Source organism: Anolis sagrei, chromosome 1, assembly GCF_037176765.1.
Source record: "Anolis sagrei isolate rAnoSag1 chromosome 1, rAnoSag1.mat, whole genome shotgun sequence".
NCBI lineage: Eukaryota > Metazoa > Chordata > Lepidosauria > Squamata > Dactyloidae > Anolis > Anolis sagrei.
The window spans coordinates 231563361-231775345 of NC_090021.1; the positions used below are offsets into that span (position 1 = coordinate 231563361).

Here is a 211985-nt window from a genome sequence, read left to right on the forward strand (position 1 = left end):
GAAGCAGGAAAATTGCATTCAAAGCACCCCTGACAGATGGCCATCCAGCCTGTTTAAAAGCTTCCAAAGAAGGAGCCTCCACCACACCCGGGGGCAGAGAGTTTTCCACTGCTGGACAGCTCTCGCAGTCAGGAAGTTCTTCCTAATGTTCAGATGGAATATCCTTTCTTGTAGTTTGAAGCTACTGTTCCTCGTCCTAGTCCCCAGGGCAGCAGAAAACAAGCTTGCTCCCTCCTCCCTATGACTTCCTCTCACATATTTACACATGGTTCTCAACATGTCTCCTCTCGGCCTTCTCTTCTGAAGGTTAAACATGGCCAGCTCTTTGAGCCGCTCCTCATAGGGCTTGTTCTACAGACCCTCGGTGAGGCGCCAACCGTCTCTGGCAGAGAGGCCTGAAGACCTTTTCAAACCACAACTCCCATGATTCCACAGCCTTGAGCTCTGGTGTCAAACCGCATCAATTATTAGACGGTGTCGATGCAGCGGTGGCTCGACCCCACGCGTGGCTCGGGACCTGTGGCGCGCCGCCTGCGGAGAAGGAGAAGGAGAAGGAGAAGGGCCAGTGCCAGGCGGGCCAAGTGGGCGCGGAGCTGCCAAGGAGGCTGTGCCAAGGCATCCTGGCCTGCCTCTCCTCTCCCCCGCCTCTCCCGGATCGCCCATCTCTCCGGCAAAAAAAAAAAAAAAGAGAGAGAGAGAGGGAGAAGGGAGGTGGGTGGGTGGGAAGGAAAGCGGCGGGTGACTCATCGCCTCGCCGCTCGCCACGCAGAATTTTAAATCAGGGAGCCGGAGCAGCCAATGTGAAAGGCGTCTCCAAGCAGAGCCCCGAGCGGCGGATGGCTGCCTGCAGGAGGAGCAGGAAGCTGATGCTCTGAAGAAGAAGAAGAGGAGGAGGAGGAGGAGGAGGAGGTGCCCGAGCCCGCCGCCCCACCTGAGCCTCCAGCGGGGGAATGGACACATGTTGAGGGACCTCCAGCGCCAGGAGGGCAGCCCCGGAGAGGCCAGCAGCACCAGCCAAAGCCGCCGCAGAGGTGAGGCCGCCGCGCATCCCGTGGACCCCTGGCCCTCGGAGGAAAGGAGCTCGCCTTCTCCGCAGCTGCGAGGTACAGGCAGCGCCCCCTCCTTCCCCACACACCCCCTCCCGGCCCCCAGCTTCGTGATGCCCCAGGTATTGCCACGTCTGAGCACAGCCAAAGCCCTTCCCAACGGCGCGGGAGTTGGGATGCTCCTGGGCGAAGGGAGGCAGCCTGCGCATCCGCAAGGACAGCCCGTAGGGTCGCCCAGGCGTGCTTTGGGGGGCTCTGGTGGGGGAACACTGGCAGGAGAGGCCTGGTGGGTGTGCCTCTGTGTGTGAGCTGTACCCCCCCCCCCCCCTACAACACCCTCTCCTGAGCATGGCAGATAGGGCAGCACTTCAGCACCACAATCAGGATTGATTTGAGCAGGAGTCAGTCTCTAGCTGGGGGGGGGGGGGGTGGAAATAATGCCAGAGAGAGTGCCTCTGAGGATGCCTAGTGTACGTTTCCCTCCTGGCACTCCTCACTTTGAGAATTAGTAGCCAAGTCAGAAGCAGGAGCTGCCAGGTGGGCCTTCTTCCACTTCAGGACTTCTGATGGAATAATAATAATAATAATAATAAACTTTATTTATACCCTGCCACCATCTCCCCAAAGGGGACTTGGAGCAGCTTATATAAGGCCAAGCCCAGCGATACATTACAGCAACATCAAATATAAACAACAAAATAACATCACAATAAAATAAAATAAACCAATCAAGTAAAATAAACAGTACAAAATAACATAATGGAAAATAAAACACAGTGGGCGGGCCAAATGCACGACATAAAATGATAAAACACTGGATGAGATAGCAATGACAAGGTACATTTGTGGGGGAGGAATGACCCACTAGTGCAGTGGTTCTCAACCTGTGTCCCCCCAGATGTTTTGGCCTTCAACTCCCAAAAACCCTAACAGCTGGTAAGCTGACTTGGGGACCCACAGGTTGAGAACCACTGCACTAGTGCAATGTTTTAGAAATATCACATGCTGGCAACACACGTTTTCAACATGCATCATTTTGCGACGCAGTAATTCAGTTTTATGAGCAAAACGGAGGTTAAACCAACCCTTTATAACAGATGGTAAAGGTAAAGGTTTCTTCTTGACATTAAGTCTAATCGAGTCCAACTCTGGGGGGTGGTGCTCATCTCCATTTCTAAGCCAAAGAGCAGGCGTTGTCCATGGACGCCTCCAAGGTCATGTGACCAGAATGACTGCATGGAGAGCCGTTACCTTCCCTCAAAGCGGTACCTATTGATCTACTCACATTTACATGTTTTCAAACTGCTATGTTAGCAGAAACTGGGGCTAACGACAGGAGCTCATCCCGCTCTGTGGGTTGAAACCACAGACCTTTTGGTCAGCAAGTTCAGTAGTTTAACCCGCTGTACATCAGGGGCTCCCATTTATAACAGATACAGACACACACACACACACACACACGGCAAATTGTAGTAACAAAGTGTATGGGGACACAAATGTGTCTCATAAAACCTTTCATTAATATCTTTAAAAATACATGATTTATTGCTTCTTTCATGTAGACTCAGAGGTTTCTCGTTATGTTCGCGTGACACACCGACACACTCCAGCCATGTCATTAACATGTCACGACACACAGTCTGGAAAGCTCTGCACTAGTGACTTATCAGTCAATATGGATGTGCTATAGTAAACTTGGCATGTCTGTGTTATGTTTTCTTTTGTGCCTCTAGATTTGTCCCACCTATTGGGCATTATCTCAGTTGGTCCCTCAGTTCCCTATTGAAAACCTGCCCCCTTTCCTCCTCTGGAAAAAACCTGAACTTTGTGCAAGGACAATGTGATACTATGAGATGTTGCCTCTTGGTGTTTTGCATGGGATACTCTGTTTAGTCCCTCTGTGTTGGTTTCCTTTTGGCGCCAACAGCCTGTCATTTGGGAGTGATGCTGCCTCTAATCAAATCTGTCCACTTCTACCTCTTGATTTCCTTGTTTATTGCAATAGGTCCAATAGGCCCCGGTTATGAACCACGTCCTTAGTACCTCCAACAGCATATGCATATGAAATAAAAAGACAACGTAAAGCTCCAAAGTGCTCAGGGTTTGAACATAAACAAGAGGTCTGGAAGGCAAGTCAGTGAAGGACCGCAAGTGATCAGTAAGATGATATAGGCTAATATGAGGGAAAGGGACACTATCAGCAAGGCTATAAAAGGCCACACAAGCCAAAACTGCTTTATTCATTAGGCCACTGGCCCCATCTGGTCCATTACCAGGAGCCTTTAGAGGAAATGACCACAACAAATGGCTGTAATAGATTAATCTCCTTGTCAGTCGTTCACAACAAGGATTGCTGAGTCTTTTAACAATTGCACAAAACCCAGAAATTTGGCTCATTAAACTTTTTCTACAGTACAGTGATGGAATAGGCATCACTCGTCGAGTTTTTCCTTATCTAGGCACAGGGCAGTGCCATGAAAATGTTGGCATCCTTACTCTCCTTTTCCCAACTCCCAGAAAAAAAAACTTCCTCAAACATAAGAGGAACATTCAAAACCTTTGATCTGGCTGACTAATGGAGCCTCCATTGCTGCTGCTTCCTCTTCCACATCTCTTCTGCTTTCAGTTGTACCTAAACCCAGAGAGCCACCTGTTTTCTGACTCCTTCACTCTGGACTGTGATCCCAATCTACTGCTAACCCATCCCTGGTTTGCAACCTCCAATGAAGCAGAGACCCTCATCTTCCAAGGCTGTGCATTTAATTGTTCAACAGCTCTTGTGGGCAGAAATGCTTTCCCCATTTTTTAGGTAGAATGCCTCTTCTCATCATGTTAATCCATTGCTTTGTGTCCTGTCTTCTGGAGAAAGACAAAGGACCCCAACAAATTGCTGCAATGCAGAATTGTTACTTTTGGGCTAGGTATAAATCCAGCTAAGGAATCTTTGTGAAAAGATGGATTCTGCAATGACCAGAAAGTTAGGCCAGGGCTCAGTGGTAAAGTACATCCTTTGCATACAGAAGATCCCAAGGTATTTGATTCTTTGTTTATTGGATTCATATCCCACCTTTCTTCCAAATTGGAACCCAAATCAGATGGCATCTCAAGTTTACTAGTAATGCAGCAGGAGGTGGAGAATTCCTCTCTTGGAAGTTACAGAGGTTGAGAAGTTGCCAGTGAGTACAGGTTCAACATTCCTTTTCCAGAAATCCAAAATTCTCAACAGTCCAAAATTGCCCATAAGGGGGGCTAAGGGAGTGAGACTTTTGCTTTATAATGGTTCAGTGTAAACACATTTTTATTTTTTGCACCAAATTATTAAACTATTGCATAAATTACTTCAGGCTATGGGTATAAACTGCATAGGAAACATACATTAAATTTGTTTTTGGACTTTGATCCCATCTCCAAAAAAGGTGGGTCTATCTATCTATCTATCCATCTATCATCTATCCATCTATCTATCTATCTATCTCAACATTCCAAAATCTGTTAAAAAATCCAAAATTCTTCTAATGATAATAGTTGAGATTAAAATCCATCCCAAAATGACTTTTTGACACCAGAAAAATGGCAGATTCAAAGTCACCCAGTACTTTATGACTGAATGGATATTTAAATCTTAACCTCTCCGACCATCATCAAGCATTGTAGCCATTTATTCACATTTCTCTTCTCAAATCCACCAGTGCTCCATTCAGCCAATTTTCTCCAAACATTATCATAGAATCGAGTTGGAAGAGACCTTGTGGGCCATCCAGTCCAACCCCTTGCCAAAAAGCAGGAAAATTGCATGCAAAGCACCCCCGACAGATGGCCAGGTTATGCCTGTTGTATACATATTGAATCAGAAATTTATCTAGTTGATTTTAATATCTTTGCTCCAAGACTCAAGTTTTAATTGTAAGTAATACTTGAAAGTTTGTATTTTTCCATTCCCTGTTGTTTGGCCTAACAGGGAGTTTGCATTAAAAAAATGGCCAGCATTGCTATATAACTTGTTTTTATTCTTTGACCTTTAAATCTCCTCAACTAATCCCACAGATCTATGGACAGATTGATGCAAATTTTCAGGGAAAGGGTGCTGATGATTCATGTGAAAGATTTTCAGTTGTGATGGAAGAATGCTTTGTATGCACCAAGAGGCATCTGAATAAGGGCTCTGAAAACAGGTTTCAGGGACAAAGTTCACAGCAAATTAAGTCCTATCCATAGATGAACAAGCTCGTAGCTCAGCGATACACCATAAAGATGAGACTCTAACACAAATTGTTCTTGAACAAAATTTGTTTGTTTTTACTACTTAAGTTATTCCCCCACCTCAATTATAAACAAATATACTTTTGCATACCTGGGCAGGCTTCTGGGCATGCAAAAGCCATTGCTTTGTGTTTAGGTGCTTCTGATTCACTGATAGAGGCATGGAGCTGAAAAAACTGGATGGGAGTATGGATGATACGCCTCAGTTACTAAAATCAGTCGGGGCTGATGATAGATATTGTTTAAATGTTTCAAAGGATGTCATATTGAAGAAGGGACAAGCTAATTTTCTGCAGCTCCAGAAATTAGAATATAGGGTAATGGATTCAAAGTACAGGAAATGAGATTCCACCTAAACATTAGGAACTTCCTGATGGTAATTTCTGTTGAACAGCAGGATATACTGCTTTAGAGTATGTGGAGTCTCCTTCTTTGGAGGTGTTTAAACAGATGCTGGATGGCTATCTGTTGGGAATGTTTTGATTGTGTATCTATATCAGAATCTATTAGTGGAGAAGAGAAAATATTTAGACATTTAGAGATTAGATGAGATAGGGCTTTGATAGTTACTATATGCTGAAGCTATGTTTTCAGAAGTGCCTGCCTCCCACCCTGAACTCTATATTTTTTCTTATTTGGACAGCCGTCCACAAAATCAGAAAAAAATGTATGTATACTTAAGCTTATTTATTAAATGTCGTTATTTCTTTACTTTTCACACTAGCCCATAATCTGCAGAGTTTGTTTTATATGACCCTTAGCTACTCATAATCTCATTGCTAGGGGAGACTTTTGTCTCTGCTCACATATTGCTCCTGCCTGTCTGAGAGAAAACAGCCACCAGCTACTGTTAATTTGAATGCTCAGATCAACTGGCAGAGATACATATGGAAAGCCAGCCAACAACTTAAACCTGCATTGAGATTTTAAAAAAAAATCAAGTGGGGAACAAATAAACAAAATTCTCTAGAGTCCTATTTAAATCCAGCAATGAGCAAGCAGTGCTATCCGCTGTCCAACTATTTTGAAGAGAAGTCAGAAAATCCCAGGAGGGCTATTAAGTTGGTGCTCCATAAGACCCAGTAGCTACGTAGGGATTACGCACATGGCAAATGGAGGAATTACTCATCCATGCTTCTTTGATTAGTTATAAGTGGCTGCCTTTTAGCTCTGGAATTGTTTTACTTACCTCTACTGTTTGTTATTTTCTAACATCTGTTGTGTCATCTCACTTTGTTTTGCTCCCGAAGGCCTCAGTTTATCTCGGTTTCTCCACAAAGAGGCTTTTCCTCAGCATCACAGTCTTACCCAGGGATCAATCCCCCCACCCCACCCCCCCACCCCCACACACACACTGTTGACCAGAGTGGCACATGACTCTTCAGTGGACATTATTAGACTGTCATTATTATTGTGCTCCATGCCATTCCTTTTACATCCTGACACTCAGTCACATGCAATCTGAGCCAAGCAAGTTGTTGAGCTGTCTGCAGCAATCTCCAGGTCATTTTTCTGAGTGCTTATAATTAATTTAGAACGCTGTGTCTTGCATAAGGGTGTCGCGTGAGTCTGTACGGTGGCTCTGACTTTCCATTACCTCCTATTTGTCACAACCGTAACCATGTCATGCCCCTTGCCCTTTCTGAGGTCCATTTATTGTGAATTCTGCCTTTTCCCCACAGGTTATGCCACGCCTCAGACTTACTGGGTGCTTGCTAATGAAAGAGAAAGGTTGATATTGGTTCAAACATTGCATGACGGCCCATAGAGCATAAACCAAGATGGCAGCTGGAAACACGGCTCCTTTGGGAGGGATCTTCACCACTGTGTCACAGGTGATTGCACAAGAACTTGGAGAATGAAAAGATTTGGCAACTGGGAATTGTGTATAGATTACTGAAAACTACCAGCAAGCCACACACTTGCTGGTAGTTTTGCTCAGACTTTTCTGAGTCAATACATTATATGATTAAGGAAGTCTCAAGAGAGGAAATCATTACAGATTCTCCGTACAAGCCCCAAGGCATTTTAAAGCTGAGATTCTTATGGTCTTTTCTACTTAGTAATGTACTACAAAACTTTGATGATTTAGCAGCCGCAAATTAAATTGAATAGCACTACAGTGCTTTTTGGAAACAACTGGTATATTCTGTGCTATAGGGGTGAATCCCCTTAATATTTTATGGCCATTTCTACTACAGGTGCCAGAGAATTTACCTTCCATAGTCTCTTCATTGACTTTGGCTGCTGTGATGTTTATGCTGACCAGCATTGCAATTCAACAACATCTGTACCTCATAAATATATTGCCGATCTATTGCCACTATGACATAACTTGTAACTTACTTCTGGTCAGTGAAAACCAGCTGTGTGATAGAGATCTAAATATCCTACATGTAGGAATTTGGAGATGGAGACTTTCAGTCTGCAACTATTGTTGCAAGATTATCCCAGCTGAACTACTGCTGGTATTCAATTTAAGATCTCTGGGTCAAAGAGCAGTTGCTAAAAACTTTGGACACATTAATTAAACAGTGATTTTGTGATATTGTTAGATACATCTCTGTTTAAAATAGTTGGTTTTGGCTTTGTTTCTGTTTTCTTAATGGGGAATGGATCTAGTAAATCTGCATTTACTAAAATGGGAGACTTTCTCTCTCTGTTTTACTCCCTATAAGTAGGGGAATATGATGCCATGCCAGCAAAACTGTACCTTAGACCACTACTTCTTTAACTATGGGTCCCAACCCCAAATGGGGTCCCTTTAGCGTGTTAGGGTAACGAAAAAATTGACAACAGTAATATATTTCTAAATGTCACCCATTTACACAAATCTGTTAGCAACAATGTGCATTGTTTACAGTGAACTCTGCAGAAGATGCTTCAGTTGTACTCCACAAAAAGGAAAATAAGCTTATTTAGCAAGCCTTGCAAATGCTCACTGATCATCAGTAAATGCATTTAATATCCCTATATAGCAGGCATGGGCAAACTTTGACCCTCCAGGTGTTTTGGACTTCAACTCCCACAATTCCTAACAGCCGTTAGGCTGTTAGGAATTGTGGGAGTTGAAGTCCAAAACACCTGGAGGGCCAAAGTTTGCCCATGCTTGCTATATACAATGCAACAATTTATCTGGTTGTTTTTTTTTTTTTTGTCGTGTCAGGAGTGACTTGAGAAACTTCAAGTCGCTTCTGGTGTGAGAGAATTGGCTGTCTGCAAGGACGTTGCCCAGGGGTTCGCCCGGATGAATTGATATTTTTATTATCCTTGTAAGAAGCTTCTCTCATGTCCCCGCATGAGGAGCTGGAGCTGATAGAGGGAGCTCATCCGCCTCTCCCCGGATTCGAACCTGCGACCTGTTGGTCTTCAGTCCTGACGGCACAGGGGTTTAACCCACTGCACCATCAGGGGCTCCACAATTTATCAGGTGGAAAGGGGTCATAAGTGGGGAAAAAATAGAAGAAACCTTGCCATGGACCAGAACCAAATTAATCTTTTTTTGATTCGTTCCCTCAAGATCCATTAGAAGCAATGGTTCAGAACTGTCCTTAAATCCTAAAATTATAAGTACTGAGATTCAAAGATGCCTCCAGGCACATGGTGATATCTGGCCTTCATATTGTCACTATGTCCAACCCGGAAAGCATTTCCCCATAATGTCAGAAGTGTGGGATAGGCTCTCTGTCGACTGCAGTGAGCTCTTCGTCTTCTTACAGGCGTTGTTTCCATGTGATGGGGATTAGTGCTGCCATTGAAACCAAATTCCAGAGCTGAGCCTTGCCTCTAATTAAGACTGGATGCAACAGTCCTGTCTACTCAGAAAGAAGAAGAAGAAGAATGCCGAAATTGAGTTGCACAGAGCCTCCCTTCTCCTGTCTCTTGGTGTGGAGGCAGGTGTTGGGAGACTGTTCAGCGGAGGCCTGTTTGCTCCTCATTCTGGTTCAGTGGAGACCTGTCATTGCTGGGCCTACTGTGTTGCCATGGCAACGGAGGAGTCCACAACAGCTTGGCACCGGCGTTTCAGGCTCTACAGTGACAGGGTTTTCTTTGGAAAGCCAGCAGTTGCAGGCGAGGATTGGAAAGAGCCCAAAATAATAGTAATAATAATAATAATCCCTGACCGACAGAAAGAGACCATATCAAAGAGCCTTAAAGTCGAACGGCTGTGGCAGAGACCGAGAAGTGGGAGGCCTTGAGGTAGCGCATGTCAGGGGACGCAGCCTGTGATGAAGACTCCGCCTGTAATAAGACAGGATGGGAGAAAAAGGCTAAGAGCCCCACACAGGTGTGCAGTCAGCCAATAGGGCACATCCTACGAGTGTAATATGCCATAGCCCACCTCCCCTGTGGACTCTGGCCTATAATTTCCTGTTGTACCCGTCTTTGGAGGTAAATCACTATTTACCCAAACTCTTTGTTTATTTATTTTACTTTGCCCCTTTGGAGATCACGGGATCTTCTCCTCTCCCAAATACGCAAATTGGAGGTTAAATAAATACTGAATTTCAAGATGCTCAGCCTAAATGGAGTGACGATTGAGGATAGTAAAGTATTGAATGGCAAGATTCGGTGCTCACATTTCTGGGCCAACTGCTGTCTCTCTCTCAGAAACTTTACAGCAATGCCAAATAATAATAATAATAATAATAATAATAATAATAATAAACACGTCAAGCTACTCTGGGACTTCCGAATTCAGACTGACAGAGTTTTGGAGCACAATACTCCTGACCTCACGATCATGTTAAAAAACAAAGTATGCATCATCGATGTTGCAATCCCAGGTGACATCATGATTGAAGAGAAACAAAGCTGACACAATATGAGGATTTAAGGATTGAACTGCAAAGACTCTTGCACAAGCCAGTAAAGGTGGTCCCAGTGGTGATCGGCATACTGGGTGCAGTGCCGAAAGACCTTGGCCTGCACTTAAACACAATCAAGCCCTGAAAAAATTACCATCTGCCAGCTGCAGAAGGCCACCTTAGTGGGATCTGCATGCATTATTTGCCAATACATCACACAGTCCTAGATGCTTGGGAAGTGTCCGACGTGTGATCCAATTCAACAGCCAGCAGAGTGATCTTGTCTGCTGTGGACTCATCTTGTTGTGTTTCAAATAATAATAATAATAATAATAATAATAATAATTTGATACGAAATCCAGCATATAGATCTCGTTTGCTGTGACATACTGTGCTTTTGTGTCAGTAAAATAATAATAATAATAATAATAATAATAATAATAATAATAATAATAATAACTTATTCATATCCTGCCCTATCTCCCCAGAGGGACTCAAGACAGATTCCAAACCTAAAAGGCAAACATTCAGTGCCTGAACACAACAACAATACACCCATAATAATGAAATTTGGCAACCCAACATATAAAAACAAATTATGACTCAACAACTAAGAGTAAATAACAAAAACACAACCTGTTCTATCAGACATAAGACAAAACATCCGACATTGAACAGAGGCATCAATTTCCTAGTTCCTTGGGGGCAAATAGATTGATCATTGCTCAAGATATCTCAAATTAAGGATGAAGATGGAGGGTGGCTTTATCCGCACTGTAGATTTATAGCAGTCAACACCACTGTAACTGTTATGCCCCAATGCTATGCAATTATGGAAGTTGTAATTTTGTGAGATGTTTACCTGTCTCTCTCAGAGCACTTGAGTGCTGTAGCAAACTACAAATCCCAGGATCACATGCGATGGATCCCTGTAGTTAAAGTGGTGTCAAACTGCTTTAATTCTAATCTATAGGTTAGGACAATATTTAAAATATCCACCCTGAGTCCCTTAGGGGAGATAGAGTGGAATATAAACAAAGTATTGTTGTTGTTGTTGTTGTTGTTGTTGTTGATGATGATGATGATGATGATGATGATGATGATGTTATTAAAAGGTAGGTTAGGAGAGACATGGGCAAACTTCGGCGTTTTGGACTTCAACTCCCACAATTCCTAACAGCCAGTAGGCTGTTAGGAAATGTAGGAGTTGAAGTCCAAAACACTTGCAGGCCCGAAATTTGCCCATGCTTGGGTTAGGACAGTATTTTAAAGGCAGGTAAATGGTAATCAAAGCTTTAAAGTGAATATCAAAGGAGACTAGGATTTGCCTATGGCTTCTTTTTTGGCTGCATCATTGTGAAATGTGGATCAAGGGACTGTTGGGAAAACCAGATAAAGAAGATCAGAGTCTACATATTAAGCGTCTGTATATAAACACTGTTTAACTGTCTCTTCTGCTGAATCATGTGCAGGATGGTGAGGATGCTGAGACGGCTTTTCCTGCCCCTGAAGACGAGGAGGATTTGGACAAGACCTTGGGAGTTGAACGATTTGGAGACCTGATCAGCAAGTCTGTGCTCAGAGACCAGGAAAAACATGGCCGCAGTTACAGCGAGAGTGACTTTGAATGTATGTATATCTTGTAAACTCACCTTAGCTTATTATCACAATACAGACTGTAGAGATGTGTTCATTATAAAGTGTTATTTATAATGTTTATTATAGAGTGTTTAATGTACTGTGTTTAAACTGCATTTATGTATTACATTTATTGCCATGGCCTAGCTGTGAGGGATAGGTTGCCATGGTGACAAGACAAGGCAGAAGAGGAGGTGGGCGGAGCTTAAGGAGAAAAAGGTTGGAGTGTGGCAGTTAAGCTCCAGTCCGGTGGAGGAGACCCGGAGAAGAGCAGAGCCAGTTAGTTAGGGTTCTGTTGTGAAGCTGTGAGAATTCAGTAGTTCCTAGAATTTGTGAATATTTCTTCAGCAAGAGAGCTGAAGGTGTTACCTTGTTAGATTGCTTAGGTTAAAGAATCTATCAGAGGGGGTTTTAAGGATTGCCAGTAAGGAAAGACTGGTGATCAGTGGTTTGTTCCGAGTATAGGGCAAACAGTGTGGACATTCACAATAGGGAACTCTGGAATAGTATGAGCACTCCACTAAAGAAGGAGTTTGTAGATTTGTAACATTCAGAAGCCTGAAAGTATCTCAAACCAGCCATTTTGTAACATCAAGCCTTGTGCCAAGTTCAAACTCTCAAAACTGCAACAATTACGTTCTGTTAATAATAAAACTTGTTCTCTTTTTATTTCAAACCTGCCTCCTCCATTGCTGTTATGCTTGGTGCATTCCACACTACCAAAATCACCTCACAACCCAACTAAAGATAAACAGAGACATAAACCAGCGTCTCTAAACATATTGGTGGCAGCTTAATGGATATTTAAAAGAAGGTTCCTCACAGAATATTGGTGGCATTAAAGAAGATTAATGCTTCCTCACATAATTTTTGGTGGCATCTAGTGAGATTAGCGCTGCTTCTTTACATTTTTGGTTGACAAGCGGTGGGATTAACGCTTCGTTACACCACCCTGTGAAACCCCTGTGATAGTGATAAAATCACCATAAGTCAACAGGCAATTGTCTCCCAATCTTTTTATTATTGTAATGTAAGTATAGAGTTACATCCAAATATAAGCTGTCTTAATGTACTCTACACATCTTATATTACTTTTATAAAATTAATTCCAAACCATCTCCCTATATACATAAATATTTTTTAAAAAACAGTAAAAAAAAAACGTTAAAATTAACCTCCCACATTCCTTCCCAAAGACATTTCAATGAAATGGTAGTCTTGGGACCAAATAAAATGGAGGCCCTCAAGCTGGGGGAATTCATGGGGCAGCTGGACAAATCTGGCAGGAAGCAGGGGAAACTGTCACCCCACACCCCATATTGCCCCCTTCCCCAACCCATGGGTGGAGGCATTGCTGCCTGGCTTCCCCTGCGCTTTCTCCAACTTACCTTATGAAAACACGGGAAGTCTCCCATCATATCAGAGCTCCATCCTAGGATGCTTCCAGGATAGAGCCAGTATGGTGCCCCACTGGAAGTAGCCCTGTGTCATGTAATGGGCTCTGTTGGGCTCTGCCCTGGAAGTGTCGTAGGATGGAGTCAAAGAGCAATGTAATGAGGCCCTTAGTTTCTACCATCTAACTCAATAATATTATCAACAGATGACTTGAAGGTGCAAACACATGCAAACCCACCCACCTAGAGAAATGTAAATGTTCAGGTATTTTTCTTATCATTGTCATCTCTATGAATAAGAGTTTCAAAGTTTATATATGCTGAATCTTTCATGAATTATACTATCATTTTTTGATCACTGATGATCAGTCAACATTATGGATCTTGAAAAGTTAAGTGTAAAAAGTAACTTTTGGAGAGTTACTTATATACTACTTATATTTTGTAAAATTATCTGTAGACCTTTGAAAGTTACTTGTAAATAGTAACTATTTGCATGTCTAGTTTCCAAGGCCAAGGAGAGTAGTTAGTTATTATCATAGTTAGATTTCAAATAAAAACCTGTTTGTCTTAAAGGTGCTAGTATTTTTTTTCTTGATGATGTTTGCAAAATGTTTTTCCTTCAATAGTTTTAACCTTCTTGCATGTGATATATATATATATAGGCACCCAGACTGTGTAGTCTAAGTTGTCTGGTATTAAATCAATTATTCAACTAATTACAGTATTTGTTTGTGGCTTCTCAGCCCATCAGAGCCCTTAAGGGAATCTACATCAGATAAAATCTGATTAAAGTATTCATGAAAAACAGGTCATTTAGAAAAAAAACACAATTTTAAACACAGGGACAGACACAAGAAAAGAGCCCAAACGCTAACCCTAATTTTGGGAACCAAAAGCAATGGAAAATTGCATGGTGTTGGCTACATCCTGGCAGCTCAAAACAGAAGGACCTAGGCTGACTTTCATTAAAACAGAGCTCCCCAATAAATGCTACTAGTGACTCATTTAATCACCAGCCTTGTTTCTCAGTCTGGGGCATCTTCTGTAGAATATATTGCTTACAAATAACTGGTATTTGCTTGGACCAGAAACTGTGAGTTTTAATGAAAAATTTCAGCTGGTCTTAGGAAGATTTACCTTTTATGTTGGTCATAAGAGTATCTGTGATAAAAAAAATGAAACAGGGATTTTAGTATTAATTCATTTGCCTCTTTCCTTTTTCAGAGGAAAATAAGGTACAGAAGTAATTTAAAATACAGGCAGTCCCCAAGTTACAAACATCCGACTTAGAAATGACTCATAGTTAAGAACAGGGTGAGATAAGAGGAAGTGAGAGAAATCTACTCATAAAAAGGAAAATTCACTCTTGAAGGAGTTATTGTGGGGAAAAAGTGTCTCCACTGAAGCTTTCTCACCAATCCTTGTTTCCACAAGCCAGTTTTTTTTCAAAATTCAATTGCCACAGAGACAAAAAGTAAGGTGAAAGCTTCTGAACAGAGAGCAAAACAGATACCACAGGGGTGTTAACCCTTCTTTATGCTATCCAAAGCATGCATGCATACACACACACACACACACACACACACACATTATTTATCGTGTCAGAAGCAAATTGATGATGTTTGCAAAATGTTTTTCCTTCAATAGTTTTAACCTTCTTGCATGTGATATATATATATATAGGCACCCAGACTGTGTACAGTTAAATGTATTTAAAATACAAAGTTAAAAACTTGACATTATACTAAATGCCCTTTGACCAGGAGCTGTCCACTTGCAGTGCCTCTGGTGTCGCTGTGAGAAGGTCTTCTATTGTACATGTGGCAGGGCACAGGTTACATTGTCGTAGGTGGTCTGTGGTTTGCTGTCCTCCACACTTAGCATATTGTGGACTCCATTTTGTGGCCTCATTTCTTAAGGTTGGCTCTGCATCTCGTGGTGCCAGAGTGCAGTCTGTTCAGCACCTTCCAAGTCGCCCAGTTTTCTGTGTGCCCAGGAGGGAATGGCTGGAGGTACACTTAAAATGTACCTGTTCCAACTTACATACAAATTCAACTTAAGAATAAACCTACAGAATATATCTTGTTCATATCTTGGGGACTGCCTGTAGTTTGAACTTCCATCTGGGATCTGTAGCTTCAAACCCACGCTCTTTCATGGCTTCATTCTGTGGCACTGAGTGGCATTTTCTCCCACTTTCAGTTGCTCAAAGTGTCTTTGTCTGGCTATATATAACAGCTTATTATATGGGGAAAATCCACTTCCTGTTTGAATGCTAGCAAGCAAATTAAAATCTAATAAAGCTGGATGGGCTTGATTGATTTTGGTACAAGTTTAAAATATACACAGAGATGTTTTCCTGTGTACCTCTAAGAAATGCGTTTAGTGCACACATGTATTTTAAATCATTTAAATGCATTCTTATAGGAAGTATGGCGAGATAAAATATACAGACTTGAATAAGTGGCAAAGAAAGCCAGGTAGCAGAGCTGGGAGATGGGCAGAATTTTGTGGAGCACACATCACTGCTTATGGGAAGCACCAACTCCACAGTATTTGGGGGTTGTTTCACTGGTATTACCTGATAGCTGCTCTGTAGAGGTAATGCTAGTTGGGATCCTGCTCGCTGTTATGACTGCTTCCATAGGCACAACCAGGAGTAGCTCATAGCTCCATGCACATGATGTAGTAGACTGAAATCTATGCACCTCATCCCATTGAGGCTGCTTCTCTGTGCAGCAGGCGTGCTGCCGGCACGGAGTCCCACAGAGCCCATCATATGATTCAGGGCTACTTCTGGCAGGTCTCCATGGGGCTCCATGCCAGCAGGGTGACAGCAGCACAGAGAAACGGAGCCCAGGTGTATATGTAACTCCACATAGAAGAAGCTGGGGAGGAAGCAGGAAATAGTGGGGAAACATCATGAAAAGGGATCCCATGACCCCAAACAGTAAGGGAACACAGCATGATGCTGCCCCATGGTTTCCACCACTGTTCCCCGCTGTCCCACACTATAGCCTGGCTTCTTGGCCTCAGTGTGATGAGGTCTTATGAAAACATATGTTTCCGACTTCTTCCTCTTATGCTTACATTGCCATATAATGCAGTTTCAGAATGCATATTACCTGTATTGAACTGGATTATATGGCAGTGTAGACTCAAAATCCATTCCAATGTAGTTAATCAATATTCTGAAACTGCATTATGTGGCAGTGTAGATCCATCCTCAGTTAACTTCAAATGTGCTGCTAGATCCTTTTGCATGCTGATCCAGACTGACATATAATGAAGTGGATAGTTATGTCTTTGGATTCTAGCTCCAGCAGGGTTGACATTTGACAACTGATGCTAAAAAGAGAAACATTTCAGGGAAAACATACACCAAGCCATAGCTGATTCCATGAATAAGAACAATCAAGCTTCTTTGTTCACAAAGCTTTGCATTCACAATCATAGTTCCACTCTGGGCATCCCCTCAGGTCTTGTCTTATAATGAGGTGAGCAACTATGTTCTTTACTGAAAAGCAGTTTTGGGAGTCTGCAAATTGTATAGTTGCCCCTCTCTATCAATGGATTCTATATCCATAGTCAACCATCCATTGTTTGAAAATATTCACACATAACAATCCGAAATGCAAACCTTGATTTTGCTATTTTATATTAGGGACACCATGTTTCTACAGCATTGTATACAATGAGACTTGAACATCCACAGATTTTGTTTCTGGAACCAAACCCCAGCAGATACTAAGGGCCCACTATGTAGGAAGAATAGAGAGATTCTAAAACTTTCCCCCACCAATTGGCTGAAAAAATGGTTTTGAGAAACGCTTCAAACATTGCATTCTCACCATTCCTTCAGGCAAACTGCAATGTCCTGTGGAAGTTTTTCCTGAATAACAAACTTGCCATGACTTTCATAGGTGTCATTTGCAGCTTAAAAATGTAGCATTCTAGGCAAAAAGATTGAATCTGCTTTATTTAACTCATCTGTTCTAAATTCTGGATTTTTTTAAAGTCTTGGCAACCTTCTCTCATACATTCTTTTTCATTATGACATATCTGTGAGCACCATGCACACATGTACCAGCTGGAATCCCTCAATTCCTTCTTACTGCACAAATGTGCTGTAGTTTCTTGGTTCCAGGAAGACGTTGCTGTTACAAAATAACATATCACAACTAATAAATAATTACTGAGCTATTTTCGCTCATCTTGCTTGTTTGCTTGGTTTGTTGGTTTATTTATGTATTTACTCATTTCTTCTTTAATAGCTCCTTTTCTCTTCATATCAAATTACTGTAATTTGTTGCTTCAGCAAAAGCATAGGCTGCCACCTAGAGTCATACGATGGTAAGGTTGACTGTGGTTCTCAAGTAGAGTTGACCCTCTGCATTCACTGGGCTTAGGAGCAAAGGAGCACCCTGAAAGTTTTTTTTAAGTGATTTTAAAATGCTATTTTTTATCTGAGAGAACCCCTCTCTACACATTTGTAGGTTTTAGAGTGCAACTCCTGCTGGAAACTGACCATAGATTTGCACTGGAGAACTTACAAATGCCTAGAGAAATCTTCTCTCTAGGCATCTGTTCCTGGGGTAGACACAGCATTGTTCTCGTGCATTGAAGTAGGACTCAGACCATGGAGAAGGAAAGTTTCAGTTTCTTGCTAAAACAGAGTGTAGATATTTCCTGTTGCTTTATTCTTCCCCATCCCTATTTGCCTCCCCCTGCAAGATGATTTCCAGCCCGTTCCCCATGATATGATCAATCCCTTCCCTTGTTTCTTTTCCACAGTCCACCGCCAAACATCCCACCACATCCATCATCCTCTCTCCACTCACCTACCTCCCCCCCATAAATCCCAGAAGAGGCTTCCTTGCTCTGGCAGGAAAAAGAAGAAAAAGAGAAAGCCTAGGAAGACCTCTATACCTCCCTCCAATGTCACACCAACCATCCAGGAGGAAGAGGAGGAAGAGGAGGAGGAAGCAGAATCTGAAGGGGAGGAGGTTCTAGAGAAGGAGAGCTCTGCAGAGTCTGACCTTGAAGCCTCCCCCAAAGGAGAATCAGATCATGGAAAGCCAAAAACACCGCTGACAGAAGGAAATGTAGAGGTGAGAGACTTCCTGCCCATACTGCAAGAGAGAAGCCATGAGCCTGGAGGTACATACGTAAATCTTAGGTGTACCGAAAGAAGGCTGAATGATTTTCAGCATCTCAGGTGTGTGTATGTAGGAGAAAGAGAGTGAGTAGTGGAGATAAAAGGGTCCTATATAGTCACACAAGTATGAAACAATTAGATAATATGAAATAGTCATGAAAACCAGGATGGATATTTTAGAGATGTTTACATTTGGTTGTACTTTATTTTGGTCAGCTTTAACCAGGGCAACAGCAGTGGCATTCTCTAAGATTTCGTCATACTATGCTTATTAACTTTCTTTGCTCTTTATAGTTCATCATTGGGAGTGAAGAAGAAGCAGAAGAAGAAGAGGAGGAGGGAGCCCATGGCAGCCCGTGTACTTTGTCATTTCATGTTGCAGAAGAATGCAGTCACCTCTCTCCACTCCCAGGTCTCTCCAATCTGTTACCTGAGAAGGGACCTCCCTTTCCCAGGAGGTAAGGCCGTTTTGTTCAAATGGGATGACTTTTGTACTCACTTCAAACAAAAGAGATCCTTTAGGACAGGGGTCCTCAAACTATGGCCCGAGGGCCGTATCCGGCCCTCCAATGTCATTTACCTGGCCCTCTCTCAGGGTCAACCTAACTCTGAAACAACTTGAAAGCACACAACAACAACAACAATCCTATCTCATCAGCCAAAAGCAGGCCCACACTTCCCATTCAAATACTAATAAGTTTATATTTGTTAAAATTATTCTTCATTTTAATTATTTTATTGTTTTAAAGAATTTTTTGCACTACAAATACGATATGTGCAATGTGCATTGGAATTCATTCATAATTTTCTTTTGAAATTATAATCCTCTAACAGTTTGAGGGTCTGTGACCTGGCCCTCTGTTTAAAAAAGTTTGAGGACCCCTGCTTTAGGAAATGCAACCATGCCTGGGGATGGTATTAATTTGAGAAGCAGCTGATAATGGCTTAGTTCTAACATCTATTTAAGCTCAGTCTTGGGATGTGAATGTAGTTAAAAAGAGTATAAATTTATTTTATCTCTCAGTTTCCGCAATATAACCAGTGTATTATAGTGTACACAGTTCTTGGCAGACATATATCAAAGTCTCCACTTTGTCTTGGACCTAACCAGTTGCAATCTCAACTCAGTCTATTGGACAGGTTTGTTATACAGATAAAATGTAATAATTGTCAGGTATTATTTCCAGCATCTTTGAAAAAACAGATTTGAAATATGATTAATAATAAACACAACAGCCCTGCTGTTACACCCAGAATTGAAAATTAGGACAGAAGACTTGTTTTCAAAGCAAGCTTAAACAATGAGGAGCTATGGTGTTTAAAAACTGAACAGTGAAAGAGCCATCACAACTATCAACTTCCAACCATTGAAATGCTCTATTAATGGGAAGGAGAAGGCTAGTTTACAAGATTCATTTTTTCATCTTGCTTCTGCTATTTGTAAACATTCAATTTTATTGCCTTTAGGATAGTTCTAAGTAGGATCAGGCCTAGTTAGTACTTGAAAGGGAGAATGCCAGGGAATACTAGGTACTGTAAGCCACAATTGAGAAGAAGGCAATGGCACAAAACCACTTATTTATTATTTATTTCAAATATTTGTACCCTGCCCTTCTCAACCCCCGGAGGGAGACTCAGGGCGGCTTTCAGCCAGGAATGATTCAATGACCCCATATACTACATAATAACATACAATAATTACATACAGATAAAACATTAAATCAATTTAAATTAAAACTGTTTTAAAATATAGCAGGCTGGTTGACCTTATCTAAACCGAAATCTGTGACCAGAGACTCTGTCAGAAGCTTGTCCATAGTCCATTTCCATAGTGATTGTCATCATTGTCATTGTCATTGCCTAAGAAAACCCAATGATATCTGTGACCATAAGTTACTATTCTGCAATGTTTCTATGTATACAGGAAAGGTTGAAGTAACTATAGCCAACATTATGTGACGTAGGAAATTCCTTTCAAAATGGAATTTCAAGTCCTCCTGCTAGTGATAACTCTCTATCTCTACTCCTCCAAGAACACCACATTCTCTACTTTTATCCACAGCTTCTCTGGATCCAGAGATAATGTATCTCGAGGATGGGACAAGCGCAAAGCTTGGAGTCAGGTGCCAAGTGGACAGCGGTCAAACTACGATTTGAAGGAGAGGGTGTGTATCGGCAGCATGACTACTGTGGAGAGTGCCACATACCAGCGAATCCCCACAGATGAGGCTGAGGCTCAAATGCTGGCGTCTGCTGACCTTGATGATATGAAAAGTAAGATGATGATTATGATGATGATGTTTATTTATATCCTGCTTTTTTCTCAGGAGTTAGACCCAAGCAGCTTAAAACTTTTAAAAATGTACAATAAAACCACAAAGAAATGAATATTAAAATAGAATTAAAGATGTTATAATTATTAAAACAGTTCAGTTAAAACAATATACTAACAGCATACAGGACCCTGGGCTATTTTTAAAAACTCTCTTTTGGCCTCTTCTGGAAGGGAGAAAGCCCTCTATTGTGCCCCCACCAACCATGCTTGCAATGGTGGTGTGACTAATAATAAATATAATTCAGGTTATCAATCCATATTATCTGCTTTGTACTGGATTATATGAGTCTACACTACCATATAATCGATTCAAACCAGATAATCTAGATTTTATATAACAGTGTTGTAGGTGCTAAGAGAATGACCTCTTGATGATCTCTTGATGAGCATGAGCTGGCTCATATAGGGAGATAGAATCTGCCAGATATGATGGACTTGAGGCATATAGCAGTTTATAGGTTAAAACCAACATTTTGAACCAGTCCATGAAAAGAAACCCAAGAGGACAGTCAAAAGAAGAGTAGAACCAATCAAAGTTGTCCCTTGCCCAGAAAAAAGATTGTGTCACTCAAAAGAAGGCTGGCTTCTTTCAGGCCCAGAAACATGTTGCTGATAGTTTAGATGCAAACAAACCAGAAGCCTGGAGTTGTATGCTCCCTGTAGTCAACCAAGTTAACGGTCTTGCTGCAGCTCTTTGGACCAGCTGAAGTTTTCAAACAGTCTTCAAAGACATCCCAAATAGAACATGTTACAGTAATCGAAACAGGATGTAACTAAGGCATGTCACACCATGACCAGATCCAGTGTCTCTAGCAACAAGTACTGTTGGCATAGTTTTAAATGTGCGAAGGAACTCCTGACAAGCATAGAAATCTAGGTCTCCAGATTCAATGCAGAATCAAGCAATATGCCCGAACTATGAACCTGTGTCTTCAGGGAGAGTGTAATCTAACACAGGCTGAATCCCTATTCCCTGATTTGCCTTGCAACTGACCAGGAGCACCTTTGTCTTGTCTGGATTAAATTTCAATTTGTTTGCCTCATCTAGTCCATTATTAATGGCAACCATTGATTTAGTGCCAGAAAAGTACTAGAGTTGAGTGTCATCTGCCTTTTGATGGTATTGCGCCCCCAAATTCCAGATAATATCTCCCAGTAGCTTCATATAGATGTTTAATAGAACGGAGGACAAAACAGAGGTGTGAGGGATCACACAGGCCAATGGGTGAGGGGGGGGGTCAAACAGAAGTCTCCCAGCACACTTTCAGGAATCAGCCCTCCAGAAAGAAACAGAGCCACTGTAAAACAGTGTCTCCAAGGGCCCTTCCACACAGCCCTATATCCCAGAATATCAAGGCAGAAGATGCCATAATACCTGCTTTGAACTGGGTTATCTAAGTCCACACTGCCATATATCCGAGTTCAAAGCAGATAATGTAGGATTTTATTTAGCTGTGTGGAAGGGGCCTGAGTCTCACCCCAGCAAGGTGACTCAGAAGGATGCCATGGTAGATTCAGATTGGATCTCTGTATGATAAGTGACTACAAAGGGCAGAAACAGTAGATGAGCTCACACGTCATCTTTCCCACCTTTGATAATATGGCATTAAACTGAGAACCTAGATTCTACTGCCAATCTCATTTTCCTAAAGGGAATAATAAGCAGATCATCTGGATCAGATACTGGGTTATATGGCCATGTAGATCCAGCTCCAGAGGCTCAGTTTTGTTTTATTCCATGTATATCTTTTGCTGCTCTTCATCCATAAGAACTAGGAGGAATTAAGTTCTGACATATTCAGGCAGGCTCTGTGTTCTCCCGGCTGTGATTTCAAGACTTTTCCTTGTCCTGCTAACTTTCTTAGTTCCAATATATTATCATCAATCCTTGTACTCCGAGCAAACTGTGTACTTTGTCTTCTGGAGATCAGGGACACTAGATCCAGATTCCCACACAGAATGCCTATTGTAATCACAATTACTAAAATGTTTCAAGGTATCTAGGAGTCATTTTATGTATATTTATGCTGAAGTTTACATGTATAGGGTATGTTCTGCTCCTACCCAGAACGCTGGCTCTCTCTACGTCATGGAAATGCCAGTTCTGAGCCCCAGGACACAGAGAAGTCAATAGACTGCTTTCCAGGCTTCAGTAGGTGGAGACACTAAAATTGTGTTAGGGGGCACAGCAAGCTGTATCACAAGCCAAAGAAGCTTTTGCAGCTGCACAGGTAGTGGACCTCCTACAGGAAGACTCCCTGTTGAACTATGGTAGTGTGCAAAGATATGGAGATAGTCCCAGGGACTCAAAGCAAGCAGGCACAATCTCTGCACTAGTTTCTTCCCTGATGAGACATGCTGGTATTTTCTTTCAACTGTATCAAATGAATTCCTGAATACTGGATGTAGAAGCTTCCAGCTACCCGAAGAGTGTCAAACAGAAGAAAGGGTCCTCCCCTCAGCCCTGCTTCCTACCAATGTTGTGAATGTCACCTACCCCTTGATCTTCCATTCATATGGACATAGCAATGGCTGATCCAGATCGAGATGAAGCAGTGAAGGAGATGGGAATAGGAGACAGCTCAGAAGTAGGGATAGCTATCTGTGTCCGCAGTTCGTACGGCTATGATGACTTTGAGGAGTTTGCTTTCAATTTTGAAGACTATGATCTATGGGAGGCTATCCAGAACCACCTGGGTTATTCCCCTTTGGAGGCAACCTGTAAGTATCTCCTGGTGTGCTGGAGGCATACACAATCTCTTATACAACTTTCTCGCATCTATGTTTAAATTGAAGTTTTTCCATTGTGTGACCAGATTTACAGGAGGATAAAACTTGTTTACCTTTAATAGTTGCACATAAAATCTTGTCACTGTGTTGAAACAGCTTGCATCTCTCATAATCATTCCTTTTGCAAATTTATTAAAGATACAGGACTTTTATTCTTCTTTATATCTTATTTGCTCAGAGATGTGCACAAGCAACCTTCTGTTTCTTTAACTTGTACCTTGACCTGTCCCATAAGCATTTGTCTTATTCTAGCATAGAAACTTTCTGCAAAAAATCTGTTAAGAATGAGAGGCTATATTTTGAAGTGCAACGTTTATACACTTGTATCATATATGTACATTGACATGAACACACTCCTTCAGAACTGGAGAAAGTGGTCATGATAGCTGGAGGATTTGAGGACCTGAAGTTACAAAAATATTTTATTCACTTTTGCACACCATGTATCACAAAATGTAAAATCTCTTGATTCTGCTGAAGAGGCACTAGTGACAAAACATTGTCTGAGCAATGAAACATATACTATGGACAATGTGCACTTAAAGCCACTGCTTGCAGAAGTAAGTGCTGAGTGATTGTGGGAATTCTTGTCTAAAAATCACTTTTTTTGAGCTCATCCAAAAGTCTGATGTGACGTAGGAAACAGTCAGTTATGCATCAGGCTGCTATTTACCATTTTTGTACAAGGCCATTTGGAATTTTTAACAAGATTTGAATGTACTGAGTCAGGACAGCCTTGAATGCAGAAGCCGGGGGCTGATGATGCTTATTTGCCATTTGAATGTCTCCTCTGGGACATACAGTCTCCCATTTTGATTCCATAATGAACACATGGTGACAGAAATTATATAATCTATATTGCCGACTACAGTCCTGCCTGATCTTGATATTGAAACCTTAAAGCTGCTATTACCTCTACTGAGGGAAAATATTGATAACATGTAGTAATGATGGAACTAAACATGTAGTAATAAAAGAAAACACCTTTCATAGAATAATAGAGTTGTAAGGGACCACATGGGCCATCCAGTCCAACCCCCTGCCAGATAGGAAAAGCACATTCAAAGTACCCCCGACAGATGGCCATCCAACCTCTGTTTAAAAGCCTCCAAAGAAGGAGCGTCCACTACACTCCAAGGCAGAGAGTTCCTCTGCTGAATAGCTCTTACAGTCAGGAGGTTCTTTCTAATGTTCAGATGGTATCTCCTTTCCTGTAATTTGAATTCATTGCTCAGAGTCCTAGTCTCCAGGACAACAGAAAACAAGCTTGCTCACTCCTCCTTATAACATCCTTTCACATATTTATACATGGCTATCCTGTCTCCTGTCAACCTTCTCTTCTGTAGGCTAAAAATACCCACCTCTTTAAGATGCTCCTCATAGGGCATGGTCTCCAGACTTTTGATCATTTTAGTTGCCTTCCTCTGGACACCTTCCAGCTTGTCAATATCTCTTTTAAATTGCGATGCCCAGAATTGGACTCAGTATTCTAGGTGAGGTGTGACCAAAGCAGATTAGAGAGGCACAATGACTGACCTTGATCTGGACACAATAATCCTTCTGATGCAGCCCAAAATTCCATTGACTTTATAAGATGCTGCATCACACTGTTGACTTATGTTCAACATGTTGTCCATTAAGACTCCAAGATCTTTTTCACATAGACTATTGTTGAGCCAGCCATCACCCATTCTGTACCTTTGCTTTTCATTTTTTTCTGCATACGTGTAGTATCTGGCACTTATCCTTATTGAAATTCATTTTGTTATTTTTTTTCCTAGCTCTCTAATTTGTGAAGGTAATTTTGAAATCTGATCCTGCCCTCTGGAGTATTAGCTATTTCTCCTAATTTGGTGTCATCTGCAAACTTGATAAGCATGTCCTCTAAACCTTAATCTAAGCCGGGGGTTCTCAAACTGTGCTCCATGGAGCCCTTGAGGCTCCACAACTGATAGTGAGGAGCTCCGCTGTACCACGTTGCTTCTCACCTACTCCTCTTTCCTCCTCCTCCTAAAAATGCAGGGAAATTAAAGTTTAGAGTTGCCAAAACAGCAACAGTAGCAACAGCTGTGCTTTTACTGCATGGCAAGAGAGAGTTGAACTGGATGACCCTTGAGGTTTTTGCTATGATGATGATGATAATAATAATAATAATAATAATAATTATTATTATTATTATTATTATTATTACAGATGCTGAGTGGCCATCTGTTGGGGACGCTTAAATTATTCTTTTACTACATGGCAGAAGGCAGTTGGACTGGATGGCCCCTGGGGTCGTCCACTGAAATACTGTTAAGTTTAAGTTGGTTAAAATTGTTCTTCATTTTAAAGATTGTATTGTTCTTTCTTTCCTTCTTTTTGGCACTATAAACAAGATATGTGCAGTGTATATAGGGATTTGTTCATGTTTGTTTTTTATCAGTTCACACAAAACATCCTACATCTGCCACTGGCTCGGCCCATCTGTCAAATTTTAAAATGCAATGCAGCCCTTGTGTCCAAATGTTTACCCATGACTACACATACACACACTCACACCTTGGGGCTCCACAATAAACTTTTGCTTCAAAAAGGGCTCAGTGGCTCAAAAAGTTTGAGGACCCTGATCTAAGTCATTAATAAAGATGTTGAACAGTATTGGGCCCAGGACTGAACCTTGCGCCACTCCACTAGTCACTTCTTTCCAGAATGAAGTGGAACCATTGGTGAGCACACTTTAAGTTCAGTTGCTTAACCAATTACAGATCCACCTAATAGTAGCATTGCCTAGCCCACATTTGACTAGTTTGTTTGCAAGAAGATCATAGGGGACCTTTTCGAAGGCTGTACTGAAATGAAGATATGCTACATGCACAGCATTCCCTGCATCTACCAAGCTTGTAACTCTATCAAAAAAAGAAATAAAATTACTCTGGCATGATTTGTTTTTGAGAAATCCACGTTGATTTTTCCTTTCTAAGTGATTTATTTATTTACTATATTTATATACCACCATTCTCAGCCCGAGGGCGACTCAGATTGCTTCCTTAAAGATCTTTTCCAGAATCTTTCCTGACTGGACGGTAATTGTTTGAGCTTTCCTTTTTTCCCTTCTTGAAGATAGGGACAACATTTGCCCTCCTCCAGTCTGCTGGGACTTTTCCTGTTCTCCAAGAATTCTCAGCAATTATTGTTGTTCTGAAATTACTTCTTCTAGTTCCTTCAATACTCTTGGATGTAGTTCATCTGGCCCTGGAGACTTGAATTCATTTAGAGTGGCCAGGTATTCTTGGACTGCCTATTTTGTATTGCAGTTCCCCTATTACTTTGTCCACTCTATATTGCTCAGGTAGAAAACTGATTTCTTTTTGCGAGAAGACTGAGGCAAAGAAGGTGTTGAGTAGTTATGTTTTTCCTCTATCAGCATTCCACCATCTTCTCCATTCAGAGGTTCTTACCATTTCCTTGTTCTTCCTTTTTCTACTGACAAAACCAAAGAACCCCTTTTTATTGTTTTTAATTTCTCTGGCAAACCTGAACTGATTTTGCACGTTAGCCTTGCAGACCTTTTCCCCACATATGTTGGTTATTTGTTTGAATCCCTCTTTGGTGACCCCCCCCCCCCTTTTCCAATTCTTGTGTGTTTGTTAAAAGAATCTTAGCTCAGTTTAAAGTTCTTTGGATATTCATTCTAGTTTATTTACACTTCTTATTTTTTTTTCTCTTTTCTGGCATTGTTTGCAACTTTCAGGAAGGCTCGGATTTAATGGGATATCAAATTAATTTGGGGACAAAGCAGGGTTTTTCTGCTTTGTCCCAAATTAATTCTCTTTTACAGGAGCCATTGTTTGAACACCTCCAGTAAAGTCCAACAGAGCCCGCATTTTGAACACTTTCTGGAAGAGCTCTTAATTTCCTTCTTCGATTGTATTGCAAACTCCTTTAGTCTTCACAAGTGCCAGGATCAAAACTGAAGCCCTAGCAGATTTAAAGTTAAAAACAAAGAATTTGGAGATTTGATTAATAATGATCTCTGTCATCATTGTCTTTGAATTTTGGAAACCAACCTCAGACCTCTTTCTGCAGAATGGAGATCAGCTTTTTTAAGGAGATGCCAGGCAAGTGTGTAGGTCACAGCAATATGAAGATAACATATATAGTCGTATGGTACAATTACTATTACTCAGTATGAATGCACAATTTACCACTTAAAGTGCATGCAGTTCAAATTACACACTTTAACTAGTCTGTAAACCATATACATGCATCACATACAGATTCCCGTAGTCTTGACATTCCTATCTAATTGACTAAACAGTACAGCTGCCTTTGAAAATGATGGACATTGTATAAAATGCACAGACAGCAGCCCACAATAGCAACTCCAAATAGCTTGAGTGCCTAAGTATTGAGCAGTTATTGGTTTTTGCCACTCATGTGCATCTGAAAGTGGGAGATGAGCAGCAGATCTCAAATCAGGGACACAGCCAGTGGGGGAAAAATCCCTCTGGCACAATATAGATTTAATTTACATTTAATTTAGTGACCCAGTTTTCCAAGGAGTAAGGCTCTCATGTATCAGCACTGGATCTGAAATAATCTTTCTGTAAGATGAGTTCATGGAATAGTGGAGAGACTCCAAGCTTGATTTCTAGGAATTTATTATTCCATTCAATATCCCCAAAGATTATAAAATAGGTGGAAGATCAATGAAGGGCAGGGCATAACTGCACCATGCCGATTACACTTACACATAACTCAGTCCAGAGCTTCTCTCTTCCTTATTTATTTATTTACAGTATTTATATACGGCTTTTCTCACCCCTAGGGGGACTCAAAGCGGTTTCTTATTTTTTGTGCTATTCTTCCATAATTCCACTAAAGTCTAGAAAAATAAAATGAAACAAAATCTCTTAAGAAGTTGTCCTAGGTTTGGATTTTCAGTAACTGAGTCATCTCAGCTGTTCCCTGAGTAGAAACCATGATTTGCACTGAAATCCTCATCTTTGCTGTTCCATATGCAGCTACTGCATAGAAATGTTTGTCTGACAGCATGAAAGGCCCTTCCCTTTGGATTTGTAGAACACGCCTTAAACATTATCTACCTTGATGTGGAAAACAGAAGATTAATCCATACTAGATTATCCTGCTGTGATTTATTTCCTCATATGAAGGTAGAGCAGGCAAAAAGAACGTTTACCCAGTAGGTAAACTTATCTTTGGTTCAGCATTGATCAAAAATTTAGTTATATGAATTATCTTGTCACCACTTTGAATTTATTCAAGTGACAAAATGTAATCACCTATTCGTTTTGGGAATATCTGGAACTGTGAGGAGCTGGGATACTTTCCTCATCACCCTAAAATGTTTTTTAAATACATTACAACTGTACCCTTGGTTTGCTCCTGATATGATACATAAAATCCTACAAGCTGAGGTTATCAGAGGGGCTACAAAGGCACGGCATTCAGAGGTGAGACTGTTTACTGGGCAGAGAGCTACTGGGTGCATTTACATAGTAGAATTAATCCAGTTTGACATCACTTTAACTGCCAAGGCCCAATGCTATGGAATCCTGAGAGTTGTAGTTTGGAGAGGCACCAGTGCTCTTTAGAAGAGACGGCTAAAGACTTTCTAAAGACAATGTAATCCATTGCTGAACAGTTCTTATCATTCTTCCTAATGTTGAGATGGAATCTCTTTTCCTGTAGTTTGAATTCAGATCAAGATAAATAATTTAAGTAGAAATTGTACACACTCTGCGTTAAGAAAAACTTGCATCATCTAGATTATACTTAGGAGTTATCCAGATTTTAAAGTGACAGCAGTTCCAGGAATACTCTTTATCATACCATCAGCTTGCTTAATTCATGGAATTTTACAAGGACTTTGATACACTGTTACTTCCACTCCTAAGTCTCCTTTGTTTTTCTACCACTTTTTCCATCTTTTTTTTTTCTTATTGCAGAAAATCCATTAAGGAGAAAACAATTAACTGTATTGAATCTTTTAATTATTAGCATGAAATGCCCTCTATCTGGAAAGGTTTTGAGAAAAGCTGGATTCTGTGTCTTCTATAAATTAAGCAAATTGCCATAAACGTGCTTTTCCAGAATGCATTAATTTTCAAATAGAAGGAACTCTGTTTCTGCAGCATTCTGCCACCACAGGGCAGCCTAACACTGTTTGAAATCCTGCTTGTTCCTGTTTTATTTCCTATATTTTTGTCATACAGTGTAATGTTCACATGCTTTAAAACCTAACTTTGCAGCTGTAAAAATTAGGAACATGTAGTTTTTTTCCATGAAAACTGGGCTACTTGGAGTATCAAATTTCCCCTGAGATTACAAGAAAATGAAACCTAACACCTATGTTTGAATGGTTCAGTGGTGACATGCAGCCAGCCTATCTACAGAAGATCAAACTGACTGTCCTCATGGTGCGTTTTGTTCATCATTTCACTTATCATTATACCTGACTGCCTTTCTTCCAGGCCATCGTTTTGAAGATAATCCAGGAGTGAGGAGACATCTGGTTAAAAAGCCATCCCGGGGCCAGACTACTAGAGCCAGCAAAAGGTCTTTGTCCTCACAATCTGTCAAGAAGAAGAAAAAGAAGAAGAGACTTGACAGAAAAGCACACGAGGTACCATAATGGTCCTGTTTTCCTGAGATTCTACAATGCACAAAAAGGGTTGGCAGCTTTTAGTGTATGTTGATCATGTATTGTAGACTGTGGATAAATTGCTTTCCACGAAGGCAGTAGCAATCATCACTGTGGGATTGTATGTCCCAAGATAGGTTTGCAGAGTTTGTGACAATGAAGTACAGGGAAGTCATCATCTACAGGTCCCTTGTGGAAAGAGGACAACATTAAAGAATGCTACCTCTTTCTTGTGGCATTTTTTCTGACAGTAAAGCAGCTAGCAATGCCATTCTTTTAAGAGAACCTGAACAGAGAAAACAACAAATGAAAATGTGATGTGCCTATAGTTATAGTGTGAATTTCCTCGCTTGGCTTTCCCCCTGTGTCAGGTATTTGTGGAGCTGAATGAATTAGTGGTGGACAAGAATCAGGATATGCACTGGAAGGAAACAGCACGCTGGATCAAATTTGAAGAAAATGTGGAGGAAGACACAGCACGCTGGGGGAAGCCTCATGTAGCCTCACTCTCCTTTCGAAGCCTTTTGGAGCTCAGGAAAACCATTGCACATGGTGAGCTACCAAAAGAAAATGTGTTCTTGGGTTTACCTTAACAAAATCCTAATCACAGTTCCATTTTAACCACCCAAAAAGACATACAGAAAGAACATTTTTCATGGTTCAAAATCTCCAAGGAGAAAAAAAAGACTGAGGCAAAGTTATAGCCAAGAGGATACATTCTAAGTGCTAGGATTGTTTTCTATTATGCATAGCAATCTCATGTCCATATTCCATAGTGTTATACACGATTAAATATCATGCTTGTCTGACTTGCTCTCCACACACACACACACACACACACACACACACACAGGAAATTCAAACAAGATTCAGTGCTTCATGGGAGACTTCAACAATTTATGAAAGCCCAGGCATCACAAATCCTTTAAAAGAGATCAATATATATGACCAGGAATTAATGACATTCCTAAGTATCCTAAGACCTTCCTATGAACCAGAAGTGTCTAATATTTCCTAAGGCGTATGAACAAAAATGCCCTTTGCACAAAGAAGGAGGTGGCAGGCAACATTCTGCTTGACTTTTTAACTGAGAATTTTCTCTTGTGACCTTCAGTAGTTTACATGTATTTGTCATCTTGTTCCCAGGAGCTGTTCTTCTCGACCTGGAGCAAACTACACTACCTGGCATTGCTCACTTAGTGGTAGAGACCATGATAATCTCAGACCAGATCAAGGCTGAAGACAGAGCCAATGTACTGAGGGCCCTGCTGCTGAAGCACAGGTATGTGGTACTGAATAGATAGGCATTGGGGATTTGAGCCACAGAGACACATGTGTAAATGGCTGTTAATAGTGGTAAAATGCAAAGGCTTGACTCTAAAGGAGACGCAGATGTCCAGGGATGGTAGCTCGTGGTTCACAGAGGTCATGGCATTGGAAGGGGTGCCATAGATCATGTGCTGGCTAACCCCAGATATCAGGTATCCCAAAAACCAACAGCCAATTAACAGCCACACCAACATACAGGAACACAACTGGGAATAATATTCACCAAAGTCATTATGCCAAGTCCAAGGATAACCCAGAGAGAATAGTCCAAAGTTCATATGCACAAGTCAAGGCTGGAGCAAGCAGGTCAACAATAATCCAAAGTACCTCAGTCAAGGTCCAGAAATTCTCATTGAAATACAAAAAGTGGGTAAAGCATGAATGCAAGTTGCTCCCACAACTGGCCCATAGCTTTCACTGCTGCTTTATAGTAAGCCAGCAAGCTATGGGCTGGATCCTGACTGCACTTCTTCTCTGCTGCTCCCTTTCAACTAAAGAAGCACTTCTATACCTTTCCTTTAAAGCAAACCTTAGCCTCTATCTCCTCTGCTCTTTTGGTGACTCAGATGAACTGGGGGTCTGCTCGGGAGCAGCTTGTGGTTGATTACACAGTGGAGACAAACTCCTGAGTTTGCTCCTACTCTGTAGGCTGAGGTGTTATTACATTTCCAACCTCCTCTGGTGCCTCTGCCTCGGGGGCTAGGTCTATATCCAGAGTTGGGTCTGGAATTTCCTCTTGCTCATGGCTCTGAAAAGTCTCCAGAGGCAATTCATCCTCTGACTCCTAGCTAGAGGCTTGAGGCACAGGTTGACCTAGTACAGGTCATCACGTCTAGCCCCCTACTCCATGCAGGATTTCCAGCTAGAGCATTCCCAGCAGATAGCTGTGTCTAGCCTCTTTTAAAGAAATACCTGCCTCTCTAGGCAATTGGTTCCACTGCCAAACTGGTCTTACTGTCAAGATGTTCTTTCTAACGTTCAATCAAAATCTATCTTCTTGTAAATTAAAACCATTAGACTTAATTCTACCCTTTGAAGCAGCAGAGAACAAGCTTTCCCTTCCTCTTTATGGCAATCCTTGAGGTATTTAAAGAGTGCAGTCATGCCAACCTTCTCTTCGCTAAGGTGAACATGCCCAACTCCTTCAACATCTTCTCATGTTTTATTCTCCATACTGACGATAATCCACATTGCCCTTCTCTGAACCTGCTTCAATTTATCTATATCCTTTTTCAAATGAGGCACCCAGAATTGACTCCAAATACTCCAGATGAGGCATTATCAGCAAAAGATATAGTAGTATTATTACATCCTTTAATTGGAAACTATGGTTCTATTAATACAAGCTAACATAGCCCTTGCCTTCTTGGCTGCAGCATCACATTGCTTGATCACCTTCAATTTATGATAACCAGAAATTCCAAGGTACTTTTCACATGCAGTACTGCTGAGCCAGGTATTGCCCATCCTATACGTTTGCATTTGGCTTTGTGACCTAAATGTAGCATTTTGCATTGGTAAGCTATTCTGCCTTTTCATTGTGATCTGTTAGCATTTACCGTTCTTGCTTTAAAAGTATTGCTTCCTGTTTTCCTCGCTGTCTCAATTTATTTTTAGCTTTAGCTTTCCTTGTAAGATAGATTAAGAAGAGACCTTTCCAGTGCAGGATTGAAGAAGTTCATGGATTTGTCTTCAGGACTGAAGAGGCATCAATAGACATTGATGCATATTTGAAGCTTTAGAATAGTTTAAAAGAAACACATGCAGAGAGGCCAGGGATTTAGGACATACAAAGACTAGACAAGTGGAGTTAAGGAACTCCAAATTATTATTTGTTGATATGGACACAGTAAAAACAAATAATTCAGTGAGAATGCTGGAATTTTTTTATTTTTTCCCCTCAGTTAGATTCTGGGCAGTTGTTTGAGTGAGGCACTTCCCCGGAACTGTACTAACATTTTGTCAAAGAAATCTGACCAAGGTGCTGTAGCTTCTTAAACAGCCATGTTTTTTCTTTAGTCACCCCAACGATGAGAAGGAGGCATTCTTTCCTCGTAACCATTCTAACTCCAGCATGAATTCCATGCTTGGAAACCACCACCACAACCATAACCACACAGTTGACACTTGTGTGCCATTGATGGGGGAAGAGCGCATTGAGATGACAGAGCCCAGAATCCTTGACCCTGACTTCAGAGAGGTGAGTGAGAAACAGCCATTAGGGCTAGATTGCTTTTTCAAAGCATAGCAGTATAAACTTGAGTATGATTTTTTAAAAATCTACTTTTATTATTTTATTGTTAACTGAGCCATATGTTCACTGTACTGAAAAAGAAACAAATGTCAGTACTCTGCAACTCAAACAATGCCACACACTTCAAATATCTCTGCTTATTATGGAGAGAAAATAAGAAGAAGAAAAAGTTTAAAAAGAGATTATAGGAAATACAGGTATTCTTTGGTTAATGAAGTAGATGAAGTACTTTAATATTCTGGAAGGTAGCTGAGGGAAACTGGTCTCCTTTATTCTTTTCTCTGTTCTGCTGTTCATGCTTAGTAAGAATTTATGAAGACAGCTCCTGTTTTTCTCACCTGTTGTAGTAGGCACATGTGGCAACAGTAGGATTGTCTAGAGCAGAAATTCATTCTTTCTCAGGATTAGTGGCATTGGATTGTTTACTGCAGACACACTGGTGCAACCTAACACCAGAAGTCTGGTTTCTCTAGTCTTCTTTCACCATTCTCCCAATGGTAGTGCTGCTTTAAAAAAATCTAGCTAGACAGAAGACAAGGAGGAAAAGCAGAAAATGGGGCAGATTTTTTTAAAAAAAACTTAAAAGGCATATGGAAGATATTTGCATAAATGCTTTGTGGCTTAAGAATGGGTGAATGATTAAATAAATGAGCAAATGTGTATGAAGGTGTGTGTGGGGGGGGGGGGATTGTTGCAAAATATAGTAGATTTCCCTCTAATGAAAGACGGCAAGTGATCAAGGGCTGTGCCTTTTGAAATCTTAGTGTTTTTATAAAATACTTACCCATCAAAGCTAAGCATTGCTCCGTTGGTGTGGGAAGTGTAAACCTTATCATTGAGGGATAGATTTAACTCACGAGAATTTTTCTTGTTGAGACAGAAAAACATACATCTTCACAGCAATGAGGCACATCGTGGAAAATACATTAAGTTGATGGAGAAGATTCCAGATGATGCTGAGGCCACTGTGGTACTTGTTGGTAAGAAATCATGAGCCATATTTTAACAGAGAAGCCTTGAACAGAGAAGCCCAGTTAATCAAGATATCTGCAGCATTTCCAACAGTCCAATGTTTCCCATTTTTGCTCTCAGCTCTGTAATGTCAACTTTGTTCCTCAGACTTATTTATGTCCCTATTAAATATGGCAGCAGGCCCTAACCACTGAGTGTGTCAGATTATTCAGGATTCCCTGCCTCCAGAAAGACTGCTTTGTATCTCAAAGGCAGAAGTGAAAGGCTGTGGTGCTCCCTGGAGTTGGGGTGCCCTCAAAAATATATGCTTTGCAGAATACCTAGTAACCGGTGCTTGTCATCATCTCCACTGCTGCCCACTCCCATTTTTAATAGGAACTTGAGCATATGTGAATTTTAGTATCTTTAGTGGGTTTCACAACCAGTTCTCCATGGATAAAGACTAGGGCTGGGCGGTTTCGTTTCGTTAATTCGTAATTCGTTAATAATTCGTTAATTTTTTCAATTACAAAACGATAACGAACCATTCTGGAGCAATTATTTAAAAAAACGAATTTTCAAAAACGTTTTGTAAATGCTTCGTATTTTGATATTGTATTCGTTTCGTTATTGTTTTGAGGTCGTTTCGTTATTATTTCCGCATGTCTAGGCCAGTTTTATGGTTTAATTAGTGAAAAAAAATTATAATATCACACCAACAGTCAACAACAGAGGGAGAGGGAAGCTTCAGAAGGTTTTGGAGGTTTTTTGGCGTTTTTCGCGGTCGCGTCCGCCATTAACGAATCTATTCGTTATTGTTTCGGAAATCGATTCGTTAATTTTTACCATTTACGAAATTTCGTAAATATCGAACTTTTTAAAAGGAAAATTTTGTAATTATTTTAAATATCGAAACAAAAAAAACCCCCAAATACAAATCGATTTTAGAAACAAATTTTTCCGTTGTTACCCAGGCCTAATAAAAACCATTAAAAAATCCTACAAACTGAAAGTAACTTTTGGTTGCTGGTGCAATTTACCATTCGGGCAAAAGTTGGCAGCTACCATAATTTTCTACTTCTGTAGAAACTATCAGTTATTATATCTCAACTACAGAATTTATCTGAAGCTTCCTTAGCAGTTCTAGATATGCCAGAAGTTTTTTGGCAGCTCTTACCTGTGGTATCCCTTTAAGAGATTCCTTTAAGAGATTTCCCTTTAAGAGATTTCTGGTTTTGACATTTATCTTTGTTGCGATAAAGGTAAAAATCAAGTAATCTAATTAATTAGGAGTTCCATTTTCAATTGCAGTTGATTTAATCTTTTCTATACAATTGGGGGGAAAGTGATTGAAGTTTTCTAAGTTTTTAATTTTAATCTGTTTTAACTCTGTTTTAATATGTCGCAATTTTTTTTGAAATGTTTAGGTAATTGTTGTTGTGGCACGACGTGTGTGCCACTGTAAACTGCCTTGAGTCCCCCTGTTGGGGTTGAGAAGGTCGGGGTACAAGTATGGCAAATAAATAAATAAATAAATAAATAAATAAACTCTTCATACCCAGATGCTTTTCCTGTGATTTCAAAAGAAACTGTACTGAAGGCACTGTCATGAAAAAAATACATCTGATTATGTCAAAGTATGCCTTCTTGCCTAGATTTCCTAATTCTGGGACATGCTTCCTGTGACCAATACATTTCACTTTCATGCTGACTCATGTTATTGAATTCTTTTCTGGTAGGTTGTGTTCAGTTCCTTGAACAGCCAACAATGGCTTTTGTTCGTTTAAATGAGGCTGTGTTCTTGGAGTCAGTCCTGGAGGTTCCAGTTCCTGTCCGCTTCATCTTTGTCTTGCTGGGGCCAACCCAGTCCAACATGGACTACCATGAGATTGGGCGTTCCATTTCTACACTCATGTCAGACAAGGTGAGTCTGCAGTTGTTTTAGGCTGAAGCTAGAAAAGAGTAGGAAATTGTGGCAGCCTATGGACTGAATTGGGTATTCTTATTAGCCCAAAAATGTATTGAGTTTCAGTGGTGGCTCTATTTTAAAAACAAGAATAATATACATATAACAATAACAAAAGCAGCAGCAGTCTGATAAAAAATAACAGTGCACACATGCTATAACATACACAGATGAGAAGGTAGGGAAGTTAGTGTGGAAGATTGATAGCGGGACCGTGCATCTCTAAAGCAGCACCATAATACAATTGCAGAGAAGTGTGATCCTAATTGTTTCCATTCCAATAAGCTTCTATTTCCTTAAACAATGTGACTGCTGTGAAGTAAAAGACTATTATGATAAGACCTATGATTTATATACACACCTTCTCAGATGCAAAGTGATATTATTGTTCTTTAACTGTAGAGTTCGCAAGCATAATGTATGGTTGATAAATGCCATTTTGGATAGCTTTAGATAGGGATCAAACAGATCAACTGAGAATGGGCTTTTGTGGCTCCTACTACTCATGATAGATATATTTACCCCTTCCAGTACTAGAGTTATTCCACCTCTATGTAACAGTTAATAGGGAGCAGGAGCTGGAGGATGCAGTTGGATAAGATTATGCTGATGGGTTTTCTAAGGGCAAATTTTTGTGTGAACAGAATATTAGATTAGACTGCAGTTTTTCTCGTGTTGTTATGCCTCAATAACCCAAGAGACCTCATACAACTGCCCAATTTCCCCCCCTATTTCATAAGTAGAAACTGACTCTCCTAAGTATTTCTAACATTTCTGTTCTCTAAACTAAGAATCTTTGTCTGAATATACAAGTGTGACTAAACACACACACTGTCACACACATCCATATTTCTGAAAGTTCTTCTCTACTTGCTTAAAACTGTGTTTATTTACTCCAAAATAGTCTTTCCTTCATTGATGTCTGAAGTGGATATCCTAATTAATTAACTATAAATATTTCAATTTTTTAAAGTGCACAAGAATCTTTAATCTTGTAGTGGATCACATACTGTTTGATGCAGAATAGATAGAAGCCAAAGATATTTAATATGTAGATAAGTAATTACAGAAAGATTAAAAGAAATCTTGTACTTTTGTCTTCAGACAACCGATAACATGCCTTGAGCTACTGCCTTATTTGATCAAGCAATTTAAAACAAAGAGGGTGATATTTTCATTAAAGGGGAATTTTCATTACTGGGAAAAGCATAATTGTCATTTGATGTGACACTATTGTAGCAGACTGTTCAGTTCAAAGCTCACTAATTCCAATGTGTGAAAATCAGGTTGTACATTTGATGGTGCCTTACTATTGATGTCTCTATATTTCTGTGCGTGTTACTAGAGTTAAAATCCATCCATTTTAAATTCAAAAATTCTGATTTAAACTTCTAGGAATGACATCTTCAGTGAACATGTGCTCACATTAACGAAATAGTGCTAATGAACTCCCAAGGTAACAAGTAAATAGGAGAGATGGAGCATCTCTTGCTTCCATGGCCTTTGCTTAGATCAGGTTCGCAGCCACATTGGATCATTGCTGGCCTTGAAAGTGGTCTGGAGGACACATGATGATTCTGATGTGGTTTCACCTGCTAATGGACCAGTAGGAAAGACCTTACGAAGGAATGTTTTTTTGCTTGATTTACCACGTTCCTTTATTGACTGACAGCGTTTCCATGAAGCTGCTTATATGGCAGATGACCGCCAGGACTTGCTGAATGCCATCAATGAGTTCCTTGACTGTAGCATTGTCATCCCTCCATCAGAAGTAGAGGGGAAAGATTTGCTCAAGTCGATTGCCACCTTCCAGAAAGTGCTCTTGAGGAAGAGAAGAGAGCGAGAACAGAAAAAGGTCACCAAAGAAGGGAATGTTCAAGAAGCCAAAGGTCTCTGTTTTGTTTTGTTTTGTTTTTTAAGTGCTGATTCTGCTTCATGCTCTGGCTGGGTGGTTAAAAGTTACCACAGTCCCTGTGTGCCTCTGTGCCAGCTCATAAGAGAGAAGGTGCACGTTTGTGGGTGCTAATGAGAGATTTTCTGAAGATTAGTTGATTCAAGTGAATAGACTTGACCACTTATTGGAAGCTAGTGATAAAAGATGCTGTGCTGCTACTTTCCCCTTTCCCTGTACCACTTTATTCTCAAGCTATGTTGTTTATGTCTTTACAGAGGTGTGTGAGGTAAAGGTTGAAGAGGAAGAGGAGGGTGAGGAGGAGGATGACCCTCTGAGGCGCACCGGCATTTTCTTTGGCGGTTTGGTGCGGGACATAAAGCGCAGGTACCCCAAGTATCTGAGTGACCTCAGAGATGCCCTGCACAGCCAGTGCCTCGCAGCCGTGCTATTCATCTACTTCGCTGCTCTCTCTCCTGCCATCACCTTTGGGGGACTGCTAGGTAACAAGTCCGCCCTTCTTCTCCCCCACATCCCCATTCTCTGCTCAAGCTGTTTGCGGTATGTCTGCCTGTGCTGCCCAGGAAGTTGAGCAGGATTAGTTAAATTTCTGCCTGTGCTTTGACTAGCTAAGTGGATGGGATGGGTTGATTTTTGCCTGTGCCCCTCTTGGCCAAGAAGGCAGACTCAGTTTGGTTCTTGTTATGTCCAGATGAGTTTGGCTCTGCCCCATTTCACTCTTGCCTGGCTCTGGGCTTTCCAATCTATGCATGTTCCTTACTCATTCTGTAAGTCATAACCCAGGAGGACCTAAATGAGGGATAGGGATATATAAAATGAAAATAGAGCCTTACTTTCTACACTTTGTGCTCATATAAAAGACAGTATTCACACAATGTAGTTGCCAGCCTGGAGCAGTGAGAGTCAAGTACCATTTTTCCTAGGAAAAATCTATGGGTTTGGCTTCTTTTTATCCAGGTGAATTGGTAGTGACTAGTGTAGACAACCTCTAAGGGCTATTCCATACAGGCCTTCCTTATATCCCAGCATCTGATCCCAGGTTTTTACTTTAAACTGGATTATTATAGTCCACACTGCCAGATAATCTGGGATAAACAGAAAATCTGGGATCAGATCCTGGCATATAGGGCCTATCTGGTAGGACCCTTAGAAGGTACTTGAAGGAAGCACAGGATTCAATATCACTAAAGCTAGAAGGTTTTTGTTCACCTCTTGCCATTACCTGAACCAAGGCTGTTTGCTTTGCAGGGTCCTTCTTTGTTTAATGATTATCTGTTATACATTTTCTAAAATTAAGGTGTTTTCTGTTTGTATGGAGGTTCCACAATCTGTTTATACCTGTATGTTTGTTTGATGTGAAGCCTACTTTGACTCATAGTGACCACATGAATGAAAGGCCTCCAAGGCACCCTATCATCAACAACCCTGCACAGTTCTTGCATTGTAAGCCACCTTTCATTCAGTGGATTTCAGGGCTTGTTATAACAGACATTTAATTACTTTAAACAAAATAAAAATACAACTGCAAGGCCATGGCATAGACTAACAGAAAATTTTTAATCTAATACTTAAAAATTGCAGGGTTTACGCTGTTCATATCTTCTTCTTCTTTTTTAGAGGGGTGGGTACTTTTGAATCAGACACCCACTGTAGGAAAAGATCATGAACTTTCTGTGTATGTCACAAAAGGGAGTAAAAAACACACGGAGAATGGCCTCAGCAAAAGATCTTGAGGCAAGGGCAGTCTGGTGTAGGAAGAGGCAATCCTTCACATCTTTGAGTTCCAAGCCAGTTAATGGGCAGTACCCACGCCCTGGGTTGTCTTAATTGAAAATATACAACAATGTAGTTCTTTCTAAATTTAAATAATATATTACCAGACTGAAACTCTTCACCAATTGACATTACTGAGTTATATTCAAAGACATCCTCCTGTATAGTAAGTTACTCTAATAGAATGACAAGATAGCAGAGTAGTGGTTACAGTTAACAAACCCATTGAAGTCAGTCAAGCCATACCATCTGAGCTTCAGTAACAAAATTGGAACAAGGAACATCTACCCCAAGCAGAGCTTTTTTCCTAAGAGGAAGTGCATTAGGAACTGGTTAGATAATAGTTTCCCAGACCGCATAACTTCCTAGCCACAGAATCACATGTTAGGATTCAGTTTATTGGACTTCATCCACATCATTGTCCAAATCAGGTATGCTAGCATTGTATGTGCATGGTGGGAGTTATGAGCAGTGGCAACTGAAATAAAATGCTATGCCAGTTCTCTTATCATGAGCTGCTTACATTTAGAGGAGCTGTGCATGTGTTTTTGCCACTCTGCAGTGGACCTGACATACATTGCTTTTTCTTTACAGGTGAAAAGACCGAAGGCCTCATGGGTGTTTCAGAGCTGATCATCTCCACATCAGTACTTGGCATGCTCTTTTCCCTGCTGAGTGCTCAGCCTCTTCTTGTCGTTGGCTTCTCAGGGCCTCTGCTGGTCTTTGAAGAAGCTTTTTACAAGGTATCTGTAAACTGGTACCCTGCTTGGTTTTACAGTGTTGCTTCCTGTTGCATATGTCCCATGGAGCCCATACAGGCAGTCCCCAAGTTATGAACAAGATAGGTTCTTAAGTAGAATTTTGTATGGAAGTTGGAACAGGTACATCAGGATTGCCGTAGCACCTGAATATCCTAGTTTTGCCTGGATTTTAGGCATGCTACCAGTACAGGTTTAGACCATAATTTTGGGCCAGTTTTTAGCCATTTGTTTTTTTAAAAAAAGATAGTAAGTTTGAAACCTTTGTGGGCCATGCTTTTTCTTTCTATTCTTAATTTCCCCTGCATTTTATCTTGTGAGGCAGGTGACAACCATTCTCATAGGCTTCCTATACAATTTTTGTAAATCTGGAACTTTTTGCCATAGCAACTCTGTAAGGCAGGTTTACAGAGAGGTAGTACTATTACACTAAAGTTCTCATTTCAATTGTAATTTTAAAAAATGCCATGAAAGTTGAAACAGTGGGAAAATTATTTATTTATTTATTTACAACATTTATATGCCACTCTTCTCACCCGAAGGGGACTCAGAGTGGCTTACAAGATACATAAAAATACAATATATTATATTATTACCATAGTATAATATCAGTATTATATATTACTATATTGTACTATACCATTATATTGTAATATTATTAATAATATTACATGTAATATAAAATATATAATTATAATATCATCATTATTATTAGTATTATACTGTATTACATTATAATATTATAAATATTATATGTATATACAATATATTGTATTATATTATATCATATTATATTATTAGCATAGCACAGGAGACAAGGTGGAACTGTTTTCTGGCCCCCTCTCTCTTCACTCTGGCCCAGATCAGCCGTTGGTGCTGTGGGGAGGGGTCCCCAACTGATGACATATGCAGGAGACAAGATGGAACTGACCCCTGGCTCCCTCTCTCTTCACTCTGCAATCCAACAATGAATTTTCTCCATCTGCATCATATTGCACTCCCACTCTGAGGGAGTGGAATATAGTATACTTATGTGAGCAGAACCTTGTGAGAAACTGCATGAAGTGATTCTGACATGTCTTGAAATGTTTTTCAACCTATTGGATCCACCTTAAGATGAAGAGCCCATGCCCCTAATAATTTGGGAGTTACTTCTCACAAATAGTTTTCTACTATTTTCTGTTTACTTGCAAACCACAGAGGCCACACAGGTAACATGCAGACAGGCCACATCAAGGCTAGAAATGACTCCATACTGTGGGGAGCCGTCTCTAGTTGGTCAATAGATCATTACTAATGGATCTCACAGTCTTCTGAAGCTTGCAGCTGTAATCAATACATATTATCCCTGCTTGAGGAAACCTAATGCCTAGTCAAGAGAGAGATGCTCCAAAAAACAGTAGCGTTGCTCTCAATTAATGATGTAAGATGACTGTGCTGCCTTTGCCAAAGGGGCACTACCTGTTTCACTGTCTAACTGAATGAACTGAAAGAATGGTTCATGGTTAATGCTGCTATTGTTTCTGCAGTTCTAAGCACTTTCTAATTTTTGCCTACATAGGAATATCCCCACCATGAGTCCCTTAGTTTCTGAAGCAGGTCTGGTAATTATAGTAATAGATCTTTACCAATTACCAAGTTGTACAATGACTGAGATGCAATAGGGTTTACAAGGATATGGGGTGGATTGATTATACTTTAAAAAATTGTGTGTGTTGGGGGAGGACCTGATAGGTTTAGATAAGAGTGAGGCAATGGACATTGACTAGAATGAGAATGAAACCTGATGACCCCCTCCTTTTTATCTGTTTGGCACTCCCTCTAGGTTAATGCTTCCCCACCTTTTTTTTACCAGGGACCACTTGACCAGGGACAACTCTCCAACATTAGTACCAAAAGGGTTATGAATTAGTTTTTGGTCAAATTTAGATTTGGTTTGGTTATTTGGGGTACTGATTCAGAAAATTGCCTTGTATAGACCCCATCAGTTGTAGTTTCTGATACAAAATATATACCGTCCAGTAGTCGCCATCTGTTCATCCACAGAAAAACATATTTAATAATCTAGAGCTGATGTTGTCTATCCAAGGGGGCAGGGCTGGTCAGTGACAGGGAAAGACTGGCAGGCAGCGTGAAAGGAGCAGAAATAAATAAAATAAAATAAAACAAAGAGAAAGGAGGCTTGTGGACAAGATTTTCATCCTCGTGACCCACTGGTGATCCGCAGTCCACAGGTTAAGAACCACTGCTCTAGGCAAATAAGAAGCGGTTTAAAATGCTTCTACTGTTTAATAGCTCTGCAAGCAAAATGCTGCCCATAGGAATTCCATCCAGGTTTTTTAAAAATGTATAAATATACACCACTATTGTTTTGTCATTTTCATGGGACTACAAATTCTGGGGGCATGTCACATTCCCTGTGGGGCAGATAAGTAGACTAAACACTGTAGAAGCTTGCACTGAAAATGGGCTGGAAAGTCTGAAATATGAAGGTAGTAAAATCTGCTTAGGATAACTCTCTCCCCCTCTTCCTTCTTGACTAGTTCTGCCAAAGTCAGGATATTGAATATCTGACCGGCCGTGTGTGGATTGGCTTTTGGCTCATCGTCTTCATTTTCATCATTGTGGCCGCTGAGGGCAGTTTTTTGGTGCGCTACATCTCCCCCTTCACCCAGGAGATCTTTGCTTTTCTCATCTCCCTCATCTTCATTTATGAAACATTCTACAAGCTGTACAAGGTGAGCCTTTCTTAAGGAGTATGCCCTAGATCTGTCTTCTCTGGCTGCTGGCATCATTTCTCTGTATAACTGTATAAAAATGTGGTCTGTGGCTTTTGAGTAGTTATTGATTACTTCCTCCCATGCTGTCCTCGAATAGGAAGGCTTAACAGCTCCTCCGCCTGCCTTGACTGGCTGTAAGTGCCCTCTTTCCTTACATGGTGTTCCCAGGTATTCACAGAGCACCCGCTGCTGAGGTTTTACCCACCATATCTTCAAAGTCGTCTAAACTCCAGTTCACTCTCTGGTGATTCGGTGGCCCGTGACACCCAGATGCAGCCCAACACCGCCTTGCTGTCCCTCATCCTCATGCTGGGGACCTTCTTCATTGCCTTCTTCATGCGCAAATTTAAGAATAGTCGGTTTCTAGCAGGAAAGGTGAGCCTAAGATACACACCGGTTTTCCTATACAGTAAAAGCATTTCATTTTAGATTGTCTGTCCTTTGCATTCTACACATCCAGTGAAATTGGAGCAGGGTGGGAGTGGGGATGTCTTTCAGAGTAATGAAAAATGGAAATATGCTGATGATGCCCTTCCCTGTATAATTATAATACAAAGGCTGTCTAAAGGCACTGATAAAGGTTTCCCACAAAATCTCTTTCCCCTCTTTCTTTCTTGAGTTTAAGAAATTCAGCTTAAGAAATCTTAAGGTTCAATACAGTGTTACTCTGTCTAGACCTGGAGTTCTCAAACTTTTTTAGCCACTGAGCCCTTTGTGAAGAAAAAGTTTATTGTGGAGCGCCCCAAAATTATACTAGGTAAAGGTAAAGGTTTTCCCCTAACATTAAGTCCAGTCGTGTCCAACCTGGGAGTTGATGCTCATCTCCATTTCTAAGCCAAAGAGCCGGCGTTGTCTGTAAACACCTCCAAGGTCATGTGGCCGGCATGACTACATGGAATGCCTATATCATATATAATGTATACAGTATATATATCAGGCATGGGCAATTTTTTTGATGTATTGTGTTTTAAAATTTGACAGATAGGCCGGGCCAGTGGCAGATGGATGGAGAGTGTTTGTGTGAATTAATTGGAAAAAAATGTACAAATTTCTATGCACATATCCCATTTGTAGTGCAAAAAAGAAAGAACAATACAATATTTAAAATGAACAATTTTAACTAACACAGAATTAACAGCATTTCAGTGGAAGAACCCAGGAGCCATCCAGTCCAACCACTTTCTGCAATGCAGGAAAAGTACAATCAAAGCACCTCCAACATATGGCCACCCAGCCTATGTAGTAATAATAATAACAGCAGCAGCAGCAGAAACCCCTAGGGGCCATTCAGTTCAATTCCCTTCTATCATGCAGGAAAAACACAATCAAAGCACCCCCAACAGATGGCCACTCAGACTTTGCAATAATAATAATAATAATAATAATAATAATAATAATAATAGCAACCCCAGGGGCCCTCCAGCCCAACCCCCTTCTGCCATGTAGGAAAAGCATGATCAAAACATCTTCAACAGATGGCCATCCAGGCTATGTAACAACAACAGCAACAGCAGAAACTTCACGGGCCATTCAGTTCAACTCCCTTCTGCTATGCAGAAGGGAGTCACATAAGGGCTGAGAAGAGCGGTATACAAATAAAGTAAATAAATAAATAAATAAATATGCAGAAAAAGCACAATCAAAGCACCTCCAACAGATGGCTACCCAGCCTATGTAGTAATAATAACAACAACAATAGCACCTCCAACAGATCACCATCTAGCCTTTGTAAGAAGAAGAAGAAGAAGAAGAAAAAGAAGAGGATGAGGATGAGGATGAGGATGAGGATGGAAGTTGAGCCCTCAGTATGAGAACCACTAGTCTAGACCATGTGTCAGAGTTATCCATAGGTATTTTAGAATCTGCCCTACCATTTGCATTTGAAGAGATCTACTAGTTGGCCAGGGAACTCTCAGTGGTTGACACTGCAATATAGAGGGGAGAAATTAGAAATCTTTCCAACATCTTCGAAGCAGGCAATTATACTGGAATGTTCCACAGCATTTTCGAGCACAGTCATTTTGTATGGTCCATGGCAACCAATTATTTACAGGATAAAATGTGTCTGTCCTATGCTCATGTTCAACACTTATGCTTCCTCTGTAGGCACGGCGAATAATTGGAGATTTTGGAATCCCTATCTCCATCCTTGTCATGGTTCTGGTAGACTACACCATCACTGATACGTATACACAGGTAGGTGCTGCGCTCCCCAATCCTGCACCCTTTAGTGTGGGATGGAGAAGCATATGTTCAGACTTTTCCCTGAGCCTGCTATTGTTCGGATGGATGCTAGCATTTGTATCTTTGTACTCATAAAATTCACAAGAAAATCAAGCAGATCTTTAAGCTTATAAAATATTTGGGATTAGAAAACATATCAAGCTTTGTTCATGCAGTAAATTGCATTTTTTCCTTTAGCTGGATCCTTTTTTTAAGGATCAAAGGGTCCTGGATATTTGTGGCAGTTGTATTGGTTGAGGGCACTCCTTTTGTGGCAAAGGCTAAGACTGGAATTAGTCTCTACTTTGCTTATTTTGTCAAAATCATTTCAATCTGGGGTTTCTTGTTCTATTCACTATTTCAGCAGTGTGGCTAAGGCTCCGACATAAACTGGATGCATTTTGAAAACAAATAATATATTTTTCCACCAAGCAGAAACACAACTGAATTCTATGTAATTCTATGTAATACTTGCTTTGGTGGCAAAGTTTCATTCAGCAGTTGCCTGACTACAAACATAGGGTTAGTTTCATAGAACAATTTCCTAAGCTTTAAATCAAGGGGAGCTAAAATGTGATTCACAGGCCATTTCCAGAACCACTGGCTCGACTGTTTCCCTGCCCTACCATTTTAGCCCCAGTAATCTTCTTCTGAGCTGCAGGGTCTGAAAACATGATTAAAATGCTCCCCCGCTCCATCCCCTAAAAGTATTGGGAATTGAGATACAAAATCTTTTTTGGAGTTGTCATCATTGGAGTTTCACCCTGTGATGTCTCCTGGACAGGCTAATGCAATCCCCTAGCTCCCTACAGTTGCCCATTCTTACTTTAAATAAATTCTTACCTTGTGTGTACAAGCAGATGGGGAAACATGGCAGACCGGATCCAGATTGCAGATCAGATCTTGACATAGTGATGCTAAAGTAACTCTATTCTTACTCATGTTCAAGTGTATTCTATGTTAGCCACCAGACTCTTTCTAGCCAGTGAATTGAGTGATAAGTGCAGAAATCTGAATGGCTAGTGTCAGCATGGGAAAATTATTTGTTTAAATTTTAAACTGTTTTTCAGCCCAGACTGTTTCCTACTGTGAAGCTAGGCAGCTAACCTTCAGATTCAATTATGTGAATTTTCCATGGGGACATATACAGACCTGGAGTTTTGTTTTTGTTTTTTCTTTAGAATGGAAAGTCTCAAGTGTATGGATATTATATTTGATGCACAAAACAAGGATTTGATGTATTTTGCTCTGTTTTGTGTTCTTACCACAGAAATTGAATGTTCCCTCAGTACTATCCGTCACAGCTCCAGAGAAGCGTGGCTGGTTCATCCATCCCTTAGGTAGCAAGCAGGCGTTCCCCATGTGGATGATGTTTGCTTCTGCTATCCCTGCCCTGCTGGTCTTCATCCTTATATTTATGGAAACCCAAATCACCACGTAAGTACCAGATTTCCATGCAATAGGTTGCAGCATTTTGCACCAGTCACCTTGTGTGGATGTTAACATAAATAACAGCAGTAGGATAATTACACTATGTACCATAATTTTTGTTCCTGGCTTATAAATGTCATTTTCTAATTAGTTATAGCATAAAACCATGGGAAAAGTTTATTCAAACTGCAAAAACTTCATTTTTTGTGGGACATCCTGCAGCACAGTTTGCTATAGTTGTTCAATGAATATCTCATTGAGTCTCAACCAATTCAACATAGTTTGTGGCAGCCACAAAAATGAAGCTTCTGGACTATAACTACTTTCAAAGTAAGTACTGCATAATTGGGTTGTTGTAGGTTTTTCGGGCTGTATGGCCATGTTCTAAAAGCATTCTCTCCTGACGTTTCACCTTCATCTATGGCAGGCATCCTCAGAGGTTGTGAGATCTGTTGGAAACTAGGAAAATTGGGTTTATATGTCTCCCATCCTGTGGAAAATCCAGGGTGGGAGAAAGAACTCTTGTCTGTTGGAGCTAGGTGAGAATGTTTCAATTGGCCACCTTGATTAGCATTTGATGGCCTGACAGTTTCTGGGTGTAGCTTGTTACTGCCTGGGGGAATCCTTTGTTGAGAGGTGATTAACTGTTTTTGATTGTTTCTTGTCTGAAGTTCCCCTGTGTTTGAGTTTTGTTTTTTATTACTGTTATAGTTTTAGAGGTTTTTTTAATACTGGTAGCCAAATGAACATTGTTCATTTTCATTGTTTCTTCCTTTCTGTTGAAATTGACCACATGCTTGTGGATTTCAATGGCTTCTCTGTGTAGCCATTTCAGTGGCATTTTTTCATAAACAGGAATAACACTTTCAAATCAGGAATAGATTTTTTTCAAATTTTGTTACATAGTGTTAGAAAGAAAAACAGTGGATGAGGATGGGAAAGTGGAATAAAGTGGAGTCTTCTGTGCTAGGACTGGGGCCCCTTCTGCACTGCCATATAATCCAGTTCAAAGCAGATCATCTGAATTTTATATGGCAGTGTAGAAGGGGCCTAGTTTAGCTCCAGACCTCCCCAAGAGTTCTTCTGGTGCTGAAGAGTGACACACATTATTGCAATATGATAAGCTTTATTGGTCGTAAATGAGACAGTAGATGTTCACAGAAAAGAAGTCTTCCAGCTCTTTTACTGGAGGGTCCTGCCTCCTCTCACAGCTAGTAGTAGAACTTGGCCCCAAATTAATTCTGCACAGACTATTCCAGGTCAATCACCAAATTCTCCATCGCTAGCTAAATAAGGCTCCTGGATTGGGGTGCACCTCATTTAAGGCATGGCCAATGGAAGATGAATTCCCAAGGGTCATATAGTGCAGAAACAAGCATAGAAACTCAAAGGACATGGGCTTTAACCCATTTCTCCCCCTAAATAGTTAAGAGAGCTGTACAAGTAGTTTAGCAATTCTGATAGTCCTCAGCCTTCATATCTTCTCAGCCTCAAAGTGCCAAGCTAATGAAAAAAGTCTCAAATAAGGTCACTAATAAAAATTAATCCTTTCATGGCACTGGGCAGCTGGTAACATTTGGCCATAATGCTGAAAAGGTCTCCAAAACATCTCCTTAGTGGCCGAGGCCCAACAAATTCCAGGAATTAACAAACCCTTTCTGAGGGTATGTGACTAGTGATTACAAAACTAAGGATTACTGGTTTTTGTCACTGCTATTCCATTGCTCAAGAGAGCTACGGTCTGCTTTCATGATCACGGTTTGCATAATACGCAAGCTGTTCCAGGAGTACAATATATGTTGTTCGTTTTTGAAACCATACCAGAGGCAAAGGATGTTGGGCTGGTCTTTAAATCTCACCTGTGCTCTTACCAATCTTTTGTTTTGCAGCTTGATTGTCAGCAAGAAGGAACGGAAGCTGAAAAAGGGGTCAGGTTTCCACCTTGATTTGCTACTCATTGGTACAATGGGAGGGCTCTGTGCCCTGTTTGGACTGCCTTGGCTCACAGCTGCCACTGTCCGCTCCATCACCCACGTCAATGCTCTCACTGTTATGAGCAAGGCCATTGCACCTGGTGAGAAGCCAAAAATTGAGGAAGTGAAGGAGCAACGCGTGACAGGAGTGCTCATTGCTGGCCTTGTTGGTGAGATCCATACACAGGAGATGGTACTATGGGGTGGTGGCCTGATGTATCTCAGCTCATTGGACTGAAATGTTAGAATTTGTTTTGTATGTGATAGTGTGGTGGGTGTCTCTTCCTGTGAGTCATTGTGTTGCAGCTCATGAGGGCATCTCACAGGTGGCATCTATGAGTCTAGAGTAAGCCCAACAGAACTTTTTATTTCAAAACTATGCATCTTCTGTATGCATCTGTTAGTGTGCCAGATGTTCACAGGAGTGAGCATGTGTGGTAGTGCCAGCCAATATCTCATATTTCTCAACACAAAGCATGGATACATCTGTATGTGAGGAAAAAAAATATTAAACGCCCTCCCATGCTCTTACAGGTTTATCCATTGCCATGGGAAGTGTATTGCGTCAGATCCCACTGGCTGTGCTGTTTGGGATTTTCCTGTATATGGGTGTGACATCATTGACTGGCATCCAGCTCTATGAGCGACTCCTCCTTATCTTCATGCCATCTAAGCACCATCCGGATCATGTCTATGTTGTCAAGGTAGGTGTACTGGGGAAAATGAAGGGACACATCCATGAATGGCAAGTTGGAGAATATCTGAGAATAGACATGGTGGGTACAAGAGGGAGACCATACAGTGGCTGCCTGGTCAGATGTGAGAGGCAGAAACCAATTGCTTGCTACTATCCCATACTGCTTTATGAAAGATGGCCCTTCTCTAGAATAGAACATGATATTGCATTGAAGGTATAGTACTTTATCAGGTGCTAACAAGAACATCTGCCGGTGAATTGTGCATAATGTGCTTGGCTTACCACCAGGTGAAGACATGGCGGATGAATCTCTTCACATGCATTCAACTATCCTGCATCGTGCTGCTGTGGGTGGTGAAATCCACAGCAGCATCTCTGGCATTCCCATTTGTCCTGATCATGACTGTCCCCTTACGGCGATTCCTACTGCCACGCTTCTTTCAAGAAAGAGAACTCAAAGCGGTAAGCAAATCCCATAGCTTCATGACTGGAGCTGTAGCAGGAAATTCAATACTCCTTAGCCAATGGTCCAAGTGGTGCCTCTGTTTTGCCAAATGAGCATTATCTCAGTCTTGGGAACTATATTGCATATCTCAAATTTGACAGAAAACAATTTTTGCCACTATTTTTGTTGCTCACATTGCAACTTCCTCAGAAACTAAATTTGTTTCTAGTCTCACTGTATTCTGAGAACTTTGCAATGTAACAGAGATGCCCAATTGTATACAATTCTGAGATTCTATATATGGGCACCTCTGTTATGTTGCAGAGGGTCAGAAGAGGCCTCATGGACATTGAATCCAACCCCCTATTCCATGCCAGATCTCCAGCTAGAGCATCTCCAGATGTAGCTGTCCATCTTCTTTTTGAGGATGTACAGAGAAGGAAACTCTACCTCCTCTATAAGCAAGTGATTCCTCTTACTGTTCCTCTCTTCTGTCTTTTCATTCTACTTGCAGTTGGACTCAGAGGATGCAGCACCAAACTTTGACGAGGATGGGCGGGATGAGTACAATGAACTTCACATGCCTGTATGAGCAATGTAGCTTTGTCTATTGGCCTTCGTTCTCCCCTGGATTCATGGGACAGGCCACCTTTCCTCATGCTCTCCCTGAACACCAGTCAGAAGTGGCTTTGAACTGATCATGAGTCTACACCAACTGGCAACTGTGTCACAGACCTTCAGGAACCTCTGCAACACCAGGAACACTGTGGCCAGTCCAAGCAAGAGATGCTGTCTTCATCTGGATAGACATAGAATATGTGCCCAGGCACTTCACATTCCTTCCCAAATAGACCTTGCTGGTGTTGGTGCTCTGACTTCTGTAGGCCAGAGTAGATACCTTAGGCAGCTGTCATTAACTTCCTCCTCTCAGAAGATAGCAGAACAATGCTTTGTGAAAGGAGATACAGCATTATGCCAGCAAAAAAGCAAGTAGGCCCTGTTAGAAATGCTATGCTAAATGGCATTCATGCAGAGCTAGCAGATTTCTGGGGTAAAATTGGTGTTTCTGAGTGATTGTTACATCCCATGATTGTGACCATGAACATTCAACAGCCCGTGGTCCATCTGTTGTTGTGCTTGATGCTCTTAGCTGGGATGTTTTATCCATGGAACACTCTGATCTCCTCAGTTTCTAGAATAGTGGTCAGGGGTACTAAAAACTGCAAACTGTAGTGTGTGCATGAGCAGGCCTTCTGGACCCGAAAAGCATAGCATGGGTACTTGTGCAATATGAATGTGTACAAGTATCTATTTGTGCATAAAAAATACTATGCCTCTTCACCCCATCTCTGAAGGCAGCCCTACAGGTTGCCAAAGAGTAGATGTATGAAGCAGATCTTCACTCATGCAGGAAGAGAGAAAGTGTAGGCAAAACTTGCCAAAATAACCTGGATACCAGGAATAAGGTAACCCAATGACTGAGTGGGGACTGCATTACTTAGCTCTTACGGTCAGGAAATAATCACACAAATTTGACACCACTCTTGTGGTATTTTCTCCTCAAACCTTTGATGAAGAGTGTCAGGAAATGCTTATAGAAACAGAGACCACAGGATCGAATCCTGGAACTTAGTCTGCAATAAGATGGAATCTGGCTCAGACTGCTCTTCAAGCCCATCAGAAAATAGAAATTCCCTGTATCATTTGTAGTGGTCAAGGCAAACAAAACCATTTAAATAGTTATTTGCTTGGTCCACAAAACAAAAATCCCCGTCTCTTGTACCAGATTCCCTACTTTGGACTCCAGTTTCTACAGTATTTTCAGTTCCACCTTGTTACTTGCTCTTGCCTTCTTTCCACAGTTCCTGCTCTGTTACTCAACCTTAGTATCGTCATTGCAATCCTTATCTTATTCTTTCCCTTGAAAGGGGTTCCATCTGAGGCAAGACTCGTCATCCTGGCCAAGCCTCCAGAAAGACCAAGTGTGGCCTGGCCATAACTACTGGAATAATATATTTCCACATCTGGCCATTCCTGTGGTTCTGAACTATTGCATAATATGAAGTTTCTCTTCATTTGTTTATTGTCAACTAAAGTCAGTGGCAAAAGGTTCTTTGACTTTCTTCTGCTTTTAAAATCTGTTCCCTCTTTCTCGAGCCTGCACTAGCCTCACAACTTCCACCAACAGCAATGCTGTTGCGCTCTACTCTGATGTACTCTGCTTCACTTTTTTTTCACTCAGCTGCCATATAAAGGGGAAAAATCAGATTTTATGATATGTCTAAATGACACAAAATGTGTTTTCTTTAGTCACCAAATCTGTATGCTTAAAAACAAGGTTCCCCCACCCCACCTGTCCCTCCCTCCTGCTCCTCATTGGTGAAAGGCACACATTCAGCCATGGACAGGGCATACTAGTGTGCCCCATAAAGCTTGCACATGCACAAACACCATGCCACTGGAGTTCAGTGCAAGAGTCCAAAGAGCAGCTAGTCTCCCACTGGATCATCACACAGGTACTGTAGGCAACTGTGAAGTCCTGTTCTGTAAATCTGTTCTGTTAGATTATGTATATGGAATAATGGGGTGTGCAAAAGTGGCAGACCTAACTCCCTCCACAGCCAGGCATTGAGTTTGGCTCATAGCACTACTCCATTTCCCACTCCCTGTTATGAATGGAGGCTGTCCCTCCCCACCTACCTCAGGGGCTGCCTGCGGATGGCTGGATAGTTATGAGGCCATATGTATTCCTCTACTCATTCCCAGCTGGCTGCCAGCCTGCCCCACCCACAGACAGTGACCTCCATTGTGCCCTGTGTAGCCAGGATAGGAAACCTGAACTGTAAGAGCAGAGTGCTCTGCCAACGCATTGCAGCTCATCTGAATGTAATAGGGATGGATATGGTTGCACCAATAAACCCTTCAGTGGAATGTTGTGCATGGGTTTGTTCTGTGTTTCTGAGATTGACACATCGAGAAAGTAGGTGTCCAAAAATAACTGTAGGGGCAGGATGGGTGCCTTTCCAGTGTGGTGTGTTTAAACTGCAGCTTCAACAGAAAGGCATTATTAAGCTGTGTTGCACATTCTGCTAATGTTTATCTGTAGAAAATACAATGAAGAGGCCATGTGTCATTACATCCCCATACTTGGAAGCACTCATGTTCCTTAAACTTCAGACTGGCAGATTAATAATGCATGCCACGTTATATTGAGTCAAACCCTTGCTCATATAGCGCAAGCCTCTTCTGGTTGGTAGTTTTTCTTTAAGGTTTCACTAAAAGGTTTAGTACCTGAAATATTTTAAAGGGAGATACTAGTGATCAAATATGTTGGGGTTTTACCCATATTGAATGTGAGCTCTTTTGCTAAGCTATGGAATTAATGCGAACAAATTCACCTACAGTTGGGACTTTTAAAATAACCTAAGGATTTATAAAATAAAGGCATTGGAAAATCAGAAGAAATAGAAAATAATACAAGTTCATAGTACAAAGGCAACATGAAAGATCAAATCATCCCTCAGTATGAATTATATATAAGGTGAAATTATAAATTAAGTGCACATGCATGTAGCAAAACAGTGGGGTGACCTCTAGCTGAGAAGCAGCAGGAAACTTCTATCCAGAAGCTTGCCGGTGAGAGTGAAACAGTTCAGAGGTAGAAATTACAGAACAAAAGAGACACAAATGAACCCTCCTGAGCTGTTTCACGAGTCCACTCCCTCTGAAAGCTGCCTTTTCCTAAAAGAAATAGCCATGTAGGGCTAGAAAATCATAAATTGCAGTTCTATCCTGAACAATTTTTTCCCCCTCCACATTGCATAAATGCTTGTGAGAACAATTTTAGTATGCAGTTTTCTTTGAAACATCTGGTTGTATGGTAACCAAAAAGATGATGCTTTGCTCCATGGTAAATTTCACTCCTTTGGTACTAGGAACTCTGATGAGCGGGGCCTCCACTCTCTGATTATCTTAGGATGCATTCATCCCATGCAATGAGAGTGCTATTATTCCTCTTTAATTGTAATAGTTCTATCCTAAGAAATCTTGGGATTTGCAGTTGACAAAGGGTCATTTAGAATTCTTAGGCAGAGTGCTTCAGTGTTTCAACAAACTACAAATTCCAGAATTCTGTAGGACAGAACCATGGCAGTTAAAATGGGATTAATAACACTATAACCATGTAGTGTGAATGGGCCCTTAATGGCCCTATGGGACAGGCTTGCCAAACAATTTCCAAGCTCTCATTACAGCCAGTCCCAAGAGTACATTTGTTTCCATATTATTACGACTTTTTCCATTTACACAATTCTTTTTTTAGTATTACACAATTCTTTTTTTTTTTTTACATATGTTGTCTCTCCAACTGTTACAAAAATCCTCTAAGGTGAATCAATATTGCAACCTCCATTTTGAAGGGGGTAAGGAACAGCCCCATGGATGATTGCTCTGTGCTGCAGCCTACTAGCTGTAAGAAAGAAAAATAGGGAGAGAAAACAAATGAGACCGCAGGTATGAACTATACAAGAGAGTAGGTTAAGGGAAAGTTTTTAAAAATACTTCAAAAAGTTAGTTAACCTTTTCTGCCTTTCTTTGAGAGAACACTTGAAGCAAGTGAGAGAAAAGGATCTGCTGAGCCAGAAAAAAAGAAATAGTGAGCAAGGAGGGAGGGAAAGAGGGGGGGGGGGGATCAATGCATCAATAGTTCCAAAGCAAAAGTAATGATACCGTTCTAGTTTCAAAGAGTTAAATAAATTCTTAACTGCAAAAAATAGCAACTATAATCTGAGCCAGTTGATTAGAGTCACAATTAAATAAATAATTCCTTTTTTAGCGTAACATTCTGATTGCATACCAGTGTGCATAACCAACTTTCATTGCTTATGACACTGAGGTCCCATTACAGTAGAAAACATGGTGCCTTCTCAGAGACAGTTAGCAAAAGTGCATCTGGTCATTGCTATGCTATGTGCAGGAGCAGATTGCAGAACACCCCACACTAACAAACCTTGAATGTATAAGGGGAGTTCAAGCCCCATCAACAATGTGTGTCCCTGTTTCACCCAGGCCATGTGGTCTCCTGACTATCATGGCTTCAAGTCATGCCTGATTTCATCAGTACCAGGAACTGGTTCTTATTTGAGACCTGGTGAACTTTAATGTGCTACTTCTGGTTCCTGTTTTGCTTCTTTCTATTCAATTGAAAAACTTTTTGCTGGTTGAGTCCCTAGGAAGATGCCACCAAGGATGTAGCAGTTCTGCTTTGGGAGCAGCTTCACGAGTCTAGCATATGATACCCCTAACAAAGTATATATAATCCCCTGTTCAGTGACTACCAAAATGTGTGGTAAAAATAGCATCCTACCAGGAAAAAACATGATCCATCTTCACTGAACTGTGGAATCTTCCCTTTGTACATAGATTGTTTACTGCCGGATAATGAACTTTCATTGGCCTCAGCCAGTCTAGCCAATTGTGAGGAAGGATGAGAATCCTCATTCTACATCATCTAAAAGATCAGAAGGTTCCCTGTGTTAGTTTGTTGGAAGAAGGTCCTATGACTGTGCACTTAAAAATATCTAAGCCTGTAGTTCTTGAACTCTGACCCTCTTGGTGTTTTGGACTTAAGCTCCTAGAAGCCTCAGTCAGGTTGTTAAATGATCAAGTATTCTGGGAACTGAAGACCAAAACATCACAAAAAGCAAAGATTGAGAATTCTTGATTTGTTGTTACATGCCTTCAAGTCATTTCTGACATATGGCAACTCTAAGACAAACCTATCATGAGATCTTATGGGTAGAATTTATTCAGAGAGAGTTTGCCTTTGTCTGCCTCCTAGCCTGAGAGACTATGTCTTGCCCATGGATCATTGGCTGCATGCTGTTAGTCCAACTACAGTAGACTAAAATTAATTGGATCTACCTATGTGTTGACTCACTCATCAACACTTGATTCAATGGATCAACCCTATCTGAGATTAACTACAGGTTGAGTATCCTTTATCCAAAATACTTGGTACCACAAGTATTTCAAATTTTGGAATACCTGTATTTACATATGTATATGAATATAATGAGATATCTTGGACGTGGGATCCAAGCCCAAATACAAAAATCAATTTGTTTCTTATACATTTATCTTTAAAGTAATTTTATACAATATTTTTAATAATTTTGTGTATGAAAAAAGTGTTTTTGTGCATTTTGTGCATGATTTTTTCATGCAATTTTGTGCATGAAAAACCATCAGAAAGCAAAGATGTTATTACAGTGTTTAGTCACTCAGATTTTGGAGAATTTTGGAATTCCAGGTAAAGGAAGTGAAACCTATAACAGGAAACCTGTTCATTGTATACTGTGGAAACCACAGTTTCCAGACAGTTATTCATGACTGCTACAATTCAAGCACATTGGAGTAATCCAGCTACTGAATCAAGAGTTACAGGTGATAAGATTATGACCTGTACCCAAAAGGAGGTCCACCTGGAGGCAGGACTAGTAAGACAAAGATAATTCCCTGCACAAATGGCGGTACCACTTCAGTCTAGGGTTTATTTTCATCTGAGGGTGAAGAATGTCATGTGTTGAGATCACCAGAATTGTGTGAAGAGTATGACTCTGTTCCGTTGGTTTGTTGAAGATTTGAATGAATCTCTTCTGTACCCTGCAACAGCCTCACAAGTGCCTTGCAACGTTCCTGCAACTGAAAGATGTACAAAAAGGCAAATGAAATTAAGTATTCAGCCAGAAACTCTTCTATATCACCACGATGGCTCCCTCCCATTGGCAACTTCTCCAACCAGAAAAGATCTGGTTTTTCCCAAGATCACTGACCCTATATAAGAGGGACTGCTACTATTTTGGTGCCTGCATCCCTTGCTTTCTTGCCCTTTCGTTCTAACTAGGACCTAGTGCCACACAACTACAGACCCTCTACTTTCATACTACAAAAGAACTTCTTCCTCTGTTCTTGGCTTGGCAAGAAAACACTCGCCCATTGGGTTCTACAGTTTGTTGTCCTACTCCTTACTGTTTGAATTGGTCGGATAAGGACTGGCCTGACTGCCAGCTCTAGCTGCCAATCACCCTGCAGGATGCTCTTGTGGTACTGCTCCAGTCTAAGCTGCCTCTCTAAGGCCTCCAGCTCAGAGAAGGCTGCCTGGCACTGTGTGTTGAGCACTCTCCAGTTGTGTGTCTCCAGTTGGTTGTTTAGGGCTTCCAGCTCCCTCTCCTTAGCCTCCTTCTGAAGTCGTATGTTGGAAATCCTCTGGTTTACCTGTTGTAACTCTGTTTCCAATATATCAGAACGTCTCTCCTGCCAAAGCAGGGACATGAGTTCCTCATGGAGCGCATGGAGCTTAAGTCTTTCTTGGCTAGTGGTTTTTATGCACGTAGAGCCACTATTGCTACCATTTTCTTTGAATGATGTCCCTAGTTCCATGCAGTTTGATTGGATTTTGGATAATCCAGACCGGCAATTGATCCTGTCATACTGTTGATGTTCCAAGACAGACACTCCTGTGCCATTGAATGTCCTGGCTGTGCCTGCATCTGAATGTCTTGTCTTGGAGTTGTATACACTAGCATGGTGTTCTATCCATTGTCTGGCAAGTGTAGCAGCAGCCAGGCCTTTGTGAAAGAGGTCAGGGACCAGTCTCATGACCTTTGCAAAGGGACGGATGTTGTCAAAGCCCTGCAAATCAGGCAGACTTTGGGCACTGAAGTTTTGTTCATCAATCCTGTCCCTTTTCAGGAGCAAGGCCCATTTCCTCCGGAGAGCAAATAACTGCTTGGCAGTATGTGCAACAGATGGTGTGGTATGAGGACCATGTCCTTCCCGGTATCCAAGAGGCAGTGCATCAAGAAAGTCATCATTAACATATAAATTCTCACACAAAGGAAACACAACATTGGTATCAAACTTCTCTTTCAAGGAGCTAAGATACCTCACATAAGAAAGCATCCAAGATATGTATCCAGGAATGTCATTCTTCTCCTGGCCAGTTGTAATTCTCACAATATCCTGTCCATCCCATTGCTTGGATTTCGCAAGCTTTTCCAGTTGCTGAAGGCTCTGAATGCCTTCCAAAACTCCACTTTCAGGGACTAGCAGCTGCAATACGTTGAAAAGAGTGTGAATGTCAAAAGCTTTCTGGCAACTCCTTATGTGTTCCTCAAAGGACTTGATCTCGTTGTGAAGTCTCCTGTACAAGGTTTCCATTAGTGCCACAAGCAACCTGAAGATGCAAAATAGAAAGCAGTTTGGAAGAAATTCAGTTGCAAAATGTTTGCAATGGCTGCATCTACCTTCTTGGAAAACTTCACAGAGCACATTTCTTATCTACTGTATATACTTGAATATAAGTTGAGGCACCTAATTTTACCACAAAAAACTGGGAAAACATATTGACTCGAGTATAAGTTGAGTTTGGGAAATGCAGCAGCTACTGGTAAATTTCAAAATACAAATAGATACACATAACATTACATTAATTAAAGCATCAGTGAGTTAAATGTTTTGAATATTTACATAAAACTCTAATTTAAGATAAGACTGTCCAACTCTGATTAAACTATTATTCTAACCTTCATCAATGTAAATGTGCTTATGTATCTTTCCAGTAATAATAAAAAGAGTACAATAATAAATGTAATAATAACAATAAATAGAGTAAAATAATAAATGTAATAATAATAAAGTAAAATAATAAATGTAATAATAATAATAAGAAGAATAAAGTAATGAATAACCTTGACTCAAGTATCTTATACTCAATTACCATATATAATTGAGTATAAGATGAGTTTTCAGCCCTAAAAAAGGGCTGAAAACTCATCTTATACTCCATTATATACGGTAATTTGATTGCCTATTTAATTTATATCCTGCTTTTTGCCAATATGAGATTCAAAGCAATTTACATAATGAGCTAAAATAAGGTGCATCTAAAGAAATGAGAAGTAAAACAATTACCATATTATATTAAAACACATATACACAGTTACATTAAAATGATGTAAAATTAATGAGAGTACAGCAGAGATACTCCATTGAAAGACCTCACTTCATAACTAGTCAACCAAATGCCATTTCAAATGGAAAGGTCTTTTTCTGCCAGTGAAAGGCGAGCAAGGAGTGGGAGAGCCTATAGTCCCATGGAATTGAACCCCACAACCTGGAAGCAAACACCAATAAGGCTGCCTCCCATTTCCTCACCAAATTTACCATTAGGGAGTGGCATTGAGACAAGGTCCTCCCCAGGATCTTAAAACTCAGGCAGGCACATAGGGCTGTTATATAGGGACATGGGATGGTTCTGAGAAGAGGACATTCTGATGATTGGACATCAGAAGACACAGGAAAAGTTTAGTGCTCTAGAGATTCTCTTTGGACTACAAATCCCATAACTCAACATCATTGCCTGTGTTAGGTGGGGTTTTGGTCAGTGAAAACCCAATCATGTAGAGGCCTACTCATCCCTGTAGTAGAAAATCCAAAAACTTCCAAAAACAACACATTTATAAAGGTATAAGATTTCATGGATTAGAGAAGCATGAAGTGTTATCCTCAGATTATAGGGATATGTATACATGGATATAGGTGTGAAACAATGAATAATGTGAGAACAAATGGCAATATAATGCAAAAGATGGTAATTGATCATTTGGCTCCTCCACACACACACACACACACACAAACTCCAGGTAAGAAGGGCAATCCATCTGAGGAAGCATCTCAATCCACAAAGATGTCATAAATTTCTTTGTTGTTCTTTAAATGTCCAAGGATTCTTGCTTCTGCTGAAACAAACAGACTGCTCTAAAATAGATAATTCTCATTTTAGTGTGATGACGTTGTCACATGAAGTGTTGTAAGACACTGATAAATATTTGTGATCTAATCAAATGGCATTCCCATGTCCTTGTCTCTCTATGAAAAAATGCAGTCCTTTGGAGTTGCCCCTCCTGCTCATCCCTCAGCACTCTCTCTGCAATTGGGAACTTACCACCTCCTGGAACAACTGCCATCTATAGAAAACAAGAACCAGGTATTGAACAAAGGAATAGGTAAACATTTATTTGCTATGGATACAGCAAGTTGGCACTTGCTCTCAGCATTGCCTGCTGGGAAGAACTCGCAGCCCTTGTAAATATCGCAGGACACAATCAGTGGTTTAAACTTTTCAATACTTACAAGCATAGCCGCACAAGTAAATTGGGCCAGCATAGGAGAGTCCCAGTGAAGGATTAACAGGGTAAAACGTGACCAGATGCCAAGAAAAGGAGTGTTCTCTTGCTTTTACCAGAAGGAGTTTCAGAACACTGTGTTTTTGCCCAAAGCTCAAGGATAAGCCAGACCTGCCAATGTTGCTTATTAAGAATTCTTAATGTTCCAGTGCCACAGAAAACTATAACTAATCACCGCTGAAATGAGTGAGATTTCCTTCTGAACATCCATGAACCTCAAGCTGAAACAAAGTGCAAGCAGCAGACATCAGTATCTGTGGTAAGGGAGGGTTGCTTTGAACTGGAGTATATGACAGTGTAAACTCAATTTGATGCTGGAAATCTGAGATTTTTCAAGGACCTGCAGATGCATGGCAAGCTTCACTAACCACAAATGTTTCAAGTCAAGAATCAGGAATCTCACCAAGTTAAAGGCAAATGATCCATGGTCCGCATCTCATTGTTCATGAAAATTGCTCAACATCAAAATGTGTCTGGGATGTCTAAACCAGGAATTGGACAGGGCCCATTGGGATCAATATCCCAGCACAGCTCTCCACAACCAGAAGAGAGTGGGAATGTGAGAGTTTTTAAAGATGGAGGAAAAATTAAAGAAGACTCACTTTGATTTCAGTCTTCTGCTTTTCTTTGCTGTGATGGCTGCAGGTCCTGTGATTCCCTCTAGGGGGCAGCAGAGCTTTGTCGACACGCCACATACTCAAGGAAAGGGGTGCATTGTAGACCTATGGCAGGAGGATTCAGGTAATCTCACACTTACCTCTATAGCTTTTGTTCACATCCGTATCCCACTCTCATTTTTCTAAGTAGCCGAAACCAACATGGTGTAGTAATCTGAGTGTTAGTTGTTTCCACAGCAGCTGTGGAAGCTTTGAAAGGCAGTTTATTGATCAACAGATAAGGCAATGAAACTAGAGGCCTCTTGTTTCTTCCATCCTGAGGCTTCAGAAGTGGGGAGTGGTTTTTTGAAATGCAAAAGATGAAGGAAGAATGAAGGTATAGCTTTGCAAGTGATCCTTGACCTGGTGCCATATACCCTGCTACTTGGACCGCCATGTTGTCCCATTCTACTGTATCCTATCAATGAATATAATGCACTCCTGTTCCTGATAAACCTTGGTGAACAATCCCTTTATGAAAAGTAATATATCTTGCTGTCTCAGACCCAAACCCTGTTGGCAGAAGGAGCAGAATAGGTTCCTGGAAGAGAAGCAGCAATGAAATCACTAGCCCAGCTCATTATTGAGATATTGGTGGCTTCACACAGTAAGACTTCTCAGTCTTGACAGGGAGCAATAATAAACTCTCCCTCGGTATAGCTTTGCCATTTCATTCCACAAAAAGAAATGCTTTGCTCATGTTCTCTGTTACTGGCTCACATTCTGGATAATGTGAGCGAATGTATACAGATTATGGAGAGACAGCATGGAGGGATTGATCTCTGCAGGCATTCTAGCCCTTGGGTTGTAATTCAGCTGCCTAGGTTGAAAACCAAAATAGAGAAATGGCAGCACAGCCGAGCCTTTGACAACTTGACAAAATTGTGAAGTTCCCCTTCCCACATTCCAAAAAGTAGGAAAGACAGAATACAGAAAAAGAAGTGCAATATTCTTGTCTCCTGGTGCCAGCCAGCTTTGTTACTCGAATCGGCTCCAGTAAGTTTGGGCCACACCCGGTGGGGTATAACTGTATGGTTTCTAGAATACAGTTGAGCTTTTGCTCTGAGAAGCCTTTGCTCAGGCATTTTGCTCAACCATTTCTACTGTTCTCTCATTTGGATGAAGATGAAGAAGCCTTATTCTGTATTGCTTACAAAGACTATATAACTTTGTTGCACTGTTTGTAACATTGCAAGTTTATGTTTTAACTCTGCTGATAAGAGTAAAGTTTTTCTGTTCTTTTTCCTCTTGCCAGGGTGCAATATTGTGTCTTCTGCATTGGACTTGACTGAAATATGCTTAGTGCAACAATGTTTATGTAAGAAAAGAGTTTTTGATTATTCTCCCATCTGTGTCATGCTCCTCACTATTCTGGAGAGTCCCCTGCCTTAAAGAAGTCTTCAGGAGAAGTTTTAGGTATGTAGTAGGTACGTGGGGACTTGGCCAAGATTACATGTCCTTTTGTGAACCCAGTAGGACAAGTCTGCCACTGAACACAGCTAACTCCTCTATTTCCCTCTTCCCTTTCCTTCCTCTACAAACAAGAAGGGAGAAGGAGGTGCGAAGACAAGCCTCAGGCAGGCAGACGATAGAAAGCACAATCTACCCAAAATGTTGTAATTCTTAAGAGCATCCACTTTATATAATTCAGCTTCAGAAAAGAAGATGACATGCTACATGCACACATGTGTGCATGAGAAAAATCAGCTGAACCTGAACCATTACATAGCCACATTTCGTCTCCTTCTTTTCCTGGGTAGGAACTAGGTCAGTCAACAACTCTAAGCTAGGTAGATAGCTAGAGCACCAAAACTTCTAGCTCAGCTGTAAGGGAGGTGGGCAGACATGTTGCAAGTTGATTTGGGAAGATTATGGCAAATTTTGGGGGAAAAAACATGGATAATGTAAATATTCTCACCTGACTGATTTATCCACTTGTAATCAAGCTTCATATACCAAAAGTCACCAAAATATAGTGAATCTGGAGCATCTTTTTCAGCAGAACTCTTGATCTGATGGAACACAAAGTGCTCTTTCAATGTTTGTCCTTGAAAGGTAAATGTAAAAATAAAGGTCTAGTTTAAGGTACGTTTCAAATAATATCAGTAAGAAACCAGGGTGTGCCACTTTGCAATAAAATGGCCACAAGTGAGGCAGGTTCTTCCCAAATCAGACATTGTGTTTGCAAACTGGAAAACACAAAAAGAGAAGCTTAGCATTTACAGCAATAGAGCCATTTCTTAGGTCACCAGTTTTTTCCCTACATATGCAAGATATGAAGTGTGTGCAAGCGACTTCCTCTAATGATCTTACAAGGAGAAAGATTTCCTATTTGATGAGCAGTGTGGTAGAGAGATTACTGACACAAATTGGCTTCACTGAAAGAGCTGTTAGCTGAGGATGGGCTGGAATGATTAAATCAAATCATACAGCTTTGTTAATATCACTTTGGAAGGGCCCTCTCTGAGGGTTGGAAATCTATAAATAAATTCCCATTTACCCTATATACTCATGTATAAGTCTAGAAATTTTAGTTTAAAAAATCAACCTTTTTGAATATCTGAAAAGGGTAATGGTAGCCAGGCAGCCTTGGTATTTTCCCTTTTCCATGACTCTCAACTTATCCATGAGTCATATCGAAATCCACAAATTTGGCCCCAAAACCTCCCCTCAACTTATACAATACATCTAAAACTATTAGAAACAGTAATCCCCTTCCTCTAAGAAATGCTTTAGCTGTGGATGTCTCCATACCAGGCGACTGGACTAAAAAGTCCTTGTGGTCCCTTCTAATTAGAATTGACAGTTTAGGACTATCCCAGTCAATGGAATGGTCATTGCCAAAAACTGGGTGCCAGAGACTTGGCTCTGTTGCTGTCACAAGGTTGATATTACAAGCAGGAAACCCCTGGTGTTGATGTCATTAACATAGTAAGTTAAGTATCAACCACAATTGCACTGAGTGTGCCATTCAAATAAATAGACATTGAACCTAGCAAATGAGAAAAATACACACTTCATGGCAGAGGTCTTTCTCTGAGATTTCCTCCTGTCATATTGAAGACTGAGATTCAGGTCTCTGGGCTTGAAATCTGGGGCCCCTTCCACACAGCTAAATAAAATCCCACATTTTCTGCTTTGAACTGGAATATATGGCAGTGTGGACTTAGATAAACCGGTTCGAAGCAGATATTGTGGGATTTTCTGCCTTGATATTCTGAATTATGTGCCTGTGTAGAAGGGCCCTGGGAACTCTTTTTCTAACTCTTCAGTTTTAGATAATTGTTTTTGTTTGGAGATCAAACCCCATCATGAGTCAGAGTGAGGCAGCCACCTCAGGCTGCAGATGTTGAGAGACAGGAACAAACAGAGCCCCGTGTGTCATATGGATGGTTTACCTACGCCCTTGTCATATGGATGGTTTACCTACGCAATTCAGGATGGCTGCCAGGTGCCAAGTGTTGATGTAAGCATTATCAGTCTAATTGGACTCTTTATGTTTTGTAGAGGATGGGGAAGCACCACCGCCTCCTTTGCCTCTGGCAGTGAATGCTATTGGACCAGCCCTGTAGATCACACCTCTAATTGTATCTTCTCATTAGCAATCAGAGGAATTCTATTGATGCTAGGGATGTAGTGATATCCACTAAGGGCAGATCATATATATACCAAAAGATCAGTAACCATATTATTCAAGCCCCCTGGCTGAAGCAGCATGTTCTTGCATTGACCTACTCAGCTTTTAGTGAGAAATATTTTAACCATGAATGCCACTAGCAAGCGGATTTGATCATCTAGCAATATCCCCCTATATCCTCCTACTCCCCTCAATATGGTCTCTGGTGGGAGCAGGTGTCACAGGTCCCCAGTGTGATCCTACGAAAGTATTTCATCCTTCTCCCTTAATTTCATTCCTGTGGAGCAAGGGCACAGCTGGTGTGAACATGATCCTCTCTCAAGGGAGACGGAGCTAATTCTTGTGAAAGCAAGATTGGGAGGAAGAAGAAAGGAGGTGTGGGGACAAGCCCAGAAAAGGTCACTAGCCCAGAAAAGCACAGAGGGCCAGGGAGTTAAGCCGTCTCAGCCTTCCATTCCAACTGAGTTCAAGCACTGGCTGAACACTGGCACACATCTGATCTTAGAGCATTATGTAAACATGGGATTAGTCCTGCGTCCAGTTTGTTGTTTTAATTTGTTGTTTGCCTTCAAGACATTTAAAATTTATGGCAACTCTAAAGCAAACCTATCACAGGGTTTTTTGGGTCTGAGAAAGTGTGATTCGCTGAAGGTCATCCAATGGGTTTCCATGGCAGAATGAGGAATTGACTCTTCATCTCCAGAATCATAGTCCAACCCTCAAACTACTATTCCAGCTTCACCCTCTTATTATTTTTACACAGCACAATAAAAATGATGGAGGGAATACTGAATGAGCATTGGTCAAAAAAGAAGCCTACATATAGTTGTCAAATGAAATATATTAAAAATCATAACCCAGGGCCAGTTTTGCACTCCAAAGCACTGACATACCATAATTGTGAACACAGAGTATATTTATTACATTTTGACACCTATTCAAGACACCCGTGCTGGCTTCTGATTGGCTCAAAGGGCGTTCAGCTAGAGCGGATCCTTCTAAGACAATCATAAGCCAGCACGGTCCAGGATTCCCTCAGACATCATCACTGGTTGGTTCTTGCTTTGGTAGGGAATGTTATAAAAAGTTATTGGTTTATTTTGAAGTATCTGTCCATTTATTGATCTACCCCTGAGAGGGGTGCAATCAGAAAGGAATGCAGCTTCACAATCAATAACGGGCTTAATGTCTCCGCTGCAGTGGGTACCATAGAGCATGGGAACGGTCCCTCTCTCATGCCCTCAGCCTGATTCACCCTTATGACACCCATTGAGATGGTCATCAACCTATGACCATTTCAATGGGTGTCACAAGGGTGAATCAGGCTGAGGGCATGGGAGAGGAACCGTTCCCATAGATAGCCCAGACCATATCAAGTGAAACAGGTAAAGGACCCAGGAGCTCTGATGCAAACCCATTGTGCATTTCCCCCCTCCCAAGCCTTCCAGGATTATGTTAATTTGGGGGCATTGTTTCCTGGAGTCCAAGGTGTCCTGAAACAACATTCCAAAGAAATTCATGAAGGTTTATTGCAGGGCGAAATGGAAAAGGCAATGCAGGCAAGCTGTATGTCCCCATGGAACCACACATCATAATTAATATTTTGGGGGTCTGATTTTTCAAGAACATATATAATGAATGGATCTATTAAAATGTCCTGGGTTCTAAGGGGAAGAATAAGGAAGGTTGGGTTGATATCAAGTCTGGTTGTGAGCAGCCAATTCCACCTGCCCTGTAGCTATGATCCCACAGTACACTTAATAAAATATTGAAGCAAATTTTATTCAAAATGGGTTTATTCAAAGCAGACATGTAATAAATTCCTGATTTTGGAATAGTTACCAGAAGCTGTATTTCTTTGCTTATGAGCTTTGCATGCAAAAGATACCCTTATTTGCCCAGAGCAATGAAGGGAACAGCTGCAAAGCAGAACCGAAGCAGATGCCATCAGTGTGAACCACCCAGAGGAAAAAACTTTTAGTTTTTAGAGTCACTTCAACTAAAGAAACTGCAGTTCCTCCATGCATTGCTAAGCAGAAGAAGATCAAAACCTAAACCCGAAGGAAATGCAATCCACTCCTATGCATCATTACCATTTTGGCTAGACAACCCCCAGATTAACTAAGGCAGGCAAAACCATGACCTGAGAAAAGTCAAATCAGAAGCACACGTAGCAATGCTCCCCAATGCAAAAAAATGAACCAAACTAAAATACAGGCAGATATCCTAAATGGAGGCAGATAAACAAAACATACCGATTTAAGGCAGAATGGACAAGGTGTTTTAAATCCCAGGATGACAGTGTTATTTTCTTGATGCATATCAAAAAGAAAGAAACAAGTCGCCTTTGAAGATTTATTGTGGCATAACCACGCAGCGGCTAGAAACTTGGTTTGATGTGGTGGAGGTCCACAAAAGCGGCTACAATAGATCTGTCAATTTACAAGGCGCCACAGTTTTCCCTCCTTGATATTTAAAAAAAGCATAAACACAGGCCTCACAGCTGTGAGTTTGAGGAGATATAATTTATTTGTACACATCATCAGAAAGCCGGTAAATACATATGTGGTTGTAGAAATAGCAAGGGGTGGTGCTTCATTTATGTCATATCTCATATAAGTTTGTAAAATTGCTCACCGGAGTGGCATTCAGCCAGATTGCTCACTGGAGTGGCATTCAAGGAGCATACAACTCCTCTGTTATGCCAACTCCACTGGCTGTCAGTTTGCCACCGAGCACAATTCAAAGTGCTGGCTTTAACCTATAAAGCTCTAAATGGTTCTGGCCCAGCTTACCTGTCTGAATGTATGTCTCCCTATGAACCATCTAAGAGTTTAAGATCGTCCAGGAAGGGCCTGCTCTCGGTCCCACCTTCTTCGCAGACACAACTGACGAGGATGAGAGACAGGGCCTTTTCAGAGGTGGCCCTTTAGTTGTGGGATGCCCTCCCCAGGGATATTAGATTAGTCCCCTCCCTCTTGACCTTCTGGGAAAAAAATGAAAACATGGCTATTTGAACAAGCCTTCGTAATCTAATGCATCGGGCAAACGCGGTATTAGACGAAAGTGAACATTGGAACAGCTCAGACGATGATTTATGGATAATGAGACTAACAATGAAGGCATTGGTTTTATATATTTTATTGAATGTATTTTTAATTTTGTTAATTGTATATTGTTAGGCATCAAATTGCTGCCTGGTTGTAAGCTGCCTTGAGTCACCTTAGGGTTCGAGAAAGGCAGCATAGAAATATTGTAAATAATAAATAAATAAATAAAACTTGAGTATGGCTTCTGCATCTTTTGAAAATGGTAACAGCATTATTTATGTAAGAAATTTCTCCTCCTCCTTCTCAAAATTGGCATTACCATTGCCATGATGTTCCAATGGTTAACCTTCAGATCATCCACATTGCAGAATTATAGCAGTTTGACACTACTTTGACTACCATTGCTCCATCCTATGGGATTTTTAGTTTGTAGTGGCTTCAGAATTTTAACAGAGAAAGGTAAATATCTCACAAAACTACAAATCCCAGAATACTATAGCATAGAGCTATGGCAGTTAATGTGGTGTCAAATTTTCTGTGGTGTGGATACAGCCCTTGAGGTAATATCTGTCTATTAAACCTAACCTGCTTCATAGAGTTATTGTGGGGCTAGGGGCCCTTCCACACAGCCCTATATCCCAGAATATCAAGGCAGAAAATCCCACATTCTCAGAGTGTGGACTCAGAAAACCCAGTGCAAAGCAGTTATTGTGGGATTTTCTGCCTTGATATTCTGGGATATAGGGATGTGTGGAAGGGCCCTAAGAGAGGCATAAGAACCAAAAACAGCCTGAGACATTTTGCTGTCTGACAGGGAAAACTGTTCCCTGTCAGTGTAGGTCAGTGGTTCTCAACCTGTGGGTCCCCAGATGTTTTGGCCTTAAACTCCCAGAAATCCTAACAACTGGTAAACTGGTTGGGATTTCTGGGAATTGTAGGCCAAAACAGCTGGGGACCCACAGTTTGAGAACCACTAGTGTAGGTAAAGGGTGGGAAAACTTGGTTCCTCTGGTCATTTTGGGCTCCAGTTCTCAGAAACCTCAGTCAGCACAGCCAATAGAAAGGATTTGTAGTTCAAAATACCCGGAGGTCGAGTTTCCCCATCCCTGATGTTGGCAATATTGAGCTAGAGGGGCAGGGGTTTTTTGACTCCCCATAAGGCAACTCTCTAGTTTTCCTAAGGAAAATGTGTTAAGGAGAAACTAACGAAGAAGTCAGAGTGGGGATTATGCGGCATTATCAGAATGACACCAGTTCAGGAATGCTCATTTAATTTGGGGATATTCTAGATCAGATATTATGCATGGAGACCTTATGAGTAAGGTGGGTGTTACAATGAGAAACAAGTTTCTATCTAGTTATATTGTGCTAAAAACCCATCTGACTCATCTATTGCTCACAACGCTGTTGAGTTTCTTAATTCCAGGCATGTCTCATCTCCTGGAAAACCTGCACACCTTGAAATGAGGCTGGATATATGCAGACAGATTGTATGTGCTTCCTGGGTTTCCAGCAGCCCCCCCCCCCCACCTCAAGAGAATGGGGTACACCCCTTCAGCTCCATCTTGCAAACAGAGAAGAGAGCCCTGTGTCAGGGGATATTTCTCTGGACTGAGATATAAGAAAACAGTGAAGATATCTCAGTACTCCAGACTGGTCCCCTCCTCTCCTTCTCTTCCCACTTCCAGTGACTTCATCTAAAGGACTCAGCAGGAAGCACTTTGATGTCATAGGTAGCAGGTTAGTGTCAGTGGACAGACATCTCCAAGCCGCTGTTGATTCCAGGCAGACAGGATGGCTCCCTTCCTCCAACAGGAGAGTGGCCGAGATACTGATCACCTACTTATCACCCAGGATGCATGATAAGAAAGAAGACGGTAGAAAAGAAAAAATAACCAAAGCAGGAATTGGGAAAGGAAGTGCATGCATCAAAACAGGCCAGAGATGGGATCCCAGCCTCGACTGCTGCAAGCCCAGACTTCAACTCCTTTTGAACTCTGGCAGTTCTTCAAATTCTTCAAGCGCTCCGTCCCAGCCTGCTTTCAACTCCAAGTCTCATGGCTTCCCATCCTAGCAATGCGAGTGTGCATATTTGCTGCAGTGCCATCCTTGCCCCCCCCCCCCCCAGCCCATCTTCATCACTTCTCTTGGAACTTTGTATCATAAAGGTGCAAACCGGCATTGAAGCAGCACCATCAACATTGGTGATGGTTTCTATTGCATGGCACTGTGTGCTACTAGTTGCTGGTCTGCCATCTCTCTGCAACCAATTGTCTCCTATTGATGGGAAAAGCCCATCGTCCCTGGTTGAGCCAAGGTCCTATCACTTTATTGGTGTGAGAAGCGAGGATTTGCTTGTGTGCCAGCATGATGGCACAGAAATGACATCTGGGGTGGGATTGTCCTCTCCCACTTTCCGCCACACTCCCTCGCCCAAAGCAACAAAATAAAAAATAGTTTATAGTCAGGAAATGTATAGTTTTGCCAGGGACACCAGACTGGTGTCTCCCCCCCCCCCCCCCCAAATAAAAGATAGTTTATAGTCAGCAAATTTATCGTTTTGCCAGGGACACCAGACTGGAACAAGGGGTGGAAGGAATCACTGGAACATAAGAGGTTTTCAGCATTTCGGGTTACAGCAGGAAACAGCATTGGTTGCAAGCAAAGACTTTGCTACTTCTTGGTCAGAGTGACATCCTCTTGGCTACCTTGGGTTGTGGCTTTGTGGCTGCCCTTTATAGAGGAAATAGGAATTGCCTCATTGACTATATATAATTTACAATGCCATTTCTGCTGGGTAATGACTTTTTTTCATTCAGTGGCATGTAAGTGCTTCTGCTGAGCTAGAAGAAGACAATCTTTAGTCCCTTTGCTATACATGTTGGTGAACTTCACCATGGACTCTAGTCTGTATGTCTGTTTATCTATGTGCTTAGTTGCCTTCAGGTCATCTTCTGACTTATGGTGACCAGTGAATTATATAGGGTTATTTTAGGCAAGGAATACTCAAAGGGGGATTTTACCAGTTCCTTCCTCTGAAATATAGAGGTGAATGTTGTTTTCTTTTTTATGTCTTGCAACATATGTCATCTGTTTTGCTAATGAGTAAATCTGTTTGTCTGCCTGATCCATAGTTTCAAAACATGTATACTAAGGGAAACTAGGAGTGGGTACCCTGGGGATTGTTTGTTTTTAAAATTGATTAATTAATTAAAGTTAATTTACCTCTGTCTGAGGCTTGTAATACTAAATTTGAGTACTAGGTGATTCTCCAAAAAGCTGCAGAATAATATCTGAGCAACTTCACTTGTTTGAGAGCAGAGTAAGGAAAACAAACATTTGTGTTTTTATTGCTAGTTGATCAAACTCATCCTAAAAGATCCTTCTGCTAGAAAGTGATTGTGAAAAATAAGAGGAGGAAAATGAGCAGAGGGAAAAGCTAAGGGAACACTGGGATTGAAGGGCAGATGGAGAGAGAAAGTGTGCATACCAGCTGTCAGAGCAAAAAGAATAAAGGGTAGGTGAGAAAAAGAACGAACATTTGGATGTATAAGGGTGTATGACTGGTTGAAGGGAGAAGAGGACCACCTGGGCTTTCATTTTATTTTTAATATACTCCATCAATTCTGCTGGACTGGCCACATTGTCTGAATGCCCAATCACCATCTCCCAAAGTAGTTACTATATTCCCAAATCAAGAATGGGAAATGTAATGTTGGTGGACAGGAAAAGAGATTTAAAGATGGCCTTAAAGCCAACCTTAAAAACTGTGGCATAGACACCAAAAACTAGGAAGCCTTGTCCCTTGAGCACTCTAACTGGAGGTCAGCTGTGACCAGCAGTGCTGTGGAATTCAAAGAGGCATGAATGGAGGGCGAAAGGCAGAAACATGCCAAGAGAGAAAGGGATTGCCTTCTACCTGGAAACCGATGTCCTCACTGCAGGAGAACATGCAGATCAAGAATGGGGCTAGATAGCCACCTACGGACCCACTGCCAAGACACTACACTTGGAGGATCATCATCCTCAGGCTATGAGGTAAGTAAGTAAGTAAGTATTTGTATAATTTATAATAATATAACTTTTTATATTATTAATAAATTAAATAAATAAATGTATGAGCCACAAATGATGTTTTATATATATCCAAATGGCCCTTGGCCCTTGGCAAAAAAAAAAAAAAAAAGGTTCCTCACCCCTGATTTAAATGGAAGACTGCCAGCGAATACCAGGTGCTATGAGTTATATTTCAGAGGAAAGGACTAGCAAGTACCCCTCTGAGTATTCTTTGCCTAAGAAAACCCTAGCAAATACATGGGGTCAGCACAAGTTGACAGATGATTTGAAGACAGGCACACATAAAGCTGAGTACTTATGTTTAGTTAACACATAATAAAGGTCAGAGACTTACCACTTCAGCCTCTGTATGGAGCATGTTGCAGATAGAAAACTTGGCACTAGAAAGAAAATGAGAAGAACGGAATAAAAGTTGTTTATTAACATTCTTTTTCAGAGCTAGCTAAGGAAGTGACAGCCACTCTAGTTGAGGTAATTATGGATGAGTTTTCATGGTTTTGGCTTTGAAAAGTCATCTATACTTGCAAATGAACATCAGTGCCACCCCCCGGTCATATAACACTTTCTGGCATTATGTGTAGCTATAACGCAACCCCCCCCCCCCCCCGAAAACAAGCCTTCCCTGAGATTATTACACACATGGAACTAATATAAAGAACTACCAAGTATCCCCTGTTCTCCTTAACTGAAACCAGCCACAATGTATACTTTCTCAAACTTTTTATCAATTTAATTTTTATCACTCTCCATTGAAATGGCTGGAGTCCCCTAAAGTTACCAGATCCCTTCTGATCTTGGCAGGTAATCATTGTTAGTCCTGAACTTGCTGACCGAAAGGTTGGCAATTCGAATCTGGGGAGAGGGGTGAGCTCCTGCTGTTAGGCCCACCTTCTGTCAACCCAGCACTTCAAAAACATGCAAATGTGAGTAGATCAATAGGTACCTCCTTGGCAGGAAGGTAATGGCGTTCCATGCAGTCATGCTGGCCACATGACCTTGGAGGTGTCTACGGACAACACTGGCTCTTTGACTTAGAACTGGAGATGAGCACCAACCCCCAGAGCCGGAGATGAGCACTGCCTCCAGAAGCCGGAGATGAAAGGTGATGCGTTTGCCTTTGTCTTTGTGTATATCAGTTTCATTGTATCAATGCATTGAAAGTTTGCCTGAGTTTGTGTTTGTATATATGCTGTAGTCCCCTCGGGGAGATAGGGTGGAATATAAATAAAGTGTTATTCTTATTATTGAAGAGCAACCCTATCCTAACACCCGATCTGTAACCTCCAGCATTGCTCACCATTGGCTGTGCTGGCTTGGTCTTATGGGAGTCACAATTAAACATCATCTGGAAGACCACACATTTCTTAAGTTTTAAATACAGGTAACATATTGCAGGACAAATATGGGGACTGTCATGTATTTAAATTAAGGAAAATATGCCCTCTAGTTTTTATATCAGTGAAGGGCAGTTTAAATAAATGACAGGCTGGCCCTATCAGGCTGAATGAGCGGCTACCCCAGAGGCAGCAGATTTGCAATGTCCGGAAAGGGCAACAAATAGTTATTGTATTTGTACTCCTAAGTATTCGGAGCAGCACTTGAGATATTATTCTATGTTTGTAGAATAATATTATTCTACATAGATCTTATCCTATGTTTCTATCTCCCCTTTGGGGAAATAGGGCAAAATATAACTAAAGTATTATTATTGCTATTACTACTTGTCTAGCTTTAGTTATTATGACTCATTTTTTTATTCATGTCAGGAGCAACTTGAGAAACTCGAAGTTGCTTCTGGTGTGAGAGAATTGGCCGTCTGCAAGGACGTTGCTCAGGGGACGTCTGGATGTTTTGCCATCCTCTCTCATGTCCCCGCATGGGAAGCTAGAGCTGACAGATGGGAGCTCACCCCACTCCCTGGATTCAAATCGCCGACCTCTTGGTTAGCTCAAGGGTTTAACCCATTGTGTCTTTGGGGGTTCCGCTATGCTTTAATGACCTCAATGACCTGTCTGGGTAAAGTGATGGTCTGCTACTTCCTGCTTTGCCTCTGGCAGCAAAATCATGGATCCAGAGGAAAGCATCCAACAAAAAGCAGTTAACAACATGTGAATTGAAAGTGTGGATTCTCTTAAAAATCCTTGGGGAGGAGAATTGAAAGTTAGTAGCATGTCCCTCCTTTCATTTATGAAACAATGTGATTGTATTCTCAGTTTGCTTTGTTTTATATTGTGTGATATTTTTTAATTTACATTTTATCTGGGTGATTTGTTTTGTACGAGGGTTATCTGGAAGGTAAGGTTACAAGGCACGTAGCTCTCCCAGGGAATGTTCTCAGGGGACATTGGTATCACTGTGATGTAGCGGAAAGCCAGTGGAAGCGAATGAGCAGTGCCAGTCATCAGTAGCTCATTGACTGACATTGTGATGGAGGTTAGAGATGAGTGTCCTCATTCTGTTTCCCTCCAAGTGTGAAGTTTGCACTGTAATATGCCACCTAAATGCTAAGGACATGAACACAAAATCATTTCGGGTTATGGAGAGGATGTCGCAAACATCATGGGATGCTGATGGCGGGAATCTGTCACCTTCATGACAATGCACATCCGCACAGCGCTCATTCAACACAAGAGTTGTTGACTTCTTTGGTTGGGATGTTCTTTGCCATCCCTCTCGCAGCCCTGATCTCGCACCCAGTGACTATCATCTGTTCACTAAATTGAAGGGACATCTGAGTAGAGTGTGTGTGTGTGTGGTTTTGTGAATGTGTTGTATTTTTTAATTTTTGGCTTTTTGTAATTTTCAGTGTTTTTATGAGTGATGGTCACTCAAGGACCTGATAGGTGTATTGTGTCCAAATGTGGTGTCAATTCACCCAGTGGTTTTTGAATTATGTTAATCCCACAAACAAACATTACATTTTTATTTATATCCTAGCCATCCCCTGCCACACATTGCTGTGGCCCTGTGTATATGGGTTTTGTGTGTGTATGTATGTGTATATGTATATATATGTGGTTTTGTGCATGTGTTCTAATGTAATATTTATTTTTTTGCTTTTTAAGTCTCTTCTGCTGTGTTTTTCAGTGTTTTATGAGTGATGGTCACTTGTTGGCCTGATAGATGTCTTGCGTCCAAATTCGGTGTCAATTCGTTTAGTGGTTTTTGAGTTATGCCAATCCCACAAACTAACATTACATTTTTATTTATATAGATACTAGCCGCCCCCTGCCACGCATTGCTGTGGCCCAGTCTGTGTATATTTATTATTTAAAACTTTTGTATCCCGATCTACTCTACCTTTGTAGAGGAACTCCATATATGTGTTTTGTGTGTATATATATTTGTGTTTGTGTTTATATATGTGGTTTTGTGCATGTGCAATCTTCTCTACCTTCGTAGAGGGACTCTGTATATGTGTTTTGTGTGTGTGTATATTTGTGTATATGTGTATATATGTTTGTGTTTATATATGTGGTTTTGCACATGTGTTGTGCTTTTTTTATTTTTTGGCTTTTGAGTCTCTTCCCCTGTGATTTTCAGTGTTTTTATGAGTAATGTCACTCGTTGGCCTAATAGGTGTCTTGCGTCCAAATTTCAAGTCAATTCGTCTAGTGGTTTTTGAGTTCTGATAATCCCACAAACGAACATTACATTTTTATTTATATAGAAGATAGATATTCTGTTTGGAAATGCTCTATTTCAACAAGAAGCCAGGGAGAACGTGGGAGCGTGAAGTGCCTTCAAACAGGTCTCAAACCTGTAAAGGAGGAGTGTGTGTGTGTGTGTGGGGGGGGGGGGGGGGTGAGAATGAATGACCCAAAGCAGCGCTTCTGAGCATGTGCACAGAGCCCTTCCCTCAGGCCCCTCCCCTCCAGGGCTGGAATGCGGGGAAGGGGGCGTGGCTTCGTGCTCGGCCTCCTTCGGGCCGGGGTCCTCTCCTCTGAAGTGACCTCACTGGACCCGCGGGCGGGAGTGGGCGGGGCGCGAAAAGCGAGGCCCCGCCCACGGCGCTCTGGGTGTCCAATGAGAGGCCGGGGCGGGGCCGGGGCTGAAGCCGGCCGCTGGGCTGTCTGCCTGCGGGATGCTCGCGCGGCGTCTCGAGAGGAAGGAGCGCGGAGGCTCTGCAGCAGCAGCAGCAGCCGGAGCATCGCCGACGCCTTTTTAATTCTCCTCCTCGTCGTCTTCCTCCTTCTTCCCTGAAGCAGCCGGAGCCTTCCAAGCAGATGGACTCGCCGCCGCCGCCGGAGGTGAGAGCGCGCCGCCCCGCCCACTCCACGCTGCGCTCATCCTCGCTTCCCAAACCCCATCTCCCTTGGATCCAAGGAGGATCTAAACGGGAGCATCGCCCATTTGAGGCCTCTCTCTGGGTGCCTCTACACTGTGGAATGAATGCGGGTTGGCACCATTGGCTCAGTGATAGGGAATCCTGGGAGTGGGAGTTCGGAGGGGCACCAAGACCTTGCGAAACTGCAGCTCCCATGATCCTGTACAAAGAGTGCTGGTGGCTTCACCAAAGGATCACTCCCACCACTCCATAGCACGGTGGAAGCGAGGCCAAACCGCATTAATTCTACAGTGTAGTTGCAGAGGCTCCCTCTGTCCCTCCAGCACAAGAGACAGGCCTGGTCTGCCCATCCCTCTTTCTCCCCTTTTGCCCCAGTTATTTCAAGCCTGGAGGTGGGTCTCCCCATTGAGGAGGAGGAGGAGAGAGGTGCCATTGGTGGAGAGTGAAAAGTAGGAATACGAAAACATGAGCATTCTTCTATCCCAGGCAAGGGCAAACTTGGGCCCTCCAGGTGTTTTGGACTTCAACTCTCACCATTCCTAACAGCCTCAGGCCCTTTCCTTTTCCCTCTCAGCCGCTTAAGTGGCTGAGGGGGAAAAGGAAAGGGCCTAAGGCTGTTAGGAATGGTAGGAGTTGAAGTCCAAAACATCTGGAGGGCCAAGGCATCCTTCTTCCTTAAGTCAAGCTGTCCCTTCAGCTCTTGAGAGGGAGCAGCAGGCCTCTCCAGGTCCCAGGCCATGAGGACATTTCTGAGACCATGTGCTTCTTTCCTGCATCTCTTGTGTGCGGGGACAGGTTTTGCTGAGCAAATGAGATCCCTTAATTCCTCACATTGTGCAGCCGCCCAGCTCTCGACATTCCTGATCCTTGGCTCTGCTGGAGACTGTAGTTCAACAACAAACACAATTCCCACTCCTGTGTGATACATATCTCTGATTCACATATTGCCATATATATAAATGTAATATCAATTTCTGCATGTCTGTAAAGCAATGCTTTCCAAACTCTGTGTAGCGATATCTTAGTGTGTCAGCTGCAGTATGTTGGTGTGTCATGCGAACGTGAAAAAAAAACCTTTGAGCCTGTGTGAAATTAGCAATAAATCATATATTTAATGTATATGTAAGTTCTTACGAAATGTTTTTCTTATGATTTGTATATATATCCATGCTGATTTGTGTATATGTCCATGCTGAATTGCTGAATTTGCTGATCAAAATGTCGGCAGTTGGAATCCGGGAAGTGGGGTGAGCCCCTGCTGTTAGCCCTAGCTTCTGTCAACCTAGCAAGTAGACTATAGAAGACCAATAGGTACTGCTTTGATGGGAAGGTAATGGCGTTTTATGCAGTCATGCTAGCCACATGACCTTGGAGGTGTCTACAGACAATGCTGGCTCTTTGGATTAGAAATGGAGATCAGCAACATCAACCAGGGTTGGACATGACTAGACTTAATGTGTTGTTGAAGGCTTTCATGGCATGCTAGGTTGCTGTAAGTTTTTTGGGCTGTACGGCCATGTCCCAGTAGCATTCTCTCCTGACGTTTTGCCTGCATCTATGGCAGGCATCCTCAGAGGTTGTGACCCCGAAAAACTTACAGCAACTAGACTTAATGTCAAGGGAAAACCTTTACCTTTTTTATATGTCCTTATCTCTTATAAGGGGTCGGTTTAATGTCTGGTTTGCTAGTAAAACTGAATTACCATGTCATAAAATGATGCATGTCTACAAAGTGTGTCACCAACACAAAATGTCTGGAAAGCTCTATTGTAACGGAAGGGGTTTCAAGAAGTGGAAAGCCTGAAACTGCCTGGAGAGAGGAGGTGAATGGGCATGTCCTTGAGGAGAGAGCATGGCATCCAACTCAGGATTGCATGATTCAAATGAGGGTATTCACTTTGCCCTCTTCCAACACAAGCAAGCCTGGTCCTAGTGCCCATATGATTCTCATCAGGATGTCCACAAAGATTTGTTCTGTGCATGTATGTGCATTTTGTCTGGTGCCTGAAAAAGGTCATGGCATGCCACAGGATGACCAAATGCATTTAGAGCAGGCATGGTCAAACTTTGACCCTCTGGATGTTTTGGACTTCAAGTCCCATAGTTCCTAACAGCCTCAGGCCCTTTCCTTTTACCCCTCAGCTGCTTAAGTCCAAAACACCTAGCGGGCCCAAGTTTGCCCATGCCTGATTTAGAGTTACAGGACATCTCTTTCTCTCATTCTAAATATATTTTCTCAGAAGCAAGTCCTATTGAGTTTGATGGAGTCAACTTCAAAGGAAGTCTGTTTGGAACCACAACCTTATTTCAATTTCTGGGGAAGGTGGTGTTGTTCTTGTGTCTTAGTCAAATCCCCAGTACAGCTCTACCTATGGCCGTAATCATTCATCCTTCGATTCATCATAGAACAGTCAAGAGATGATGTCGTACAACAATATATAATATAGCCAGTAAGACAAAAAAATAAGCATATCAACAATGTCACTGTTCTGTATCTCACTCCAATGATGCCCAAAGCCAAAAGATGACCGACCAACATTATTGTTTGCAAGACCCCAGGATGATAGTATTCTTAGGTGGTATAATTTATGGTTATAATTTGTGTGTGAAAATGCCTTTCCCTCCAAAAACTACATGAATTCAGCAGCATTGGTGGTGAGAGTTGTTTGCCTGAGGGACACATATCCTCTCACCCCATCTTAGGCACTGCCTATTTGTGTACAGACGAGTCATAGCTGTGTTTCCCAGCCATACTTTGTTAGCTTGTCTCAGGTACATCTGGCTGATATCCTCGGCTGGCTCTGTGTTTTGCAAATTAGCTCGCTTTGTTTGGTGATTGGTCATTGGGGAGGCAGACACAGGCATCATTTGCAAGTCTGGTTGCTCAAGCAAGAAGCTCCGAAGGAATTGCATTCCTGAAGAGAAAATGTGCAATTTCCTCTTAATTATGAGCTTGGAGCGATCTTCCTTGTAGTTTGGCCCCAGAATACTTCCTTCCAAGTGTTACTGGGTTAGAATTCAAAGACATAGCTGGAATATCAGTATGCAAAGGGATCTTTGTTCTCTCAGATGGTCTCTAAAATGCTACAAGATCCCTTTGCAAGTATTATTGGGTACCGGCTGAAGCTTCCTGCTCTGTGCTGCTGGTTCTGCTGTTCAGTCCCTTCCATGCTAATGGCTTGTGTGTGTTTGTGTGTCTCCCTGACAAGCCGCCTCATCCTTTTGTGGCCGCCAAAACCTTTGCTTCTCCTCGCCCGTATTCCTTTCCATTCAAAAGTTAAAAGATGTATGGACATGGGCAGGCAGCTGGCAGTTGTACCAATGCCCTAATTTCATGTTGGAGAAGGCTGCTTGACCTCTCTTTCCTCTTCCACTGTCTCAGGAGCTGTCAAGTGGCAGTGGCCTTGTTAGGATGGCAAGGTGGGGTGTTGTACTGTCTGCCTGACAGATGACTCCCTGAATCAATGCTAGATTATCGAGCTGTAATGTATAGGTATGGTAGCCTTTTCTTTTGGGATGAGAAAGGGGGCACAGCGGAGACATAAGAGCCCAGATGACTTGTGCACAGTGGGGAAGGTTGACCGGGCTCTATGGGCCATTTTGGTTTTCAGTTCCCCTTGATTGATGCTTGATTGTTTCCCACCCTCTGTTAGTTTCTGGACCATTAAGCTCAGTGTCTGAGCTGTCCATACTCTGGGGGAACAGGAGCAGATAATGGGGCTACATTTTCTCCCCCTCCCTTGCATGTCTTTTTGTTTTCTTTATCAGAACAGATGTTTTTATGGATTCCCCTCCTACACACATAAAGCGGGCTGTGTGTGCTGCCCCTTCATTCCTCCCCCCCCCCCCCCCCAATGTGGCTTGGAGCTCCGCGGCATCCTTTAAGTGATTAGCCTAATGCAGGGCAAAAGCATCTGGTGCCTGGCTGTCCTTGTAGGGAGCCCATTGACTTGCAAAGGAGCATCTTGCAATCCCAGCCCCTTCCCAGAAGCTGACACAAACTATCTAGAAAGGGCTCTGGATACACACTGCTGTGGAAAGAAGTTCCCACCTCCAGAACAAGTAGCAACATCCATGGTGGTTGTTAGTAACAGTGTGTGTGTGTGTGTCCGCTTTCAAGACACCTGTTGACTCTAGCAACCCTAGTTGTTGTTGTTCATTCGTTCAGTCGTCTCCGACTCTTCGTGACCTCATGGACCAGCCTACGCCAGAGCTCCCTGTCGGCCGTTACCACCCCCAGCTCCCTCAAGGTCAGTCCAGTCACTTCAAGGATGCCATCCATCCATCTTGCCCTTGGTCGGCCCCTCTTCCTTTTGCCTTCCACTTTCCCCAGCATAATTGTCTTCTCTAGGCTTTCCTGTCTCCTCATGATGTGGCCAAAGTACTTCAACTTTGTCTCTAGTATCTTTCCCTCCAGTGAGCAGTCGGGCTTTATTTCCTGGAGGATGGACTGGTTGGATCTTCTCGCAGTCCAAGGGACTCTCAGCACTTTCCTCCAACACCACAGCTCAAAAGCATCGATCTTCCTTCGCTCAGCCTTCCCTAAGGTCCAGCTCTCACATCCGTAGGTTACTACAGGGAATACCATGGCTTTGACTAGGCGGATCTTTGTTGCCAGTCTGATGTCTCTACTCTTCACTATTTTATCGAGACTGGACATTGCTCTCCTCCCAAGAAGTAAGCGTCTTCTGATTTCCTGGCTACAGTCTGCATCTGCAGTAATCTTTGCACCTAGAAATACAAAGTCTGTCACGGCCTCCACGGTTTCTCCCTCTATTTTCCAGTTGTCAATCATTCTCGTTGCCATAATCTTGGTTTTTTTGACGTTTAGCTGCAACCCGGCTTTTGCGCTTTCTTCTTTCACCTTGATTAGAAGGCTCCTCAGCTCCTCCTCGCTTTCGGCCATCAGGGTGGTGTCATCTGCATATCTGAGGTTGTTAATGTTTCTTCCAGCAATTTTCACCCCAGCTTTGCATTCATCCAGCCCCGCACATCGCATGATGTGTTCTGCATACAAGTTAAAAAGGTTGGGTGAGAGTATGCAGCCTTGCCGGACGCCTTTCCCAATCTTGAACCAGTCTGTTGTTCCGTGGTCAGTTCTGACTGTTGCTACTTGGTCCTTGTACAGATTCCTCAGGAGAGAGACAAGGTGGCTTGGGATGCCCATCCCACCAAGAACTTGCCACAATTTATTATGATCCACACAGTCAAAGGCTTTAGAATAGTCAATGAAGCAGAAGTAGATGTTTTTCTGAAACTCCCTGCCTTTCTCCATTATCCAGCGGATATTGGCAATCTGGTCTCTCGTTCCTCTGCCTTTTCTAAACCCAGCTTGAACATCTGGCAACTCTCGCTCCATGTATTGCTGGAGTCTTCCTTGCAGGATCTTGAGCATTACCTTACTGGCATGAGAAATAAGGGCCACTGTACGGAAGTTTGAGCAGTCTTTCGCATTTCCCTTTTTTGGTATGGGGATATAAGTTGATTTTTTCCAGTCTGATGGCCATTCTTGTGTTTTCCATATTTGCTGGCAAATGGCATGCATCACCTTGACAGCATCATCTTTTAAGATTTTAAACAGTTCAGCTGGGATCCCGTCGTCTCCTGCTGCCTTGTTGTTAGCAATGCTTCTTAAGGCCCATTCAACCTCACTCCTCAGGATGTCTGGTTCTAATTCATTCACCACACCGTCAAAGCTATCCTCGATATTGTTATCCTTCCTATACAGATCTTCTGTATAGTCTCGCCACCTTCTCTTGATCTCTTCGGCTTCTGTTAGGTCCCTGCCATCTTTGTTTCTTATCATACCAATTTTTGCCTGAAATTTACCTCCAATGTTTCTAATTTTCTGGAAGAGGTCTCTTGTCCTTCCTATTCTGTTGTCTTCTTCCACTTCCATGCATTGCTTATTTAAAAATAGTTCCTTATCTCTTCTGGCTAACCTCTGGAATTGCGCATTTAACTGGGCATATCTCCCCTTATCCCTGTTTCCTTTTGCTTTCCTCCTTTCTTGGGCTACTTCCAGTGTCTCAGCAGACAACCATTTTGCCTTCTTGGTTTTCTTTTTCTTTGGGACGTACTTTGTTGCCGCCTCCTGAACAATGTCGCGGACTTCTGTCCATAGTTCTTCTGGGACTCTGTTTACTAAATCTAGTCCTTCAAATCTGTTCTTCACTTCCACTGTATATTCGCTAGGAATGTTAGTGAGATCATATCTAACTGGTCTGTGTATTTTCCCTGATCTCTTTAGTTTTATTCTAAATTGGGCAATAAGAAGTTCGTGATCTGAGCTACAGTCAGCCCCAGGTCTTGTTTTCACCGACTGGATGGATGTCCGCCACCTTTGGCTGCAAAGGATGTAGTCAATCTGATTTCGGTGTTGACCATCTGGTGAGGTCCATGTATAAAGCCGTCTTTTAGGTTGTTGGAAGAGAGTATTCGTTATACACAGCGAGTTTTCCTGGCAGAATTCTATCAGCCTGCGTCCCGCTTCATTTTGTTCTCCCAGACCATGCTTGCCTGTGATCCCAGTTGTCATTTGACTTCCCACCTTGGCATTCCAGTCTCCTGTAATGAAAATAATGTCTCTTTTTGGTGTATTATCCAGTAGTTCCTGCAGATCCTCATAGAACTGATCTACTTCTGCTTCTTCAGCAGCTGTGGTTGGGGCGTATATTTGGATCACTGTGATGTTGAAAGGCTTTCCTTGCACTCGAATTGAGATCATTCTGTCATTTTTTGGGTTGTATCCAAGCACCGCTTTAGCGAATTTCTTATTAATTATGAAGGCTACTCCATTTCTTCGATGTTCCTCTTGTCCGCAGTAGTAGATCTGGTGGTCATCTGATGTGAAGTGGCCCATTCCAGTCCATTTCAGTTCGCTGACCCCCAGAATGTCTATCTTTAGTCTTGACATCTCACCAATAACAACATCCAATTTGCCCTGGCTCATAGATCTTACATTCCAGGTTCCTATGGTGTGTTGATCTTTAGAGCATCGGATTCGTCGTTCGCCTCCAGTACCGTCGGCCGCTAGCCTTCCTTTCGGCTTTGAGCTAGCTGCGTCATCACATCTGGGGCTAGTTGAACTTATCCTCTGCTCCTCCCCAGTAGCATTTTGGCCATCTTCCGACCTGGGAGTCCCATCTTCCAATGGCATACCGACATATCTCTGGTTGTACTGGTCCATTTAGTTTTCTTGGCAAGGATACTGGGGTGGTTTGCCGTTGCCTTCCCCAGGGATCACGCTTGGTCTGACCTCTCTGCCACGACCGTCCCGTCTTGGGTGGCCCTTCACGGTTTCGCTCATGACATCATTGAGGTGCTCAAGCTCCAGCGCCCCGACAAGGCGGTGATCCTTTGCTGGAGAGCAACCCTAGACATTTCCCTTTACTGGGTTTTCTTAGGAACTGAGGAGCCATGAGCTGGGTTTGCCATTCCTTCCTCTGCAATTTAACTTGATATTCATTGACAGTCCTTATCCAATCACTAACCGGGGCTGATCATGCTGGCTTCCAAAATCAGATGGGATCTGTGTATTTAGGGTATTCTTAATTGCCTTCAGTTTATTTCATTGTCTGCCCAATATGCTCTCCCCTCCCATCTCCCCCTGCTGTGCTCCCAGTAGGAGCCTGGCAGTCACGGCTGGAGGCAGGCCATGCTCTGTACTTCTCAGCTGTTATCTTTGCTTCCACTCCCTTCGTGGGCTAGTTCCCACTGGAGGCTAGGAAGCCTAAAAGGAAATGTGTGGAGGGAGCAGCTGGAAGGGGCCAGTAAACTAGGGCAGATTCATGGGAGCATCTGCTCCAGGACTTGCAGATGGATGCATGTTTAAACACAGGATTGTGCTATTCTAAACAACAGTAAATTCCATTCCTGGAGCCTGATATCTCCCCTCACCATGTGCCTTGGTGTGTTCCCTACAGTCCCAGAGAATGTATTGGGCTCTATCTGTGCCTTCTTCACTGTCCAAATGAGGGGTGGTAGCCATTCCTGGAATGAACTAGAATGGCAGTGATTTGAGTTGGTTTCAAGAGCTATGCCAAAGGAAATGACACACCCTGGGATTACCTGTTGGCTAGGGAAATGGCTTATGGTCAGAAGAACATTCTTTCTTTCTCTTTTTTCAGATATTTTGAGATTTAGCCAACCTTATTACCAGACAGATTCTTGGACTAATTCATGGCACCCAGGATCTGGGCAATCAACAGATTTGGGTCTTTAGTTTGGTTATGCCCTGCTTTTCTGCACACAAGTGGAAGAATACATGGGAAAATGTCCTCTGGTAGCTTACTGTGGAAAATAAAGATCTGAAAGGAAAAGCAATGGAGTGAGTAAATGAAAATTGAAATGCGAAAGCTGACCAAGAAAAGCAGAAAAGTAATAAAATTGAATCAATCATACAATTCAGGAGCTTGTTCTTACTTATTTGCTCACTCTCCTAGGTGACTGATTTTCCACCACTTGGTATCAGTCTCATTTTTGTAACCATCGATTCTATCTCAGTTCCAGGCTGAGGACTGAGCTTGAGGTTTCAGCTCAGTTCTGTTCCTTGACTTTAGAAGGGAAGATCCCAGCAGCTCTCAGAGTGGACTGTGTAATTTGCCAGGGCATCCCGCACGGTGCTGTAGAAGTCCTGAGTGGCACACAGCCCACTGTGCCAGCCTTTAAGTGCCTCGGCATGTACAGTGGGCAGAGTGCCCTGATCTCTGAGTCTGAGGCTCTTCCCGATCCAGTTTGAAAACGAGACCCAGTAATGCCTGCCTGCTTCACGTTGCCCTCTGAGAAACCAAGTCCTGCAAGGGAGAGGAGGTTCAAATGAGAGTGAGTCACCCTGTATGTTTCCTTCCCTAGACATAGCTTCTGTACCGCTGGATATGGATGTGTGTGGTTGAAAGAGAGAGGGAATGTCGAGGAAGGATTTTCACTATGACAGCACTTTCCTGCTTGTCTGTGGACAGGAAATGAGTGATACAGGATTCCTCTCCCTCTCTGTGTCTATCTGGGGCAAGGAATGTTTGCATGGGGGTGCCCCATTGCTCATTGGGATCAACAGGGGTGTCTTGCTCATGCTCCAAGAAGCTGCTTTTCTCTGGGTGGTGGTTGCTCCAGAGTCAATCTGCAATTCAGCAGATGCTACAAACCAGCCAATGTCCTCTTCCCATCTCTATGCCTGATAGCTGCCTTAGAATTTGTGCCTTCATAGAAACACCAGTCTTCATGCAGGCATTACAAAATAAACCTGCATAACAAATTGTCCCCAACATGAATGTTGCTGTTTGCTCTGTGCTGCTGTGGGTGTTTCTGATTGCCTGGAGGGATTTAGAGCAAAGCATGCCTGACTCTTTGATGGTAAGGCACCCTGTGTGCATTGCGGGAGTGTGTGCTTTGTCTTTAAGTGGGGCATTGACGAGAACAGTGTCAGTCAGTCAAACCCAATGGAGGATTGCTTGTCATCGTCTGGCACGAGGTCCTGGGCTCTGAATCCGGTGGCTTGTTGTTTTTTGGTTTGCCCCGCATTCCAAAGCTTTGAGCCTTCGTTAGCTGTCTCCTTCTGTGTTACAAGGACTGGGGATTTAACTGACTGCCTTTTTCCCTGAGGCAGTAATCTTATTCCAGTGGCTTTGGTTTGCTTGAGAAGGCAGGGGAGCCCCCCAGAGTGCATCACCCATCTCTAAAATGTCGTTGTCAGAGCCAAACCCACCATTAGGCAGAATGAGGCAGCTGCCTTATGGCAACAAATCTTGGGTCTCATGGGAAGGAAGCAAAATGTGTCTTACTGTATATACTTATGTATAAGTCTTGAAATTTTAGTTGAAAATTAACCCCCAAAACCCTGGGTTGACTTATCCATGGGTCAGTGTCAGCACTGTACCTTAACTCTTATTTAAAAAAAGGAACCATCCCCTTCTCTGAGCAGAATCGTGAAAGGTGAGAGCTTAGTCCATCTTAGGAGAAGTAAAAGAAGCACCAACCCTTGTATTCTTTGTGCTGTTGTATTGCTCCTGACTTTTTTGAATGCCTGACTGGAGAAAGTTAGTAACAGAAACAACTGCGATTCTACAGGTGCTTTTTCTTCTCCATGAAATTACTCTGAACTTGTCCACAGGTTATATCATGTATCATATTCACAATTTTTGCCCAAAAACCTGGTTTTGACTTATACATGAGACCAATTTGTACAGGAGCAATCATGATATTCTACTAAATCAAAGTAGAAGCTAAATACCTTGGGCCAGCACTGCCCATTGCCCAGCCTTACATTCATAATACTCCTGAAAGAGTATAGACTTTTCAAAAGGATTGGGGTTTTAACTTTATAACATTTTACCTCATACGTTTGGCCCACCCTCTGTGTCTGGTTTTATATTGTTGATTTTATTTGTTATTTCATATTTTGTTATGATGTATTTTGTTACTGTGTGTTTATTATGTTGTATCATTTTGGGCTTGGCCTCATGTTAGCTGCCCCAAGTCCCTTTTGGGGAGATGGTGATAGGTTGTAAATAAAGATTATTATTGTTGTTATTATTATTATTATTATTATCAGCAATCGAATGAAATTATTATTATTATTAATAATAATAATAATAATAATAATAATAATTTCATTCGATTGCTGAGAGTTTTCCGGGATGTATGGCCATGTTCCAGAAGCATTCTCTCCTGATGTTTTGCCCACATTTATGGCAGGCATTCCCAGAGGTTGTGAGGTCTGTTCGAAACTAGGCAAGTGGGGTTTGTATATCTGTGGAATGTCCAGGGTGGGAGAAACTACTGATCATACTTGTTTGAGGCAAGTGTGAATGTTGCAAGTGGCCACTTTGATTATATATGAGACCAATTCTGCAACATGACCATAGTAAATGTAAAGGTTTCCCCTGCCTTTAAGTCTAGTCATGTCTGACTCTGCGTGGTGATGCTCATCTCCATTTCTAAGCCGAAAAACTGATGTTGTCCGTAGACACCTCCAATGTCATGTGGCCAGCATGACTGCATGGAGTGCCGTTGTCTTCCCACCAAGGTGGTACCTATTCATCTATTCACATTTGTGTGCTTTCAAAATGCTAGGTTAGCAGAAGCTGGACCTAACAGCGGGAGCTCATCCCGTTCCCCTGATTCGAATTATCAACCTTTCAGTCAGCAAGTTAATAAGTGGTTTAACCAGCTGTGCCACCAGGAGACCCATACAGCCCGGAAAACTCACAACAACCCAGTGATTCTGGCCATGAAAGCCTTCGACAACACAATAATTTTATTTCTTACCCGCCTGTCTTTGTGACTTGAGGCAGATTACAACATCACTAAAACACACACAATCATCTAAAACATTATACAAAATACACATATTAAAACATATTTCTACATAATACATATTAAAGTACACAGAACAAAAATTAAACATAAGATGCAAGTTTAAAATTTGTGATTAAAACTGGCTGGGTATATATATGAAGGGAGCATACTTGAACTGAGGGGCTGGATGGTTGCCTTGCCAGTTCTTGGGAAAACAGATGATACAGTGTGAAGGTATGAAATCAGGAGCATGGAAAGACATTTCTCTAGGAGTTCACTAGTGTATACAAATGGCAGTTAATGGGTTACTTGACCTGTTTGCCCTTATCTTGATGGCTACTGTGAGTAACAGCTGATCCAGGTAGACCTTGCTTTGACCCGGTAATACAATGTTTATTTCTTGGTTTTATTGTAGTATAGCTCATGCTTGGAGTCCCTCTCATTATTATGCTGATAATAAGTTAAGTTGGTCTAAGAAGGCATGGCTGCCCCAAGGACTCCCAGTGAGTTCCTGATCTTCTAAGACAGGTATGGGCAGACTTGAGGCCATATCTATTGTTTTCTACGTGAACCTTAAGATCTGGTGAGAATGGGTATACACTAACTATTAAGGAACAGAGTGTCTCGAAGGACAGGTTTAGCCTAGGTATGTGTGATCAACATCAAAATTAAAGTCGCAAGTTCTTTTGCACAGAAATCCCCCAAATATTCTTTTTCAGAAACTCTAGAAGGTTTTTTGGCTGATAAGACTATTGGAATATAAGAAATCCTCACCAGTCTATGCTGATCATCACCCAGAAACCTAAATTTCAGCTGAGACTGTTTTGTTAATTCAGTGAAGAGTCAAGGAATGCTGGGTATTTCACGGGTGAGACATCCAGTGATTTACACACAAATGATTCAGCCTCGAAGAATTCCCAAATCCCCTCATTTCAACATTAAGCAACAATATGATAAGCCATTTAAATCATTCAGAAAGATTGCATTTCCGGTTGTTCTCATCATAAATACGTAGTAAAGGTTTGAGGGGAAAATGTGTGCATTTGTTTGTGGCTTGCATGACTGTTGACCCAAAGAGAAATATGGTACATCAAATTGGGCTTGCTTGTTTCAGAATGAGCCAGTAGCTCCTACTCCCTTCTCCAGACATGATAGCCAAGACTTGTGCAAAACCTTCCTTGGTCCTCTTCCTTAGCAGTGCAAGATCTGCTGGGATTTTCTTTTGCTGTCCAGACAGACTGAACTGAGATGATTAAGTGGGAAGACTATGACACAACCATTGTTTCTAGAGCAATGTTTCTCAACCTTCCTAATGCCGCGACCCCTTAATACAGGTCCTCATGTTGTGGTGACCCCTAACCATACAATTATTTTTGTTGCTGCTTTATAACTGTAATTTTGCTACTGTTATGAATTGTAATGTAAATATCTGATATGCAGGATGTATGTTCATTCACTGGACTAAATTGAGCACAAATACCTAATATGCCCACATTTGAATACTGGAAGTGTAGCGGGGATTGATTTTGTCATTTGGGAGTTGTCGTTGCTGGGATTTATAGTTCACCTATAATACAAGAGAATTGAACCAAACTTGGCACACAGAACTCCCATGACCAACAGAAAATACTGGAAGAGTTTGGTGGGCATTGACCTTGAGTTTTGGTGTTGTAGTTCACCTACATCCAGGGAGCACTGTGGACTCAAAAAATGATGGATCTGGACCAAACTTGGCACGAATACTCAATATGCCCAAATGTGAACACTGGTGGAGTTTGGGGAAAATAGAGCTTGACATTTGGGAGTTATAGTTTCTGGGATTTATAGTTCACCTACAATCAAAGAGCATTCTGAACCCCACGTACGATAGAATAGGGCCAAACTTCCCACATAGAAACTCCATGACCAACAGAAAATATTGTGTTTTCTGATTGTCTTTGGCGACCCCTCTCACCCCCCTTCGTGATCCCCCCCCCCAGGGGTCCCGACCCCCAGGTTGAGAAGCACTGTTCTAGAGGAGGTTTGAACACCAATTTACCTGTGATGTACAGTAAGCTACTGTGTTGTGTGAGTGAGGGAACTTCTTACAGTGGTAAGGATACATTTAGGAAACTGTCTGAATGCATCTACACCAGGCATGGACAAACTTTGTCCCTCCAGGTGTTTTGGACTTCAACTCCCACAACTCCAAACAGACTATAGGCTATTAGGAGTTATGAGAGTTGAAGTCCAAAACACCTGGACTTGAGACCTGAAGGGCTGAAGTTTGTCAATGCCTGATCTACACTGTAGATTTAATTCAGTTTGACTGCACTTTAACTGCGATGATTCAGTTGAAGTGTCTCTAGCTTTCTCTATTGAAAAGCGCTGATGCCACACCAAACTATAAATCCCAAGATTATCTAGCATTGAGCCATTGTAGTTAAAGTGGTTTCAAACTGGATTAATTCCGCAGTGTATATGTCCCCTCTGTCTTCTGGATTGAATCCAGATCCATAGATAGTGTAAACCATTGGAATCAATCAGAGTAACTGTGGTTGTTACTGTTGCTGTGTGCCTTCTAGTGATTTCTGACTCATGGTGACGATAAGACTAACTATCACAGGGTTCTCTGGGGCTGAGAGTGTGTGATTCGCCCAAGGTCACTTCATGGGATTTCCGTGACTGAGCAGAGAATCAAATCCTGGTCTCCAGAGTCATACTCCAAATAATCACAATTTGGAGTTCAGTGGATTCTTTGTTAAGTATGGCTGAAATTTGAATTCAGCCCAGTTTTGTTGTTCCCTGATCGCTGTTAAATGTTAGTAGCTAACAACATTGTGTCTAAAAGTTTTGGGAGATATCTATGTTGTACAATGACAGCAATTTTGCACTATTTTAACAGCCAAAGTTCTTCCTCAGTATTTGTGCTTTGGTGACTTACTTGAACTACAGCACTATAACCTTCTAGCACAGTGGTTCTCAACCTTCCTAATGCTGCGATGCCTTAACAGAGTTCCTCATGTTGTGGTGACCCCCAACCATAATTTTTTTTATTTGGGGAAAATATACCTTGACATTTGAGAGTTGTAGTTGTTGGGATTTATAGTTCACCTGCAATCAAAGAGCATTCTGAACCTCACCAACGATAGAATTGGGCCAAACTTCCCACACAGAACTACCATGCTCAACAAAAGACTGTGTTTTCTGATGGTCTTTGGTGACCCCTCTGACACCCATTCAAAATCCTCCTCCCCCCCCCCCCCCAGGGATCCTGATCCCCCAGGTTGAGAAACGCTGTTCTAGCAGAAAATTCTTAAATCCTTCCTCAAACTACAAATCCCAGGATTTAGATAAAGTGGTATTAAAGAGCTTTAACTGTGTAGTATATAGATGCACTGCTTGCCGATTCCTAATCCCTACCACACATGACCACAAATGCATCTGGGCTTTCCAGTATATGCCGTCCTTTTATTTTTATCTTCATTTTGCTGCTTGGAGCCCCAGTGCTTGAATTTTATCAAGGTCGTTCTTGTCTTTTAGTCCTGTCCTCTACTAGTGATTGAAATTCCCTGGGGACAAGAGAAGAATGAACCATGCTTCTATTCTTAGGCATGGGAGGAATGGAGAATCCAACAAATCATGAACCTGTTAGCTTGACATTGGCCCTGTCCATTTGCTGAAACAGGTCATAAAACCATCAAGATAGAGCCAGTGGCACTCTGGAGAACAGTGTGATGCTAAAAGGCAGCCAATGTGGATCTGCGGAGGGCAGTTCATGCCAACCAAGAACACCCGCCGCACCCCTTGGCTGCTCTGCTTTTTGCCAGGAGAAGGATGCAGTTTACAAACTGAGGTGCTTTGCCACGGCTCCATATTATGCGTTCATAGAGCAGTTCAGAAATGTGTGGCTGTCTGACAGCTTCTTCGCTTAGCCCACATTTCCCTGCAGAAAGAATAGCCAATCTGCTAATGTCTTAATGCTGGGAAATAAGGACATCCAAACATGGACCTGAATTTTATTTTGTTGTGTCGAGAGCTTCCAAGACTGGTGATGATGCTACCAGATTCTAATGCCTTCCTTACATCCTCCCAACCCAGAGATGCAATGAACAGACAACTTCTGAAATGAAGGTTCTCATATATGACCAAAGCAGGAATGTTAGTCCTAGGGCTACATATCAATCCCAAGGTGGGTTTTGTTACCTTTGCAGACTCCTTGGGCTCTTCCCCAACCCCTTGATGAACTGCCTCTTCTGGAAGTCTCTAATAGATTGCAGGAAACTTATGCACTAAATAGGTTTTTAATAGGCTGCAAGAATCCCATGCACTAACTAATGCCATGAACTAACTAATGAATCCCGCTAACTCATCCCATGAACTATCTAATCCCATGAACTGCCTTTCTGGAAGTCTCCAGGAATAGGTTTCAGGAATCGCATGCACTAACTCAGTGATTTTCAGACTGTGCTCCGCAGAGCCCTTAGGGTTCCATGAAGCACAATCAGTGACCCCCCCCCCACTCCCTCTGCCTATGAAGCTCATGCCCTACAGAGCCCTGCTGCGTGCATGGCCTACAAGGCCTCCACAAAGCATGCAGCCTGGAGAGCCCTGCTACCACCATGGCCTTCAAGGCTTTCCTTCTGTGGGAGTGCTTTGATCGTGCTTTTCCTGCATGGCAAAATGGGTTTAGACTGGATGGCCTATGGGGTTGCTCTTCTACTACTACTAATCATTAAGCAGAGTCTGGATTGCCATCTGTTTGGGGGTGCTTTGACTGAGCTTTTCTTGCATGGCAGAATGGGCTAGGACTGGATAGCTCCTGGCGTCGCTGTTGTTGTTGTTGTTATTGTTATTGTTATTGTTGTTGTTATAAAGGCTGCATGACCATCTGTTGGGAGTGCTTTGGTTGTGGTTTTACTGCATGGTATAATAGTGTTGGACTGGGTGGTCCATGGGATTGCTCTTATTATTACTATTACTACTACAACTTCTGCTACTACTACTAATTTTTGGTTGTTTATAAGTTATATTGAGTACATTTTATTTCATGTTTCATCTTGATTGTTGTTTTTGGCATTGAATGTTTGCCATTTTTGATATTCTTTGGAAATTGCCCTGAGTCCCTTCGGGGAGATAGAGAGCAGGTTATAAATAAAGTGCTGCTGCTGCTGCTATTGTTATATTACTATTACTTATCATTAAGCAGAGGCTAAATGGCCATCTGTTGGGGGTGCTTTTACTGTGCTTTTCCTGCATGGCAGAAGGTTCTTGGACTGGATGGCCACTGGGGTCTTTCACTGAAATACTGTTAAGTTTATGTTGGTTTAAACTATTCTTCATTGTAAAGATTGTATTGTTCTTTTATTATTTTTTGCACTACAAATAAAATATGTGCAGCGTGCATAGGAATTTGTTCATTGTTTTTTTCAATTAGTTCATACAAACATTCTCTATCCATCTGCCAGTGGCCTGAGCCATCTGTCAAATTTCAAAATGTAATGCAGTCCCTGTGTCCAAAAGTTTCTTGGGGCTCCATGAGAAACTATTTATTTTCTATATTTATATACCGCTGTTCTCACCACAGAGGGGACTCAGAGCAGTAGGCAACAATTAGATGCCGCATAAACATACATATGAACAAAATAAATATCTATATTAAAACCCAACATTAAAAACATCTCAACATTAAAACCAATTATTAAAACAACGCAATCCAAAATCATAGTCCAAGGGCGTTCCAGTTGTCATTGCACTATTTTTCCTTCAAAAAGGGCTCAGTGGGTTTAAAAGTCTGAGAACCCCTTCACTAACTAATCCTACAAACTAACTAACTAAGCCCACTAACTAATCCCATGTACTAACTACTCCCATGAATTGCCTTTCTAGAAATCTCCAAGAATAGGTTACAGGATTCTCATGAACTAAATGAGTTTTAAATAGATTGCAGGAATCTGTTTTATCAAGAAATGCCTTTTCTTCAAATCCAGCCACTTCCAGGTACAGTGGGGGTTTTTTGGACAGTCTATGTACTCCCATAGGTATCCTCCAAAGCCTGCCACAGTTACCTACCCTTTTGCTATTATTTGGTTATATGTAATGGAGGAATGCGTATAGGAATGAGTGATGAATTGTCAAGGAAAGCAGGATTATGGATTGGGTGGGAGAGGGACCTAAAAAGACGAGTGGGAGACATCCACCATTCACTTCCCAAAAACCTTTGCATTGGTCAATTGATAGCCTGCTTTGTTCCTTCATTCTAATAGCATTGAAATATATAACTGCAAAAACAAGCACTAACACAGCTGCCAGAAGATACATCCCATTTTAATCTGCGGTGTGGATTCTTGTAAATGGGAGTAGATCTGCAGTCTAGCGATGGCTCCAAGGACACTCTCCATCGCCAGTTCTCACAGCCTCCCTCTCCCCACCACTTACTGTAAGTGCAGCTACCTGTCTGGGAACCAGAACATTTTTCAATTGTGAACAACCTTGTGTTCCATTTTGGGGGTAAACACATGAAGTATAATACCACTAAATAAATAAAGAGAGAGGATTGAGCAAGTGGGTGGATGAGTGGGCACAGTGCACACACAAGCAATTTAATTTTTAATTTTTTCGCAATCGGATTTTTCAAACAAATGAAGGATGGAGGGAAATAAGGGAAATTAAGACTCACTGTTCTAAGTGAGCATTACTGAATGAGACCTAGATCATGGGGAGAGAAGGTCCAGTGTTTCTCAACCGTCCTAATGCTGCAACCCCTTAATACAGTTCCTCATGTTGTTGTGACCCAACAAATTATTTTAGTTGCTACTCCATAACTGTAATTTTTCTACTGATATGAAGTGTAATGTAATTATCTGATATGCAGGATGTATTTTCCTGGTAGGGTTGGGGGTAGGGATTGATTTTGTCATTTGAGAGTTGTAGTTGCTGGGATTTATAGTTCACCTATAGTCAAAGAGCATTCTGAACTCCACCAACAATGGAATTGAACCAAACTTGGCACACAGAATTCCCGTGACCAACAGAAAATACTGGAAGGGTTTGGTGGGCATTGACCTTGAGTTTTGGAGTTGTAGTTCACCTACATCCAGAGAGCACTGTGGATTCAAACAATGATGGATCTGGACCAAACTTGGCACAAATACTCAATATGCCCAAATGTGAACACTGGTGGAGTTTGGAGAAAATAGACCTTGACATTTGCAAATTGTAGCTGTTGGGATTTATAGTTCACCTACAATCAAATAGAACTCTGAATCCCACCAATTCTAGAATTAGGCCAAACTTCCCATGCAGATCTCCCATGCCTTGAAGGGACTCACAGGCACAAGCCTCTCTCCAACCTTGCACGCTCTCCCTTGCCCACACATGTGCACCATGCTGTCATGCACCAAGCACACCTGCACTCCCCTCCCTGCTTGGAGTCTCGGAAACAGCCCCCCCCCTTGGCTGAGAGGCCAGCCAATCACAGTTGAGGAGGGCTTTTGGTGGGAGGATTCACCGTCTGTTTCCAAAAAGGAAGAGAAGGACAGGCAGGGAGATCTTCAGCTTTCTCTGCCAAAAGGGTTCTTAAGACCATCAGAAATATATGTTTTTTTATTATCTCACACAACCTCTCCGAAACCCCCTTGCAACCTCCCCAGGAGTTCCGACCCCCAGGTTGAGAAACACTGGTCTATTGGATAGGTCCAGGGAGAGGAATGGGCAACTCCCATATATTATTTTGTCCTGGATAGAGAACTGAGATAAACCACAGATTATCAGTATGAAACCAGCCATCAGTTATTGTGGACAGATGTAATAGCATCTGCATGTCTTTGATGTGAGAAACGCAGCACTATAAAACATGTAGATCAGGGGTGGGAATTTGAGATTCTCTAGTTGCTGTTGAATTGCAACTCCCAGGGTCCTTCATGATTGGCTATGCCATCCAACAACATCTGTAGAGCCCCCCCCCCCCCCCAATAGCAAATGCACCACATCCTTAACACGTATCAGAGTTAAAAAGAGCATAGACTATACAGTCTCCTATCAAAATTGGTGTATATGTTTAATTAATAAAAGCCTAGAGAATTCTGGAATTCTAAGATCTTGATGATTTTCTGATCAAAATATGTCTTCAAACTCAACGATATGGCTCTATTCCAACCACTGTCTTCAGTGCTTTCTGTGTTTAATATGGCATTTCCCCCCTCCCATATCTTTTGCCATGCTCTTATATTCCATTAGACATTGTATAGCTGAGAAGAGCTCAGATCCAATTCCTTCTGGCAAGTGTGAAAAAAGCTTAAACTGAGGGAAAACTGGAATAAAAAGCCAACAATGTGAAATGAACAATATGTTGATATCTGCCCCAGATCTGACAAACATTCATTCAAGGGGAGAAATAAGCACTGAACAGCCTATTGATTAAACGGCTGCTCTGCCTTTGCTTGCCCATTAACAATGGGAAGACAAAACATGTTAAATAAAGACTTTCAAAACATAAATCCAGGAAACCACATAAGTCCTATATTTCTTTTGTCTGTGAAGCTGGAATATGATTTTGGAACATATTTATGTGTTCAAAAATCTCACTCTGGGGAATTCGGAATATATTTTACTGTGGCATCCGGACCAAAGTTCAAAGTCCACATGTCTTGTTGGTTAACACACAGATCCCGTGTAAGTGCAAATTGCACATTTGTTGGTGCTACAGGTGGAAGAGCAACCAACTGAACAGCAAGAGCCCTGCCAGCAAGATCCTGTTCTCTCATATTCACCCAAAATTCCTTCTACCCAAATGGTCTATATAAACCAGTGATTCCCAACCTGTGTTTTGTGGACCACCAGTGGTCCCTGAGAACTGAAATATGGTCCACGGCCTCACCATTACTACACCATTGCAATGAGAGTGACTGGTCTCGTGAAACCCTCTTATAGTGCCGAGGCAACGGGGATGTCAGGAGAGGAGAGGCTGACTATCTATGAAAAGCATGACAACAAGCCTCACACTTGTTGCTTCTCCTCCTCCTCCCTCCCTCCCCCTGAGCAGGCCCATCCATGTGGCACCTGGGAATGGGGGCACCTGGGTGTCTTCATTTTTAGGCCTGTTCCTGGGGTTATTTGGGGTGCTGATTCAGAAAATGGCATTGGATAGGCCACATCAGCTCTAGATTATTAAATATGGTTTTCTTTGGGTGACTATTGAATGGCATATGTTCTGTATCAGAAACTAGAGCTGATATGGTTTATCCAATGCACCTTTCTGAATCGGCACCCCAAATAACCAAATCAAATCTAAAGTTGGCCAAAAAACGATTCATAAGCCTTTTAGTCCTAATGTTGGAGAGTGGTCCCTGGACAAATTGGTCCTTGGTTAAAAAACAAAAAGGTTGGGAACCACTGATTTAGATAATGATATTTGTTTGAGTGCAGTGGTGTTCCAACTGATGTTCCACTTGTCTTTTATACAAGCAAGGTCTCTAAGGGCTGAGGTGATAAGGTTATTAAGTACAATCATGGTACTGTATTCATATCTCAGCAGACATTTCCTTGTATAAGTGAGTGATGTGCAAGGGAGAAGTTGCTCCTGTGTACTTCCAGACAGTGGAAGCACATGTCTTCCATATATTAGCAGAGATCTATAGTTGATTCACAGACAACAAGAGGAAAAAAAGAAATTGCTTGGCTTTGTACAAATTAAAATATTGGTGTTTATTTCTCTGCCATTGGATCAATAACTCACCACTTCTTTGTGTCAGTAACATCAATCATCAAGTCCAGCTTCTAGCTCCTACTCTCATAATTACTAAGGGGTGTGGATGTTGAAAGTTGAACACAATTTGATGGTCTGTCTTGTCTATCCTTGTATACAACAAGCCGAATGCTTTTCTTCCTTAATATAGTGAAATATGAGGAGGAAAAGTTATAAAAGAAGTTAAATAGACTTCCTGATCCATGTATGTATATATATGCATGTGTGTTTGTGTGTGTGAGAGAGAGTATAAGAAGACAGTGGTTTTACTTTGGTTTAGTTGATGCTGACTTCATGCGACACACTGTCGCTCTAGATAAGACTGAATAGTGCGTTTGCACGTGTACGTTAACTGCCGAGAGGTTGCTGCATACAGGGGAGAGGGAGAAGGAGACATCCCGCAAGCAATTGTGGAGTTTGCACAGAGGTGGAGTGGAGGGAGTCCTCAACGCTCACTCTTCACATTCAAATAAAAACTCCCAAGGTTTTCTTCAGTCTTGTTTGCCTCAATGCAACACCCATTTATTGGGATTCAAGTTCAGTGAGCTGTCAACGTGGGTGGATTGGGACAGTTGTGTGATGTGCGAGTGGTTTCTCTCCCTCGTGCTTTATGGTCTCAGCAAAGGCACATGTGCAGTTCTCCATTTTGGTCATTGTGAGTGAAGGCAATGCAGCTGCTGCAGCTGAGAATACTTTCCAACCAGTGGAGCAGAGTGCTAGAAATTAGATTAAACTGAAGGCATTACTAGATTTCAACCCCACGCCCTCCCTCTTTCTCTTTCTCTCTTGGTTCCCTGGGGCAGTAAGTCTCCTGCCAGATCTCTCCTTGCCTGTGACCTTGTCAGGATTTGCAAGCTAAGCACAGCTGAAGGGAGTGGGTTTCTTTGTGCCGCAGAGGAGACCTTCAAGAAAAGGAAGGGTGGTGTCAGCTGGTTTGCGCCCTGACCTGCAGTCCTTTCACTCCAACTGACTTTCTCATCATCTCTCTTCCTTATTTCCTTTTCTGTTTGTTAACATAGCAGAGTAGCCTCCCTTCTCATGTCATTGGCTCCTTAGCAGTTCACTACATTGTCTCATTCTTTACTTTATTCTGAAGTGAGGATGCCATGTCTTGAAAACTGGGAAATGTTCTCCTCACCTTCCTATACACCTTGTATAGAAAGACGGGATATGCATTAAATAAGTAAAATAGTATGCAAACAAATTGCTGTAAATTTGACATCAGTTATGGGCCTCCTGATGGTGCAGTGAGTTAAACCACTGAACTGCTGAAGTTGCTGACCAAAAGGTTGGTGGTTCTAATCGGGGAGCAGGGAGAGCTCCCACTGTTAGGCCCAGCTTCTGGCAACCTAGCAATTCAAAAACATTTGAGTAGATCAATAGGGACTGCCTCGGTGGGAAGGTAACGACACTCCATGCAGTCATGCTGGCCACATGACCTTGGAGACATCTACAGACAGCGCCAGCTCTTCGGCTTAGAAATGGAGATGAGCACCACCCCCTAGAGTCCGACACGACTGGACTTAATGTCAGGGGAAAACTTTACCTTTACCTAAGAAAAGGAACAAGACAATTTTGCAGCTGGTACTCCTCATTGTTATGTTAAAAACTTAGCTGTAGGTCAGTATCATTCCCTCTAGTTCTAATGTTCAGGCATCAGTAATAATACAGTTATCCATACACCAGAGGAAAGTATCAGGAAAGTATGAGCAGACCAAGGACTTCATCCCAGAGGTTTAGGGCTCCATTTCCATGTGCTTCAGTAATTGAGTCCCATAGAGGCCCTCACATGATGTAAGGTGGGACTCTGTGGGGCTCTGTTTCTGTATCGCATGGAACGGAGCCCTGAATCCATCTTCAGGAGAAGAGCAAAAGAAAGTGGGGAAAAGATGGACACTGACGCAGAAAGGATGTGGGATGACTGGCCATCCTAGAAGAGGGGGAAGGGAACAGGGTCAGACAGTTGTATTCGCTTTCCCCCAGCCTGTCTGATGGGGTCCTTAAGGAAATATTGAGGTTTGCAGAATTAGTCTTGGGAAAGGACGTGACTCCTAAATTTAAAAAAAACCCAAGCCAACCGAATTGCAATGAAACATGCCCAGTGGTCATATAATGCTGATCAGCTGTTTGAGGAAATAATGGAAAGCTACTGTAGGTGTGAGGAAAAATTGAATGGAATATTCTTGGGTAGGGCATAGCTGCTTAACTGAACAGTGAATTTTCCTATTCGTATGACACATTTTGTAGTGACTCCCATTGTCAGATATGCATAGGACTGATTTGTATAATCAAACAGGTTGCTGTTTTTTCAAAAGGAACAAGGAGAAAGTCTGCATGAAAAAATTGCTAAAACAAAAGTCTCTGAGAATGAGGCAACACTCTCTGCAAAGCTGGAAATGAAAATAGATGTTTACAGGAAATACAAATTAAGCAAAATCTGAAGCCAGCTTGGACATTGTCAAAGAAATTAATTCCATTTCTGTCATAAGTCATATAAATGACCTCACTTTAGTAGCAGGAGGATACCCACAGGTTCAGCATAAACTGTTTTTGATGCACCCCAGTCTAGAAATAGCTGGCTTTCATCCCAAAATGGTGACATATTAAGAGTCAGCCAGAATCGCTGGCAGCTCTCTCTTTATAATGGTAAGCAATTGTGTATAGTGATCTCATCACCCCTCTTGGCTCCTCCCACAACTTAAAGGTTCTAGAGTAATAAGAAGTTTATTATGTGCCTTCAAGTAAATTTGTTATGTGCCTTGTAACAACTGTGTTGTAGAGTTTTCTAGTCAGTGTCCAGAATTCACTAAGGCAGTTATAGGTCTGTAACCTATATTAGTGCAGTTGTGACTGGTCCATATTCAAAATTATGACATAGTCACTGCTTTCAGGAATATGTGTGGACCAGGAAAGTCTGCAAATCCCAACTTCCCTTGTTGATTGGGAAGCATCTGACTGATGTTCCTACCCACCCACCCATCCCCCTTCCTTGTGAAAGTGAATTCTAGAAAGGGGTGGAATTGCCACAGGGACTCCGCTTCTGCCTCTTGCAACAGAGATGAGGACAGCAATCATATCAGAATTTGTCTATACTAAAATGGGATTTTGTGTGTTTTCAGAATGTAATATTCAAATGATAGATATGATTGATATCATGGAACCCATTCTCTAGCAACGTGAAACAGTATTATTTATTATTTATTTATTTAAAACATTTATATTCCGCCCTTCTCACCCCGAAGGGGACTCAGGGCGGAGCACAGCATATACACGGCAAACATTCAATGCCGGGACACAAATTCACATACAATACATAAACATTAAAAAAAATTATCAAAATATTAAAATACACCATTTAAAACTGCCCTAGTCATCCGCATCAAATCTAATTGGCCTGGTCAACTTTCCAGTAGGCTCTTTGTGTCCAGTGGGCTTTGGTTCCAGCCCCCCTTTAGATACCGAAATCTGTGGGTGCTGAAGTCCCATTATGTAAAATGGTATCAAAGCCTCATATAGAAAGGCAAAATCAAAGTTTGCTTATAAGATTGGGGGAAGCGAATATTTTCAGACCATGGAGGGTTGAATCTGTGGATATTGAAGAGCATTGTAATCATTATATATGTATTGCATTAGAAAGACTCCTTAAATGTTTACTTTAATACCTTTTAAGCTTGCACTTACATCAACTTTAAGCTTCTAGTCTTCATTGTTAAACATCTCCTGCTTCTTCATTTACAACTTGTCTTTTGCTTTCCATTGGGAAGGAGAATGTATCTTTCATTGACCATTTACCAAATGGCTTCCTCATGTAGGTTCTGATTGCTCCGTGCTCTTGTCAGTTTATTGCTGTTGCTTTGAAGGTGCTAATGAGCCCGTTCGGAGTTGGGAAAGCGAGATGCATTCTGGGACTTCAGGGAAGAGAGACGGTGGTTGTCTATGCAGAGAGGAAGCACTTGAGCTGAGGTTTCAAAGCAGCATTACTAGCAGGAGAGTGGCTCCTGAAAACCAAGAAGCCAAGTTGAAATTGAGCTGTGGTAGAAAGAGAAATACACTGTCATTCAAGACTATCAATGAAAGTCCTCAGCTGAGTTCTACATGGCCTTCTTTTATAAAAGCCATGATTGATTCCCCCCTCTCCCCTTTCTTCCTCAGGGACTGATCAGATAACCTCTTTTCTCTGGTAGGTCTAGTAGATGCGCTTCCCTCTCATAGTGCTCTTGTTTCTGCTTCCATTAGCTGATTTTTGTTTATATGTATGCATCACTTATTCATGATCCCCTGGATCAATCAGAAAATGCATTTGTTGAAACCTGATTCATGCCTAACCTAAAGGCTATGGGCCTCCCCCAGTGCTGAGGCCAGGAGCAAGGCTAGCTGGTGATACATGGATATTATATCACAGGCCCTGACTCTCAATTCTTTGTAGACACATGATGCCAAACAATGCCCCACCCTTTCCCATATTATTCTTACAGAGTTTACTGATACCAAAAGCAATAGAGAAAGGAGAAGAATAGGGATCAATTTCCTCCTTTTCATAGTCTTTGGCCAAATCTGGTAAGATTTGTATGTTCACCTTGGAGAAATCACAATTAGGAGATGGACCACAACTCTATGGCAGAGGAGATGACCTGCAGGCAGAAGGTCTTGACAATGGTGATTGGTGCAATTTGGGACTGGTGGGAATATCCCAAGGAGTCATAGCCAACTCCACTTATTTGCTTCCCAACTTTTGTCCCCTCATAGCCTAAGCACACTTAAGCAATGCATTACAATTAACATAAACAAAGAATAGCAAACTCTGGGATGCAGGGGCGAGTGCCTGGTTCTTCCCACCTCATATAAATACCCCAATTTAAGCTCCAGGAAAGAGTGTGTCCATACAGGTTATATCCTTAAGAAAGGAAAAGAAGAAAATGAAAAGCCCTCACAACCTCTGAGGATGCCTGCCATAGATGTGGGAGAAACGTCAGGAGAGAACGCTTCTGGAACATTGCCATACAGCCCAGAAAATTCACAGCAACCTAGTGATTCTGGCCATGAAAGCCTTCGACAAGAAAATGAAAAAAGTTTGTTCACAGTGAGATCTATTGCACTGCAAGCTTGCAATCCTGTGAGTGTAAGGGCTCTTCCAGACTGGTCTAAAGAAGCATGCATCTTCACAGTGTTATGGTACCCCTTCCATCTACCTGTTCAATTTTTGTAAGGGGGGGGGGTCTTTTTGTAGCTTTTTCCCCATTTGCACTAGGGCTCTAGTGCAAATAGAAGAGATGGGGTTTGTTCACCTCTGGATTTTTTAAAAATTCAAATGTGCCAAAGTACAATTTTACTGATGGAGCATATCACCATATATGTCTAAAGTCTAAAGTCTGGACAGTAAAAAAGATACTCAGTAGAGGGTGGGAATACAATATTGCAGTTGGTCAATAATTTGTCAGAAAATATTTTAGGACGGTAGAAATATGGTTTGCATATTTTTAAAGAGACCAAGGAACTATAACACCAAACCCTGCCTATCCATTTGGCCTGGCTCTCTGGAGGAAACCCAAACTCCACTAAAAAGAACATAAACTACTTAAGAAAATAATGAAATTGAATGCAGAAAACACTAGGAGGAATTATGACTGCAACAAGGAGAAGTTTGGTTTGATTTGAACAATAGATTGAAACACGCTCTTTTGTACTCACGTTTTGTCTGATACTGGCTACAAATCACATAGAAAAGAGAAACAACAATTCATTACATAAGGGGAAACTGAGGCACATTCACTGTGAGATCATACCTGCCAAGCAGTGTATGTATGTAAGTTTGACACTGCAAGAGAAGTTGTGAAATCTGCACACCCAAAATGCATGGTCAGTGTTGGTCCAGGAAGTGATGGAACTTCCAGAATGACAGAAAGCAGGGAAATGATCAAGGTTGTGAAACTCCTGCTATATTGTTTGCATTAAAAATCCCAAGAAGGTATTATTTGTGGGAGAGTTTGTTGTGCCGGCATCCCACAAAATGCCTTTCTTGTAGCATCACTTCTGGTTTGGGTTCTGACCACAGTTTTTTCTTGAAAGAAAGGTTGGGTGATGGATAGTGGATAGAGCCTTCTTTGCCTACAGCCATTGCCAATCAAAGTAGGCAATACAGGTCGAGTATCCTGTATCAAAAATGGATGAATTTCAGATTTTTTTATTTCAAATTTTGAAATGGCTATATTTGCATATACATACATAATGAGATATTCTAGAGATGGGACCCAAGTCTGAATACAAAATTCATTTATGTTTCGTATGCATCTTGTACTCACAGCCTGAAAATAAATTTCCTCCAGTGCAACTTCCACTGGAGTCATGTTGGGAGACCTAGAGTTTCCTAGAGATAACATATTAATTTAATCTGCGAATGATCAAATCCACATAAATCCACAGAAATAAATAAATAACTTTATTTGTAGACCACCCTATCTCCCTAGGAGCGCCCAGTGGTGCAGTGGATTAAACCCTTGTGCCGGCAAGACTGAAGACCGACAGGTCGCAGGTTTGAATCTGGGGAGGGTGCGAATGAGCTCCCTCTGTCAGCTCCAGCTCTTCATTCGGGGACATGAGAGAAACCTCCCACAAGGATGATAAAACATTGAAACATCTGGGTGTCCCCTGGGCAACATCCTTGCAGACAGCCAATTCTCTCACATCATAAGTGACTTGCAGTTTCTCAAGTAGCTCCTGACACACACACACACACAAAAAACCCTTATCTCCCTGAAAGGACTCAGGGGCGGTTTCCAGCATATATGGCAAACATTTAATGCCAATGATAAGACATATAAACAAATTACATCAAAACAGAAAATATCAAACAATATAAAACACCCTAACTTTAAACTTAATAACAGACTAAAATTAACCAAAAATAACCCAAACAGCTATAATCACATAGTATAAATTTATCACAGGATAAAACATCTAAAACTTGGATCTGTTGGGCTGACTATTTCTAAGCTCTGCCCTGAACAATTTTGCAATGTCAATTAATCTTCATAATGAAAAGTATTTACAAAAGAATTACTGGTAAGTATATGGTGCAAAAATGGAATAAAGATACCTGTGTTTTGAGAGAGAGAAATTAATGTTCCCTGCCTATTGGTTTTTCAGTTCCAGTAGAGAAAAGCAATGGCTGCTGAGCAATCTCTTTACGCACGCATTTTAATTCTGAGTCAGGATTCCCTGAAACTCCAGAATTTTGCAAGACCCAGAGGCCACTTTAAGAGAGTTGTCTTGTGGTGGATTTTGTCATGCGATGAAGAGCAAACATCAGTTAAAACCACCACGGAAATGCATAAATAAAGCATGCAGGCTCAGTGCAGTTTCTGGCCATTACTGACCCAATAGCCTCCCTGCTCTCAAGTAGTCCCTTGCCCACGCTGCCCTCCTACTATGATAACCACTGCAGCTTTTGCAATCCTTTAGATTTCCCATAAAGGGAAGCCTCACTTCAAAATCCCCTTGGAGGACAGGCAAACCCTGGTGTGGTTTGGATGTTGATATTCACCGTCTGTGTATGTGTGCCTTCAAGTTGCCTGTCGACTTATGGCCACCCTGTCATGCCAGATATTAAACTCTTCCCATATTTAACTTTTAAAATCCTTTCAGTGAATCATATATAGGTCATTGTCTCCTCATCACTCTGCCTGAAGCCATATAATTTGGTGGCGATCCGGGAGTGGGAAGGGCTTCTTTAAAATTTTCCTCTAGTTTCTGCTTTTCTGTTCCAAATTTTCTCAACCCCACTTTCCCAACCCCACTTTCCCACCCACACATTTCTCTCTGGTTTTGCAAGGCCGTCATACCTTTCAGTTAATTCTGTTCTTTTTCTTGGCTTTAAATATATCATCAGCACTAGTCATTGTCCTCCCCTTCCAGAAAAAAGAAAATCCCCATCCCCTGCTGCATGTCGTTTTCCATTTTATAAGAAACAAATGGGAAACCACGTTGAGGTAGGCAGTCCTAGCTCTGTTAGTTTTTAATAAATAAATAAATAAATAAATAATAACTTTATTTTTACCCCACCACCATCTCACCAAGGGGACTCGGGGCAGCTAACATGAGGCCAAGCCCAACTATTACAACAAGGCAAAAGAGTACAAACATACAATAATACATCAAATATAATAAAATATACCAAAAGAAAATAATACAAGATAAACACAGGATATAAAATAAAATAAAATAAATTGAGCAGAGTGGGAAGGGCCAATTGCAAAGGATAGAATTTTAAAAATCCCTGGGTGAGATGGATGAGTAAGGTAGTGTATCTAGTGGGAGGTTCAGATGGGACAGACAGTGGGGTTTAATTTCACTAAAGGGTGAGATAAAGTGCATTGAAGGGCATTTTGTACTGAGCTGGTCAAGATATGGGGATTTCTTGTTCATTCCTCAAACGCACACTGGAACAGCCAGGTTTTTAGACTCTTCCTGAAGGCTGCCAAGGTGGGTGCCTGCCTAATCTCTCTGGGTAGCGAGTTCTAGAGTTGAGGGGCCACCACAGAAAAGACCCTCTCCCTCATCCCCACAAGTCGCGCTTGTGGGGATTGTAATTTTTAAAAAATAGATATTAAAATTTATTTATTATTTACAGTATTTATATTCTGCCCTTCTCACTCTGAAAGGGACTCAGAACAGATCACAGAACATACATATGTGACAAATCTTCAGTGGGTTGTTGTAGGTTTTTTCAGGCTATATGGCCATGGTCTAGAGGCATTCTCTCCTGATGTTTCGCCTGCAACTATGGCAAGCATCCTCAGAGGTAGTGAGGTCAGTACTGTTTTGTAAACAATCTTCATTGCCATTTTGTAAACAACTAGACATACAATTATACATAGATAAGAGGTGTGTGTGTATATGCGCGCACACACACACACTGTATATAGGCTTCTCCCATCTTTCAGCGTTGTGCTCAATTCTGGCCACGGGGGGTGCTGTTGCTCCATCTCCCTGCCAAAGAACTAGTTAGTAACTTCCTCCTATTGAATTGAATCGCTGCATTCCTTCTGGGTGCCTCAGAAAACCTCCCCCACTTTTTGGAAGCGGAACCGATTTAATTAATTACATTTTTGCTTTCGAACTGCTAAGTGGGCAGAACCTGGGCTAAAGGCCAGGAGCTCTCCCTGACCCAGCTTCAAACTGGCAGCCTTTCAACTGACAAGATTGACTACAGCTGGTGTTTAACCTGCTGTGCAAAAGCCAGCTCTTTTAAAAGAGCTGTTAATGTGTACAAAACTTTATGCAAGATTATTTGAGATCTGGACATTATTTCATGGATTCCTCCAGGTAAAAATGTTGAGGAAAGTGATAGGACAGCTAGGTCTAAAATATGGCTGCTAGATTTTCAGAGAGAAGGCCAAAGCCCACACCGCTCTGACCCCAATGATCACAGACAGTAGCAAACATATCTGACACCAGCACCAGTTCCCAGTAGAACTGATAGTGTTCACTGTAGCATCCTTTCTTCCGCTTTTTGTCAACCTATTTTGAAATCTAGGGGCAGACTGCTGGACGTGTACATCATTACAGATGCTCATCATTTCATTGCTTTGACTGTTAGAATATATATTGTATTTTTCTATAATAAAGTGCTGCTTCACACGTAAATGAGTTTAGTCAACTAGGCAGCAGAAGCAAATTCTGTTTTAGTATCTGCAGTCACAATGGTGCGATTAATTCAGTTTAAAATGTCAAAGCTATATTTTAAAGGTTGACAAGTGGTGGGTTTTTTTTTTTGCTTGCTCTAAAAGAATAGGAATGTGGAAGCAATTTCAGATATACCTTTGTAAAGTCTCTAACAGTGACGCTCCTTTTTATAAAGGTATTTTATGCCTGCCCAGTTCTCTTGTCCTTCTCATCCTCTCTTGGAATTTTTTTGGTCATTTTGACATTGGAAAGGTAATGACAGAAAGTGGAATAAAACATTATTATTATTATTATTATTATTATTATTATTTGATGCATAAGATTAGTACACAGCAAACAAGATCACTATGCTGGCTTTTGTATTTGATCACACATCAGACTGTGTGATGTATCAGTGAATAATGCATGCAGATCCAAGTAGGATGGCCTTTGCAGCTGACAGATGATAATTGTGTCAGTGCCAATTTTTTAAGTGCAGGCCAAGGTCTTTAGGCACTGCACCCAGAGTGCCAATCTCACTGGGATCACCTTTACTGGTTTGTGCCAGAATCATTGCAGCTCAGTCTCATATTGTGTTAGCTTTTCCAGTTGCTTCTCATCAATCCTGCTGTTGTCTGGGATTGCACCATCAACGATCCATACTTGTTGTTGTTGTTGTTGTTGTTATTATTATTATTATTATTATGTTTATTATAAGGAGCTCCCGGTGGTGCAGTGGGTTAAACCCTTGTGCTGGCAGGACTGCTGACCGAAAGATCAGTGGTTCGAATCTGGGAAGCAGGGTGAGCTCCCATCTGTTAGCTCCAGCTTCTCATGTGGTACCATGAGAGAAGCCTTCTCAGCATGGCAAAACATCCGAGCATCTCTTGGGCGATGTCCTTGCAGACGGGCCAATTCTCTCACACCAGAAGCAACTTGCAGTTTCCCAAGTCACTCCTGAAACACACAAAAAATGTTTATCATTATGTTTATTTATGCCCCGCTTTTTCTCTCCAGAAAGGAGACTCTTATTTATTTATTTATTTATTTATTTATATTTACTATATTTTTTTTCCTTCATCAAAAAATATTTACTGTCAATCTCTAGATCAGGCATCCTCAAACTATTTAAGCCTTCAACTCTCAGAATTCCCAACAATTGAACAAGCTCCCAGAAGCCCTAGCCAGCTTATTCAATGGTCATGATTTCGGGGAGTTGGAAGTCTTTTTTTTTAATTTTTTTTTAAATAATTTTTTATTGTAGCTTTAACATATTCGGTATTTAAACATTCTTATACTTATCACTTTCCATTAACAATTGTACAGAACATGTATGTCTTGATACCTATAATATTTCATTCTTCTGCTTTATTACATCCAGTCACCTAGTGCTAACCCTTCACCCCCGACCAGCCAATACAATACTTATTTCCAAAAATCAGTTGTTTCTATTACAGGTTTGGTCCCCTTACCTTCTATATATACATATTCTATCAATTTCCCCCAAATCTTCCCAAAATCATCTTTTTTTGATAGTCCTCTTTTAACCTTAATATTTCCTGTCAGTTTATCGTTTATTGCGATGTCCCAAATCTCCCTATACCACTCTTCCAATTGGCACTCCCCTCCTTCTTTCCATTTTTTAGCTATTAATAATCTTGCTGCTGTTACCAGATTGGCAATTAATTCTTTTAGTTCTTTTGGTATTTTAACATTGTCAATAAATGACAGCAGTGCTATCTCCGGTGTTCCTGTTATCTCTATTTGGGTGATTCTTCTTATTTCTTGAAATACATTTTCCCAAAATTTTTGAACATATTTGCAAGACCACCACATGTGTATATATGTGCCAGTTTCTTGACAGCCCCTCCAGCACTGCTTAGAATGTTTCTTGTCAATTTGATTTAATCTGATTGGTGTGAGGTACCACCTCCACACCACTTTATAATAGTTCTCTTTTATTCTTATTGACATATTTTTTAAAATATGCATATTCCACATTCCTTTCCAGTTTTGTGGGTCTATTACTTTATTACAGTCTAACTCCCACATTCTTTTAAGATGGTCCTCCTCCTGGACTCCTTCCAGCAGCATTTTGTAGATATCACTTGTTATACCTTTTGTTCTTTCTTTTCCTTCCTTACTTCCCCTTTGGTTAATCATTTCTTCAAATTTGGTAAGTTCTCTCTCTCCTTTATATTTCTTTCTTATTTCCCTTAACTATCTTTCAAGTTGTAGAACTTTGTACCATCCAATGTTCCCTCCTAATAACTGGACCTTTATCTCATCTATATTTTTCATCTTTGATTCCCAATCTTTTAATTTCGTTATTCCTTTTTCCTTAAATTCACTTTCCAACTCCTTTTTGAGATTTATGGGGAAATTATTTGTAATCAACACCGGTGTTAATGGGGATATCGATGGTATTAATTTTTCTTCATATTTAAACCATATTCCCAGTATGTTTTTTAGAAAAGGGTTGTCTATTTTGTTATACCATTCCTTGTCTAGATTCCTAGTCTTCCCTATAAAGAAAATATATTCTAGTTTCATATCTATATCTTCACTCTCTTCTTCTAACCATTCTAAATCCTTTTGACCCATAATCCCTTCAACAATATACCTTAACTGGTTTGCTATATAGTATAGTTTTAAGTTTGGTATCCCCAGACCTCCCTTCTTTTGTAGTTTATACCATTTTGCTTTGTTAATTCTAACTCTTTTGTTCTCGTTGCAGAAGGTGTTTATCATATTCTGCCACTTTGTAATTTCTCCGGCTGAGATTTTAATAGGTAGCATCCTAAACAAAAAGTTTATTTTAGGTAAAATTTTCATCTTTATTAGAGCTATATTTACTATATTTATACCCCACCCTTCTCACCCCAAGGGGGACTCAAAATAGCTTATATTAAAAGCATTTCAATACAATTTAAGATCCACAAATATACAAACAATAAAACAGAATGAAATATCAATGGTATTACAACATTCACATTTAAAGTCCATAAAAAAATTCAAAACATATTCAAAGCTAAAGCCAAAGCACCCCTTAAAATAATGACAACAGCAACTTTATTATTTTATCCCACCACCATCTCCCTGAAGGGATTCAGGGTGGGCTACACAAGGCACAAGGTGCCTAAAACAAGACATGACATAAAACACAATATAAAATACAATTGAATAAAACATATAAACATGTAGCAACAACATAAAACTCAGACTAAAACAGCATACATCTATCAGTGGCGATAGCTAATGTAAACATGGCCAGACAGTAAAAAATAGGTCAGGGAATGGGAAAAGTACAGAGCTGTAACCATGCTCTTTAAAACCTTATTCTTTAAAATCCTGCCTGAATAAAAAAAGTTTTAGCCTGCCATACTTTTTGGTTGCTGCAGCATCTTCAGCAAACAATGCAAACAATGCAATGAAGCTTGAGCTGAGAAAGATTTTTACTCTGGTTGAACCTACTGGAGCTGTGTGTGCTCCTCTACTCCAGGCAAAGGATACGGCAGCTGACTCCAGAATACTTTGCTGAACAGCAAATAGAGAAAAGGAGACAGAAGATAAGCCTATCTTATTAGCTGAACCATCATGTAAAAAAAAAGAAAGAAAAAGAAATCTATCACCTTGGCCCCCAAAATAAGGATCATATTAAAAGCTAATGAAATAAAAAAAGAATGAATTGATTTTTTTTAAAAAGTGATCACTTTTAAGTGATCTGTAGTATGTGTGGCATGTTTTTAATTGCTTTATGCAAGGTTTATCTGACCTATCACATGTGTAGCTTTTTTAGTTTTGTTCAAAACATTAGCTGAAATGTGTTGAACTGTTACTTTTTGTGGGGAGGGAAAGAAGAGGAACGTGTCCCTGTTCGTTCCATGTTATTTCTGCCTCTGATAGTAAAGTTTCTGTTAAAGTAATGCACAGGAATACATCTGCTTTATTGAATGAAATATATCAGTTTAATTATGATGGGTGGGGAGAAGATAAATGATGTCAGCATGCTCTGTGACTGAATTTCTGTGCAGAATTATCCGCTGTCACATCCTTCCACTTCACACTCCCAAGACCATTGAATCCTAATATGATGGCGCACAATAGAAAGCCAGAGGAAGGACTGGAGATGTCCCCTAAATTTGTTTCAATTGCTGAATCGATTAAGATGCCTTTAAGTTGTTTGCTTTTCTCTCTCTATTGCTTTAATTTCTTGCATTGTTCTAAATGGTTTTCAGTTGATTTTACCGGAATGCTGCCCTGAAATATTATGATCTCAGACAGCATGCAAATATGTAAATAAGTGTAAAAATGTGACGTGATGTGGGATGTATGCCCTGACTCTTGCTGTGCCTTTCAGGGGACCCGCGTGTGGCTCCAGGAGCAGAACCAGTTGCAACCTTGCACAGTTGGCTGTTTGGCAGATGGATCGGTACTCTTCACGTCAGAATATGGTGAGGTAAGTGAGATAGGAGATTTCCATAACTCACTGGTAAAAGCATTATGGGATAGTTTCTTGTATGTCTGCGCTAAATATAACCCCGCCATTGCCAAGGACCCATCTGTAACATGCAACACTTCAGATTGGTGAGTATCACACATTACAAATCTGGAGCCTGTTCTATGGCCGGGCAGTCATTTCTTTCTCAAGGCCTTGCCCTCCTTTAAGACTTGCAAATTGGTTTTCTAGGGTTAATGTAGTCCTCTTTGTCATTGTGACAAAGCTGCAAAGCAGGTAAATGCTAAAGAAAAGCAGGTGCAACTGAAATAGTCTGGGGCATTGAAAGTAGCAGTAGGCAAGCAATTCACACTTTTCTGAAGCTGCCGAAGACTAAAATTGGTGATATTCCCTGTAGTAATGTTATGCATCTGCGCATTTCTTCTTTCTTTCCCCCACATTTTGTTCCATGAGGGAGGGAGGTATGTATCCTTGTTGGAAAAGTGCTTGAATGTGTTAGCAGAAGGACAATATCTTTTTGTTGAGATCCATTGTCTTCTAACATGCACCAGTCACCATGACAGAATCTCAGTTGTTTAAAAACCTCTGAGGATTCCTGCCATAGATGCAGGCAAAACGTCAGGAGAGAATGCATCTAGAACATGACCATACAGCCCAGAAAACCTACAACAACCCATTGATTCCAGCCATGAAAGTCTTCGACAATACAATGATGATGATGGTATGATGAAAATGCATGACTAAAATATAGTTGTGAGAGCTTCACAGGGGAACTGAAGGTTGTCTTGATATCTAAGCCAAATAGCCATGCTGAGAAAATATAGAAGGGAATCCTTAAATAGTGTTTAGTTTTAAGTAGAAATATAAATCCATGTTCTCATCTGTGTTAACAAAATAGAGTTGAAGAGGGCAACATGGCAGAACAGAGAGAGGTTGCCCTGCCCAGAATAGAATAGTCAAATAGGAAAAAACAGATAGGTGTCCCATGATAGCTAGCTAGTCTCAATGAAGCAGAAGAGACCAGCCAGGAATGATAGCCCCTCCGGTTTGCCAATTTGGCTTTCCTCCATGCTCCTTTTTTCCCCTCCAGGTATTCAACTACTCATGGGCCTCTCTGCCCAGAGAGAGTATTCTGCCAATGCACCAGTCGAGCGTCAAAGGCGTGGAGGACATGTCCACACTGGGTGACCTGCACGAGGCTGCCATTTTGCTCAACCTGTACCAACGCTATCAGCAGGACTACATCTATGTGAGTGAGCAAAGCAGGAAGATGCTGGATTTTGCTGACATGTGTACCAAACTGTTAAAGAGAATAAGCCAATAGAGTCAGGAGGTCAACATGAACAAGGTGTTGCAAAATTACCTGGGAGAGCAAGACGGGGCATGAGACATATTCCCTCCTCTTTCTTACCTGTGCTCAACATCTTCAAAATCTGATATGAAATGTGGATCTTAGACTGTTGCATAGCAACCGTTTCTAAGGCAACTGGAGGATATGCATCTTGTATTCCAGTAAATGATCAATTAAGTGACCCGGTTTCTGGGAAGCATCTTCTCAATTTTGGGCAGCCAAGGAAGTTAGAAAGTCAGTTGTGCATAGTAATCAATCTTACTAGCAAACAACAATACTCTTCTTTTTCTACTCTGTGGATTCAGACTCCCAGTGTTCCTTGAGTAAATATGGCTTTATGGCCCACATTTTACAATTCATTATCTTTTTGAACATCCCTATATACCAGGTGCCCACCATTGTTTCTCCCATTGCTTCCACCTTCTCCTCTTGCTTCTTTCCTTTCTCCTTTGTGCTATAGGAAAATAAATTATATATTATTTAATTTAAAAAAGAATAATTTTTGGTAAAGATTAGTATTTATGTAACACTTTTGTAAGTGTTCAGAACAGTTTGTCTGAGAAGCCCTTTGAGATGTTATGAGATATATGGAGCTGTGGTCACTCTATATTCTTTATTTTGTTGTTTTTCTGTTTTATTAATGCAGGTGTAGGGAACATTTAGTAGAGTAATAAAAAGTTACTTTTTGGTCTATCTCCCAGAATGTCCCAGCCATTGCAGTCTGTGGAAATTGTTCAAAAAAGTAAAATTTCCATGATCTTCTCATCTTCCAGACATTATGGGCTACCAACTGCAAGGGTCCCTTATCACTAGTTATGCTGATTGAGGAGAGCTGTAGGCCAATCCTTCTGGAGAGTCAAATGTTTCCCATCCTGATTTAAGTGACATGTGAAAACGATCTTGGGAATCCATGTGTACAAGTTCAACAAAAAAAGCCAATGGGATTTTGGCCTGCATCAATAGGAGTATAGTGTCTAGATCCAGGGAAGTCATTCTACCCTTCTATTCTGCTTTGGTCAGACCACACCTGGAATCACATTGGATCCAACTCTGGGCACTTCAATTGAAGGGAGATGTTGACAAGCTGGAATGTGTGAGGGGGGAGGAGGCTAAAATGATCAAGGGTCTGGAGAACAAGCCCTATGAGGAGTGGGCATGTTTGGCCTGCAGAAGAGAAGGCTGAAAGGAGACATAATGGCCATGGATAAATATATGAGGGGAAGTCATAGGAAGGAGCAGGCTCGTTTTCTGCTGCCCTGGAGACTACGACATGGAACAATGGCTTCAAACTACAGGAAAGTTCCACCTGAACATGAGGAAAAACTTCCTGACTGTGAGAGCTGTTCAGCAGTGGAACTCTCTGCCCCTGAGTGTGGTGGAGGCTTCTTCTTTGGAAGCTTTTAAACAGAGGCTGGATGGCCATCTTTTGAATGTGATTTTCCTGCTTCTTGTCAAGGGGTTGGACTGGATGGCCCACAAGGTCTCTTCTAACTCTATGATTCTATAATAGCAAGAACATGGAAAGATACATTGTGATTGTGTTACCAATTGCTTCATCTCTTCCAGAAAGTATGTATTATGAGGCAAGGCCTTTGGAAATGCATTATGCAGTGATAATCACATCATGAGCTTTTTGTGGTTCAATGTTGCAAGAAAAACAGTACTTGTTCAGAGTTCCACTTTCTTATAAAGTCATGTTTGGCACTTAGTAATCTTTATGGCAATCCTATACATTGAGTGTTATTAGCCACATATCGCAAGTAGAAGCCTGAGGGAAGATTTGGCAGAAGGATGCAGGAATTCTTAAAAACTCAGAAAACTGCATGAAGATTTCTTGTGAAAGACTATAAGTCCTGACACATTTGAGGATTTAGTTCTTCCCGAGGGGCAAAGGGATTACAGAAAATTAAACTGTTAAGAAAAAACAGTATAATTTACTATAATTCCTTTTCCCTGACAGAAGGGGTTTATTCAGAAATGCAAAAGACTTCCCGTTGCGTACCAGAAAAGGATAGGTGGTAAATCACTGGATGATGTCAGTGGATTAAATAAAAGGCGTAGGGTAGTAGGAGGCCGGGCAGCCAGGAAAGATGCCTTGCGTTGATTCTTGAGTCCTTGGTGGAGATGGGACTTCTCTTCTGCCTCAAGTCCTGTCTTTTGCTGTGGCACTTTCTGCACCTGAGGAAAGATGTTGAGGCCCCAAATCCAGAGAGGAACATTTATTGCACCACTCTAGCAGGCTGCTATTGAGATGTGGCATAAAATAAATAACATGAATCCCATTACTGTTGAAACCTACCTAGCTCTGCTGAAAAATTAATACAAATTCTCTGCCTCTGAAGTCCCTCTAAGAAGATTCTTCCAATACTTGATTCATCTGACTGCTGAAGAAAGCGCTCTTATCCCTATCCAGCATGCTATTAATGGACAGCTTATATAATAATATGCTCATGTACTCAGTGATATCCCGTACTCTAAATAGCCCTTCTCTCTCTGCTTTAATAGCTATTCCTCTCCATATGTTTTTAGAGAGCCATAATGTACCCTCTTAGTTTCCCCTTTTTGGCCGAGCTGCAGAGGCTCGGTGCTTTAACCCTCCTCTTGAGACAGTCTCCTCTTAAAACCATTGATTCCTGTCCTGGGAATGATGGATCCCCCTTCATTAGCTTTTCCTGTGTTTCAAAACTGCCAGGCGCCTTCTTCATCCACATCAGAAGGGCTCTGAGGACCAAGCTGCTTGCAATGTAGAAGATCTGGGATTACGCCCATCCCAAAAGCTGCTTTTTGTCTTAATCAGGACAATATCCCCTTTTCCACCATTGGCTGAGTATAAAAGATCAAACATCTGCCTGCACTCCAGATTCAGCCTCCATGGCTGCACTCCGGGAAGAACAACACAAAGTTTGATATATCTGGTTGTTATTCTATCCCTGTTTTTGTAAATTGTCCTTTATTTACTATTATAATTTTAGAGTTTTTTAATAGTGAAACAAAATATGGCTACCAGTATTTAAAAAACTCTAAAATCATAACAGTAAATAAAGAACAACATTCAGAAACAGGGGAACTCCTGAAAAGAAATGATCAGGGACAACTAATCACCTCTCAACAAAGGATTCCTCCAGGCAGTAAGAAGCCACACCTTGAAAACTGCTAGGCCGTTAAATGCTAATCAAGGTAGCCAATTGAACATTCACACCTACCTCCCAACCTGGACATTCCTCAGATATATAAGCCCAAATTTCCTAGTTCCCAACAGACCTCATAACCTTTGAGGATGCCTGCCATAGATGCAAGCAAAATGTCAGGGGAGAATTCTTCTGGAACATGGCCATAAAGTCTGAAAAAACTTATAACAACCCAGTGATTCTGGCCACAAAAGCCTTCGACAACACATAGAACTCAACACACATCACTTTGCCACATAATTACAGAATCTTTTTTCCTGGTCTATTTCACACCTATTTGTGTCCATCCTTTTTCATATTACAATTTAGAATAAAGAATAAAACTCAGATTAAGATTTTTAAAAATTCACATCGAAATAACATTGAGCTGCTATTTTAGAATGCATTGCCTTCCAAGATGTAAGTATATTTTTCTTTGAAATACATTTTTAAAAGCATTTTATACTTTGTCAAGCTGATAACTCTACAGTGTTTGAAGCAATGCAAACTCTAGTGGATAGCTATGATCTGACCTACTTGTTAGTTTGAAAGATGTTGGCAAGGATAATTCATATAGGAATTTGTAAAGACTGAAGTCCTCATGCATTACTGCTGCAGAGGTAGTCTGGTTTCATGTTCAATAATGTGTGTGCCTGCATCTCCCTTGCTCTCTCTCACTCGTGTGTGTTGTGTCTTAGCAAATCTAATGCTAGTTCATACATTACATTTGCTCTCTGCTCCATGCTTCTTCTGAGCGGCTCTTCTTGTCCAATGTGATTCTGGTCTCCATGAGTTTCCATAGTATTCAGAAACTAGTTTTAGCACCTGTCCGTCTTTGGTGACAATCCAGTCCTCCTTTGTGGTTCTTGCTCCATCTCTTCTTGATTCTGTCTTTGGAGGGCTCGTGGTGCCATTCACAGTATGACCATATGCTGAAGTGTTTCTGCAAAGACATTGGGAATGGAAATGGTCAGAGCTTATGGTTCAGATGACACACAAATAGAAGTGGGAGAGAGGCGGAGTGTTGCCCTCTGCTGGCACACAGTAGTTCTCATGGAAGCATGTCTACAAATATGAATGTTAATGAAGTGTTACTGAACATTAATTAATTAACGAAACAAAAATAGCATGAGAAGAAAAGAGGCAAGTTCGTGCACCACAAAAAGAAGAAAAGTTGAATATGTTTCACCAAACAAAATTAAGAATATACACATGTGAAATGAAACATCCAGGTCAGGTATGTCTTGCATCAGAAAACAGAAACATGAGGAATCTTTTAGAGCATGTATATCAAACACAAAGGCCCACAGGGCGAATCCAACCTGACATGTCATTTTGCGTGGTCCTCCAGATGCTGGACTACAACTCCTGTATTCTTTATCATTCGAGATCATGACTAGAGCTGATGGGAGTTGTGATACCGAAACAACTGTAAGTTCGCAGTTTGATCTATTTTGTCAGGATAATACACTTTAATAATAATGATACGCTTTATTTATATTCTCCCCTTCTCCCCTAGTAGACTCAGAACGGATTACAGCATTTACGCACATAGGCAAACATTCAATGCCTTTACATTCATATACAGTGAAGACACACAAACAAAGGCAGAGGTTCCTCCTTTCATTTCCAGCTTCTTGGAGGTGGTGCTCATCTCTGGCTCTAGGGAGATGCTTTTCACCATTTTCAAGCTGAGGAGCCTGCATTGTTGCCTCCTGGTTGTGTGGCCAGCAAGGTTGCTTGTAGCATCTCTTTGCCTTATCTTCTGTCCTCGTTCTCAGTTTTATTGTCAACACATACTCAGTAAGGGATTCTGGAGGGATCTGCTGTTAACCTTGCCTGTTGTAGACTAATACAAACAGCTAGAAGAGAATCCTGCTCTTTTTCAGCTCAAGCAATTATTTTATTTTATTTTATTTATTTATTTATTTATTGTAGATATGCTATGCAACCCAACAGCTGTTTCTCTAGCCCTCACAATTCTAGTATTGCCTAAATATTTACAGCTGGAAAGAGGATGAGGGAAAAACGGCTTTGTTAGGTGAGGTTTGCCTGTATATTGATCTGATTAATAATAGTAATAATAATAATAATACTTTATTTGTACCCCACTACCATCTCCCCAAGGGACTCGGTGCCGAGCCCACAATACAACAATAAACAATAGCAACAGTAACACAAAACAATAAGTAAACTCATAAGCAAAAATAAGCAATAAACATTAACAATAACACGACGCGTTTAAAAACCTATGGCTGGACCAAATGCAATAATTAAAAATTTTTTAATAATGCTGGTAACTCATAGGACAATGAGATAGAAATAAAGAGGCTGCAAGTGACTGCGACAATTCTTAAGTATCTTCATACTGTCATCTAAATTTTCCAGTAAGAGAGTAGAAACCTTGAAGGTGCTCAGGCTAACATGTGGTAGTAAAGTCAACAGATCCTATCTGGTCTTGGACACTATACACAGGCAGCCCTAGTTAGCACTTGGATGGGAGGCCACAAATTAATATCAAGTGTCAAACAAAATATGTCTCTCTGGGCATTTTCTAATTTCTCCAGTGCAATTTTTGAGTCAGAACGCCTTCATTTCAATAAGGTTTGCTATTATTTGCAATTTTGTATATCCACATGAAGTTCAGGAACATATCTCCCATGGGTATGAGGGTTGTACCATATTTCAGAGGAAGGAGTTGGCAAAACCATCTCTGGGTATTCCTTACCTAAGAAAACCCCATGACATTAATGGTCATGCAATGTGAAGACATAAACACAACACATCAGAAGTGGCATATTGATGCCCTTTGGTGTGCCCAGAAAAAGTAAGATTAAACAAACGTACACCAGACATAACTTATGCATGTTGTGCAATTTATGGTGTGCAGCACACTCCTGCAGACATGTCCCTGTTTTCTGTGTTGGCCTTGGTATATAAATTTTCTCCTTAGTATTTTGGGGACTTAAAAACACATAGTCCTACAGCAGCTACGATTAACCATGCTGGATGGGATTGCAGTCTGCATCTAATAATGAAGACTACAACTCCTTGCATATTTCACTTTTCTTACCCTTCCTTTGCAGACAAACATTGGGTCCATCTTAGTCTCTGTGAATCCTTACAAGCCTATCGCTGGCCTATATGATGCAGCTGCCATTGACCTATACCGACAGCACTGCCTGGGGGAGCTGCCCCCTCACATCTTTGCCACTGCCAGTGAGTGCTATAGCTGCCTATGGAGGCGACATGACAGCCAGTGTATCCTCATCAGGTGAGAGAGTGTGGGTATAGGTTCTGCAACAAACTCTTCTCTAAACATCATGTTCCTTCTATTGTGATCAGAGGAATCTCAGGCCCACCTGGAGTCTCTAAGGCATCACAACCCCATTGGGGTTTTTAAAAAAGCTTTTTTCAGTGTTTCCCCATTGTAAAGGCTTGAAATGCCTCTCCAAGGCTTAGTTTGGTCCCACCACCAGAAGGATATGGCCCATGAGAACTTCTCTAAATCTGAAGCTGCCTTTGAGCTGAATGGGATGCTACCCACCTGCTCTGCTGAAATTTGTGTGCACATTGGAGAGCCATTCTTTAAAACCTGTGTCTGATATTATTCTTGCCATTGGTTAGTCCTCTCCTAAATTATCGATTTTGGCTGCCCATTAATAGTGGTGAAAGTGGAGCTGGGAAGACAGAGAGCACCAAGCTGCTGTTGAAGTTCCTGTCAGTCATGAGCCAGATGTCAGTGGGTGGTCCTGCATCAGAGAAGAGCACACATGTGGAAGAGGCCATAATGGAAAGCAGGTAGGTGTCCATATTGTTAGAGGGGATTGCCACGAGTGATGTGTGTATGTGTTGATTGGTGGTGTTGTTTTCCAGAAGTGTGACTTCACCTGCAGGTGGCTGGCTTATTATTGCTGCTTTTTAGCTTACAGAGTGGAGCCCCTGGTGGTACAACAGGTTAAACCCATGTGCCAGCAGGACTGATGACCAACAGGTCAATGGTTCGAGTCCAGGGAGTGTGGCTGGAGTTCCCTCTGTCAGCTCCAACTCCCCATGCGGGGACATGAGAGAAGCCTCCCACAAGGATGATAAAACATTGAAACATCCAGGTGTCCCCTGGGCAACGTCCTTGCAGATGGCCAATTCTCTCACACCAGAAGTGACTTGCAGTTTCTCAAGTCGCTCCTGACACACACACAAAAAGCTAACAGAACTTATTATTACCACACTTTCCCCCAAAAACTGGGATTCAAGTTGTCTTACAATATCCTCTTCTCCCACTTGGGAACTGCATGTTCTGCCTCTCATCATACCATTACATTTAGCATGGGATCCATATGTGGATAATGTGTGTAGGACTCACCTACTGCTTCCCAGTACCCTTATAGTTGCTGGGAGAAGAATTTCCAAAATAGCAAACTGGCTGCTGAAAAACGACCTCTCATTTGAACACACCTCCAAAGATCAGGATCCCATTCATACTTCTGGGTTTGTAGTTTGATCTGGTGCATCAGAGGAGCTTTCCACCTGAGAATGCTAAATGCCCCTCCATGAACTACAATCCCAGGATCCCACAGGACAAAACCATGTCACTAGTTAAAGCAGAATCATAGCACTACCTAATTCTGTAGTCTGAATGGGCTTCTGACTTCTTAGATGTCATCAGGCATTACTAATACAATTCCAGATCTATCCTTCCTACCTTAAGGTTTAGAAATTTGACAGAGGGGTCCTAAAAGCAAATAATTCTCAAGACAGGTATGATTAGATAATGATACTGTTACTGTACCTCTGATTAATATCTATCATTCGTATCCCAGCCCTGTCTGCCTTGCTAGCCCAGTTAACATCTTCGACAATAATCAATGTATATAACCCCCGAGGAATTCGGTCAGCTCTGGCAAATTGAAGCTTCTGTTTGATACTTTATTCTATGTTGATAAAATGTATTTGATAGGTTATGTTTTATCTTAATTTTAGATATTAAGTTGCAATTAGTTTTTATATATTGAGTTATTATTTTTTGCTATTATGAATGTATTAGTTGTTGTATTCAGGCATTGAATGTTTGCCTTTTTGTGATTGGAATCCACCCTGAGTCCCTTTGTGGAGATAGGGTGAAATATAAATAAAGTTTTGTTATATTATTATTAATGATCCTTTCAATCAGGAAATTTGGAGTCATGCAAAATTACAGAATGTGCATAAAATTACCCAGTTATATCCTAAACATATGACCTAATACACTTTTCTTCTTCCTTCCTTAGCCCAATTCTGGAAGCTTTCGGAAATGCCAAGACAGTCTATAACAACAATTCTAGCCGCTTTGGCAAATTCATCCAGCTGCACTTTTCCCAGCATGGGCACATCCAGGGAGGGAGAGTCACTGACTGTATCCTTATCTTCTGCCAGTTTCAGTCCCTGAACTCCCAGGGCTACCTCGGCTAAGCTGTCTTGGCTGCAGCCTAAAGAAATCATGGTTTCTTCTGTCGCTCCTTTGGTCTTTCTTAAAGGGGAAGGTTTTCCTCGAGGGCAAATAGTCATTTGATCTTCTATTCAGTCTTCAAAGAATATAGAGGGCTTTACCAAACCCAAGTCTTCCCTCTCCCATCTGGAAAGCTTGGCTTGGTAAAAGCTTCTTTATTCTTTCACCTACAAAGGAGAGGTTTATTCTTATCTGTTAGCTACTGATGAAGGTAGAGTGTGTCAAATGCATTTTCACATGGCATCTGTATCTGTTGCAATTCATACAGAGCTGTTCTATGCTCTTGGATGATTTGTATGGCTTCTTTGGTGATATGAGTTAGGCAAGGCTTGGATAAGTGGTCTGGAGATACATACATCTCTACCTCTATATATGAGAGAGAGAGAGAGAGAGATGCAGAACTGTTTCAATTAATTGAGATTTGGTTATAATTTATGTGTATTTCTTTACAGGTAAACAAAGATAATTTGAAGCTGTATTCTATTGCTTTCCTAGCCTTCTTTGTCTTGATGTGTCATTGAAGTCTTTCATGGCCAGGATCACTGGGTTGCTGTGAGTTTTCTGGGCTGTATGGCCATGCAATTGAATAATGACTTTGACAAGGAGATGCTCACAATAATGTTTTTTATGGCTTTGTACAGTTTTTTTATATCTTTATATTTTTGCTAAATGTTTTTAACAGTATTTTATTATTGTTTTATTTGCTTATAATTGTTGAGACATTAAATTCTTGCCAACTGTGAGCTGCCCTGAGTCGCCTCCAGGCTGAGAAAGGCGGTATACAAATGTGGTAAATAAATAAATTCTCCAGAATGCTTCTGGAACATGGCCATACAGCCCAGAAAACTCACATCAACCCACTTCTTTGTTTTGCAATTGTTATATATGGAACCAGGTCTTACTCTTATTTGGCTGTATTGGATTCAAAGATCCTTTTGCCAGAAAGTTGGCAGGGTGTTGATGGTGTCACTACAGTATAGTTTCCTCCTTAACCTGTGGTGCTCAGATTTATTGGAGAAGGTGAGTAAAGCTCATTTTTGCCCTATCCCGCTTTATTTATTTTATTTACCTTACTTATATACCGCTGTTCTCAGCCCGAAGGCGACTCACAGCGGTTCACAACAAATACGAACAGCAAAAATTCAGTGCTACAGTATAAAAACAGTTAACAACCTAACACATTACACAATTAATAAACAGTTACTACAATACCCACTCACTTTCTAAGTGGTTGCCTTCTCCTCCATGGTGCTGCTCCTTGTTCTCCCCATCTCGCTTGCTGCCAAAAGCCTTTTTTTCCCCTTGCTATCATCAATGCCCAGATCCTTTCCCCCTTGCCTTGCTTGCTTCCAAAACTCTATTTCACTCCCACCTCTCAGGGGGTGCTTTGATTATGTTTTTCCTGCATGGCAGAAGGGAGTTGGATTGGATGGCCCCTGAGGTCTTCCACTGAAGTACTGTTATGTTGGTCAAAAAGTTTTCCCATGCAAACTTTCTCTATGGCTCAAGAAATTTTTACTTCAAAAAGGGCTTCACACCTGAAAAGTTTTGAGAGCCCCTGCTCTAGATTGAAAAGGTTTAGAAAGGCTGCTACAGAGTTACACTAGCTCAACAAACAAACAAAAAAAGCATGTTTTGCCTATTCTAGATGTATATGTCTTACTCATTCCAGAGGCGCCGTGGTGGTGCAATGTGTTAAACCCTTATGCTGGCTGAACTGCTGACCTGAAGGTCAGTGGTTAGAATCTATGAGACAGGGTGAGCTCCCATCTGTCAGCTCCAGCTTTCCATGCGGGGACATGAGAGAAGCCTCCCACAAGGCGGTAACACATCTAGGTGTCTCCTGGGCAACATCTCTGCAGATGGCCAATTCTCTCACACCAGAAGCAACTTGAAGTTTCTCAAGTCACTTCTGACACAATAAAAAAACTCATTCCAGAATCACACATTCAGCTTGCTTTCTTTTCTTTTAGTTTTCTGAAGTTGAGGCTGTGCCATAGTCCTATTCCAGTAGGTTTTATGTATTACTGCAAAAGGAAAAATAAACCAGTTTCAGAGAAAGTGAGAGTGGTTATCGTTTGAAATTTTTCATATTTGGTTTCGCCAGCAGGGAAGAAAAATGAGCAAGCTATGCTGTTTACAGGTGATAGAAGCTGTAATCTGATACATCTGAGGACCAAGTTGGGGGGTAATCTGAGAACCAAGTTGGGGGAGGATTAAGTAGCCAAGAGTTAGAAAATGGAAGTCTTTCCTCATGAGTTACACATTGCATTGTATCAATGTTGGCTAAGGAAAGCAAGGAAACAGTACAAAGAGAGACAGGCTTGCACTTTTTCTTTCTTGGATATCAGCAGCAGTTGCATGAAAAAAACTACCTGTGTGGACATTGTCCTGGAACTTTTCATCTTGCTGAAATGAGGTGCTAACCACAAGTGCCCCCCCCCCCCTTAGAGCAGAGCACAGAAACTGAGTAAAACTTCTATTTTGGGAGCCTCATGACTTGCTAACTGGTGTATGGGGTCCTGATATCACCCATCTTTCATTCCTTTTTGTTTCAGAACAGAGTGGTTCACCAGAACCCAGGAGAACGTAATTATCATATCTTCTATGCTTTATTAGCTGGCGTCAATGGGGAACGGAAAGGTAATGGAATTTCCCAACACTGTGCTCTTCTGTTCATTGAGAATCTCTGCTGCTGTTAGTGTTGTTTCCATTTTTGCACTCCTTTTTCCTAACAGGGTTCCTACATATACAAAAGGTTAAAAACAATATCTAAAACAAAACATCATTTTATATCTCTAATATATCTCCGTCTTTCTCTGGGTGGATCTACATAGCTACATAAAATCCAGATTATCTGCATCGGAGTATAGGGCAATGTTGACTCATATAACCCAGCTTCAAGCAGATAATGTGGATTATCTGCTTTGATAAACTGGATTATATGGCAGTGTAGATCCCCTGTTGTGAATGTCCCATGGAGCAAGGGTTCTAGGATAATTTCCTAGAATTAAGAGGAATGAGAATCACAGGAACAAAGATCTTTACCATTGATAGGGGACCTGATGTGTTTACATGTGGTTGAACTCTATCTCCCAACATCCCAAGCTAGCATGACCAGTGGGCAGGGATATTGGGAACAGTAGCCTATCAACACTAAGGGCCAAAGCTACCCACTCCCCAAGAGCAATCCCACAACTGGTAAGATGTTGGGCTTACATCCCAGGTTGGTAATATAATTGCTCCTCTGAGGCCCCTTCCACACAGCTGAATAAAATACTGCTTTGAACTGGAATATATGGCAGTGTGGACTCAGATAACACAGGACCCTTCCACACAGCTCTATAACCCAGAATATCAAGGCAAAATAACCCACCACATCTGCTTTGAACTGGGTTATCTGGGTCCACCCTGCCATATAGGTAAAGGTAAAGGTTTCCCCTGACATTAAGTCTAGTCATGTCCGACTCTGGGGGTTGGTGCTCAACTCCATTTATAAGCCGAAGACCCGGTGTTGTCTGTAGACGCCTCCAAGGTCATGTGGCCGGCATGGCTGCATGGAGCACTATTATCTTCCTGCAGAAGCGGTACCTATTGATCTACTCACATTTGCATGTTTTCGAACTGCTAAGTTGGTAGAAGCTGAGGCTAACAGTGGGAGCTCACCCTGCTACCCCGGATTCGAACCACAACCTTTTGGTCAGCAAGTTCAGCTCAGCAGTTTCATCTGCTGTTCCATCAGGGGGCCCAAAGCAGATAATGTGGGATTTTATTCAGCTGTTCAAAACAGATATTGTGGAATTTTTGCCATATATTCTGGGTTTTATTTATTTATTTAAAACATTTATATTCTGCCCTTCTCACCCTGAAGGCTGTGTAGAAGGGCCCTGACTTTACAGGGAAATGAGAAGAGTGGACAGTTATGCATTTAAATAAAGTCTTCTGTTTTCCTGCACTTTGAAGACAACCGGAGTAGTCTCGTTTACTGTTCTGTGGTTCCTTGTTTGCCTTCTACCAGAACTTGAAAATGTTACTTTGTGAAATTCAAACTGCAGAACTCTCCAACTACCATGACTAATAGCACATGATATGATCTGAAAAACTCATTTTTGAAGACATTGGATTTGATTCCCTATGAGTGTGGTAACATAGATATATTTTTGTTGAACTTAGAGATAATAGCCCAGTTTCTGAATTAACTTCACCTTTAGACAGTTTGAACTGGAAAGCCTTTGAGGTGGGATTGGGGACAGACTTGCCAGAGTATTGTATTCTTCATTGCATCAGGACTTCCACACTATTTGGAGGCTCCTTGCTGCATTGGTCCTGGTCTATTTTCCCCTGTGCTGGAATTCTTCCACATTTCCCAGAAATGCCCATCTTCCTGTGAGGGATGCACTTGTAAGTAGGTTGCCCTGGTTGCACAGCTGCATGCCCCCAGTCCCTTCTCCCCTGCTGCTGTGTGAGGCTCACTAGGGCTCTGTCGGTGCCTTATGTTCTCTGCACAAGGCATGTTCAAATAAGCCTCATTTCTAGGGCACATCATTCAAATTAGTAGCGGCTGTTTTCCACGTTACACACCACATTAAGCACAGACATAGGTTCATAAGAGGGAAAAAAGCCCACATTAGAAATACAACAGTATTAAGATCGTTTGTGAACATGCTTCAGGGCTCATGTCCCAGAAACCCATGATAAATGTGGGCCACTTTATAAAGCTGAAATTAAAATGGGTGTTAAGTACCCATAAAAGAAATAGCACGAAAGAGGCCTTTCACTCTTTCCCAGGTCAGTTTTTGCTTGGGGTGGTGATAGTGGAATAACCTTTATTTCCGATGTAGTAGGCACATGCCCTCCATATTTCACAGTTGAAAAACTGGGGCATGTATATCCAAGAAATATCAGGATGTTGTTGAGATGGCAGAAATTATTAATGAGAAAGGATAAACAAGCTAGGAGATGTTGCAGCAGTTTGATTTTGCCTGAGCCTACTACTGGAGTCCCTTCTACACTGCCATATAATTCAGAAGATCAAGGCAGCTAATCCACATTATCTTCTGTAAACTGGATTATCGGAGTCAACACTGCCATATCATCCAGTTCAAATCAGATAATCTGTACAAGGGACTTCTCCTGAGATGGGAGAATTTATAATGACTGTTGGTTTTACTGATGGGTATACGGACCGTAATAATATTGTTGTTGATTTTATACAGCTGTGTAGAAGGGGCCTAGGAAGGGTACATTCTTCCTCCTCATCTCCGGATCCTGGATGAATTGAATGCAAACTACTTTTGTGCTTTGAACTCTGTTTACAACAGTTGAGATATTCTGAGGATAAAGAGGGAAAGTAGAAAGAGGAGAGGGAACTGGGGAATTTTAAAAGCCATTGAAAAGTGGGATGACAGATAATGTGCTTCTAAGGATGTAGTCTAACTGTGTTGTGCCCCACCTTGAAAGGAGAGGCGGATAGTAAAAATTATTATTATTATTATTATTATTATTATTATTATTATTATTATTATTTGAAACACAACAAGATGAGTCCACAGCAGACAAGATCACTCTGCTGGCTGTTGTATTGGATCACACGTCAAACACTTCCCAAGTGTCTAGGGCTGTGTGATGTATCGGTGAATAATACATGCAGATTCCAGTAAGGTGGTCTTCTGCAATTGACAGATGGTAATCTTGTCAGTGCCGATTGTGTTTAAGTGCAGGCCAAGGCCTTTAGGCACTGCACCCAGTGCGCCAATTACCACTGGGACCTTCTTCTTCTTCTTCTTCTTCTTCTTCTTATTATTATTATTATTATTATTATTATTATTATTATAGGATTTTCATGCCAATGTGAGACAGTTGGTAGATATGCAGGTGTTGTTCAAGAGGAAAAGGGTGTAATAATAATAACAACAACAACAATATTGAGGCCATAGTGGTGCAGCGGGTTAAACCACTCTGCTATGGAACTTGCTAATCAAAAGGTCGGTGGTTCAGATCCATGGAGCGGAGTGAGCTCCCATCATTAGCCCCAGCTTCTGCTAACCTAGCAGTTCAAAAACATGCAAATGTGAGTAGATTAATAGGTACCGCTTCTGCAGGAAGGTAACAGCGCTCCATGCAGTCATGCTGGCCACGTGACGTTGGAGGTGTCTATGGACAATGGCGGCTCTTGGGCCTAGAAACTGAGAGCACTACTCCCCAGAGTCTCACTCGACTAGACTTAATGTCAAAGGAAAACCTTTACCATAACAACAACAACATATATTTCTTACCTACTCTTCCTATGGACTGAGGAAGGGAATAACAAATAACACAACACAAATAAAACCATATGTGTGGCATAAATATAAAACATCTGTAAAAACATATAAACCAAATACATATTAAAATCCATTAATAAATTGTTTTAAACCGTAATTTTAAAATAATATGAATGGGCCAGCCAGAAGAGACTGCTCTTTACTCCTTACTTAGGTTTCATCTACGCTGTCTAATTAATGCCGTTTGTGGCTCAATGCTATAGAATCCTGTGATTTATGGTTTGATGAAGCTCCAGCACTCTTTGGCAGAAAAGGCTAAAGACCTCGTGAAAGTACAGCACCCATGATTCCATATAACTGAGCCATGTCAATTAAAGGGGTGTCAAACTGCATTAATTCAATAGTGTAGGCACACCCCTGAACTCAGCATCATAAGCTAACAAATGTTTTCTGGAAGTTATTGTATAGTCTGGGGGCAGCTGAAGAAAATGTTCCCTGGATAATTATTGGATTTTGTCTGACTAGAGTAGATGTCTCCCAGAGAACTTGTAAAGTGTAAAGTTTAGAGATGATAGTGAAAGTGAGCCTACTAATCAACATAGGTAATATGTTGGTCCTAATTAACCTGGGCAGGGATACTGAGGAGTCGCTTTCGGGCTGAGAACAGCGGTATATAAGTAAAGTAAAGTAAAGAAAAGTAAATAAATAAATAAAAGGAACTGAAAGTGCTTTCTCTTAGCTTTCAATGAGTGCAGTTGCCTCTGTAATGCTCAATGGGGCCATTGTTTATAGGGTCAAAGCCCCAGGACATTTGAGTTAGCAAGGTCCATAATATCATCTGCTTCCTCCCATTCTCCTATTCTACTGAATTTAGCTGCAGTCCTCTCAGTACGTTAAAGGGGAAATGAATTTTCCCCAACAATGTGTTGTCCCAAACTCCCACTGAAATAATCCAAGGTATTATAAGGTGACTTAGTCTCGAGTGAGCAAGATGGATTAACTGTACAAAGCATCATTTCCCAGTAAAGATGAAAAATGCTAAAATATTCATAAGTAGCTAAAAATAAATCAATATATCTATCTGCATATTGAATTCTACTTGGAGGTGCTGCAACAGAGGTCAGGAGCACAAAGAGTAACCTGCATCTGCAGCCCTCTGTGTTTGTTTCTGTGTCCCCTGGGGTGCCGCCAGGATGCTTTGTATCCCCAAAATCCACTTAAGGCCAGTGTCGTTTACACAGAGTACATGTATGCAAGCAAGCAGCTAGCGAGTGTGACTGCGAAGCATTGACGCCAATTGTTTTTGGAAATAAACTAAACTTTTATTATAGGAACTTCATTAGAGAAAGGAAGCTCTGTGAGGTTGATTGACTAAGCTAAGCTAGAACAGGAAAGGGAATAAATTAGTTTTAATTTTGGAGCTGTGGCAGAGCAAATAGACAGAGAGAAAAGTTTATCTCAAAGAATGTAAGCCTAAGAAAGGTGCATAAGACATGAGATTTTGGGTTGCTTTGTTAATTAACCCTATTGCTGCTGCTGTAGTTTAAAGCCCCATCTACACTGTAATACAATCTATATATATAAATCTGTTAGGTTGGTTCAACGGGACAGCAAAACTCCACAACCCCCCAACGAAACTTAACCAAAATTCCCATGCCCATAACACAACCCATAAGGTACAAACATATCTACTCAAAATGAAAAACAACACAACAACACACTCACAAAATGGCAAAACAACTGAGCATGCTCATTGGCGCCCAGACGCCAATGTTCCCTCTGTGGAAGCCATGCCCACTCCAAGCCCCTGCCGCACGCACACACACAACCCCACACTCCATCACTCCCCCCGCCGCCGGACACACACACAACGCAACCCCACGCTCCATCACTCCCCCGCCGCCGCACACACACACGCAACCCCACGCTCCATCACTCCCCCCGCCGCCGCACACACACACGCAACCCCACGCTTCATCACTCCCCCCGCCGCTGCACACACACGCAACCCCATTCCCCCCGCCGCCGCACGCACACACATGCAACCCCACACTCCATCACTCCCCCTGCCACCGCACACACACACATGCAACCCCACGCTCCATCACTCCCCCCGCCGCCGCACACACACATGCAACCCCACGCTCAGTCATTCCCCCCACCACCGCACACACACGCAACCCCAGCTCCATCACTCCCCCGCCGCCGCACACACACACGCAACCCCACGCTCAATCACTCCCCCACCACCGCACACACACGCAACCCCACTCCCTCCGCCGCTGCACACACACACGCAACCCCACGCTCCATCACTCCCCCCGCCACCACACACACATACACAACCCCACGCACCATCACTCCCCCCACCGCCGCACACACACACGCAACCCCACTCCCCCCACCGCCGCACACACACATGCAACCCCACGCTCCATCACTCCCCCCGCCGCCGCACACACACACGCAATCCCACGCTCCATCACTCCCCCCGCCGCCGCACACAGACACACAACCCCACGCTCCATCACTCCCCCCGCCGCCACACACACACACGCAACCCCACGCTCCGTCACTCCCCCCGCCGCTGCACACACACATGCAACCCCATGCTCTATCACTCCCCCGCTGCTGCACACACAAACGCAACCCCACGTTCCATCACTGCCCCCGCCGCCGCACACACACACGCAACCCCACGCTCCATCACTCCCCCCGCCGCCGCACACACACACACACAACCCCACTCCCCCCGCCGCCGCACCCACACACGCAACCCCACGCTCCATCACTCCCCCCGCCGCCGCACACACACACACACAACCCCACTCCCCCCGCCGCCGCACCCACACACGCAACCCCACGCTCCATCACTACCCCCGCCGCCACACACACATACACAACCCCACGCTCCATCACTTCCCCCACCGCCGCACACACACACACAACCCCACTCCCCCCACCGCCACACACACACATGCAACCCCATGCTCCATCACTACCCCCGCCGCCACACACACATACACAACCCCACGCTCCATCACTTCCCCCACCGCCGCACACACACACACAACCCCACTCCCCCACCGCCACACACACACATGCAACCCCACGCTCCATCACTCCCCCCGCCGCCGCACACACACACACACAACCCCACTCCCCCCGCCGCCGCACCCACACACGCAACCCCACGCTCCATCACTACCCCCGCCGCCACACACACATACACAACCCCACGCTCCATCACTTCCCCCACCGCCGCACACACACACACAACCCCACCGCCACACACACACATGCAACCCCATGCTCCATCACTACCCCCGCCGCCACACACACATACACAACCCCACGCTCCATCACTTCCCCCACCGCCGCACACACACACACAACCCCACTCCCCCACCGCCACACACACACATGCAACCCCACGCTCAATAACTCCCCCTGCCGCCACACACACACACACAACCCCACGCTCCATCACTCCCCTGCCCCAATCTTACTTCCTTTTACTTCACGCCACCTCCAAATCCCACCCCGCCCCTTCCCGCCCTGTCAAAATCCAGGAAAGACAGGAAGGAAGGAAAGAAGGAAGAAAGAGATATGGAGGTAAAGAAAAAGGGGGAAGGAAGGAAAGTTAAAGAAAGAAGGAAGAAGAAAAGGAAATATGGAAGGAAAGAAAAGAGAGACAGCAGAAGAGAAAGAAAAAGGGGGAAGGAAGGAAAGAGGTAGAGAAGGAAGAAATGAGAGACAGAGGGGGGAAAGAAAAAGGGGGAAGGAAGGAAGGAGAGAAGGAAAGAAAAAAGGGAATGAATGAAGGAAAGAGGGAGTGAAGGAAGGGGGAAGATGTAGAGAAAGAGGGAGGGAAGGAAAGCAGGAAAGAGAGAAGGAAGAAAAGAGACCAGAAGAGAAAGAAAAAGGGGGAAGGAAGGAGAGAAGAAAAAAGGGAATGAAGGAAGGAAAGAGGGAGTGAAGGAAGGGGGAAGATGTAGAGAAAGAGGGAGGGAAGGAAAGAAGAAAAGAGAGAGGGAAGAAAAGAGACCAGAAGAGAAAGAAAAAGGGGGAAGGAAGGAGAGAAGGAAAGAAAAAAGGGAATGAAGGAAGGAAAGAGGGAGGGAAGGAAGGGGAAGATGTAGAGAAAGAGGGAGGGAAGGAAAGAAGGAAAGAGGGAAGGAAGAAAAGAGACCAGAAGAGAAAGAAAAAGGGGGAAGGAAGGAAAGAGATAGAGAAGGAAGAGGAGAAGGAAAGATGGGAAGGAAGGAAGGAAGGAAGGAAGGAAGGAAGGAAGGAAGGAAGGAAGGAAGGAAGGAAGGAAGGAGGGAGGGAGGGAAAGAAGGAAAGAAAGAGGGAAGGTTGGCCACAGCAACACGTGGTGGGTAAAGGTTGTTATTTCTATTATTATTATGATGCTATTATTCCTATTAGATCCTGGGGGAATGGGAGAGGTGTCAGGTCCCAGAGGCAATGCATTGCATTATTGTTATTGTTATGATGGTGGTGAAATAAAAGGAAATAAAAAGTGAAAGAAGGAAGCAAACAGGGAGGGAAGAAAGGGGGAGGGAATGAAGGAAAGAGAGAAGGATGAAACCAAGTAGTGAAAGAAGGAAAGAAAGAAAGAGGTAGAGAAGGAAGAAAGGAGAGAAAGGGGGAGGAAAAGGGGGAAGGAATAGGTAGGTACCTCTCTTTCATAATAGTCCAGATATCTACCTCAACTTTGATAAGTTTTACTATAGGCCACAGCAACGCGTGGCAGGGCACAGCTAGTGTATTATATTACAGTGGGGTCTTAGATATAAAGCCTATAAAGCCCTAAATGGTTCCTGCCCAGCTTACCTGTCTGAATGTATCTCCCTCTATGACCCACCTCGGAGGTTAAGATTGTCAGGGGAGGCCCTGCTCTCGGTCCCACCCCCCCTCACATGTTCGACTGATGGGGACAAGAGACAGGGCCTTCTCAGTGGTGACCCCTTGGCTGGGGAACTCCCTCCCCAGTGAAATTAGATCCGCCCCATTCCTCCTGACCTTCAAGGAAAAAAAACTGAAATCATGGCTCTGAGATTAGGCTTCCGGCCAGCAACGGGAGTAGTGCAGTATGAGACTACAAATTAACATGACGACTCGGACCAGCCCTGGAATACGATTTAGATCATGTGATTTTAACTGATGATTTAATGCTATGTTTTTAATGAGCTTGATTTTATCGTTTTTGTTTATTTACTGATGTATAAATATTGGATTGGCATTGAATTGTTGCTTTTTCTAAGGAGCCCTGAGTCTCCTTAGAAGGGTGGGATATAAATAGGGTAAATAATAAATAAATAGATGCATTTAAGGCCCAGGAGAGACCTTTCTGAAAAACACAAAGTGATTCAGGTCACTTCCTGTTGTAACCATTCCCCATTCCCCACCCCCACTTTGTTCTCTGTTGCAACAGCTCCACTGACTACCAGTCTGTTACTGGGCACAATTCAAAGTGTTGATTGTGACCTATAAATCCCTAAACAGCTTGAGTCTTGCTTTCCAAACAACTGTATTCCTCTATAGAACAATACCCAGGCATTAAAATCTGCAGGAGTAACCCTTCTCTCAGGGCCCTTCTACACAACCATATAATCCAGAATATCAAGGCAGATAATCCACAATATTTAGTTTGAACTGGGTTATCTGAGTCCACACTGCCCTATATTCCAGTTCAAAGCAGAAAGGCTGTTAGGAATTGTGGGAGTTGAAGTCCAAAACACTTGAAGGGCCAAAGTTTGCCCATGCCTGAGTTATAGGGAGAAAGCTGGCTGCTTATTGGGTGTACATGGCTCATCTTACTATTTCCCCCCACCCTCTTTGCCCTTGTTTCCTTTCCACATCATTTTGCTTTTCCAAATGCTTTGGCTCTCTTCCTGGGAATGCATCCCTACAGAAGCCCTGTCTCTGCTGGATCCCAAGAATTACCGTTACTTAAACCAATCTGGCTGCATAACCAATGAGAACTTGGATGACAAAGAGATGTTTAGCAAGGTCATGGTAAGTTGCCTTCTTGTCTTCAGGCAAGAATTTATGCAAAACCTATCTCCCTTTCACACTGCCCAATTTTAGTACAATTATTCCACTTTGACCAGGCATGGCAACTTCGTATGGAATTCTGCGATTGGCAGTTTGATTAAACCACTAAGAGCTCTCTGGCAAAGAATTCTGTACTGCATATCCCAGGATTCCTTGGAATGGAACCATTGCAAGTATTTAAAGTGGCACCATAGTGCTATAATTGGATAGTGTGAAAGAATCCTTGGTATATGTGTAAGGCTTCGTAAATGAAGTTGTACATGCTTCTGTCTTAGATTAACATTTCCATTGGGGTAAGAATTGGGAACAAAATTCTTACAGGCAAAAGAGTTTCATTCCTTTAATTCCTTGTTATAGTACCTTTTAATGGCTTTATTTAATTTAATGTCAAAGGCAAAAACGTAGCCTGGAATCACTTCCCCTTGATGTTTTTGTCTTTGTGTTTTGAATTTCTTCTTCTGTGACTCACACAATGTGGTTTCCTACGCAGTGCATCATTTGAAACTTTATAGAGCTCTTGCATGAGCTTTTTGGTGGGAGACCCACCCACTCCCTGTGTGCCATTCTAGCATGTTTCCTACCTAGAGAGGAACGTTCTCTAAAACTATTGTTGAATTCTGTCTTACCTATCTCATTGTGACTTTGGCTTTGTTTACTTTTACTATCAATATTTGATTTGGACTCAACATTTTTAGCTTGACCATTATTGATTTGATGCAGATAAAATGGATAAAATGCTGTTAACTGTGTAGAGCGCTCTTATCTTTTGGGGTTTAGGGCCTCACTGGCTTTTGACCAGAAATATGTGTCTTGGGTAGTAAAGATCACAAAAAGAGAAGATCACTCTTAAGTGTCTTCTTGGTTTAAAAGAAGGCCACTTAGTTGACACCTTCTTACATTGCAGAGTGTTTACGCCTCAAGGACTTCCAAGATTAAGGTCCTGCTTTACGAGAACATCTTAAGAGTTGGGTTGTTGTAGGTTTTTTGGGCTGTATGTCCATGTTCTAGAAGCATTCTCTCCTTATGTTTCGCCTGCATCTGTGGCAGGCATACTCAGAGGTTGTGAGGTTTTAAGAGCTGCTACCTGCATTTCTGAATCTGGTTCTTGCACTAAAGTCTCTTCTGAGAAAGACCTGTCATGTACCCTTTCTTACCATTCCCTCTAATCCCCAGGGTGATTGCAAAAATCAGAAAAGTGTGTGTTCTAGTAACTGTATGGTGGCCTAACCCATTGTGCTTAGCCACTCAACTGCATCTGTCCCAAGCTCAGTATCAGGGGTTTCTTTTACTACTGGATATTCTCACTATCCTTGAAGAGAAGGGAAGGCGTCCTGACCTGCATACCATCAAACCAACAGCTTGAATTTTTTTTTCTCTTGAATGCCCCTCTAAATGCTTTATGGATGTGTCACACAGATAATCTGCTCAGTATTCTTGTGCTTGAAAGTAGGCTAAGTATACTGAATTTCTTCAGCATAAAAAATCCATTTCAGAGGAGGCAAGAGTTGCACATTTGTTGGAATTTTTGGTCTCCTTATCTCTATCTTCCATCAAATGTTCTTTGTCAGATGTATCTTAGCATTTCCAACACCTTGGCAAGTCCTCCTTTTTTGAGGACTCACTGGTTAAAACCTTCTTGAAAAGGTATAAAATCTATATCCATCTTGTGGTCGAATTAACTTTGCAGTGGAACCTAGAGCTAATTCTGTCCCAAATGTCTAAGGCCCCTTCCATACAGTTGAATAAAATCACACATTTTCTGTTTTGAACTGGAATATATGGTAGCATGGACTCAGATAACCAAGTTCAAAGCAGATATTGTGGGATTTTCTGCCTTGATTTTCTGAGTTTTATGGCTGTGTGGAAGGGCCCTCAGAGATCATTTTAGTCCTTGGCTTGATGTGACATAAAATTACTCACCTGGAAGACAGCATTCTTTGTTGCAGTCATCTTGGCAAAAACAGCCAGTGACCTATTTGCTCTATGGGTTGACCAAACTTATGGATGACTACCTTGGGACATCTCCTTCCTCCCAAAGTTGGTGTCTGCTTTCCATCTAAATCCAAATACTGTTCTCCCAGCATTCTTTCAAAAGCTTGCGGTGGATCTGGAATGCTCTCTCAACTTATTAGATGTCCTCTGAGCTTCGGCCTTTTATGTTTTGATCGTTCTTCTAGGAGGACACAGAGACTCTTTGTCTGCTACTCATCTGCCAAGAAAGGATTCCCTGTCTTTGCACAGCGTCTGTCCACATGAGTCTCAGCGACTATCAGACTAGTATATGAATTTTCTGGCAAATGTCCTCCTGCACAACTGAGAAGTCATTGGATTGGAGCAATGGCTGCATCTGCTGTCTTTTTTGCACGGTGTACTTCCACATCTGTGAAGAGGTTCTCTGGCCTCTGATATGCCTCCCTGTAGACTAAACACTAGGGTGCATCTACACTGTTGGTAATAATAGTTTTACACCACATTAATTGCCATGGCCAAATCATGGGAGTTGTAGTTTGGTGAGACACCAGCACTATTTGACAAAAAAAGACATAAAACCACAACTCCCATGGTGTGGTGTGCAGGGTATGAGTAGAGTAATAGAAAAAGGCTCATGTAAGAAGTCTTTGACAATACAATCTTGCAAGAATCCTTCAAGGTTTCAAATGATATATGATGCAGGTGCAGGTGATCTGAGTTTGAGTTTACAGATGACCACTCAAAGAACTGCAATTACAGGAAAGCAACTTGTCCTTTTGCATCCCAATGCTTGCTTCTTTAATTCAAAAAAGCTGAGATAAGGAAGAGCTTACTCATTGGAAAAAGAATATGTTTGGCGATGTGCATGGTACAGGTAGGGACTTGATGTGCAGGGATAAAGCATATTTATTATTTATAATATGCTTTCAAAGCAATATGCACAAAACAAAGTGCAATTTAAGAGATAAAGTCAATGGTATATGATAAAGCAAAGACATGGAGAGGGCAGAGCACGAAAGGGATGGAAGAGGAGAAACATAACGAGAAGGGGAGCAATTCTTCCTTGGCAGGGACAATCAACTCTTCTCATAACCTTGGCAGGCACAGCTTCCAGCATCAAATGAAATTTAGTCTGTAGAAGAGCTGTAAATGAGCTATCTAGCTGGTTGAACCTATCTGGGGGCAGTGTTAAATACCCAGTAAAGCTCTTTTAAACTATGGACTGAAATGCAGCGCACGGGAGGGATCCACAGCCTCATGGCTTTGGAGCCATGAGATGCCACAGAGGCAGAAATAGTCCAAGCAGAATCCCACCAAGTGCAAACTGTTAGGGGTCATTTCTGACCAGGGGTGATGGACCTGTTCATGCCTTGGTAGTTTATGGTGCTTAGGCAGCACACTGTAGTGGTTTGAGGATTGGACTATGACTCTGGAGACCAGGGTTTGATTCCCTGCTCATCCATGAAAACCTACTTCAACATACTCTCAGCCTGAGAAAACTTGTGTGTGTTCATGTGCAATTGAATTTGGGGAAGGCATACCATTCAAGGTTCTGTCTAGCACTATGATCAAGGGTATATGAATGCTCTCAGACATAGTTTTAAATCAGTTCCCTGTAGATGACAGCATTTTTCATTTGTAACCCCTTTGTGTTTTCTCATTGCTTCCCTCCTTTTTCTTACTGCAACATGCTTTGAGCAGACTGCTCTTGAAGTGATAGGATTCAGTTCTGAGGAAATCAGAGACATCTTCAAGCTGCTTTCTGGCATTCTGCTGCTTGGCAACATTGACTTCATGACTGCAGGAGGAGCTCAGATTACAACAAAAACGGGTACGTGGTGCCCCTCTCTGAAGGGAGTCTCTTTATGAAACCTGCTTCTCCCTCAGAATTTTTGAAAGCAATTAAAGTACCATATATACTTGAGTATAAGCCCCCCTCGGCTTATGCTCAAGTCAAAGTTATTTATTATCTTACTGGATCATTATTATTATTTTAATTACATTTATTATTTTACTCTATTATTATTATTACATTTACCTTACATCATTATTATTATTATTATTATTATTATTATTATTACATTTATTATTTATTCTATTATTTTTTATTTTACTCTATATTATTATTACATTTATTATTTAACTCTATTATTATTGGAAAGATATGTAAGCACATTTACACTGAAGAAGGTTAGAATAATAGTTTAATCAGAGTTAGACAGACTTATCTTAAATTACAGTTTTGATGTAAATATTCAAAAACATTTAACCTACTGGTGCCTCAGTTAATGTAATTTTACTGGTATCTATTTTTATTTTGAAATTTACCAGTAGTTGCTGCATTTCCCACCCTCGGCTTATACATTTTCCCATATTCTTTTGGTAATAAAATTTGGCACCTTGGCTTATATTTGGCTCGGCTTATACTCAAGTATATACAGTAACTGAAAAATGGCACAAGTTATTTTTTAAACATCAAAACAAGTAATGGTAATGAGATATGTTTTGAAAACACTTTAATAAGTCCTGTGTTTTCACAAGCATTTACTACTGCTGCCTGTCTGTCACCGTCTCTCCTAGTGCTGAATAATGTCAGTGAGCTGCTTGGCTTGGATACCTTCCAACTCTCTGAGGTGCTCACCCAGCGATCCATGTTTCTCCGAGGGGAGGAGATCAGCTCTCCCCTCACTGTGGAGCAGGTGAGTGAGCAGCTCCCCACTTTGCACTTGCTATGGTAGCGCATCCACATTGAAAGGGCATTTGCCCCTAGGTGGCAGCATCCACATGGGTGTCCGAGGAAAACAGAGCCTAGGAGGATTTCTCATATTTGATAATACATTTGCTATTGAGTGAACATGGGCAAAGGGAAGCCGTTTGCATGGAATGAGAATGTTGTGGATCCATTGCTCTAGTCCAGGGTTGGGAATCATGTGCCTCTCCAGATGTTAGACTGCAACTCTCAGTGTTCCTTGTCCTTTGCTGGCTAGGATTGATGGGAGTTGCAGCATAACAAAATCTAGAACATGGGGGTCCACTTTTTTTAATTTTCTGGGCCACATTGGAAGTAGAGGAATTGTTTTGAGTAGCACAGTACCATAACACTGAAGCCACAATTTTGTGTTGGGCTGTATTCATCGCTATCCTAGACTACAAATAGCAAGAGCAGACTGCACATAGTGGCACTATGCCTAATACATACTTGAATTCTTTTTCAAAATTCATTTTATGTAACCTTGCAACAGAGTCCACTTGCTCTTTTCTTTACAGTTTTTCAATTTTTCATTTCCAGTGGCGCAGTGGGTTAAACCCTTGTGCCAGCAGGACTGCTGACCAAAGGGTCAGTGGTTCAAATTCAAGGTGCGGGGTAAGCTTCTGTCTGTCAGCTCCAGCTTCTCATGTGGAGAGAAACCTCCCATAAGATAGTAAAACATCCGGGCTTCCCCTTGGCAATGTCCTTTCAGACAGCCAATTCTCTCACACCACATGCAACTTGCAGTTTCTCAAGTCGCTCCTGATATGAAAAAAAAAATCTTCTGTCTGAACTGTTTGCAATTATAATGTGATTATGGATTATACTCCCAACGTTTGTAGATAGAATACACTCTGGTTATTTCCTTCAATTCCATTGTCATCTACAAGGTTTGTGATTTAAAAAATCTTAATATTTTCATTATTTATTTATTTTGAACCATTATATCCCATCCTTCTCACCCCCGAAGGATTATGGGTGGTTTACAACCGGCAATCATTAGATGCCACACAAACAATAGCACTTAAAATCACAATTAAAACATTAGCTAAACAGTAAATTAAAACATTCATTTAAAGTTAACAAATCCAAGTCCAAATCCACATCCACATCCATTGTAAATTTACAATTTTGTATTGGGCCACATCTATAGGCCTCCCGGGCTGCATGCGGCCCACGGGCCACAGATTGGGCAAGCCTAATCTAGAGAGCTGCATGATTCTGTCCCTGCTGTGGATGCTGTATAATGTGAGCTCAAGAGACCAACAGCTATCAGGCAAACAGTTTACAGAAATCTGTATCTTGCAAAGAACAGGCTGGTGTAAAAGCATGTGCCCTTCTAAGCTAGATGCATTTCCTGATCGTTGTGTTGGTTGAGCTTTCATTGGTCTTCATTCAGTCCAGCATAGTGTTTGCTCTTGGTCAATTCACAAAAGATGTTTCTCAGAATGCAGAAACAGTCTACAGTTTGACACATGGCACACTATTTTGCGGCTGACAAGGACTAAGGCCCCAAGAAATAAATAGAAGGAAATTTTTGCAGCAGAGGATTTTGCATGTGTGGTAAAAGCAGAATTTAAACACAGAAAAAGGAACAGTTTTCTACTCAACAGAGCAAGATTTTGAGGCTCAAATTAGTCCTGCAGAACATAACCCAGCTCCCCCCCTTTTTTTTCTTGTTTCTTTTTGCTATGAGATACAATCATGAAGTTGTCTAATCTGAACCATTTTGAGCTCAGTACAAAGAAATGAAAAAGCTTCTCTAGGCAATGCAAAATTTATTTACAGAATTAATCATTGGAAGGTGTGACAGCTCCAGCCATTGTTGGCTTTCAAAGTTTCGTGCGACAGATTAGTGTAAGGTGTATATATATATATCAATGTCTCTAAACCCATATCTAGAGACAACATATCTCTGATTATTAGGTGCCAGTGGGAAACATTTAGGAGGACTTTCCAATTTTATTTCCTGTTTGTAGCCAACAGAAACAGAATGCTGGATTAGCTCTTTGATCTGATTCTCAAGGCAGCTCATGTTCTTGCAATAGCCGAGCCCCTTCACAATCACTCATTTCAAATGACAGCTGAGACTGTAGAGATGCCAGCTTTCAGCTCTCCTGCACGCCTGGCACACAAGCTGATAAATGCAATGCAAAGCTCTGCCCATTGCTGAACTTTGCAAAAGATACCAGGCTATTCTTGGTCATTGTAGGAGTAACCCTACTGGGCTAGCTACGCTTTCTGCTTCCAGTTGCTATATTTTCCTCAACATAATCCTCCAGAGATGGCAGCCAGCTGTTGCCAGATGTTGTACTAGGCAGAAGAGGACATCGCGATCTCAGTCAGCATGGACTGAATGCCCAGCTCTTTAACATTCCCAGCTTTGACATTTTCAGTGGGTGGAGTAGAAGGAGCAAAGGATAGTGAATAGAGCCTTTGACAAGGGCCTGCGTAGCCGTCTCTTTGTGTGTCTGCTTTTGTCCTGATGCTGGGTGTGGTGAGTTAGGCGCCCGTTCCTGAAAGATGTGGCCAAGATGTTGAATGACAGTGCAGTCTGTCCACTTGATCTCTGCTTTCCTTGTCTGCATGTTGCCAAATGTGATTGACATAGACTCAAGCAATGTGATGAAAGGAACTAATTGTTGCCACTGACCTGCATCTCCTCCTCCACCTCCAAGGGACTCTCTTCCACAATGTTTAGTTAAAGACATGTGAGATGAAATCATTGTGCCGTCCCTCCACTCCCACCCCTCCTTTTAGTGGAATCCAATTAAAGGGAGCAAGGCCAGATGAGCAGTCAGAGTGATGGCATCGTGTGTCTTTTTCACGTGAATGTTACTGAGAAGAGATGCAGGGCAGTAGCTATTCATTCTTTGTCATGTGTAATCAGTCCTTGGCTGTCATTGTGAAAGGAGTGTTTTGGGCTTTTCCTGGTACACAACTACAGCCATTTGATTCCACTTTAACTGTCACGGCTCCATCCAGTGCAATCCCTGAATTTGAAGTTCAAGGAGGATGTTTAATGCCTCACCAGATTGCTAAACCCAGGATTCCATAGGATGCAGCCATATTAGTTGCAATGGAATCGTAGTGCTATAATTATGTGGTGTGGAATGACTCCTGGTAGCTCATATATGACTTTCTGAGAGGCTGATGCCCTTGAAATCTCTCAGCTCCCTTATACACTGCCCTATGTCCCAGGATCCATTCTGCTTTACACTGGATTATATGAGTCCCCACTGCCAGATAATCTGGGATAAGAAGATAATGTGGGATCAGATCCTGGTATATAGGGGCAGTATTGAAGGGACCACAGACAGCTATAAAAGGAGAGGAAATTTACTTATGGGGGGCCCTTCCACACAGCCATATAACCCAGAATATCGAGCCAGAAGATCCCACAATATCTGCTTTGAAATAGGTTATCTGAGTCCACACTGCTATATATCCCAGTTTCAGCTGTGTGAAAGGTCAGGGTGTCCTTCTCCAATGATGGGGGTTTGGGTTAACTGGGCTTCCTTACAAATAACATGGTGACTGTAAATTATTTCTTGACTATGCTATTTTAGAAAGCAGGTGTGTTTTGGGGCAATTGAATGCTCCCTTCATGAAAGATTCACATGCCAGTGAGAGGACTATTCCCCATGATACCTCGTTTTCTAAAAGCATTTTTTTAATTACAAAGAAACTACAATCATGTAGTTAATCTCTTTTGAAGTGGTAGCGCTCATGCTCAGATTTACAACCTCTTCTACTTTTGTAGATGAACCTTTGCCGCTAGTAGTCCTTATGGCTCAGACCGTGGAGTCACTGGGGTTTCGAACTGATTTCTCAATTGTTTTACCCGTAATAAATTATGTAATTATCAAATAAAACAATACAGCTGAAACAGCTTTTCCTCATTTCTAACTATTTTCTTCCCTGTGTGTCTTTAGGCTGCAGATTCCAGAGACTCTCTTGCAATGGCTCTTTATTCGCAGTGCTTCTCATGGATCATTAGCAGAATCAACTCAAAAATAAAAGGGAAGGAAAACTTTAAGTCTGTGGGAATTCTGGATATCTTCGGCTTTGAGAATTTTCAGGTTAGGAATTAAAATTTGTGAATTATTGCTTGAACCAAACTTAGTTTCTATACATGCAGAATGGGAATGGGAAGGAGGGTGGGTAGATGGAAGGAGAGCCAACAAGGCAGAAACTGTCCAAGATCTTTCCACAATTCTTGCAATGTGTACAGTGGGTTATCTTGCAAAACTAACTTTAGAAAGACATAGTTTACCACAATATCTCAAATATGTAGTAAATATATCTCTTTGGACATATTCCATGTTTTACTTGATAGAGGCACACTGAACTGATATGTTTTATTCATCTGTGCCTTGAGCCATCTTTACTCAACCTTATCAGATTCTTACCAATCAGCGCAGTTAATTATTCCAGGATAAGGGTAATGACTAAGCATTACTAGGGGTCCTTCCAGACAGACCTTATATCCCAGGACCTGATCCCAGGTTTTCTGCTTTAAACTGGATTATATGAGCCCACGCTGCCAGATAATCTGGGATAAACTGAAAACCTGGGATCAGATCCTTGGATAGAGGACCTGTCTGGAAGGGTTGTTGGTAAGCACTTCTGCCATCTGTCCCATGCTCCTTGCATGTATGTCCTTTTCCCCATGACCTTTGGGAAAGATTTTTCCCAAACCAAGAACACAAGGATTAATACTGGTTTCTTTTGTCTCTCACACTCAGGTAAATCGCTTTGAACAGTTTAACATTAACTACGCAAATGAGAAGCTCCAGGAGTATTTCAACAAGCACATATTCTCCCTGGAGCAGCTTGAATATAACAGGTAATACTCTAAAGGACTTATGACACCACTCCTTTATGTTGTGTTATTCTATTTGAAAAATGTTCCTGCAATACCTGAGTGTTGATGCTCTGTATTGCACCCTTGCCATATTTGCACTTTAAGAGTGTCCTTTGCATGTTTTTTTTTCATTCATATTAATGGCAACTCCTTTACTCCACCACACACTTCATTATGGGTTTGTTTATTTTTTTAGGCATAACAGTGTTACAATAACACAGTGGTATAACAGTTAGATATGCTGTAACATTATGATTTATGTTACAAACAGTGTTACGGTGACACAGTGGTGTAACAGTTGGATATATGTAACATCAGAATTCTTATGTGTGTCAGGCACAACTTGAGAAACTGCAAGTCACTTCTGGTATGAGAGAATTGGCCATCTGCAAGGATGTTGCCCAGGGGACACCCAGATGTTTGATGTTTTACCATCCTTGTGGGAGACTTCTCCCATGTCCCTGCATGGGGAGCTGGAGCTGACAGAGGGAGCTCAACCTGCTCTCCCTGGATTAGAACCACTGACCTGTCAGTCAACAGTCCTGCCGGTATAAGGGTTTAACCCATTGCACCACCAGGGGCTCCAAGTCAGAAATGAAAAGAGGGGATTAAGAAAAGTTTAGAAATACTGATACAGTGATCTTTTGAGGTTTCTGTGTTAGATTTCCTTGGGAATCTACACCAACTCCATGCTCACTAAAGGATCATTCATGGAAGAAAGCTCTATGAGACATTTACACCCTAACTGGTTACTGATGTGTTGTGTGGAAAGGGGGGTCATTAATGGATTCCTTCCAGCATGAAAAAAAACATTTCAACATCCCTGCAATGCAAACAATCCCTGGAAAGCAATGATGATGTGTGATAAAACAGAAGCAAAGTGGTACTAATGCATTGCTATGATTTTATAACATAATGGTGTGATAAAACTCCAAATGGCTTCTGGCAATCAAGAGAGCCCATTGCTCTCAGATGGAGGATGAAAATAAGGGCACATCCACACATGACTAAAACCTGTGCAGAACTGGGTTAAAGAAACCCGCTTTAGCGTCAATTTCAGTCTGCATCCCCTCCCACAACCCCGGGATTTTCTCCTGGGGTGGCTACATGAAGCCACCCTGAAGCCCCTAATTTACCACATAAAACCTACTGGAAAAGATCCTTTTCCGCCATGGAGCGTGTCCTCGTGGCTTGAAAAAATGATGCCTGAGGTGATGGGAGAGGTGAGGAAAAAAATCCCTCCGTCCTCCCATCTCCTCATGCTTCATTTTCTCATGCCACAAGGCTCCATGGTGGCCAAGGACCTTTTCCAGTAAGCTTTAGGTAGTAAGTTGGGCGTTGGGGGAGAGAGGGTGGGTGTCCTCTTGCACCTTTAGACTCCAGAAGCCCAAAGGTGCAGAATAACTGTGGAGAGTGACCCCCTGAGAACGTGTGATGCATCCTGGTAGTCAGTCCCCTTCATTAGAACCGGATCTTTCATAAAAATCTGAATCTAACAAAGTGTTTAATTACTGCGGAATAAACCAGGGAAACCTCCGTTTGCTCCATATTAACTTGCTTTTACTGGAGGTGTCATTTGGATGCCTCCAGTAAAATCGAGACCTATTGGGCCTGTCTGGATGAGCCCTGAGTTAGCAGCAGGAAAGCCATTTTGAATATCATTATATACATTATTTACATCAAAATGACAGTATGGAGAAAAGATGACTGGAAGTGATGTTATACATTCATCCACCGACTGGAAACAGCGTTTATCTGCCCTCTCTTTCTCTCTTTAGACCAAAGAACTTATTTTCTGCCTCCTGTTCTTTACAAAGGCATGTAAAATGTGTTTTTCCTCTTTGTTTGTCAGAGAAGGGATAAGCTGGGAAGCCATTGATTGGATGGATAATGCAGAGTGCCTGGATCTTATTGAAAAGGTAGGCCTCTTTTATTTGTCCAAAATGTCAGAGCTTTTTTCTGTGTCTCATTTTGCAGCTGGTACTTTGTTATTTCTGAGTTGTTTTATAAGTATACCTTGATGTTGTCTATTGTCCATTATTTGGTTTGTCTTTCTTAGACATTGAATGTTTGCCAGTTTTTGCTCTGAGTCCCTTTTGGGAGATAGGTGGGATAGAAATAAAGATGATGATGATGATGATTATTATTATTATTATTATTATTATAGAAAGCAACATGTCATATCTGCTTGTTCCCTGGTAAGGGAACTATTTAAGGCAATTCTTCTCAAAGTGGTGAGCCATAGACTGGTGCTGGTGTGTGAGTTGTTGACTGCCAAACCATAGCAAGTTTCCAGAACACAAGAAACAGTTTTTGTTGATAGGCACAAATATGGTGCTGGTCACTGGCACACTGGGAAAAAGCTCTGTTGGTCTCCAGCATAAGATAGCTTTGGTATCTTTAAATCAAAAAAATATCTTCAACCTTACCTAAGGCTGTATCTACATTGCCCTATATCCCAGGATCTGATCCCAGATTATCTGCTTTCAACTGGATTATATGAGTATCTCCTGCTTTATAATCTGGGATAAGCAGATAATCTGGGATCAGATGCTGAGACATAGGGCAGTATAGAAAAGGCCTAAGATTCTTACCTCTGTTGTAGCAAATCGACAGTCCACTGGCTCATTATGTCTCTTATTTTGGCTATAGAAACTTGGCTTGTTAGCACTGATGAATGAAGAGAGTAGATTCCCCAAAGGCACAGACAGTACCCTGTTGGAAAAGCTCCACAGTCAGCATGGGGTGAGTAAGCATATATTTCCCTTCACGGTATCTATTTGTAATACTTTGTTATATTTCAGACTCAGAATATGGAAAAGAAAATACAAAAGAAACCACAGTAAAATGATTCCAGTATGAACAAACTGGGGAGAGAGTTAAGTGAAACCAGCCTCAATTGCCTCCAAGTGACAGTATTTTTTGTGGATAGAGAACCTTGTAAAATCCTTCTAAAATCTATCAGTCAGTTATCAGATTGGTTTGCTTCTTTAATGAATCTAAAAAGTAAGGTTTCACAATTTCATTGTGTAACACTAACTCAGATCTCATGACCACGAGCAGAAGAAGTGGGATGAATGGAATATGGAAAAGCAGGCAATCTTAAGCCAAAAACGTGGCATTTAAGGGGAAGCATTTAAAGGCAAGATTGAGCAGCTTTTGTCCCTCTGGATATTCTTAATCATCTTTTGTCATCATCAGCTTAAGAATTTCCTAACTGTGAGAGCTGTTCAGCACTGGAACTCTCTTCCCTGGAGTGTGGTGGAGGCTCCTTCTTTGGAGGCTTTTAAATCGCTGGATGGCTATCTATCAGGGGTGCTTTGAATGTGATTTTCCTTCTTCTTGGCAGGGAGTTGGATGGATGGCCCATGAGGTCTCTTCCAACTCTGTGATTCCATGTTGGCAGGGCTGATACGTGTTGTAGTCCAAAGGTATCTTATCTGAGAGCTTTAAGGTCATAACTGGAACTTTGAATTGGGTCTGGAAACAAATTGTTATCTTATCAATTAGTTCTTTGACTTCTCTGCTTTCTGGACCAGCTGCAGTTTCCAGACACTTTTCAAAAGTAGCTGCACAGGTAAAGTGTAGTAATTGAGTTTAGTGATTAGCACAGTGCATATGGCATTTGACAGTTCTGTGTATTTCTTATTTGTATATCTTTACAAAAGAGAGTAGTGCATCAAGTGGAGAGGAAGATCAAGCTGTAGATTAAAGGGGAGGAAAAAATTGTTTAACTGCAGTCTCACTGTTTCTAATCTCCATATTTTAACTTCATCTAAAAACAACATATCTGCTTCTTGGGTTGTCCTATGATAAAAACTCTGCCGCATTCAGAGCAGTATGGAGGATGTTTTTGAAAAAGCTGTAAAGTGAGCAAAAGAGGCCAGTGCCACCATTCTTCATGCAGATCCACTTGGCCACAGCACCTTTTGGGGGTTTCTTTGTTGATAGGACCCTGTGCCAACCCTTGCAAGCGCCTTTCATGCCATTTGACTAAAAAAAAAACCTGCTACACTGAAGCGAACTCAACCACTTCAAAGCAACACAAACATGATTGTATAATGCCTATTCTCTCTTTAGCAGATGACCCTTAGTCCCTAACAGATGAATAGTTGCTAAGATTCAGTGGGTGGAAGTTAAAATTAGATTAATGTTTCAGGCTAGAATAGACGTCCTTGTTCAGTTTACTGGATAATGGCTAAACGCAAAAAGACATGAACTGTGCTTGAGAAAGAACATGCCTTTTATTTTATTTTATTTGGGGGGGGGGGTATTCGAGAAGCAGGCAGAGCCAATGGGTGATGATATAACTGGATTGAGACAGGGAACATTCTCGAAAGATCAGTTATGGCTCATTAGACTGCCTGAGATTTAGCCCAGACAGCTGCTTGAGAAGGCATTTGGCTCCATCTAACCATTTCTGACTGATCTCTTGTGGGTACATGGCTTATGGTCATGTGGGACCGAGCTTTTGTGATAGCACTAAGGGTGCCAAATGAAAACCAGAGAGAACTCTTTAACAGTGGTGTAGAAAAGGGGATTTCAGTAGGTGTTGTTTGTCATGCACCCAGGTAATACCTGCTGAAATTCCCTCTTCTACACTACATTAAAGAAATTGAAGCCCTCTCCTGTCCTGTTTTGCTCCAGAAACAGCCTTACAACACAAGTAGAAGTAACTAAAAAAGCATTACTTCAGCAAAATAATAATAATAATAATGCAAACATCAATAAAGGAAACAGAAGGTAAAGTCCAAATGTAATGCAAGATCTTACAGCAGACATGAAACAAAAGCTTTTGCCACCAAGTCTTCACAGCAGACAGGAGCAAGAGTCTTTAGCAAGAGGCTTACAGTATACAGGAACAAGAGTCCTTGGCAAGAAGTCTAGTGTAAAGCTAACATTGTAGCACGGAGACCGAACACAAGCGCACTAAGTAGGTCGGTTGCTGCCAGTGCTGATTTCTGGCTTCACTGCTAATTTATAGCCCTGAGCTCCCATCACAGATGTTCCTAGGGCAAGGTCTGATTGCTCAGCATTTTTGCTGTGATTCTAGCTGACCTTCTTCTTTCTTCTTTTGCCCTTCACCATTCTTGAAATGTAGGAACTTGTAGTATGTCTTCCTCTCCTTCTCCTTCCTCCTCAACACTTGGCCCCAGATTCCCAAGTGCTGCGTCTTCAGCCTCTTGTTCTACCTTCTTCTCAGAAGCAGAAGAATAATCCACAACATTTCCCAATTTTCACTCTATGCAGCATTGCAACAAAATGTGTGTCTTGTGTTCATTTCTACCATGTCTTACTATGGGACAGAAATCATCAGCTCATTGGTAAAAAAAAAAAAAGAGCTCTTCAGCCAGTATACTAGATACTATGTTCCCCTTTACTTTGTTTCAGAGCAACCAGTATTACGTGAAGCCTCGAGTGACAGATTTCCAGTTCGGGATTCAACATTATGCTGGAGAGGTAGGTGCCTTGTAGCAATAGAGCTGAATTGACTGAGGAGCAGTTAGCCTCAGCTGGGGCCTCAAAGATAAGTTAAAATAAGAAACTCTGGTCTGGAAGCTCTAACTGGGTGTTAGGCTCCACCAAGTTTTCATATCTTTGATTCAGATCTATCAAATATTGTCTAGTTCAACGCCATTGCCAATGTGTATACTTAAGGTGAGACCTTGCATTGCAGTCCCTTTGGTTGAGAACAGCCATAGACACAGTGCAGCCCTGAGGCTGAATGCACTGCCAAGGCTGCTTTACTCTATCTCTACCCAGTCCTCAAGACTGACCTATTTCAAAGGTCAAAAGAAAGGGAATAGCTTCTCCTAGAGCACTCCAGTTCTGGACAGCACAAGTCAAGAAGGATATTGACAAGCTAGAACATGTTCAGAAAAGGGTGACCAAAATGGTCAAAGGTTTGGCAGCCAAGCCCTATGAGGAGCGGCCTAGGGAGCTGAATCTGTTTAGATCGGAGAAAAGAAGGCTGAGAGAAGGGGACATTATCCCTATGTTTAAATATTGAAAAGGATGTCACATTGAGGAGGAGATAGCCTTGTTTTCTGCTACTCTGGAGACTAGGACACAATGAAGCAATGAATTCAAATGGCAGGGGAAAATATTCTACCTAAACATCATGACACCAGCTAAGTCCATTCACTTTTCAAATAGAATATGAGTCCCCCTGCATTGTTCAACATAGATATACCTATTTTTCATAATCATTAGTGGTCACTTCTGGTTTTAGTTTGTTTTCATCTACTTGGCATCTTTGCATTCTGTGTAGCCCTCATCCCCACTTCCCAAGAGACCTCCAGAAGCAATAAAAAGGACTCTTGGGCCCATCACATTTGAGCGGCTGAACTTACACCTTGAGTTCACCTGTCATGTAATATGAGTTTTTATCACTTCCCTGTACTTTTCTAGTAATTATTTTAGGTAATTTTTAATGCATGTGATAGTTCAGCTCCCTATCCACCTGCTTACCATTGGTGCTATGCTTAATCATACTATTTGTGCACTAAATGGTTGCCATGTCTGGGCTTTTGCCATTCATTGGCTCTCAAACAGAAGCTGGTTGACAAGTTGCATTTAGTGAAAGACAACTAACATATAGAATGTATCTATCAGTGTCATTTTATCCTATTTTTTCTCCAAGCTGTTGGCATCCACAAATTCTCACTTCTGCCCTCAACACCAATGCTGTGACATTAAGGCTAAGCTGAGAGGAGATGAGTAGCTCAAAGTCATTTGATGAAATTATTAGCTGAGTTTCATGAACTTTAGTTTTCCAGTTCCCAATGGTTTAAATATTTATTTATTTACCCAATTTATACCCTGCCTTTCTCTACTCCAAAGGGGACTCAAGGCAGCTTACATATAGGCAGTTATTCAATACAATATTCAACATATACAATTCCAATAACATTAAAATTAAATTAAAATTAATACATATTAAACATTTTAAAACATTACATTTAGTATTAAAACCACGCCATCCATAATCATAGTACACCGCCATTCAATAGTCATTGTACATATTCCATATCTGTTACTGCACTGCACTATTCTCCGAAAGCTTGATCCCAAAGCCAAGTTTTAACTTTCCTTCTGAAGACCAGGAGGGAGGGGGCCGATCTAATGTCACTGGGGAGGGAGTTCTACAGCCGAGGAGCACCACTGAGAAGGCCCTGTCTCTCATCCCTACCAGTCGCACTTGAGAAGAAGGTGAGACCGAAAGTAGGGCCTCCCCAGATAATCTTAATTTTCAAGGTGGTTCATAGGGGTAGATACATTCAGACAGGTAAGCTGGGCCGGAGCCGTTTAGGGCTTTATAGGCTAAAGCCAGCACTTTAAATTGTGCTTGATATCAGACTGGCAGCCAGTGGAGCTGGCGCAACAGGAGGGATTTTCTCTCTCTGTACGCTGCTCCAGTGAGCAACCTGGCTGCTTCCCGATGGACCAATTGAAGCTTCCAAACAGTCTTCAAAGGCAGCCCCACGTAGAGTGTGTTGCAGTAGTCTATACAGGATGTAACAAGAGCATGGACCACTGTGGCCAAGTCTGACTTCCCAAGGTATGGCCTACTTAAATGGAAGAACATCACTGTGCTTAACTCCCCTAGCAGTATTTTTCTTTTCTTCAGGAGAACTTCATCCACATTTTGACGGTAGATGTAAAGGAGGTTTTCTTCTTCATGGCAAATGTTTGTGTTCCAATCTGTTCCAAGATATTTGTGTTCTCATCTGTTCTTTGCAGGTTCTCTATGATGTGCGGGGTTTTCTAGAGAAAAACAGGGACACTTTTCGAGATGATGTTTTAAACTTGTTGAAAGATAGCAGGTAAACAGTCCATATTCATTGGAATTAATATTTGTAGCCGTTGTTGGGCATGTACTGCAAGTATCAACCTAAGCATTTTTGCCTTTGGAATTCAGTGTTGTCTGTCTTCTTTCTCTGCCTCGCTTCCCGCTTTACCCTTAGGCTTGATTTCATCTACGACCTCTTTGAAAGAGTCTCTAGCTGCAGCAATGAAGACACCCTGAAGATGGGGACTCAGAGGCGTAGGCCGACTGTCAGCTCCCAGTTCAGGGTAGGAGCCACAAAGGTTCTCTAACAAAAAAAAAATTCAGAAGAGATTGTTGGGGTTTTCTTCCTACTTCCATTTGGCTGCTTGGAAAAAGACAGGCATCCAGGCTCCCATTATAACTGTTGATTCAGAACGTATGTTTCTATTTTCATAAATGCTTTAATGCCTATTTTTCCAATGATATAACCAACTACATTTAGGACTTTGCTTAACTTACATTTTGTAATACTCAAGTATGGGAAGTGAGTTTTTAAAAACTCACTTTATTAGAAAGTAACTAAGCTGTTCTAGTGATTAGAGGAAGTGAATTGATTTTTTTGATGTCGTTTGGATGAGCCAGTCAGTGTTGTGCATTGCTGCTTTCTGCTGCATACTGGCAGAACTGGTTTCCACTGAACCCAGCCTGGAGAAAAAGTTACTTGGTTAATAAGAACGCGATTCCAGAGGGGCTACACCTTTGTATCCCTGTGCACAACCTATAGAAAATATGAGGTGACATCAAAACCGGTGCCTAGGTTCTCCTGGCACTCTAGTTTGTCATTTCCTTCTGGATAGAAAAAGCGGGGTATAAAGAAACATAATAATAACACCAACAATAATAATCTGATTTTTTATGACAGATGGGGTGTGTTTTGTATGTATATATAGATGTGAGAGAAAGGTTGAAATCGTGTTGTCGAAGGCTTTCATGGCCGGAATCACTGGGTTGCTATGAGTTCCAGGCTGTATGGCCATGTTCCAGAGACATTCTCTCTTGACGTTTCACACAGACAGGAAGCAGCCAGGCTTTGAAGCTGCAAGGCTATTCAATGTTAATCAAGCTGTCCAATTGCAACATTCACCCTTGCCTCCAACAGACAAGAGTTCTTTCTCCCACCGTGGACATTCCACAGATACATAAACGCCACTTGCCCAGTTTCCAACAGACCTCACAACCTCTGAGGATGCCTTCCATAGATATGAGCAAAATGTCAGGAGAGAATACTTCTGGAACATGGTCATACAGCACGGGAAACTCAAAGCAACCCAAGATTGAAATTATTTCTGTTTTTTCCCCCCAGGACTCTTTACATTCCTTAATGGCTACTCTCAGCACTTGCAACCCACTGTTCATCCGCTGCATCAAACCCAACCTGGAAAAGGTGAATTGCCAAACTCTGGATTCCGACTGAACAGGGAAGAGAAGGATATTCAATAGGTCTTAGATGGTAGCTAGGCTGTAGCTTTGTAGAGTAGGAGGACCTTTTGGAGAGGGTGCAATTTCAATTCTTTGCTCAAGAAAATAGAATGCAGTAGGTTTTCAGCCAGCCAACACAGCATAAGCAGAGCATTAGTAATGGCTTACAGGCCACCAAGGACAGAAGAGTCCCAGGTGCTGTGGCAAGAGAGGAGCATTCTGGGAGCCTGATCAAAAATCCTATTCAGTTCTTTCTTCCATTCCTATGATCACGACTAGGACAAAAAGGAATTGAGTAAAGAGCACGTGTAATTGTGTGGCTGCTGAAGTGAGACACTGGGGATCATCCTCACAAGACAAAGATGCTGTTTTTCATACAAGCAGATGCTCCTTATCCTTGAATTATCTCTACTTTTCCCTAGGCCTCCAATCTCTTCAGTCCAGATGTGGTGTTGAAACAACTGCGATATTCAGGCATGCTGGAGACTGTGAAGGTACGAAGAGCTGGATTTCCTGTACGGCGGATTTTTCAGGATTTTCTCCTCAGGTAAAAGTGATAGCTCAACTCTTATGGAGTTTTGCTGAATAGTCAAACATGGCTTTCACCACAATGGGATTCTGGCACATAGGGCAATAACTAGGCCTGGGGAATCCTTAGAACTTATGGGGAAGAGGAAAGAAGGAGTAGTGCTAGATGAATCTGAGTAGGCCTTTGCTTTTGAGTCTTGCAAAATTAAATAATAATTACAGGTCACCACATTGCTCTTATGGGTTGCTGAAAAGGACTTTTGTGTCTCGTATTAGTTGAGATAGCAATGCAGTGGGTTAGAATAAATGAACATATTAAGTCTGATAAACTACATTTAGGACTTTGCTTAACTTACATTTCATAATCCTGAAGTATGGGAATTAATCAAGCAAATAATTACATTTATGGAGTCTGGGACTTTAGAACAGGTTTTGATCAGGATGACTCTTGGGTTGCATGTAGCCCCCAATGCTGTTTCTGGAGCCCTGAGCTATGCTGGCCACCATTTTCTTCACCAAAATAAAATAAAATTGTGAATTAATTAAATAAATTATTTAAATATATAACAGCAGCTTTCTATATGAGAATAATAGAATACATTGACATAAAACATATTAGACATTGCATCAACCTCGTAGATGTCATTTATCTGCTTTAGTAGTCCTAGTTTTCTGAACACCAGGAGGGAGGGGGCAGATCTAATCTCATTGGGGAGGGAATTCCACAGCTGAGGGGCCACCACCAAGAAGGTAATGTCTCTCGTTCCCACCAATCGCACTTGTGACGTCAGTGGGACCGAGAGCAGGATCTCCCTGGACAATCTTAATGCTTGAACTATTTACTATTTAACATAAAGTTACCTGTTGTTCAAAAGTAAAAGTAGACTTCTACTTCTACTTTTGGGAAGTCAATGATAGCATTTTTGGCAGTCCCTGGGGGATCCTAGGATAAAATAATTGGCCAATGGAACTTAGTGTTCTCCTGCCTTGCATTCCCATAGCCAGATAACAATTGTTTGTTTTGTGAACTGTTGGAAAAGATCATGGCCAGTACTGGTTTTTGAGAGACTTCCAAATGTGTGTTATCTTTCAGAAGGAAACAAGAGTCAGGATCATCATCACATGTGAGATCTTTGCGCATAGTAGTGGGGAAAGTTTAATTTACAGTCTATTTCTGGTAAAAAAATTTATTTGGTTCTCTCAGGTACAAGATGCTTTTGAAGAACTGCAACAATCCAGATAATGCAAAGACCACATGTGCAGAGTTCCTGCAAACATACGACAATTCCCAAAGAGCATGGAAGCTTGGGAAAACCAAGGTGTGCTTTTTATATGGAAAAGGGCATGTGCAATTATGCTTTGACTGAAAGAATGGAGTGCATGGTTGCTGTTGTCACTGGGCATGCCTTTGGTAAATTAACTGGCCTTGGCATTCTGTGCTGCTTACCTGGTGGGTTCTGTGCTAAGGAGGGACAAGTCATGCCTCCAGCTCTGCCTTCAAACCAGCCCAGAGATAGAGCATCTTCCTCAGCCTAAGGGTATATTTCCACAAGAGCTTCTTTACTATTTTAACACTTCAAAAAGATCACAGGAAGTTGACTTTAAATGTAGGGGTGGTGGGAAAATAATCATTTCAGGGCCCAGGAGCATTCATCCTTGAGCCAGGCATACTATATCTTCATCTTGGCAGTCTGATCCTCCAACCACATCTCATCTTAAAGTGGTTGAGTAGGGACTTCCTATGGATTGAGTACAGAATGTATTTATTTATTTATTTATTTACATTATTTGTATTCTGCCCTTCTCACCCCGCAGGGGACTTAGGACAGATTACAATGCACATATACATGGCAAACATTCAGTGTCATTAGACGTACAACATATATAGACAGACACAGAGGCAATTTAACATTCCAGTTCGATTCTGGCCACAGGGGAAGCTATCACTTCACCGTCCACTTGTGACACCGAGTCCTTGATGGAGTAGTTCCTCATTCTTACGCATGCTGCTGGAAGGTTTTATGGTGTTGTAAATTAGTTAAATTAGCCTCCCTGCATAAAGCAGTACCTGAATTTCCTACTTGACAAATACAACTGTCTTTCGGGCTGCATAGGTCAACAGCAAGCTAGACTATTAATGATCAGGAGCTCACTCTGACCCAGGCTGGCCTTGAACTCATGACCTCTCAGTCAGTAGTGATTTAATGCAGCTGGCTGCTAACAAGCTGTGCCACAGCCTGGTTCGTAATGGGTTCAAATGGGTTTAAACCTCCTTTACTCCCAAATAAATGTCCGTGCAGGTTGGCTTTGATAGATGTGCTAGCAAGATTGGAAAAAGAATTGTGGGGCATGCTCCCATTTTACCAGAGAATTATATAATTTCTCTTGAAGGCAGGGCCATAACTCAGTGGAATATTCCATGCTTTGCGCCTGCAATTCCTGGCATCTCCAGCTGAAAGGATCTTCAGTTAAACAAGCTGGAAAAGACCCATGCTTGAGATATTGAAGAACTTCTGTCCAAGGACAATGCTGCGCTAGATATTTCTGTGCTCCGATTCAGTACAAAGCAGCTCCTTGTGTAGACTGACCTCTTGCCAGCATTTCTTTTGCAACAAGGCAGGCATTGGAGTTGCAGTCATCTATGGTGCAGATGGGTGCAGGGTAGCTTGCAAAACTCACAACTCATCTGCAGATACAGGCTATAGAAAAGCATATTTAAAAAGAAATAACAACTGGATTTCCCCCTTCAGTCCATGTGTCCAAATCAACACAGTTAGAACTACACTTACAGTAGTTTTTGTTTTTATGTGCCTTCAAGTCGATTCTGACTTATGATGACACCAACATAAAGTTTTTGGCAAGACTTGTTCAGAGAGGGTTTGCCATTGCCTTCCTCCAACAGTCTGAGAGTATGACTTGTCCAAGATCACCCAGAGCAGAAGTTGAACCTTGGTGTCCTAGAATCTGGCATTCAAACTACTACATCACACTGAGCAAAGAGGGAGCAGGCTTGTTTTCTGCTGCCCTGGAGACTAGGATGCGAAACAATGGCTTCAAACTACAGGAAAGGAGGTTCCACCTGAACTTTAGGAAGAAATTCCTGACTCTGAGAGCTGTTCAGCAGTGGAACTCTCCGCCCCGGAGTGTGGAGGAGGCTCCTTCTTTGGAGGCTTTTAAGCAGAGGCTGGATCGCCATCTGTGGGGAAGGGGTGTGTGCTTTGGATGTGATTTTCCTGCTTCTTGGCAGGGGGTTGGACTGGATGGCCCACAAGGTCTCTTCCAACTTAATGATTCTATGATTTTTTAATTGTAAAACGGATGTAATTTCATTAGTAGACACAAGGAGCTTTGGATGTAAGAACTAGCTGCATTCTGATGTAAAATATAGCATTGAGTATGATGTACTTGCAGTCTAGGTCAAATAATAGGTTCATGTTTTAAGCACATTTCTAGGTAAGCTTTAATGGTTTGAACTAGTTATTTTTAGATGGCTCTAGATTTAATTCTATTTTAGTGTTTATTATCTTTAGGTTTTAAATTGTATAGATTTTAGCACTGTTTGCTGCTTTGAGTCTCTTTTAGGAAAAAAGGCGGAATAATAACAACAACAACCTTTAAAACAGGAGAAATTGGGTAGAAAGCAATTAAATGCACTATAATTGCTGCTCCCTATAAAAATACATTGAGATTGAATGAAAATACAAATGTGCAAAATGCAGTTTCTCCCAATGTAGTTTCATGGCATTTCTTCTTTATGCCCCCCTGTAACCATAAGGGAGGAGAGGCAGATATATATAGATAGATAAAATTATGAAGCACCACTTTGCATGCTTTTGTGCTCTCAGTAGCCCAAAGGCATGTCTTTTATTTCACCAGGATCTCCCTTCAGCACAAGCACTCTGCACTAGATTTGCTTAGCACCTTCCTTGGGGAAAAATATAATTTCTGCATTAATCAGACCATCAGGAAACGTATTTGTCTGGGACAATCATGATTAATCCAGCAATAACATGCCAATGTATTGTTGAAGGCTTCGTGGCTGGAAACACTGGGTTGTTGTAGGTTTTCCGGGTTATATGGCCATGTTCTAGAAGCATTCTCTCCTGACGTTTCACCTGCATATATGGCAGGCATCCTCAGTGGTTGTGAGGTCTGTTGGAAACTAAGATATATAAACCCAATTTATATATCTTAGATGCAGGTGAAATGTCAGGAGAGAGTGCTTCTAGAATATGGTCATACAGCCCAGAAAACTCACAACAACCCAATAACATGCAAGTTTATAAGGCTAGCAGTGCTTCTTCTTTTGAAGGACTTGCTTGTGCGATTGATTGAGTTGGCATGTCACACGTTTCTAAATACTCCTGGAGTTTTTGGCATGCCAGAATTACAGAGAAGAAAGTATAGGATAATGGTAGGCAATTAGATGTGTTGCAAGGTTGTTGTTGTTCTTTTACATGCTTTTACTGATTTAAGCACTGTGGTGCTGGGTTGCCATTTCCCTTGTAGTGGACAGTGTTCTGCCAGTGGGGTTGCCCCAACCAAGCTGGGAAGGGAAGAGAGGCCAAGGAGGGCCTGCCTGCAACAAGAGAGAAGAAAGGAAACTGCTTTCTTTTCGCCTGCCCAGCACAAGTTAATGAATCAACCTTGGAGCCATTAAAAGGGAGCAGGCGCTAAGTGGCTGGTGCACAGACATCTGACCTTTGATCCTTCTGAGAACAATAGGACTTTCTCTCGCTCACGCTCTCTCTCTCTCTCTCAAGTTGCCGGTCCAACTGAGAAGGGTCTGGCTCTCTTCCTGGTGTTCAGGGAAGCTGGAACACTTTTGGCAGTGCTTTAGTCCCAGTTCAAAGGCTTCCCTTTGTGGATGAGCAAGAGGCGGGATGCCAGGGTGGGTTGGAGGCACTCTGCTATTCACCAAGATTAATTGCAGCTGGAGGATGGAAGCAAGTAAGGCCAGCTTTAAGAAAGACATTGGGCAGGGCAGGGCAAGGAGCCCGCGTAAGGGATAAATGCCAAGGCAGCTGATTAATTGGACTGGAACAAATCACTCTTGGGCACAGTCTGCACTATCTTAAATTTTCCCTGTGCAAGAAGATAGAAGTGACAAAGAATGAGGAAAGCCATTGGAAGTAGTAGGTAGATTAAACTTGAGTAATAGAGTGTGTTTTCCATCACTGAAGGCAGATGGTGACAGAGGCCCACACACTAAGGTGATTTTGTATCATTTGGGTCATAACACGAAGATGCTTAGGATTTAATCCAGTACAAGTTTGATAGTCTCATGCATGAATGTGACAGGTTATTGATTTAAAAACTCTGCAAAAGGAAAGGTGCTTGTGGTTTCTCTCTTTAACCTTTGTTTATTTATTTACCATACTTATACTCTGCCCTTCTCACCCTCAAAGGTGGCTCATATTGTGCTTTGTCACATTACACTAGTCTCCTGTTTCTTCCAGCACAGGTGGAAAAGGCTCTTGCAGGGCTTGAACTGTGGGCACTCTCTGCGTAGAAGCAGAGGGAACATCAACATGGACTTACATTCTGAGATTTGGATTGGATATTCAGTAGCTCCTCTACATTTGCAGAGGAGAGATATGCAGAGTTCCTATTAACGTATGAAAGCTGCATAAATAAATAAAATGCCACCACTGTGCCTTTTCTATCTTAGAGAAGACATCTGTGGGTTCTCCAGTGAGGTTCTGTGATAACATCTTCCTTGAAGTTGATCATCACACTGGAGAATCTACAAGTTCCTAAGGAGAACATATTGTTTTAGCTGCATGTAGGGTAGATTCAGAGGAAGAGGGAAAAATACAGCCATCTGAAAATAATTAAACCTGTGAATGCTTAACCCACAAATGTGGAAGGGTGACTTGAGACTTCAGCAGAGGCTAGATGATGCCTTTAGTGGAGAAAGGCTTGGTATATTGTGAGTAAAAGTCAGACAGTCAAGGCAATGGAAAATTGGTAGTGTTGTCAGAACATGCAACACTTCACTTTTGACATGACATAGAAATAAACTAATAACTTCATAACACTACAGAATGAATCCACTTTGAATCCGGTTTCTGCCTCCTGCAGAATTCTGGGGTTTGTAGTTTAGCCTCACTAAACTATAAACCCCAGAATTCTGCAGGAGGCAGAAACCCGATTTAAAATGAATTCATTTGCTAGTGTTATGAAGTAGCATGACTTATAACTAAGGAAACACTCAACAAGTAGTTGCACCGACCAATTCTGGACCTATGATAATAATAAACATGCATGGAACATATGTTTGTTTCAGTTATCCAATACAGTTTTTAAAAAACTGTTTCTGGTCCTTAGTACACTAGGAGATACATCTTCATTTAAAAAGAAATAATATATGCTTATAAGGGCCCCCTGGTAGCACAGTGGGTTCAGCTGCTGAGCTGCTGAAATTGCTGACTGAAAGGTTGGCAATTCGAATTCAGGGAGCGGGATGAGTTCCCGCTGTTAGTCCCAGCTTCTTCCAACTTAGCAGTTCTAAAACATGCAAATGTGAGTAGATCAATAGGTGCCACTTCTGCAGGAAGGTAATGGTGCTCCATGCAGGCCCGTAGCCAGGATTTTGTTTCGGGAGGGGGGGGGTACTGAGTTTGGTTTGGGGGGGCTGAGTCTGGTTCGGGGGGGCTGAGTCTGAGTGAAAAGAGGGTCTACCCTAGCAAACCTTTTGTATTGTTACCCCAATACCCCCATGCATATGGGATATATTGAGTATAGTGATCAGATCATGATATGAATAAACATAGCAGTTTAAATAATGCACCAGTAAGGCCTTCTCGCGGACCACCATCAGAATTTCAAGGGGGGAGGTGAAGCCCCCAACCCCCCCCCCCCCCCCAGCTACATGCCTGGCTCCATGCAATCATGCTGGCCACATGACCTTGAAATTGTCTATGGACAATGCTGGCTCTTCGGTTTAGAAATGGAGATGAGCAGCACTCCTCAGTCGGACACTACAAGACTTAATGTCAGGGGAAAACCTTTATGTTACCTTTAATATTTGCTTTTGTTGGGGACCTTGAAGCTATTAAATGAGAATGCGTTATATATTTTACTGCTTGTCCATGGAATGCATACTGTGGTGTTCAGGAGCAACAAGTAAAATAGCTACATGTTATTTATTGGTTCTGCTTCTGTTTGTGCATGTTGAGATTGGGCCCAGAAATGTAAGTAGACCAAGGAGCTTTTTGTAGCACAGAGGTAGATGGTGGGAAAAGCTCCCTTTGCTGCATGTCTCTGTGTCACTGTGCTGTATAAAGCATAAGAGCAGAGCAGAGCAAGGAAGAAGCTGACAGCCTTTGCCTGAAGCAGCAGAGGAATTTCTTCTTTTGCTGATTTAAAGATGAATAGCTCTTGAAAGAGTCATGAGTTTGCCTTGTGAGCCCAGTGCCTTTGTGCTTGTCAGGAGAACCTGCTAGAAATGTCTTTGCATGGAGCTTCTGGGAGGCATACTGCTGCTCTTTGTTTCACAGGGTGAAGCTGAGGTTGGGGGTGGTGTTGTCTGTGCCTCCTGGGCATGTTCTGTTCTGGCCCTTATTAGGTCACTGGGGGGTTGTTGAAGCCTCTCTGAATGACCCATAGTAGTGGGGATAAGGATGCCCGGAGGAGCTGTGCACACACGAGGTTGGGCGTGGGCTTGCACATGTGCTGGGCAGGATGGGGGAAGGAGTGGGAAACGCTTCCTGTGAAATATATTCAAGGAGGATTTCTATACCAAGCAATTGTTTGGTGGAGGAAGGAAAGGGATTAGTATAAGGAATTGTGGAGCACAGGAAAGGAAGGGGAAGGCAGGATGGGCTTTGTGTTTCTCATTAAGAGCACAGTAGAGCAGCTGCTTGTTGTCAACTATGGGTTTTGACTTTTTTTTTTTTTTTTTTGCTTTTCAATGCAAGTGTGTATGTATATGAGGGGGGCCTTGCTTCTTGGCCAACTCTCCCCTTCACACCAGGATAGCCACGAGCTCTCCAGCTCCCTGCCTCAGGGTAAGAGAGGCCTAAATTAACTCTGTGATTTTCTCTCTCATTGATGCCAGTACTCAAGCAAAGCCATGTGTCCAACACCTGTTTGCCCTTTGAAAATGTACATGTATCCCCAGGTTGCATCCAAATGTCTCTCCTAAGCTCAGCCCCTGCAGGCTCTTCTGTTCTAATTCGGTCCATATGACCACATGACACCATGCCAATATCTTCCCAAACCTTGAAATAGCCTGTGGGGCAAATATGCTTGTGGCCAGGAGCTTCCTGTGCTCCTGTATTTTGTGGCTAAATGGAAAGTGCAGAATGGAAATGTTAGAAGAATAGGTAGGGCATGATGGTGGGGAACCTTGGTGGTTCTCTCCTTCCTTCCTCCCTCCCTCCCTCCCTTCCATTGCAGGCAGGAGTCTGTACAATTTGGGTGGTGGGGAAACAATCTAAGTGGCTGAAAGGCTGGAATGCCACTCTCAAGGCAGCAAGGACTGGGACCTACAGACACACATTAGACCTTTTTCCTGCTGTGTTGCTGAAAAGGTTGTCTGTCTGCACTTGTCATTGTCTTTGCAAAAAGCTTCTGTCACTGTGCCTTGAAAAAGCAATCATTCATAAGCTTGGCTAAGTTGCCTACACTTTATGCAAGCTTGAAAGACTGCCTTGAGTATAAATGATAAAATATAAGGTTTTCCTGGGGGTGTTGGTATCCTCTGTGTCAATTCCTCAGCCCCTAGAATAATACTATGTTGAGAATATGAAAAGGAATGTGCAAGCTGTGGATCGAGATCTCTTTCTGCCTCACCTTATTCATGCTGTGGACTTGATGTCAAAAATCACCTTTATTTCTTATGGGATCTCCAGTTTTGCATTCTCTGATCCCCATCAGATTTAGCCTTCTTGCTGGCATGCATCTAGGCTCCCCTGTACGAATAGGCATCTATAAATCTGTGCCTATAAAATGGGGGTCCATGCAGTCATGCTGGCCACGTGACCTTGGAGGTGTCTACAGACTATGTGGGCTCTTTGGCTTAGAAATGGAGATGAGCACCAACTCCCAGAGTCAGACATGCCCGGACTTAATGTCAGGGGGGAACCTTTACGTTTTTATAAACCAGTGACATGATAAGAACAAGATATCAAGGGACTCAGGTGGGTGACAGAGCATGGAATCCACTACATTTCTGTCACAGGAAGAGAAACAAAGATGCCTCAATTCCTGAGCTTGTGTGTGACCTTTAGCTACCTCAAACATTTGTCCTATATGATCCAAGAGTGGTCCTCCAATGTTTATTGTCGCCCTGCAAAAATCCTGGATTTCAATGGAAGCCATGCCTTTCTATGGGTGCATTGCTTCCATTGTAAACCAAAAACTAAATAGTTCTGGACTGGCCCCTTTCGTGCTTCTTAAATCAATAAGCTGGAAATCAGTCCCAGGGCTTATTGTATGGGCAGAAGTCTTGGAGAAATCCTGGGTTCAGGATGTTCAGGTGCATCTAAAGTGCAAGAATGGCCCCCTAAGCTTGTTAATGATTTGAAGTAAGGTGGCATGGCAAGAAGAGGCCTTTCAGTCGAGACTTAGATGGTGAAGCATTGCAAAGGAAGTATGTACCATTGGTTGTAGTGAAGGAATTGGTTCCTGGCATGATTAATCCCACCCCCCTTTCCCTTCCTCCTAATCTTGGAGTGATCCTACAGTGGTGTCCAGGGTTTTCCTCTCCATGGTCTCCTTTCAACCTTTGCATGCTTGCAGTGTTGGAAAAAAGGACAGCACAGTAGGTAGCAGCAGGCCCTGGCTGCGTTAGCAAGGAGAGGGTTAATAAAGAGAAAAAAGCAGTGCAGGCTATAGCAGCAGCCTCCTCCTCCTCCTCCCGCTTTCCTCTTCTCCCCCTTAATCCTTGAGCACAGTGTGGAAGCAAGTGTGGAGGCAGGGCTGGGCTGGGTTTGGCTTCTGTCCCTCCACAACTTTCCCCTTGTCCATCAGCGTAGGCACCCAAAGGGAAGGGCTGGCAGAGCTCTGGCGCAGGAGCATAAAAGGAGCCCTCTGTGTGCATGCCTCTGGGTGTGTGTGTGTGTGTCTGTTTGTGCATGTGTGTTACTGCACCAGGCGGGAGGGTGAGTGGGTGGGCAGGCATGGGAGCTGCGAGTGGTGCTGCCTCCTGGGACTTGCTATTTCCTCTCTTTGTGTTTGGTGAAACTCCTCCCCGGGGTACCAGGTTTTCCTGAAGGAGGCTCTGGAGCAAACACTGGAGAAGGCCCGGGAAGAAGAGCTGAGGAAAGCGGCGACCATCATCCGAGCCCACGTCCTGGGCTACATGGCAAGGTCAGTGCTGGGGTTGACTCCTCTGCCCCTGCCTGCAGCGCTCTTGGCCTCGTGCCCTTTGCCTCTCTCTTGCTGGCCTTGCTTTGCTCTTTCCTCCTTTGGCCTTCTGCCACCCAGGAATAAAACATCTCAGGCCACTGGTGACAAAGTTAGCAGCTCTCTCTCTCTCTTCTGCCTCTTTCCTGCTGCGCTTCTCATCCTACATGGAAATATCTTACTTTGCAACTTTCCCAGGTCTTCAATTCTGCATTGTTCAGGGAAAATGCCAGTTTCCCCCCTGCATTTATAAAAGTGTAGAGCAGACATGGTCAAACTTTGGCCCTCCAGGTGTTTTGGACTTCAACTCCCACCATTCCTAACAGCCTCAGGCCCTTTCCTTTTCCCCCTTCAGCCGCTTAAGCAGCTGAGGGGGAAAAGGAAGGGGCCTGAGGCTGTTAGGAATGGTGGGAGTTGAAGTCCAAAACACCTGGAGGGCCCAAGTTTGCCCATACTTGGTATAGAGGCTGTATCCACACGTTAGAATTTCAGCAGTTTGCTGTTAAATGAATTGTCATGCCTCATTGCAATGGGATTCTGGGATTTGTAGTTCTGTGAGGTATTCATCCTTCGGTGTCAGAGAGCTTGGGTGCTGCAACAAACTACAGATTTCAAGATTCCACGAGATGCAGCTAGGGCAGCTCTAGTAATGTCAAACTGCATTAATTCTGCAGGGTGAATACAACCCTAGACTAAACTTTCTGCCTTATACATCCCTTCCCATTTCCTCCTCCCTGTTGGGTTTCTGGATGCACAGAAGGGATGGGAGAGCCATTAGGAGTCTCTCTCTTTATGGCAGGCAGTCGGTCTCCAGGCTCTGTGTTCACATCCGCGTTTCCAAGTGGCTCTTATCTCTGCATACTCACTCGGGCAGGCCTTTGTCTCGACTTGTTCTGGCAAATTGCTATGTGCGCACATTAGGACAATCACCTCCACTCCAGGAACAGCCACTGTGATGAGGAGCAACAGGGCCTGTGCATGTTTCAGGAATGCATTGAAAAGCATAGAAATCAATACTGGAGAAAGGAGTTCAGTGGAATTTAAGCCCAATGTTTTATTTTCAGTAGGTTTCTAGCCTCCGTTAAGGTTGCAAAGAGAAGCTTGAAAATGTGTAGGTAGTGCCTGATGGAACCCTCAAACGTAATTGGATAAAAAAAAGTAGAAAGATGGGAGCTGAACAGAACATTTGGGAGGTGGAGCTTCCATATCCTGCCTTCAAAGCTTTTTCCCTTAGCCAAAACATAATAAATCAACCATGCATACAGAATAAATTATGCAGAGAGAAAAATTATTTGCCCAAATCAACAGCATTTGGAAGGTATAACTACAAGCCAGACCTAATCAGGACTTGGCTGTAGTACACAGGAACAGTGATGATAGTACAGATTTGAGTCTCTCTTGTCCAAAATGCTTGGAACAGAAGTGTTCTGGATTTTGCATTTTTTTTTCACATTTGCATATATGTCATAATGAAGTATCTTAGAGATGAGATCCAAGTCTAAGCATGAAGTTCATTTATGTTTAATATGCACCTTCCACACATAGCCTGAAAGTTAGTATTATACACCGTTTTTAAAAATAATTTGGTGCATGAAATGGAGTTTGTATACTTTGAATCAGGTGTCCAAAAAAGTGATGTTCAACCTATAATGCCATATATATATCAGTGCTCCTCAACCTGGAAGTTGGGAACCCTTGGGGGGGTTGCAAGTGAGGTTTCAGAGGGTCACCAAAGACAATAAAAAAACACATTTTTCTCTTAGGAACCCCATTGGCAGAGAAGGCTGAAGATCTCTCCTCTTCTACTTCTCTTCCTTTTTGGTGTTGGTGACCTACAACTCCCAGAATTAAAAACTAGACCCTCCCCTCTCAACTCCACCAGTATTCAATGTTGGCCATTTAGATAGTGTGCCAAGTTTGGTGCAGATCCCTTGTGGGCTGGGTTCAGAGTGCTCTTTGATTTTAGGATAATTATAAATCCTAGCAATTACCACTCCCAAATGTCAAAGTCTATTTTCCCCAAACTCCATCAATGTTCACATCTGGGCATATTGAGTATTCGTTTCAAGTTTGGTCCAGATCCATCATTATTTGAGTCCACAGTGCTCTCTGAATATAAGTGAACTATTTATTTATGCTATTTATACCCCACCTTTCTCTATCCCAAAGGGAACTCAAGGCAACTTACATAGAGGCAATTATTCAATGGCTTAAAATACATACAATTCCAAAATATTAAAAATTAAAATTAATACATATTAAACATTTAAAAAACATACTACAACTCCAAAACCCAAGGTCAGTGCTCACCAAACCCTTTCAGTATTTTCTCTTAGTCATGGGAGTTCTATGTGCCAGGATTGGTTCAATTCCACCTTTGATTGTAGGTGAACTATAAATCCCAGCAACAACAACTTCCAAATGTCAAGGTCTATTTCCCCCAAACTCCATTGGTGTTCACATTTGGGCATATTGAGTATCCCTGCCAAGTTTGGTCCAGATCCATCATTGTTTGAGTGCAATGCTCTCTGAAGATAGATAAACTACAACTCCAAAACTCAAGGTCTGTGTCCACGAAAACCTTCCAGTGTTTTCTGTTGGTTTGTGTGCCAAGTTTGGTTCAATTCCATCGTTGTTGGAGTTCAAAATGCTCTTTGATAGTACGTTAACTATAAATCCCAACAACTACAACTCCCAAATGACAAAACCAATCCCTCCCCAACCCCATCAGTATTCAAATTCGGGCATGCCAAATTTGGTCCACAGAATGAAAATACATCCCGCATATCAGATATTTACATTGCGACTCATAGCGTTAGCTAAATTACAGTTTTGACATAGCATGAAAATAATGTTATGGTTGGGGGTTACCACAACATGAAGAACTATATTAAGGGGTCGTGGCATTAAGAATGTTGAGAACCACTGGCATATATTATCAGCATCACTACTGTTATTAACATATCTAGATGCATTCAAAACTGCACTAAGATAACCAAAATTCTGTTCATTGTATATGTGCAGCACACACTGTATATGAGAGAAATTCTACATGTTATATATCTAATGCAAAGGCTAAGTAAGCTTTTTTTTGTACTACACGGAGCTTCTTCAAGTCAAACAAAGGATGGAAATGATACAGGGCAGCAAAGTAGGGTCATGGGGGAAGGAAACCATGCAGCCTTCTAGATGTTGGATTGCATGTCCCATCAGCCCTAGCCAGTGGTGAGGAATTCCATTAGCTGCCACCCAATAACATCTTGGAGGGCCACATCAATTCCGCAACTGCAACAAAGTATACCAAGAACAGACAACAAATTATTAATTGTTTAATGTGCTATTATAATGTTGTTGCATAGTGGGGCCTGGTGCTATTTGAATGTCCTGTCTTGGGTTTCTGTGGAGTTACATGGAAGATCTCTAACCAATCAAGTCTCACTCAGTCACTAATCTGGCTTCTGTGGACCAGGTGTGCATGAGAACACAAGTTGTACGGAACATGTCTGAAGGGTGGGGTAGATTTAGATCAAAGAAGCTGTGGGCAAAATGGGGGGGGGGGGGTAATCACATAATACCCCGCTCCCCAAAAAACCTGCTTCTCCCTTGCAGACCTTCAGCTTTCAAAGTCCAGCTAGGGGGAAAAAAAGCCAGGAGTGTTGGAGAAGAGTATGATCATAAAGGATTCAGCATTTCGTCATCTCACCTGAATTTCCTTTGCATTACATGGCCTGTGTAAACACACACACCCAGTTGTCATTCTGCTTCAGTGCAGTGATACAATGACACAGGCCATTCATGATTGCTGTTCTGCTACCATGGCTTGTTTAGACCCTGAGAGTTTGCTAAAACTTTCACACACATTCTAAAGCTTATCTTTGCAACTTTAAGTGTTTTGTGTGTGTGTGTGTGTCTATGTCTGTGTATTTCAGGAGCGACTTGAGAAGCTGCAAGTCACTTCCGGTGTAAGAGAATTGGCAGTCTGCAAAGACGTTGCCATGGGGATGCCCAGATGTTTTGATATCATCCTTGTGGGAGGCTTCTCTCATGTCCCCTCATGGGGAGCTAGAGCTGACAGGGGGAGCTCATCTGCGCTCTCCCTGGATTCGAACTTCCGACCTGTCGGTCTTCAGTCCTGCTAGCACAAGAGTTTAACTCATTGTGCCAGCGAGGGCTCCTAATGTTAAGTGCTAGCATTTTGTTAGTATTTATTTATTTATTTTAAAAAGAAATAATAACACTGAATTGCAACTTAGATTCTCAGGCTGCTGCCCAGTATCCATTTCACTTCTTACAGGATTAAATTCTAGAATTACAAAACCCACAAATTCCTAACTGCTGCCAATGCTATTGGTATTTAATTCAGCCTTCTCCAGCGGGCTGATTATGGCTCCTTCTAAACTGTCCTTATATCCCAGAATCTGATCCCAGATTATCTGATTGTCCCAGATTATATGGCAGTGGAGACTCATATAATCCAGTTCAAAGCAGATAACCTAGGATCAGATCCTGGGATATAAGGACAGTGTAGAAGAGGCCTATGTTTGTTGCAGATGATGGAAGTTGTAGGGCACCTCCAGAGGTCAACAGATTAGAATAGGTTGATCCCTGGGTTGTTGTAACTTTTTCGGGCTTGTTCCAGAAGCATTATCTCCTGACATTTCACCCGCATTTAGGCAGGTACCCTCAGAGGTTGTGAGGTCTACTCTCTTTCTGTGCAGAGTACTAGCACTTCCCTTTATTCTCACCGAAATTGCCCATTCCCAGCTCATAAGGTAGCAGGCAGGGTGACAGGCAAGTCTGCCTATAGGGTAACATATGGAAACATGACTGAGATAAATCAGGAGAAAAATCCTCTGAAGATTCCAGCCACAGATGCAGGCAAAACGTCAGGAGAAAATGCTGCAAGAACATGGCCATACAACCTGGAAACCACACAGTACCCCAGTAATTCTAGCCATGAATTACTGGGGTATTGTGTGGTTTCCAGGCTGTATGGCCATGAAAGCCTTTGACAATACAAAATGTGGCATGATTCCTTTGGAATGGTTGCAAAGCATGCCAAGCCTCCCTCCCTGCTAGTGGGCTAAATGTGTGCTTTGCACAGCCCCAGAGGTTTTCTATTTTCTTTTTCGGCTGAGGTGGTGTGGAAACAGGAAATGAGTTGCCCCAAGAGTGAGATTCCTGAGACTCAGAAACCAGGTGGGTGACAGATGGTGCAGAAGGATAGCATGGGAAGAATGGCTTCTTGGAGTAAATACGTTTCAAATTTATTTTGGAGAGTGGTGGCTTTAATTGTGCTGATACGTTGAATCTGCCTTCTTGATGTCCTTGGTCTGAGTAGTGTCTTATAGAAACTTTCATGAGGAACAGGCATTGATTTAACCACCATCTGATTTCTGTTGGTGCAGAAAGAGGTATCAAAGGGTGCTAGCCAGTGTTGTGACCATCCAAAAGAACTACCGGGCCCACTTCTGGAAGAAGTCCCTGCTGCGCCTCAAGGCCTCCACCGTTGTCCTGCAGAAACACTGGCGCGGACAGCTGGCTCGCAGCCTCTACCGGCACCTGCTGCAGGAGGAACAGAGGCGGAGGCAGGAAGCCAAGGAGCAGAGGCGGCAAGAGGAAGAGAGGCTTAAAAAGGAGGAAGAAGAAAGACAATGGCAAGAAGAGAGGGAGTGTAGGAGGAAGAAGGAGGAGGAGGAGAAAAAGAAAAGGTATTGTAACCCTATTTCTATTTCTGTGGCTTGTTCTTCATAAAAGGTAACTGAGGAGCTAGGTTTCTACTGCAGGGATGAAGAGGTTCCTTCAAAAGAATTTACCAAACATAGGAAATCAGATTTTGGGGAGAAGAGTTTTAGAGGTGGCACAGCAGGTTAAACCACTAAGTTGCAGAACTTGCTGACCAGAAGGTTGGCAGTTTGAATCCACGGGATGGGGTGAACTCCTGCTGTTAGCCCCAGCTCCTGCCAACGAAAATCAGATTTCGGGGAGAAGGGTTTTAGACTTGTCTATCAGAGGTAACACAGCGGGTTAAACTGCTAAACTGCAGAACTTGCTAACTGGAAGGTCAGCAGTTCAAAACCATGGGACAGGGTAGGCTCCCATCTTAGCTCCAGCTTCTGCCAACCTAGCAGTTCGAAAACATGCAAATGTGAGTAGATCCATAGGGACTGCTCAGGCGGAAAGGTAATGGCACTCCATGCAGTCATGCAGGCCACATGACCTAGGAGATGTCTACGAACAATCCCGGCTGTTTGGCTTCGAAATTGAGATGCGCATCAACCCCCAGAGATGGACTCGACTAGACTTAATGATAGGGAAACCTTTACCTTTTTATCAGAGGGAATAAATTAAGTCCTAGGAAGGGTTGTTCTAAATAGCAAGGATGGATCAGTGCAATAGTAACTGCTCCCTTCTCATTCTACATTGCACAAAATTACTTGGTAGCTGAAATAGGCCTGCAGAGTTGAGGTTGCCTATACAAAGCAGAAGAGTCCTTTTTCTGAAACATGCCTGAATCAGTGTACACTTTCACAACCCCATCTTCTTTTTAGAAGACCACCCCCCAAGTCTGTATACTGGAAAGACTTTAAAAACCTCAACCTTCTGGGAAGCCACAATATCATAAATACTATTGACTTGGAGGCTTCGTTACAGTCCACATAATTTTTTTAAAGCTGTAAATAACATGATGCAGCAGTATTATTTAGCATAGGATTGATTTCGCCAAATAGCAGTGCTAAAAACGAGCTGTGGGATTTTTGTTGTGAGAATGTCCTATTGTTCCTTTTGCAAGCTTCTAACAAGATAGAGAGTAGGTTTCATTCATCAGTTTGTTTGTTTGTTTTTTTGTTTTGAACAGAGAAAAGGAGCAGTTGGAAGCAGCATTGCACCTGGCTCAGGTATGTTCTCCTGTTTCCCACTAACTTGCTTGTCCCCAGAATACTAACACATTTTTTTCAGACACTGTGAAAGCTTGTTTCTCAAATTAAAAATTGGCTTCAGAGAAGCAATGTTGGGACTGATATAGGGGCAGAGGCAGAAATTATCTTTCCCTTTTACAATCCCCAAGAGCCTCTGCTCAATGTAAGACACTTCTGTTCACAGCTGAATTCCTATAAATGGAAGAGCCCATTTGAACTGAACCTGTTGTCATTTAATATGGAGACAGAAAATATTTTTAAGAGAAATGAGTTTTGTACCATGGTCACTTTGGGCCAAATAGATTGTGCTTTGTTTTCATATAAGTGGCCATGTACCAGAGGTGAAATTGGCATGAGCATTCACAATGAACACAATGCTCCTCTTCAAAACTACCTTAAGCTTTCTCTGTGAGATGTTGCTAAAGCGTCACCCCTGAGATAAATGCATATGAAGAAATAGATTTAGGAGACTAGCTGAAGTGGTGTGTGAACAATACCTGATTTCTCAGGCTTGGAGATAACTTTCAGTTAAGGTCAACCTTGTTAAAGTTTTTAAAGAACCTTTGTGCTAGCTAACCAAGTTATTTTAGCACTAGTTTTTGTGAATGGCAGGCTACATGTATATATGTAGAGTTACATTGTTGACAGGTTGGGATCACAAGGAAATGTGATACAAAAAATGGCAATTGTGTTATTAACACTGCTCATAAATATACAATTGGCTAACTGCCACAAATATTCTAGCTTCTGTGAACAAATAAATAAGTCGGCTGGACTGTTAATTGCCTCTGAGGTATGAAAACAATTAGCTCTGCTGTCTAGAAAATCCCCGCTTTGTTTTTTTCTGACCTAGATGGAGGTGCTAAGGACACAAGAGGAGGCCCAGCCATTGCAGGAAGAGGAACGGCGTCAGATGGAGGAAATACTGCGCCTGGAAAGGGAGATTGAGAAGTTGCAATGGCAGCAGAAGACAGACCACATTTCCATCACCTGTGAAAACACCAAGAATGAAATGAAACGGCAGCGGGAGGAGGAGATACAGAGGCTAGAGAAAGAAGCATCTAGAGTTGCACAGGAGTTCTTGGAGCTGCTAGATTTTGGGAACCTGGATGAGAGCGTGCAAGGCTTGGAACGCTCCCTCTCCAACGAAGGGACCCTCAACATCGAGTGCAGCCTTGTAGCTCCTCTGGCCGAGGAAGAAGAAGATGAAGGTTTTCCTGCAGATGAAGAAGGTCCGCCAGTCCCCAGTCCAAGCCTCTTGAACCAGGACAGCAGCACCAGGACCAGTGATAACTATTACTCTGAGGAAGACACATCTCCCAATATGCCATTGCCTGAGGAGGGAGAGAATGGGGACCTCAGTTCCCTGAATCTTTCCACGGTGAGACCCGAGAGTCTTCAGAAACAGAGCATAGAAAACATCTACCATACTGTCTCAGAGATCCTGCCAGGTGACCTCGTGGAATCGGACGATCCCATCTACAGCTTGCCTCCAGATGTGGAGTCAGATTATGACCATGAGGAGTTTGAGGGCAGCGGAGAGGGTGGTAGCACGTCAGCGGAGCCACTGAATGGGGAGAAAGTCCTACACAATACTTACAGCAATGGTGTTGACTCCAACCGTGGAAGCCTGGACTCTGTAAGCACCTTTTGCTTCTTTGCAGAAAATACATCTTCCTTTAAGCAGAAAGCTTCCTTTCCTTTTATCTTTTCTGAGTGTGTTTGGCACTTACTTGTGCACTAGCTAATAGGGCTCTTTGGGAATAAAGGTGATTTCTCTTCTCAACACATCTTTGCTTGCCTCAAATCCATTGTGCAGGCAGGAAATCCATCAGCCTATTATTATTATTATTATTATTATTATTATTATTATTATTATTTATACCCTGCTTTATCTCTCCTGAAGGAGACTCAAAGCAGCTTAACAAAAGCATTAGTACACAATTGATAAACAGTATTAAAAATTCACAGTCTAAAAACATTCAAACATATTTGATGTATATTCAAGCTAAAACCGCCTGACTTTATCTTAAAAACCTTCATCTTTAAAAGTCTGCCTGAATAAAAAGGATTGAGCTTGCCACCGGAAGGAGAACTGGGAGGGGGCCTTTCTGGCTTCCCTGGGCAGGGAGTTCCAGAGTTGAGGGGCAGCCACCGAGAAGGAAGGCCTGCTCTCTCATTCCCACCAACCGAGCTTGAGATGGAGGTGGGACCGAGAGAATGGCCTCTCCTGAAGGTCTCAGGACTTGGGCAGGTTTGTACAAGAGGATGCGGTCACCAAATAACCTGGACCTGAGCCATCTAGGGCTTTAAAGGTCATAACCAGCACTTTGAATTGTGCCCAGAAACAGACTAGCAGCCAATGGAGCTGCTGCAATAAAGGGGTTGTCCGCTCTCTGCCGGCAGCCCAAGTTAGCAACCTGGTTGCAGCTCTTTGGGCCAGCTGAAGTTTCCAAGCACTCTTCAGGGGCATCCCCACATAGAGTCAGAGAAGTTGCATCGCAGCATCATGCTGATTAATCCAGTAATATAATTTCTGTCCATAGGATTGTTCAGTGTCATCTTTAGATTTATTTTTAAGCATGTCTTTTGGGGTTAGGGGAGTGGTTCTAAACTTGTGGATCCCCAGGTGTTTTGGCCTACAACTCTCAGAAATCCCAGCAAGTTTAGCAGCTGTTAGGATTTCTGGGAGTTGAAGGCCAAAACATCCGGGGACCCACAGGTTGAGAACCACTGGGCGAGGGAAAAGACCCTGAATAGACTCAGAAGTGGAGTAGGCAGATCAAAAGACAACCTGGCAAAATGGCACTACCTAAAATAATCCCATACCTTGTGTGACTGTGGAGCAGAACAGACAACCCTGCATATGTATGCTTGTCCATTGTGCCCTGCCTCATGTACAGTGGAAGAATTGTTGAAGGCTACAGACAATGCCGTTGTTGTTGCCGTTTTTGGTCAAAAGATATTTAGCCGCCTGCACACCTTCTATTTTTATCAGTTTTATACTAATTTATGCAATGCTTTTCATACAAAATAAATAAAAGAGGAAAAGGAGTACAATAATGGCTATTCTTGTTCTGGTTGCCTTTCCAGTTTAGTCAGATAAACACATGCCTGCTTCAATGTGGTCATTTCCCGCACCTTCACCACCCCTTCCCCCAAACATATCTTGCCAGAACAAAAATCTGTTTTAGCGTTTTCCCCTTTGTGAGTTGAGGGAAAGCTTGTCGAACAAGTGCTTTATCCCTTGGGTAAATTGGAAATCTCTCTGCTGAGTTGTCCTTATCGAATCCATTGCCCCTGTTATTGATTGTGATTGTTTGTTTTTCCAGCCATATCAGCAAGATTAAAAGCGGCTGTGATTACATGGTGCGCTGTGATGTTTATTCCCTTTAAAGCGATTTCCAAAGCCCTATAATCCAGATGCTGTGCAGTTTTGGAAGCTGTATAGTTTATGAGACATAACCCATAGCCCATTTTTCCTTCTGTTCTGCAGTTTGTGTGCATCTGCCTAAACATGCTGAAAGAGCTAGTAGAATAAGCCCATTGTGCATTAGAAATGCATTTCCTCAAAGATAGGATGCTTTTCATTTACCTTTTGTAGGGTAAATGAAATCAAGGTGCATTCAAGAGATGTGGCTGATAGTATTATCTGAGCAGAAATGAAGTCGAAAGATAGAGTAATTGAAATTGTTAAAAGTGCTCTCTCCTATGGCAACAGTAGGGGAATCTATGCAGGAGGAGTATACTGCACAGTAACAAGTCAAAATGGTTGATTTATTATTGCTACTATAATGCCTTCAAAGAGGAATGAACCAAGGACCTTTTACTATGAAGAAGCTGCTTAGACTGGAGAGAAATATCCGTTTTCACCCACCAAAATGCAGTATTCAAATGTTGAACTATTCACTTTTCAGTAGCTTTGCAGACATGCATCTTTGCAAACTGTTCATAACTGTATGTTTGTGTGAGTTTGCATTAAACTGGATGCATACCAGTAGTTCTCCATGTGATCTTCTTGCTGCTGGCCCTGTTGTATTGATTTTTTAAAATTGCACATGCAGCATCAGGAAGGGCAGGAGAGGACTGCATATGAACAGAAAGCTTGTGATGGGTGGCATGAAGTGATGTGCAAACCGATGTGCAAACCGAATAAGCACATACCTTTGTGAAGATCATTCAGAAACCAGTGATTAATTTGGGGAAATAACATTCAAAAGACTTTTGCAAACTACTTCAGCCCAGGTGTGTTGGCAGACAGATCCAATCAACTATAGTCAGCATTGTCCTTCTAGTTCAACACATCTGGTTTCTGCCAGGTTAGGGAAGGCTAGAGCATGCCAGTAGAAAAATAGCGATCTTTGAAGCCACTAATTCTAAATGAGATTGAAGGCCAAAGAGCACGTGGCAACACTAAGGCAGGCATTTATTTGGCCTTTTCTTCAATTGACTATTTTTTAGACTTTCTGCCTTGAGAAAGGAAGGCCTGTGTTCATATTTTATTTAGGTTGTTGTAGGTTTTTTGGGCTGTATGGCCATGTTCTAGAAGCATTCTCTCCTGACGTTTCGCCTGCATCTATGGCAAGCATCCTCAGACGTTGTGAGGTCGTCACAACCTCTGAGGATGTCTGCCATAGATGCAGGCGAAACATCAGGAGAGAATGCTTCTAGAACATGGCCATACAGCCCAAAAAACCTACAACAACCCAGTCTTTCCAGCCATGAAAGCTTTCGACAATACATATTTTATTTGTTTCATCATTTCTGATCACCTCCATAATCATCTCAGTAATAGAAATATCATCGGATCACCTTGATAACTTGGTCATGATTTGAAAATGTGCCAGGTCTTGTGGCTTGAGTTTTCTTGAAGATAATAATACTTTTTACTCTTAGTTTCTGGATAGTGAAGATGAAGGGGATACTTACATGGACACGGATGAAGAACTGTGTAGCACCCGGGTCAGCATGCTGAACGGGTCAGGGCCAGCCTATTTCCACAGCTATCTCTACATGAAAGGTAAGCAGTTTTGTCAGTCCTGCAAAGTGAGCCATGCGTCCCTGCTTTCTAATCTCTTATCTCTACTCAGTACTTGTCCTCCTTCCCTGTTTTCTATCTGGGACCCTTTCTCCTTTCCAAGATGAAAGACAACATGTCTTCATAGTGAAAGGCTTTGGAATGATTCTTTGTGGGGATTGTTTTCCATTGCCACAGAAGCATGGTCTCTAGCAATATCCCCAGTGGTCTACTATCAGTGAATGGACTACTTGGGATCTGAGAGGGCATTTAGTGGCATGAATAACTGAAACACCAATCAGAGATGCAGAGGCAGGAAGTGCTGGCTCTCTTAGGGAATGATGGGAGCCACTATTTGGTTTCCTCTTCCAGGAATAAAGCATCTTGTATGAGCATTGTATGCAGTTGTTTGATTGATCCTGATGTGCTTTTCTGTCTAGCAAACTAGTTCTGCAAGCAGTTTTAGCTGTTTTGAATGAATGTTCCTGCAAAATCCAAAATGCTTTCATGGAGTCATTCTCAGTCAGGTACTACCGAGATGAAGTTCCTGGAGCAAACTTCAGGATTTTTTTTCTGTGTCAGAAGCAATTTGAGAAACTGCAAGTTGCTTGTGGTGAGAGAACTGGCCATCTGCAAGGACATTGCTCAGGGGATACCCAGATTTTTTGATGTTTTACCATCCTTGTGGTAGCCTTCTCTCATGTCCCCACATGGGGAGCTGAAGCTGACAGAGGGAGCTCATCCGCACTCCCCCCAGAGGTCTTCAGTCCTGCCAGCAAGGGTTTAACCCACTGCACCACCAGGGGCTCCAGGATCATATCAGCTAAAAGGATAATAATAATGCAGTTATGTGAAAAAGGCTGTACTGTAATGTGAAAAAGACCCATATTTTGGGGATGATTGGGTGCTAACAGGAGCTTTGGCATTGTCTCTTTTCCTGCTCCCTGCAGGGGGCTTGATGAACCCCTGGAGACGGCGTTGGTGTGTCCTGAAGAATGAAGCCTTCATGTGGTTCCGGGCCAAGCAAGAGGCCTTGAAGTCAGGCTGGCTCTATAAGAAAGGCGGGGGCATGTCCACGCTCTCGCGGCGAAACTGGAAACGGCGCTGGTTTGTGCTGAGGGAGGCCAAGCTGATGTACTTTGAGAATGACAGCGAGGAGAAGCTGAAAGGGACAATTGACATCAGGAAAGCCAAGTATGAGACAATGGGGATTCTTGGAATTGTGGTCCAAAAAAGCAACTGTCATAAAAAAATCTTTTTGGTGGTATTGTCTCAAGAGAATGGGTACCTAGCATAGCAAAGCATCCTTATATGGTCTCTGGAAGTGTTCCGTCCCAATCCAGGATGCTTCCTCTGGATGCTGTTAACTTGTTTGTTCAGTATTGGTTAACTTGTTTGTTCAATATGACGTTTGGAAGTACTGTGTTCCCATCAGATCCAGGGAAGCACTGGTATTTTCTTCATGGCAAGGTAGACCAATGAGATAGTGGTTGGATTCTTGACACCCAACTTCTTGCTTCTTGCTCTTTTCCAGAGAAATTGTGGATATCCATGAGAAAGAGAATGCCCTTGATGTTGTGACAAATGACCGGGTTTATCACATAGTGGCCGAGTCACCAGAGGATGCCAGGTAGGGGATGCCAAAACAGGTGGGTGTTTCTCTGAAGGGTTTGCTCCTCAATTCCTCACTCTTCCTGGAGGAACTAGTTGCTTTTCGAGAAATACCCCGTGAGAGTTTTTTGGTAGACAAACAAGAAAAGCTTACACACAAATGTTGTAACTTTATTCACACGAGTCTATCTGAATTAGTATTGAAAACTTGAAGGTTGACAATTTTCAGGCCTGGGATAACAAATATTGCATCGCTTTTTACATGTCAGAAGGATAATGAAGATAAATTGCAGCATTTGAGAGCATCTGAACACATTACCACAAATGAGGGATGTGTGTCATCAGTTTTAACCATCTGGAATTTTTACTATATGAGCAACTTCCTAAGTTGCATCTTCTCTCTGATTGTGGCATAAATCAATGACATTGATTTATTAGCAAGGCTTCTTGTGTTGATGGCCTTTTGACTCTTCGAAACTCCATGGTTCCAGGTTGTGGCATCAAGATTGTAGTTGATATTCAAAAGAGTGTTATCCACTTGTCCATGCAGTCAGCTTTTCCCATCCAGCACTTTGTTCTACAGCTGATATGAAGCAGCAACTGTCATAGGAATATGTTAACCTTTATGTCTTTGGCAGAGGAGGAACATAACCCTGTAAGAGAGCACATGCATTGCATATTGAAAGATCCAAATTAAGTCCCTCTAAAGCAAAGGAGGACAATGTGTATCCTCATAGTACCATATATTCTCCAAGATAAGTCGAGTTTTTCAGCCCTTTTTTTCCAACTGGAAAAGCCTCCCTCGGCTTATAATAGGGTCAAGGCTCTGAACCATTGTTTGCAATATATGATATAGTTCTCTCTCCTCCCTTAACAGTGTTTTTTGTTTTCCAAAGCCTCCCTCACTCCGCTTCTCCTCCCAGGCTGGAATTGCACGTCCTGAAAACTCTTATTTTTGTAAGAGAGAGAAAGAGAGAGAAGAAGGGAATGTTTTGAAAAGGGAAAGGAGGGGGAGAGCACTTGCAAGTCAGGAAGAAGAAAAAGATTGCATGGGTGGGAGGGAAAGAAAAAGAGAGAAAGACTTGCAAATCTGCAAGATCTATTATTATTATTATTATTATTATTATTATTATTTACTAAGAGAGAAGGGAATGTTGTTTTACCTTGGGTTAATGCGTGCCCCAAAGCTTGAAAAATAATATATAGATTTCCCCCAAGAAATCTTTGCAAGCCATGTTATTGGTATTTATCTATATGCATATTAATCTTATATGCATTTCTCCTTAAATCTTTTGCAAGCCCATTTTCTGTGTATCTAAATGTATTAACTTTATATGTGCATTTTTGTTCCTTGGAAGTATTTACTGGCCTTTAGATGTATAAATATGTTTCTATATATGCATGTTTCTCCCTAGGCTTAAACTCGAATCAATAAGTTTTCCCAGTTTTTTTTTTTTTTGTGGTAAAATTAGGTGCCTCGACATATACTCAAGTATATATGGTACTTTATCTGGCCTTCATCTCTCCATATTCCTCTGAGCTGCCCTTTTTCGGGGTGGAGGGGGGGGAGAGAATGGATTAATTGCCTCTCCTAGAATCCTTCAGGTACAGCATTCATAGGGTGCACAATTCCACTGTGTTCTTAAATATATATTTTAAAATAGTTTTTCAAAACTAGACCTGGGGTTCCAGACCTTTCCTGTTTTATTTCCCCCCTGCTTTTTGGCAGACCATGTAGCCCTGTAGGGTCCCGGAGGCAGAAAAAGTATGGAAAGATGTGCTCAATGAAAGTTGGTCATGACTGATCTTGAAAAACCATTGCCACTCAATGTCGAGAATAATATGCAAGTCATAGTTTCATTTAGGAGTCTGGCTCAGTATCAGGCAGCTCCCAATACAGAGTTCCATATCAGGCAATATGCGATCTGACCTGTTAAGTAAGCAACATTCAAGGGGAACCATGACACAATGTTGATTAGGTTATTGTTTGAGAGCTCATTTTGTTGGCAATTGGAAAGTAGATTCTGGTTCTCTTTTCCCCCCCCATAGTGACTGGTTCAACGTCCTGAGCCGTGTGCACAGTGCTACGGAGCAGCAGCTGAGGGAGATGCAAGATGAACAAGCCAACCCAAAGAATGCCGTGGTGAGTGATAGTCGGGTGAACCTGGGGTTTTTGGTTCATCCATAGTTATTGAAGATATTTGGCAACTTTATTTATTTATTGTATTAGGAGTGAACCAAACACTTGTATTGTGTGTTTTTTTAAGTTTGAAAATTTAGCATTGTATTAAATGTCCTTTGTCCAGTTGCTGATCACTTGGAGTGCCTTTGGTGTTGCTATAAGAAGGTCCTTCATTGTGCATGTGGTGGTGCTCAGACTACATTATAATAGGTGGTCTGTGGTTTGCTCTTTTCCACACTCGCCTGTCGTGGACTTCACTTAAGGTTGGCTCTGCATTTCATGGTGCCAGAGTGCAATCTGTTCAGGGCCTTCCAAGTCGCCCAGTTTTCTGTGTGTCCAGGAGGGAGTCTCTCATTTGGTATCGGCCATTGATTGAGGTTCTGAGTTTTAGCCTGCCACTTTTGGACTCTCGCTTGCTGAGGTGTTCCAGCAAGTGTCTCTGTAGATCTTAGAAAACTATTTGATTTAAGGTGTTGACTTGCTGGCTGATATCCAAACAGGGGATGAGCCAGAGATGTCACTACCTTGGTCCTTTCACTATTGGTTGCTACTTCCCGGTGGATGTCAGGTGGTGCAATACCAGCTAAACAATTGTAATTTGGCAACTGATTAAAGCTGTTTCTTTCTCCTTCATATTGCTGTCATTTCTGGAGAAAAATAAGCAGTAGGAGAGCTATTCCTCAGTATTTTTGACAAGGTGCAGGATGGGGGACTAAATTTGTATAAAAAGTGGATACCTAAAGGATGTTTTGTTCTTAAAGGGAACCCTTGATGTGGGGCTCATTGACTCGGTCTGTGCTTCTGACAATCCTGACAGGTAGGCTACTGCTGCATTGATGTGTTTTGTCTGTGCATATTTTAATATATAACGTTATCATATTTTGGAACAGCAAGCACTGAATAAAATGAAAAACGACATTTAAATCCAGCAACTGCATATTTGAATAAATATAAGTACAACAGAGAAAGAGCTACTTAAAATTCCTTCACACAGTAAAAATATCTCCTAAATGTCTGTGTTTATTTTTAGTATCCTATCATCTTTCCTCTTAATCAATGCTAGTCACCAGGGGTTTGGGCCCTAGAGCTTTGGGTGGGTCATATTTCAGGAGGGGGTTTGCAAGATCGTTGTAATAAGCTGTATACCATCTGACTAGAGAGACAGTGGGCTGAAGGGAGATCTCTGGCCAAGAAAAACGCAGCACCATGCACTAATACCTACCATAATTTGCAGAATAGTTTGCAAAAGGACATTAAAAGGTGATCTGTATGCTTCCCCCATTGTCCTCTCCATGACTCATGACAGCCCTTTTTAGCATTGCAACTTTCCTAGATGTTGTAAACACTGAGCCCTTCCACACTCCCCAGGCTACTTCAAGAGCAGAAGCAGTAATCCTGTTGAAAGGAAGACAAAATCAGACATGCCTTGTGTTAATTTTTCCCCAACCTTAGCCCCTGTCAAGAAAATCACCCGAGGACTATACTTCTGAAAATTATTAACATCAATAAGGCAGACTGTTTTATTGCTACGGTATAATCTCCCTCATAAAGAGTTATTTTTAACTAGCAGTTAAGATTTTCAGACATGGAACAGTCAGTATAAGTTCTAGTGCTCCTTGATGAATATTTTCAGGGTTGCTGTCTTCCTGTCAAGTTGTTTCCAATTCAAGGAGAACCTGTCACAGAATTTTCTTGGCAAGAGTGTGACCTAGCCAAGGTTAAACCGAAGGTTTCCACGGCCAAGCAGGATTCAGACCCTGGTTTGCTCCAGTCTTAGTCCAGTACTATACCACCCTGTCTCCTTTTTTAGGGTTAGGTCAGTGGTTCCCAACCTGTGGTCCGTGGATCACCAGTGGTCCCCAAGAACTAAAATATGGTCTGTGGCCTCACTTACTACAACGTTGCAATGAGAGTGACCCTCTTATAGTGCCAAGACTTATTAAATACGGTTTTCTGTGGGCGAGCAGATGGCGACTACTGTATGGCATATGTTCTGTATCAGAAATTGGAGCTGATGTGGTCCATCCTATGCAGTTTTCTGCATCAGCATCCCAGATAACCAAACTGAATCTAAAATTGACCAAAAACTGATTCGTAACCCTTTTGGTACTAATGTTGAAGAGTGGTCCCTGGTCAAAGTGGTCCCTGGTCTGAAAAAGGTTGGGAACCACTGGTTTAGGACAATCCCCTTCCTTTAGGTGCTGTTTTAGCAGGTTATTCTTAAAGGGGGTTGGATTTTGAAGAAGTAGGATATCTGTATTCATTTGTCTTAAGAACAAAAGATACAACCAAGCTTAGTCAGCCCAGTATTCAGTTCCCATAGTGGCTGGTCAACCATACAAGAAGAGTACATTCATAAGTAGCACACAAACACAATGAACACAGACGGACACACACACACACCAAGTGTTCTCCAATAAATTGTGATAATAATACTGTCTCCAGTATTGAAGGGTAATATATTACAGAAATCAGAGCCTTCATGTGGTGGAAAGGGGAAAAAGGTGCATTTTCTCAGGACTGAAAGGTCCAAAGAGCCTTAATAGCTTATATTTGGCTCCAGTTGCAATCTCCATTACTATTAGGGAAAAACTAAGTGTAAACTGTAGGTCGTGCCTGGTGATATTTATTAAAACTTTTTTCTTTCTGTCTGTTGTTTTGATCTTTTGAGACGCAGTTCATTTGATAAGTTCAAAGCGTAGGCAACTTCTGATGGAAGGCATCACAAAACTCCCCTCTTCATATTCTTCAGTATAGGTTGTTCTTTTTCCACACGAAGGATGTCTGGATTGAGGTTAATAGAGTAATCAGGTGCAATTGAAAGTAGAATCTGCAGGAGAAAGATAATGGGTGATCACTTGTGGCTGAGTATGACTGTCTTCCAGAGGTAGAGTCTTGGTGGTGTTTCCATAAATGACTGTGAAGACCTATTCTGGATTCATATGGTCTTTCACATTGTGGATATTTTCAGATGGAAGGTGGTTAACAACAAGGCAAGAAACAACATTATATTTGCCAAAATCCTGCTAGTGCCGAATCTGGCAAGGACTTGATTACTTTCCTTTGTTATATTTTACAGGCCAAACTCCTTTGTGATAATCACAGCAAATAGAGTCATTCACTGCAACAGTGACATCCCTGAGGAGATGCACCACTGGATCTCCCTCCTGCAGAAACCTAAGGGTGAATCCAGGGTGGATGGACAGGAATTTCTTGTGAGAGGTAAGTAGAAAAGTGGCACCAAAAAATAGTGGGGGCTGAGGCAAAAAAAAATTGTCACTTTCTTCTACAGTAAGAGAGGGGAAGAAAATAAAAACAATTAATTTAAGTTACTAACCATTTGTTGCCTCTGATAAAGTGGGTGTTTGGAGGCCTCCTGCCTCATCCTGGAATAATAGACCCTCCTAGAAATCAGCCCCCAAAACAAATACACATGGCACAGTCTTCCAAAGCAGTAGTATTTTAAAATAGGAAATTTAAAAACTTGGCTGTTTAAAAAGTAGGAATTTAAAAACTTGGCTGTTCCGTTGTGCCTTCCCAAACTAGGAATCCCCATCCCAAGTCCTGGAAGCACTTTAGTACAACAAATGTTGCCGCACATCACACTTTAATCCTACGTTCCTCCTGCCATATCAGCACTTTTAACCCTGTACCCCTTTGCGCCGGCCGATCCAGTTTTAATAGTGTCTTGATGTATGTCATTTGCTGTTTATTTTGCTTAATTGTTTTGATTTGCTTGTTTACTGCTGTGATATGTTTTCTTTGTATTGTGTTTGTGGCTTCGGCCTGTGTAAGCCGCATCGAGTCCTTCGGGAGATGCTAGCGGGGTACAAATAAAGTTAATAATAATAATAATAATAATAATAATAATAGTGACATCCCTCAGCACCAGGAACACAAAACCACCAAGCACTACAAAAGTGGTTGTCATGCAGTGGTTGAGAGTCTATTTGACATCTCTCTTCCATCAGGAATCCGTGAACTCCCCAGGTTTGGCCTCATTGCTGGTTTTACAGAGTATTTGCAAGGATTACTGAAAGAAGACAACTGAAGTGCTTTGAGTAGTTGATTGTGCTATGTAAACAGTGTTTATTTACATAAAGTGCTTAGATTCTAAGGCCTGGCAGTAAGATGAAGTCCAAAGTTCAGTCACCTGCACCTCCTCCTCCATAGAAGCTATTGATAGACGGTACTATCAATAGCTATTCACCAGTGGTCCCGAGCTAAGCAGATCTGTCTTTCTTTTTTCAAGTCCGTGGAATCCAATTCTTATCTTTCCTATCAGGGTGGCTTCATAAGGAGGTCCAGGGCAGCAGTAAAACATCATCTCTGAAAGTGAAGAAACGCTGGTTTGTGTTGACCAACACAGCACTTGACTACTACAAATCATCAGAGCGCACTGCCACCAAACTTGGGACACTGGTGCTCAACAGCCTCTGCTCAGTGGTCCAACCCGACGAGAAAGTCTTCAAAGAAACTGGTAGGGAATGTGTAAAAGTTTATTTGGCATGTGCAAAAAGCCCTAGAGAGTTATTATATTCACTGTCTATTTGTGCATAGTCATCAATGTGTTGGAATATCCATTTGTATATTTATTTATTTATTATGATATAGACATTAACAGATAGTGGGAAAGGCCAAGTATTGGTGGACAGATGTTTTCACTAAAAGGCCACATGTAGTAATGTTTGGATGGCTGAAGACCACTTGTGAGGCTGACCTTGGTTAAAGCAGACTGTGTGTCGGCTCTCATGTATGAAAACACATTTGTACACAAACAAACACTCATTCAGACTCATCTGTCCACCCTGACCCCAACAAACGCTTCCCCCCTTTCACCATCATATATTCTGTTCAACTTTTCTTTCTTGTGAGTGATGAGGGGCCTGTTTCTCCCAATCTAGCATGGAAGGAGGAAAACTACCAGTAGTAAAACAGACTCCTGAATTTGATCAAAGAGGTTGGGAAGATGCCACGTGTTGTCTTCCAGAGTCTTTGTTAGCAACAGCAGCAATGTTCTCAGCAATGCAGAGGCTTTTTCTCCTGGTTGCTGAATGGCTATTACTAGAGATTTTGAGAGAGGATGACTAGAATACTCAGTACCCATAGGAGAGAACCTTTCCTCAAGGAACTACAAGGAGTTTGTAGAACACAATTTGTCCACATGGGATGCTGAGGGTGCCATGTCCAGTCCTCAGCATCACCTACTAAAGGAATCATGGTGCTTAGAAAAAAGCTTTGCCTGAAAAACCTGCCTCAGTTCATTATACTGAGCAGAGGCTGAAAAACATACTCCCAAAAAAGTAACTGACACTGGGACAGATGTGACAGTGGTTTAATTCACTCTGAGGCAACCTTGTGTGCCCCCACCTGACTGCACTTTGCTAGTGGAGCACAAAGTGTAACAAAACACAGACTGTCCTCTATTATCCAAACCCAAGCAGAGGTCTTTTCTGTAGCCATAGGAAGTAAAAGGCCACATGAGGAGTCCTGGACTGTACATCAAACAAATTATAAATGTATTTTCTAACTGGTTTGTTTAGAGCAGTGGTTCTTAACCTGTGGGTCCCCAGATGCTTTTGCCTTCAACTCCCAGAAATCCTAACAGCTGGTAAACTGGCTGGGATTTCTGGGAGTTGTAGGCCAAAACACCAGGGGACCCACAGATTGAGAACCACTGGTTTAGAGTGAAATATTATTTATTTTGTGTGAACATGTGCCCAACCTATTGGAGGATAGAGAGGCAAAATTAGTTCTCTGGTGGCTAGATTATGGAATTGCACCCAACTGTTTAACTAGCTTTGTGTCAGCCTCTTCAGCTGCTCCACCAGTTTAGATCACTTTGCAGTCCCTGCATGGGATGAGCAGTTAACAAGAGTTAAAATATTGTCCTGGCAGTTTTGTCCTTGCAGTAACGGAGAGCGTTCATTGCCAGCTGGTTCTGGATTATGCCATATCCTACCTTTCTTCTTCGCTCCTCAAGTGTTATTTCGTCCTCCAAGAATGGCTGCAGAGCCACCTTCACTGCCCATTTCTGTTTGTACTGGCAGGCTACTGGAACATCACGGTGCATGGCAGGAAGCATTCCTACCGCCTCTACACCAAGCTGTTGAATGAAGCCATGCGCTGGGCCTCTGCCATCCAAGGAGTGATCGACAGCAAGGTTCCCATTGAAACACCCACACAGCAACTCATTCGCGACATTAGGGTAAGGGGCTCTGCATGGCAATCCTTTCCTCCAGGCAGGGTCTGAGTACGGCTGAAAACCAGGGGTCACATAATGAAGCCAAGTTTTGCTTTGCTTTTCATATGTAAGTTGATCTAGAGAGTCAAGGCCTGGAACTATGTCACATGTCCACTTTTTAGAATATGCTGGTCTGTCACTACATAAACCTCTTCATGCTCTCTTGATTTCTTTCTCATCAGAGAAGTGATAGCTTTTTCAGATATGTAGAGTTTAACTCATCTCTTCGGTCAAGGATCTAGGTGTTCGGCTTAGCTGTTTTTTAAGAAAAGAAGGGTAGATCTGCTCCATTTGGAAGTGGACTCTTTGCTTTTCTGCCCACTTGTCTTCTAAGTGTGTGTTCTTTTTGTGCAGAGACACATGGGAACAATCAAAGGCAGAACAATGATCCTTTCTGTACACAAAGGAGAGGCTTGGTTAGTCCTGTGTGTGCATATCTAGATTCTTTACTCAAGACTTCAGAGTCTTACCTGCTCTACCAGAATCTCTCTTTCAGCTGTTGAAACACACTGAACACATGTGGGGGTCGTGCACACAATTACAGGATGGCTCAAGGAAAGAGTACACACTCTGCATACAGAAAGTGCCTAGCCTGACATCTCCAGTGAAAGAAAGGATCTTCAGTATTAGAATTATAGAAGACCTGAGACATTGGGAGAGCAACTACTCCATGTAAGCCAGTGGTCTGGCTCCATGGAAGTTCTCTTCTTTATGTTTATGAAAGGTCTCCTTATGGTGGCGTAAAGCAAGCTGTTTAATTTACCTCTGAGTGTTTGATTTTTAGGCCAAATTGTACAGCAAAGTGTCAAAATATGCGATTTCTAGGGGCCTTTTGCTATACTCCCTGCAGAGGAGCCATTTTGACATATTTTTGAACCCCTGGGTTGTTTTGAGTTTAGGATGGGTCTTTCTAAAACCGAGAAATAAAAGCACATTTCCCAGTTGTTTCCTGGACATTCAAAAATGTCCACAGGAGGGTATGAAGGTAACATTTATTCAGCAAAATACTCACCCTTTTCTGTTATGTACAGTCCACATCCTCCTTTTAAAACAGCTTTTCTTCACCTAAAAATCTTTAATGTTTTATTGAATGTGTTTCTCTCTTCATCCTACTTTGGGTTGTTTTAGAAGATTTTTTACTAGACTACATTCCTGCAGACAAATCTGCACAAAACAAATGTTGCTGGAGGTTGCAATATTTGTCAGTTTAGTCTTTGGTATTGCTTTGAAAAACCAGAGCATATTCCCCTTATTCTGCAACATTTTCACCTTTTTATTCCTTCTGAGTCTTCCCCTCCCTGCTTCTGTGTCCCATAACAGATTGGTGTAAATCTTGCTCACTTCTGCCCCAAGCATTGCAGAAAAGGAGTGGGAGATAACTGTCCCTATCTAGATGTGGAGGTAACACCATCAGCAACTTTCACATGGGACATTTTTTTCCCCAGCATGTTGTTCATCTTCTGTCAGCCTAGATCCGCCCCATATTTCAATATAAAATGAATAGTTCTTAAAGCTTATTGTTATTTTAAAAGCTCTTGTTATTTTACCTTATATGTGATAGAGTGGGAATGTTAAATGTCTGAAGGAAAAAGAAGAGGGACTTCTAAGGAAGTGTGATTCCTATGTTTTTCTTTTTCTCAGGAAAACAGCATGAACCCTGAAGTGGTAGAACAGATCTATCGGAGAAATCCCATCCTGAGATACACCCAACATCCTTTGCACTCCCCTCTACTTCCCCTGCCCTATGGGGATGTTGGGGTCAACTGTAAGTGACCATAACTTTGAATTTTGGAGGGAAATGCCCTGTGAAAGTGAGAAAAGGGAGATTATAGGGACAAGCTTCTTGCATGGAAGGAGGCTGTAAAGCAGTGGTGAGAATCTTTCAGCCCTCCTAATATTGCTGTACTGCAATTCCAAACAGCCCTAAGCAATATAACCAGTGATGAGGAGGGTGAGAGGTGCTGTCAAACAACACTTCATTTATATTCCGCCCTTCTCACCCCAAAGGGGACTCAGGGGGGATCACAGTACAATGTTCCCTTGCTACTTTGCAGTTCGCTCTTCGCAGAATCGCTGTTTTGCGGGTTTTTGCCTTCCAGTTTATGAATGGTTGCTGTTGCCCAGAGCGGCGTTCTAATCCTGCCTTCTGACAATGATGGAGTGTGGAAGGGGATTTCACCCTCTCCCTCGAGAAAGAGGCAGCCAATCAAGAGAGATTGCAAAGCAAAAAAAAAAACCCCCTGTGTGGTGCCTTTAAACCTCTCCTCACTTCTGCCTCACCCTCAGAACTCGATATACACATATAGCATCCCTACTTTGCAGATTTTCACTTTTTGCGGGTGGTCCTGGAACGTAACACCCGCGATAAGTGAGGAAACACTGTACACAAACATGGCAAACATTCAATGCCATTTTGTATAGGCAATACACAGACAGACAGAACAGAAAGGAGGTGTGTTTTTTCGACTCAGTGTCCAGCTGTTTTGGTGCCATGGAAGGTTGGGCTTGAGTCCAGCCACAGGGGGTGCTGTTGCTCCATCCTCTATGACAAAGAGCTGTCAGGACTTCCTCCTTACTTTTGGTCGTCCAGCATTTTTTCATCTTCTTTCTTTATGGCATCTTAAAACACCTCCCCCACTTTTAGCAGTACCTAATTTCTCTAATTATAGCTAAAGCTGTTTTCGAACTGCTTAGATAAACAGTGAGCAGGGCTGACAGTTGGCAGCTCATGCTGACCCGGGGCTTTGAACTTGCAACCTTTCGGTTGATAGATCTTATAGTTGATGGTGATTTACAAGCTGTGCTAAATCTCCGGGCCATCTTATATCCCTTTCTAGTTCCCTACTCTTAGAGCTCAGAGACACCGTGCCTGTTGCCCTTCCTTAGTCTTGAGTCCAAAGGCATTTATGGAACCTGCTTGAGACTCCTTTGAGATAATCAGAAGTGATCTTTAGGTTTTTTGCACTGCCACTCTTTTCAAAAGAGGTGAGAGATACTGACCGTTGTGTCCCTGTGGCACCTCTTCTCCCTACAGTGCAGCAAGAGAAGGGCTACAGCAGCCTCCAGGATGAAGCCATGAAGATCTTTAATTCCCTCCAGGAAATTGAGACCGTGCCTGACCCCATCCCCATTATCCAGGGCATCCTGCAGACCTGCCATGACCTTAGGCCCCTCCGTGATGAAGTTTATTGTCAGCTGATCAAGCAGACTAACCATGTGCCACAGCCCAACAGCCCTGGAAACCTTCATCACTGGCAGCTGATGACCTGCATGAGCTGCACTTTCTTGCCCAGCAGAGGAATCCTCCGCTACCTCAAGTTCCACCTCAGAAGGTATTCGGTGCAAATGTGGCTGCCTCCCTGTATACACTCCCTTCCTATCCCACAACTCTTAAATAGTTTAACAACCCCATCACTATATAGAGCTGAGGGAGAATGGAGACTCATCCCATCCTTGACTTACTTTCCCAACAGTGTGGAAACATTGATTGGTTACATTTGTATTCCACACTTTCAGTGAATCCAAGGCATTGCACATGGTTTTTCTTCTACCCATTTTATGTTTACAACAATCCTGTAAAGAATGTTAGCTAAGTTAGTCAGTGAATTTCATGGCTCAGTGCATCTCAGGGCTGCTTTCCCCACATTTATATCTGTAAACCACTGGTTCTCAACCTTTAGTCCTCCAGTTGCTTTGAACTTCATTTCCCAGAAACATTAAGCATGGATTCTGAGAGTCAGAATCCAAACCTTCTGGAGAAATGCTCAGCTTTTGATAGACTCTTCCTCCTACCATTCTACCACAGTAGTGTGTATTTTCTTTGACACTGTAAGTGTATTATTTCTGAAGCAAGACTACTGTAAGCATGCTCTGATGGGAGATTCCTAAATCAGTGCAATGTTTTTGTGCAAATAATTCTAGGAAAAAAGATATGTTTTGCAGCACATTGAAAGAGGCTAATATTTCCTTTTACCTCTCTCCCCCACTCCACAACCAGAGTAAGAGATCTCTTTGCAGGCACAGAAATAGACCGGTATTCTCAGTTCATCAGTGATTCACTGAAGAAAACGAAGAGCAGAGAGTTTGTCCCTTCCCAGGAGGAGATACAGGCTCTCATCACTCGGGAAGAAATGACCACCACTGTTTACTGCCATGGAGGAGGCTCCTGTCAGATCACAATCAATTCCCACACGAGTGCAGGAGAGGTAAGAACAACAGCAGGCTTGGCTGTGCAAGGCTGCCGGGGGTTGATTCAGACTGCTTTTCCTTTCTGTGGAGACATCAAACTTGCTTTTGATTGTCTCTGGAGGTGGCTGCACTGAAAATGGAGGGAGAGATTGTCCTGCCTCCCTCCCTACCCCAGTCTTTCTGGCTGATGTCACCAGAAGCCCAGTCCTAAATCCAGAGTAATATTTGAGCAGTGAGGTTTCCTCCTGTCCCCTGCAGGTAGTGGAGAAGCTGATCCGAGGACTCGCCATGGAGGATAGCCGGAACATGTTTGCTCTCTTTGAACGCAACAAACACATGGACAAGGCCATCGAGAGTCGGGTGATTGTAGCAGATGTTTTAGCCAAGTTTGAGAGGTAGGTATTTTACAGAAATAATTCTTATGTCCAGTCTGGGTTATCTGGCTTTGCTTAAATGAGAAGGCTTTAAAAACAGGGATGGGCAACTTTTGGGGATCATTATTGTTTCCCTATGATGATCTGAGGGTTGCACCAGCTCTTTAAAGCAGAAACGAACAAGTTGTTTTCAGATTGGATCATTGGGTGGGTTTTGTTGTATAAATTGTGATTCTCCAATTGTGGGGGGTTGACTTTTGAGTGCTCCGGAGGCTACATAAGCAGCTTTGGGGGCTGCATGCAAAACATGATTGTCTTGTCTTAAAGCTTTGCAAATGTAATAAATAGCCATAATTTTAGTGTTCAGAGAGCATAGCATCGTAACTCCAGAGTGTCCACGATTTTAAGCCAGGCATTTCTTCAACACACATGTTCTCCCTTTTCCCAAGACATATCACATTTGGGTCAGCATGCTTTTGGTGCTTCTTATACTGAAGCTGATACTTTCTGATCATGATTTTGTCCTAGGAGTGGTGGTGTCTTAATCAGTTCTAGCCCTTGGTCTCCTCACAACTTGATTTAGATGTTAAGTCATCCCAGGACTGCTGCTGAAACCAGAATCCCTACATTTAATTTGCACATCACCATGCTTCATCCTTTGAGGCTTACCACATAGCAAAATATCATCACTTCATCGGTTTTCTTATCCTCGCAGAGCTGGAGAAATACACTGATGCCATCTTGTGTCATGGGGCCCTAGATACTATGGCAGGAAGCTGCAGGAATGCTATTTCTCCCCATGGCAGGTGTAATGTATAGCAGCCCAACAATTCTTGTTCTCTAACCAAGGTGTCCACCCATCTTCTCTAACTTTTAGACTTGTTGGATCAGTGGAAGAGGAGGAGGATGCACACTGGCAGCTGTATTTTAAACTGTATTGCTTCTTGGATGTTGAAAATGTTCCCAAGGAGGGAGTAGAATTTGCCTTCATGTTTGAGCAGGTAAGTCTTCAGTGAGAAAAGTAAGTTAATTGGTCAACCTAAGAGGAAGAGGACCTCCTTGCCACGGCAGGTTGCTGTGCGGAAATCAAAGTTTATCCATTTTGACTGAAAAGACATTTCACAAACATTAACAGAGTAACTCTGGTAGTCTAATTCTGAAATGCATTGAAAGTAGTATTTTGGAACGTTATGGCTGGGAGAAGGGGAACAGTATGTGGTGTATGTTACAATATATTTTTGAATCTCTAACTACTTGTGGTTGCGTCATCGTATTTTGCACATAACCTCTCATTTATATGTTTTATTACTGTAAGTACAGGTGCCCATTTACAATGTAACTGCATGTCTTGGCAATAAACATGCTAGAAAAGTGAGAGATGGTCACAAATAATGGCTCCTTTTGACTTTTACAGGCTCATGAAAGTCTCATTGATGGCCACTTCCCAGGCCCTGAGGAGACCTTGCAGCACCTGGCAGCACTGAGACTCCAGTACCTTTATGGAGACTATTCCAAAATGTCCTGGTCCCTCGACAGTGTCTACCCAGTCAACAGGCTGAAGTCCAAAATCCTGCAGTCCACAAAGAGCAGTGGTCCCAGCAGCCATGCCCTGGAGAGGCGGAGGACCAGTTTCCTGGAAGGCACTCTGAAGCGCAGCTTCAAGGCAGGCTCCATGAAGAAGCAAAAGGTGGAAGAGGAGCAGATGGTGGAGATGTGGGTGAAGGAGGAGCTGTCAGCTGCTCGGGCCAGCATCGCAGAAAAGTGGAGTAAACTGCAGGGATTGCTTCAGCAGCAGGCCCTGATCGCCTATATGGCCATTATGAAGGAGTGGTCAGGCTATGGCTCCACTCTCTTTGATGTTGAGGTGAGGGGCCTGAAGGAACCTTGAAGCAAGATCTGGGACCCTCTCGACTGGGTCTTGGTGTTTAATGGTTATTTCCCAAAATGTTCAAAGATCTTTATCTCTGTTGTATTAGTTGTAAGAAAATTGATATGTTTCCTTTATTTTTCTGTAACTTTCCTTATTCCACCCACATTTTCTTCCTGCCCTATAGTGAGTAGTGAGACTGGGCTGTTTTTCCTTCTCATGTGGAAATTCACATGTATTTTGTTATATTCTTGTTCTAAACATACACATCACTATACCTTTCTCCTGAAGTATATACCTTTTCCCCTTGGCTAAGGCACTTCCCTCTTCTACACAAACATTAACCAGGGGTGAAGAATGTGGAAGGGGGTACTTTTTCTACAGAACACATCTACTTGTTTTCAGCCTTTGGCTAAAACCCTTTTTTGTCTGTGCCTCTTGTTTTCTGCAGTGTAAAGAAGGCGGCTTTCCAAACGACCTCTGGCTAAGTGTCAGTACAGAAAATGTTTCTGTTTATAAACGGGGAGAACCCAAGCCTCTGGAAACTTTTCAGTATGAGCACATTGTCTTCTTTGGGGCTCCCCAGCCCAACACCTTCAAGTTGACCGTGGACGAGAGAGAGATGTACTTCGAAACCCCACAGGTATATTTTATTGAATTCTAGTCTAAGACAGGGGAGAGCAAAGGGAAGCCAACCATGCCATTGGCTCCCAGCATTCCTAACCAGCATAGCCAATGGGGAGAAATGCAGAGAGTTAAAGTCCAACCACATTGGAAGGGCCAGAGATTGTCTGCCCTTGGTTTAGAGAAATAACTTTTTGTATGACCCCAGGAAAGATTGTGCTGAGGCAAGACTGGCAGTACAAAATGATGGATTGTGTGAGACTTCTAAGAAGATCAGAGTAGCCATGCTTGGAGCAGACCACAGACCCATCTCACAGTGGTTCACCAATTGTCTTTGAGAAACCTAAAGGCACAAAACTAAGCTAACCAGTTATAAAAGCATATTAAAAGCTTTTGTTGATAATTCAAAATGGTGTCCACAATTAATCAAACATCAGGTTATGTTTAAAAAAATAAATTTAAGGAATGACAAAAATCATTCTGTGTTGGTATTGCTCTTGATCTGGTAGCATTAACAAGCTATTTTGTCATGGATTGTTTTCATAGTATAAGATAGGTGAATATTGCAGTCTGTTCCTTTCCTAACTTTGCAGTACTCACCTATCTCTCCTTTCAGAGACAGTCAGGAATTACTACCATCTGATTGCTGTGGGATTACCATCAGAGGATTCTGACTCTCTTCCTCTTATTCTTCCAGGTTGGAGAGATTATTAAAATAATGAAAGCTTATATCAATATGATTGTGAAGAAATGCTGTAGCGTCAGATCAGCCACCAGCCTAGATAGCCATGCAAGTATCTGGACAAGGTGATGAGGTCGGGGAAGCTGAATGAATCCCTTGAGAAGACACGGGTTGCATCCCAGCCAGAATTGTAGCAGGTGTTGTTTTTGTAATGAGAGGGGAATCCTCCTCTTAACATATTGTCGGAGAGAAGCAAAAAGCGACTGGTGCTGAGCATCCGGACCTGCGGGTTTTGCTCTATAACTAAAATCATAGTGACAACCATGACTGGCTGCCTTTAGCAGCTCAACATCTGGGCTTTCTTTGCTCTCACATTTGTGGGAAAGACCAAGCCGGGGCAAAATTAGACCCACCTTCCCCTGCAGGTTGTGAAGACCTTCTGTGCAATAAAAACAGCAGGGAAAGGAGAGTATCTGAGGTTATGCTTCAACAAGCCAGACAAGACATATGCCCTAGGCCACATACCAACTCAAGCCGAAGGTTCCCAGTTGCTTCGTAGCCCAACTCTCCACTGGCAAAGACTGGCTTGCCCTCTTTTCGGAGGGTCACGTTCCCTCAGGGATGAGCTGCTGCTACTACTGAATAGTCTTATATTGCGAACCTCTCTGTGGGGCCATTGTGTTGTCAGTATTACCATCCCCAGGAGTTCAAGACAAATGACAAAAGCTTCCAAATCACTTCATTTTTTCAAGTTTTGGCTGCAAAGAGGCTACTTTGGGTTTGCTGTTTCTGGTTTCCCCAGCTGTATGTGAGAGGACCTGGGCTTCTGTGTCCTTTGTAGGAGAGCGATTTCTCATGATGCATGTTTGGGGAATGTGCAGTATAAAAAGCTCCCTTTATCTGATCAGTTCAGGGGATGACATTTGTGGTCAGATTTATGTGGTATTTTTCTTAAACTTCTATGCTGCTGTCTTCAATTCTCCATGGCTCCTTGCAGGAGTTTGGACTGTTTGGGTTTTTTAAATCTTTGTTCCTTTTTTATAGACTGTTTTTTCTGCACTGTTGATGTCACACATGAGATGCAAAACATCATGAGGCAATTAACCATAAAATGCCAGTCCATCCTTCCCCAGCCAGTGCCCCCCCCCCCCCAGATGTGTTGGAATACAACTATCATTACTTCTGCTGACCATACTGCCTGAAGGCAATGGGAGTTGTAATCCACACCAGTTAGATGGAGGGAGGGTAACAAGTTGGAAAAGCCAACCCTGTTTTGTATGGTTCAAAGCTCTCTTGAGACAACAGGCTATTAGCCTATTTTAGTTACAAGTTCCAAAAACCAGAAGAATGGGTTTTTCATGTTTTGCACTTTTTTTTTTCAATCTAAAATCCAAATTCTACAGTAAAGGAGTAAGCTCCTTCCCCCACCCATATAAATTATGAAATGTATATAGAATTTAGGCTAAATAAGAATAGCTGCCTCCTTGGCTTAATTTATCCTGCTAGACACAGGAAAAGATAGAGCTAAGATTGAACTATTAACTCCCAATCCTTAAATTTGGAAATCTGCTCCACCAACACACACTTGTAGGCCCTTCTTAGCTTTATAGACTAGAAACTTGTTTTTTTTTTCTTTTTCAAATGAAGAACACCCCCACATTCTCAGCATCTTGAATTCTATGTTTTCTGTTCTGTTTGGTAAATCTGGAGAGGATTGCTTCTACAGCAAGGGAAGCAAATGAGGCCCTCCAACGCCCAACACTCCTCATCAGTAGCTATCTTCCATGAGCTGATGGCAGTTAAAGTCTTGCACCTGGAGGGCTGAACTTCATTTTCTGTAGCTGAAGAACACCAGTAGGTAGTCTGCTATCCCTTCCAATCTTCCATCAGGCAACATTGAATTTCAAACATCTTAGAACCCAACTAATTTTTTCTTTCTCTAGAAATGTTCTTCTATAAAGGGTTTTCCCTGTAAGGAACATTCCTTCCCACTCCTGGTGATGCACTCACGATCCCTTTACTGAAGCTGAAACACAACTACACTCAAATAGCCTCTGCATGTTGTATAAATAGATTCCCAGGCTGGCCATAAATTTCACATCTCATCCTTCTGTCATTTTTGATGGAAATGTTGCCCTAAAGAACAGGGTTGGATGACAGCAAGGGCTACTTTTTTTAGGTCATAGGATTGAAATGGAGGGGACTGATAGAACAAACATGATGCTGCCTGATTGGTCCAACATGCTGCCAAGAGCTTCCTTAATACTCTCCCCCAACCCTTGGTCCTGCACTACTTCCACATTCTGGCTCATGGGTTGCTGCAGGCAGCTTAAACCCAGTTGGGAATGTAACTACTATTAACTTGCAGATTTCCTTCTATTCTTTTTGTTTAATTTGTAACTGGCTTTACAAGATGGGGGTTTAATAAATTATTGGATTGCATAACCAATTTCCTGAAGTTCTTCCCTATCAGATTTTTGCTTCTGTTACCCCAAGGTTTTCCTGTGGCATTTAGCTTTTAAGTCTCATAATGTTGTTTTTTTATTTCTTTTCCATGTAAGTAATAATTGCCAAAATGAGTTTACCACACTTTTGAGCTTTGCAAAGAAGACAGTAGAAAGAGTTTTAGATCATCTTATCATTGAAAAGAAATGCCTATCTTCCTTTGTAAGACTTGTTGGGGAAAAAAGAAGCATACAGAAAAATCAGTTGAACAAGTTGTGGCAATCTTATGGTTCATATTCAGTCCATGTTGAGATTTATACCCTTGATTCATACCTTCATATATTATAGAAGGCAAATAGCGCATATTTTCATTATACTCTTAAACAAGAAGTTATTTTGGTACAGAACATAAAAGCCACTGGTACATTTTCAGGCTGTTCACAATTTGACTGGCTTTGATGTTTTTAATTAATATATTAACAAAACAAAAAATCAATCAAAATACACTTGAACCTGCAGTATAGAAACACAAAAAGTAATTACTGTAATATACTAAGCAGTGTTAATCAGCCAAGCTCCTTGTGTGCCACTGGCTGGGATTCAGAGTCTGGAAAATGTGACGGTGCTAAACTGAGCTTCAAAGCTAACCTAAAACACTACTGCCTCCATAAATATAAATGGTCCAAGGAAAAACAGTTTCCTCTTTGGAGCTCTATGCCAGAGAACATACAATCCATTAAAAAAAAATCTTGGAAGTGCTTTGTCTATGGACAGTGAAGCATCGTGCTGCTGTTGCCCCATTATTCTTCCTGGAAGGAGAACTTCTTTTGAATCTTGCCTATGGTTATCTAGAGTGAGATACATCCAGAAAGATGCTTTTCCCCTTGGGCTTCAGCTCAAAAACAGTAATGGATTATACCCACTATATTTTCTGCCATGTGGCCACTTACCCTATTCACCCCAGCTCTCTCCCTGGATAGGCATATCACAAGCTAAATACATTAGGGAGTAGGCTCAAAAGCTACACAGGGTTGGACAAAGAATCATTACTTGGATTCTCTATCACCACCATTTGGAAGGGCACATGTTTACCAAAAAGCTCACATCTAAGTACTAAAGTGTCCAAGCAAGCAGGGCTGTGCAAATGCTAGATGTCTTCCTATGGTGTATCCCCAAAATCTATCGGAAATCCAACTGCACAGAGTGCTCAATGCATGCCGCCTCAGAAAAATTGGGTGCAGGTGACGGGAAGAGAAATCTAAACTGATGCACTGCACACTTATCTGCTGAAGGCTGTCAAAACTGTCGAGTAAAACCTCAGAACAAACAATAGATAAGGAAACATTGATTTGACTATGCTGCAAACAAATAATACATTCTTGGGTCTACAGATATATGAAGAAGAACAAACTGGTTCATCCAGTTTGAAGTGGGAAAATAAATGATAACATCCACTTGCCCAAAGCAGACACAAGACCCCATGCAGTTTTATGCTCAAGGAATAACACTTTTGTGTTGGGATCTGATAGCCATTGACTACAAATCCGCTATCTCTAAACCTACACATACCTGTTCACAACTAGGGCTCCTGGATCTAAAACCTACCAATGTTTATTCTGCAAAACAAGATTTCACAAAAAAGGCACAAGTAATCAAGAGCAAAATTTTGGCCTGCTGCAAGCTAAAGCTATGTGAGTAATCCACTAAGACAATGGAAAAGCAAAGTGTTTTAGATATGAACATGGATCTAGTCAGAAATACAGAGAAAGTTCAGTCATAACTAAGACCAACAGTAAAAACAAAATTGCAATTTATAGTATGGCTCCCCCGCCTCACCACCCCAATCTGTAGGACTGGGACTTGCAGTTTAATGGATCATCTTCAGACAGAATATTTTAGGCTCTCCAGCACATCCCACAGATACAGGAATAATACTGTATTTACCCTAGAAGCAATCCATGGATTTGAATAAAAGTTATAAACATACTTCCATGATAAATCTAAGCTAATAGCATAAACATCTACAGCTATGTTCATAGGAAGGATACTGCATGTGACCGAGCTTCATATTACTAAAACTGGAGCATGATCCTACCAAACTTAACTACTTCCTGTGGAAAAATGTGGCCAAATGCGTTTGCTATCTGAAGTGAGAAAACAACCACAATGGTCTTGGGCCAATACCAACAATTCTACCACATGGGGAAAAGGTTCTTTAGGAGGAGGTGGGGTGAGGTGAGGCAAGAGTTTCTCCTTCCATTTCTAGTCTTAGCAAAAAGCTGGGAATTTCAGTCTGCTTAGGAAAATAAAGGACTTGTGCATCCGTCTATGCTATTTATTATACCACTATGCCACCCTATGAATATTACTCTCACTCCACCCCTCTCTGAGCAGCAATCCATGTGTTATGCCCAGGAACACCTAGAGCAACAGACTCATGTAACCATGTTGCTTGCAGCTCCTCTGGCCTTCTCCCATTTATTTTCCTGTCTAGTTCAGATCAATGCCATTTCCATATCACTCTGCATATGACTTTAAAGTGCTTTGATTTTGCTAAGGATGGCTTTCCTTTCTTCTGCCTGGTTCAAGAGCAGTGTAGGCGTTATATACACTAGTGCAACATAAAATCAAGAGACATCCAAGCAGAGCGCTGGAACCTGGTCTGGAAGTTACCCAAACTTTGTGGTAGGGTCTATGGGAATAAAAAGCAGTAATTTAAGTCCCATTCACACTACAGAATTATGCTGCTAGTATTCCACCTTAACCTAAATGGTTCTGTCCTACAGCATCCTAAAATTTACATTTAGGATCCTCATCCAGAGAGATCCCCTGGTGCTGCCAATCAAACTTCAGATCACAGGATTCAACTGAACAGAACCATAGCAGTTGAAGTGAAATAACAGTGCTATAACTGCATGATGTGAATGGGCCCTTCATCATTTTATTATCTCTGACAGAGCTGATCTGTCAGATAAGGAGCAACTGATGCATGAAATCACTCTGTGTCTCCACATATAACTCCCACTTATCAAAACTGATGGACTAAGAAGACATATCCAGCTGATGAATGTGGACATTTCATTGCTACAAGACCTACTTTTTTGTATGGGACTGGACCTAGAGGGGCGGTCCCACACAGAAGCCTATGCTAGCATATACCACATCAGAGAACTTGAATGGGAAAATGTCCCTTAAAGGGAATGCTTAAGGTTTTTGGCCATTTTTGCTGTTGGTGGCCAATAATGGCAAGGAAGTCTTAGGAAGACGGCAAAAGCCAAAAAGGGAGCCACAAAATCCAGCTGAGAGTGCTATCATAATATCCTGTGGAGGGAGCTGCTCAAATATGTGGAGCTTGTTTCCAAAAGGTACTGTATCCATTTGATTCAGAATAAAAAATGTGCAAAGAATATGCATTCTTTTGCTAGAATGTGTCATTTCTGAGTCTTATGCCAAAGTGATTGTATACATTTTGATAGTTTTGATGTGTCCATAATATTTGACTCCTAGCACCTTTTGGAAACAAACTCCACATGTGTGTGTGTGTGATAAAGGTTAGGTTATCTGGCATCACCTCCCAGGGTGTGCACTCTGTCAGCAAACCTAATGCCCAGGACTCTTCCTCCCACCTCCCCCTCCTAATGTACCAAAAGTCCAAAGTACTGTCAGAAGGTGAACCCAGAGGTTTCTTTTTGGTACATACAGCAGTAGAAGAAATACAGCACTGACTTCCAGTGTTGATACTTGCATCTGAGCAAGCTTTAAAAAGCTTTAAGCAACATTAGGGCATGCTAAAGAAGGTTCTCTTAAAATATCCTCTGAATTTCACAGCACAGGCAGCCACATTTGCTAAAGGAGCCCACTGCTCAACAGCTCACCTTCCTTGGAGTAAATGTGCTGAATTCTACTCAACTATATACCGAACACAGACACTAGCAAAGCTTCCCCGTATATGAATTGAAATACATAATCCTATAAACCCAAGTAACATAAGGAACCAGCAAAAAGGACAACATAACCCAGCAGCCACCATAGAAAGTGAGTTCACAGGCAGAAGCAATGCACTAGCACACATCCAGGAGGGGCAAGGGGCAAAGATGCTCATGCAACTTTCGTCATGCAATTAAGGTTACTTTCTCTCTCTCCTACTGGGATTTTAGACCTGAGACACAGACAGTGCTGTGGTGGAGCCCAGGCCCCACCTGATTCCAGGCAGAACAACCAAACTCAAAGCCCACAGCCAGCATCTTCAGGCAGCCCAAAAGACACTGAATCAGCTCAGGAAGAAAACTTTCTTCACCATGAGGGGAAAAGGCACCATAATCAGCAAATCAAAGAAAGAACCAATTCCAGGGGCTGCAGGGAGGCTGGTGTTAAATTTGGCAGCTACCCTCTTGGCAAGCCTGACATACTTTGGCCCAGGGAATCAGAAAGTCTTCCTTGCCCTGTCCTGCTTGCTTTGGCAGTCGCAGAAGGTGGCATTCATACAGAGATGACACGTGGTTGACAAGAAAGGATGACACCTTTGCTTCAAGAGCTGTGTTGAGAGTAGGGACCTACTAGCCCCATCAGAGAGCCACACATTCCCATTGATGCTGCCTTCACCAGGAGCACTGCGGGCAAACCTTGAGCTCTCTTGCCTGAGGACAGGGGTAGCAGCAAAGGCTGGCACAGCAGCTACTGGGAGAAAATGCCTTTGAAGCGGATTTTGTCCTCATTGTCTTTCTCACGTAAGCGGGTCTCCAGGTTGCGAAGTTCCCGGGCGACCACCGGGCCCAGGGATGGGTCAAGCTGCAAGACCTTAGCAAAGTCAGCCTGAGCTTCAACTGCATTCCACACAGCTGCGTGTGCCTTGGCTCTCTTGAAGTAGGCCTTGACGTTATCTGGGGGTGGGGGACAAAAAGCATTTGAAGTAGAGCATTGAGCAGGCAGGTAACACAGAAAATCACCATTGCCATGAATCCCTTTTTCAACTTGGATTAATACTTGACATTTTTTTTTTACTACAACCCCTAGAATTTCCAGAACATTAAACTGGTTACATTGGCTAGAGCAGGCATCCTCAAACTGCGGCCCTCCAACTGTTTGGGCCTCCAACTCCCAGAAGCTCTAACAAGCTTGTTCAGTGGTCAGGAATTCTGGGAGTTGAAGGCCCAAACAGCTGGAGGGGCGCAGTTTGAGGATACCTGGGCCAGAGAATTCTAAGAGTGGTACCTGCCAAAAGCCCCCGGTGGCACAGTGGGTTAAACCCCTGTGCCAGCAGGACTAAAGACCGACAGGTCGCAGGTTCAAATCTGGGGAGAGCGCAGATGAGCTCCCTCTATCAGCTCCAGCTCCTCATGCGGGAACATGAGAGAAGCCTCCCACAAGGATGATAAAACATCAAAAAAAAATCTGGGCGTCCCCTGGGCAACGTCCTTGCATATGGCCAATTCTCTCACACCAGAAGCGACTTGCAGTTTCTCAAGTTACTTCTGACACGACACGACAAAAAAAAACCTGCCAAAAAGTAACCTTTCTAATCTTCAACATGGATCAACCTCAGGGCTAGATATGTTGTCTACTGTTTGGATTCTTCAACTACAATTATTCTCCTCTGCCCTTACACAGTCCCCCTCCTAATCTAACAGTGAAGTCTTGATAGACTAACACAATTCCACAACTCCCTGTTTTTTTCTTTCTACAGTAATTTCCAGCTCTACATTGACAAAAGAGACCCCTTACCTTCATACTTGTTGAGAATGGAAGAACAGTGATCCAGCACTTCATAATATTCATGATTCAGCAGTTTACACTGGCAATAATTCAGCAGCAAAGGGGTGATCTGTTGGTCCAGCTGTATCCAGTCAGGGGACCCTGGCTGTTCCTGTGGTTTGGGAGAGGAGAGGGGGTAGGATGAGGCAAACACAGACGAGTGCAAGGAGTTCCCTATCTGGACAGGCACAGGGAGCTTGCCACAGGGAAAAAGTGGGTTGGACTGGTTAGCCCTCACAGTTTCTTCCAACTTTATGATTCTATGAAAAGAAGCCATCAAAGCAGCAGGGCTAAACAAAGCATTTCCAATTCACTCCTAAATGGACCGGGGATGAGGAAGGCAGGGAGTTGCAAGACAGAATTTACAGCACAAGGTGGAAATCAGCCCTCTCCACCCAATATTCCTTGGTCATGTCTTCCCTCTAACAAGCATTAACATTACAATATACTTTCAGAAATGTTTTGGCACAGGGGGTTAGCAAATATGAAGTCTAGACTATGACGTTTAGAAAATAGAAGGGGACACAATTCTGATTGTACACATAATTTTTAAGTTTTTTTAAAAAATCAGTTTTTCTACTTTGGCAAAGGTCCTGCACCCTTAACTTCTGCAAAAGTAGAGTTTAGTCGTGAGAGCACTTTAGCTCTCAGACCACAGAAGATACCAAGCTAGACAAGACTTTGTATGGCCCGATACAGAGCGATGGTGGGCTTCTGAACTTTGTCAGAAATTTGGAGAACCGAGACCACTAACTGTTTCTCATATCACATCATAGAATTGGAGTGAGGAAAGGTGCTACTCTTTCAATCCAATTATCTCAGATTGGAGGCATACTAGAAGCACTAGAGCAGACTTTCCCAAACTGAAACCTCTAGATAACTGTAAAGACAACTCCCATCAGCTCAGGGGATTAACAAATATGAAGTCTAGACTATGAAGTTTAGACAATAGAAGGGGACACAACTGTGATTGTAAATAGCAGGTCACTGGTCATGGCTGATTAGAATCACAGTCTATGTGAAGAGCAGCAGCCTGGGTATAGCAGAATCAGAGTGTCAAGAAAGAATGGCTTATATGATTTGGCAAACATCCTCCAAAAGAATGAGGCTGGTGGTAAAAATCTTCTGAAGATTAGGGGACTGAAAGAAAGATTGTAAGAATATTTTGGATTTGATCTGTCCATTCTTTTGGATACCTTTCTAACACCTTGGATTTCTATTACGCTTTCATACTAAAATACACATGTATAGACCAATTTAAGTTGATATCCCAGAAACTGCCTCCTCAAATCATTTTCTGCATCCATTTTGAATGCAGATTTTTGTGATACAAATTCTGAGAAATGTTGATGCTACCATTCAAACTTTTGTTTCATTCAAATTCAAAATTCATAATCAGTCTAGACAATACCAGACATTTCTTGTAAAGAGGCATTTTCCTGCCGTAAGGAAGAGTTCTCCTTGAAGTAACAAGTACAACAACTACCAGGTAGGAGCCCTGCTTATGCCAAATTCACCCCCTCCCATCTCATTCTGTATTTCTTCCACAATGTGCAGACAAAAGTGAAGTTACAGCAAAGGTTGCTGCAGCAGACGTGACTTCAATCACCTTCATTTGCAGGTTCTTGAGGCAGGCGATGGCATCATAGTACTTGGCAGCTGCCTCCTGCACTTTGCCTTCCTTGTAGAGCTCATTGCCTTCCTGGTGGATCAGAGGAACAGCCTTCAACTTCTCCTCATCAGACATGGCCCAAGGGTCCTGACGGTAAGAGCCTGGGCTTTCCACCTGGCAAGGCACAACAGCAACACATGCTGGGATAGATCACAAAATATAAATGCCCCACACAATTCCACTGGAGCACTGCAAAAACCAGCCTGACTTTCCATCCTGACCATCCCAGGCGAACACAGAAGTAGTATCAAGAAGAGGTTCAAGAAATGAGAAGGAACATGAAGGCTCTAACCTCCTTGTCCAAAGACAGAAAGCACGCTCCCCTTCTTCCTGCAATGCAATCCTTCAAAAGGCTAACTAAATCTTCTCTTGTACTGACATCAAGAAAAACATGCTGAGAACAAGACCGACTAAATCCATCCAAATTGTCATTTCCTCTTCCATGCATAGTCATACAACACAAATAACCCAAGACCCATCATCCACCGGAGGCTTTTCATCCCACAAGACCTCACCTTTCCTTTCCCCTCACCTTGAGCATCTCAATGGCAAAGATGAGAGGCTGGGGATTTTGCTGGAGCTCATCAAGGTCTGGGTAGCCCAGAGAGTGATGCTCATGCATCTGAGCAATACCACAGCAGTGCCTTTGCCCCTCCAGTGGATCTTTCCCAGCTGCAATATTCCTCAAGCTCTTTGACACCATTGGGTACAAGACTACATGCTACAAGGAGAAAGTAAAAAAAATAAATACAAAATAATTGTTGTTGCAGGAGAAGAATCTGTGGTACTTGCTGCTAGTCTTCCACATTCGTGGGTTCAACTTTTGTGGATTTGATTATTCACGCATACGATTAAAATGTTATCTCTAGGAATATCTAGATGCTACAGTGCAATTATATGGCCAACTTCTGCAGGAAGCTGGTCATAGAATCATGCCAGAGGACCTAGAGATTCCTTGAGAACACCCCTGTACAAATCTGGTGAGATTTCATGGTCAGCTTTTGGTGGAAATTGACCGTTGTGCTGTGCTGGTGAACCTAGAAATTCCTAGAGATGTTCTCTCGATAAAGGAAAAATGTGGGATTTTATGCTTCTAATTCCAGTAAATGTCGAGGGCTAAGTATAGTTTATACAAAAGCCATTTGGAACATATTTTGAAGAGAAAAGCAAAAACCAGACAGGGCTCCTGTATCTAAAAGTCATCTCAAAAAACTCTAGAAAGGGTCAATATTCTGCACCATTGCAACAGAATCACCCCACCTGCAAAAGCTAAATTCTCTGAATGGTATAAAAATAAAAGAACTTTACATTCCTTTAGCATATTTTTATTCTGCAACTACAAATCCTAAAAAAAGTAACAATAGAAACACAGCTAAGAACCCTTTGGAAAATCTGCAAAACCATTCTTCCTATAGTTTCTGTAGTCTCACCAGTGACTGTACACGTTTATTGTTATTAAGGCATCTGGAAGGGGATAAAAAAGAAATGTACTATTCATAAAAGAAAAAATTGACATGACATTTAGAAGCTGATGAATCCTATGTTTAATATAATATCCTGTGATTTCTACACTGTAAGAAGTTCCATGGAAGCTGAGTGCTTTTATGATGGAGGTAGTAAATAAATTAACCCGAAGTGCCACCTGGTGGCACAGTGGGTTAAACAGCTGAACTGCTGAACTTGCTGCAAAGGTTGGTGGTTCGAATCCAGGGAATGGGATGAGCTCCCACTGTTAGCCCCAGCTTCTGCCAACCTAGCAGTTCAAAAACATGCAAATGTGAGTAGATGAATAGGTACCAGTTCTGTGGGAAGGTTAATGGTCCTCCATGCCATCATGCTGGCCACATGACCTTGGAGGTGTCTACGGACAACTCCAGCTCTTTGGCTTAGAAATGGAAATGGAGATGAGCACCACCCCCTAGTGTCGAACAAAGTAGACTTAATGCCAGGAGAATCCTTTACCTTTACTTAATAAATAAATACTTGTTTACTATTCGTTTACAAAGCACTTTGGATGTGGAAACCATTTTGAAAAAGGTAAGAAATTCTCATTTTGTAGATGGAGTACCATGACCCAGTAATGGCCAGCTATCCCGGGAGCAGTCAGAAGAATCAAGGATTTTCGAGGCTTTCTCAAATTCTCAATGATCAATGATGACATAGCCTTAATGAGGATTACCTTGGTGTCACACAAGAACTCGGCTATCTCTCCCTCCCGCATGGTGCGCAGGATGGTCTCCCAGACAGGCAGCTTGAACTTCTTGCCAATGATAAGCTCCATAGGTTTGTCCCGTGTACGACTGTCATCCAGCACTTGCTCGTCCGTACTGCAGAGCAGAGTACGGTAGTGGAAGGTAGCCTGAAAAAGGTCAGGAAGCAGAGCTATAGAATAAGGCCTCTGCAAACACCCAGAAGAAGAAGAGTAAAGATGGTATGCAGTAAACAGAAGCTGGCATGAATTCATTGTTCAACTGGCAGAGGTATTAATCTGATATCCAATCTGATGGTCAATGTGATGCCAAAGTATCAGAACATGCAGCTGAAAGATCACTTTCTCCATCTAACAGGCAGGTGGTTTGACCAAGATAGACCACAAGTATATGTAGATTAAAGGCCCAATAAACAAATGGGATAACATTTGGGGACTGAGATTACAGGAATACAGTTCGAGAAATTCTAGAAGCTGTAGTCCAACAAATTATTTTCCAAGTTCCACTAAGTCAGTGGTTCTCAACCTGTGGATCCCCAGGTGTTTTGGCCTACAGCTCCCAGAAATCCCAGCTAGTTTACCAGCTGTTAGGTTTTCTGGGAGTTGAAGGCCAAAACATCTGGGGACCCACAGGTTGAGAACCACTGTGCCAAGTAATTGTACGTTTTATTGATTAGCCCATTGACTGTATCAAAACATTTGACAAAACTAAGTGATTATATCAGTCTCTGTATTGTGCAAAGTGCAGGGGTAGTGGTGGGGGACTTACACATCAGAGTTCATACTACTGACCAGTCGCAAACTACTGATTTAGAAGACACTGACATTCATGAAGCTAATAAACTATTTACAGCAAAGTAAAATCTTCTCAGATGTTTCCATCTGGAGCTCCATCTAAGGCCCCATCTACACTGCCATATAGTGCAACTTGAAACTGCATTATATGGCAGTGTAGATTGAGCCTCAGTTAGAATAAAGGAGGGAAATGAACATTACATTAGGGAAGGTGGCAGGCAGACCGGAAAGGAACTCAGATGATATTACCAGTAAGACTACATCTGTTTTCTACTACAGCTGCCCACTCCTTAGCTTATCCATGGGACACATCAAAATCTACAATCTTGGCCCCTAAACCTGCCCTCGGCTTGTACATATGGGTCAACTTATACATGAGTATACAGGCAGTCTCTGAGTTACAAACATCCAACTTACAAATGACACCTAGTTGAGACAACAGGAAGTGAGAGCAATCTATCACTTGGAAGGGAAATTCACTTTTGAAAGTGTTATCATGGGGAAAAGGGGTCTCCACTGATGCTTTATTACCAATCCTTGTTTCTATAACAAGCGGAATTTTCAAAATCCAATGATCACAGGGGAAATCTTCTGAACAGGGGCACAGAAAGCAAAACAAATGCCACAGGGATGTTAACACTTCCCTATATTGTCCAACGCTAATATAGAGCATACACACACACACACACATATATATATATATATATATATATATGGCTGGAGATACACTTAAAAATGTACTTGTTCCAACTTACATACAAATTCATGCTAAAAACAAACTTACAGAACCAATTTTGTTCTAAACTTGGGGAATACCTGTACCTTCAATTTGCCAGTCAATGTATGGCAACCTCATGAATTTCCTTGGGTTTCATATAGTTTTTTTCAGGCAAGGAATACTAATGAGGTCATTTTGACAGTTTTGTCCTATAAATATAGTCAACAGCTCTTAATTTAAAGGCAGTATAATCCCCATATAGAGCCCCCGGTGACACAGTGGGTTAAAGTGCTGAGCTGCTGAACTTGCTGACCGAAAGGTCGCAGGTTCGAATCCGGGGAGCGGCCTTAGCCCCAGATTCTGCCAACCTAGCAGTTCAAAAACATGCAAATGTGAGTAGATCAATAGGTACCATGCCGGCAGGAAGGTAACGGCACTCCATGCAGTCATGTCGGCCATATGACCTTGGAGATGTCTACAGTCAACACCGGCTCTTCAGCTTAGAAATGGAGATAAGTACAATCCCCCAGAGTCAGACATGACTGGACTTAATGTCAGGGGAAAACCTTTACCTTTATAATCTCCATATCCAAAGGGGATACATTCTCAGACTTTGCATGGGTATACAAAACCATAGATAATAGTGAATCCTATTGAAATGAAGTGCTTCTGGGCCCCAGAATACCACAGTCATGTCGAAGGATTGTTGTTGTGTGCTTTCAAGTAATTTCAGACTTAGGTTAACCCTGAGCGATGGCTGGGTAAATGACCTTGGAGGCCGTATCCAGCCCATGGGCCTTAGTTTGAGGGCCCCTGATTTAAAGGAACATTCAAAACTTGTGCCTTTGTTTTCTGCCCATGCCACTATGTGTCCTCCCTCTTTGTCTTGTGATTTTGTAAAAATTATGTTTGAGAGCAAGAATTGAATTGTTTTTACTTTTATGTAAACTGTTTTGGGAGCCTTTTCAGCAGAAGAATAGGAAATAGACACTCTAAATCAGCTACAGCTTCATGCTCACAACTGCTAATTTAAACTCCAGTTCAGAGGTGAATCTACACTGCAGAATTAATACAGTTTGACACCACTTGAACTGCCATGGCTCCACACTATGGAAGCCGGGGATTTGTAGTTTAGTGAGGCACCAGCACTCTTTTAGCAGACAAGACTCAAGACCTTGTAAAACTACAACTCCCCATGACGCCATAGCATTGAGCCATGGCAGTTCAAGTGACATGAAGGAGCTTCCTCTAAACTACAACCCCCAGAATTCCACAGAACATTGGCAACGGGCAGGAAGCGCCCTTGCGGGGCCCGACGTCATCTCAACCCTCCTAATTCCTGTAACCATAGCAACCTAATTTGTAGGCGTGGTCTATAGCGAGAGTCCCATTCTCTTGAGTGGCTCTAATAGAAGAGCTCTCGCCCAATCACAATCTAGGAAGCACACTCAATTTCCAGGCTCGAGCGTGGCCTGTCCCACCCCCGCCCACAACCGCCCGTGCGCCTGCGCAGTTCACTCTAGCTCTCTCGGCCGCTTTTATTCGCGCATGCGTGCTTGTCCTCCTCCGCCCTGTTCCGTTATCTCCTTGCCGAGAAATAATCGCCCGTTGTTTTTACCTTGGTGCCATCCTGGTAGTCGGGCAGTGGCCCATTGCCTTCCTGCACCACCCGCTTCTCGATCCCATCTGCTCGGAGCTCCTCGATTATGTCCGCCATGATGGCTCCCCCGCTCGAATTCGGCTTCGTACGCTTCGATTGCTCACTGATGACCGCTTCGGCTATTTCCGGATGTGTTCGGTCATTTCCGTATCCGCCTTCGGCCCGATTGTTATAGTTCGGGAGCTTTCGGGGAAACTCGGGGGCAGCGTTTCATGGAAGGCTTGGAGCACCATATCCCACCTCAAACTGCTGTGGCAACAGTCCTATGGGGTCCTGGGATTTGTCGTTTGGTCAGAGGCACTACTAGAGACTTTGGTTACGAAGTCTAAACTACAAATCCTAGGTTTCCATTGGACACAACTGTGGATACATCAACACTATAGAATTAATGCAGTTTGACCCCAGTTTAACTGGCATGGCGCAATACTATGGAATCCTGGAGTTGTAGCAGAGACTACAATTCCCAGGATTCCATAGCACAGAGCCATAGCAGTTAAAGTGCTGTCAAACTGCATTAGTTCTGCTGTGTAGAGGCACCTCAAGTGCTATAGTTACATAGTGTGAAAAAGCCTTTAGAGCAGGCATGGGTAAACTTCAGCCCTCCAGGTGTTTTGGAGTTCAACTCCCACAATTCCTAACAGCCGGTAGGCTGTTAGGAATTGTGGGAGTTGAAGTCCAAAACACCTGGAGGGCCGAAGTTTGCCCATGCCTCCTTTAGAGTCACACAGTTGGAAGGGCTCCCAAGGGTCATCTAGTCCAACCCCTCCATCTGATTCAGGAAAGTGACCCTAACAAATGGCTAACTCTAGGATCGGAGAATATAGACTGCTTTCCATAGTAATGAATTCTGTATCCACGGATTTCAACCATCCATGGCTTGAAAATACTTCTTTAATCCAAAAAAGCAAAGCTCTAATTGTCATTACATAATTAACAGATTTTACAAAATTCACAAGTCCGTTTATTGCACTTGTCCAGTGCGGAGCTCCATCCCAGAGAAAATCGGGCTATCTCCTATTGGGTTTTTGCCTAGCCTTTAAAAAGAAAACATTTTTGTGATATGGCTTAATTTTATTCAACATGTTGAGAGCCCCATGCAAGTGAGTTATGCAAGCGTGTTTTTACTACATACATGTTTACAACATGTTGAGAGCCCCATGCAAGCGTGTTTTTACTACATAAATACAGTTCATTTCAGCAGAAGAAAAAAGGATAAATATTATTTATTTTCCCCAGACCTCTTTGTGGTTCAGCGTCAACTTTACAAATTGTAATAAAAGCAGACACACCAAATAATTATGGTTTTGAGAAAGAGGACTCCAAGAATTACCAATGAAAAAATCCTACAAGTATTCTATTGACTTCATCAGACTAGAGGAAAAAATCCACTTAAAATCCAGTTTCTGCCTCCTACAGAGTTATGGGGTTTGTAGTTTAGGAAGGAGGCTTGAACAGCCTCACTAAACTACAAACCCCATGATTCTACAGGAGGCAAAAACCGGATTTTAAGTGGATTTTTTCTCTAGTGTGATGAGTTCATATCTTTCCCTTGAAATGATAGCCCTCGAAGGCGCACTGTCCAAAACTACATACAGGCAGTCTCCAAGTTACAAACACTTCTTGGCAGAGGGTTGAACTGGATTGCCCACAAAGCCTCTTCCAACTCAGTGATTCTATGATTCTAAGAAAGATTTTGTAGGTTTGCTGAATTTGTTTGTTGGAACAAGTACATCTTTTAAGTGTAACTCCAGATTTGGATAGCATAGGGAAGCAGGCATGTAGCCAGGGGGGGGGCTCGGGGGGCTTCAGCCCCCCCCGAAATTCTCATGGTGGTTCGCAAAAATGCCTTACTGGTGCATTATTTAAACTGTTATGTTTATTAATATCATGATTTGATCACCATTCTCAATATATCCCATATGTATGGGGGTATTGGGGTAATGATACAAAAGGTTTGCTAGGCTAGACCCTCTTTCACTCAGACTCAGCCCCCCCGAAACTCAGCCCCCCCCCGAAACCCCCCCTGAAATTTTTTTAGCCCCCCCCGAAACGAAATCCTGGCTACGGGCCTGTAGGGAAGGGTTGACATCCCTTTGACATTTGTTTTGCTGTATGTGGCCCAAGTTCAGAAAATTTCACCTCACTTTCTGTCCCTTTTGAAAAAAATGGCTTGTTGTGGAGAAAGCTTCAGTGGAGGCACCTTTTCCCCATGAAAACTCTTTCAGGAGTGAATTCCCCTTCTGAGAAGTAGATTTCTCTTACTTCTTGTTGTCTCACCCCCGTTCTTAACTAGGAGTCATTTGTAAGTCGGGTGTTTGTAACTCAGGGACTGTCTCTATAGCCATTTTAACTTGATGTACTAAATCTCTTTTTTGTGCTATTATTATTGTCATGGGTTTTCTTTTATATCAGAAACACTATTTACATAGTTATTGTTCTTATTTAAACACACATTGGTTGCTATGTCAACTCTGCCTTATGGCAAGCATCTCCTACGGGTTTTCTTGGCAAGATTTATTCAAGAGATGATTGCCATTATCTTCCCTGCAGCCTGGAAGAAAGTTACTTTCCATGGCTGGATAAGGATTTAAATCCTGGCTTCCCACAGACCTAGACCAATGTTCAAACTATTATGCTACCCTGATTCATAAATGCTTATAAAACACCTATATTTCTGTAAGAATTGCCCGGAATCCAGACATTAAAAGGGGACAGTCTCTCCATGCGGGGTTGCAGTCTCATAGACCTGATATGAAAGGAGAATATTAAGAGGAAGAAAGAGAAAAAAATACAAATGTACTTCAGATAGACTCTGAGAAAAAAGTTCATTTTTACCACATCTTATTTGGATAGCCATGAATAAATATGTGAGAGGAAGTCATGTGGAGGAGGAAGCAAGCTTGTTTTCTGCTGCCCTGGAGACTAGGACGCGGAGCAATGGCTTCAAACTACAGGAAAGGAGATTATACCTGAACACAAGGAAGAACTTACTAGCTATGAGAGCTGTTCAGCAGTGGAACTCTCTGCCCTTTAGTGTGGTGGAGGATCCTTCTTTGGATGCTTTTAAACAGAGGCTGGATGGCCGTCTCTTGGGGTGCTTTGACTGCGATTTTCCTGCTTCTTGGCAGGGGGTTGGACTGGATGGCCAGTCCAACTCCAACTCTATGATTCTATGTGTGTATTGTAAGACTGGGATAAATGACTTGCCAGAACACACTGAACTGGTCTTCTGTTTTGTGAAGTAGGCACATGCCCCTATTCTTTCCAATTTATTTTTGCCACTTCAATTAAAGACATGACACCCAGGAACACTTTG

The 211985-nt window shown here is 42.1% G+C and overlaps 3 protein-coding genes across 7 annotated transcripts; 2 read left to right on the top strand and 1 right to left on the bottom strand.

The window, feature by feature from the left end:
* Positions 1–714: 714 nt before the first annotated feature.
* On the top strand, positions 715–53505 carry SLC4A3 (solute carrier family 4 member 3). 3 transcript variants are annotated; one of them, XM_060772730.2, is made up of 23 exons: positions 715–1103; positions 6989–7141; positions 11587–11743; positions 17944–18260; positions 18602–18765; positions 20370–20581; positions 29909–30060; positions 30450–30630; positions 31225–31360; positions 33427–33607; positions 34542–34641; positions 36352–36536; positions 38251–38467; positions 38748–38972; positions 40858–41006; positions 43565–43759; positions 43970–44176; positions 45908–45997; positions 47295–47461; positions 49345–49598; positions 49963–50132; positions 50414–50587; positions 51085–53505. In XM_060772730.2, exons 2-23 carry the CDS (start codon positions 7088–7090, stop codon positions 51160–51162), a joined length of 3765 nt encoding a protein of 1254 aa, XP_060628713.2. In that variant the 5' UTR covers positions 715–1103; positions 6989–7087; the 3' UTR covers positions 51163–53505. The 3 variants fall into 3 exon arrangements, with proteins under 3 accessions (XP_060628713.2, XP_060628720.2, XP_060628727.1); XM_060772737.2 differs by having other exon boundaries at positions 715–1031; XM_060772744.2 differs by lacking the exons at positions 715–1103; positions 6989–7141; positions 11587–11743; ... (1 more) ...; positions 18602–18765; positions 20370–20581 and adding an exon at positions 22784–23363.
* Positions 53506–76280: 22775 nt separating this feature from the next.
* LOC132773475 (unconventional myosin-X-like) lies at positions 76281–195864 on the top strand. 3 transcript variants are annotated; one of them, XM_060772723.2, is made up of 41 exons: positions 76281–76487; positions 111565–111663; positions 112754–112912; positions 119268–119455; positions 119848–119982; positions 121449–121573; positions 122673–122686; positions 124225–124309; positions 133850–133953; positions 137665–137794; positions 138544–138662; positions 142648–142794; positions 143461–143561; positions 145432–145498; positions 146232–146324; positions 148971–149039; positions 151323–151405; positions 151547–151655; positions 152714–152794; positions 153252–153376; positions 154562–154676; positions 163568–163674; positions 169119–169421; positions 170570–170609; positions 171484–172269; positions 175527–175650; positions 176598–176841; positions 177182–177277; positions 179308–179401; positions 180202–180257; positions 182520–182662; positions 183726–183920; positions 185491–185648; positions 187326–187449; positions 188719–189016; positions 189682–189889; positions 190131–190267; positions 191124–191247; positions 191661–192110; positions 192565–192756; positions 193435–195864. In XM_060772723.2, exons 1-41 carry the CDS (start codon positions 76464–76466, stop codon positions 193546–193548), a joined length of 6165 nt encoding a protein of 2054 aa, XP_060628706.2. In that variant the 5' UTR covers positions 76281–76463; the 3' UTR covers positions 193549–195864. The 3 variants fall into 3 exon arrangements, with proteins under 3 accessions (XP_060628706.2, XP_067317101.1, XP_067317108.1); XM_067461000.1 differs by lacking the exon at positions 76281–76487 and adding an exon at positions 85328–85348; XM_067461007.1 differs by lacking the exons at positions 76281–76487; positions 111565–111663; positions 112754–112912; ... (2 more) ...; positions 121449–121573; positions 122673–122686 and adding an exon at positions 122178–122218.
* A 450-nt stretch (positions 195865–196314) lies between these two features.
* On the bottom strand, positions 196315–208812 carry AIP (aryl hydrocarbon receptor interacting protein). Its single transcript, XM_060772716.2, has 6 exons — positions 208628–208812; positions 205467–205646; positions 203820–204008; positions 203225–203401; positions 201586–201727; positions 196315–200744 (listed from the first exon to the last, which is right to left on the bottom strand). Exons 1-6 carry the CDS (start codon positions 208724–208726, stop codon positions 200539–200541), a joined length of 993 nt encoding a protein of 330 aa, XP_060628699.1. The 5' UTR covers positions 208727–208812; the 3' UTR covers positions 196315–200538.
* Between the last annotated feature and the right edge of the window lie 3173 nt (positions 208813–211985).

What these genes read in the sequence shown, in the direction of transcription:
- SLC4A3 (XM_060772730.2), top strand. Translation starts at nt 7,088, where the DNA reads ATGGCAGCTGGAAACACGGCTCCTTTGGGAGGGATCTTCACCACTGTG. An exon ending in TGACCTTGATGATATGAAAA is followed by an intron (nt 20,582 to 29,908) that starts GTAAGATGATGA and finishes CCTTTCTTCCAG; the next exon opens with GCCATCGTTTTGAAGATAAT. An exon ending in CAGGAAAACCATTGCACATG is followed by an intron (nt 30,631 to 31,224) that starts GTGAGCTACCAA and finishes TCTTGTTCCCAG; the next exon opens with GAGCTGTTCTTCTCGACCTG.
- LOC132773475 (XM_060772723.2), top strand. Translation starts at nt 76,464, where the DNA reads ATGGACTCGCCGCCGCCGCCGGAG. An exon ending in ATCAGCAGGACTACATCTAT is followed by an intron (nt 112,913 to 119,267) that starts GTGAGTGAGCAA and finishes CTTCCTTTGCAG; the next exon opens with ACAAACATTGGGTCCATCTT. An exon ending in ACCGTGGAAGCCTGGACTCT is followed by an intron (nt 172,270 to 175,526) that starts GTAAGCACCTTT and finishes TTTTACTCTTAG; the next exon opens with TTTCTGGATAGTGAAGATGA.
- AIP (XM_060772716.2), bottom strand. Translation starts at nt 208,726, where the DNA reads ATGGCGGACATAATCGAGGAGCTCCGAGCAGATGGGATCGAGAAGCGG. An exon ending in AGTTCTTGTGTGACACCAAG is followed by an intron (nt 204,009 to 205,466) that starts GTAATCCTCATT and finishes TTCTCCTTGTAG; the next exon opens with CATGTAGTCTTGTACCCAAT. An exon ending in TCAAGAACCTGCAAATGAAG is followed by an intron (nt 201,728 to 203,224) that starts GTGATTGAAGTC and finishes CCCAAACCACAG; the next exon opens with GAACAGCCAGGGTCCCCTGA.